General features: G+C 37.0%; 18 protein-coding genes and 1 long non-coding RNA gene across 26 annotated transcripts; 13 read left to right on the plus strand and 6 right to left on the minus strand.

Annotated features, from left to right (window-relative positions):
• Positions 1-8,769: 8,769 nt before the first annotated feature.
• LOC129793858 (hairy/enhancer-of-split related with YRPW motif protein) lies at positions 8,770-17,612 on the minus strand. The gene is made up of 4 exons (XM_055834315.1): positions 17,485-17,612; positions 15,878-16,884; positions 13,158-13,372; positions 8,770-10,567 (listed from the first exon to the last, which is right to left on the minus strand). The coding sequence occupies exons 2-4, from the start codon at positions 16,036-16,038 to the stop codon at positions 9,840-9,842; spliced, it is 1,104 nt and encodes a 367-aa protein (XP_055690290.1). The 5' UTR covers positions 16,039-16,884; positions 17,485-17,612; the 3' UTR covers positions 8,770-9,839.
• Positions 17,613-17,660: 48 nt separating this feature from the next.
• LOC129793863 (uncharacterized Golgi apparatus membrane protein-like protein CG5021) lies at positions 17,661-18,690 on the plus strand. The gene is made up of 3 exons (XM_055834320.1): positions 17,661-17,719; positions 17,904-17,980; positions 18,045-18,690. Exons 1-3 carry the CDS (start codon positions 17,705-17,707, stop codon positions 18,601-18,603), a joined length of 651 nt encoding a protein of 216 aa, XP_055690295.1. The 5' UTR covers positions 17,661-17,704; the 3' UTR covers positions 18,604-18,690.
• A 36-nt stretch (positions 18,691-18,726) lies between these two features.
• On the minus strand, positions 18,727-20,704 carry LOC129793862 (syntaxin-17). Its single transcript, XM_055834318.1, has one exon. It carries the CDS (start codon positions 19,775-19,777, stop codon positions 18,935-18,937), a length of 843 nt encoding a protein of 280 aa, XP_055690293.1. The 5' UTR covers positions 19,778-20,704; the 3' UTR covers positions 18,727-18,934.
• On the plus strand, positions 20,579-21,752 carry LOC129793050 (apyrase-like). The gene is made up of 3 exons (XM_055832597.1): positions 20,579-20,602; positions 20,654-21,552; positions 21,746-21,752. Exons 1-3 carry the CDS (start codon positions 20,579-20,581, stop codon positions 21,750-21,752), a joined length of 930 nt encoding a protein of 309 aa, XP_055688572.1.
• On the plus strand, positions 21,745-26,318 carry LOC129793849 (valine--tRNA ligase). The gene is made up of 4 exons (XM_055834297.1): positions 21,745-21,864; positions 21,930-24,506; positions 24,574-24,725; positions 24,809-26,318. The coding sequence occupies exons 1-4, from the start codon at positions 21,783-21,785 to the stop codon at positions 24,851-24,853; spliced, it is 2,856 nt and encodes a 951-aa protein (XP_055690272.1). The 5' UTR covers positions 21,745-21,782; the 3' UTR covers positions 24,854-26,318.
• LOC129793051 (uncharacterized) lies at positions 24,883-25,488 on the plus strand. The gene is made up of 2 exons (XM_055832598.1): positions 24,883-24,891; positions 25,045-25,488. Exons 1-2 carry the CDS (start codon positions 24,883-24,885, stop codon positions 25,486-25,488), a joined length of 453 nt encoding a protein of 150 aa, XP_055688573.1.
• Positions 25,960-27,956, plus strand: LOC129793857 (uncharacterized). The gene is made up of 5 exons (XM_055834314.1): positions 25,960-26,062; positions 26,437-26,595; positions 26,669-26,756; positions 26,863-27,352; positions 27,622-27,956. Exons 1-5 carry the CDS (start codon positions 25,960-25,962, stop codon positions 27,931-27,933), a joined length of 1,152 nt encoding a protein of 383 aa, XP_055690289.1. The 3' UTR covers positions 27,934-27,956.
• A 46-nt stretch (positions 27,957-28,002) lies between these two features.
• On the minus strand, positions 28,003-28,938 carry LOC129793865 (small nuclear ribonucleoprotein-associated protein B). Its single transcript, XM_055834323.1, has 2 exons — positions 28,802-28,938; positions 28,003-28,657 (listed from the first exon to the last, which is right to left on the minus strand). Exons 1-2 carry the CDS (start codon positions 28,802-28,804, stop codon positions 28,049-28,051), a joined length of 612 nt encoding a protein of 203 aa, XP_055690298.1. The 5' UTR covers positions 28,805-28,938; the 3' UTR covers positions 28,003-28,048.
• Positions 28,939-30,835: 1,897 nt separating this feature from the next.
• LOC129793864 (tubulin polymerization-promoting protein homolog) lies at positions 30,836-37,214 on the minus strand. 2 transcript variants are annotated; one of them, XM_055834322.1, is made up of 3 exons: positions 36,750-37,214; positions 31,847-32,276; positions 30,836-31,421 (listed from the first exon to the last, which is right to left on the minus strand). In XM_055834322.1, the coding sequence occupies exons 2-3, from the start codon at positions 32,264-32,266 to the stop codon at positions 31,239-31,241; spliced, it is 603 nt and encodes a 200-aa protein (XP_055690297.1). In that variant the 5' UTR covers positions 32,267-32,276; positions 36,750-37,214; the 3' UTR covers positions 30,836-31,238. The 2 variants fall into 2 exon arrangements, with proteins under 2 accessions (XP_055690297.1, XP_055690296.1); XM_055834321.1 differs by lacking the exon at positions 36,750-37,214 and adding an exon at positions 32,958-33,747.
• Positions 37,215-39,575: 2,361 nt separating this feature from the next.
• Positions 39,576-62,135, minus strand: LOC129793846 (F-box/WD repeat-containing protein 7). 2 transcript variants are annotated; one of them, XM_055834292.1, is made up of 11 exons: positions 61,984-62,135; positions 47,347-47,892; positions 45,054-45,913; positions 43,526-44,443; positions 42,479-43,003; positions 42,032-42,403; positions 41,778-41,959; positions 41,410-41,635; positions 41,128-41,338; positions 40,761-40,932; positions 39,576-40,650 (listed from the first exon to the last, which is right to left on the minus strand). In XM_055834292.1, exons 2-11 carry the CDS (start codon positions 47,846-47,848, stop codon positions 40,539-40,541), a joined length of 4,080 nt encoding a protein of 1,359 aa, XP_055690267.1. In that variant the 5' UTR covers positions 47,849-47,892; positions 61,984-62,135; the 3' UTR covers positions 39,576-40,538. The 2 variants fall into 2 exon arrangements, with proteins under 2 accessions (XP_055690267.1, XP_055690268.1); XM_055834293.1 differs by lacking the exon at positions 61,984-62,135 and adding an exon at positions 61,050-61,324.
• A 79-nt stretch (positions 62,136-62,214) lies between these two features.
• LOC129793851 (leucine--tRNA ligase, mitochondrial) lies at positions 62,215-65,941 on the plus strand. The gene is made up of 5 exons (XM_055834303.1): positions 62,215-62,413; positions 62,473-64,035; positions 64,095-64,299; positions 64,364-64,605; positions 64,671-65,941. The coding sequence occupies exons 1-5, from the start codon at positions 62,312-62,314 to the stop codon at positions 65,145-65,147; spliced, it is 2,589 nt and encodes an 862-aa protein (XP_055690278.1). The 5' UTR covers positions 62,215-62,311; the 3' UTR covers positions 65,148-65,941.
• A 228-nt stretch (positions 65,942-66,169) lies between these two features.
• LOC129793850 (protein prickle-like) lies at positions 66,170-192,345 on the minus strand. Of its 4 annotated transcripts, none has more exons than XM_055834300.1 (9): positions 111,070-114,684; positions 107,655-108,250; positions 90,809-91,220; positions 84,304-84,417; positions 82,804-82,932; positions 74,834-75,037; positions 71,624-71,721; positions 69,882-70,756; positions 66,170-67,470 (listed from the first exon to the last, which is right to left on the minus strand). In XM_055834300.1, exons 2-9 carry the CDS (start codon positions 108,176-108,178, stop codon positions 67,055-67,057), a joined length of 2,772 nt encoding a protein of 923 aa, XP_055690275.1. In that variant the 5' UTR covers positions 108,179-108,250; positions 111,070-114,684; the 3' UTR covers positions 66,170-67,054. The 4 variants fall into 4 exon arrangements, with proteins under 4 accessions (XP_055690275.1, XP_055690274.1, XP_055690276.1 ...); XM_055834299.1 differs by having other exon boundaries at positions 110,972-114,684; XM_055834301.1 differs by lacking the exons at positions 107,655-108,250; positions 111,070-114,684 and adding an exon at positions 192,073-192,345.
• Positions 68,993-69,836, plus strand: LOC129793871 (uncharacterized). Its single transcript, XR_008750971.1, has 3 exons — positions 68,993-69,079; positions 69,218-69,426; positions 69,521-69,836. It is a non-coding gene; the product is annotated as an uncharacterized LOC129793871 (long non-coding RNA).
• On the plus strand, positions 120,817-121,893 carry LOC129793861 (chaoptin-like). Its single transcript, XM_055834317.1, has one exon. It carries the CDS (start codon positions 120,827-120,829, stop codon positions 121,886-121,888), a length of 1,062 nt encoding a protein of 353 aa, XP_055690292.1. The 5' UTR covers positions 120,817-120,826; the 3' UTR covers positions 121,889-121,893.
• Positions 121,893-122,794, plus strand: LOC129793870 (TLR4 interactor with leucine rich repeats-like). Its single transcript, XM_055834329.1, has 2 exons — positions 121,893-122,215; positions 122,279-122,794. The coding sequence occupies exons 1-2, from the start codon at positions 121,925-121,927 to the stop codon at positions 122,594-122,596; spliced, it is 609 nt and encodes a 202-aa protein (XP_055690304.1). The 5' UTR covers positions 121,893-121,924; the 3' UTR covers positions 122,597-122,794.
• On the plus strand, positions 122,835-124,693 carry LOC129793854 (chaoptin-like). Its single transcript, XM_055834310.1, has 2 exons — positions 122,835-124,223; positions 124,348-124,693. The coding sequence occupies exons 1-2, from the start codon at positions 122,835-122,837 to the stop codon at positions 124,672-124,674; spliced, it is 1,716 nt and encodes a 571-aa protein (XP_055690285.1). The 3' UTR covers positions 124,675-124,693.
• On the plus strand, positions 125,361-127,265 carry LOC129793855 (slit homolog 2 protein-like). Its single transcript, XM_055834311.1, has 2 exons — positions 125,361-126,760; positions 126,842-127,265. The coding sequence occupies exons 1-2, from the start codon at positions 125,396-125,398 to the stop codon at positions 127,076-127,078; spliced, it is 1,602 nt and encodes a 533-aa protein (XP_055690286.1). The 5' UTR covers positions 125,361-125,395; the 3' UTR covers positions 127,079-127,265.
• LOC129793052 (uncharacterized) lies at positions 136,203-145,702 on the plus strand. Its single transcript, XM_055832599.1, has 4 exons — positions 136,203-136,276; positions 140,534-141,163; positions 143,777-143,879; positions 145,232-145,702. The coding sequence occupies exons 1-4, from the start codon at positions 136,203-136,205 to the stop codon at positions 145,700-145,702; spliced, it is 1,278 nt and encodes a 425-aa protein (XP_055688574.1).
• Positions 185,884-190,417, plus strand: LOC129793847 (uncharacterized). Of its 3 annotated transcripts, XM_055834295.1 has the most exons (5): positions 185,884-186,322; positions 186,408-186,479; positions 186,567-186,651; positions 186,724-190,311; positions 190,384-190,417. In XM_055834295.1, exon 4 carries the CDS (start codon positions 186,852-186,854, stop codon positions 189,894-189,896), a length of 3,045 nt encoding a protein of 1,014 aa, XP_055690270.1. In that variant the 5' UTR covers positions 185,884-186,322; positions 186,408-186,479; positions 186,567-186,651; positions 186,724-186,851; the 3' UTR covers positions 189,897-190,311; positions 190,384-190,417. The 3 variants fall into 3 exon arrangements, with proteins under 3 accessions (XP_055690270.1, XP_055690269.1, XP_055690271.1); XM_055834294.1 differs by lacking the exon at positions 186,408-186,479 and having other exon boundaries at positions 185,884-186,407; positions 186,480-186,651; XM_055834296.1 differs by having other exon boundaries at positions 185,893-186,322; positions 186,567-190,226; positions 190,312-190,411.
• Positions 192,346-207,418: the final 15,073 nt, after the last annotated feature.

The following is a 207,418-nucleotide window of genomic DNA, read 5'->3' on the forward strand; positions in this document are numbered from 1 at the left end:
ATGTTTTACAATTATCCTCAAGAGCTTGACATTTTCTTCCAAGAGTTTGACGTTTATTGTCTAACGTTTGGAGCTTCTTTTCTTAGGGTGTTTAGGGTGTGTCTTTTAGGGTATTTAGACATGTTGACTGTCCCACTACTCTTCTTGGAGCCACATTCTCTTCAATCTTTATCTACAAAATTATTAATTAAAAAATAAATAAATAACCAACTCTGTAGAAATTATTCTCATGAAAATTTCTGGTTCAGCTCAGACGTTGTGGCGCCGAGAAAATGTAAAGATGAAAAAAAAATCTTGATGTGGCCTTCCACTGAGATTTGTTTCGTGCGTGTGGTGCACCCGCACACTCCCTAAAAGAATCTCCTTGTGAGTGCGCGGGGGTGTGAGAATTTAATATTTTGCGGTGTAAATAATAAAAAAAAGAAGAGAAGAATTTAATGGTGACGGGTTTCATTTGCGACAATGAGAAAATTGCTGCAATCTCATTTTGTGGAGTGGATGATGGTGCACATAAACGGGCGATAAGTGCTGTTTATTGTGGCTTTTCCCTCTCGGTGAGATTCCCGGCACCCCATTTTTCTCACGCCGCACACGAAACAGCTGTTTCACCCCTCATTTTTTGATGGAAGAGCCTCGCCGTATCGTGGTGGCTCAATCATCGAGCTGGCTGGCGATGTGGCACATCAGAAGACATTTTTATATGATATTTTATTATGATATTTACACACATTATCACCCTGGCACACACATTAATATCAATTGGAAGGTAATTTATTGGATTTATATGTTATCATCTCGAGACGTGCTCTGTCTCCTCCACCCACAAATTGTGGGGGTGGTTGCACGCTGTTGCTCGGTGCGGGGATGATTCGTTTTTGGCGCCTTTTTTTTCCTGCACACACCACGTGGGAAAAATCCTATTTTCAACCCACCCTCGCGCGTGATTTTTTCATTCATTCATCCCGTGCTACCCTCTCCCTCTGTGTTTGGCAAACAAAAAGGGATGGAGTGGAATAACAACAACTAAATAGCCGCGTGTGAACGAATCTTCAGCACAATTCCCGCGCATCCGCCCCTCTTGTCGTCGCCTAACACGATGAACTGGTGCGAAAATGTCTCACTCAGCGTGGGTGCTCTTTGGCTATTTTCCACTCCCACCCACCATGCTCTTGAGAACATCCCCTTGGGCACAATGAGTGGAAAATGTTTGTTGCAATAAAAGCCCACACTCGCTCTCTTATCTCGATATAAAAGTCAAACAGTAAAAAAGTTGCAAGTAAAACATCCTTCAGAGAAATCGATTAGATTCGTAACAAAAACATCTTCCAACGTCCATCCTTCTGCACCATTTGCTGCATACAAGACGTGCTTTCTGACAAAAGATAAACTTTTAGCTTCTTCTTCCACTTCCCCAAAGGAGCGAAGAAGGAAGGTAAACAATTTAGAGGTCTATCTCATAGCGTATGGTGGGCGTTTAGTTGGTAAATTGTGGCATCATCAATTGATTTGCTGTTAAATTCAGCTCTCTAGATGTATGGAGCTGTGGGAGATGATCGAAATTGTAAATTGAGATGCAGCAAAAGAGAAATTTATGTAGAGCTACATGCATTTTATGAATTAATTATTAAAAGAGAAAATTTGCATTAATTCCGTGCATGGAAAGGAATAAAATTTTATGTAAGCTGCATAGAGGATTTGTATATTCTTCTTTCTAATATTTGTTTTATTTTAATATATTTTTTATGGATGTTGTATTTTTTCTTGACTGAAAAATTATGTAAAATGTTTTATGTTAGCTCCTTATGGAAAATAATAAAAATTCACGAATTTTTCTCTATAGAACTAAAAAGCTCTTTTAGACTTTTCAAAACAAAAAGCTTATGTTTAAACAAAATTTTTGTATAGATTTATAAAAAAAAAACTTTATTTTAATAATTTAAATCGATTTGTGTAAACTTTGGGCGTTTCTGAATTTGTCTAAGGTTGCACTACATTTTATAGTTATTCCTCCTGGGCTAGGAAAATTTTCTTTGTTATCTTCTGACGCTTAATAACGACATAAAAAATATTTTTTTTATACATATAAATATCAAATGGATTCAATTACAGGAAGGAGTTAAAGATGAGTTTTAAATCAGATCTCGAGAAAACTTCAAATAAAATTCTAGACATATCTGGGTTAATAGTAATTATTTATGATTATGCTGAATTATGATTAAATAATGAGATATACTTCGAAAAATTGAGAGCATGAGCTGAATCAGATATAATTAATTAATTCCATCGAGCTTTTAGCATTTTTTTTCCAGTACACGGTAGGTATAAAATAAAACGTATAAAAAGCCCAAGACAAGAGGTAACACCTCTAATTAATCTTTTGACCTCTTTTTACGTCATACTAATTTTTTTTTACCACATGATTGATGACGCAAAATACAAATTAGGAGAGAAAGAGAGAATTTCTCGCATTTTCATTTAGTCTATTTGATTGATATGAATTTGCTTTTATTTCATTTTGATTTTATTGGATTTCTGTATTCTTTTTTTCTCTTTTTTTTATTAGCATGTCCTAGAGATGTCTAACAAATTGGGAAGAAGCTGAAATTCTAAACTAGCTGGACTAGCTGTGAAGAATAATATTTTTGGCAATTTTATAAGCTTTAATTTAAAATTCTTTTAGACAGTTTGCAGTTAAAAGCTTCTTTTATTTTTCTATCTAACAATTTGTTGATTTAATGTCCAGAACTTTCTTGTTCTAAATATGCACATAAAATGCAACTTTTAGAATACAAATCAATACAACAAACCTTTTTATTTTTTGAATTTAAAAAACTCATCGATTGAAATTCAGAGAACTGAAGTGAAATATTTATTTTTATGTGAATATTTTCATCTCAAAATAAACTTGTAAAATGCATGGCATTGAGGAAGGTATGTTGTCTCTGTGAATGCATTCGAAATACTACAATATTTTATTCAATCCTCCTCCTTTCCTTCTTTTTCATGTTTTGTTCACAGAGAAGGGAAGAAAATAATCCAAAAGAAAAATTCCTAGAACTTAATGCTATACTTTAAATTTCGCACACACACAGGGAGACCTAATAAAGAGAAATTTTTCTCTTCTATCTATCTCTCTGCTGAAGAGCTTTCTCAGGGAAAACGCATTTTAGGTCTTTTTTTTTGGGGGGTAAGAGCGATAGTGCGGTGGATGGAAATAGCTGAGAGAGGGAAAATTGTAAGTATTTGAACCCTTTTAAAGAAGCAATTCTTGAGGCTTTTCCTGACCCATTTCCTCTTCCTTCTCCTCATCCAACCAAATCGTTTATTTTTCCCTTTCCCACCCTCTCCTTGATTTACTTGAGGATTGGGCAAAGCACAATAAAGCTCCCACACGTCCGAGTATTTATTTAAAGTTTATCGCAAAATTCACTTTCACACCACCACCAGACGAAGGATGAACGAACGTTGTCTGCTGCCGGGTGAAATTCCAACGCGTAACATTGTCAATCGCAAGACATAAATTCGGTTTAAATTGAAAATGATAAGGGTGTGTGCTTAGCATGAAAAGGGCAAATTTTCATATTTCACCCCCAACCCCAAACTCCCCTTGAATTGGGGGGAAGAAAAAAAACTGAACAGTGGAGGGAGGTGAAAGTGATATCACTCGCAATCAATAGAGCGGAAGGATGAAGGAGTTGAGAAGATATATATGAGGGGGTGGTTTATGCAAAAATCCGATGATTCCTCCACACCCCTAAATTCGCATTTCCCAAAAGAAGCAATTGGATTCCTCCAAAGAAAAACACGTCAGAGAGGGAGAGAGAGAGAGAGAAAAAGTACCTGAATGATTGTTGATTTTTCTTCAGTTGATCCTGAAAGCTTCTCATAATTTATGAGAGAGCAAAGAAAAAAAAAGAAAATGAAGAAATAGATTTAGGAGGAGGGTGAGGATGGGATAAAAGATTGAAATTAATTGGGATGATTAGACGAAAAAGAATGCGATGTGAAGAAAATCAAAATATTGATTTCCCTGCCAATGTCATGCCCATCTTCTTCTCATTCTCACCCCATCCACCAATCCTCTGTAAGTGGGGGTGGTGGGTGCCAAAGTTCAATGCTGCCACAATCAGAATTTGAGCTTTCAGCGTAATTGAGACTATATTCTTCTGCAAGAGATAGGTGCGATGTGGCCAAAATGACATGGAAAATGATAAGCTGGAGAAAAATTAGAAAGAAATTAGATGAAAAAGAAAAAAATTGTTGTTCCCCAAATGGCGCTGCAATCGGCGTGGAGTCAAATTAAATTTTATCTGCAAAAGGACGCCAAGAGAAATTTATGCTAAAAATATCTTTCTAACTTGAATGAAATCAATTCAATTTGCAGGACAAACATTTTGTAACATTGCAGACAGATAATCCTCACGTCGGTGTATTATGTATTTTAAGGGTCTACTCTGCTGCAACAACTGCACCAGAACAGCAAAACTGTCGTGTTTTGTGAACTATTCGTGTGAGAAATTTTCTGCAAAATCGACATAAAATGAAATTTTCGCAGGAAGAGGAATTTCTGCTGAATTTATGGAAAATGGGATGTGAAATGCCGCGCAAGAGCATCAAAAATACAACAAAAGTAACTTCTGTTGTCACACTTTATGGCTCGCAAACAACACCATATCAACATCTGCCGCTGAATTTGCATTAGTAACTCATGCAGACATGAAAAACACTTCGCGCGTACTCTAGAGGGGCTCACACACTAACTCCTCCTTTCTCCTCACCCCATTCAAGGCCCCCAACTTCATAACATTCAGGGACTCTGACATGGCTTTAATTATCCCATGGAAAGCGACCATGCAACTAGGGATGAGTCACAAGCAATCCTTCTAAAGAAAAAAAATCGCGCTCTTTAAACGGTCAAAGCTTTGAATATTCTTACTAAATTGTAGCACTAGAAGACAAAAAATTCGATTTACTTGCAAAGAGAGAAAAATTGGCAAAGAATTTGCATTGTTCGTGCTTTAGAATTCAAATGATTTCATTTGCAGGAGTACCACAGAGTTGTTGGGGACTATAGTTTGAGATAAATATTTCTTCACTCATCTACACTTTTTCTTTTCATTGAAAGAGAAATTTAAATAAGGCTTAATCTTTTCAAATTTTATGTAAAATTGGAAGAATTAGAAGGAAGTTAGATAGATTAAAAAGAAAAAAATGTCCGCTGCTAAGAACTCTGCCTGTGTCCCAAATGGCGCTGTAGTCGGCGTGGAGTTGAATTACTTCATCTGCAAAATGACGCCAAGATAAATTGAAGCTAAGAATGTGAAAGAAATGAATTCTTTCGTTAATTTTGAAATCTTAAATTTTGTTTAAACCAATAATTGTTCATTTTCTATCAAAATCGATCAATTTGTTCTTTATTAAATTCTTAATTGAATTAATCCTACCAGTCGTTAAGTCAAATTCACTTAATCTTCAATCTAGAAAATGTAAAACCTTTAATTTTCTCTCAACTCTGTTAATTTTATTATATGTGCTGAATTTTCGCGAAAAATTGTGGTTGAATTGTTTGTGAAGGAAAAGATAATAAACAAATTCGAAACAAATCAATTGATGGGTAAAAAAAATTGCAGAAAAAATGAATCAGGAGGGTTAAGGTGTTGTGTAGAACATGGCACGTTTTTATGATTATTTCTACAACATTAAATGCAAATGTAATTCCAATATGTGAAAATTTTTACCATCACCCAGGGTAATTTATTGTGGATGTGCCGGAGAAATATGCAAACAATGCCATCAATGTTTTCCACGGAGGGATGTTTGCTTCTGCTTTTATTGCTCTCGAATTATTTATATAGACGTCGATTGGGTGCTGTTGCTGCTGCTGGTGGTGGTGTGAAGGAGGAAAAGAAAGAAGTAGAAATTGTGGAAAAATTCCGTGGAAATTCAATTACAATTTCCAACCAAGCCGGGAATTCAATAAAAAATATATATATGCTTATCATTGCTTTAGCAGCAACCCTTCCCACACATTGTATCGCCTTTGATGGTGGTTGCTGCTGCTCCTCGAGGTGCAGCATACGTGGGAAAATTTATTTAGAGGCTTCGTTCCCCGCAGCATGATGATGGGACAGAGAGAGAGAGAACCTTTCACAATTGACTGAACTGCTTGCTATACGCACCCATTCTCCGGGGGTATGTCCCTAAAATAGACGCGCAAAGAGAAAACATATATATTTCAACAATATTGTATGTATGTAATTCAAAAAGGGAGGGCGCCCTTTTGCCTGGGGTTCATTCGGAGCGAATGTTCTCACACTGCGGTGCATCGAACGCTACCATGAGAACCACATTCGCATTAGGTGCTTCTCTTCTGGTGAATAAGAGGGCAACCTGAGGGGATGCAACACCACCATCATCACCAAACAGATGAACACCTGACACGCTGGCTGTGGAATTTTGCTGGAAAAACCAAAGAGCACAGGTACAACCCATTGATGTACCCATTTAAAGGGTTTTTCCAAAGAAAATAAAAGAGATCCTTTTTATTCCTTTTTTGGAAACATTTTAAAGGGATTGATTTGATTTTCTTCCTTAATTTTTCGTTGAAAAAAAAAATGATACGATTGTGTGTCTTAAAGGGATATTTAAACTCCACGCTAGATGACTCCACAGTATCTTTTGGCCACCTGGTGTTAAAATGAAACTTTGTGCAATTCACATAATCTTCAAATTTCTTTTCTTTAGACACATTATTATCAATCAAGAAAGATTTAAAAAGTCTAAAAAAAAGCAATTATATCTACCTTTTTGTTTAAATTCTTCAACAATCAACAGAACCATGTCTGTTTTGCAGGCAACACAACGGAATTTCCCTTGATTTTTCAGCGCCAGACTGAAAGCCCTTTTTTATCACTTGAAATTTTTATTTCCATGACGTATTGCGCTGGGAGGAAAAATCTCGCAATGATGTTAAAAATTCATGTGATAAAAAAATCCTGAATGTGTATTGATTTATGCGTTCCCAGCCTGGAGTGTTGCATTAAAATTCCATCACTTTTTTTTTCTCATTCCTCTTGCAAATAGAGGATTCAATGGTCCGGCAGTGAAAAAGTACGTGCAGATGCTTTTAAAAATTAAACCCAAAAAATAGAGGAAGATTAATAAATGCATTGAAATAAAAAGATCTGTTGCACCGTGACGTCATTTGTGGGGATACCTCGTGACGTCATGTTCAATTGCTATCCCCCCAAAAATTCTTTTCAGCAGAAAAGTGGCAAAACAATTTGTTCTGCTGTGCTGAAGGAAGCTTAATCAGGGGCTTAGCGTACCCTTTCAGCAGCTTTGCAGAGCAATAAAATTGCACCTAAAAGACTTTTCCTGCATAATCCTCACCTATTTTGGCGTGGAAAAATAATATATACTCAGCTTGTGTACCTAATTGATTTTCCAGTGTGCTCACTGAGCTGTGCAAGAAGAGATAGGGCAGCGCGAGAATGCTGCAGGAAGACAAACCACCACCCTCTACACCCGTTGTTGGGGATAACTTGTGAGGGGGCGAACAAGTGGTGGAGGAAAAACAAGCTGAATATATTTAATCTGGGATTATTGGTGGAAAATATTTTGTAAGAAAGGATTTTTTTATTGATTAATTTGCCAATAATTTTTTATAGAAGGAAAAACAATTTTGTGTAAGAAAATATTCTCATTATTCACTAATTACAGTGGAGACGCCTGGTCAAACTTTTAAAGAAAAATCTCCCTTCAAATCAAAAATTAAAACTTTTCAATAATTAAAAAAAAAAATATTATTTTAAATCTTATAAATTTCGTTGAAAAGGAATAATAATAAAATCCTTTTTAGCGCAAAATAGCACGAAGAATCTGAATATTTTTGTTGTTTTCATCCATTTAAAATTCAAATAAATGTTGCTAATTGCATATTTTATGCAAAAGAAGAAAACAGGAGACCACATATAGGTGGTGGTATCATGCCCCTCGCACCCCTCAATCCTCTTCCCACAGAGCTGTGTGTGGCTGCTTGTTTACTCATCGTGACACAATATAAATTTGGTGCAGATCTGTCGCCACACTGTAAATCCTCATCCCCATGGAGGCGTCCATCAACCCCCTTTTGCTGCAAATGAGCACATAAACAACCCCTCGTTGCTGCTGCTGCTGCTGCTGAAACTCGTTTCACGTGTTCAGGAGAAAATCCCCGGACGCGCACATTCCGGGCGAGTGAACCGCGATGCAGCAGCCGCTGTTGGGATGCTAATTGACCACTGGTCACCGGAAGCTGCTGCCTCCACTCGTTCATTTTCCAACCCTCAACGCCACGCATTTTTTTTTAAATAAACTATGTGCTAATGAGCTCTGAATTTGCATTTAATGCCAAAGTGAGTCGAAAAATGAAATTTAAAAAAGGGGTGCAGGCCTCATTATGGAGCGCTTTCTGCATCCCCTTTTTGCCTGGTCAACACTGTGTTAGGACTTTAAAAGAAATAAAATATATTATTTCCTCCTCATATATAGCAATCCTTCCACCAGCTGCGGAAATCGCAGATGTGTGAATTTTTCATTATGGAAATTTCTTCTGCAGCACATTTTACCTTTTATTTCCAACACATCACACCCTCTCCTTTTAAAAAAAAGAACCTTCTCAAAAAGGCGAAAATCTCACAAATAATTCACTTGCAAAAGAGATGAAAAAAAACATTTCTTCATTTCATTGAAAAATTCAATTCTTTATTTTATTGCAAAAGAGGCAATCTTGGTGTAAAATCACAATTTCTCTCTCTCTTAAATTTTATTCATCTGTTGCTTTTTTTTGTTCAATTTTATTGCTCTTAAAATTACGTTTTTTTTTGGAAAAATATTCTTTTGTAGAAAAACTTTATAAATAAATTTTTAATTTCTCACTAAAATGTTTTTTTTCTTATCTAAAATATATATTTTTCTCTCTATCTCTAAAATATTGTATTTCCTAGAATACTTTTATGGCATTTTTTGCAAATGACTTTCTGATGTCCTCTTTGCACGTGTTTGTGGGTTTTTTTTCTCGAAAAAATGTATATATAAAGCTAAATTCAAGGGGGTTTGTCATTTAGGGGAAGATTGTACATAATTCTTTTTCTTAATATTTATTTGTGGCACATTTTTTTTTCATTTTTGTATTCGTTTTACATTTTTAATTCATTTTTTGTACTTTTTTTTTTGTAGTTTTGGGGTCGATTCTATCAAGAAACTTTTCTTATCTATTCTTTCAAGTTTTTTGTAAGATTTTGACAGTTGATATTTTTCAGTAGTTCTCTTGTCGTTTCAGAAAAGGAAAACAAATTATTTGTTGTTCTAGAAAACAGTCAGAAAGAACTTTAAAGACCTCTAGAAAGGTAATTTTCCCTAAAAGCATTATAAAAGAACGAAAGAAACTGTCAAAATCTTTAAAAGATTTTTCCTAGAATATCAAAAATCTTATAATTGACAAATTACAAGAAAAGGAAAGATTTTTAACAGAATTTCAACCCCTGATATTTAGTTTAAAAATTAATTAAATTCACTCTGATTTAAAAATTTATTATTACAACCCTTTGAATAAAAAAATCTTTCATCAATATGCTAAAGCACAGTGTATAGAAAAATACAGAATGACTTACCCCCTTTGAATGGTTATTCCTCCACCTTTTGTGTCCTTCCTGGTAAAACTATATCCTAGTTCAATAATAATTTAATATGTTGTATGTATGTATATGTAAAATAGACATTCTCTCTGGGCTAAAAAATGACTATGAAACGACTTAGAATTCACTCTGTGTGTGTGGACCCACCCCCATTTGGCCCCATTAGTACGCCATCTCTGCCCCCCACGGCCTGTAGGGCTTAGCTCCATTTCCGGGCGGGGCAGCATTGTTATTGTTATACCCGGACGTAGGTACAGCATAGCTCTGGGCACTTCCGGTGGGGTAGTGGGAGTGTTGGGCGTATGCTGAGCCGTGAATTGAGGCGGTACTCCTGTGGACGGCACTTGAGAGGTCTGTGTAGATGGGGCCAGCATTGCTCTGACTGTGGTCTTGATTGTTATTCGGGTAGTGCTGCTGCTGTGCCTCCTGATGCTGCACCGACACATCCGTTTGATGTGTCGACGTGGCTGCCGTTGAGGCATCCGTGTCGTGGAGTGCATCAACTGGTGGCACAGGGGCTGGAAGCTGTGGAACGTACCCCCCTGATGTGGAGGACGTTGTTGGTTGTGGCGCATAATTCTGATACGCTGCATGATGATACGCCGTTCCTGTGGCGGACCACGAGGAGCCACCACTCGATCCGGGTGTTGACCACGCAGTACCCGTTGTGGGTTGCACTGCAGCTGCATGATGGGAATTCTTCGCGGAGAGCTCACGTTGTGCCACGAAGCACTGAAGGTGCGACATGAGGCGCAATCTGAGGGGATCCTGAATGTCCATCCCTTCAATTGTGACTAGATAGCGTGCCACTTCCGATGCACACTCCCGGAAGCCGATTATGTGGTAATCCATGGCAAAGCGTTGCGGATCGAAGGCAATCGAATCGATTCCTGCGGTGAAGGCAAAACCGGACATGGATGCATAAATTATCTCTAGATATTTATGTATTTATTTGTTTCTTCTTCTCTGCAAACCCTCATCATTAACAAAAAAGTTTTTTGTTGTTGTTGTTGGCAAAAATTAATTAATTCTCGAGAGAGACAATGTGGAGGACATTTAATGAATTTAATTGAATGTAATTTTTGCCACAGGTGCGAGTGATTATCCGAAAATCCTACTTAATTATCCGCACCCTCAATTAAGTTAATTTTCCCACTCAAATAAATATTAATTCACCACCCCCACCCACCCCTTTTTATGAATATTATTTGCGCACAACAACCCCTTTCCCGTGGAAAAGTAAGATAGAAAAATCTCCCACGATTTTTTTTCCATGCAGAACACAGAAAAAGGGTCGAGAGTTCATTTAAAACACTAAGCAAGGGTCTACAGTGAGAGAGAAGAGCAGTGTGTGAGAGCCATGAAAGGCAAAAAGGTACAAAAGGCCACCCTAATTCCATAATGTGTGTACATAGCATACAATTTATGCTACACACAAAATTCTCCCTTCTTTCCCACAACACACGAAACTATTCACCCCGATATGGTGGCTTCCTCATTTTTGCCTGGTTACAGAGAAACATTCCCACGCGTTCTCTCCTCATGGTGGGATTTTCCTCCTTTTCACTCACGCAGCAGCCCAAATCCTCTTCCATTCAATCCAGAACACGCTGAGGGGGTGGAAGGAGGGGCAGAAAAAAATAAGAGTCGGTGTGTGATTCACGAAAATGGCAAGTTCACACACACGAAAGGAAGATGATTTTGAGCTGCAAAGGGCATTGTTGTTGTCCTCTTCGTGTGAGCTAAAAAGTCACACAGGGATTAATTGGTTAGTAGGGTCCTGGAGAGAGAGAGAGAGGGGTTCAGCTGGTTGATCTGCGCCACTACACAAACATGAAGTTAAAGCCAGGAATTGTTGCTTCCCACCCTTAGCAGCATAAAAGAGCGAGGGAAAGTTTATCCATTGAATATGAGAGAAGAAGAGTGAGACGATGGGCAGGATTATGATTGATGAACAACATACGGAATTGAATTGAGCACCCAAAGTCCTTATTAAATCCATGCATGCTTCAAATTCCATTGAAACCACACTGGATTTGCTAAATTAACTCCACAAAAGCAAGCACAGAGTTGAAGAATATTAATTTTATAGATTTAATTTTTTTTTAATTCTTTTTAATATTTTATTCAGTACTCAGAGTTGGTTCGATTCACCCTGTTTGGGATTTTTTTTGCTGGAATTTTAACCTTCTTAATTACTAGTGTTTTGTGTTCTAAGCGTTCTAAGGTAAATTTTTAAGGATCATTTTCCGGACTAAATTTATTAAAGAAGTTTTCAATTCATTGACGTCCGGATGTGAATTTTGAACTCTAATGTTTATCTAAAATCAATATTAAATAGTAAAAAAATGGATTACGGGAAATAATCTGATTTTCTGGACTTTTCAGTAAATTACTAAAGAATTTTCCGGGAGTTCTATTACTACAAATCCCGGAAGTTAAATTATAACGAATTATAAATGTTTTTAATATAATTACAATGAAATCTTTTTGTTAAATAGTCTCAAACTATATGAATATGCAAAATTTTTCCGAATATCCTTTCCAGGACTTTCAATAGAGGTTGAAATGTGTTTAATCCGGAAGTTAAATGTCGAAAGATTCATAAAATTTTTAAAGAAAGTAATATTTTGAACTTTTTAGTGGTTTTAAAAAGAAATTTTAGTTCCACTTTTTAATTAGAATTAATCAATTTCTTTCTGTAAATAAATTCATCTGTAATAGTCAAGTCAAAACGTCGCTGGAATTCATTTTTTCACACCTATTTAATATTTTTTTGCCACAATTTTAAAGAGGTATTAAAAAATTAAAGAATTAGAAAGAAAATTAAGAGATTTTTTTAAAAAATAAATTAAAAAATTTCTCTAAATTCTTGAGCATTTTTTTTTAAATCCAAAATCTCTAATCTATATAACATTCAACTCTAGCTCTTCCTCTTACAGGTAGAAGACAACACGATAATATAATCCTCATGAGGATATCCTTCCTTGTATTCTCTCCTCTTTCCATCGATTAAACTCAAGTGTGAATTATTGAGGTGAAATCATTCGTGTCCTGTTGAATACACATATGTACTATGTAGGTAGCAAAACCAGAAGGAATTTTCTCGCTTCATGCAAGATTCACAAGACAATACCGACTGTAGTTTGAATTATTTAAACATCGAGTGATTCTCACAGCATGTGTGAGACCCACTATGGCAAAACTTTCTGTCCCATTTCCATCACACACCGAGTTTGCGTTTTCCGAGGGGGGCGACCCTCTTCAAAATTCTCTTTCTCTCTGGGTCTGTACTATATGTGTGTAAAATACAATTAGACCGATTAACCTTTAACCAATTCAGCATGTTACCATCAATGAACCATTATTCCCGTATCAAATAACACTTCCGCCCCTGCGACACTCTCAATTCGCACGATCCCACCGTGGAGAATTTTTTTCTTCCTTTTCTTTCTTTCTTTTTTTTTCATTTCGTCTTACCTTTGGAATGGAGCGCCTTCAAGTGGTCCACTGTTAGCTGAAGGATTTCCGCCTTCTCGAGTTTTGCTGATCCCTGCTTCTCGTAGGCACTCGGCACGAGGCGCTTCAGCTCCGACAGTGATGAATTAATACGATCTCGACGCTTCTTCTCAATCACACCACGACGCTTCTTCCGTGTCAGCATCTGGCAACTGTTGGGTTCCCCCGGAGAGACTCTGCAATGAGATGAAAAGAAGAAGAAAAAAATTGTAACAGAAGGATCAAAAGGAATTTCCATCAAATTCTCTCCTTGCTCGTTGTGCACAGAAAACTTCTTGAGGCATCTCTTCTTCCACTCATCTCCATCCCCGTACACATACAGCAGCCACTTCATGCACGCGTTGAGGGAGGTTTTGAAAACTTTTGCAAACTATTCATGACTCGGCAAAGTACAACAAGTTGTAATTGTGAGCAATATGCGCGCCAGATATGCCCTGAATGGGAGCTTCTACTCTTAAAAGGGGCTTACAATTAGCACTATTGTAGTTTAAAAATATTTTTCAAGCTTTCTCTTCAGCTAAAATTGATAATTAGATGCTGATGGAGGTGCCTGATGAAATGCCTTCATTTTCATTTAAAAAAATATTTAATTTTTTTTAGATGGGGGCGCCTGGTAAAAAGAAACGTTTCTTGTTTCTTTTAATTGATCAGAAATTGCAATGGGGGCGTCTGGTCAACTAAATCTGTTCACAAATCAGGATGGAGACACCTGTGTTTCTTGTTTTTACTTTAAATCAAGCTTAAGATACAGTGGAGACGCCTGGTTGTAAGAAAACACATCAAATTCATAGAAAATTCATTAGATAAAAAATCAATGAGGCGTCTGATAAAGAATTTATTTATTTGAAAACTCTTTCGTCGATTTCTTTAACAGATAAACATTTTTATAAATAAAAGAGAATAATTAATTCATAAAAGTAAAATAAAATAAAATAAAATGGAACAATTTCACATTTTAGCTAAACACCCCTAGAGAGATTTTGCGCTAACTTGGCTCTTTTTTTTCTCCTTGTGCAAAATGCAAGAACAAAGGGCAAAGTTTGCGAAACATTGAAATAATCTGCGGATGTCGCAGCAGAAGAATTCATTTCAAGACGATGGGGGATGAGAGAGAAACTTCAAAGATTATTTGAGAAAAAAATGTAATTAAAAAACTTTAAGAAACTTCAAAGGAATCTTTCTTAATTTCAACAAAAGTATTTTTAATCAGAGGATTAAAAAAAAAGTCAAAGGAAAAACCAGTGCCAGTTTTTTCTCTTTGGAAAATTCTTTGGTTTTTTTGCAGATCAAGGAAAAAGAGAAAGTTGGAGGATTTTTTTATTAATAGGTAAATTAAAGTGGAAAATATAATCAATTTAATGTCTAGAGAGAGAGAGAGAGAGAGAGAGAGAAAGCTTTATGAAGGGTAACAAAGCTCTGTGGGAAAGGGCAGAAGTTTCTATTTAATTTGGGCAAACTATATTGACTGACCACCCACACACCTTCCGGCTGTTAGTCAGCCCAAATCAATCATTTATTTAAATTCAAACAAACAAACAAACAAAGAGGAGCGTTTAAATTGAAATGTAATTAATTACGAATTTACTGGAAATTTGTGGAATAATTTACTTCAATTTGGCAGATTTGTGGGCTTCATTGTAATGAGTTTATTTAATTGCATTATTTTCATCATATTTTGGCAATTCCTCGTATTACTAATAAATTTATTTTAATTGCTCAAGTTCATTTTGTATTGATTTTTAAAATTTTTGAATCAGATTCTACTAAAATTTTTAATTTTTCTTTCATGGAAAAGAGAAAAATTTAATTCATTCTTTATGCTTTTAAAAATTGAATTTTTTGAAAGTCTATTAAATTAGTTTTTCAAAAGATTCTTAAAAGAAATTTTATTTTAAAAATTCCTAACTAAAAAACTTTAATAATAAACTGTTTTATCTCTTAAAATACTCCAGCATTGGTTAGAGGAAAATACGAAAACCCCGAAAAACAATTAAGAACATAAAATAATTTAATTGAAACTCCCACCCACACCAGAACTTTGGGAAATATTTTATGCATTTGATTAGTTTATTGATTTTATTTCAAATTCTCTGCAAAATATTTTAAAGCGATGGATTTAGTGAAAACTGCTTTTCATCAGCTTTTTAATCTGTAACTAATTCCTTTAATTTTTTTTCACAAAAAAATAACTTTGTAGTTTGTTCAAAATTTCAAGCAGAATTTTTCTGTATTGAATAAATTGAGAATGAATTTATGAGAATTTTTTCCTCTTCTTTAATAAATATTTTGACTTTAAAGTTGTTTATTCATTTCTATTTTGAATTTGAATAATTTCTTTTTAAGATATTTTCAATCATTCTTCAATATAATTCTTGAATTTTCTTAATCAAAATCATAAATAATATAATTCAAAATAATTCTCTGCTAGTCTCACAATATTTTAACCAAACTCTCATTTTTAAATGAGTTAAAACAATCAACTTCCTTAATTAATTTCCTCTTTAATCAAACACTTAATTTTATAAACTTGTCCTTCACATTTCTTTTAAAGGAAAATCTTCTCAAGTTCTTTGTCAAGATTTCCCACAAACACAGACACAGAGCGAGAGGATGATGGATGAATTTTAATTTTCCACTAACAAAAAAAAAGAAAAGATGAGAAGAAAATAAATTTTACTCACTGATCCTTGGAGGATTCTTCAGAGTAGAGATCATCATTTTCACTGTCCGACAGTGGCCTCTTGAGCTTCCTGTTTGGTGGTGGGATCCACGTGTTGTGCGGCTGACTGGCTGCATAGCCCCAATGATGGAGTGGGGAGGCATGATGATGGATTGGATCCATGTCCAACAGGTCACACAACACAACTTCCCCTCTTTTTTCAGGGAAATTTTCTTCTACTAAACAATTCACTTCTTAGTGGGGGCTTCAAGGTGTGGGGGGAAGGGGGCACGCGTCTGCGGAGATTGCAAGATTTTTGAAAGATTTTGCAAAAGAAAAGGCGCGCGCGGAAGACTTCGCGGAAAGAGAGCGTGTGCAGGCTACACGTGTCCTATCGTGTGTATGAGCGCCGTTCGACTGATTTTGGGACGTGCGTCAAACGCATGCAATGCATGTGTCCTCCCCTCTCTCTCACACTTGCCCAGATACTCTTCATAACATCTTCTCGCATTCATATGAGGGCCAAACATTATTATTTGAGAGAATACAGCATAACAGCCCCGGGAAGAGGGATGTGATATACAACCCTCTCTACAATTGGTGGCAGCGGTGGGATCGAGATACGTAAAGGGGGAAAAAAGGGGTAGTCACCGTCGACTGTTGCGCCTCATGCGGCAGCAAGTGCTATCCACATACACTCCTCGCTTCTCTTCAGTCGGTCAAGTACCAGCACAAGACTCCTCTGGCCAGGAGGAGATAAGAACAAAATAATTTGTTCCTCCTTGGCTGAGTCACGTGTCGAACGGATGCAAATTTAATTTTCTCTCTTTCACTCTAGTTTGCATTTCATTGCTTTGCCAGCATCTCACATCCACCCACAACTTTTGCCTACCACCTGTTTGTCCCACCTGATTCCGCTTTAGCAGTAGCAGGAAGTTGTTGATTACTAACTTGAGAACATAACATTTCCTGAGGCTTTCCTGAGGGAGCTTCCTGGTGGAAGGTTGGCGTCAAATTAATTTGTATAATCTGTTTTCCTCATCAGTGCGCCAATAACAAGGAAGGAAGTAGAGCAGGAAATATTCTTTGTTTTTAATCCTCTTTTACTCTCAGATTTAAAAAAATCATTTCTCTAACTTAATTGTAGAGTTATGGATGTGAGAAATAATAATTTTTTAAAACCAAAAATTATTGAAAATTTTCCAGAAAATCCTTTTGAAATCCATTAAAAATTTAATTTAATTATGCATAAATTAATTATCCACTTCCCATTTAGTATGAAATCATTAAAACCCGCAAAAAAATGCAGAAAATTATGCAAAATCAAGAGGAATTCATAATAATGTTTTAATGCAGCGCAAAATATCAATGAGGCTCAATCAATTAGCATGAGAATAAATTGCATAAACTCCTCATCTGACCACATCCCATCATCCCCTAAAACGCTTTCAGCAGAAACTTTTAGAATAATTTATAACTACAAACAATGAGGAGGAATTATGAAAATATTATTGATTGTAAATTTTCACCCAAAAATTGCCTCCTTTGAACGTGATTTCGTGCGAAAATGCATGAATTGGTCATTTTGTGTGGACAATCTGCATCATTTGCCCTACATTGTCTACTCACCTTTGGCCTCTTTGATCCTTTGGATTGCCCTTACACGTCCTTTTCGCCTTTTGAGCTGCACTTTTGGTCCATTTTTGTGCGAGGGTGAAAAAATTCGTTACTTTTGCGCGCACAAGGAATGCGTTTGAATTTCCTAACCTCACTTTCCAAAGTTGACTGGAAGTTCCAGCATATTTCCAATAGGTGCAGTTTTTTCTAACCTATAAAAAAAATCAAAATAATGTCATCAGCCACGGTAAATATTGGATTTTCTCCCTAAAATAATGCATTTCAAAAGCAATAAAGTGCAGGAAATGGAAGATAAATAGGAAATGAAAATATTTCAGTGAAAGAATTGTGAAAACTTTGGGGGGAAATTGCATTTTGGGCTGATGTTGTGATACGTGGCTTGACAGGGAACTTCCTTATCTCCCTTGCAGGTGCCCCTTTTGGACGATGACACAGTGCCATTTGGTGAGGAGGAGAATCTTGATGGAGTTCCACAGAAGAAGTATACGTGAGTACTGAGAAAAAAATCCCAGAAAAGAAGGAATTTTCGTGCTAAAGAGGAAGTTTTTCAGACATCCCTACATAACATTCTTCCACATCTTCTTTCGTGGCGCCTCCGTGGTTACCTACATGCTGTGCGGATGGTTCAGTGAATCCTTCATCACGAGCTTCGTGTGTGTTGTACTCCTCCTCTCGGCAGACTTTTGGACAGTGAAGAATTTAAGTGGACGCTTCCTGGTCGGGATGCGATGGTGGAACTTTGTCGACGACGACGGGGTGTCTCATTGGGTATTTGAATCCCGGAAAAATAGCCAAGTTAGCCGTGTGAATGCACACGAATCACGAATCTTCTGGCTAGCGCTGATTCTCTTCCCGGTGATTTGGGGTGTCTTCTTTATCATTGCACTGTTTGGGCTGAAGTTCAAGTGGCTCCTGCTCGTCCTCATTGCCCTGGCACTCAATGGGGCCAATCTTTATGGGTATGTGAAGTGCAACTTTGGTGCAAATAAGAACATCAGCAGCGTCACGACGGATTTCGTGCGGACGCAAGTGCTTAAGAGCGCCTTTGACATGATGTCCCGTCCGGGAAGTCAACCAGCTGCGAATCCCCAGCCTACTGGGATCGTCTGAGGCATTCCGTGTGTAAGTTTTTCTTTTTTTTTGTGATGTTGTCTTAAGCATTAAAAATAAATTAAATCATTAATTTAACGTGAAAAATTATGAGTTTTCTTCCCTCAAAAAAGCCTTAAAATCTTTCTTTTATTTGGAACATTTATTTAGTAGACTTTTAAAGCTATCGCGACGATTAAATAAAATATATTTTATAATAATAATTTTCTTTAAAACACGGAGAAAAGCTTTCCTCAAAGTAGACACTGTTGGCTCTCTTTCTCTGAAACGTCGGCACGGCACATTCGGGCAGGGGCGGCGGCGCGTCTTACTGAACGTCGCACATTGTGGGTCATTTATCTTTGGAGCTCTCTGCTGCCTCGGGGGCCTCCTCAATGCCCTCACGTTCCTTCCTTTTGAGTATTTCGCCTCCTGTGAAGCCCAGAATGCCACATCCAACAGCCGCCAGGCCACCAGCCTTCAGTCCAGCAAAGAATCCAATGGGGCCCCCAATACACGTGCCCAGGAGCGCCCCACAAACGGGGTACATTGCTTTTTTGTACTTCAGCGCTGTCCGGAGATTCTGTTCGCCCTGCTGAACATTCTCCTGCGTCTCCGTGACATTCTCCGACACCTGCTCCACACTCTCTGCCTGCTCGTGCACATTTGTGCTGAATTTGTGGAAGAGCTCATGAATTCCCTCAACTTCCCTGTGCAGATTCTCATATTCCATCAAGCAGGCCTCACGTGCCTTCAGCTGATGCTCTGTGAGTTGAAATTCCGATTCCAGGCACGGGATATCGGGCTCCAGCACATCCGGAGCATCATCATCACTGAACACAGGGCTACGTGACTTATCTGGAGACTTTAGCTTCAGCTCCACAAACTCCTGAATACTCTCAATTGCTTCCCTGCGGGATTTATTGGTTAAATCATCGAATTTTGGCACCTCCTCCGCATTGATCTTATCCCGCAGAATCTCCATTTCCAGCAGAAGATTCTTCAGCTGTTTTATCACACGTGTGGCATTGATTTCCTCCCTCTTGACACGCTCCCAGTCATGCAGGGCCAGACTCTTCTCAATCTGACTCTTGTGATTCCGCAGCAAGCCCAAATGTGTCGGAATGGCGTCCTCATTGAACTTCCGGATGGAAATTTCTGCCATCTTCAGTGGCATTCCTTCACTGCAGGACATCCTTGAGGTTTTCCAGGTCAACAGTTCCTTGACAATTCCTCCCCAAGAAGACCTTCAATGAAAATTCTTTGTTCCCTCCTCTTGCCCCTTTTTAGGGGAGTTTTCTCACACAAATTCACAATTTTTCCACACGGAAATAATCTCCAATTATCCTCCTTTCAATTCGCAGCACTTTAATTAATTGACTTGCACGGGAAATGAGAGAAAATGCAAAAATACTTTCAATTTGTTTTCTTTGTTGATTTTCTTCTGCGCACCAAAACAAACGCGGAAAATTCTCACCAGAGGCAGCACTGTCGCTACACTACGAAAAATAATTCAAACCCTTCAAACCGTTTTTGAGAGTGTTAAGAAATTTTCCAGGAAAATTAAGAATATTTTAAGTTGAATTTAAATAATATTCTTTAATTAAAATTCTTTAAGATTTTATTAAAATTCTTTACGATCTTAGTAAATTCTTTACAGTCTTAATAAATTCTTTCAATTTTTTTAACAGAATAAAAAAATTAATGAATCAAACATTTTTTTCAACGTTTTTTTTTTTATCTTTCTTTTCTTTCTTTTAGTTTGCGATAAGAAATATCTTCTTTGTGTTTTTTTTCTTCTTCTTCCCTTTTACCGGAAACAATGTAAATTTTTGGGCTTCAGATAAAAATTCTTATAAGAAATTTCTCAAACACCTTTATCACACAAATATAGTTCCAGGAAGTCAACAAACATTCCTCAAGTTTTGTATATAAAACACCCTGAATTTTTGAGAATTCTCAGTAGTTTTCGCTTTGCTGTGAGCGCGGTAAAATCATGGCGTCCTTAAAACTTATCCTTGTGATTTTCTTAAAAATTTCTTCAATTTTCTGCGCTAAATTGCCATTAAAGCAGGATCCTTCGGTAAAATACGAATATCCCTTTGAAATAGTGGCTGATTACGATAAGAAAGCCATTTCTGCGGATCATAAGAATACTTTTGTGTCAAGTGTGCAAATTGGATCAGTTTTTGTGCAAAATGGAACCATATTGGATATTGGACTCTCTCTCAAAGCTTACGACATAACCACAAAGTTTGCTTTTAACGGACGCGGAGCAGAATTGTCGGAATTGCTATTCTTCCACGAAAAACTCCTTACATTTGACGATAAATCGGGAATTATTTATGAATTGGCAGAGAAGAAGCTCGTTCCGTGGGTAATCCTTGCTGATGGTGCTGGCAATGAAACGAGCGGGTTTAAATGTGAATGGGCAACCGTTAAAGATGATCATATTCTTGTTGGATCACACGGTGTGGAGTCTGTGACACCAGAAGGGGAAGTAACGAGTCGTAATTCTCTTTTTGTGAAGAAAATTAGCAAAAATGGCGAAGTAATTCATGAGAATTGGCAGGGAGTTTATGATAAAATTAGAGGAGTTCTAGGGATGCCTTTCCCTGGGTTTGTTGTCCACGAAGCAGCTCTGTGGTCGGAGGAAAATCAAAAATGGATTTTTTTGCCACGAAAATGTACAGCAAAAGCCAAAAATTCCGTGTCATTTGACAATGTTGGGTGCAACTACATTATCCTGGCCAATGAGGATTTCTCCGACATTGAGACCTACGAACTTTCAGAGGCGCCAATTGTGGATTATCGTGGTTTCTCCTCTTTCCAATTTCTCCCTGATAGTGGTGAGAAAGTCATTGTGGGGCTAACAACAATTGAAACGGACGAGGATGTGGCAACCTACATCATTGCTCTGGACCTCAAAGGAAAGATTCTCTTTCCGGAAACGAAAATTCTCTATGAAAAGTTCGAGGGGCTCACATTTCTTCATCATCTTCTCAATGAAACTGAATAAATTGAATTTTATCTCATAAAAAAATTGTTTTTTTTTGTGAAAGTCAAATATTTTCAAAGCTTTCGACAATGAAATTTAATTTTTCAAATCTTTCAACAATTTGTTGAAAAATAATTTTCTCAAATTTCATTCGATTTCTCTCAGTGTATAACCAAACTTTTTCATTTGCAAATTAGCGGAAATGTTTAGGTCAGGAAAAAGTGCTCAAATCCGTGTTTTAGTGAATAAAATCTCCTCCAGGAGGAACAGATCTTCTTCATTAGGTACCCAGGAGTCAGATTTTTCCGTGAAAGTGGGAAATTAATTGATATTTTATTTGATTTTCAAGGAAATGCGTATCAACCAAAAAACATCGAAGGGAAGCAATTGGTCAGGAGAAATGACCCCACTGGGCTGACAGAGGGTATCTTTACGATGATCTTCCCCCCGCCAAATGTCACGGGGAACCTTCACCTGGGGCACACACTCACAGCCACCATTCAGGATGTCATTGCCAGGCGGCAGAGAGAGAAGAATCAGGAAGTTTTGTGGATTCCGGGAATGGATCATGCTGGGATTGCTACGCAGGTTGTAGTTGAGAAGAAACTCATGCAGGAACGGGCTGTATCCAGGTATGATTTGGGTAGGGAGGCATTTCTCGCTGAAGTGCTCAAATGGAAAAATCTCCGGGAGAAGGACATCCGGGAGAATCTTAAATCTCTGGGATTATCTTTCTCCTGGGAACGGGAGTACTATACAATGGATGAGATGCAATGTACGGCTGTCCGGAGGGCTTTCATTGACCTCCATACACGGGGATTGATTTACCGCGATCGCAGCCTCGTAAATTGGTCATGTGCCCTTGAATCTGCAATCTCTGACATTGAAATTGACAATTTGGAAGTTCCTGGACCAATGGGGATTACTGTGCCAGGGTATGAGAGGAATATTACATTCGGGGAGCTGACAGATGTGGCTTACAAGGTTCTAGGGGAGGAATGTGAGGAGATTATCGTGTCCACAACACGTCCGGAAACAATTCTGGGTGATGTGGCTGTTGCTGTTCATCCTCAAGATGAGAAATATGCCAAATTTCACGGGAAGGACGTTAAACTTTGGCACCCATTCCGAGAAACTCCCATTCCTCTAATTTTTGATGAATCTGTGGATAAAGATTTCGGCACGGGTGCCGTAAAGATCACTCCTAGTCACGATAGGAATGACTTTCTCCTAGCCAAGCGTCATTATCTCCTCCATATTGATGTGATTGATGACAAAGGGATGATTTCTGAGGGGTTTGGAGTATTTTCCACTCTCCCTCGCTTCTCTGCCAGGGAGAAAGTGAAAGAATCTCTCGCAGAATTGAATCTTTTGCGTCAAATTAAGCCCCATTCAATGATCCTCCCACGATGCTCACGCTCTGGGGATATTGTGGAGTACCTGGTACGACCACAGTGGTACCTAAAGTGTCAGGAAGCGGCTCAGAAAGCCGTCAAAGCCGTCCGCAGTGGCGGCTTGAAGATAAATCCTCCGGAAAAGGAAGCAGAGTGGTTTAGATGGCTAGAAAATTGCACAGATTGGTGCATTTCCCGGCAGATCTGGTGGGGACATCGTATTCCAGCCTACAAATGCACATCCGGCTCAGCCACAGAATGGATCTCTGCACTGTCTCTCGCAGAAGCCATTGAGAAAGCCCGGAGTATCTTTCCGGAAGGGAAAATTGATGCAATTAGTCGTGATTCTGATGTGCTGGACACGTGGTTCTCATCGGGATTGCTTCCATTCTCTGTCTTTGGATGGCCAGGAAACCCAGAAGAAGTACAACAGTACTTTCCGCTGAATTTAATGGAAACTGGGCATGATATTCTCTTCTTTTGGGTAGCAAGGATGACAATGCTCAGTTTAATGCTTACCGGAGAGATTCCCTTCCGGGAAGTTCTTCTACATGGGATTATCTGTGATTCCCAAGGGAGGAAGATGTCTAAAAGCCTCGGGAATGCTCTACTTCCTGAACAGGTTATCAATGGAGCCACCCTGAAGGATCTAATCAAACAAACGGAGCTCTTTCATCGTTCTGGGATTATTAGTGATGCCGAGATGGAGAGATCAATTCAGGAAGTCACAAAGACACATCCAAATGGTATTCCGGAGTGTGGAATTGATGCTCTGCGCTTTACGCTCTGTAGCTCCAACATTAAGAGTCATTTTGTGACCTTTGACACGGCTCAGTGTCATGCCAATAAGCTCTTCTTCAACAAAATCTGGCAAGCAACAAAGTTCACCATAAAAGGATTTGAGAATATTAATCCCACAGCTGAGGATCTGAACAGAGCCGCGGGAAATCCATCAGAGATGGATAAATGGATTCTGCGGAAGCTTTCCCAAACTGAAGAAACAGTCCGGAAGGGAATAGATCAGTACAACTTCCACGTAGCCACAACATCGCTGAAAACCTTCTTCTACAGCAACTTCTGTGATGTCTACCTGGAGACAACGAAGCCCAATTTGAATGCCAAAAATCCTCAAGCAGTCACTAATCTCCTAACTCTGAGGACATGCCTACACAGAGGACTACAGCTAATGGGATTCTTCACACCTTTCCTAACGCAGGAACTCCTAAATCACCTTCCGGAAGCCCCAGAAATCCCCAATTTGGAACTTCTCACCGTTGGTGAGCATATCGAGGAGATCCTAAAGATTTGTGCCACAATTCGGGAAACAAAGAGCCGGAATGGATTGACAAAGAAGGACAATCCGAAGCTCATTCTCTGGGCAGACTCATCATTCATCAATCATCTCCGGAAACACGAAGGAACTTTAAAAACTCTTACCATGATCCCAGAAATTGAAATTCTAGATGATAGGGATACATTTAACACCCACAATTGCTCAATTAAATCCACAGCACTACATTTCTGCTGTTTTGGTACGTTTTTTACCATTTTATAGCGTCCTTTTTCATAAATTCTAACTTCATTCTAACCTCACTTTAGGCATAAAAACAACGGCCAATTTGAAAGCAAATCCCGCGCAGCAGAAATTGACCAAATTAATGGCTAATCTGGAGAAATTGCAAGCAATTGTTGCTGATGAAGGTTACCAGCGATCTGCCCCAGAAAGCAAGAAGGAAAAACATCAGGAACAGGTAAATTTTACTTACTTTTTGCAGCTTTTCCAAAACTTTTTCACTTTCGAATCGTTTGAACATAACCTCAAAAAACTTTTCAGATAAAGCGCCTTACAGCGGAGATTAAAGCAATCAGAGAGCTCTAAACACGTGAGTTTGTTTACAAATACACAAAATGGGAAAAGTAAAGAAAATTAGTGGGAAAAGTAGTGAAAAAGGGGTGAAAGATGTGGAAAATGGAGGAAAGAAGCCTGGGGGTGTTTCCGAGGCATCCGTTGGGATAAAGAAAAAATCAAAAAGGGAAAAATTTGCGCAGAAAAGGAAAAATTTGGCACAGAGGCTCGCATCTGGTGCACCTGCGGGGGCATCTGGAGGCACTGGGGGGAAGAAGAAAAAACGCCGGAAGCCCAAAGCAAAGGTACCGGTTGTGGGAACACTGAAAGACCTGAGAGATGCCCTCCCATCGCTGGAGAGTCTTATAAAGTTCCGCAGCAGTGTGGGAGAGCTCAAAACGGGCATTCCGGAGTATGACAACAAGAGTGAGCCATCAAAGAGATTCCAGAAGCTCTCGAGGAAGGCACAGAAGACAAAAAGAGCTGCTAAAGTGAATTCTGAGCACGTAGCGAGGATGAATCAACTTCAAACACTAATGCAGGATAAGATGTTCAAGCAAAATCCACGGCAGGTGATTGCTGAGCACATCCGGAATACGAGGAAAATGGAGGATGACAGTCCGTGGGATTATGAGGAGTTTTTGGGTCAGAATGTGCCCCAAAAATAAAAAAAAAGAGTGAACTAAAGAACGAGATCAAAAGTGTGAAGAGATAATTAGGAAGCTGCTCCGTGAGAATCTGGAACGAGAAATAGAAAAATTTTCCTAATTAATGTGTGTGATGCAGGTACCGTTAGAGCGGGGGCTCTTCCTCTTTGTTTCTTCACAAATCAATGCTGTATGGAAGGAAATACCTCACGATGCTCTTCTTTCGTCGCAATGAGAGTAAAAAATATTCATCTTTCGCATTCAAATTATCACCTCACGGATTACCTGAGTTGAGTTTATTGACAAAGCTGTAAAAGATTGTCCCCCAGATGAGGTATAAAAGGCACAAATTGCGTCTAAGAATGGTTCATTCAGTGGAATATCATCTCAGTGCTGTGCAAGAGGACATCTCAACAAGACTTTTGTGGATTTACAGTGAAGAAGAAATTATATTTAAAGAAAAAAGGATATTTTGTGTTGTGCTACAGGAAGATGCTGGGAGAGGTTTTATCGGTGGTTTGGCTACTTCTTCTGGGTTATTGTCTCGGTAAGAGTCCACCTTCCAATGAAGTCACTTCCGCCAGGCAAGGAAGATGTGAGTAAAAGTAACAAAAAAAATTGATCTTTTCCTTTGAAAAAAATTCTTATAAATAGATAATTAGTTGGTATACCACAATCGTGGCATACCAAGTATTTTCTTGGCAATGGGGCCAATTCTAGGGATTTCTGGCTAAAAGATTAAATGGGAAAGAAAAGTTGTTAATTTTACAGTTGTGTTCAAAATAATGGGAAATGTATCGTGTAATTTAAGGATATTTAAGTTGAATAAAACGTTTTTATTAATTAATAACTTTTAAGACTTTCCTATATTTTATTTTGGGCGTCTTTTGGGGACTTCCTCCTCTTGCCCTGCATTGAATCGCAGCAAATTAGCTAATCTTCTCCTTCACTGTGCTTTGCCCCTCGTAGTCTTTCCTTTCTACACAATTGGACGCTTCCAGAATAGCGTCTGTACGGGCGGAAATAATCTCCTGGGTACGTGTCAGGTGAATGGGGAATGTTCAGACAATGGAGGGATTTCCACGGGATCTTGCAGCACTGTTACAGCTCAGGCTGTTTGCTGTGTTTGTGAGTATTCTCCTCTTCTCTGATCCTTTGGCCAAATCCTTTAAATTCTTTTTCTCTCTGAAAAAAAAATCAGATCAAATGGCCTGCGGGAGGTCAACGAGCTTCAATAATACCTACTTCTACAATCCTGGCTTCCCGGAGTCCTATCGTGGAGGTAACAGGTTAATTCTCGCACCATTTTCTCTCCTTTCTTCCTGCGGGAAGTCCTTCAGGGTTGATTTTCTCACTCTCTGCTCTCTCTTTTGTCTTCTTCCGGTGGGATTTTAGATGCACAGTTCAGGTGTCACGATGCGATGATAGTATTTGTCAGCTTCGCATTGACTTCCTGGACTTTTCGTTGGCACAGCCGAATGGCGATGGAAGCTGTTTAACGGATTTCATGACGGTCACAGGGGGTTCATCGCGTGTTCCGCGTCTCTGTGGTGAGAATACCGGGCAGCATGTCTATGTGGACTTCAATGGGAATGCCCCAATAACCATTGCTATGCTCACAACGGGCTCGGAGCCATTTGCACGGCATTGGAACTTCCGTTTGTCACAGATTGCATGCGATTCGGAATTTAGGGCTCCATCGGGATGCCTCCAGTACCATCTTGCTGAGTCCTCAGATGCGCCACTGCAGAGCTTCAACTATGCCCCAATGCCCAATCCACTACCCAATTCCATTGGGGTTACGGGGACAAGGCAACTGGCGGGGTTACAGTATGGAATTTGTATCCGGATGGGAGCTAATATGTGCAGCATTACGTATTCTTTGGTAAGATGGAAGATTTCTGAGAATTCTGGGCAGGAGGAATATTTTTTTAATGCAAGAGATTTCTTCTCTGCCTTTTGTCCAGAAGATTCTTTTTTTTTCTAAAGGAAATAGCTTTTGGACAGACGGGAATGATTGTTTCTTCCTGACAAGGATTTTCCTTTAATTCCTGGACAGAAAAGAAATCCTCTTTGTTCTAGACAAGAGAATTCTTCATCCTTTTCTCTTGTCCGGAAGCTGAAAAAACTGAGTTTCCTGCGTATTCTTTACAGCCAGATGGTCAACCGTATGCCTTCACGGTGACAGGAGATGTTGGAGCAATTGATCCCACCCTCCTGGGCACGATAGATGTCTCCAGTCAGATGTGCACGACGGACTATGTGATTGTTCCGCATCCAAGCCAAAATGGGATACTCCTCAACACCGGAACAGACCGTTTCTGTGGCCTTGGCTTTGCTCCCACCACCAGTGACATCAAACCCTTCGTTCTGTACGTTGTTCAGGATCAAAATGAGAATATGGACATTGCCAACAGAGGATTTGCTCTCACATATTCGCAAAATCAATGCCCGGTTGTATTTTAGCAATAAAGATCTTCTCTCTAGAATTTTTTGTTTAAATTCTTTGCTTCCTGGACGCAATAAAACATTCTCTTTTGCTTGCAAATTAGCATTTTATTTATTTATTCAAATCCTTATTTTAATAATTCCCTCCCTGACCTCTTGGTGGCGCTGGAGCCCCACGCATCATACCTGGTGGGGGGCCACGAATGGGGGCACCACGTCCCATATTCCCAGACATTGGTGGCATTCCTGGCATGAGTCCTGGCGGAGGTCCGGCCATCATGTGTCTCAGTGGAGGAGCAGCAACTTGTCCACGCGCTGCTGGAGCCATATGTTGCTGCGATGGGCCCCCAACACCCCTTACAGGCCCCTGAAGTCCCGCTGGCACAGCTGCAACACTTGCCGGCATCCCACGACCCGCAGCACGCCCTACACCTGGCCCTGGAGCAGCTCCGGGAATGGGAACGCGTGGAAGACCCTCCTCCGGGGGTGGTGGTCCCTCAACTGTCAACGAAACAATATTCTCCCCACGCAGAAGAACAAAGCCGAGCACACGCTTTTCCTCCTTCTCCGGGAGTTTGCTATTCTTCGGCCTAATCTTCCGGAACTCTTCACAATCTCCCAAGATGAGATTCATGTGCTTATCAAAGGCCTTGAATGTGCCAATAAAAGTCCGAGAATCCTGCAGAATTATCCTGACACGATAGTTCAGGTGCTGGATCATCTTATTATTCTTTCCGATTGTCTGAAAATGGGGCAAAAAGCCACCAAAGAAAAACGATTAGAAGAGTCTCCGGGGGAACATAACCTCACTCTTAGGCGGCTCCAGAAAAACTTCCCTCTAGGGATGATTTTAGAGCAATTTTGAGGATTTCTCTGTGCAACTTACCATCTTGAGGGCTTCTTGGTTCCCAAAGGGATGACTGGAAGTGCAAAAAATTGGGGAAAACCCGTGAAAAATTCACAAAATACACGCAAAGGTGAAAATTTTTCTCACAAGCGTTGTTTTGGTGCAAGGGGTAATTCACGGATTCTTGAATCGTAAAAATTGAGTTTGTGGAATCACAGAGATTTCAAAATTTGACCGTTACTTGATTGTGAGAAGAGAAAATAATTAACCTCTGAGATGCGGAGCGGGGTCGTTGAACGACCCCAGCCCTATATTTCGTGCTATAACTTAATAAATATAAAAGATACCATTCCCATCTTTTGGAAATAAGTTCTTTGGTTATCTGAGGAGGTTGTGTAAAAATTTCAGCGCAATCCGTCCACCACAAGAAAAGTTATTGAGGAAAATGTAGAAGAAGGGAATTCAAAAATTGGTGTAACGGCCATGCTGCGGAAAATTTTTTAGAATGAAGTTAGTCACATCATAAATCATATGGTTGAAGGGGGTTGAAGGGTTTGTTTTACTTTCTCACTTTACCATCTCAGTGTCAGAATTATCGCGAATAAGTAACATAAACAACATAAAACATAATTAGAAGCATATAAATGTACAAAACAATAAAGAATATTCGAGAAATATTGCCATTTATCACGGTGCGGGAAGTGAGGGGAATGCGGGGAAGTAGTGGAAAAAATAGTGGTTGCGGTAAACTTCGTGGCAAATTTCTCACGAAGAAATTGTGAAAAATGAGTGAAAAATGTTTTTCCCTAATATTTTCTTCTGCGTGTTTCCGGGTGGCGAATTTGTGGTGCAGGGGGCAAGAGGACTATATAAGGAATCTATAGGCACTAACCCGACAACTCCAGGTTGTATAGTTTGGGAGAAAATTGGCCTTCTTTTTGGGGTCGCTCAACGACCCCACCTTCGCATTCTAAGGGTGTGCCAAGGCCTCCGCATCTCAGAGGTTAAAAAATGTTTTTTTAAGTGATTTTTCTCACATTTGTTTTATTTTTATGAATAAAACATTACAGAAATTGAAAAATTAATAAATATCCTTAAGACTAAATTTATATATGGCTTAGCCCGGGACAGGTGCAAGATTTATGGAACCAACAGGACACTGATACGTATTTTTTCTTAATAACCGATTTATCCTTTCTTCAAGACACGAAAGAAAACTTAACAAAAATCAACGGAAAGGAGTTTATTCAGGCTTGTATGAAGGATGATCCTCTATCGCAGAACAATTTTAACCCATCTCATCTTGTAGGGGAACATAAAAAATAGAAGAATCGCGAGAGAAACTCCCCAATATCCACTGGGATCACATCGAAAAGTGCAGTGAAAGTACATTCCGGGAAAACATAACCTCAATTTGGGAACAACATTTAAATGAATAGGAGGAACTCCATTGTGTTCGACCAGCGTGGCATCGGGACCTCTTGAGCTTCTTTATAACCTTCCCAACCTTTCCTGCCTACCCGGATGAAGATTTGAATGATTTTTGCTTCACTTCTGTCTCCACTCCAAGAAGAGAAAAAAAAAACTCAACGACGGGAAGTCCGGAAAGACAGAAGTGAACCAAAAATCATTCAAATCTTCATCCGGGTAGGCAGGAAAGGTTGGGAAGGTTATAAAGAAGCTCAAGAGGTCCCGATGCCACGCTGGTCGAACACAATGGAGTTCCTCCTATTCATTTAAATGTTGTTCCCAAATTGAGGTTATGTTTTCCCGGAATGTACTTTCACTGCACTTTTCGATGTGATCCCAGTGGATATTGGGGAGTTTCTCTCGCGATTCTTCTATTTTTTATGTTCCCCTACAAGATGAGATGGGTTAAAATTGTTCTGCGATAGAGGATCATCCTTCATACAAGCCTGAATAAACTCCTTTAACGAAAAATCAACATTTTTTCAACATTAATTAAAACTGATTAATTTTAATTTTTTTGTACTCGTGGATCTCGGAAAAAAGTACATAAAAAACCAAAAAAATTCTATGCGAGACACATTAAGAATGTAAAGAAAAAGTCTCTGAATGCTCTTAGAATTTACTCATAGAAGATTAATTATTTTTCTATAGAATATTCAAGCCCAATAAAATGCCAGAAATCATCACATTTACGATTATAACAAGGAGATAAATCCTTTCTACGTTTGAAAAGCATTTCTTAATTCTTTTTGAGTCCACTTTTTTGTGTGCATTTAAACGCGGATATTTTGCCACTCAACCACCCCCACGAGGCAGGAGAAGAATAAAATCTTATTCACGAAGAATTTTGTGGAGAAGATGAAGCTTTCCATCATTTCTGCATGATGAAGAACTTCCGTTGAGTGGATGAAGGAGGAGGATTGTGGCTTGAACACATTTTTGCACGGAGTCCTTCCACCAACATGAGGGGGTGGTGCTCCTGCTGTGGCCTCTTTGATGGGGGCTTTTAGTGGGTTTTATTGTACGTGTCCTTGTGCTGATACCCACTCACATAGCCCGAACTATCCGGAATATCCTTCCTCCCGGCAATCCCTTTTCCTTTCCCACTCTCATCGAAGCGCTCTCGATGGGATCCTGTGTACTTGGACACATCCGTGAGACGATTAACCGTCGCGGCGGCTTTTCCTGCCTACAAACATCCCAATAACAAAACAAAAAACCGTTAAATTTTCGCGCCAAAAAAGGAAGAAGAATAAAGCAACATGAAATTTGTATACTTTTCTTCCCGGAAAGTACCATAAGTGACTGAAAGTTGTACATTCATCCTGCCCAATGCATCAGGAATTTTCTAAGGAATCTTAGGAACATCCCTTTTAACACCCGGCTGATCCTTGATGTCATCTTTGGGTCCAAATCCCTGAAGATGACATCAAGGATCAGCTGGGTGTTGAAAAGGAAGTTCCTAAGATCCCTTAGAAACTTCCTGATGTATTGGGCAGGATGACTGTACAACTTCCAGCCACTTATGGCACTTTCCGGGAAGCACATAAAACCGTTTCGGGAAGAAAAGTGTACAAACTTCAAGTTGCTGAAGAAGCAACATGTTCATCTCACCGTAACATGGGCAACTCCCGGCTGGCCACAATTGCTCATTTTTGTCTTAATCTCCTCGAGATTCACCCCCTTTGTCTTGGCGAGATCCTCGAGGAATTTATTGTAGTCATCGTAACCGACTTTGAGGCTCTTCAGCTTCTTGAAATGAATAGCCGTGTCCGTTGTTGTGATCTTCTTATCAATCACCTTTGCTTGCTTCATCCACTTATCGCTCTGGGACAGTGTGATCTGCTTCCCGTCGCTCTTTGTGTCCCCGAATTTGGAGAAAGCCTTGAAGGAGTCCCTGAGTGAGCCTCCTGCGGTCCCGCCGGATGCTGAGCCCCCGCCATTCTTTCCATTCTCCTCCAGAGCCATTGCGGCCATCTCAACCGTGGGAGCTGCCCCCGCAGAGGCTGGCTTTGTGCTGTCTTCCTTCGACATGGTCACACTTCTATGTGGTGGGAGGATAAAATTCTTCTTTTATGGCATTTTGGGAAGGTTTGAATTTCTTTTTTTTATGTTTTAATGGGAAATTGAAAAAAAAATTATTTCCAAAGATTTGTTTAATTATTATGGAAAGATTTTATTTCTTAAATTGATAAAAATCCTTTTGATTATTGAATTAAAGACGTTTGACCTTAAAACTGCCCAAATTGATTCCTCGAATGAAGAATTATCCCATAAAAAATTGAATAAACTCCTTTAACGAGGAAAAATAAATTAAAAACATTTTCTTACATATTGAAAATTTTTTAAATAGACAAAATAAACGGTTTTAAAGCTCAAAAGATTTTTTTTTAAAAATAATTTTGAGAATTAATTACACAACTTTCCATCTCTAAGAGCTTTTAACTCTGTCCCTCCCTACTTAAAAGATATTGATTTCCTCATTCATCGAAAAGCTTTTAGTTGAAGAGAAAAATATTTAGAAATGTTTGCTGAACAATTTAAGGGGGAAATATTATTACTTTTTCCTCGCCATAGACACTCAATTAGCTCCTCTATTTGCTAATTAATTACATTCTCTAACAACCACTCTAGCTAGAGCGGCCTAGAGCATGATTAACATAATGAATTTAATGCAGCAAAGAAATTCAAAGGAAAAACCTTTGAAATAATTTCCCGAACTTGCCTATAAATTGCAACATGAGTAAACATCTTTGGACTCTTTTGGGTGATAAAATTGTTGGGACGGAAAGAACGCAGAAAATGCGTGATCACAGCTTGAGGAAGATCAATAAGACAGTCAGAAAGGCAAATAAGATCGCCACCATCAACAACAATCACGTCACAAAGCGAAGAAACATTTTTTTTATGGAAGAATTTATTAGATTTTATTTTAAAGAATTTTTGAAGATCAAGAATTTTCTTCTTGATCGATGCTTAGGAAAAATTCTCAACACAATCTTTGGGAGATTTTCCGCCACACTTTTGAGAGCTTTGTGAGAAATCCATGCGGAAAATTATGCGGAATGAAGCACAAAAAAAGAACAACGTCCGTTTGCCCGCCGATCGTGGCCCAAACTGCGCACTGAAGAGGGGCAAACTCTGCGCATAGATTAGATAGAGAATAGACGAGAGAATGAATAATAAATATTCGGCACAAACCCCGACCTTGGCTTTGCTCTCACATTTCGAGGTGGCAAAAATTCATGGATTTTTGTACGCGAAATTAAGCTCTCAGCAGCGGCGAGCAGAAAGCGAAATTAGCATCAAACCACAAGAAATGATGATGTCACTAGAAGCCTCAAAAAGATTTATTTTTTATTTACAAAAATATTTAGTGAGTTTGCAAAAATTCATTCTTCCTCTCAATCGTGCAAAAGTGATGAAGGAAGAATTTTTCTTGCGGCTCTTGATTGTTTTATTTAGAGACTCTTTCTCTCTTGCCCTTGAAGAAATAAAAATTACGATATGGCGATAAAATTAATTGAAAGAAAAAAATTGTTACTGATAAAGTTTGTTGTAAAAATTCTTGTGTGGTTGATTTGGAGGAATTAGAAAATGTTTATGAGAAGTTTGTTGGTGTGATAAGCCTGGTGGATAATTTAGTAGAAATTGAGAGAGAAAAGGGGGATAATAATTAGTCAATTTGGGGGTACAACGAGGGAAATAGAAAATGAATTCCTGTTACAGATTTTAAGAGAATAATTTGATAAAACTCTTTAAGTTTCATTGAAGAAAGTTCAATGAAAAAGAGCGTGAAAGAAAAAGGATTAAAGGGTTTAGAACTTTGAGAATTGATTTAGTAAAATAAGATCAAAATTGTTCAAATGAGAATTTATTTAATTTTTTCACAATCGATTAATCAATTAATGCTACTTAACTGCCCCTTATAAGACCTTATTCCTCAATTTATTGATTTATAAATCACAGAACTAACCAACCATCCACCCACCTCCCTCACTACTCCGCTCCTTTTCCGCTTTTGTCCCCAAATTGAGTGCACGGGCGGGGTGTTCTCTCAATCAGACAAGAATGACGAAGCAAAAGCCCTTCCCTCCAAGGGCTTAATTTGAATTTTCCACGCTTGGAAAATAGAATAAAAAGGGAAGGAAAATCATTTAAGCGCGCGATAGAAAATACATTCAGAAAGGTCAAGAATTTCAACGCTCATCCATCGTTATGTGTCTCCTTTAGACGCGGTTTAGAGGGGTCGAGGTTTATTGAGGAAGGTGTGTGGTGATAAGGCAAAGCGATAAGATGGTTAATGAGTGATTTTCTTTTCAACAAATTGACCTCAATTCTCTCTGCTTGCACTCAAAGCGACAAATTAATTGCAGAAAGAATGAAAAATCTCATTGCACGCGAAGGAACGACAAAGTTGTCCTATTTTTTCCTCCTTTTCCCTTCTTTCCTTCCTTGCTTGGAGGGAGGAAAATAGCTCAAATAAAATCGATTTCTTCAACACAACATAATACAGAGAACAAGAGAAGTTCTCATTGCTGCTACTCCCTAATTGAATTGCCACATTTTTGCCGGCACAAACCCAACCCATTGGAATAAATTTATCACATAGAAACAGAACAGAAAATGGAAATTCATGCTGAAGAATAATTTCGCATTTTCCACTCTCACTGGGAAAATAAAATAGGTACCTCTGTGTGTAATAATAAAAAAAAGCGCCCCAGACTATGTTTAGAGCATGAGATTGAGTTGAGGAATGGCGTGAAAAATCGCATGAAAAGATCATCATTGTCGAAGGTTTTTCCTTCTTTTTTTTTACATGAAGTAAAAGAGTGGCTTCACACGATTTTTTTTCACACGAAAGACAATCATTTAGTGAGGGGACTTTGTAATTAAAATGAAAGAATTAAAGATAAAAGAGAATTAAATTTCTCTGCGACAGCAATCATATAATTTTCCCGCCTTCACGAAGAACTATATTTTCTCTCTCCTCACGGAGTAGCATCAACAAGTGGAAATTGCGGCGAGTTTAAAATAGAAAAATAAAATTGAAGTGAAATAAAAAATAGAATTGAACGTAAAGGTAAACAAACAAACATTCCATCAAGTTGTTGAAATAATTCTCAGACTATGAGGTGAGGTTTATCAATGAAAGTAAATGAAATTTTTATGAAGCCTAAGTGAGGCATGAGCTCAAATTATTTATTGATTCTTTCTCTGTGCGGGTGGAGGGAAAAAAGTGGCGCCAAAGAATCCTCTTTTAGCACGAAACAATGTGTTGTTCTTTCCACGCATAAGAATCACATTCTTCCTCATTAATTGAATTGTCTTTCCCTTCTTATTTCCTATATAATAGATCGTTAATAAAATTATTATTTTTAGGGTGATAGACCTCAAAGAACAAAGAATTCATTTAAATTGGATTTTCTCAGGACAAAAGATCGTTTTTTCTGCATTGTTATATCTTTTTCATTTGAAGAAAATCACCAAAAATATTTTAAAACAATTTTAGAAGATTCTTTTACTTTTCATAGTTCCCCAGAAATGATTAAATATTCTAAAACTCTCATTCTGTCCTTCTATTCTGTTACTTATTCACCCCTTTGTGTGTATTGAATGTTCTTCACTTTCAATTAGCAAATTCGTGTAGCGAATGATTCTTCAAATATTCATCTCTCACAGTGATGATGCCACACTGACTCAGTGAGAATATTAGTAATTTAGTTAGAGAGATATTTAGCGATGATGTTGATGCGTTTTTTCGCACACAAAATTACATAATTTCCTTAAAAAAAAAACGAAGCACCAAAAAGAGCCTCAAAAGAAGCTTTCTGATTGATTGAGAATTTGATGCGAGAATGGCGGGAATTTATGGCGCGCAGGGAATGTTTGTTAATAATTAATTATTTTCCTGGGAATTCACATTGTTCCTCCCGTTTTGCAGTGTCCCAGTTCCTCTTGTCTTTGTTGGGGCATTAGGACGAGCACTTTCTTTGGAGTTTTCAATGAAAATTAATAATTCTTTTGATACAATTTCTAGACGTAGAATTGAGAACAATAATTCGGGAATATTATTTGATATTAAATTAAATTTAAAACAGGGAGGAACTTCAATTTGTCCGGGGGCCCCCATCGAGGTCATCATTAATTTATCAATGCAGAGGGAGCGCCCCAAATCATTTTTTCACGCACATCAAATCATATTTTTAGCCATGATGTCACACAATTTTCACGCTTTTTGTCTCACTTCGGTGTGCCTTTCTCAATGGGAAATCGCAGCGGGATTTTCTTTTATTTTATTTCCTCTCCTCTTTTTTTTTGGGCGCGCAAAAGGACCCTCGCGCGGGAGAGAAAGCGCATGAATTTATCGATCCAATCATCATTCCCCCAAAAAAAATTGTCTCCTTTCTCTCAGGAGGATTCCTGATTTACCAGAACACAAAACCAATAAAAAATGGAATTTCAGGAAGTGTTTGGATGGGAATCTTTGTGGCTACAGCAGGGAGCACTCACGCACCTTCTGTGAAGAATTGATTGAATTGAATTTGATGCACTTCCGGGTAACTTTGGAGGGAACAACAAACACTTGATGATGCCCCTTTTGAGAAGAAAAAAAATATTTGTATGAATGAGATGCGAACGAGATGCGCAACGGAATTCCCTCTCCGTGGAGGATGATGCAGAAAGACTGAGGCGTCGGCGGGAGATTCCTCTCTGTTTTGCCCGCCACAAAGTTTACTCGGAAAGCTCCGCAAATTTTCGTACTTCTCTCGCGCTTTTCCTCGCACAAAATACTCTCTGATCCGAGAGAGAGAGAGAAAAGTGAGGAGGAAAGCTCCCAAAATGATTTTCCCACAGAAAATCATGGGAAAAGGGAGGAAGAGGATGATGCGTGAGGTATGAATCATCGCCAGGACTAACAGGATGACTCATTTAGCTCATTTTTGCAGCAGAAAGAGACGCATTTCTTGAACAAAGAATATTATGTTTTGTTTTTTTTTTTGTTGAAAAGATTAGGAGATTTTTTTAAGAAGCTTTTGAAAATATGTAATTTTTGAGAAAGTTCAGACTTATTATCTGAAATAAAATACTTAAAATCTTAACTGATATTTTTCTCATTAATTTGATTTTTTTTTGCAATTAAAATTGGTTCAAGAAGCTGAGAAAAATAGGTTTATTATTATTTTTTTGTTAACCTTTTTCATAATTTTTTTCTTTTCTTTTGACCTTACTTACAAAATTTTCTTTGCTCTGTTTTATGACGCAGATGAAAGAGAATAAACTCCTTTTATATTACCTTTGCTTTGTACCTGAAAATGTAGCTTCAGAAAAAAAAAAACAAACACAGGTGATGTTTTTTTGTATATTAATCAGTCTAATTTTATATTATCCTTTATGTTATATGAAAATACATTAATAATTGATTACATTTACTTACTAGTTTTTTTTTGTTTTCAACTCATCTCACTCCCCACGCACTTCCATTCTATTTCCATGCAGATTATTCCCCTCATCAATCAATTTTTATATAATACCTATATTTTTTTTTGAAAAAAAAAAATCCCACTATTTAGCTATTTTTCTTTCCCTTTTTTCATTTTATTTGTTTATCTTTGCTTAATTTCTTTTTGTATGTTTTTATGTTAATTAATTAATGTTGCAACATTTAAAAATGGCATTGTTTTCTCACACCCTCTTCTTCCCGTTTTTTTTTCTTTATTTGTTATCTAAGTTATTCGTAATATTTTCTTGTCTTACTAATTACTAAATTTTTTTTTCTTCGCGAATTTTTCCACTTAAAAAACCTACTTTTACGCGAAAAAAAAATTTAAAAAGAAAAATTAAAACTTGTGAGTACTGACCAATTATACAAATTAAAATTAATATTAAAAAAAATGAACAATTAAGAAATGTCTTTGACTTTCTTCTCTTTCTCTCTTTGTTAATTAAATTATTTGTTTTTCTTTTTTAATATATTGTGTACTTTATTTTTTTTGTTTTATTTTCCTTTATTCCTACTAAACGAATCAGTCATTTTTTAGCTGTGTTTCTTTCAGACACAGCTTTTTTCTTTTGCGGTTATTCCCTTAATTCTCTTTTCTTATTTATACAAAAAAAAAACTTAAAAGTTTGGATTTCTCTTTTCTTCATTAATTCTCTCTCATATTTTTTTTCCCTCAAATTCACCTTTTAAATTCTAAGCAAAAAAAAATAATAATGTACAAATTACTAACCAATAAAAAATGCTAATAATAAAAAATGATTCAACAAATTTTTCAACAATTTTTTTCTTAATAATTTTTTTATACACAGACTTACTAAAAAAAAGGAAATATTTTTTTCTTAAAGAAAAGAAATAAAGAAGAATTTTTACGGGAGGTTTGTGGGGGGGAAGGGGGGTAAATAATGTGCAGAATGGAAGATATTTTCCAATGAGGGGAGAACAATATAACGAAAAAATTTACAGAAATTCTCATTTTTCTTATTTTTAAAAATTTCCCTTTAAGAACTATTTTTTTTAAATTCTTTCAAAGACCATTAAAAATTAAATAAAGAAATCTCTTTCGGTTGCTTTGAGAAGAAATTCTCATAATTGAGATTATTTTTTCCACTAACTTTTATTCTTGTTTTTGTTGTTCTTGTATTTTTTTCTTGTTGAAAAGTACGATAGAATAAATGCAAATTAAAACGATTTATTTTGTATTATTCCATTAAGGGGGGTCTCTAGGGAAAGCTGTTAGAATTTACAAATTTTTAATGTTTTCTTTTCTTGGGGTTTTTCTTAAACTTGGTTTTCCAATGTTGGTTACATTTGTAGCCTTATTATTGAAGAGTAAGAAAATCACTTTTCGTCATCTTGGGTGCGACGCCATCTTGAGATTTTCTGACCTTTTCACACAACTACCCTAAAACACAAAGGTAGGTTTTTCTCAGAATCTACTAGATGGATTTTCATGAGGTAAAAAGCAAATGAAAGAGGAAGTATTACCGAACAATGTACCGGAACAGATATTTGAATTTCAACTCAGAAGCTGAGAAAAGTCAATAAGAAGATTTTTCTACTTTTCTCAGCCTCTGAGTCGAAATTCAAAAATCTATTCCGGTACATTCTCCGCTAATACTTCTTCTTTCATTTGCTTTTTACCCCATCAAAATCCATCCAGTAGATCCCGAGAAAAACCTACCTTTTTCTTTTGAGGAAAATCACAAGATGGCGTAAAGTGATTTTCATATTCTTTAATAATAAGTCTTTAAATGTGGCCAACACCGGAAAACCAAGTTTAAGAAAAACCCACAAGAAAAATAAAAACTTTATTTCATCACCTCTTAAAAGAGACCTCCCTTAAAAAGTTTAAGCTGTTTTTCTCTTTTATTTTTATTTGTTTTGTAAAGTTTGTTAATACATAAATGTTTTGCATCCTTTTGAGAAGAAAATATAATTATGGCTTTGTGAGAAATATCGCGACAATGTTCAAATTTTCAGTTAAAAATAAACAATAAAAATTCGCAAAAATAACGTTTTTATGCGTAAAATTTCTCACTTTGTTTTAGTACTTCTCAAATGAAAAGATGAATAAGGAGGAAATAAATTAATATTTGTTTTCTTTTTTTTAATGTATAAAATGTGTGTTAATTGCGCGATTAATATTTTAATTATTCTTTTAACATATTCACCATTTCACACACAAACACACATTCAACAGGCATACGTCATCCTATAAGCAGTTTTATATAGAAAAAAAAAGAACTAATTTAAAAGGAATTTATCCCTAAAATTTTCATCTTAAAACTGTTTTTATTTTTTCATACTCCTTAAAACGGTGTGTTGGCTTTCTTTGACTATTTTCGTTTATTTTTTAAATTTATTATTAATTTTTTTTATTATCAATAACTAACCTTCTTTTTAACACCATTCTGCGCACTTTTTGTTTATTTATGTTTTAACTCTTGAAAGCTTTTCACTATATATTTTATTTGTTTGTTTTTTAATTGTTTCTGTTTGTTTTATTTACTTTGTCAGCATTGAGAAAAATATTGAAAAGAAACGAAAAAAACCTTTAGACTCTCTTCATTCTCATCAGAATTATTCTAGAATTTGTTTTTCTTTTTTTTTTTATAATTTTCATTCTTTTCATTTTTTTCTTTCTTTGAATATTCACGTGAATTTCTAAATATTTCTTAGTTAAAAGATTTTTTTTTGTAAAGTTTTTCTTAATTCTTTTCATTCAATCTCACCACGTGAGGATTTGCCGGGAATTAAAAAATAAACCGAAGCACATCCTCGAATCAACTTTTTTTGTTTGTTTTATGAGCATTTTAGGCAGGCACCTTCAACATCGAAATCCAGTACCATTAGCTTCGTCTCCTCTGTCCCATTGCGTGAGCCCACGGCACAAATTAATTTGGTGTCGTTGGCTCTAAATAATTTTTAATTTTTTAATTGAAAATTCTTCTTTTTTTTTAAACTTTCTTCGTGAGCAAAAAAGTCAAAAGAAATATAGAAAAATAATTTAAAAAAAAAACTCACCTTATTCTCCACACAACACCACCGGATCCCCCCGAATCGAGAGCCACTAAATTCCTAATGAATTCACCAGTCTTTACATCCCACAGCTTCACAGTTCCATCGTCGGAGCTCGTGATAACAAAGCGCGAATTAAATTGCAGGCAAGTAACAGCTGATTGGTGCTTATTTGGTCCTAAAAAGTCATTTTAAATCATTTATTTAATCAAAATTTAATAGTTTTGTCGATTTTTCATTCATTTTGATAAAAGTAATTTGTGAAAAGTTTGTCAAATGTTGTCATTTTTTTTAAAACTTTACTTCCACTTTACGATATCTCGTCAAAATTTTTAAATGAAAAAGAAACAAACAAACAAAACTGAAAACTCACCTGAAAGTGTTTGTAGGCATTGTCCCGTGAGAATATCCCACACTTTGACCGTCGAATCGGCATTCCCAGACACCAAAATATTCTGTCTGAGCTCCATGCCGGACGTGAGACTCTGATGGCCCATCAGGGTGTGCTTACAGCTGCCCGTCTCAGCGTCCCACACGCGTATTGACGTATCAAGTGATCCCGAAACAACGTGAATACCATCAAACTGTTGCAATAAATTCAACAATAATTTGTAAGAAATTTCCTTCTCTTTGAAAAAAGTTTCTTTTTTTTTACCTGCAGCGAGTAGACGCGATTTGTATGCCCCTGAAGGGTATGTAGGCATTCGGCTCTCTCGGGATTCCACACCTTCACCATGTAGTCGTACGCACCGGAAACAACCAGCTTCCCATCATACTGTACGCATCGCACGGCTGCTAAGTGACCAACAAGAATGTGGAGACAAATGCCGCGTGTCACGTCCCACACTCTCAGCGTGGCGTCCCGAGAGCCGCTCACGACCCTGCACAGAGTTTAGATTTTTTTTATTTTATTAAAACTCTTTTATCTCTAAAAATTTTTGTCGATGAAAAAATCAAATTTCTTGCAAAAATTTACAAGATTTTTACAAATTACTTTTTCTATTTAAAGCTTTTTCTACTCACTTATTCCCATGCAAATGCATACACCGCACTGTAGACGTATGCCCGTAGAGGGTGTGAATGCACTGCCCGGTGTCGGCATTCCAAACTTTAAGCGTCCTATCCGTACTGCCGGAAATGATGATATTTGCCGACATTTGGGATGACCAGACGCCCCCAGTGTGTCCCACGAGCGTCCGAAGGCACTGAAAAATCCCGTCAAAAAAAAAAATAAAGAAAAATTCCTCCAACAAACAAACAAACGAACAAACACTCACCTTTCCTGTGATGGCTGACCAGACTTTGAGGGTATTGTCATCGGAGCCAGAGACAATTCGGTTACCGCAGAATTGCAGGCACGTAATCACGTGATCGTCATGCCCCTTGAGGACTTTGGGCTCCCGGACGGGACGCGAGCGCCAATTCATCTCGATGATACTCTGCCGGATGTAGGCTGCTTTCCATGGGGACGAAATGGGTGGCATATTGCCAGCACGTCCGCGTTTTGGTCGATCCGTTGCACCCTCGATCACAATGCTGGCGCGCTTGCATTTCTCCTTCCATAAGAGATTATCATCGCAGAGGAAGCGCCAATTGCGACACGTCTGGGCGGCTCGTAAGAGATCCCTCGGCTCCAGATACGACAGCACCTGATGAACAACCAAAAAGATCATCAGAAACTTCTTTGCTGAAAGAATAAAAATGAAGGAAGACAGGACACCCACCTGCAGGGCCAGCTCCTTGGGCAGCAGAGAGATGAAGTCACGCTGAAATTGCGGCTCAATGACTTTCATCATATGCCGCACCTGTGTGGGTTCACACAAATCAATTAGACGATCCAATGCCAGGAGACGCTCAGGCTGTGTCCAACGCTGAAATTGCACCAACCAATCATTCAGCTCTGGCGGTGGGTTATCTTTGGTTGGGATTATCGAACGCGGTGTTCGTCGTTCACCACCACTCGTACTGGGGCTCGTCGTCACGCACGCCGGCGTCCCAGCAGTAGCTGACGACGGTGAGAGTAGCATCCCCCCTTTGCCCAATTTACTACCCTCCAACGTGATGCGCTTCCTTCCTGACACACCACCGCTCTCAATGAAACTCCCATCGAGGTAAACCATCTCACTTATTTTGCGCTTTCGACTCACACGCGGGGTCTCCGTGCCACTTGTTTCGTGCACATAGTCATACGTATATCCGGACAGATCAACATCACGTGATGGCAAAAGCTCATCCTCGCTACTTCCCGTCTGTTTGAAAAAAAAAGTTTCAAATTGATTTTTTTTGACTGACAACCGTTAACGATAGAAGTTTGAATTTGAAATTTACAACAAAGTAGGCCTGGGCGAAATAGGCGAAAATAGCCATTTTGTGATGAAATAAGTCAGAGAAAAAACGTGTTGAAATTATCGCGAGGAAAATAAGGAATTATCATAGTAAAAAATAGCCGTAACTTGTTAATTTTATATGTAATCAAAAGATGATTTCTTATAACTTGTTTTTGTAGGTAGGACATAGCGGAAGACGACAAATACCCACTGAAAAGGAGTAGGGAAAATCGCTCAGGTAAAAGTGAGGTTAAGTAGAAATAAAGAAAGGTCCAGAAAGGTGGAAAGGGAGTTCGAAGAAGCTCAGTCACAATAAGCAACAGCAGCATCCGGAAGGTTCGATTTACGATCCTTTTCGCCGGAAGAGACATCTCTTAAGTAACCTACACCATTTGCTTCAAATGAAAACAGAATAGAATAAAAATCAAAAACAGAGGTACTCACATTCTCCTCATCTGTGTACTCTCGGCAGGTGCAAACTTCCTCCACGTCAGAGCCTTCGTCGCATTCTCCCCAGGCGTCTTCCTCGACAAAATCATGCTCTGCCTCGGGGGGAATTGTGATGGGTACTTCGGGTTCCAGGAGTGCCGCTTCGAGGGGTTTCAGACGTGCCGCCGCCGTACGCCTCGACGTGGATGCTTCCGCTGCATCGGCAAGAAGACTCGAAAAATGCGCCTTCCCATCATCCTCAACGTTCAGGAAGCTTCCACCTGCAGGTAGCTCAAGATCAGCATCACCGGCAAATTGGCAAGTTGGTGATGTTTGCGACGATGTGGTTTGCGTGGCAGCCGTCACGGAGGATGTATTGCTGCAACCTTTTGTCGATGGACCCGGACTGGTGGACGATGCACACGCCGACAGCCGTGCAAGGTAGTTTCCGCCCGTTGTTGCTTTACCATCTTCTTTGCTACTACTGCAACCAGCAATGAGACGCTCAGCAGCAGCTGCAGACGGACCACAACCACCATCAACGTCATCGTCATCTTGTGATGGTGGATTGTGAGGTGTGATGTAGGGTGTGATGATGGAGGAACGATCAGATGACAAGCTATCGTTTGAATTACTCTCAAATTGCTGCTGTTTCGGCGATTCACGTTCATCCACGTTGTAATAGTTTGTCCTCCGGCATGACTTTCTCTCATCTCTTCGACTATTTACACACTGTTCTGCCTCCACCTCCTCCTCCTCCTCCTCCTCTGCATGCCTCCTCTCAAGCACTTCTGCCCTTTCTGCATCCCCATCATCCCTATCATCTCTTGCCACGAGACAACTTGACAGATTAATTTTTACTTTCGACACACGCACCATGCATCGACTGCTTGTTGGTGTTGTTGCTGTGGTGTCTCCACTTGATTGCTGTTGCTGATGATTCCACATCAAAGACACAAAAATAAATCATTCCAAATTATTATTTTTATTTTTCTTTCTTTCCGGAAAAGATCGCGCAGAAGGAAAGGACAGGAAAAGGCGCCATATGAGACTTTGAGAGAAATTTTTTCTCCATGACTACAGAGATCTTCTTCTGCAGCATCTCTTAACTCTCACACACAACCGGTCGTGCGTAGAGCAATGACAAAATACACCAATTAATTTTTTTTTACATGAAGTGATCTTGTCCAACCAAGAAGATCACGATAAATCCATATGTGTTTGTAATTTTCTTTGCAATTAATACGGGGAAATTGGAGTAAAATACTTGTGGAAATTTATTGATAAGCTCAAAGAGAAATGCGATGGATTATTTTTCCAACTAAAATATGAATTTATCAAACTTTATGAAAATTCACAAAGTGTGTCAATTGAAATTTGCTTAAAAGTCTTTAAAAAAAGTTTTTTTAAATTATAAAATAAACAATTCTTTAATTAAAAAAAAATATCTCAATCACTTTAATCACATTTTCGTGTAAAAAGCCCACTTCAGAGGAAATTCATTGAAAATAAATTTTAAGAAAAAAAATGAATTAAAACTCACCTTTTCCCTTCTGCCATCATCTGCAGTTGTTGTTGTTGTCGTGGCAAAATGATTGAGAATATTGAGCTTGAGCTTGTTATCAGTTGTTGTGAGGGCATCATTGCGGATAATTACGCCACCAATGAGCTGCTGTTCGCGCTCAAAGTCCCTCCGTTCGATTGCATCCATCGATTGCACGTCGTTCTCATCGTAAATGGCATCCACACCGTCACCACATTCGTCCACCGCCTCAAACACCCCACGATGGTGCAGCAGCAATTCCGGGGAATTGGGCACTGTGGCTGTGGGTGATGAGGCCGCCGTGGACGACGATGCTACGGCGGCAGATGTCAGCTGCTTTTGCTCCTCCTCATCCACCTCTTCGGGCTGGCCATTAACCCTTCTTTCCTCCTCGTCGTTGCACCCCCCAATCCCTGTGGAATCCACACCAACACCAACATTGGCCAAAGCAGCAGCTGCTGAAGCGTGCCGCATTTTTGGCCCATTATTTGCCGTCTTACTGCTGCTGCTGCTACAGCACGCATCCACCTCTTCCCCATCCATCGCCATCGTCCTCTCTTCCACATCACACAACATCCGTGCCCTTCTGCAAGACACTTTTTTCTTCTTCACGCACATTCCTCCATCACCCAATTGTTCTTCAGCTGCATCTTCTTCTTCTTCCCTTGCCACCACTACTTCATCTTCATTCGCATCTTCATCATTATCTACCACAACCTCCTCCTCTTCCTCATTGTAACCCTTCTTCTTTTCCCCAATTTTTGACTCTCGATGGGTGCATCTCTTGTCAATTGCCGCTGAATTTCGTGGTGAATCCCCGACACTCGATCGTCTCACCTCGGCAGAAGTTGCTGCAGCACCTGGAGTGCAGATTGATTCACCAAGAAAATGAAGAGAGAAGCAAAAGAAATAATGATGATGTGCCCAAAAGGCTCAACAAAAAAAAAGAAGTTTTCGGATGTGAAATCTGCATGCCAGGGCTCCACCTTTTCCCCACCATCTCATGTGCACGCGATCCCCATTTTCACTCAAACATCTTCCCGAATTCCAATGCCATTGGCACCCCCCTTTCACTCCCCTTTTGCTGATTTTTTTTTCAAAGCAATGAATATTCATTGATCGTCGCGCACATCTGCCCATGATTTTTTTTATTGCAGCTCGTGCAAATTTTATGTTGAGGAATAATTTTGTGATTTAGTGAACCAGAAAGAATTTTGAAGGATCATCCTCCTAATTATTTGATTTCTTTTTTCAAAAGATTTCTTATAAATTCAATAAAAGAAATATAATTCTTTTCCATTTTTAAAGAACCTAAAAAGATTTTTTTTAAATTATCAAGGGGTGTGTATATGTCGAACATTTCAGTTCTTTCACCGAATCATCCGAATTTCGACGAATCTTCTTGAGAATAAACTTAACGAAATATACGAGTCTTTACGAATAATCCAAATCTTGGTGAATATTTCTAATCTTATTGACAATTAATCTGAATCGTGACAAATAATCCGAAACTTGACGAATCCGAATTTCGTCGAATAATCTGAATATCGAATAAGCGAACCATCCAAATTTTGACAACAAATCCGAATCTTAACATTCTGATCTTAAAAAAAAACATTCCAAATCTTGACGAATTTTGTTTCGAATTATACAAATTTTTGACGAAGAATTCGAAGATTTTCATTCAGATAATTTCCCCTTGCAAATAATATTTTTATGCATGAATATTTTTAATTATATATATTTTTTTAGGTCTGAAAAAATTTATGCTTGAATTTAGTCTCTTTTATGCTTCAATTTTGCATGTTTTGGGTTTGTTCTTACTACTCGGCTTAAATTTAGTCCTTTTAATAGTAGAATTTAATATTTTTCATGCTTCCACTCCTAAATCTAAACCATTTTGAGACTAAAAAAAAATTTTGATTTTTTTGGCAAATCAACCGAATATTTCTGAAGATCCGAATAAATTCCTTCAGTTAAACACCCCTTGTTTATTATTTATTTGAGGAAATTTCTCATGAAAATCAAAGCTAAAGTTTAAATAGAAATTTCCTTAAAAAATATTAAATTCTTTACGCAAAATTTTGCCTTTTCTTGCCCCATATCAATGATTTCGCCCCGCATAAACATTTTACATTCCAATGGGGCTTCTGCCTCTCTCTCTCAATGGGGAATGTTTCATCAATTGAAACTTCCGCAGTTTCACAAAGAATTCTTCTCTTTCCTCCGAAATATCCAAAAATGGAAAGAAGAGTTTAAAATAAAAAAAAAAGAAAACATTCCACACACTCACCTTTCTGCCGGTATTTCTCCTTTGTCGATTCGGACGGAGTTGGTGCAAGTGCAAGATCATTTCGTCCACAACCATCATCATCGTCATCAGCAGCGACAACAGGTGTTTCCAAAATCATCTCCACTTTCACGTGATTTGCCTCCACTTCTTCCTCCTTTGTGGTGGTTCCATCATCACATTCCATTCCCTCCATTGACAATGCATCCTGCTGCTGCTGTTGCTGACTTTGTGGAGCATCAATACCACAACCCACGGGAGACATAGCTGAGGAATATGTTGGGGATGACGACGACAGGGCCCCATCATCCGTCGTAACGGCCCCATTGAGATCTGATGTGGAATTATTGAGGCTCACAAGGGGTGTATTGTCGTATGGTAGGGAATTTATTTCATCACCGTCCCCACTTATTATCAACTCATCACCCGAATCATTCGCATCTTGCGACACTTTTGAGAATTTCGATTCATTTATACTGCCAACGATCACACATTCTTCCGCCATTATCTAATTTCAATTCTCCGCGCAATTTTTGTTGTTTTTCGTGCCTATTTGGAGGGAAAATTAATAGAAAAAGAATTGTTAGAAAACCTTAAAGAGTTTTCATTGATTTGCAAGAAAAAAGAATTTTTAGATCCTTATGTTAAAGTTCCACTTCAGATTTTACAGAATTTTCGTGGTGTAGTGCACAAGACCCATATTTCCCAGTCAAACAACCCCAAGTTCAAATCTAACCCTGTAACACCTTTTTTTCCCCACAATTTGTTCAATTTTTCTGTGAGAACTACAGAATTCAATTTAAAAGATCATTTGCAAACTATTTTGCACCCTTTCACTCTCTTTTTGTATGTAAAAGCAGGTGCTCTATAATCCCCAATCTTTGTCGCTTGAAAATCTCTCTCTGTTGTGCGAAATGGAAAATCTTTCACACTTCATTGAATAGAATTAAAAAAAAAATGCAATTTATGCAAAAATTCCCACCAAAAGGGATCCTTTCATTTGATTGAAATTAAAATGTGTCAATGATCCTCGGTGGTGGAAACAACAACAACAATCCAACATAAATAATCCTTCTGGGTGCCATTTATAAATTCAAAAATTCCCCTGCTGATGCGGAAAGAAAAGAAAACTCAATGAGTCTTTGACAATAGAAGCAAAAGAAGGTCCCTGGTTCTTTGGCTTATAAATGAGAGAGAAGAAGGGGACGCCAATTACACAAATGAGGAAGAAAACATTTAAGCCCTCTGGGGACAAGGAATGCCATCGATGCCAACACCATTCTCTGGATGAGAAAGTTAAACCCTCAATTTTTGCACCCAGCAGCATAATATTATGCACAAAATTGGTTTATACACCCGGCACAAAAAAAAAGTATTAAAAATTCCTTCAACTTTTTTTTTTAACTTCTTCTTCTCTTCAACAATCCACCAGACTCTTGTCTCCCGTGAAAAATTTTTGCACCTTTTCTCATGCTGCACTTTTTTTTCTTCTCTCTCTCTCTCGTCTTCTTTACCTCTTCTTCTCACACACTCTTTTATTTTAGCTGTGTGTCCAAAAGCATGGAGAAGCGAACAATGCATTTCGGAATCATTCACATTACCAAACCATTCAGTTGACAATTTTTTTTGCGTTAATTCAAAAAGTACAAAATACCGTGAGAGTGGGTAAATTTGGACATGAATTCATTTTGTGAATTAATTTCTTTGAAATTATCTCAATTAACAAGTTAATTGTTTAATGAAAAAAAAAATATGATTTGCAGTAGATTCGATCTTGGGGTTTTTTCATCGTGAAGAAGCTTCTCTAATAACTGCCCCAAGACAAGAATTTCTTTTCCAATAACTTCAAATTTTAGTATTTCTCCATTTTGTTTGAAGAAAATATTAAAAACGCATCAAAAACAATTTCAAACCTTTCAAAAAAATCGAAAATAAAAAAAAAACTTTAGAGACTTTCTATTTTGATATTCTTCTCTCAAAGTTGATTCTTTTCAATATACTTTTATCTTCAAGCTTTTATATAGTCCTCTCTATGTTCCCTTCTCTAGCTCTTCTAGCAAGCAACCTTTACCTTTTCTCTTTCAATTCCAACATCCTCTATTATAGATCGATTTCAGGGACGTAGCCGGGAATTCAGTCAAAGAAATATAATTTTTTTTAAAACATTTTCGGTAATTTAAAAAACGTTAAAAATATTTTCTTGACATTTCTAACGATTATCAGTTTTTAAAAATTCTGTTTTTCTTTCAGTGTAATTTTTAGTTTGAAAATATTATTCTTTGACCTCTAAAATAAAGCCTGAACTTCCTAAACTTTTAGGGAGTTTTTAGACATCTTCCCTGGCTACGCCTCTGATCGATTTTTGTCAAATTTCCTTTTCAAAGAACGTTCAAAAAAAGATGTTTTGGGCTGCATGAAAAAATGTGCCTAAATCGAATGGAATGAAACAGGTAGGCAATAGAAAAAAGAATTCCAACAGGTAGACAATTAATAATTACATGGTGGAATGATAAAAGAAAAAAAAAGAAGCGTAGAAAATAATTTTCTCATCTCTCTCACTCTCTGAAAATTTGATAGACGAATAAAGGAGGAAAATAAAAAAAAGATTCATAGCGCTATCAAAAATTACAGACTATGGGAGAATTTTTTGGGATGAAGAGAGAAAAAAAAACAGAGAATCTCCTGGGAGTATCCCTCGTGTTGGTCAAGGGAAGAGAAGCATGTGAACAAGGAAGACCATTGGGGTACCTGCTTCGTTTCCTATTCATCATCATCAAGCACCACATTCAACTTCTTTTCTTTATTTTACACATTGTAAAAGAGACCCCGACCGTGTGAAAGGGCAACAAATGAAGGGAAAAGGGGCCGTTGAAACCTTCTTGTTGTTCATCTTTTAGGCTCTCGATTGAATTTTTGTATGGTCTTAAATGGCTTTTGCGTAAATTTGACTAATTTGAACTGAATTTTTGCCTTTTTTGGAACTTCTTCCATTTCCTCTTGATTTTGCAGATTAACCAGCAAAATGTAAATTTAAAAATAAAATCTTTCTCTCAACATTTTATGCTTTTTATCTCCTACAAAACAACAAAATGTATGTATGTATAGCAAATTCACATGAATGTTGTTTTGTGTCCAACACTCAATTAATTAAAATACAATTCCTCAGTTGGGGAGAAAAGCGAAAAAATTTTTTTTTATAAAAAAAATGTAAAACGAACGATCTTTCCAAAGAATTTTTCTCACACACAAAATTCTTTCATCGAGTTGGAGCATTTTTGTATGGCGGTGTTCGCACAAACTACTCTTCTCTGGGTGTGGGAATTATTTGATCGCCAGCAAAAAAAAAAGTCCCATCATGAGAGACAAGCACACACAATAATCCTCACACTCAAATGACTGAAAATTGCTGCAGTCAGAACGCACAGAGAGTGAAAAAGAAGAAAAAAAAATACGATGAGAATTCAGGGCAAAATTACACCCGCAAAATTATCTCAAACCTTTTTTTTTCGTACTTTGCCTTATTCTCAGCGGAATCCCCGCTTGTCTTCACCTTATGATCTTCACGAAATCCTCCTGCCAAATCGTGAGGATTTGTTGTTTTTCTTTTCGTCTTCTTGCAAAGACTGTCTGGAGTTTTGTAAAAAAAAAAGAGAGAAATATTCTAAGAGGTATTCACGCAATTGTTGAGGAATTTGCCTCAAGATGAAATGCCAAAAAGGTGAATATGAGGATTAAATGAAATCCTCAAATTCCAATGAAATTTAACTAAAGAAGAAAAGACAGCTCAAATGGGTCTAAAAATTTGGCTCAAAAAAGCCAATTTTAGTGCATTCTTAGAGGGTATTTCTTAGAAATTTCTTTTGTGCCAATTAGTGTAATAGGTTGGACAACGTAGTTCTCAACGAAAACATTTCGAGTTCGAATCCAGAATTTTCATGAGATTTTTTTTATTATAGATTTTTCAATGAATTTTCCCTAATTTCAACAAAATCGAAAATAGAACAATTTTCCAATTAAGAAATTCACAAAACAAATACTGGAACTATCTCTTTTCTTTTTACCTTTTCACCTCTAACGCATAATCTTTTTTTTTTCTTCTTAGCACCATTCCCTTCCAAATGCAATTGTAAGTGTCAAAGATAAGATAAATTAGTGGAGGATGCATACAAAACATCTTCCTCAAAGTATGTACCAAACAATTCTTACCCACTTCATCATCATCATCCAACCCTTTTTCCCTCTTCTCTCTCTCTCATCCTTTCTCTTCTCGTCATTGCAAAGAGAGTACGTAGACGTAATTTTCTGTTTGCAAAAATTCCCATGAACACCTTGAGAAAAATCCCAAAGATCATGGGAAGGTGAAAGAATTCCTCTCATGTTCAATTTCAAGGGAAAAAAAAAGACGACAACGACGACGCATCATTTCTATCTTCCCCACAAATTCTTGCAAAAAAAGCAAATAAAATTCATCATCTGAGAAGATGCGTGAACCTTTAAAAAGGATGAGAGACAACCCCAAAAGATAGTTGATTGTTTGAGGGTCCCTCCTTTCTCTTCAACAGCACAATTTCCTCCTTTACTTTTCGTCACACTTTCATGCTGCTACCTGAATTTTTCCTAAAGTTCTCACCACCTTTTTACCCGAGCAAACACGAGAAAGGGGGAAGATTGTGTGCCCATTGCGACCGAATTGCGACAATACTGAAGAATTCAGTGAAATTTTATTCACACACATTAACACGTTAAATGATTTGCTGGATGTGGTGGAGAAAAAAAATTATCTAAACACGAGGTCATCCGGGTGAAAACCATAAAGACACATCGCCAACGACACTTTCTTACCCAATCTTGTGGGATTTTTTGAGAGACGCCACACATTTGAGGAATTCTCACACATGATTTCCTTTTCATTTATGCGGTTTTTGCAATTAAATACTTATTGAAATGACTTTTCAATCATTTCTTAATGGGAAAAAAATTGCCAATGTGGGATTCGAACTCAGGACTTTTGCCACGGGAAGTTGGACACTCTGATCATTGTACCAATTAATTCATTAATCTGCCACATGTTGCTACAAAAAATTGACAATTTTTTTAAATAAAAACTCTCAGAAAAAATTTTTTTAATGAAAATTTCCTGTGATCTTTACCTAAAAGTTTAGTGTTTGAGAAAATATTCCCAAGAAGGATTCACATATAAGAAATGAGTGAGAAGTTGCTTTAGGTAAGAGAAACTTGCGCGACACCTCTCTGGAGAATGTCTCTTCTGCCTGGGAAATTTATGAATACACATCCCTCCTGGTGGTGGATGTTGTGTAGCTTGGCAAACAATGAACGTCGGAGCATCTTCTTCTTTGCAAAAGGAGAGATCAATTGATCTTACCCATGTTGTATACTTTATTGATCACATTGTTCATGCCACCCTGTTGCATCTTTCTGTTCCCTATACGATCTCTCTCTCTCTTTTCCCTGTACGTACACCCAGGCATGGAGATACAATAGAGGGACACCATGGGGAGGATGCAGAAAATACAGATTTACCTGGGAAGATCTAGCTGAAGAAGAAGATCCCCTTGCTAACAGTGTGATGCACATTGAAAGAGGTCTATCAGTGAGATTTTTTTTAAAAGAAAAGAAAACGAGATCTGTTTGAGAGAAAGAAAAAACTCTTTTTACTTTTATTCGTTTTCTTTTGAAAGGAATTCTTCTTTTTTAATTAAATTTTGAGAATGGAGGACTTTTTAGCCTCAATCATGTTTTAGAATCGATGCGTTGTTCAATTGTTTTTCTGATCATTTATTTTTTTTTACATCCCCAAAAGATCAAAACTAATAACAAAAAAATTAACTGACTACAAAATATTTTTAATTTTTTAACGCACATTGAGGTATGAAATGGGGAAGGAAAAATTCTCTCTCTGTAAAAATGAATAATGTGAGAATGAGAATGACTTTTAAAGTGGTGTTGTAGTGAAGACAAAAAAAAGAGCCACTACTAGACGGTTACAACAGGAGGAAATGTCTTCATTAAGACAAATTGTCTTTAGCCGTTAAATATCCACGTTTAATTTGAATGATCACACGATCATTTGCTTCTCGCTTGGTGATCATCGATCATGATCTTTGGGTTAACTTCTTCTTCTTAATTTTTTTCCGTACGTAGGTACCTAACTTCTCTGTCAGTGTGAACTATAAATTGAGCGCGATCGATCTCACGCCGAAATTATGTTTTCCGTGTGATTTTTTTTTCACTTGAAACGGAAGAAGAATTTACCAAGAAGAGAACCATCCAAAAAAAAAGAAGACGATCAGTTCTTGATCAAATAAAATATGTATTATATAGTTGAAGATCGTGAGTGGTGGTGTGTGGTCAAAGATCGACAATATTTTGACGTTGCTGCGAGGGCGAATTGAAAATTTCTGTGTCACACACTGTGTGAGAATCTTCGTACTGGCTGTGGGAAAAATTCCCACCATTCTCCGCGCTTGTCTCTCACTCCACTTCATCTTATTACTTACATATATATGTATGTTTATGAACACACACATAACATTAAAATGTGCCTCTTCTTCATCATGATCTTCAGAGAGCAGAAGGCTTGTAGTGTGGTTACTTCTTTTTTTCCCTCCATCTCTTCTTTGCTCTCTCTCTTTTTTTCACTCCTGTTCTTCTCTATGGACAAAATATTTAACTTCTCTCAGTCTCTTCATCGTCTTTTGCATGTTGATCTGTTCTGTGATTTTTTTTTCTCTTTTCGGAAAGATCTTTTTTCTTCACTTTATTTCCCACGAAAAAAAAAATATTAATCTCACAGTCTCACACCCTCAACAAACACCACAGTTTGACAATATTTTGTGCGATATACTTCTTCCCTCATTCTCCCATTAAGAAGTTTTTTTTCTTAACGCGGCATATAAAATGTTTCGCTTTTTTTGTACTTTTTCTCTCTCCTTTCGTAGAGAAAAAAAACGATCCCAAGATCAAGAGGACAGTCAAGAAGAAGGCTCACAGATATTATTACATATTATTATTGTCGAATGGTGAGACAACGAGAGAGTGAAAGAGAGAGACTTTAAGATGTATATAATAAAATGATGATCATCGTGTCGCCCAACATGGATGTGAATTAACAGCCAAAGACGATCGGGTGCGCAAGAAAAGATCGAAAGACTTTAAACCATGAGAATACAGGAATAAAAAAAAAGAACAGAATAATACGAGGAAGAAGAAAAAAAAACAACAAAATATAATAAAAGCAAAAGAAACGAGAGATATAACTTTGTAAGAAATCAGAAAATTCCCATGAGATGTATACTGAAATTATGGTCAAACAGCATAGGTGAGATGCTCTCATACCTCTTATGCTGACGATTTAAGTTTCTTTTCTAACGTTTGATGTATATTTTCGAACGTTTAGTGGTTCATCTATAACATTTAAGCTTATTCTAACTAATTTCTAATTTTGATCTTTCTATTCAATATTTAAAAATCTTAATATATTCATGAAGCTCTCTCTTTATATTGAGATCAATCTCATATATAGGCAGCAGTAATAATAATTTTCTTTTGGTGGTAAATCTCACTGATCGTCGAAATTTTTTTCTTCTTAAATAAACCGCGATGGTGCGAATGAAATTTTAATGTTACTTTTTTTCTGCAAAGATCCACCTCTTCCTGTTTCACACAGACACACCCAACTTGCTCAAGAGAACTCATCAGAAGAACGAAAAAAAAACACGATCCTTTTGCAATGAAAATTCCCTAACTTTTGGGTCGTATTCAATTAAAATAAGCACCTGTTTCTTCCCTGTTCACGGTCTCTCTCTTTTTTTTCCTCTCCTCTTAACCAACTTCTTCACATTTTTTTTTAAACTTCTTCTTACTCTCATTTTATTCTCTTTGATGGTATATTCCCACCATTTATTTCATATATGGTTGGTAATATAAAATTGTGTGTGATGCAGCCATAGTGCGGACAAGAGGAGCATTGCGGGAAAAATATAAATTCGCAACGAAAACGTGGTTGAAGAATTTCCGAAAGAGAAGCCGCGCGCATTTATCGCAATTTCAACAATGCTATTTCAATTTTCCATATTCTCGCCTTTTGCTTCTTTCCACACAACAATCTTAGGCCATTTTTCACGCGTGCAACACTTGCATTTTTTCTCTTTTTTTATTATTTTTCAATTGGTAATCTCTCCCTCATTGAATTTTCTTTCTTTTCTTCTCTTTTGAATTAAAAGAAAAAAAGATCTAGTATTGCGCACAGGATTTTTCATGATGATGTTGAAGCTTCTTTTTCTTGCAAGAAGATCAGTTTTGTTGGACTATACGTAAATTCCCATGGCTCGTACACACTCTCCTCATTTATATTGACGTTTCAAAAAATATTCAACGCCACACAGAGAAGTGCTGGTTTTGGTGCAAAATGATTGTTAACAGCCTTGAAAGTATGATGATGGCCAAAACGCGAAGCAGCACCAAGTTTAAAAAAAAATTGTGCATAATCAACGTGTTTTCGTGCCTCATTGGCCTATACTTTGCCTTATGTCTCCATGAGAGAAGTTTTTTTTTAATTCTGTGGTCATTGCAAGGTAATGAAAGAAATTTTTATCGCGACTCTTTCCAAGTGACATTGGAAAATTCTTGAGAAGAAAAATTCCTCCAAAGAGAGCTTCATTGCAAGTTTTTTTGGTTGACATTCCTGTATGATTTCTCTTTGCCATTTCAACAGCACCATATAATAATTTCTTCCGAATTGAAGAGACACACCCCTCCTCACTTAAAAACCACGTGTGTTAATAATGTATGATTTTCTTTGCTCTTTTCCCACCATTAACCTTTCATAACTCACCCATAATCATTTTCAGCCGGATTACACACACATTCATTCATTTGCAACACTACATACGTACAACATTGTACGTGAAAATTGATCATTTTTCCAGCAGCAAGAAGTATAAATGAAAGTAAACTCCCATCGTGATATTTATTTAGCAATTAACAATATGCTTTAATACTTCTTTTATTTTTTGCTTTAACATTCATTCATTTACACCAACAACAACAACAAAAAGAACCCACAAAAGACATTTAATTTGTATCACTTTCAAAAGAAAAAAAAACTTTTAATTTACTGGGATAAAATATGCTGAGAAGGCTTCATAAAATATCTCACACGAAAATCCCTTCTTGTGGTTCACACGAAGAGTGTGGGGAATTTGTGGAATTTCTTTGGCAGGATTTTCAAATTAAATTAAATGAAATCTGACTCACTAATAGACCAAAATCTCAGCCAATTACTCTCTATGAATACTAAGAAAAAAAAAAGATTTTTTTTTATAAATATTCTGCAGGTATTTTTTAGAGGTGGCTATATTTGCTTCAAGGGAGGCAAAGTAAGTGAAGGTGGTGTACGGAAATTAATTAAAAATTAGTTGCGTTGTCACTGAGGATATTTGGGTGTCTAAAAATCCTGGAGGTCTTAACAATCAGAAATTTCTTAAATAAAATAAATTTCAATTCAGTCCAAAGCTTGACTATACATAAGCCTAGATTATTTTAACGAAAAATGCTGATTATTTAGCTTTGATAAAACACAACATCCCTCTTTATTCTTCAATTAATTTAAATAAAACCTTAATTTTAAACATCTTTTGGTATTGATTAAATGATGTAGAAATTATCAAAAACTAACCTTAGAAGTACAGGATGGTTTACATTGGAACGATATAACAGAACCTCATGAATCGTTTAATTAGATATATTAGAAATATTTTAGAAGGAAACTTTTTAACATGTAAAATGTTTAAATTCTTTTTTTTTTATTTCAATTTACGTTTAGAAAGAATTATTTAAATGAACATAAAAGCATAATTCGTTTATATTTGCAACCTCTTTTGCATAATTCTCATCCAAATAGACCTTCTCAGCCGCTAAACTTTCAATGTTTTCATACTTAAATCCGAAAAAAAAAATATGCACTGACTTGGAAAATTTCTTTCATTTGAAAAGGGTAATTTTTATGAAAATGCTATAAATATTTTATGCAAATATTTCCTTCTGAAAAAAAAAGCGAAATGACATTTTTTTCTTGAAGAGTTCAACTCTATATTAAAAAAAAATACATTATTTGTGCCAAAAAGAATGTCTTTCAGCTGCAAAATATATCATCTTGTGAACTAGTTATGCTATACTCTCAAGCTATTACATAAATCACCATCAAATGCCGCATGAAGAATAATAAAAAAAAGTTCTATGTTCTAGTTCTTTTTTTTTTGTTTTGCTTTTTTAGGAGAAAAAAAAAAGTGGAACGTGGGATTTTTCACAGAAGCAATATTGATGATTTGAAACATTTAACAATTTATATCGAATAAATTTCCCATAACTTTTTCCCATTTTATGCTCTATATTTCCGGGAAAATTATTCTAATGAAAAATTCATTCACAGGAGATGAAAATTGTTCCTGATTTTTTCTGTGTTATAGATATTTTTTTTGTTTTAATCGATCCACCCTAAATACAAAACACAAAAATTAATAACTCTTGAATGATTTACGATGGAGAGTTTTGAGCCACACAGTATACCTACACCACTGAGCGGTTGTACTTCGAAAACGTTGATTTATCGCGAGTTGAATGAAAAATCGATCAGTTGGATTTGCAATTCAGGAGGATGGAAGAAAGAATGAAAAGAAAAAAAAACTTTCAACATTGTGCATGATGAAAAGTCTCTCAGCAGTATAATTTTTGCCCTGAACACACTGCATCGATAAGGTTGGGTTTGTCGTCTGGTTGGCAGGTAGGAGGAGAAGAGGCCATGGAACCATGGGAAGGTGCTTTTTGGCCAAGCTGAGATTATTACCGAAAACGAATGGGATCCATCAATAAAATAATTTGCATAGAGGGGACAAAGACATTCTTCACCTGGACTCATGAGTAAGAATATGATTATATTGAGATATTTTTCTCAGGAAAAAAATCCTTTTTCAGAGATGCAATAAATGAAATTCAGCCTCTCTCTCCCCATTACACAGTGACCCTACTGTAAAAGCTCTCCATAAAAGAGGGTCTCTCTGTGCATGAGAGAACCTTAAACTAAAACTTTCTTCCAAAATATATAAAAGAATAAAATTTAAATTGGCTTTTTGGATGAATTTTTCTTATCTCTCTTCTTGTGAAGGTCTTCCCTTTTTCTTTGATTTCTCGAAAAAAAAAACATTTTAAACCTCATCTTTTAGCCGTGAGACATTTCTAGAGAAAATTCCCACACAGTGTATGTGATGGAAGATGCGGAGACACCACCAAATGCAACAAGAAGATGATGAGCTCGCGCGGGGAGAAGGAAAACACTGTGGCGCGTCGTTCAGAGTGAGAGCAGGATTCCAACAATGAATTAATCGATCTCTCTAATCATTTTCCCGCAGAACAAACGTCTTTTGGATTCACACAGCAAGAGCATCATCACACAAAAATTGTAATGCGCCTCTTCTTGGCTGCTCGGTGAGACATCTCATACACACTGATTTACAGTGTGGCTCCGCATTATAAAATTTATTAATTAATTTCTTGATAAAAACATTTTTTTTTCAATGTGAATTTATAAAATTTTAATTTTTTTAATTTATTTTAATTTGTGAAAATAATTTGAGAAATTCATTCAATTCTGGCCAATAAATCGAGAAAAAAGGATAATCTCCACTGGAAACTTCAAAGAATGTCGTAGGAAAGTTCATAAATAAGTTAATTTATTTTCCCGAATATTTCTTCTTAATAATATTTCAATTCATATTCAGAGAAACCAAATAAAATATAAAAAGAAACCATTTACAACTTTTAATTAAAAATCATTATTGAAAAAAGAAGGAATAACGTCAGAATTCTCCGTGGAAATGTCAAATATTATTCAGAAAATTCCGATTTATTACTGAATACATAAATTGATGTCATTCCACGAAAAAAACCTTTAAGAAGTTGTGGTAAAAATCTTTAAAAGAAACTTAGAAATATTCTTGGGAGAATATTTTTTAAAGAAAAAGTCCGGAAATTCTCCACAGAAGATAAGAAAATTGACAGGAAAATCCACATTTTTTTTGAATTATTTAAAATAAGAAATTTTCTCATTCAAACAACATTTTTTAGAATAAAAAATTAATAAAATATTTTTCTTTCAAAAAAATGTTCATTATGCAAAGCACAAAAAAGAAGCAAAAAAGGAATAAAGCAACATCTCCCACGCATAGAGCGGAGCCCCAGTGTATTGTTCAATCTATCCAAATGGATGAGGAGGAGATTGAGAGAAAAGTAAGAAGTCACCAGACAACATCCCAATTGAAATGAGCCCCCGAAGAGACGTGAAAACAGGCGAGATTGTCTGTCGTTCTCTCACTGCCTCCTCTTCTTCTACATCATCAATACCCATCGTCATCATCATCAACCGCGTACGGCCTTTTATCCAACTGATTGTAACAGCTTCACCGAAAAACACGTCGATTTTGTCGGCGATGAGAACATGACCATTTCGCCCGAGAGAGACTTGCATCAATCGAGGTGCGAGCTCACCTCTGTGCCTGCTTGCAATATTCATTGGCAGAGACTGGAGGAGAGAGATAAGGCCGATTTGTGCGATATAAAACCACCTGGGAAGGTGTACACATCTATCGTGGGAAAGGTCCTCGTGAAAAGGGGATGACAATTTGCAAAAATCTTTGACTTTTTGAGGATTTTTTTTTAGCATGAAAGAATCATTTTGTAAATCGATTTTTATACGGATGAGGTTTAATTAAGATTTAATAAAATCCTTTAAATCGTTTTAAGAAAGTGTCAAAGTTAAGGATTTGTTTTTGGATAATAAGGATGAGAAAATGTTAAAAATAGAGAAGTTGAGGAGTAAGAAACGAATCTGAGCCAAAGTTTTTTTTCCTTAATTTCAGCAGCCCTGATGAAGGACCATAAAGCAGTCAATAGAGACAAATTCTTTACAAAAATGGCAGAAATTTCTTTTAAATTCAAACGTTCATTTGTATTTAAAAAAACAAATAAGACTTTCAATTTAAAATCGTCCAATATTCATCCATTTAACTTAAAAATCAATAACCTAACATAATCTAACCTAAAAATAGCAAACAAAATAATTAATTTTTTAGGCTAGAATTTAGCTGAAAATAAAGAACTAAAAAACATTTAAGATCTTTAAAAATCTCTGAGAAAAATCCGATAATATTGAGCCTTATTAAACCTAGAATACTAATGTTTTAAGATCAATAACAAAAATTGAGAGCTTTGTAGTTTAAACTTCTTTAAAAAATTTAATAAAAAAAAACAGGAAATAGGTTAAAAATTATTTATTTAAAAAAAATTATAACTCAATCAATTTTTATTATAAAAAAAAAAAACAAAAATTCGTTAAGCGTTCTTTTACATAAAATTTTATTATTTTATCTTTTTTTTTTAATTTTAAATTTAGTTAAATGAATTAAGTTTAATTAATTAAAAAAAAACAATTTAAGGTAATAAACAAATTTTCGTTCAACCGTCCGAAAGCTTTTGAAAGGAAAAATCATTTTTAATTTTACAAATTTTCCCACACATGTGTGCATAAACTCCTTTTTAAAGAAACTCAATAAATTCCCCAAAAAGAATTTTTTAAATCAATTTTGAAATATTTCTCACTAAAAAAATTAATTTAACATGAGAGAATTCCTCACCAGCAGAGTCCTATTGGAAGTGCCTGGATTTTAGGGTAATTCCTTCACAGAACAGTCTGCAAATTCCATACAAAATGATTCCCGGAAATCACACAAACACACAGCCTTCAACACTTCACCCAAAATTCCTTTCCGGAAGCATGTGGAGCACCTCGTGGGATGCTTGAAGGATCAAAGGGGCTGCCTAGATGGGCACAGGAGGGTAAATGGGGCGAAACATTGCACACAAAGGGGCAGTTCTTGATGAAGGAATCAGAGGGAGAGCGAGAGAGAGTTCGCTAAGTGCAGCCACTCTGGGCCGCTGCACGCACAATTCTACTGACTTGAGATGTGTGTGGCTGCGTCGGAGATGGTTCAACGAATGAGACGACGAGGAGAAGATGGTGAAGAAGCAGCAGGCACGGAGAAACAGGATGCAGAGGTAGAGAAGAAACAAAAAAAAACGAGCGAGACATTGTTGCACCCAGAGGCTGTGGCTCGTTGGATGGGTTCAGGTGGAAAAACGGGCACAGAGGGGCGCCCTTTTCATGCAGGTTCCCCGCGTGGGGTGCACAGAAATGTGGACAAGCACTTCCGGTGTATCCCAGGGAGCAGCTGGGGCGGCTCCAAGGGCACATTTTCCCCACAAAATCCAACGGAATTCACAAAGAAAACGCAGAAACGTCACTTGAGGTGGGTACCTCGTCGTGGCATGGCGTGAGAAAAAGCCCCAAAAGCATCGGGAAAGGTGTTTAGGGAGCTCAAAACTAGCTGGTGGTACATGGGGCGGATCCCGGAGGATACTGTACGAGCTAATCTGCTCATCTGGGTGCCCCAGAAGGCCGTGAAAAGTGCGTGCGATGCAAAAAAATGTTGCATTGGGGATGGGGAGATGTCGCACCTATTCCCATAAATCAGCTTTTGGCTTCCTAGAGCTCCTCAATGGATGTCTTACCTCGGTCGCTGGTGCAAAATCCACGGCAATATCCTCTCTGCACCACACTATACACACGATTTTGTACACATTTTCATTTTATTTACAGGAGCACACAAAAAGGGGCACCATTTTGCCACTGCGCTGAATATTTTGTGCGGTTGCAACGTTTCAAGGAATTCCGCTGCAAGTTTCGGGCGCTGTTTGTTTGAGGAAAAAGTGAGACGAAGATAGTTTGCGTCTCATTCGTTGTTTGAAACATGTCGCTTAGTTTTGTCGCTCATTTTGTCGCTCAGTTCAGTGATCCACCTCTGGACGCCCAAACTGTGTTTTCCTGGCCAATTTGGCAATGATTCTACGACAGAAGCTTCATGGAGTAATCTTGAGTACCCAAAGATGCATTTTCACCTCTATTTACAGAAATCTCTCATTGGGATGCAGAGAAATCAGAGTGAGTAACACGACATAACCTCAAAAACTTGCAAAATAAACATTCCTCGAATTTTCCAGGAACGAGAAATCACGCAGGATGCCAAGAAATCCATTGAAAATCACTGGAAGGAAGTTGTGAGTCGTGGAGAGTTCAATGAGGAGGCTCCTGGGGAGAAGCACTATGTCTTGTCGATGTTTCCCTACCCTTCAGGGAATCTGCACATGGGACATGTCCGGGTGTACACGATAAGTGATGCCATGGCGAGATTTTTTCGCATGTGCGGAAAGAATGTTCTTCATCCAATGGGATGGGATGCATTTGGACTTCCGGCGGAGAATGCAGCACGTCAACGGGGAATCCCAGCGAATCAATGGACGGAAAGTAACATCCGGAATATGAAGCAGCAGCTGCAGCGTTTGGGATGTTCATTCGATTGGCGTCGGGAGGTGGCTACATGTCATCCAGGCTACTACAAGTGGACACAGTACCTCTTTGTGCGTCTCTTCCGGGAGAGATTAGCCTACCAGAGGGAAGCTCTTGTGAATTGGGATTCCGTAGATGAGACTGTTCTTGCCAATGAGCAAGTAGATGCAAATGGATGTAGTTGGCGGTCGGGGGCGAAAGTAGAGAAGCGTCTACTTAAGCAATGGTTCATCCGGACAACGAGATTCTCAAAGGAACTCCTGGAGGGTCTGGACAATCCCATCTTGGAGGATTGGAAAGACATTGTGAACCTCCAGAAGCACTGGATTGGTGAATGTGATGGATATTCATTTGATTTTCCTATTTTGAGCTGCCTTCCTGGCCAGAAACCTCCCATTTCTGTGCTAAGTATCTGGATTGAGCGTCCGGAAATGATTAAAATTTCTTCCTTTGTTGGAGTCTCTCCTAGTCATCCACTAGCAGCTCATTGCAGTAACCTTGTTGCTGTGAATCCTTTCACAGGGCAGAAAATCCCTCTCCTGGTGGCGGAAGATTCACATTTCCAACCAGGATGTGATGTTTTTCTGGGAATCCCAACCATCAGGGAGGCAGACAAGCAGCTAGCTCACAATGCTGGTATTGAAATTCACACAAAAAGCATTCCCAAAGCCTCAGAAGCAGAAGAAGTCATCAGAGAAGCGAGGAAATTGGGAATTGGTGGTTTTCCGGTGAGTTCAAAGCTTAAGGATTGGGCAATCTCACGGCAGAGACTGTGGGGAACGCCAATTCCCATTATTCACTGCCCAGCATGTGGCCCTGTGCCAGTTCCGGAAGATTCCCTCCCAGTCACCCTTGAGATGGTTCAGGAAGAGAAAGCTCCATGCCCGGAGTGTGGGCAGGAAGGGAAGAGAGAGAAGGACACAATGGATACATTTATAGATAGTTCTTGGTACTTCCTTCGCTTCCTGGATCCAAGAAATGACAGAGAAATCTTCCGGAAAGACATTGCCGGAAGTACAATGCCGGTGAATCTCTATATTGGTGGGAAGGAACATGCTGTTGTTCATCTATACTATGCACGCTTTATGAATCACTTCCTCCACTCATTAGGGCTTGTCCCTCATCCTGAACCCTTCCGGAGGCTTCTTGTTCAGGGAATGGTAATGGGAAAGGCGTTCTGTGTGAAGGAATCCGGGAAGTATCTTTCAGAAAGTGAGGTTAGGTTTTAATTTTCCCTCCAAGCAATTTTTTTTTGTAATCTTTGGATACTTTTCAGGTGGAGATTATCGATGAGAAGCACAATAAGGCCGTAGAGAGAGCCACCGGAAAGCCCGTCCGGATGTCCTGGGAGAAAATGTCTAAATCCAAGTTCAATGGAGTCAATCCGGAGGATGTAATCGATGAATTGGGCATTGATACCACACGCTTAGTCATCCTCGGTGATGCTGCGCCGTTTACACAGAGAAATTGGTCCAGGACAAGTAAGTATCATGAGCAGGAAGAATTTCTTTTCCCCCCAAAAGATTCATTAATCCCCCTTTGTAGCCTTTCCGGGAATGATAAATTGGCAACGGCGCCTATGGATGACCGTTCATGACTTTTGTCACCTCCGAGAGGAAGCTTCTGCGGGAAGAATTATCTCAAAGAGTCCGGAATTTGCTGAGGAGGAAGCAAAAATCTCAGATGCGAGAAATTTCTACGTTCAAGGGACGACTTTTCACTTCCGCCACACACATATGCTGAGTGATGCCATCCGGAAGATGCAGGGACTCACCAATTCCATCCGCGTGAGTTCCTCGTGTACTTCCAAACAAGAGAAATTCATTGTAAAGTGAGATTTTTCTTCCAACAGAGAGTTCCTCAGGATGTCATGCAGTCTAGTGGGGAATTTCAGCGCGCTCTTGCTGCACAAATTGCAATGCTCGCCCCCATAGCGCCGCATTTTGCCTCAGAATTGTGGGTGAGATTTGCAGCAGTTGCCCAGAAGGATGAATTTGTTAATTTGACGGATGATGTGCTGCAGCAAAAGTGGCCGGAAGTTGATCAGGAGTACGAATTGGGGTTGGTAGTGAAGGTGAATGGCCTTGAATTGGCCACAGAGAAATTTCCCAGGAAGATTCTGGACAGGATGAGTAAGGAGGAAGCCACCCAGGTTGCTCTGAGGCAGCCCAAAGTGATCAGATTTATTAAGGAAAAGAAGATTTTCAGCACGGAAGTTGTATTTTATCCTGGATGCAGGGTTGTGGCGAATATGATTGTTGAGAGGAGTTCCGGGAAGAAGAAGGAAGAAGCGGAAAAGAAGCAAAAGGTACAACAGGAGCAATGTTAGAGGAAAGAAGATTTTTAGAGGAAGAGATAATAAAATGAAGAAGAAAATAAGAAAATTCTTTTATTCCTTAAAATTTCAGGAAGTTCTGCTGGCTCCTGCAAGGAAGTAATCCTGCTCCCAAACATTTAAAGTCCTTCCGGGCATTTCTTTCAGCTATTCGCAGGCTGTGTGGGCGTTCGGCGGGCAAAGTAATCAAGTGAAAATTATGCCAACAACCAGGTTAATGATTTTTTAATGATCTGCCCTCGATGGGATCATAAATCACGTCAAACTGAGACGGAGGATTTGCATAAAGAAGTCAGCAGCAGCGAGGTATAAAAGAACCTCCTCCAATTCTTGTCTTCAGTAAGCAAAGCAATGAATTCCCTTCAAGTTATCCTCCTCGTGGTCATCAGCTGCAGTGTGGCTCTAGCTGAGCCTATCAATCGTGCCAAGCACTCCCGGACAAGCAAGGAAGAGCCCAAGAAGGTGGAAGCAGCCCAGGAGAAGCAATTCTTCATGGAAGGTAGTGGTGGCTTCCCATCTGGCTTCTCTGGAGGAAGTTTCCCGGATTTCGCAAGCCCCGGAGGCTTCTACGCTTCTGGTCAGGAAGATTTTGATTTTGAACCTCAATCGAGGGATATGATTTGCTTAATTGGTGGGAATTTCCTATGCCAGAAGCTCTGCAGAAAATGGCAGGCAAAGGATGGCTCATGCGAAGCCGGGACTAATAATTGTAAATGCCAGTAGAGAAGCCTTCATCAGCCCTCTGACAAAAATGGTGGTGGATCAATAAAGATTTAATGCAAAGAAAATCATCTTTTATTATTTTTGGGATCTTTTCCTTAAAGGTTTTCCTGGTGAAAATATGAAGAAAGTGTTTAAGAGATTTTAATTCATTTCTCAAATATTTTTGGCGGGAAAATGCAAATTTTAGGTTAGCATTTTCTGAAGTTTGGATGAAGCCATCGCCATTTTGGAAGTTCTTTCAAAGTAGAACAATTTGAAGATTTATTTTATTTGAAGAGAAAAGTCTTTCTAAATTTTTATTTCTGTACAGTATCTAAAATTTATTTCAATTGTTGATTTTACAAATATTCTTTTTACTCATTAGAATTTCTCCTTCACATTTTCATTCTCTTTCTTTTTTGTATTTCTTGTTTATCAAAAATTATATAAACCAACTTCTTCATTTTTTCTTTCTCTTTTTTTTTCCTTACTTTGTAATCTTATACGTTTTTTTCTTGCAATTTGTCCCAGTTTTTAGTTTATTTCTTCTTCAACCTATACTTTCTTAATCATTTAAAAGGATCTTTGTGGAAATGAAAGAATTTATTTTGAAGAATAAAACTTATACAATAAAGTTTTAAAGAAAATAAATCTTTTTCTTAACTTAACAATTATTTTTCATTTTGATTGGAGCAGAGCTTTTAAAAAAAAAAGAATCTCTTGGCGCTTACATTGAGGAGTCTTTGGAGTTTTGTAAGAAGAACAATAATTAAATTTATAAATTATTTCTTTATATCATTCGTCCCTTAAAACATATTTTAATTTCAACAAGAAGTGGAAGAAAAATTGATAATTAGGTCAGTTAATGGAGTTTCGTTGGAGCCCTACAAATTAGAGGAAAAGTTGGCAATATCGTGGCAAATTATTTTTTTTTCTTCTTTAACTAAAAAACAATTCAATTCGCTTGAGCGATAAAACAACATTTTTCTGATATGATTCGTTAATTAAAATCAATATGTTTTGCAGGAGGAAAAAATCTGGAAAAAAAATCCTCCTGTTTTAATGGCTTGTCTCCTGGCCAGGAGGATGAGGAGGAGGCTTTTCATGGGGGCAGAGCTTTTAGAGGTAATTCAGTGGGAAACCGTTTTTCATTCATTTTAATTTAAATTTAAATTCATTCACCCTCCCACGCGTATTCTTCACGAAATAATGCAGTTCTTATTGTCTTTGTCCGGTTCATTGCGATCCGGCACAACTGTCTGCTTCTTCCGGTTCCGTGCACACGCCAGCGCATCATTGGGCACATAGCTCACGCGTACACCCCCATAGTGACGTCTCTGTGGCAGCTGGTACGCCTCTTCGCTGCTGGAAGAGCTCGATGAGCACGTGGAGCACACAGAGCTGGCATCGGATTCCTCAGGTTCAGGCTGTGGGGGCGCCGCGACGGACTTCTTCGTTTGCTGACTCAGACGATTCTCAGATTGACTCTTGCGATGCCGCCCCCGACGTCCGGGGGCCTTAATGCGCGTCTTGTAGTGCCCCGAATAGGAACGCGATCGTGGCAGTGAGTCCTGGAAGTCACCCTCAAAGCGAACACCCTTCACTGGCTTTTTAGCTGGAAAGAAAGAAAAAAAAGTAAAATGAGAAATTTTCTTTTACTTTTTTTTTATAAATCTTTAACTGAAGATTTTTTTAAAACTAATTTTAATTTTCTAAGGGTATTTGCTTAAAAAATCATTAAACCATTTCTGTTAGCTCGTAGAATATTTTAATTAATGAATTTAATAGAGAAGAATTCAATGAAACGGAATTTAACAAATTTATCGAATTAGAAATTAGAATTTTTAAGTTCTGCGATATCTTTATGGAACTATTTTTAGGATTTTTTAAATAAATATTTCTTTGTATTTCAAAATGTAATTACTCAATAAATATTCACAAAAGTCTTCTTTAGTTTTTTTTATTTTTATTTATCTTTTATTTTCTTAAATATTTAACAAAGAATTTTCTTTGCTTTTTTATTCAACAAATAAGTATTTTTAATTGCCTGTAATTTAATATTTTATTACAGACGCACGAAAAAGTTTTTTCGAGCTGCAGAAAACTGGAAAGAATTCTCAGTATTTTCCCATTTGCAGTGCAGTCATGTTGAAAATTTTTTTTCCTCGTATTTAGAAGTAATTTTTACCAAGAAAAAAATTTTAAAAGAATTTAGAGGAATTTTTTTCTATAACTTTGTGGATTTTGGAGTAAGTTGCTAAACAGAAAAAAATGCAAAATAAAAATTCTAAACTGCGAGTTAACAAAAATGTGATTAAACAATGATTAAAAAAATATTTAGTAATTAGTTTTTTCTCTCAAAATATTTTTTCAGACGTTAAATTTGAAGAAAAATGAAGCTAGTTTTGGCGCTGATTTTCATCATTTTTTCCACCAATGGTCAGGATGCTCCACAGGAGATAATCGATCAGTGTCGTAGTATTGCAAACAACCCAGATTCAAATACTTTACTCGCAAATCCAACAAGTTGTACATCATTTTATCAATGTGCCAATGGGGTGCCATACTTGCAGCCATGCCCGCCAGACCTTGAGTTTAATGTTAATTTACAGGTGAAATGCAAAACGATGGAAAATTATCTATTCTAATTTTTTACTTATTTAATTTTTTTTCTTTTTCCTTTCAGGTTTGTGATTGGAAATGGAATGTGCAGTGCACTCCATCCACTTCATCAAACATCATTGACACAATAATGAATCTTCTTAACTCAATTCTATCCGAACTCTGAGTTGTTCTTGTCAAACAAGGGAGCATTACAAAATCTTCTATTTGAGACTAATTTTTAAAATAAAAAAATAAGCTTGTATTAAATATTTGAATAAAAAAATTAATAATAAACAGATATTTTAATAATATTTCAATCAAAATCCGTTTGTACTTTGCATCGTTTTTTTTTATTATATTTTTAAGGCATTATATTAAAAAAAAAAAAACTTTTGTCGAAAAGTTTTCAAGGTTCCCTAATCAGCAATATGTATGTAGGTATATTTTTTATGTTCATAACACGCACAAGAATAACGTTTTTAAAATAAAACTGATCCAGACTTGTAAAAAAGTTTTGTAGATTTTTCAAACATTTTCCAATAGCAGTGCGCTAAAGTTTTCCGTGCAGATTAAAAGATTCTTTGTGTAGCTTAAATAAAAATAAACCAATAAAAACAAAGGTAAAAAATCAGGAAAATTGTTGAGGAAAATGTGAAAATTTTGAATAATATTTCCAAGAGATGGTCTCTCATACACAGTGTGGCAATTGAACTGATTAAATATAAATTTAAATCCGATTTTATTTATTTTTCTTTCAGACACTGTACTTTGTAATAAGAAAATGAAGTTAATCCTCCTGATTCTTTTCTTTGTGACTTCCACCTTCGGTCACGACTGCCCAGAAGATCCGGAAGAAATAGTTTTGTGGCCAGACCCTGAGGATTGTTCTAAATACTACAAATGTACGCCAGATGGGCCCATTTCAGTCGATTGTCCAGAAGGTCATCATTTTAATACCGAAACAAAGGTTAAAAAATGCTTAAATCTTATTTTCCTTCATTTTTAATACTAGAAAAAATTTGCAAACTCATTTCTTAAATTTTTTTTTCACATTTTAACAGGATTGCGATTGGCCAGAAGAAACTAAATGTGAGGTGAAAAGCAACGAAAATGAGGAAGCAAAACCAGAACCGGGAGAAAACGGAACAAGCATGGGATCATGGCCTGATCATTCCCAACCAGATGATCATCATCACGAAGGAAGTGATGATTATTCCAACAATCATGGATTTATCGGCGAAATCTTTAACACTGTTGCAAAGATGCTCAACAGTTTCTGGAAAGCGTTTTTTTGAATGATTTTTAACGGATTTCAAATGAATTAAGAGAAAATGCTAATTGTGTGAAATAAAATATAGAATAGGGAGCATGAAAACTTTAAAATTTTAATTTTTTTTAAAGAGATTTTCTCTTGGAACTTACCAGTTTGTGGCTCCTGATCTGGTTGAATGTCTGACACATCGGGCGTTGGAAGTTCAGTTGGACTCGCAATGGTGGCATCTGCTTGATCTAGTCCAGCTGTGGCAACAACAGCATGCACCACATCCCCCGTTGCACCCAATTCGGGCATTGATGACGACACCCCGGCCTCGTGATGCTCCATCAGGAAGTGCGTCGTTGTCGTGGGAGGGTGCCAACTGTCGAAATTCAAATCAGTCAAATCCAACGGTTCTCTGCTCCTGTCTCGATTCAGGAGACGTTGCAGGTCAGGTGATTGCGTTCTTGCTGGGGAATCAGCTCCCTTCTCCAGCATCTTCTCCAAATTCCTCTCGTGCAATACCCTGTCCAGTGCTCGGGCACCTGGGATGGGTGATGCAGCTGGACTATGGGCTGCCGATGGGCCAGCGGGTGCATCATCAATGGCTTTAGGATTTCGCTGGAGGGCTCTTCGGCCCATTTTGGGACTCCTCACTTGACGAATTGGCGAACTGGGTGCATGAATGGGCGACGGGGGTGTTGAGGAGTCATTGTCCGATGGTTGCTGCTGCGGACGGGATCGTGGTCGTGGTGGAGCACGCAAACCCGGCCCAGAGCTGTCTGAAGGCGTTGGGGGTTCACCTTTACTGCAGGCGATGCTGCAGTAAATGGCGCCACGGCGTGGGAGGAAGGGACGTCCAAGCAGTGAGCAGCGGCACGTGTTGCAGGAGAAGCAGTGATCTGTGGCATGCCAGTGCTGCCCATCGTGACTCATTTGACCCTGATCCACGCCAATGGGTTCCCCGCAGTAGTCACAGTACTCGGCAAACATGGCATCAAAGCAGGGTAAGCAAAATGGCTTCCCATCTCTCATGATATACCTGTGAGGAAGATGGCCAGGGTTAGACATTCATTCCTTAATAACCATAAAAATTTAATTCTTCAAAGTTTAAACTTGAATAAAAATTAATTTGGTCAGTTTGAGACTTAGTTTGACATTCTTTGATGTTTCTAACAGAAGAAAATCATTCCCTAAAAATCTCTTAAATCAAAAGATCTATCTTTAAAATTAGAGCAAAGTCTTTGGTCAAACATATTTCGGGGACATCAATAAACATCGCAGCTAATAAATTCTTATTCCTTTTGAAGTTCTGGTCCCCTGATTTTTTATCTCGAGGACTAAATACCATCCTTCGTGTGCAAAATTTATGCAGGAATTTCAGGATGTGACTTTTTTGCGCATGAATATTTCATGCGATGAGGAAAAAGAGGCGCTCAACTTGTCTCCCCGTGCGGTAAAAGGGAGCTCCCACAGTATATTATTCCATTTGTGTGAGCCATAACGCATCAAGAGTCGAGTAGGGTGAAAAAAAAGAAAAGGAAGAGGGTCCATCCTTCCCATGAGGATTTCCTCTTGAATTTCCACACTACCCAACAAGATTTTATTCCATTTTGTTTTGAAGGAATATTTCTTTTAATGTTTTGAAACAGTTTTGAATTTAATCAATTTGACCTTTTACTGCTCCTTAATAATAAATAAAAATAATAAGAAAATAAGTTTAAAAAAAATGCAAAAAGAACCCAAAAATAATTAAAAAGTTTTCACTTTGATTGAAATAAAAAAAATAAAATAAATTAGGAGAAGATACAAAAATTTTGTCGACAAGTGTCCTACAGAATCCTCTCAATTTTCCCAGTCTCCTGGGGACCTGTGAGAGGATCTATGCTGTGTGGCTTGTGGCACTCACCTCTGTCCACCGAGTTGGGCTTCGCACTCAAAGCAAGCAAAATGTTTCATATGCCAGGCACGTCCTTCCGCTTCCGTGCATTCGTCCGCGAGGATTATCTAATTAAAACAGACAGAGAAGTTGGGGATTAGCCAAACAACAACAACACATCCCACCCATCCAGCTCTGAAAAGTCCATCAGAAAGTTGCTCTCTTCCCGCATTAACTTTTTTTTTGCTTCATTTTCAATTCAAAACTTGAATTTTTCTGCCTTCTTTCATTCTTCTCTTTTGGGGGAGAGGAAAATAATAATAATAATAAATTTTTAAAGAGGAAAAATGAATTTCCCTCATTTTGGACGATGATGGATGTTTCTCGTGTCTCTTTTCGTGGCACTGAAAAGACGTTCTGGGTGGATAATTAAGTTGGAGTTTTTCTCCCATTGAAATTCAGGCAAAGAAATGAAGAAAAATAATTAACTGGACGCGCCGGAAAATTAAACTCATCGCACGTGATGCAGCAGGAAAATTCTATTAAGTAAATTTTCCCTCAAACCACCGTGATGTGGTTTTATCTCACTTTTCCAGCATCCATCAATTAATTCAGTAAGGTGATTGACGAGGGAGAAGCTCATTAAGTTTTCTTCTTATTTTCATTAAGGGCAGAATTGTTTTGCAAAAAAAAACATTCTTTGAGCTTTTCCTCTTTGGCTTTTCTTCCGTAAACTATGTTGAAATTTAATTGATTGAGAAAAGTTTGTTGGTTTTTGCCGAGGGGTGTTTATCTGAATGAAAATATTCGGATGATTCGCCTAAAAAATCAAAATATTCAGCAAACGAACATTTCTTTATTTTTCCTTTCTCTCAAATTGGTAGAGATGAAGAGCAAAAGCCTTAAAAGTACTAAATTCTTGTCGAAGAAGTAAAATTCCATTTTTAGTACTTTAGAAGCTTAAATTTAGAACTTTTACCTATTGTATTTAGTAGGTGAATTTTTTTCAGCTAACATTTACAATGCATTTGGATAAAATTTAGTACTTTTTTTTTTATTCTTTTTATTATTAAAGTTAGTACTTTTGCGGCTTGATTATTATCAGCTAGAATTTAGTACTTAAAATTGAATCTTAAAAAGTAAATTTAAACATTAAAAGTACTAAAATGTAATCGAAGACATACTAAATTCTAGTCAATTATAGTCAGATACAGTAAATTCTAACCGAAAAGTTCTGAATTCAATAGGAAATAGTACTAATTTTAAGCTGAAAAAGCTCTAAATGTAATGCGAATAAGTACTAAATTTGAGCCCAGAAAGTACTAAATTTAATCCTAAAAAAGTACTAAAAAAAAGTAAATTCTGACCGAGAAAATAGTAAATTCAAGGTAAAGAAGTACTAAATTCTATAGCTGAAAATGAGAATATTCAGATCTTCGGAAATATTGTGATTATTCGCTAATCTTCGGATTATTCGCAAAAATATTTGAAATATTCGACAGATAAACACCCCTTGGTTTTTGCAAGAAATAATTAAATTATGTCTAATTAATCTCTAAGAATTATCTTTTGCCAGTTTTATATTGGAAAATGGAGAAAATTTAATTTTTGTGGTTTGAAATGTACTGTACTTTAAGCTAGAAGAATTTTATGAAATATTTTTATAAAGCTTGACTAATTAAATCAATTAGAATTATTCAAAGAAATCAAAGAATTTTTCCTCAAAAAAAAAGAAAGACTCCAAACAAACCTCTTAAGAATTTGACCTCTCCTTGAAGCCTCAAAGGATTATATATTGAGACAAAAAATCTCTATGGCCAAAAGGGGTTCATCCACAATGTGGGGGTGGAAATCGTGGAAATTCAATCCACACACAGACAACACACAAAGAGCTTAAGTGTTTGACCAAATATGTGGGGGTGGAATGGAAAAGAAGTCGTGATTACCCCTCCTGAGGACATCGATTTCCCAATCTTAATGGCCTTTTGGGTTTCCGCCGCAAAAGACACTCTCTCAGGGATTTCTAATGCTTTTGTGTGTGTCCACCATAACGATGGGGGAGGGATGCTTCTCTCTTCTGCTTTGCAGGGGTGGTAGAGCATGCGAGTGGTTGCATTTTGTGAATTTATCATTTCAATATGTGTGGTGAGTGAGACCCTCCTTGACGGAATTTCCGCATCACTTTTGTCGTCCGGAACAGGGAAAATGATAAATCGTTACTAATATCTGTGACAGGGACATGGCATTAATCTGGGCCGTGTTTGTGTTATGATGTGTCAGCACAGGCAGTCTTTTGGGCGAAAGTGAAATTCTCAATGCTTTTGTCACCGCCCCACAAGAACATCTTCATTGACAAATGTTGGTGAGGAAATTCTCATTAATTTCCTCCCCCATCCACTCACCTCGTTTGGACCGTCGCCCACCCCCATCATGCAATCAATTGAAACTCTAATACGTGCCCCATTGGTTTGTAGTGTATATAGAATTCAACCATTCGCAATGCGGACTTAAATTCAACTATACATGTATCTGCTAGAGCTTTTGTGGGAGAGCTTTAATGGAGTGTCGTAAAATAGTTCTTGGTAGGTTTGATTAAATTCCTTGGCAATTGTCCAGTGAGATGAAGGGAACAAATCAATCTAAAGAATAGGAATTGTCTTGGAGAATTTTCATTCAAGACGGAGAATTTTTTTTTCACTTCTCTCTAGGAAATTCCTCTTGGACATCTTAATTTATAGCTGTGAGAATTTTCTCTGGCATGAGGAAAAAACGGATTTTTCTTACTTTCTCGTTTTTCTTTTAATAATTTTTAAATAATTTCCAAGATGATTTTTCATTTGAGATATCATAAAAAGATTTTTTTCGCCAATATACAAACAGAATAAATTCTTCTTGCTCCTCTTTTATAAAAGAAAATTCATCAAAAGAAAAGAATTTTATATTTTTAATAACCAAAAATAACGAACTTTGGCAAGAGAACTCATTTAATTGGAAGAATATTCATCTTTTAGAACTCCTTGAAACTTCTTCAGTGGAAAAAAAAATCCTTCAAGACGGAAGATTTTTAAGTCTTTTACGAGTTGTAAACTTTGAAGGACTTTCACGGGCTGTGAGCACTTGAAATTACCTCCCTATATACCGTCAGATAAACTCGCCCCAGAAAAAGTAATTAGAAGAAGATGAAGGAAGAAAAAAAAATGCGGGAAAAGAGCAAATCCCCATGGGATGAAGGAAACTTACCTCATCGCAGGCTGAGCATCTCGGTTTGAGGGTTTCAGCGTGATGCCTTCCGCAGTAGAGGCGCCCATCGCGGTGGAAGTAGATGAGGTCAACGAGGAGCTCCTTGCAGACGCTGCAGACAAAGCATCCGGGATGCCATGTGGCGTTGGGCCCAAAGCGTGCGGCAAAAACCACGATATCTCCCTGAGAGACGGCTTCTTCGCACTTGAAGAGGGTGGAGAAGAGATTAAAAATTCATTGGAATGATGAAAATTAAAAGTTTTATTTTCGGCGTGGGCGGTCATCTTGAATACTGACGAGACAACACGCGCGCCCCATGAAAATTTGTTGCAAACCCTGTTGCACCCTGTATCCCCGCCACAGTTCATTTTTGAATTTCTGAGGGTTCCAGCTGGGAATTGGAACATCTCTCACTCTCTTCCCTGACGACCGTCATTGAGATTGGCAGCAAAATGGATTGTGGAGTTTTGAATTTTGAACTTTTTTAATTTTAAGTGAAATATTGTATATAATTTTCCTTTTGCTGCAAATTTGTAAATATGTAAGTTATTTTCCACATTTTCTTTATTTTCCCACGCGGGATCACCATATTAGGGTGATCTGGCGCCCAATTTTTATATTTTTCAATTATAAACCGCGTGGAAATATTTGTAAAATTATTCTTTGAATTATTGTAAATAAATTGTATATAAGTGGAAATTCAATTTTTTGTTAATTTTCCTAATTTTCTCGATTTTCCACAATCATGGGATTTTTAATCGTAACATTTGGCGCCCAACTAGAGGCTTTAACCACCATAATTTTCATGCTTTTTTCCGCCTTCGCTAGCAGGCAAATTTTTGAATTTTAATAATTTTTCATTTTGAATTAAATTTTTGTGCATTTTGCAGCACAAAATTATTTTCTTATCTAAAATTTCCGTTTTCAAACCGGTTTCGATTGCTCTCTCACAATCGAACATTATTCTCAATTAATTTCTTTTTGAGAGAGTAAAGCAAATGAGTAAGAGAGTGAGAGGATTTTTGTTACAGCTTGTCTCTTGATCTAGAGCGCTCTAGCAAGTATTATTTTTCCCTCTCTGCGTAATTTCTCTACGCAACTCTATACTCTACTCTATTTTGCTCTACATCGATATCCAATCTATGTTTCTCTCTTAATTGCTCTTTACTATTTTTATATCTTGGAGTCTTATAATTCTTCCTCTCTACATTTTTTATTTCATCCAATTCCCTAATTTTTTCTCTTTTCCTCATAAATATTTTTCCTTTCTCAACATTTTTACAATGGCAGAGTACAAAAAGTCAATTGGAGATAGATTTTCTGCCTTTAGAGCACTTATTAAGGAATCCAAACCGATTTTTCCTCATGCTATTGAGAGCCATAAATGATTGAGACTGTTAATTATGTAAATATTATGCAAAACATACACGATCCTACTTGGAAGGATTATGAAACACACAAAAGATTTTAGATCAAATTAATTTAAATTTAATTTCTCATTCGCTGGATATTTTTCTGATTTTTCAAGATCAATTTTATGAATGGTATGATCTAATTTGTAGATTTGGATGTTCTTTTCCCAAGTTTACGTTCTGTCGATTTGGATGTTCCTTTCCCAAATTCACAGTCCCTCGTTTGGCCGGCGAGAAATATTTTTGATCTGCATTTGTGATCTTGAGCAGTTTCTATGCGGGGAGAATTTCTTATTTTCTTGATTGGATTTAATATCTTAAATATTTATTATTATTTTTATTTTTCTTAAATTTATCTTGAGTGTCGGACATACGGATCTACATACGATAAAGTATATTTTATTTGACTACCGTATTTCTGTGGTATTGCTCGTTTTCAAATTTTTCCACTTAACGCATTTCACCGTGGTATCGATTATGGCCACTGGCTAAATTCCTAACCCTCCGCAGCCATAGCTGCATATGCTATTTCGCTGGGCGAGGCTATGCAGGCAAGATCGGCATAATTTTGTGTATATTGAATATTGGTCGCCGCACCACAGTACATGGCACAAAGACGGAGTAGCGTAGGAGCCAAACAGGGAATAATGGAAAACCATTTTCCCAGGGGAATGCGGTGAGGGGATAGTTTGGAAGCAGGATCATTGCTACGGGGATATTGTCAAGTAGAGTATCGCCTTCGGATGTATTTCTTTATCTTCGATCATTTAAGTGCAATTTAAGACATCTTTTTTCTACGATTTTTCTTATAAAAAAGAATTCGTAATATTTTTTATTTCTTCCATCTTCCTTAAGTGGGTGTTAATAGTTGAATATGGGGTAGAACTTTCAGAGTGGACGCACAATGAGTTTTCTCCCCCGTGTACTATTTCTCCTATAATTTTTATTTCTCCTTTCATAGTTTTAAGAATATGCAGATGAAATATTCTCCTTGATGGATTTGTTTATTTTCTTATATTCTAATGAAGTTCTAAATCTAAAACAATTTGATGATTTTATTTTTTATTTTTTTATGGATATTATGGTGTAATATCGGGCAGGATTTTCAGAGAGTGCAATTGAATATCCTTTCCCTTATCCTATATTTTCTATTCCTTTTTCCCCAAGTCAAGACTCTTTTTTCTTTTTCTCTTTTTTCTTTTTTTTAAGTATTAGATATTGTTGCACCCTGTATCCCCGCCACAGTTCATTTTTGAATTTCTGAGGGTTCCAGCTGGGAATTGGAACATCTCTCACTCTCTTCCCTGACGACCGTCATTGAGATTGGCAGCAAAATGGATTGTGGAGTTTTGAATTTTGAACTTTTTTAATTTTAAGTGAAATATTGTATATAATTTTCCTTTTGCTGCAAATTTGTAAATATGTAAGTTATTTTCCACATTTTCTTTATTTTCCCACGCGGGATCACCATATTAGGGTGATCTGGCGCCCAATTTTTATATTTTTCAATTATAAACCGCGTGGAAATATTTGTAAAATTATTCTTTGAATTATTGTAAATAAATTGTATATAAGTGGAAATTCAATTTTTTGTTAATTTTCCTAATTTTCTCGATTTTCCACAATCATGGGATTTTTAATCGTAACAAATTTAATCAGCAAAAAACGAAGAAGTTGCAAAAGGGGACGACTCCTCTTGGCATTGGGGGTTGAATTTCCTCTTAATTGTGATTATTACTTCCCACACCCACCCACAATTTTGCCTTGTTGAATAATTCAGAAATTTTATCCATCAACTTTCGTCTTTATATATCTTTTTTTTAATTAATAAAACATCTACACGCGGGCAACGAGAGGAAGAAAGTCTTTCATTTCTGAGGGAGCAACAAAAGACAGGGTTGAGGGTAGGTAGGGTGGGGGTGGGTTTTTGTATTGAAAATACTTCGGACCTTGCGGCAAAAATGGTGAAGAAGTGTCGAAAGCTCCTCGTTAGGAGAGGACACAATGGATGTGCATCCCAATTATTCGCAGGAGCGACATGGATGAAAAGCTTGAAAGTTGCCATGGTTGAAATATGTACATACAACCCCATGGGGGATGTTTCAAAGGGGTGGATAATTAATAATTTTATATGTTTTTTTTAAATTTTTTTGTTTGTTTAAATTAAAAAAATAAAGTTAAGATTTTTTAAATCTTTAAGAAATTTTTATTATTGAGCCTTTCGAAAAATGATTTACTGACAAAGAATTTCAGAAAACTTAATGGCATTCTAATTATATATTCTAGAAAGTAGAATCTGATTTTCTGCAAAGAATTAGAAACTTGAAGAATTCTTCAATATTTTTTTTTATATTAAAAAGAATTTAAATAATTTGACTTTTAGAACCATTAAGAAGCTTAGTTTTCTTGTAAGAACATTCAGGAATTTGAAGATTCTTATTAATTTTTTAACGAGAAACTATAGGTTCTATAATGAATTTAATTTTATCTTAACCCTTTAACGTCCAACGTTAAACATAAAAAAATTGAAACATGCGCTCTTTTATCGCGATTTTTATTCTACGAATTTTTTTAGAGGACTTTTCTCACATAGAACGTCTTCTTTGACCCCTTATGCGCGAATTTGATGCATTTGTAACATGGAAAAACAATTACATTCATAAATAATTGAAAAAATAAAATGTTTCACGTTTGGGTCAGCGTATGACCCAAAAACCTTAAAGGGTTAACAATTCTCCCCAAAGGCAATTTAAAAAATAAATAAAAAAATTTACCCGCTTCCATTGGACCATGGATTTGGATGGCCCTTGCCCATTTAGGGCTTCGGAGAGGGTCATCCACCTAGCCCTTACGCTATTTGCGCGGCCGTAGAAATCCAACGGCCGCTCAAATATGGGAGCAAAAGCGTTCTGCAGTCTTCACTGCACCCATTCCATTACTTATACTTGAACTAAGAATGTAGCGGAGATGAAGTTTATGGTTAAAGTTTAAAAATCTAATATTATCCAACTAACACAGAATATCTTTGAAGTTTTCTTACAAATGATGAGTATGCTTGACCAACAAAAAGCTGGACGGCCTACAGGCCAAAATGGCTTTTCTACTACCCAAATATGTGATTTAAAATGTGCTTTTAAGAAAAAAGTTAAGATTTTTTAAATCTTTAAGAAATTTTTATTATTGAGCCTTTCGAAAAATGATTTACTGACAAAGAATTTTAGAAATCTTAATGGCATTCTAATTAGATATTCTAGAAAGTAGAATCTGATTTTCTGCAAAAAATTAGAAACTTGAAGAATTCTTCAATATTTTTTTATATTAAAAATAATTTAAATAATTTGACTTTTAGAACCATTAAGAACCTTAGTTTTCTTGTAAGAACATTCAGGAACGAGAAATTATAGGTTCTATAATGAATTTAATTTTATCTTAAAGAATTTTAATATTTCAAGGAGTTTGCTTAATTTTCCAGCCAAAATATTCAGAAGTTTCAGATTTTTGGGCAAAAACAATTTTTAAAAAAATCTGACAGATTTTTTGATTTATTGTTTGATTAGAACCTTTAGAACACTAAATTTGTTTTCTGATTTCTGAACTTTCAGGAAATTTTAAAATCCTTTTTTTTCTAACTAGAAGTATCATAAAACTTTAGAATTTTAAATTATTAAACGTTAAGAACTAGATCAATCGATCTAATTTTTTTTCTAGTATTATTTAAAACATTTATAGTAAATATTTAAAGAATTTAAAATAAACATTCTACTGATTTTTCTTAATTTTACTGAAAAATAATTTTCTGACAAAACTCATAATAATCTAATTACTTTCTTAACCAGAAATTCTACTTAGAATTTTTAAGAGTCTGGCTAATTTGTTTTCTAGAAATTCTAAATTTAAAAAAAAAAAAAAGTTTCAGCAAATTTATTTCTCTAAAACCTTCTCAAAAACAACCCCAATTCATTTTTCTTATAGAATTTAGAGAATTTATCAACCCTTGACGCTTTTTTCTCCATCTTTTAATGACAAAGAATGTCGCGAAAGTCATTCTCTAACTAAAATCACATGGAATGAGTTTCCCCATCCACGCAGGAATGGGGATGATGAGAAAAGAAAATTTTCCACCCAAGAAATTTTCCGGGCCCATTGATAGGGGGGGGAGGGCGGGTGGTGGTTGAAAGAGGAGAAAAGTACGTGAGAATCGATTGGGTGTAATTTGGAATTCCCGACAGCTCTCCATTTCATCATTTCCATTTTCCTCCATACTGCCAGGAATGGGCAACTGTGGAGGGTTTTTGTGTGTGGTGTATGGCATCCATACCCAGGAGAAAAAGAGGAGAGAGATTTATTGATTTTCCCCCTTTTTCCTGGTTTCTTCCTGTTTTTTTTTGTTCCATCCCCATTCTCAGGCTCATTCTTGGGTTCATTCTTGGTTGGCGATTTATGTGTGTGAAAGTGCTTGCGGAAGGGAAAAAATCGACAACCAAGAATGGCCAAGACGTAGTCTATGGGTCTCCACAAATACACCCCACATTCTGATTTCATCCCTCAACCCCCTAGGAGTGGTGGGTCGCAAACCAACCCCATCAGCCCAAGATAATAATTTAATGATCCATGCGGGTAATTATTTTGATGGAAATCATCGGCGATCCGTGAAAAGTCTTCTCCACGCAATAATTCTGTGCTCGCGATTGAGATGCTAAATGTGATTGGAATTGCCCTTCGTGCCCCCCCCCCCTCTTAGGAAAATACTTCCTAAACCCCCCAATCCGCAACCAACTCTCTCCTCTTCTAACCAAATGAAGCCGCATTAAAAGTAATTGCTCCTAATGAAAAACTTCCGCGTTTGGTCTCAATCTCCCTTAATTGCAGGAAATTTGTCAGGCGGACTTCTCTTCTCCAAGCCAAAGGGGGGGGGGGGGCTTTTTTGCGCAACGATTTCGGGGAATGAACGGAAATTTAATAGATGAGAATTCCCGATTCCTTCCCGTCTCCGCGCCCAAGGAAAATGATGTACAGTTTAAAATGTAATTTGGGAATGAAAAGAGATTTTAAATTCTCAAAGTCGTTGTATTAATTGCGAAAGGGCTCAACTTTTGCAATTCGCAACAGTTACACTGAGAGAAAAAAAATTTAGGAGTGCTTGTGCTTCGTTGGCTTTGCTGGAGGTTTTTAAGAGAGAAAATAATTTTTTCTCGCAGTGTAGGAAATTAAGAGAAGACAATTTGCTACTTCAGGACAATTGTGTTGATCCTCCCCCCTTTGCTGAATGAATTTATTGAAATTTCCAAAACGACCAATTATCCCAAATAGCGCTTCTCTAAAAAACACCCCCCAAAAAATCTTCATTTGAATGGGGAGGGTGGACGCTTCAATAAAATCCCAGCAATATTGAGTAAATTAGAATGGATTTTAATGGGCAGTTTTAGTATTACACTGCCTGCACTTTTTCTCTCTCTTACAAAAACGAGACATTTTTCAGCAATTTTGCACGCAATATTCGTTTTTATTTCCCCTCATGTGGAAAAATTTTGTCCCCATTGTTCTTGCCTATTAATCAATCCAATTGATTGCTTTTTTGGGAGTTTTTTTTTCCTCGATGGGGGGAAAGTTTTTTCTCTCTGTTCTCGCTTTTTAATCATGCTCAATGTAATTCAGCATGATTCAACATGATTAATTTTCTCGGGGAACTTTTTTCCGTGAATGTGGCTTTTTTTTTTAGCTGGACTGGAGGAAAAGTCTGAAAATCATTTTCTATGGTTATATTGTTGAGTGAAAAATGCGAATTCTACCACCCTCGTAGTGTGGCCAAACCCACTAGTGAGGGGGGAGTTGGTTCTTTGACCAACAAGAGAGGGAAGCCATCTAAACCGATAAGAGTACATACAAGCATGAAAAGCAAGAATATTGTGCATGTTTTCCAGCAATATTTGTGTCTGTATATTTTCAAACCCCATTCAATGTTGACTCAGTGGCTCCTCTCGCAACATAACCATCCAATGCAATCCCGGAGGAAACCACAGAAAAGGTGGGCAAAGGGAGCTTTTCAAAACGAACGGGTGGTGGTTGTGTTTTGTCTGCAAATTCTCACAAGAGAGGGATGGCCTTTTGCTCATACAAAAACAAGAACAACCCCCCTCCCATCTGGAGGACATCCCGATCCCTTTGGAGCTTTGGCAGGGAACTCTCATGTTGAAGGGTCGATTTTAATTAATGGCCATTGAAAAGAACTGCCCTCCCCTCAACAACCACCCACCCCCATCTCACTGAATCTCTAGCTTTAATGGAGAATTTTCAGCATAAGAAATCATCACGATTGCATTTGCTGGGCATGGAAAATGCGAATTTATCTCGCGAGACATGGAAGACGGTTGTAAATCAGACGGTTTCGCCAGCCCTTTTGTCGCCGGCCGTCTGCATGGGACAGATTTATCGTTCTATGCGTCGTAAACAGTGTGTACAGCACCCCCCTTTCCCTGTCATAAATTGCCCCCATGGGAAGTGAAAGTGTGGCATTTGTGTGCCCTTGTATGGTGCAAAATCTCATGGTCAAATACTTACACCCTCACATTGCCGGCTGGCAGATACTTGCTTCACCGTACCCCGGCCCAGGGCTTCCCTTTTGCGCTGGGCAGAGAAGAGGCGTAGCTCCTTTCGCTCCTCATCCGATAGTGAGTGGCAGTAGCGGACCTAGAATAGGAAATATTTGAATTTTAAAATTTTGTCGTTACTTAACCGTCGGTTTGTTTGAATTTTAAAATTTGACAGCTTTTTTAGATTTTTGAACTTTTTTTAAGATTTTCTCTTTTGTTTATAATTTTTTTAAGTTAAAATATAATTTATATATTGAAAATTAAAGAAGGAATGGGATACGCAAAATACCTTAGTTTCTATATTTCTCTCGTAGACTTAATTTTTTCTTAGATAATAATGTCAAAACAAATTTGTTAATTTATATTCATTTGAAAAATAATTTTACTGGAACTATAAACAAACTAAAAAACAAATACATTAAAAAACCTTTACAAGTTAGATTAAACAATCAAAAAGACCTAAAAATTTCCTTTGGGCAATTATGTTAAATTAGTCAAAATTATTTAAACTTTTAAGAAATATATGAAAAAAACATTTAATAAAAAAATTAATTGAAGAAATATCTATTTGAAATGCTTAAAACCGTTAGAAATATTTATCAAAAAGACCTAAAAACTTCCTTTAGGCATTAATATTCTCAAATTCATCTTTCTGTCTCTAAAATCTTATTTTCTTACCCTACTTTCTCTTCTTTCAATTCTTTCCCTCAAAGTAAAGAAGACAAAAAAAACTTCCCAAATCTGCACCATATCTATTTTCCACATCGTTGTTTTCTCAGAAAGTCTCATTAAAAAGTTCATGCGGCAAATTCTTCAAACTGAAGAAAAAAGTTTGTCGTGCTCTGAGAGCTCCCCGAAAGCTATTAGACATTGGCAAAGATTTGAGATAAATCACAAAAAATATATATCATCTTCTCATGAAATATTTCCCAATAAGGGAACCCCAGACATTGCCTTTTGCAAAGAAAAAGTTCACTTTACGCAAGATTTTTTTTTAGGTATATGGGAGCTGTTTTTAAGTGCTCGTACAGGGAATGAGAAAAGAGCCAGAGATTGTTAAATTTATAGTTTTGCTATCAAGATGAGATCTTAATGTTTGGATTTGGAATTTGAGATATTTTTCCTCTAAGAGAGAGATTTGAGATTAAAGTTAATTTGTTTTTTTTTTTTTCATTTTGGTGCAAAAACAAAGATTTTTTTTAAACGAAGATAAACTCTAAAAAAAAGATTTCTTTTAGGTATTAATCGTTGACATTTAAATAACTTTTCTAACGGAAAATCAATGATTTACTGGTGATTCTTTTTTGCCAACTGAGACCATTTAGTTGCGACATGGAAAAGGCGTTGCGGGAGATTTTATTTTACCAAAAAAAGGAGGATTTGGTAAGTGATTTCCAACCCCCTTAGAACCCAATAGAATAATCACCACCACCCCCCACAGCAAGAAAATAGAAACTCCTCATCTTACCTCATTATCATGGGGTGGTAGCTGCTGCAGCAATTGCCGAACACGATATCGTTCACCCACGCTGTTCACGTATGGGATTTTATCCTCAGGAATTTGCGAGAAGTACAGATGAACCTGCAGAGAGGGGTGAACAAGGAGAAAATTAGTTGCATGGAAGGAATGGCAGGAGGATAAAATATTTTTCCTCCACCACACATTTCTGGGGGATGGTGCGGGAATGAAAGGAGATCCATATCGTGGATATTGCCATCCACAGCATCATAATGAAAATACAGGGAGACATATAAATAATCGTCTGATTCAATTAACTCCAACCATATAAAACATACTTATAGTATTTTCGCAAAAGCAACTACATCATCTATGTGTTTTTGGTGGGGTGGTTTTGGGTTGATGTACACAATTTGGTAGTTTTGGTGAGTCCGTTAAGTTTATTGCCTCTTTGTGGGATTTGTTGAGATGAAATGTCAATTTAGTGACATTTCTTTGACATTTAAATGGCAGAAAAGCTTTTTGACAGAAGTTAGTTGACAGAATATTTCTACGTCAGATTTAGGTATTAATGTTAAGGATTTTAACTCTCATTCTATTTTTTAAATAAGAACAATTAAAAAGAAGCTTCTTTTCTGGGAAAAATTGAAGAAAAAAAATGAAATTTAAAAATTAATAATAAATCTTTGAAATATTTAATTAAATTTTAATATATCTCTAACTGTTACAAATATGAAAGCTTCCGTCTAAAAATTCTATCCACACACAAGTATTTATATTCCTGCAATAAACTAACTATCCCAACTCTCCCTTCCCCCCTTACATTAGGGATTCTCTGTCAACACCCTCATGTTGATGGTCAAAGAAAAGACCAATGTGTGGCAACGTGCTTGGAAAAATAATTGAACAATAATGCATTTAATGTTTTTAGGGACTCTGGGTCCTTTTTGGGGTGGTCGTAAATGCGGATTAGGTATTATTGGTCCAAAAAGAGGAAGACCAGGCGCATACTGGACATGGTGGTGCGTAAGAAAATGTAGCCAAGCACGTCCATTTAACGACACTCCCAAAAATTCTATTTCAAACAAGAATTATAGTCCTCAGTGTAATGAAAATATTAAATTTATTATTGCATCCCCCTTGAAAATTCTCAGATATGTGGCTGCCCATATTATTGCCCTTGTGGGTCAATCCTCGGGTGACTTCTTTGATTTTTCCCATCAAGCAGCAGCAGCAGCCAAAAAGCAAAATTGTGTTGCGACAATGAATAGCCATGAATGGCGGGAAAATGCAAATATATTTCGTGAGATAATTTATGGGTGGATGTAAAATATTTTTCGCATAAAACTTTTATTGGGAAAAAGTAATAAGAATATTTCTGTGAGCGCACCAATAGTTACAATGTTTTCAATTTATCTCGTGCTGCTTTACATATAATTTTTTTCAACTTCGTTGTTGTGCTTCTACCGGAAAAATTTATGTTCTTAATATTCCTTCGTCACGCTTTTATTGTCTGGGATGTAGTTTTTTTTCCATTTAGTTGGTTTGATAGAAAAATATATACTTTTCGCGCTTCATTTGTGCGAGAAGAATTTGATAAAGTTGGTCACCGCAAAATGGTCAAATACATTTGATGGTTTATTGAGGAAATATTTTCAGTGAGTAGTTTATTGCGGTGCTCTCTCTTTCGCGGTTATTTTTCCCTTTGAGCTAGAAGCGTGTAATTGGAAAAATTCACAGTTCATCAACTAAAAGACTGTTAAAATGGGAGAAGGTTTAACTCTAAAGAGAGGATTTTTCGTATATAGAGAGCTGTAGATATTCTTCTAGCGCCACCTATTGTCCTAATGCTTCCTTGAAACTGATTTCACAACTATATATAAAAACCACAATGATATAATATCACTTTGAATTTACTGAAGAAGCCATTAAAAATGGAAAATACTGCAAAGAAATGAAAGAGAAAAAATTGCTACATGCCTCAAACATTACTTAATACCCCAAAAATATTTCCTTCAATTTTTTTCTGATTGATGAATTTATCATTTGGCAATATTCTTCCGTTTGGAGGAAGTCACCCCATCGAAGGAAAAAAACGAAAAGAGTGTCACCCCCGCAAAACACTTGAGAAGATGATGGAAGAAAGAATCCCCTGAGATGTGGCACGTATAATTTGTAAGAAAAACCTCGAAAGAAAATTGAGGGGGTGGCGACACGCAAAAAAAATCCATCCCCTGTGTTTGCTGGAGGATTTTCTTGCATTTCCAAACGTGCATTTTCTTCTCTTTTTTTTACTTTCAAGTTAAGTTAAATGCAAACATACAAAAATAGCTTGGAAAATCCTCACCACAAAAACCCATTTATTTGCTCTTGTGCGGAGTTTTTGGTTGAACCCAATTTTGCCTGAGATAATATTTATTCAACGGGCACAATGGGATTGTTTTATTTCTTGCATCGGTGGTTTTATGGTGACACACACTGTGTGGTGGGGGTGGGTGGTGAAAAAAAAACTCAGAGGATTTGCACATCCTTGCGGGAAGAAATTGGGCGGGAGTCTCTGTATACATTTTAATGGGCAAATTACAGACGGAGCGTGAAGAAATCTTCCATCCGGCAGATTTGTGGGGAGTTTTCCTCCAATTTACACAGAGCTCCCCCCTCTCTGCAGCATCCAATTGAAGCCACCCCCGCGTTGGTTTGTCGCACAGCACCAAAATGCAATTGAGCGCACATTCCACGGAGGAAAGTGACGGCGTGTGCAAAATTTATCGATGTTGGGTGCAAAAGAAGGTAATTCAAGCGACCATCGTGCGGGGTTTTAATTGCAATCACCGCCATTGATTAATCGCCATCTCCTTCACCATTCATCTCTACCCCTCGCGAATGTGGCCACAGCAAGAGCTCCCAGTACCAGCCGCAGAGATTGCAAGGTGAAGGAGATTCGTAAGATAATTAGCGATAGGAGACATGCAAAATTTCCACACAGACTCACACCCTGAATGGAAAAAAGAGTTTCAATCAATAAATCATTTGCGAGCAGTGCACTCGAAGAAATGCCTTTTCTCCGCCGTGAGCTGAATTATTATTGAATATAAATTGATGAGCTCCCGGCCAATTGCTCGCCTTCTGATGCCTCGATTGAAGGCAGTTGTACGCCTCAAGAACATACTGGGCGGGTTCTTTGCACAAACATGGTGAAAGTGCCAGAGGACTTAATTACCAAAGATGCTTGTAAATTACCTTCACAGTTACTTCTCAACACCTACGCATTTTCACCTGAGAGAAGAGATTTATTTCTAATGCACTAACTTTTTTCCCTGTGGTGCATTAAAGGAATTTTCTTTTAAAGGTTAGCCTGTGAAAAATCTAATAACTAATTTCCCAAATAATTTAGATGGAGAAGCCGAGTGACTACCAGGCGTCTCCATTGCAATCTTAACTTAATATTTTTTTTTAATTCTAACGAATCAAAGAACTTTTCCGTTAAAAAATATAATAAAAAAGTTAAATAAAATTCAGTTAGACGATGGAATTTGTTAAAGCTGCGCCCTCATTTCCTTCTACAGGTGCAAATTAATAAAAATTCCTCCAATTCAAACATCCACAGAATACGCTTCAATAAAACCTCGAAGAGAATTCAAACTAATAAATTCTCGAAGCGAGGCAAAATTATGCTTTTATTGGCTTTTCCATAAACTCATCTATTGAAAGATGGCTTAAAATGTATTATAGAATATGAGGCTTCTCTCCCTTTTTCCTTCTAATAACAATATTATTTTCAAAACAAATATAACTCGCGCTGTGCGGATAATTTCCATATAGAGAAGAGAGCCCAGAAAATGTTCCCGAAGGTGTTGTAAAAAAAAAGAGAGAGGAGGCAATAAAAATTTGCATGAGCCCATCTTTCCATCCACAAACTTAATTACTTTACGATATGATATTGGATTTGCATAAATTATGGGCTTTCTCGCCAACAAAATACGAAGGCTTCATTGTGTGGGAAGAAGGCCCCTTTTGTGCATATTATTCGCCCATCCTTGCCCCTGTGCTCTGTCCATCCAGAGTGTGCGAGGGTGGGAGCCTGGCGTGCTGAGGAAGTGACCGCATGAAGTTGATTTTATCACCATATATTGGGGAGATATTTTATGAAAATATAGGAGACGATGCCATAAAGAGCTCCCCTTAGCAGCAGCATAAATCCCCCATCTATCGTGGCTTCCTGCTTGCGTGGGGCTTCCGTCGTGCGGTATAAAAGAATGTCACACAAGACGACTCATGACATCTCCCATCCCAGCCTTAGTGTCGTCTTCCTCTTCCTCTTCCTGTCCACACCTCCGCCTGTGTGTGTGAAGAAGAATTTCCCTCCTTAAACATTTCACCCCAAAAATTTATAGTCTTCCACCGCATTTGCAACACTAACAAAAGCAACTTTTTCCCGCAATGCAAAGAAGGAAAATTTTATAAATGACTTCTTTGCCCAACATTCAACCAACTTTTCTTCGCTCCTCTTGAGAGCTAAACAGAGCGCGGTGTGCAATTAAAAGTTGTGACATTTTCTTCTCACTGCTCTGTGGAAAAATACCTATATATATAAAGCAAAACTCGGAAGAGAAGAAATTGGTGCAATTATTTTAATTAAAAATTTTTCTCATCTTTCCCGGGAAGAAGATTTAAGATTGTTTGCAGTGGCATATTTTTTTTTCAAAGATTACTCAACAAGTTTTCCGGGGCGATAGTCATTAGAAGAAAATAATTGCGCGGGAAAAAGAATTTACTATATTGCCATCTAGTGGGAAAATCTTCATGTAAAAGCGACATCTTTTATTGTTTATTAAATTAGAAGAGAGATTAGATTTTTTCATGCCTTTAGATTGTTTTCAATTTGCCTGTTTTCGTAATTAATTTAAAAGTTTTTGCAAATTTATATAATTTGCTATTCACACGGGTAATTATTAAAATTAAAATGTAATGAGCTATATGTATATTTCTGAATACTCTCTGAAGGGACATAAAAATTGAATAGCACGAAAAGTTTAAATAATAAAAAAAGACAAAATTTTTTCCCTAATATGTTAAGTTTAAGACAAGACTTAAGTCTAAAGAATCTTTATTAAAAATTCATTATAAAACCAAATTAAATGATAAAATAGTAAAAAGAAATTCAAAATTCCCGCACAATTCAAATCAATAACAATTCAACAAATGCGAAAAACAAGAGTAAATACAATAAAATATCCCCATGAGAGGAATTTACAAATCCGCATCCTTTTGGGACCTCTGTGGGGGGGAGGCGTCGCATGCCAACAAAATGATGTTTACTCTCACTTCCATTTTGGACGTTAATGAAATTCTGCTATGTAATGCAGACTCCGCTATATTATGGCGGATGGGTTATGTATCTCTTCTCCTCTGCAAACTCTATAGCAGATCCATCGCTAAATTGAATTCCATCATTATTGAATAAAGCCAAAAGCTCTGTGTTCGCGCTATTGTACCACCCGAGAGGTTATTTTGGGTTGCCCTTCGGCGAAAATCATGAGATTCAATCAGATTGAAAGCAATTGAGGTAATTAAAATACATATAAATGTATTAATTTCCCCCATCCAATGCTTTTATAAAAGCTCACAGAGATTTTTAAATGAATTTTTGTAAAAAAATCTCTCTAGACGAGGATGAGTAAGCAAGAAAAAGATCAAAGAGTGATCTCGATTGCGCCTCTTCTCAAAAGGTAAACCTCTTCCTTCGCATATAGAGAAAGAAAAGAAAAAAAAGTCGAAGCATTAAAGTGTGAATTGATAGCATATCAATAAAACCTTTTAAGGCCAATCACTATCAATGCACTGCACACACAGCTCACATAGAGTCATCGATGATGGATGAATGTCGCGCAATTTCATGGGCAATTAACATGCTGACGATGCTGCGATGGGAAAGAAAAAGAAGCCCATCTAATGTCGGTGCCTCCAAATGCCCAAATTGACTTTCGTTTCTCCTCATTAAGACTTCTTTTTCCCGCGCGCGCAACAACTCGCGAGGTAATTGACGCCTCACACCCAACTTGACTTTCTTTCTCGTTTAGATGCGCGAAAAAGCCCCCTCATGATTGGATTTGGCTTGAATTTAATAATGATAATGAGCAACGAGTGCAGAATTTATTAAGCACGCAATGATATGCAAATTGATATGTATAGGTAATGAAAGGAAATCCATCACAAGTAAGAGATATTTTTTTGCCTGTTGTGGTTGCAACAAGGTGGATTCTGGGTGAACTTATGACACAATTTTTCACTAAAAGATAAATTGAAGAAACAGGGAAAAAAGAAGCTGAATTGGGGAGCATAATTCTGCAGTGGAGACGCCAGGTAAACCACCCAGCGGCTCCATCTAACTCTTTATCTCAACAAAATGCATAAATTGCTCAAACTTTAAAAGAATAATTGAAAGATCAAAAGGAAATGGTTGGAGTTGAAAATAAAAGGAAAAATGGGGAAGTAATTGTCTGATAGAACTCACCTGATCAGGCCTTAGGCCAGGAGGTACCCAAGTATACTCCTCGAGGGCGCATCCGCTGTCATCGTCGGACTGCGAGTGCCTTTGGACGTCAAGCTGATGGCCGCCAACGAGATGACCAGCATGGAAGCCCGGATGGAAGGTTTGTGCGTGAAAGGGAGCCGCACCGGCGGCATTTGGCACGGCTGGCGGCGGGGTACTCTTGGGCGGTAGCTGATGCAGCTTCTGCGCTGAGGACGGTGATGGCTGGGGCGAGGCGACAAAAGGTGGTGGTGCTGGTGGCTGTTGTGGATACGGCGGCGGTAGATGATGATGCTGTGGCAGCGGCGACGTGGCAGGTGGCGGCATAAAGCCGCGCGGTGAAGAGGAGGCAACTTGCTGTGGATACGACATTGGCAATGATCTCCTCACGGGCCTACAAGAAAAGAAGAAAGAAATTTTCACGTTAAGACAAATCTTTTTTTCACAAAATGGCTCAATTCACGGGACTATGAATCAACCCATTTTTGCCCGACACACTGCAAGATAAATTCAACAACTTCCATTGAGCGAGAAAAGCCGGATTAATTGAGTTGTGGATGTTGGTGGGAAAAGAAGATTTCTTCATGGTGGGAAGTGTTGAGATTAAGAGCAACTTTAATTGCTTGCAAAAATCTTCATAAGTCACAAAACATCTCTTTTTCTCTTAACCCTCTCGTGCCACAGCAGGAACTTCTTTTTATCGCTAAAAGACAAAATTATTTATTTCTGCCAAAAAAAAAACCATCTCAATGGGGTATCTTTCCTATAAGATCATCGCGAAGAGATAATAAAAGAACTATAAGAAATTAAAATCTAGAATCGGGTTGAGTTTGTGGCTTACATTAGGCGGAAGATTGATTAGAAGAGATGTGAGAAAAAAAAGTATTTTGCATTTTAAACAAATCGTAAAATAAATGCGAAGCATATTTTATTGATTTAGACCTTTTTAGTGGTGATTTTATCAAGAAAATTAGTCATGGAGGTTACGGTGTTTTCTAATTTTCCAGCGCCATGGCCATTTGGCACAAGAAAAAACCCAAAATTAAGTAAAATTAATAATATATCCGCCTTATCTATATAGGTTGATTAAAAGCATTCCATTTTCATTACTTTATAACACGAGCTTAGCTCTTGATTAATTAGGGAGGCTTAATTTGCTAAGAATTTCACGCAAAAACAATATTCTTTAGAATTTAAATTGAATTAAGAATCATTTGAGGAAGAATTCAGAGAATTATTTTGATTCAAAATTGATTACCTATTTAACCTTCAAAGAAGCTTTTTTCTTCGAAAATACATAAAGCTTTAGGAGGGGTATATAGCTGGAGATTTTTATGAGCTTTATTCTTTTTTTTTAATAAATTGAATTCCTTTAAGAAGTCAAGGCAAATTATTCCTTCGAACTACTTTTTCCTTTATAGAACTCCTTCTAATCATAGATATTTCCTCTTATCTTCCATCTGGACGCCTCACGGCAGTTATAACCTCATTTTTCTCTCTCTCTACTAAAAGCAGGAAATAGAGAAAAAGATAAATCCCACTTTTGCATAACACCTCGCTATATAGAACTGATTCTTATGTTCAATTTCTGCGTAACATCCATTTTAGATCTTGATAAGAATATGTTTTAAGAGAAGAAATGTTTAAACACCGCGCGTCTCTATAGCATCCTCTCTAACGTCTAGACGGGTACAACGCGACGCAGTTTAAGGCGACGTGAAAGGGTTAATGCATTTGCATGATATACATTTCGGTACTTTTCTGTTGGAGTACTGCTGGTGCCAAAGAAGAAGTGTGATGCTGGTGCATCTCTCTCGTGGTGGCACAAAACGACATCTCAATGGTGGAGCGTTTTCTAGTTCATTTGCTAACGGCAACTGTTATCTCCTTTCTCACGTGTGAGCCTATTTGTCTCGCGATTGAGGTGAATTATACGCTGCATTATGGAGATTTATGGCATGAGCAGAGGTGTGGTGTGCAGCAGCACTAACGGGTGCCCAGGTGAAAAAGAATATACACAAACAACAAATTGCCCCAACAGATGAGGGTTTGGTGGCTGGTTGTGCCTGACCAGGTGGATTTGGAGGGGGTGGAGTGGAAAAGGGAGGGCACACATCTAATTGGCCGGAGAGACCAACAATGGTGTGTCAACAATTTAGTGAGTGTGTCACACAATTAATTACTGCTGCATCCACACTGCAATTCCATCGCATAAATTGTCGTGATTTCTGCCTTTTCGGCTGGTGAGCATTTCATAAATGCACTCTCCAACTCCATGGGTGCCAATCTCCCATCCATTTTTGCCATTTGCAACCCCAGTGGGTGGTCCCAGACAGATATGCACAAAAATACCCCCATTTCACGTAGAGTTGAAACTAAACTAATAATTTCAATTATAGATTTTAGATTTTCTTCTAAAAGATTTTTCTTCATCTAATTGATTTAAGAATTTGCGAAATATTTTCTTTGTCTATAGAGAGTTAAAAAATATAATAGGAAATTTGTAATTAAATTGAAGACGTATAACAGTTTTTATAACTCAAATTTTATTTCAAAAAACAAGGAGAATTTAGAATTCTAAATAAAAAGGATATGTTTCTCAAAGAATTTCAGAAAACATAAAGAAAAAGTCTCTAATTTGAAGACTTTAAAATATTTTTGAGAAGAATTATAAGAATTATAACAGTTTCTTTTGTAAAAAATTAAAGTTCTAACGATATAGAAAATCAGCAGTGTTTTAGAAGATTTTTTTTCTTTCAAATAAAACAGCACGACATCTCGAAAACGAAAAAAAATCTTACAAATTCATAACATTTAGTACAAAAATTCATTCTGCATCTTTCTATATAACACTTTTTTTTCAGAAGTTTTGAATCTTGTAAAAATGCTTTTTGATTGAAAGACTTCTTTTATTCTCACAGAATAAACACAGATGCGAGACCAGAATCTTTTTTATATTAATAAGATTTTTGTAGAATTTTATAACAGATTTTATAACACACTATTCTAATAAAAAAATTGTTGTATTTAAAAAATTAGGCTAATCATAAAAAAAATTGATGGAATTTTGAATCAATCTTTGTTATTTTAAAGATTTCTTAAAGATAATTTTTAAGTTTATTATAAGTGTTATAAACTATCTTTAAGCTATAATAACTATGCTAACTTAATGAAGTAACCAAAATTATAAAATGAACTTTAATTTCTTCTTTATTTTCTTCTCAAAAACCTCAAAATTCAATTTTAAAATAAAAAAAATGTATAACAGTTTAATATTTCATCTTTTATCTAGAATTCTACTGACCCAACAAATTAATCAACTCTGTTGTGAGTGCATTGAAATGAATTCCAACACCGAATTCATTCATTAATCATTGATGCAGCAGTATATGTACAACACTTGTGCAGCAGGGATGGAGACATCAAATAATTCCAGGAATTTCGCATTGAGTTCAAATTTTAATTTGAAAGTCCATCCCCGAAATGGGGTGGTGAGACAGGCACAGCACCACCCCCAGCGCATTGGGATTAATGTAAATCAATTGATTATTCTGCTATTTATTGCACTCGTGCCAACCTTTTTCTCGCGCAAAATGTTACCCAAAAAGTCACCCAACAAATGGAAATGTGATTTATGCAAATGACCCAGGATTTATCGCAAATGCATGCGAATGTCCTGATAGCGCCAGTCCCCACAAAAATATTTACGTTGAGATGATAAGGAATAAAAACAAACAACATTCACACGGCTCATGGAGGATTAATAGGGGCGCGCTCGTAAAATTTCATGAGGCGCGTGTGGGCGTCCCCCCGCGTGCCATGGCGGACTTAATAAAGCGATTGGGAGAGCCATAAAGGTCTGTCTCTCTCTCAAGACTCCGGCATTTATTGGAAATTGAGCAATTTTCAATCAAATGGAGACGTTTGCCGCAACAAAAAGGTAAAAACTCCATGACATCATCCGTGATTCAGGTGTTTGCAAAATCTCCTAACTCCTAAGCAAAAAAAAAAAGAACAACTAACGTGTAGTGAGAGAGACTTAAAAGACGCGGTGCGTTCACTTTTATGTGTGTTTGAATTTTATGTTGTGGATGATGAGGAAAAAATTGTTTTGAAAGCAAAAACCTTCAATTTATTCGAATGAGAAATATTCTTCCTGCATTTTGTCGGAGTTTTTTTATACTTCTACTAAATTTTATTTATTAAAAAAGGCGGATTTAAAGGGGGCGTGCAAGTCATAAAAAGAGAACGTTTCTTCGATTATAAATTCCGTGTTAATTTGCAGTGAAATGTGAGGTGCATTAGCAGGAAGATATAAAGCTTTTCTACCAGGGAGCTTTCACATTTCTTATTTCCTTTTTATTTTTTTAGTCCTGATGTGAGAGCTTTCGCAGAGCTTTTACAAAGAATATTAATATTTCTATTAAAAGATCTCAAAAAGAAATATTTTTATGCTCCAGAAATCTCAAAAAATACATAATAATGAGCCTCTAAACAACCACAAAAAGTTACGTATTTATGGAATGAAGTTTTGTGAAATTTATGCATATTAATGTTGTAGTTATAATATTGGTCATAAAATTGTGCACGCGGGATAATCCGCCTATGCGTAATCTCGATGGTGTATCTCATGCAAAAATTTCATGCTCAATGCGCGCCCTGTAATTGCAAGACGCCATAAATAAATCATAAAAAAAACTCCGTACGTACGGAAAGTTCTTTTTTGCACAAATGAAAGTTGCAAAGTAGTGAAAGTAAAATGCTGGTCAACTCATTGTCTCTGAATGTCAATTAATTTATTCACAAAGAGCTTGAAGAAAAGGAAAAGAGAGCCTTCATTTGAATATTCGTAATTTAAGAAGCTATATAAAAGACCTTGTAGACTTCAAGATACTTCGGAGACATATTTAAGATTTCTTTTTTTTTTTAAATTAAATTGTAAGAAAAGCTTCGTCTCGAATATCTTGGTCAAATAAATTTCAAATATAACTCAAAAAGGGGATATTCATTTCAAAGAAAAAAATCCACTCTCTGAATTTATTTCTTCCTCTCGCTGTGAGTCAATTAAATTTCTTTCTTTCCCACGTGTGTGTGCACCTCAAAAAGTTCCTCAAAGTAAGAGAAAAAAGAAAAAAACTCCGTGCCAGGTGAGGCAGGTGAACCGCATGGAGAAGCGAGCGCATTTTGATGAGAAATTTTGTATGTTTCTTATGACAAATTGGTGGTGGAGTTTGGCGATGTGAATGTGTTGAAGAATTCTTGGTTAGAGAGGAAAGTAGTTTAAGTGCAAGAACTCACAGGCACGTGAAAACATTTAATTTACATACGAATCCACACGTTTTGTCAGAAAATTTTCTTTCTTCGGCATACAGAGAAAGGGGAGAATCTTTTTGGGGAGACCCATTGTAGACATTTTATTTATTTCAACGATGGAGCCAGAGAAACTTCATAAATAGTCCATGCAAACAACTTTTAGCGTCGTTCACACTACAGGTGGTTCATAAAATTCCGCAGCGATGAGAAGTGATGCCTCTTTCGGCTCACACACATACCGAACACTGCTCCAAAAATGGGTTGGAGCAGGAATTTTTCTTAAAAATCATAAATTATTTATCGAATAAGCATATAAGCTCTTTATTTATTTGATAAAGAGAATTTTTATTTATAAAAATGTTTTTTTATTGTTTGTAAGAGAAGTTTAAATTTTAATTGAGATGAGAAAAATATTTAACTCGGCAAATCAAAGATATTAAGAAACTTAACGAAAGTTTTTATAACTTAACGAAGGATTTTATTTGTTAAATAAACCTTCCTCTGACTCTACAAATATCTTTAGAGCTTTTTCTTTCTTAAAACTATCCTTTTTAAGGACTTAACGAAAGTTTTTTTTTCAATCCAACGAAAGTTTTCTTTTTATACTTTCGTTAAATTCATTAAATAGATTTTAAATTAAGAAATATACTTTTAAATTACGACTTGTTACTAACTGAACGAAGCTTTCCAAATGCCATAAAATTTTTCATTAACTTCCTTGGGGCAATTTTGTAGCAATTATTGCTGAATTTTTGCTCAAACATTTCCCAAAATGAAAATTTCTCCAAATAAATTATTTTCTTTCCTTTTCAGTATTGCAAATGATCCAAAACTACCCGTATGTACTGTATCTTCATGTGGATACCTTCTTTGGCAGGTAAATCCACTCTTACACCTGTTTTGCTCTTTCACTCGCACGTCTCCTTCAGCGTACATAAGCTAAATGATGTGACAAATAGACTTTTTGCCCACAGATTTATTCGAGAGTATCTCTCGTTTTTCACGTCGTCTGTCGTTTCTTTTTTTTTTAGCACACCCCTCTCATCACCCATAACACCATGTCTGATGCACTTAATTGATGCACTGAGGTGTGCAGGATGGATGGGGTACCAACACACCACAGACTTCCTGAGAGGATTTTACAACGAGGAAACTCATTATTGGTTGCATTAGCTCTGCATCTATTGGGATTTTGTATGCTCACACACATAATTCCTCCGGCACAGGGTGACCCCACTACGATGCTTTTGCTCCGCACCATTAAGTGGTGTGAAAAGTGAATTTAAAAGATGAGATTTTGCTTCCTAATCCCGGCGGGTAATTCATTCAACACATATAACTGCAAAAATCCTCAACAAGCTTCTCAGAAATCTGCGCAACATCATTAGTGAGGCAAATGAGCCATCCGCAGACTTTTCTCCGAACTTCTTGCACAACGTAGCAAAAAAGAATCTCTCAGAAGAAAATTTCTCTTCGGGAAGATTTCTTCTAAAAGAGATTCTGCAAAAAATAATCTTCCCAAGAAACGCGCTAAGAAATAAAATTAACTTTGCAGTCCATTCTCGCAATTATGCAACGCACAGAGTATGGGGAGCTGACAAGAAAATTGAATTCTTCGCACCTCTAGTGGGTTCACTGCCGGAGAACAAGCTCTCTGGGAGTCACTTTGAGGAGGGAAAAAGAAGTGGCCTTTAGTCTGTTATTAAATTACTATTCAAGTCATTTATGTGGGATCTCTGTCCGTGCCATGTCTTACAAATTCTTCTTGAGTTTTTTCTACCTTATCGCGAATTCTTTTCACGTGTTCGCATAAAATCAGTCAAAATATGAACGACATGCAAGTCAAGATGGGCGGCTGCTACCTCATTTGCTTCATTTTATAAACCATACTCATGAAAATCTTCTCCGTCCAATGATTAATTGTCTTGAAAATAAGTTTCAGATGGTGAAAAATGTAAAATAGATTGAGAAAAAAAAATGGTTTAACCTGTAGTTGAACCGGAGTGTTTTACATGGAAGTCTTGCACTCTATCCATTGTGCTAAATGGTTGAATTTTTCAATCCATTTATGATTTATTGAGAAAATTATTTTCACTGCATTTCCAAGAGAAAATTGAAGAGAAACTTCATGTAAAATATTCATGAAGAAATTTTCAAAAGCTCCCATCTCTCTTTCCCCGGATTACCGCATGTAGGTAATTGTTAAAGTATACCTCAAATGGGACAAAAGAGTCTTTCAGCGGGCATATCAATGATGTTAATTTTGTCAACAATACAAGGTATCAGACGGGGGGAATGGATGTGGATGCTTTCATCAATCACATTCCTAAGGCGAGAGTTCTGCCTGCCATTCAAACTCATTTGCCGTTGAGCCTTTATAGACGAGTGATCCCCGCCGTATTCGCTCCCGCAATGGATTATTCCATCCTCTCCGCCGTCCCAACGTTGTGGTCACGAGAAGGAGTGTGTTGGGATGTAAAACTTGTGCAATTGACTGTGGTAAAAGAGCTGAATAAATAATAATTGCTGTCGATGCAAAGTGAAACTGTTGTGCTGCTGCTGTTGCTGCTGTTCTTGCAAATCGCATCTCAACAAAAGAGCGACAGAAATCGCCGCGAGGAGTCAAATGCCGTGCGGAGTTCGCGCACACAGAGTTGTTTCATATTTTTCCCTCCGTCCAACATACAAGACAACAACAATATAGGGCTCTTCTTGTGCCTATACCAGAAGAATGGTGCGGACTCGAAGAAAAAGCCATCCGGAGTCTGTATGAAAGCCAAAAGGAGGGAGATGAGGTGGAAGACGCGATGGTTTGGATTTCTTCGTTGCCGCCCCTTATCCCGCGTATTTGTTGGTGCTCCAGCACAAGTGAAATCAGTGTGCGATCACTTGGCACACAAGAAGATGGTGAGCACCATGAGCTCTCCCCGAGTCTCGAGATATGCTAATTTATTATTCCATATTTGTCATTTTCGCTTGTTTTCCGTAATTACACGTTGTGGTGCCCTCCGACAATTCATCCGCAACAGCGATATTGGAAGCTCTCTCTCTCCCTCGTCTCATCTTATTGCCTTCCTCCTGGAAATTGAACGAGATCACCCGGCATGGTGGGACGTGGAGGAAGTTGCAACGTGCAGGGAGGACTTAATAGAGCTCCGCGAGACTTTAATAACACGCGCATGGGGATGAAGCCTCCTCGTGGGGACCACAAATCCACCGACAATTTGCAATTTGCATTTAAATTCCCTTCAACTCTTTGGGCGCGACATGGCATCCGTGCAGAAATATCCGCGTGGATTATTTGGTGCATTCCTTCGGAACCTTTGTTTGTGTGTGTCTGTACGCGTGTGATGAGAAAATTCCATTCTACCCAGGTGTGTGTGCTTGGTGATAATGGTCTTATATGATTAATCGTTAGGATCACAAATTGAAGAATTTAAAATAAAATCATTAAAATCTGGGAAGAAGATTTTGTGTTAAAAGAGGTTTTTGAGAGAGCTTTTTGATATCTAAAGAGAGCTTCTGAGCTGGATTTTTTTTGTAGAATAGAGCTTTTTATATGTATAAAGAAAACTAATTCAGTAGAGCTTTTCATACATATAAAAAGCTCTCTATAAATAATTTAAGATATATTAAAAGGATAAAAGAAATGATTATAAACTGAATTATTTTTATGAATTAAATGAATAACAATGATTTCTTTTTTTTTTAATGAACGGCAATAAAATATTATTCTCTGAACTATTAGAATTATAATTAGAACTTTATTCTCACTAAATGGTGATTTTCTTTTCAATTTTTGCTTTCATCACAAAACTTCCACTACTTATCAAATGAAAAAGAATATTCTTATCCTTCTTATCCATTTGACCTTTAAGGAACTACATATAAATATGCTTTAGTATCAATAAAAGTTTTTTTAATCTTTGGGGAAAAAATTCTTACGTGCCCTGCTGTCCCTGAAATTTTGCCTCAAGCTCTTGCGGATGGTATGAGACAATCGCAATTTCTCAATTATACGATGCCAATCTCTCTGCATGCGCGCAAATATTCTGCTGAAGGTACGTGAATTTCTCGCCATCCTCAATGGCAAAATGCAGATGAGAAGCAGCAGGAGGAGAGTCCGATCAGGGAAATATCTTCCTTCAATTCTATGAGTAGTGTCTTCTGTATATATGCGCACCAGGTGAGCTTTTTTTCTTCTGCATTTTCAATGGACAATGGCGCGGTGATGGGTGGTGAGGGGGTGGTGTAGTGATGGATTAAAGGTGTGCAAGATATAGTCAATAAAGCTCAAATTACGCACGAAGAGAGAGAGAGAGAGAGGAATGGCGCTCGCGAGTCTTTGATTTATGATTCAAATTGAATTTATTGCAGAGTTTATAGAAGAAACAAGATTTTCACCTTGTCTTGCGATCAAACGTCTGCCCTCGCGTCACATTTTCCATCCCGCGCAAAATGATCTCACAACAACGTTCTAGAAATCAATTTGAACGCCCGATCGACACCATCAATCATTCCAGGGCGAGACTTCTAGAGGACTCTTGAGGCAACCCCGCGCGCGAGAATTGATCTTGAGGAAGTAATTTCAATTACATGGAAATTCAATCAATTCGCTCCCAAATAGATGATCTGAATTATTAGTCCACAACAACACATCACTACAACATTTAACTTGTTAAGAACACGAGATCTCCTGCCAGAAGATTGGATGAGAAATTTCAAAGATCTTGTCATGTGATTTATTGGCGACAATTAATCGGTATTTAACATACCTCTACTAAAACATCTGTGGAGACCCCAATCCGGGACAACCCGCAGCAAAAAAAGATAAGGCCAATCGTTTCAATATTTCATGAGATAATCTGGAGAAAATTCTCGAGAATTTCCTCTTTCTCATTGAAAAATCAATTGTCATCGTGTGGAGTGAATGAAGCGAGAAGAAAGGCACGAAATTGATCGTTTAGCAGGCATTTAGACATTCACCTGCCTTTCTAATCTCTCTCTCTATGCCCAAAAACTCTCCTCATCACCAATAAATCGATTCCATTGAGATTACATTTCTGTGGGCGATTTATTAGAGTCTCACACAGCAAGGTCTTTATTGGAGAAATTAAAGACCCATCATGTAAAAGAAGATTTTTTTTGTTGTTCAGGGATGGCGTCTGAATTAATTTTGTGATAGAAGAAAAATATTTCTGGTGGCTTTAAAAGCATCTTTATGAGATCTCTGAAAAGGTTAGATAAGTAAATTAAATCGTTGAAGAGATTCTGAATATAATAAAAGAATTTTATAAAGGAGAATTTATCAATAGAATTGGAGGAAGGTGAGGTGAATAGGATAAGTTTCCAAAACAGGAATAATTTGATTCTTTTCCAGAACATTTTTCTTTGAAATTTCGTGAGATTTTTTAATTCTTATCTAATTGAGAAAAATCTTCAACTTTTTATATACATATGTATATAATATATAATATATAATTTAAGTAGAAAAAGCTCATAATGAGTGAATTAAAAACAATATAATTTGCAAAAGAATTTTTTACCTTTTCACCAAAACATTTTAATTGCATGATTGTTTCACGTTAAATATTCTCTCGCAATTTCTTTATAACTCTTTAACTCTCTAAATGCCTCTGCCCAATAAATTTTCATTTCTACCATTTTGAGTGCAAAAATTGTACATAATATTGAGAGCATCTCGTGAGGAAAACTCTCCCTCCACAAGACTTTTTTTTTCTTGCTATTTGGCTGAGCATGAAAAATTCATGGGAAAAGAAGTTAAAAAAAAAAAGAACTCTCCACGAGAAGGTGCAACATTGTGGCATAATCGCGGACAAATGGGCGATTTGCTGCTAAAACGATAAATGAGAGAAAAATGACTTTTCATTTTATTACTATTTACTCAACTTTTTTTTTTCTTTTCACATAATGCAGTTTGGTGCGCAAATGTAAATTTTACGACTTTTTGGCCTTTCTTTCCCGCCATTTCCCACCACGTAGGGCGCGCACACCGCTACACCTCAATCACCTCAATCCCATGGGAGCATTCCACAGCAGCCGCTCAACACACCTAATTAGGTTTGACTTGAGGAGAGAGAGACGTAGAGAGTCTTTATCTCTTTTTTTTCTTCCACACCGCCCTAGAATTTATATTTGAAAAAAAATCCAATCTTAGACTCACGGAGGCGCTTCTTCCGTGGAAAATTGGAGCCCTGGCAATTTCTCCTCCTGCTGGGGCATCAAAGTAAGAAGAAAATAGTTTCACGTGCGATATTGAGTTATGGTTGTTTGTGGATTTCTAATTGCTCTTTAGCCACGGGATCCAATGGACCACGGGAGGAGGTGAAAATGGTGTGTGGCGTACGCGGAGAAATCTTTCACCTTTCGTGCCATCCGCGATCGTGATGTGGATGAAATTGCAATTCATCTCAATAAAGTGACATGATAACTGCATTTAAAGTATGCGCACAATCTTGTTGATTAAATGCAAACTTAATCAGTGTGGCAATGCCGTTAAGAAGCTCTGACACACACGCAAAAGAATCCACATTCAAACGTACTAATTAATCCCTCTGCCCGTGCGATAGGTGGGATCAATCGTCTTCTAACCGCCAGCTCACAGCTTTCCGAAAGCACGTGGACAGCGAGGTAGTGGAGCTCTTTGTGGCAATATAATATTAGAGGAATAAAAGATTTTCTTGAAGGAAATCTGTCAAAGTAAATATTAAAAATTTCTTCAATTTTCAACGCTCTTTTTGCAAATCTTCATGGGTTTTTTCTCCTTAACAAATCTCCCCTTAAGAAATCTCAAAAGATTCATAAATAACAAACATTTAAGACACACGAGAACGATGCGAAACCTCCAACAACGGATGATTGAAAACTCTGACATTCATTGATGCTAAAAAGCTTCCTCCTTTGTATTCATTTTTTCCCCTAAAATCTTAATTACCCCACAGATCATCATTCATCGCATAAACTAATGATTTTCAAATGAAATATTCTTCATTCTTTTACTTTGCAAAAAAAATCTTCAAGAATGAAAAAAGCTTCTCTCGGATGAACTAGAAAATCATGTAGAAGTTTTATTGGAAAATCTTAAGCACAAGTAAAAGGGAGAGCTTGAGGTGGAGAGTTCTTCTTTATCAAATAATCATCTCTCTTATTAAAATGTTGCTCCTCGAGTGGATGGCGCGCATAGCAATATGAGCGGAGGTTGAGAAAAAATGCGGGAAGTCAGGCTCTTACATGGTGGAGGGATAATATATTGTCATCTTCTCGATTAAACAAGACATTCCATTTTACAGCACCTTTTTTTCTGCCACAAATCGTTTCTTCTGGCATGGGCTTCGTCTCTCTCTCTCTGCCTTTTTTTATTCCTTTTGCTTCTTGTGCAAAAGGGGCCCCGGGGCCGCCGTACAGACGCGCGAGGCAGAGGGCAGCAGCACCCAGGCTATATAGCTCGAGAGAGAGAAGGCACAATTTCTCTTGCACAGCGAACTACATACAATGTTCCTGACGTAATCTCAGAATCTCCGTAGCATTGAAGTGTTTATTAATTTTGCTCGTAGCGATTAGATGCTTTTCTCCTCGTCCGGAGTCATTTACATGCGATCGCGGAGATAGACAATGATTGCCAATATCTCCATTCATTTGTCCAATGCGCCAGTAGCGCCCCAAATTGCCCCACCCCACTGTAAAGCAATGAAGAAGAACAAAAAAAAACGAGAGAAATATCTGGGTTCAATGGAGAAAATGTTGTGAATTTTATGGCGCTTCCAATTAACATTTCCAATTGGTCGGTATACTTGACAAATGACCTTTATTCTCTTCTATCTCTCACTGAAATTCACACCAATTAATTCAATAAATTGCACACCGCACATTGGACCCTCGAGGGATGTTCCCTTCTCCCTCATTTAAACTTTTATAATATTGTGAGATAGTGCAGATGATACAATAAATTTAAATCTGGTTGTGAAGTAATAAAGAAAAATTTTCCTCCACATAAAGTCGTCTTGAGTTTTAAAAAAAATATACCTTCTTGTCCTCATTGCCCTTTAAGTTCATTTTATTGAGGACAGAGAAAACCTTAAGGGGCTGATTTTAAATTTGATCCGAATAAAAATCATTTTATTCCGAATATTCGTTTAATTATTCATTCCAACACCTCTTGAAAAAAAAGAGAACAATTCCTCAAAGCCAGGGAGCTCATAAAGTACCTATATAGTTGAATTTGTATCCTACTGAGGATTAGGACACCCTTCCTAATTGATTTTTTGAATCCCATCGGACATAATCCTCTTACAACACTCTCCTATCAATTTCAATCATCCTACCAAAGTTTCTTTTTTATTTGATCTGTTTTTTCTTTCTTTTTTTGTAATCATCCTCCATCATCCCGCGTGGGATTCCATCAAGAACAAAATGACTCTTAGTGGGGGTAAGAAGAATAAAAACTTGACCATCAAGCAATTGTTCAAATCCATCTAATGGAGTCTGAGAGAAAAATGTTCCATTCTTTGCGAAAAATCACTCAAAATCACCCCATGGGAAGGAAGATGGTCGCAGGAAGACGTGAGGGAGGGGACGGCGAGACGAATTAATTGAAAGTAAATGCTGCCAAAGTGTCTTCTCATCGACGCGAATCTTCTTTTCAACCATTGTCAGTCATAGAAATACATAAATCCACAATTTTTTTTTATCTTCTTGGCAAACACTAAATATCCATTTTTGAGCTCTCTATTGAAATTTTAACACAGGTGCGAGGTTTTCACCTTCAAGGGAACATCACTGTCGTAAATTTTTTTTCACATCTTGCCGTGGACTTTGTCTTCTTTTTTTTTTCTTACACCTCTCTTGAGAGTTCGAAGGTGCGAAAGAATCATTTAAAAGAAAAAAGAGTTTCTCAAAAGATAGGCAATTAAAAAGAAAATTTATTTTATTAAATTGCCTCTACGTTGACCCAAAAAGAATTTATGTATGAGAGCCATCTCTGGGTGAAGTTATTGCATCATCATTGTGGCCTTAATGCTGCCTTTTTTGCATTATTTATGCCATCATTTTTGGGATCACACATAAAATTCTTCTTTGCTCATCAAATTTGAACCCATCGCACCCAAGAAAGTTAACAAAAGGACAATATCTGTGGCATTTATCTAGCCGCAAAGTTCCCATGCGGGGGGAACTTTTGATCTAAACGTTTCTCGCATTGAAATTTAAAATTTATTTTCCAAATAGATGCTGTTTCCTTTTGAGAAGGGAATGCGTTAATTTGGCTTTCAACAGAGCTAAGAGGAAAATTTTTCCATTGAAAAGTCCGCTGAGCGCGGTTTCCGTGAAATGCATCGAAAATCGACTTTGCGAATCACTTGCAAAAATCACAAGAAAAGGGAACGACTGATGGTGCATTAATCCATGAAGATTTTATACACAAATTACTCTTGATGTACCGCGTTCTTTGGTCGCGCTGCGGTTTTGCGCGCTCTCTCTCCGCAAATGGTGAAAAAACATGAGTAAAACTTTTATATACATATATAATTTCAATGCATCCACTATGTCAATTTTAATTATATTTCCCTCCGTGGCAAAAGAGCGCACCGACTTGTCTCGCATTCTCAAACGTGGGGGCCTCCCTTCAAAATCACGAAGAGTCAGAACGATGAGCTGTGCAAGGTGCTTTGACAACATACCCCTGGGATTTGTTTACTTTTCTTTTTAATTTGCTTCAAATAGCTTTTAATTGAAGATTTCTTTGAGATAAAATTAGTTTATTTTTTAGATTTATTCAATTTTATGTTAACCAATCTAGAAAAATTCTAAATTAGATTGAATTCCATAAGAATTAGATCCAAGATAATATTAAAAGAAATTGAGGTTTTTGTTGATCAATAAAGAATCCAGAATTAACCAGAAACATTCCTTTTAAAAATAAATCGTAGAAAAATCATTAAAGATTCTAAAATGATTTAAAACAATAAACAACACATGCAGTTGAAACACCTTGGGGGTGATCTCTTTGAATTTCTCGAGATGTCTACGCTGTGATCCAATCAACTTGATCTTCATGCATGAATGGATATTTATGCATTTCTCAGGAATGATTTGGCACATTTTCGCCCGTATTTTGCATCTCCTTCATCTCATCCCCCTTTAGAGGCTGCATGGTCTCAAGGGGACAATGAGGCCCACATCTTGACTGTTTGTTTCGCATTTTTCACGCAAAATAAGATGCAAAAGACGCGCGAGATTTGTTCACTTCTCTCTGTGCAAGAATGTTAATTACAGCCTGCAATCTACTCCTGCAATCTACGCCTGTGCGTACCTTCTGCAAATGACCATGTTGGGTGGTAGAAATTACATAGCAATTGCACCAGATAAATTATCTATATGCAAAATGTGATGTGAAAATAAATGAACGCGAGACAATCAATTGCAATATCAATGACACTTTGGCCAACCCCCCGTGCCACCATTTTGCACCTCCCTTCTACGAGGAATACAAACAAATCCTCCCCAAAAAAAAGAGCAAAAAAAAACGCCAAACAAGCTCGCTTTCATTTGAATTATTGATGCTTTAATTGAATTGGAATTATCACTGAAAGTTTCATGAGCTGGGGAGCTGCCTGCCCCGCATGGAATTTTTTCCATCGAGAGCTTTTTTTTGCAGGGGGTGGCCTTTAAAAATGCATAAATTGGCTTTTCCCCCATTGCAGTATGTAGCAAAAAAAAAAACCACGTATTTGATGTAATTGATTTATTTTATTGCAGTCTGTTCAATTTATACAGCAAAAAGTTGAATAAACTCACGAAGAATTTTCCACCCAAAAAAAAAAAAAAAAAAAGAATTTGCAGAATTAACTTTCAAAGAATTTCTGAATTTTCACAACTTTTACAGCAAAAAGTTCTTCTAAGAGAGAAGTGGAAAAAAATCGCAAATCTTAACACTTTCTGCAAAGGCATTTGGTCAGCAGAATGGTGTGTTGTTTCTTATTCAATGTGTGTTGGAAAAAAATAGGAGAAACCAGTTTTAACACGACGTTCTGTACTACTTTTGTTAGTGGAGCCATTTTGGTGCTCCTTTTTGATTTTCTCGAACGCTTTTCGCGCGACTTTTGCATTCTAATCGCGATTGTGAGCCTATTGTTGGGAGCTTTTTTTTCACGTGCGCGCGCGTACATTGAGAAGCAATGAAAATATTTTACCAGTAGGTTGACAACAACAAAGTACTATGTAGATATGGGAGAGTTGTTTGAATGACCCCCCTGCGATAAGGGGGCACAACACCCCCCATGCAGAAACATACAATGTTGTGTGAGAAAAATTTACAAGAGTTTGAGGAGAAATAATCAAGAAAGATTTATTTTGAGAAGGTAAAGATTAAGATTCAGTTCAGAATAAATCGTTTTAGGTCTTTTTGCCAATAAGATTTTTCTAATAATGTGTTTTTTTTTGGTAATTTTACCAAAACTCTCAAAGCTTCTGAATATTTTTTTTAGCGGTGGAAACTTACGTATCTGGTGGTGGGATACGATCACTCTGTCGTGGAGGAATCCCAGGTGGACTCCCTGGTGCAATTCCTGCTGATCCATCTGTGGGGCAATAGCCAGTTCTGCTACGACTCAGCTGAAGCTTCTTCAGCTCCTCTTCACTTATCTTCAACTCCTGCTGTATTTCCGCCGTGGAGATTCCACTATCGCGTGATTGATTCCCATTCGGGATGGGATCTAGACCCAGGAGGAAGGGATCATCGAGAATTGTTACGCGACTGGGTTTTGTTTCCTCCACATCTGGGTTCTTTTTTGTCACAAGAATCCCCCGATGGCTGCGACATGGGAAGATCACATCTGGATCATTTCCAGCTGCATTTGGTGGGGGTAGTTGCTGACGGGCAGCTGCGAGCCTCTTACTGGCTGCCTTCCCGTAAATTTGACGGTAGTACTTGTCCTGATCCCCATAGAGGAAGCACACTTTCCACCATTGTTTACATGCCAAGAGATTGGCTGTTCGCGGAATTGCTGGAGCTTCCGTGGACATTGTTCACGGCATTGCACACAGCACAACACTTAAGGATTTTCTTTGGGGGGTGGTTGCTTTTCAAACACCTGCCTACAGTAAGGCATTGAGAAATGGATTAAGAACATTTAAAAGGCGCCAAAAAGGCCATCATACAGCAATAAAATGGCCCAAAGAGATTTTATCAAGCTCTCAAGTTCTTTTCTTTTTTTTTCCCTCCAGAACAAACTGCCATCTCTGCACACCTCTTAACGATACAACTCGATGTGCCAAGCAAGACTGTGAGGAAAATCCATCTAATGAATAGATCTCTCGTGGTGTCTTACAATTAGCGGTAAATTTGTTAAAGAAGACTGAGAGAGTTTCTTCGTTATATTTACACAAAAGTTACGTTCAAAAATATACATCTCTGCGGTCTTTGAGAAAAACCACAAAAATTCTTTTAACTTTCCATCCACAAAAGAATCTTCTCTCCCAGATAGTCTTGCATTCGGCTAAAGAAGAGCGCCGGAGTATTAAAATCTTGGAAGATGATTTAAAAACATCTTCATCGAATGGTCAAAGTCATGTCTAAACACATATTAAAATTATTTGTCAACAGAATGCTTTTAAAGGTCCCCAAGGCGTGTGATAAACATTTTACGATTTCAGCCATTTACAGCTGCAAATTAGCCTCGACCTCGCGAAGAAGCTTTTTACGATCAAATTTTTCATAAACCATCTCACGATGATATCACGCGAAGCCAAAAAAAGGATTACAAGGCACCATATCTCTGCAGAAAAGCTCTTAAAAAAATTATATCGTCTCGCTGCAAGCATCAATTTCAATTTTTTTTTTCATATCCACCAGAATTGCCGGAATTGCCCAAGATATTGCTCAATCTACCACAGAGGAGAGGAGAAAATTGTCTTGTATGACACGGTACCTTTTTCGGGTTTTACGAGCTTCTACAGCAGAGATTTCCATTCTCAGATTCTGAATTAATTAAGATGTGCAAGATGCACATTTTAATTGCCCAACAGTCTGTTGGATTAAATCTAAAGTCAAATTGAAATTAATTCTGATGAATAAAGCTTATTCTTGCAGCTTTCTGTATTTACTTCAGAGTGGAATTTTTTTGAACAGTTTGTTCCAAAGCTTTCGTAAAGATTTCTTTAAATAAAATATGTAAATTTTAACATTTTTAATCTTGGATTTAACAATTTACAAATTTTCCTATTTCCTTCACTTCTAATCCTTTTTTTAGACCCTTGTTTGCAAAGAAAAAGAACTCTTGGCGCCATCTACACAAAAAATTGAAAAATTAATCTTATTTCTTTACTACTTCTACAAATACCCAATGCCTCGAAGACGTCTAATGGCCTCCAATGGGTTAACACTAAATCAATCCAATCAGTAAATTAGGAAAAAAAATTAATCACAGCAAATATTCCAGATAATCCCACATATAATACTAAAAGAAAATCTACTACACATGTTCAGTTACTTTTCAAATTACGACCCACGATTTACATTTTATCTGCGAATTTATTCCTCCAAGAAATTAAGTATATTGAGTGCTTTTGCTTAACGTGGTAGTAGAGCCATCACCACAAAGTTGTTTGGTAAATGAGAATCTGCGCGTATTGCGGAATTTTATGCTAAAATATCTAATAAAATCTATTAAATATATGTGATGTTTTTTAGCTCAATATTTAGCTCCATAAAAGCTCAACATTGAGACAAGGTATATGCCCATAATTACACCACGAAATGCTACTCTGTATGTAATTTTCTACATCATCAGCAAATTGTATATTAGTTCGTGGAATGAATTTGATAAGCAAATTCATTCGAGAGAAGATTGAACAAAGTTCCACCTTCTGCGTGGAGGAAGATTTTTGAAGAATTCTTTTTGAGGAATTTAATTGCCACCGCCTCGAGGATTTTATTACGAAGTTTTTTTTTTTTAACTTGCGTTCCAGAGACACGGAAGATTCTCCTTCAAGGCGTTCGAGTTGAGTCAAAATTGAAGTGAGTTTCCTTTTATAAATTTTTGAGATAATAAATCAAAAAATATTCTTTCAAGACAAGCTTCCAAGATTTTTTTTATAAAGCTTGAAGATTGTTTTTAAATACAAAAAAAAAAGAATTTGAAGTGGTTATAAATATTTGGATGTTTGGTGAGATCTCGCGGGTTTTCAAATTGATCGAAAGGGAAAATTTTCTAGTCATGTGGTGGACTTTTTTCTTGTTATTTTATTACCAAAGAAAATATTTTTTCTCTCCATTCGGGTGGTTTGTACGTTGAACAAAAAAACGGGGGTATTTTGTATGCAGAGCTGGAGGCGCGATGACTTTTTGGAGAGGAGAGATGTTGAGGAATTTTTTGGATGTATAAACATTTGCTTAGTTGTTCAAATAGGTTTGGGATCTTTATATTATACAGCAGAAGGTACACACAACAAGTCCTGAACTTTTTATGGACTAACTTCGCAGCGTAATAAAATAATGTGTGCAGTATATTTTGAGTGAAAGAGTTTGAGGATCATTGAGGTATTGTTTACTTTTGTCGTTCAACTTGAGATTTTTCTTCTTCAGACGCAAATTTTCGTTGCTGCGCAGAATTTATCAACCACGAGAGGCTCTTTGCATATTCTGCTGCTTTTTTTGCTTGCTTGTTAACTTCTTTAAGAAAAATTTCCAAGAAATTGTGAGCTTTGCGTGATGGCGAAAGGTTTGATCGTGCGAAAGGTTTATTTGATTTTTTTTTAAAAATGTCTTGTCTGCAAAATCTTTTGGGCTTTTTTCTTGCTGTATGAAGAAATTCATACGTTATTGGGTTTAATCCACAAAGTTGTGCACTGAATTTTATTTAATTTTCACATGAATAAAAATCCTTGCACAGAGGTGATCGTAACCACCCACTCACACTGGAAATCCAACACACACAAAGACACAAAAAAAAATCCACAAGAATTCCCCGAAGGAATGCCGCACAATTCCGTGGTTTTGTGGCGCAAATCAACAGGTGAGACAAAACGAATGCGAACTCACCAGAGTTACCTGCTCAACTGGCACCTTGAGGAGACTCGCGCATAAGCCATGGCGGAGTGATCGTTGGTCCCCCCCTGTTGAAGCATTTCGCGGCGATCGCAAACGATCACAATCGATCGTACAAGAACCGAATGATCGCGAGAATGGATCGAGGCAAATGCAGTAGCCTTTCACTCGACAGGCCACACTTTACCCATCGACGCGCAAAAATTCTCAATGAAGAGTATTTTTGTGGATATTCAGCTCTTTTCTTTCTTCTTTAACATTTTTTTTTTAGCAATGTCAGGAGATCATCCTCAACTCTGTGCAGCAGTGTGAAGAAAGTACAAACAGCTGAACCACAGCTGTTGCTTGCACAATGTTTTGATTGAATTTTCGGGGAATTATATGAACGAACAACTTTGTAGCTTTGCTGAAGGAGTTTATACATTTTGTGGTATATTATAAGGTGGAATTCACTACTCAGTCGGGCTTAAAATTTTAAGTCGGCTTTTAAGTCGGTCTTAAGATTTTAAGTCAGTTTTTTTAAGTCTGACTTAATTTTTTTTTAAATAAATAAATAAAATAAAATAAAGGGAGGAATTCACAGTCGCGCTTAAAATTTTAAGTCGGTCTTAAGGTTCTTAGTCAGTTTTCTTAAGTCTGACTTAAATTTTTTAAGAAGGTCTTAAAATTTTTAAGTCGGCCTTGGATTTTCCTGAGTTATCCTGGAAAATATGTTAGATTTTCTTATAAGAGAACTATTTTATTTTAAAAATTTTAAGTCAGATTAAAAAAAAACTGAATTGAAACCTTAAGACCGACTTAAATTTTTAAGCCCGACTGAGTAGAGAATTCCGCCCTATTGTAATAGGTTATAAACCTAATTGAGACTGATATACGTTTTAAACCTTCCAGTACTTAAACTGAAATTATCTTTTCTCTATTGAAAATAATGCTAAAATAAACTTCAAGAATTATGCCTAAATTTTATCTCTGAATTTCTTAGAAATTGAGGGAAAATATTTCCATTTCTCAGTGATAAATTCCCATTTACACCTAAAAGTGGGTTTAGGTACAAAATCGTGATGTTTTTTGCACAATTCTTCTCTCAGTTTAAGAATGAGAGATTCATGCTTGGATTCATGTGATTTTACAGCATGTGAATGAATTTATTAAGAGAGAGAGAGAGAAAAGGTGTCAAAGGGAAGACGATGGTGCGACTATCAATACAATAAAAACTCATAAAGGGGTCATGCGGAGAATGTCTTAAGAAAATCTTCCATTTCTCAGAAAAGGTTTGTGAATTGAGTATCACCGGAAGAGGCAGCTGATACCTTACGGTTAATCTCTGGACGATATATAGATACTGGAATGTCTTAGGCACCCAAAGAGCACACTAATAGTTGTTGAAATAGAGCGAGAGAGCTTTTAAAGAAGAAGGAGGTGGAGATCACTTCACCCACTCCAATTGAGAGCAAATTGACCGTTTTTAAGTATCTATTTCTGCGGGAGAAGAAGAAGTTCTGTCTGAAGAAGCTTGTGGACGTTAAGGGGCCCATTTTCAATGTTTCGAAGAAAAAAACATAACGAAGAAGAAACCCAAAGCTAACTGTACCCCATATAGATGATGGAATCCATGATTTGAGAAACATATTCTGGCAATTTTGCCATTAACAACTCCACTTTATTGCCACCAATCTCCCCGGCGAGTGTCGACGATCGTGAAATGATAATCAGATTGAGCATCTCTCCGGGAATTTTTGCCTTTCTTCGCATCCGCGTGGTGGAATGTCCCATTGCCACGGCTAAGCTGTTGTTGGTTGCACAGAAGAGATAACCAGCACGAAGAGTCAATTGCAGACGTATAAATGAAGATATCTTCATGACAAATAATAAAGATTATGATGGGATTGATTGACTCACTATTGCTCAGTGACAGTCACACCGCGCGAAGGGAGATTGTGGCATGAAGAGGCTTCTTCTTCATCTCATTTGGAGGTGGAATAAGGAAGCCAATGAAATGTAAAAGGTGTCAAACAAGGGGTTGATCAATCTCAAAGAATAATTTTCCTTCTTATTTTCTCACTTAAATTTCATGCTTTGCATTAAAAGACTTTTCTTGCAGATTTAGATTAATTTTTTCTTGCAATTTCAGTTATTCTGTAGTCAAGTTTAGATAAAAATTGCGTCCACATTTGGCAAAAGTTTTGTCCTAATAAGGTATTTGCGTCCCAATAAGACAATACTCCTCTTGCCGCTGCAATGCGGCTTATTATGAGAGCCAAATACATGGTGCATCACCGAAGTATAGCTCTCATATGGAAAATTCGCCACAATATAAACCTTCTTCTTGAAGATGAAATTCAATATCTTACGAGGTGTCTTCAGTTATGTCTCAATTTTATTGAGAGTCTCATTGGTAAATGAAGATCTCTCGAAGCCTAAAATGGTCTTCCAACTTAGCCAACGAGAGTTTCAGATTTTGGCGAATATCAATAAAAACTCCTCAGAGAGTGGCCAACGCAAAAATAATTTTTTTCTTCAGTGAGCTCTCAAGTAGCCCCAATGAAGAAAGGCTTTATGGGTGCAGAACATGGTATAAAAACATCATCAAAATTGCCCATTTCTTCGTAGTTTTGCCGACAATGATGATCGTTGTGGCTGTGACCCCGTGTGGCTTGTGATCGCGTGTTGTTATCCCAAAGAAGCCCATCGAGTCCATCGCCGAAGAGTCTCAATGTGAATTGTAGTATAGCTCAAACACAGTGAAGACGTCTTACAGTGCGGTGATATTGTAATAAATGAATGGGTTTGTTGCTGTTTGGTGCCGTCGTTCGCCATTAAAGAGCCCCCAAGAGATGAAAACCTGTTGTTGGGTACTACCTGATGGTCAAATTGTAATTATCTCCCTCTCGTTCTGCGCCACCACGGCGTACCTTCTTCCATCGCCCTTGAAGACAAGACGCGTGCATTTCTTCTCTCGCAACTACCTCAATGTTAAAGAAAAAAAAACATTTCTCTCACGAGGGCCCATCAAAAATTCATAATTTGCCTGAATAACGAATTTTTAAATACGCGCCAAAAAATGACCGTTAAAGAAAAACTCTCCGACGAAGAAGCCACGAACTGGAACTTCTTTTTTTTTCATGGAGAAAATGAAAGTTATTTTGGATGGTATCATCCATTAATTTAATGCGTCACAATTTTCACAAACGACGTGCTACTGAATTATTCAGCAATTACCTGGCAAAGAGGTGCGAAGATGATGGAATATTGGGCAATATATCGCGATTTATCTTATGCAACAACACCCTCGGAATTAGATCGAGCACGTGAGAATGAATTTATCGATGCCTTTATTCGATTAGCGCCTTTTTCGCGCGCCCATTGCATTGAATCTGCCCCCCCTTTCGCTTCTCTTTCGAAAGCGCAATTGAGGCTAATCAAGGGTTATTCAATGGGAAATTGTATTGATTACAGATTGATGAGTATGTGCGCATCTTGGAATTCAATCTCTTGCAGATGCAATGGTGCTAGAATGGCGCGCACAGCATAAGATATCGCAGTTCAAAAAGGGTGGAGAGGTGTGAGAATAATTACTTCCTTTGCGTGAGCATAATCATGCTAAAGATAGTGCAGAAGACTGCTAGAAACTTTTAGAATAATTCTTCTTGGAATAAAATCAATTAGAGATTGTGACATGAGGTCGTTAGTAACAATAATTATGCTTGAGGGTGGAAATTGCGAGAAAATTCTGAACTATTTTTATAGAAGGGTATAAGTTCTAAACCATGCTGAAGATTTAATTAAAAACTGCTAGAACCTTTACAAACCCATTCACAAAAAGCCCGTTAAAATATTACTTTAAGTTTTAAATGAAAATTTGCATAAATTCTTCAATGATTTTTCTTACTTATTGAATTTTCTGCAAGGCAAATATTTACATTAGAAATCATGCAAATCATTGGTGTTATTTTCTGCACTGCCATCCGGAATAAAGCAATAATTTTCTTCATAAAATAGACCACAGATAATTCTATATATTGCTCATTTCTTTCTAGTCCAAAACCAATATAATTGAATATCAAACGCCCAATAATCTCAATGAGAAAGTTTTCTTTAATTAATTTTGCGTGAAAATCAGAGCTTTTCACCGCATGGAAATCAAATGAGATTGATTTGCTGCAGCAAAAGTGTGCTCTGTGTAGTCAATCCAATCTTACAAATAATAATCTGATAGTTGATTAAAAAGCGATTAACTCTCACAGATCTGATCGATTTAAAGGCTCTCTGTACGCGATGATATGTTGGTAAGCTGCTGTGCTATAGGCTGGTGAAATGGCACAGAGGTACGCTCACGTGCAATTTAATACGAGATTTTCAATCACTCCGCGATGTGAAAGTAACAATCCACGCGTCGTGAGCACCACCTTTTGCACAATTCGCACTCAAATTGCGCAAAAGGCTCCAACGAAGGCACCTCACAATGAATTTAGCGGGCGATTTTCGTATTTCTTTTTCCTTAAAATAATAAACGTGAAAGTCCGGGCGGGACGGATGAAAAAAAAGAGACCCAAACTATGTACTGTACATAGTTCCCACCCGGCGTCTCCATTGTTCACGTGGGCGCGTAGAATTTCACACAGTAATTAATCATTTTCAGCAATCACATTAATGATTTTAGCTCAACATTATCAGCAAGATTGTACAAGAAGTGAAGGGGTCGGGAGGGACAGGTTGGCATCTCTATTGGGGAATTTCAGTGATGAGAAATTCATCAAGTTCTCAGCACTTTCCTCTCCACGAGACGTGATTAATGGAAATTCAGCGCGTCTCGAATTATTTTCTTTTTGGTGACTCTCGCACAGAGTCTCATCAATTAAGATGGGTATACGCGAGCTCGTTCGCATAAACACCTCATTGGGTTGAATTCAGGAAGGCTTCTGGTGAGAGAAATAAATTTTGACGGCTTCACGAAAAAGCCATGCATTTGCAAAAGAAGAATAAACACTTGCGGATAGTACAACCGCGTGTAGAATTTACGGCACAGACCGTGTGAATTATTTATCAGGGATGGTGCAAAAATGTTTCTTCTTAAAATTCCTACAATTCCACAACGTGTTGTGCGAGTAATTTTCTCCTTGGCTACCCGTAACTGACACTCTTCAGGTGCATTTAGTTGTTATGCGAGGAACAATAGTGTGGTGGACGCTGATGGTATAATTTTTGCATTGGCAAAGAACAAACATCTTACAAAGTGATCATCGCTTGATCTTCAACTTAATGCAAAAGGGGGGCATTAAATCACCTAAGTCTTGACATTGAGAGATAAATAGGGCTGATCCGGCTAATCAATGTTGCAGCAAAATGGAGAAAATGTATAATAAATAATTTTTGGAAGACTTTTGGGAGTAAAAAATTCTATTTTTGAGATAAATTAAATATTCTGTTGCTGAATTATTTTATTCTGTTACTGAATTATTTTATTCTCTTGCTGAATTCTTTTATTCTGTTACTCAATTATTTCATTCTCTTGCTAAATTACATTATTCTGTTAATGAATTATTTTATTCTCTTGCTGAAATATTTTATTCTGTTAGCAAATATTTATTCTGTTACAAATAAATTTCATTAGAAAATTATTCATTTTCTCTTTGAAAATAATTCTATTCTATCAGCAATGTAATTTTATTCTGAACGTGGAAAAAATTCTTAGATTTCCATTAAGAATTTTTCTATATTACTTTCTACTGAGACTTTCTGCAAAAATCAGTTAGTTATGATCATCCTCGGGGGATTTGCTGTGTATTATACAGTCATTGACACCTTTTAGCACAACGGAAGAGTGCAAAGGGCCACACGGTGCAATCAATTATTGATTAAAATTCTTCAAGATGGGAATTTCCCATCAGATTATTCAATGATCATCTCTCGCGCTCTCTATGGCAAAAGGCGCCCTTGTGAGAGTGAAATGCATAATGCATAGTTAGCGGTAATTGCGAAAAGCGAGCAAGAAAATGTTAGTGGAAAGTGCTCCGCAATTGCGTCTTTGAGAACATTTCTTTTTCTTATATAAATAAAGAATATTTATTGGACACAAAAAAATTCTATTAAAGAAGAATATCTAACTGTTGTATTTGTAATTATGAAAGAGAATTGAAAATCTTTCACCATTACGGTATTGAGATTTTTACAAGACAATCTTATATGTATGACGCCAGCATAGGAGAATTGCAATAAGCCGAAGAAATGTAGCGCAAATGGAGCTCTTTCGTAGTCTATGTAATTACATAATGAGATAATCATGCTTTTGCTGTTGGATTCACGTACAATTATAAACGCTGCTTGAGCTGTTTTTTCAACGAGAATCTGTCATGGTGGAAGAGTGCTGTCAAACTGTTATAGCTGTCAAAATGCTAAAAGGACGCTTCCTCCATGTTTGTTTTAAAAACGTTTTTTTTAGGTTAGTTTTTATCGGTTAATTTTTTATAAAAGTGAAAATTTAATTTGTTGAATGCTTCAAAGCACTTTCCGTATCCAGAATCTCTCAAATACTCTGCTCTTTCACACTGTACTCCTCCTAATGGGCATCCTCAGCAAATACACCAATTCAATCTTGTGAAAAATTCCACTCTAAGTGGCCAGGTGGAGTACAAGACAACCATCACAGCAACAACAAAAAAAAGCGCGCGAGATGATGAAATTGAGTGAAGGGAGAGCAAAATGGCAAGAGAATTTAATTACATAGAAGGGAATTCTAATGCCAGCAAATGAGCTTCTGAGAAAATCAAGATGAGAGACAGCACAAGACATCTTTGCGTGACTCCACAAGCAACGGACACCAAAAGGCAAGAAGTATTTCAGCCTTTGAGCATCTTCTTCTGCACAACAATGTCGTCGTCGCATCTCTCCTAGCATAATAAATCATAAAAAAAAATTGTAGCAGCACCCCATCCGTAATTTTCAAGACCGAAAGGAGCTTTTTAGGGGCTACTCACGTGATTGCTAATATTGATCAAACGGCACGGTACATGCGAGAGAAAAAAAAATAGACGCCTCTCTGAATGGCGGGGGAGTTATTAAATTTTATTGTATGGCATATCCTGCCCCTTGCAGAATGTTATAAAACATTTTTTTAAACATGCCAAAAGAGGCAGAGAGAAGAAGGAATTTTTATAGGGAATTTTTGACACACTCACGCCCTGGCTGATTGAGCGCGGAAGGAGGATTATTCTGTGAGGGGAATTTGTGCCAATATTATGTAAATATTCAGTGTTATGGACAAACAACAAGCCAGTGGGGTCAGTGAACGTCTCTCGGGGATTAGGAGTGTGTGTATGTGTTTGACTTCTGGGAGGAATTTCGCATCATCAGCCACTGTTTGGGGAATTGTGATGATGACGAGATTCCAGCTGATAGTGTCACACTGATTTACATCTCCCTCATGCCATCAGGAGGAATCTCTCTGCGAATTCTATGGAATTTATTCGATTGAGATTTGCATTGAGGCGAACTTCTGAAGAGGCAAATAATTACAAAAATTGGTATAAAATTAAAAATGGAATCAGTTTTAGTACAATGAATGTCTCCAGAAATTAGTTGATTCCAAAGAGCATTCTTTCACAACGATTCATTCTCTGGTTCAAATCCACCATCCTTCAAATATTTTTTTACCAACTGAAAGTTCGTCAAAAAATATCAAAATAAAGAAAATTGAACTGAAAGCCCAAAAAACATTTTCTCCCTCTCTCTGTTTTGAAACTACTGCAAAATTATGAGTTGGCGCCACACATAAAATTCGTGTGATTGCTAATTTAATTTGCGAGATGAAAATTAAATTAAGTTTCATTTAAAACTGAACCAGTTTATTTACTCAGTACTTGAGACATGCTCAAAATTGCCAACACTCCTTTTGAGATTGTCTCATGGCAATAATTTTTGCTGCGTGTGATTTATTCCAACGCAAAGGGGGAGTTTTCTTACCACAGAACATCTCTGCGAGTGATTTCAGATGAAATTCAATGGACGCTCTACGACGGCCTAATGGGGGTCATGACCAAGTGCCGGAGGCAAATTGAATACCGTGCCAGTGGATCATATTTCATGAATCAATATCCAATCCATATTGGAGGGATTTTTGCCGGGGCGCAGTGAGAGAGAGAGAGCAAGCATAAAAGGCATGATGCAAAGGAATAAATCTTTCAAGCACTTTCCTTTTTGCCATAGAGCGGGCGAGGTTTAACCCACCAATATCTATCTTTTAATTAACCTCCTGCCCTTCCCACTTCACCCCTTCCTCCACTGGCAGCACACACAGTGCTTTGGGATTATCGAATAAATGCGCGGAGATGGAGATGAGAGAATATTAATACTGAAAGTTTGAGTAATTGAATTTCTTCTGCAAACCTCCCGCGTGCTCACCCATCTTTTACTTCTAGGCGAAGAGCTCCTCAACGCACAAACACACGAACACGGGATGGTCCGTTGGAAAGATCATTTTTAATCCAGAAGCACGTCAATCTGTGGCCGTGTAAATAGCAGTGAAAAGCATCATGATTTGATCGTCATACCTGAAAAGAGACGAAGAAGAAGAAGTTAATATTAATGGTTGGTCTAATAATTCAAGAAATAGCGCACCGAAAGGGATTTTTTTCAGTGCCGCCGCTCCCTCCGGTATGGATTTATTGTAAAAGACATGACGCGTATATACCTCCGACAATGCCTTCGCGTACAATCATTTGTTATACATATACCATGCTATGTATTATGCTGTGTGTAAGGCCAAAAATATGTTATGAGTGAGAGCGAAAAGGAGAGGCAATAATTAGAAGAATTCACGAATCACGCGCATCAACGGCAAAGGTACAACAAAAAAAACGAAAGAAAATATACAACTGAAAATGAATAAAAGACTCTCGAATGGAAAGACATACACTCAGCTGGATGTAAATGGGAAAGGTATTAAGTAATAAAGAATATGGCTGAATGATTCCTCACATATAGTGTGCTGGTCAGGGATTGAGAACCACAACGTGGCAAATGGTTGAAAAATTAAATTCTTTAAATAAAATAGAATTTACTTTCTTTAAATAGAATGTAAATATTCTTAAATTTATAAAAAAAAATAATCCCAATTAAACTTTATTAATTTTAATGCTTTTAAAATTCCAGAAATTTTAAAAATGTAGGTATATTGTAGAGGAATCCGACTCTGGCGGCTAATCAGCACTCTGTTAAATTAAGATGAAATGTAATTATGCGAAATAATAACAAACAAATCGACAGCTAGATCGTGCAAAAAGTGGAAACAAATGACCGCAAATTCTCAATACATATTTAGAGAATTTTTGAAATTAAAAAAAAAAGATGCTCTCTCTACTAAATTCTTGAATTGAGGCTTCTTTTAGTTAAGAATATGAATTTTTATGTATGTATATATTTGGGCCGGATCATTCCTGACTGAAATGATGAGTTTTCCAATTTTAAATAACATTTTTGATTGATCATATTCTTCTCTACACTGATAAACAATTTGCTCGGAAAGCAACCTTCGTGACATTTTCTTGCACTCTCTCTTCTCTATATGCGTACTATTTTAAATTGCAGTGAATTCTTTATCAGATTAGTGCGTCATTGGCAGTCTCAGCAAAATGTTGAATTTAAAGATTTTCTCGGAGTTTTTCCTAATTTTGAGTTTTCTCACTGCAAAAGTTGCCTGTAGTTCGTGTAGAATTAACTACGATGAATCACTTGGTTGTAGTTCATTAGAGGACCTTCTCAACTACCCAAATCCCGCCAATCAAACAATGATCAGTGTATTTGGTGTTAATGACAACGAACTAAATGTTTTCTCTTGTGACGAATCAATTTTTGAGAATTTCACTTCAGCAGAAGAATTTTCATTGCGTAGAGTTAAAATTCTTCATGTCTCTGAAGAGTGTTTTATGGGGTTAAATGGACTCAAAGTGATTGATTTGAGGTACAATTATTTAACAAACATATACATGGGGAGCTTTAGACCATCCGCAGCAATGAAAGTTAAAACAATAAACTTAAAGGGCAATAAAATCTCTGCAATATATTTTGCAAATGTTGAAATGCCTGAAGTTGAAAATTTAGACGTTTCGGACAATCGCTTGAAGAGCTTCAGAATCAACCGAAGAATTTTTCATAAAATTCTCGAATTAAATTTGGGAAAAAATCAAATTTCTACTTTTAAAATTGAAAGTGAAACACTGAAAAGTTTGGATTTATCAGGCAACAGAATCAAATCCTTTGATGGCTCCAGTTTTGTGCTTCCCAATTTGGAAGAAATCACTCTCGAGGGAAATTTCCTGACCACAATCACCCCCGATATGTTTGCAAATATGCCCAAATTAATCAATATTAGAATACCTCATAATCACCTTGAAAAGGTCTCTCTGCCAGAATTTATAAAAATTAGAGACATAGATTTGGGTTACAATAAAATAAAGAACATAAGTGATGTTAATATAGCAGTTGATCATCGTATGGATGGTTTTCTTATTCTTCAATCAAATAAATTTTTCGAATTAGATCAGACAAATTTAAATATTGATAAACTCAATCATTTTCATTGCAGTAAATGTTCAATTTACAGCATAGATAAATTTTTCTTTGCAAATACATTCAGATCTCTTAGAACGTTAACACTGCAATTTAATTACGTAACAACTCTAGACATCTTTTGAGCTTATAATAGAAATTTAGACTTGATAAATATTTATATGACAGGCAATAGAATTAAGAAAATTGGCCAAATGGACTTTGAGCGACTCACCAAATTGCAACAACTCTATTTGGACAACAATGAAATAGCCACGATAGAAGAAGGTGCTTTTGAAGCTCTAAAAGCTCTCGAAGTTTTAATTCTTGCGAATAATTTGTTGTTTCGCTTGCCGGGAAATCTTTTTGACCAACAAAGTAAATTAGTAATTTTGTGGTTAAGTGGAAATAACATGGTTTATTTCCCTATACCTGGATGGAACGAAGAAACAGGAGAAATTTCCAGTACTTCCGTGAGTTTTTGCTTATTATTTGCTTTTACATAGTATTTAAAAGATTTTTCTTTCTTCCAACAGACTCTTGGTAAATTGCGTAAATTGCATATCGATATGAATCCTCTTCAGTGCCAATGTGTTGACCTAATTAAATCCTGGGCTAAATTGAAGAATATTAGATTGGGAATTGATAATGATTACGTGAAGAATGGCCTTCAACCTGCGTGTATTATCAACGATCAAGGATGCAGGACAGACATTGGAAAAGACTTTATTCACAACTACTGGCATCTATTTAACAATGAAACTTACATAAATATGCTGTATAAAGAAGAAGATGAAAGATCTCCGGCTTTTTGGATTATACAGAGAGTATTTGAAAGTCTTTTTGATTTGTAGTTTATTCAAAAATTTAATAAAAAAAAAAGCTTTCATAAATTAGGAAATAAATCAATCTAAATTTCTGAGTTATTTGCTTGAGGTTTTGTATTACTACATCTACATAAGGCTAAAAAAAAATGAATGTAGTTAAGAGAATGATAAGAGAGTTTATGCAAAAGATCATTGAATTAGATTAAACACGAATTTTTCACGACATTTACATGCGTTTTAGTTAGCTACTGCCTTCCATAGTAAAATGATCGGTTTTACGATTTTCTTGAAGCTTTTGCTGATTTTGAGCAATTTTTTCGTCTCAAAAGTTTCTTGCAGTTCATGTGAACAATTTGATGATGATGGTATCACGTGTAGTTCTATTGAGGCTCTTATTAACTACTCCGAGCCCGCGAATCCTAGAAAACTTTATATCTATCCGCAGGATGAAGAAGAACCAACTGTTGTTGTGTGTGATGAAGCATTTTTTGAGAACTTCACATCAGTGATTCATCTTTCATTGACCAATTTGAATCTCCTTCAAATCAACGAGGAGTGTTTCAGTGGATTGGATGGGGTTGAGAATATTGTTCTTGACGATAATTATTTAACAAGAATTGATATGGGTAGCTTCAGAACGTCCGAAGCAATGAAAGTTCAAACAATTGATTTAGGTAGAAATTTCATTTCAAAAATTATCTTTGATGATGTAGAATTGCCTGAATTAACATATTTGTCTGTTGCCCTAAATAGATTAAAGACCTTTGAGCTGAAAACAGGGCATATGCCGAAAATTCTCAATTTAAATTTGGAAAAAAATCAAATTTCCTCCTTTAAAATTGAAAGTAAAACATTGACGGAGATTTTCTTAAGAAACAATAGAATAAAATTCTTTCAAGGAACCGATCTTGTGCTTCCCAATTTGGAAAATATCAACCTTGAAGAGAATTTCCTGACCTCAATCACCCCCGACATGTTTGCGAATATGCCCAAATTAAATTTCATTACAATTTCCCACAATCTCCTTGTAAATGTTTCCTTTCCAAAAGCAAGAAAATTTAAAGATGTCGATTTAGGGTACAATAGCATTAAAACAATGACCAATTTAAACTTAACTGTTGGTCGTATTGAATCCTTTTTGAATTTGGAATCAAATAAAATTTTCCGTTTGGAGCGAGGAAGTTTAAATATTAGAAAAGTTAAACATTTTTACTGTATTAAATCTAAAATTAATTTTATTGATAAATACTTCATTGCAAATACTTTTATGTCCCTTAAATCATTATCCCTTCAGTACAATTACTTACAAAGTGCCGACATTTTCAGAGCTAACAATAAGACTTTTGATTTAATGAATGTATATTTCTCATTCAATAGAATAAGAAAAATAGGTAAAAGAGACTTTAAACGTGTCCCTAAATTGGAACAACTCTATTTGGATAATAATGCAATAACAAGGATCGAAGGAGGAGCTTTTGATACTTTAACAGACCTAAAAGTATTAAGTCTTGTCAATAATTTGCTGTTTAAATTACCAGCAAATCTCTTTGATAGGCAAAATGCATTAATATTGCTTGGATTGACTGGGAATAATATGCCCTTCTTCCCAATTCCTGGATGGGATGAAGGAACAGGAGACATTTCAAATACCACCGTGAGTTATCCCATGGAACAAAATCCATTTATTTTAACACAATCAAGCTTCTTCAATATTCAATTTAAAAGTAAACTATTATTCAAGTAAAAAAATTATCAATTTTTTTTTATTCTTTCAACAGACTCTTGGAAAATTGGAAAAACTCTTCATTGATATGAATCCTCTTCAGTGCCAATGCATGGACCTAATTAAATCCTGGGCTAAGATGAAAAAAATAAAATTAGTAATTGATAACGAATTTGTGAGGAATGGCATACAACCCACGTGCATTGTAAACGATCAAGGATGCAGGACAGACGTTGGAAAGGACTTTATCTACTACTTTTGGCATCTATTTAACAATGAAACATACATAAATATGTTACATACTGAAGATAATGAGGAATTTCCGTCATTTGGGAATGCCAATAGAGTATTTCAGAGTATTTTTGAAGATTTTTGGACGTAATAAATTGAAAAAAAAAAAATCTTTTGTGATTCGTATGTTAACCATTAGGGTTTACTGAAAAAAAATTCTTTAAAAAATTAAACAAAATCAAAAGAAAATAATAAATTAATTTCAAATTAATTATATTATTTTTAGAGAGAGAATACAGCTCTGACTGATCAGTAGAAGTTCATCAAAAGGTTCAAGTATATAACTCACTGTGAAATATGATAAGAGATTTAATTGAATTATTATGCGCAAATACATGGATTTGATGCATTTGTGTAGGATTTATTTGGTATCCCACATCGGTACATTTATTTAATATAGTCGTGCCTTGGCATAAGATAGTTTAGGATATACTCTTCACACTCATTATTTTCAATACGCGAGAGCAGTACATCCTAGACTATCTTATGCCAAGGCACGAGTGTAGATTTAAAAGAGTAAATTGTTCTGCAAAAAAAAAAACATTTAAAAAATGCCAGATAATCTCCCCTTCATTTTATTTTATTCTGTGCTGATTTTCTGTGTTTTCTCTATTAATTTTCAGAATTAATTTAAAATGAAAATAAATAATTTTTCAACGCATAACTTACACAACAAGGAATACCAACTTCTTGAATCCTAATAGATGATTAGCTTTCCCACATATACAATTCACAATATTTGCTTCAATTTGCTTGAATTGAAGATTCTTCAATTCATTGCAAATCAGTCAGTTGAAACGATCACATTGAAAATGTTAAAGATTCATTTGAAATTTTCTTATATTCTCAAATTTTTAATTCTTGTAACTTTTGTACCAAAAGTGTTTTGTAGTTCGTGCGAAGAAGATGCTTTTGGGGTAACTTGCAACACTATTGCTGATCTTCTGCAATTCCCACGACCAGCTGAACAGAGAATAGTTAATGTACGGGGTTTGGATGATTCTGTGATTGAGGATTTTATTTGTGACGAGCCAAAATTTAGGAATTTCTCATCTGTAACGAAACTATGGCTCAGCAATGTTCGTCTTCGTCGTATTACGGATAAATGTTTGAAGGGATTGGATAAAATTGAGCAAATTGACCTTGGAGTAAATAGTTTAACAGCCATTAATATGTCTGTTTTTAGGGCATCCCCAGCAATGAAAATTCAGCATATTTTTATGCGAAATAATCGAATTTTGGAGATTGATTTTGCAAATGAGCAATTTGAGGCCCTTGAGGGGCTCTACCTCACCAACAATGGCTTAAGAACAATTCAGATTACCAGCAAAATCTTGCCGAAAGTTAATCATTTAGTTATTGATGTAAATTTGATTTCATCATTTAAAATTGAAAGTCAAACACTCTATAGTTTAGACATGAGTTACAATCGAATTCAATCCTTTCAAGGATCAGATCTTGTTGCTCCTGCTTTGATGGTTTTCTTCCTTCAAAATAATCTTTTAACCACACTTTCACCCGAAATGCTGATCAATCTGCCAATTCTTCACGTTACCTATCTTTCTGAGAATTCTCTAACTAAAGTCTCCTTCCCGAAATTAAAACATCTCAATTGGTTAGATTTGGAAAGGAATGCAATTAAAAGCTTAAATGATGTCAATGTCACAGCAGTTGAACAAATAAGCAATTTAAATCTCAATTCAAATGATATTCGCCAATTAAATGATGATGGATTTATTTTTAGAAATCTAACACAATTTTCTTGCGATTTCTGTTCAATTCAAAGCATTGATCCACATTTTTTTGCCAACAATATGAGACATTTAAATCGACTCTCTCTAGCTTCGAACAATTTAACAAGCTCTGATATCTTCAAAGGTGAGAAGACCTTTGAATTAACTAACATTGACTTGTCCAACAATGATATTAGAGCTATTGGAGGAGGAGACTTTGACCGATTAACTAAACTAACCCACATCTTATTGGATAACAATAAAATCTCCGAAATTGATGAAGGAGCTTTCAATGCAACCAATGAAATTCAATTTGTGAGTCTCATCAATAATACTCTCTTCCAATTACCTGAGAATCTCTTTGAAGCAACACCACTACTCAGAACACTACAACTTAGTGGAAACTACTTATCCTACCTCCCACTTCATGAATCTAACAGCAAAGTAAGTTTTCATTGACATTTTACAAAAAAAAAAAAATAATAAAAGTTTAATTTTTCATGCAAAATATTTCTTTTTTTATAGACTTTTAGTAAATTAGAAGAGTTTCTTATCGATAGGAATCCTCTTCAGTGCAAATGTGTGGAATTAATTAAATCCTGGACAGAAAGGAATAACATCTCATTGACGATTAATAATGAAAACATGACAAATGGAAACCATTCTATATGCATTAATAACGAGCAAGGATGCCAAAAGGACGTTGGAAGAGAATTTGTCTATGGAAATATCCTAAAAAATGAAGAAGATAAAAATGATTAATGAGTGATTAATTAAAAATTATTTCAAGATTTTTTAATCCAGAAAAGAAAAAGATTTATCAATAAAATTATAGAGTAAAGAACACTTCAGATTAATTCACAATGAAAAAGCAAAGTCCGGAGCGAAGAATTTTATTGGAAATGCTGTTGATTCAATATTTTTCTTTGATTAAAAGTTGGTATAAGTATTTGTGGAAATTATTTATTTTTGAGGAAAATCTTTTAATAGGAAATTCAATGAATTTATCCAGCTATCAAATAGAGTTGATTACAATTGACTTCATGAGCTTCATTGTTTGTGAAACTATGGATTGAACCACCACCCCCCACAGTGTGAGCCACTCATTGCCAATTTCCTGCGACAGAGATTGATGGCGCTCATTCAAATCACACCAAATCTCCCTTGCTTGTGAGTTTGGAATTAATCGATAATTTCTGAAAGATGATAGACCGGAGAGATTCCAATGGAGATGTCTATGCGAAGGCACAACAATTGAGATTTAATTACAGATTACAACCACCTTTCCAGACAATATTCTCATCTCATTTTGAAGGGACTCGCTGTGCCGCCGGTAAATCACACCGGCGGCGGCAGCCAGCTATATATATTTCATTCGGCAGACATTTCTTTGGCGCGCGGGTGTCATTAAAATGTTCCATGAATTTCCAAATGAGCCCCCGCATTGTTAGGCGGGGGTGGAGGCCCCTGGAGAAATTTCAAGTTCATGAATATTCAAAAAGGGGCTGCTAAGCTCACACACGGGGCTAAACCTTTTTGCATTGGGTGGGTGGAGGGAGTTTTTGGCAGGTGGTTTCTGTGAATTGAGCTTCACACATTTAATTATATTCTCACCAACTCGCACCCCTCCCCCACAATTAACTCCCCCGAGAGAAGGGACACCCCTTTCTGTGAAGCGGGGGCATCACACGAGGTCAGTGGAGATTCTTCCACTCGGATTGAGGCCATTTTAGGGGTCATTTCTAGCCTCAGCACCCAGCGCAAAGCAACCCAGTCTCGTCTGTAATTAACGTCTGTGGCGCTTCTTGCAGAGCGCCTCCATGCGCGGTATAAAATAAAATGACGTCGTGACAGAAAAATAAATAGAGAGCAAATTACTCGCTTGAATGTCTCTCTTGCCAATGAGTCGGTGATCATTCCGCATGATCCCATGATTAATTTCTCCCGGCAATGTTCCCTTCTGTGAGTGGCTCCATTGAAGCATTAAAAATGAACTTTGGCGTAATTTCAAACATCCTTTAAGACAAACTCCAATCACGCACAATCATCTCGTTGCGGACCGCAGAACTCGATAATGGGTGGTGTGTGTGTGGGTCTCATGAAAATATTTCTTTTCTTTTTTTTTAAACTTAATAATTGCTCTGTAATGTTGCCTCTCAAGTTTTTGGCTGGAATGACGTGCAGCTCATTTTGCTGGACGGATGATGAGGTTTTTATTTTTTTTAATGTGAAATTGAGCCATGAAGTGTCTCTAATTTACCTGCAAATTGCTCCCAGTTGGACTCTTTTTGAGACCTAAACACGAAAGAATTTTATGGGTGAAAAATCATTTGATTTACAAGGAAAAAACCTTCCGTTAAAGTAACCGTCAATTTTTTAGAATTCAAAAAAATCAATTGAGAATATTTTTAAGATTTCTTTGGATTATTAATAATTTTTCCCTTTTTAGTGCACTTAATTCAGTCTACAAAAAATAGAAGATTTATACCCTTCTAGATCATAAAACTCACAAGAGTCTGTGGAATTATTTTTATCACCACCCATCCAAGGTAATTGCGAGTGAATTGCAGTGCAAAAGAAATTCCCTTTACCAGTGAAACAATTATATATTTGAGGCCACACACCAAGAAGCAACTAAAGGATTGCTCCTCTTGAGATTTTAGCTTTAGCTAAAAAACACGAAAAAAAGGAAAGATGAGGCATCTCGTGGTAGATCAAAGGGAATGATGGTATGTTGTATGTCGCGCTGAAAATAGAGGCACTCAAAACGCGGTGCTCTGAAATGCAACACCAAAGGGAGGCTTGAATTTCTTCTTCATGTTATAAACCTACTCAAGAGATTGGAAGGAGGGAGACAAAATAACAAACCACATCCGTAAAATTTAACAACAAACTCTCAGTGATGGGCCGGGGGGTATAATATCAAATTATTATATGGCTCCATGAAGGTAGAAGGAAATAAAACCTGGCGTGACAATGCGCACAGGTAGCTGCATACGGGGGCAGGTAATCATCCACACAGGGTCATTTCCTGCAAGAGGGTCAAGAAGGCAAAAGGTTGCGCAAAAGGCAAAAAATGTTATTTAGGCGTCTGATTAATCCAGAATAGCACAAGATAGATGCTCAATAGATTTCAACTTTAATTCACCTTCATGAGTATTTATTCTTCGCAGCAAGACGTCGCACTGGTGGGGCCAATTGCTTTTATGCTCACCTTTAAGTGTTCTTTGACCACAAAATTCAGAGGTTGAGAACCTTGTTATTGCATTGAAAAATTACCTTTTCTCATAAATTTTAATTTGAATCTGAATATAATTTAGAAAAGAAATTTGATTACACGTTGGCGAAAATTATAAGGTTTTTACATTATTGCGATTAATTCTTTGCATCCCTTTTACACACCACACTCAAAAACGACAGATAATAACCCCTTTTAGAAAAGGATTCTCCTGGAGTGATGAATTTGTAAATCCCCAAAAACTTTGGTCAGTTTGTCTCAAAACTCATCTCAATTTGAGATTTAATTTGTCTTCCTATAAACTCTCGAAAGCTCGCAAACAAAAGGGGGAAAGTTTCTGCATGAAATTCCCCTGACGAGGGTCTTCCTTGGCAGAGGATCCTTCAATTAATCCTTCGATAAATCAGTCGTTGAAGAGACAAAATCGACGGGTGGTTTGTGAAGAGGAGTTTTCCTTAAACAACATAAAGGGACACAGCGGAGAGTCAGCGTGATGTCGAATAAATCTCTATTATTTAACTTGAAATGGGACAAAAAGGATCTAGACTCCCTGTGAGACACCCAATTTTGCACCCTCATACGCTAAAGTACACCCTGTGTTCTCTCAACCCCTTCTGTAGACACTGACTAATTACAAATTAAAATCATCCCCACGAAATATGCGGGGAGTGATGGGAGTTTGTTGTGGGCTCACAGAAGAGATTATCTTCGCTTGGCTTTGAGCTTTCGCAGTATTTTGTCAGGGCGACCAGGCGCCTCCACTGCTTGGATAATTAATAATTTGACTATGTACGCAGAGAGCTAAAGCGAGAGTTTGTTTGCACCGGGATGCGTGTTTGCTACGTACAAATATTCTTCATGGAGGTGGGCATACATATACGGAGAAGGTGTTTCACATCGCCACATCCCAAAAATTAATGTGTGCGCAAACGTGTAAGATTTTAATGAGATACATATCAACACAATTTACTCCGGGACACCCTCCCTGCGTGTCATAGTTTGAGAAGGGAAATCATCAATGTCCCACCAAACACGGATCGATAATTAAGGCGAGAGATGAGCGGCGCTCATTGGGGCTCCTACAACAAGGTGAGAAAATGACGTGAAGAGAATTGAAGAAAATTAGAAAAATCCTCATTTGGTGAAAGACTCTCGCGCGCGTGTCATAAAATGCTCATCAAATATTCTTCGGTCGGTTTGTAATCTCTCACCTGAAATTTACAAAAAAAAAAAAGAAAATAAGAATAAGCCGCATTTTGAATGAGAAAAATCCAACATTTCAGCTAAGGCGTATATTTTGTCGGACAAATCTTCCACAACACCGTGGAATGAGCAGGGAGTGAACACAAAAGACGCATAGCTCCCTTCCTTTCCACGCCGCAGTCAGATTGAATTGATTTATGGTTGATCAGGAATGAATAAAGCTAATTTAGAGTATATATATCTCAAATTAACGCTCCTGGTGGTATTGAAAATTATATTGAGAAAAATTATTGATTATATTTGGGGATAGGATCCGTGGGAGTCACTGAAGGACGCTCATTGATGAGACTTTCAAAAAAAGGCGCCTGTTTGAAACAATCCGAAGTAACCCGATGCTTCACGAAAGCTCCCGAGAGCGTATCAAATAGAAAAATATCTGTCAAAAACCGCCTTGGCGGGAAATTTCAAATAAAACCACGAGAAATCTCAATAAAAAATTAACTTTTTGCCAAAACATAATTTTCCAAAAATGACAAATTGAAACACAATATCACCACCACACCGTGTGTTTGTCATTAAAAATTATGACTAAATTATTCAAAATTATAGGATAGGCGATATATATGACCTTGTGTCAATTAGTAGTTTGTTTTTAGACAGAATATAATGTGCCATTGATTCCCCACAAAAACTAATTTGCATCCAAATGTTCTCTTCGCACATTATCTCAACACATAAATCACGTTGCAAAATATGGAATGGCTCCACAAATGTTGTTGCTAAAAGCAAAAAAATCTATATATTGTGGATGAAACTTTTAGTCTGAAAGCTTTCTTCTGAAAATTCTAAAAATTCTGCTTCTAAAAAATTTCTCTAAAAGCTTTCTTCTAAAAATTCTGCTTTTAATAATTTTCTCTAAAAGCTTTCTTCTAAAAATTCTGCTTCTAATAATTTTCTCTAAAAGTTTTCTTCTAAAAATTCTAAAATTCTGCTTCTAAAAATTTTCTAAAAGCTTTCTTCTAAAAATTCTGCTTCTAATAATTTTCTCTAAAACTTTTCTTCTAAAAATTCTAAAATTCTGCTTCTAATAATTTTCTCTAAAAGTTTTCTTCTAAAAATTCTAAAATTCTGCTTCTAAAAATTTTCTCTAAAAGCTTTCTTCTAAAAATTCTGCTTCCAAAAATTTTCTCCAAAAGCTTTCTTCTAAAAATTCTGCTTCCAAAAATTTTCTCTAAAAGTTTTCTTCTAGAAATTCTAAAATTCTGCTTCTATAAATTTTCTAAAGCTTTTAGAGAATTAAAAAAATGTCTTATGGGGAATTTCCCTTTATAATTTTTTTCAGCATTCAATCAATAGTCAATTTAACTAACTTCTTTCACCCTATTCATCCCCATTTTGATGGAAAATTCTCATGCAACCCCATTGAAGCTCAGTTGAAGTGCTTTTCATTGCACAAAAGTCAATTAATTTGTTAACTCAATAGTCCTCACAGCAACGTCTAAATTATTGAATAGCCCCTCGAATGGCACAGTTTGAACCATAAAATCGCGCATTAAACACATTTAACTATTTCCACAATTGCCTCCCGCGCTTTTCCCCTGCTTCGTGCAGGGGGTAAAAAAATCCACCCCTCCTGAATATAGGGTTAAAGTGCCATTGAAAGTAAATGCATGTATGTGTGGGGTGAAAGTTGACAAAGTTTGCAATGAAGGTAAGGAAAATTTAATTGGTGGCTACAATTAAAGACGCTACTGTGGCTTTGTGGAAGCTCCTTCATCACCCTATACATGGGTTAAAGCTTTCTCTATGCTAGAGAAAGCTCCATTGAGGGTTGCACACGGTGTCAGGAGTACTTTATATGGTGGCCATGTCAAGGGGAGTCAAGCCAATAATTTTCACCTGGTGACAGCCACTCGCTTCCCCAAGAGAGAGGAGGTTGTCGTAAAGTTCCAAGGAATTATCCGCACCTGTTGTAGCTCTTCGAGAGATTGAACATGTGGGTGGGTGGCTTTCCCTCCTTCCACTCTTGTGAGTTATGAATTGCAATTTTTCATCAAGTTCTCGCAATATATCTTCTCAACAGCACACTTTTCCCCAATTTCCGCTATACTTTTAATAATCATCAACATTTGCACAACATTTCCCTCTTGCCCTGCTTGAAGGGAAAGAACTTTTATCCATGAGGAATTTATTCATTGGCAGGAGAATGTGGGTGCTAATTTCATAGAAAATACAAAATGTGGGAGGATTTTAAGCTGCTCCTACAAGCGAGGGAGTATAAAAGAAAAAGGCGTCCCAGAAGTTTGTGGATGATTCCATGAAAGTTTAATTGATTCTCCACTCAATTCCTCTCATTCAGGGATGGAAAATTGTGGTTGGATTAGATTCCTCTTTACCCCATAATATAATCTTCCTTTTTGAGCTATATGTATGTACGTGCTAGCACAACTCATAGGATTCATTCACTTCACCATGCATGCTATTTGAATTTTAATGCAAACACCCACGAAAATCCCAGAGAGAGCGAGAAAACTTGGTGGAAAGTGAGAGTTTGAACCTTCGCACGAGGGGAGAATAAATTAATTAATTTAATTCCATGTCACAGTCATGTAAAATCACATTTTAAATAATTAAATTCGATGACAGTTTCTCATTAAAAAGTTTCTTCTAGCGGCATAGCGATTTAATTGACGATGACTTTAGACAAATTCTCATTAGAAATGCGATGGGAGAGAATCTTCCGTGGACAGTGTGGAGTGGAGAGAATATTTAGAAGAAGCCTCCAGGCGGTTTTCTTCTCACAAAATCTGTAAATTTCTTCTACTGAATTTCTAACGAGTAAATTGGGTTGTTTCCATTTTGTATTTTCATGCGGGGGAGTTTTGTTCGTAATTCAATATTGAAGGGTCGAAGGAGGAATTTTCCTTCATGACGCTTTTCACAATTAAGACTTGAGATTCGTAGATTAAATTGTTTTATTTGATACCCATTGCTGATTTATTTAGTTAAATTGTTAAGAATTAAACGGCTGAAGGAGATTATTCATTTTAAGCTTTGTTAAATGATTTATTTCAATATTTAAAAATTTTTGAGAAACGATAATATAAAAAAAAAATTATTATTTAAAAAGTTTTCCTTCCAGTAAGAGTATGTAGAAATTAATTTATTTTGCAGAAATTCATTTAACATAGACGAAAAGCCAAAGTGCACTGAATTGAGCATTGAGGTGAATAAACTCCTTTTGAAAAAAAAATCCCTGATTGAAAAATGAAAACTATTTTAAATCGTATAAATTTTTATGAATCTAATTAAGAGATTAACTTAATTAAATTTAATATTTTCCATTCGCATTGAGCGAAGTCTCTCTGAAGATAATTTCTTCTACTTTAAGAGCCCCCCAAGGCGGCATTAGGCCTCCTTCTTTGGCTCATTTTGCACAGCAAAAACATCGGGGAAAAGCTCAAGATTGGCGAGAGCAACTTACGCAACAAGACGCACTTCAGTGTGTAACCCATTTGTCTAATTGTGGTGTTAATTAGTTGACGAGTTATGTTGATTAATTTGTCGCTGCGGTGATGCTAATTTATGAGAGCAATTACGGTGGAAAAATGATCTAAATCACGCGGAGGGTGTCCAAATTAATTGAATCCCTGCAAATCAATATTGAAGAGTGGGTATGGCCCATTAATTTGTCGCTGCTTGTGGTGCAGTTAACTTTTTGAAATCGCGCAATTGGCGGGGGCGGGTGTGGTGATGGTTTAACAAAGGTACATAGCAATGGGCAAATATGCGCAGCCACATTCTACCAGGGAGGACTGTACATATGATGTTGCAACAAATACAATCCATATGGTGCTCGACTGTATGTATGTTCATGTCCTCTTGTAGAGGACAAAGGATCCCAATAAATCGTTTAAATTTGAACATTGTATTTGGTTAATTGTCCTCTCCACCAGCATATACGGGAGGGCTTTTTGCCAGTCGAGGGCCTCACAAATTCACTGCGACACATACCCCCGCAATTCCTCTCAATATTATATTGTTTTCGTATGCAAATATTTGCGATGGGGATGGTGGGTTTAACTGAAGAGACGAGATCATCCGACTCTTATTGAGGATTCCATCCTATTCACCATTGTCCACCGAGTTCTTGGTAGGCACCATTCTCTTCGCTTCATGCCAATTGAGACAGAAACTCCCAGACAAAGTCCTCCCCTGCTCATCCCTCCCAACGACTAACGAACATACCATTTGTTTGCTCTTCGTCCCTTCTGCGGGAGCTTTTCTCTCTGCCCGACGAAACAATATTTCGAGGATATATTCTTTTCGGACAGGAAATTGCTTCAAAGTGAAAGGAAAATTGCTCGCTCTGTGCCTCCTCTTTAAATTAACCAAGACTCTCTTCTACCAGAGACAATGCTGTGGGGGATTTGTGGGCAGAGTCTTGGTGGAGAATATGCTTCCGCTTCAAATGGAACAGAGACTTCCTCCTTGGTGGATTGTTGGAGGCAATTTCCGGAGTGATTTAGAGTTGCAAAATCTCACGCGAAATTTTCCCCAATGCAATTGCAATAATTTTCTCTCTGGGATGTTTCCTTGAAAATTGAAATTGCAGACTTCCGAAGCTTCGAAGAGCTTCCGATGGGATTTGAAAATTGAAGGAAGTGTAGGAAAGGATGGAAAGACTTTTAGAGGTGTTTTCTTGATTTTATTTTGTGGAATTTCTCTGGTGAAAAATTAGTGAGAGAACGAATAATTTTTCCAAAAAGAGCAGAATAAAAATTCTTGAAAAAATAACGTCTTTTTAGGAACTGAAATGAAACTAAACCTCTGCCTAAAACCAACTTTCTAAAAAAAAATCAAGACGTGGCTGGAAATGAAAATTTGCTCCCTTTTCCCATTTCTTTGACAAAAAATCATTCAGAATCATTTCTCTTCATTCCTACAATGTACCTAAAAGACGCATTTTCTTCTCATCTCGCAATGAAAGAGAAGAAAAACAATCCTTTAGTTATCCTTCCCTATTGTTAATCCTCAGAAGGCAGCAATAGAATGTAAATCCACCTGTATTCCTCAGCCATAAATCCGGGGGTTTTGACGCACATAATCTCTCTTAGGCTGGCAAAAAAAGGTCAAACAATTGTTGGGAATATTTCTATGAGGCAACACCTTCATTTCGAGGAAGTTACTCCAACATATAAATTCAGATAAAACACGAAAATGGCAGAAAAAGCTCTCCTTCGCATCACAGAGGGGTTGGAAATCATGTGACGTGACAAAATAAATAAACCCGTCGCATTGTCATATATACAAGTGAGGTGTATGGGGGTGGGTGTGGGCCATATGCTGTGTTGCGTGGGTGGGAGAGGGAGGGGGTGGTGGAAAAGAGCCTGAGGTGCTCTCTGTCAGAGATACGCGCGCATAAATCCGTCTCCGGAGGGCGGCATGACTGACGGAATCCCGACGCTGAGTGAACGAGTCCTCTGGAATGCCATGGATGATTCTAAATGGAAGATGGGGTGAGTTTGAGGGGAGGACAGGAGCAGCACAATCCCTTCAGGGTAACTCTCTCCCCCTTCGTATTGACACCGGAGGTAGCCCCTTATACTAAAATGTTACTGCACATATTTTCACATTGCTCCAGGGGGTTGGGAAATTATATTGAGTTTCCCCATCCCCCGAATTTTGGGTTAAAATTTGCCTTTCGACTTTGTGCACCCCCTCATCGTCGTCGTATGGAAAGGATTTCCAACTGTGTGAGGGTGTGTTTTTGACACACAAATTCATCAATTATTTATGGGACATTATTTTCAATTAATCGCAAAATACTTTCATCACCTTTCCGTGCTACCTTTTAACTCCCAAAAAAATATCAAAATATTCCATCCACACACACGTAAATACGACACATTTGAAATTTTAATCAGGATCGGTAATTAAAATGCTTGTTTCGCGCTATGTTGGATTGTACATGTACATAATTTTGAACTTGTTTGATATGTTTGATTATTTTTTGATGGGGTGGGGGTGTGTTTTGTTTGAGGCGTTTTGGTGTAATATTTGTTGGAATTAGTTAAAAAAAATTAAATGAATATTTGGTTAAATTAATTAATTTGCACGTAATATTTTAGTTATATTGTTTGAGCTTTTAACTCTCTTTATTTAATATTTGTAAGCAAATTATTTTGTTAAAAATTACAGGTAGGATTTTTTTTTATTATTTAAAAAATTATTTAAAATATATTAATTAGGAAGCATAAATTCCAACATAAACGATTAAATTTAATTTAGTGCAAAAATAGCATAAATTTTGAACTCGAGCACACAAACTTCCCGTTCTAGTTTATAAAAAGCCCACAAAAACACCAATAATCCTCCATCATCACCACAGGGCGATTTATTGAGAGAGTATGTAGCGTATGTTGTTAGTACACTATAAAATGTTCCCGACAGCCTTTCATGCCCACTAAACGGCCCATGGAGTTGTGTGATGCGAATTCCATGAGACGTTCACTTGTGGTTTTGTCACTTTGTCATTCGCCACTTCCCTCCCCTTCCTCCCAATCCTCCCCACTTGTCGATTATTTACCATTCAAGAGTGGGCTGAGTCGATGATCTAACGCCTGCCGACTATCCATGGTATCCACGCGCTTGAGGACAGCTTGCACAGATGAGAGAATATTCCCAAAGCAATTCTCACTCAAACTCCCTGGCACAAATCACAGGCATTTCACACACAATCACGTGGGGGTCGAATGGGAAGAATGAATGAATAAATAAAAGAGCTCACACCACGGAGTATTGCACACACACTGCCCAAGACAACCCAAATCCATCAACCAGGTGATTATGAGCTCCCACACTGAAACACACACGACCCGATAAATTATTTATCAAAACTAAAACACCCCCACTTTGTCTGGGGAAGACACACTTCGCACACGAACAACGGCAAGTTTTTGATTTTGGCGCCCAACGACGTGGTCTCTGCGTGACGGCGCCGGTGAAACTGATGAAGAGCGCCCCGTAGTCGGCAACCAGCAGTGCATGTAAGTCCAGCCATGCGCCGTACAGAGCTTTGATGGCTCGTTCACAATCACTCAACGTTTCTCTGTTAAAGCGAATTTATTCGCTTCCCTAAAAAATTCAGAATTTATTCCCAATTCTTTTTTTATTCTCTTCCCATTATCCCCCAAATTACTTAATAATCTACCAATGGGGGTGGTTTTTTTTTCTTCTCTCATAGCTATGCGTGATTGAGTCTTCACCCTCTGTGTGTACGTTGAGTATTTTGATAAACTTACCCACCCCCACGTATCGACAAAGTTTTATTTATACGAAAATGTGACGCTATTTGCAGGATATAAATTCGTCTTGTGCGTGGAATAATATGTTTCCTTTCTTTTGGTTTTTTTTTCTTTAAAGGAAGGGGATACCACCACTGAGTGCCGCCGACAAAAGTCTTTGTTAAAGCGCGGAATTGAAGAATCAAAAGAATAAATCGAGGAATAAATTGAAGAATAAATGAAGAGCATTAATATCTTTTTCTTTCCTAATTTTAGGGGGGAGCTTTAACGATTTATTATTGGAAATTAATGAAAAGAATTCACACAGAAGAGCTTTTCATATAATGAAATTTTTAGTAAATAATTTTTAATCACCAGATAAACTTAAGATTCCTTAAGAAAGACTTAAGTTTTCTTAAGATTGCTTGAGAAAAAACTCAAAACTTTTTTTTGTCTTTAAATGAAAATTTCGATGCCAGAAAGAGCGATCAGAAAAAATCATCTAAAAATGTGCATTTAGCCCAAAAGCCCAATTCAGCTTGACTGAAGAAATCTAAGTTTTGCTTAAGAAAATTTAAAAATCTTTAAATTTTTTCATCTCAATCTTAAGTTTTTTTCTTAAAGAATCCTAAGAAATTCTATTGAAACTTAGGACGTTTCTTAAGAAAGAAAATTCTTAAGAAAACTTAAATTTGTCTGATTGGTAAATTTCACCCAAAGTCCTAATTTTTCCCCGAATCTATCTTTCTTTCTCAATCAGAAGATCATAGCAAAAAAAAAGCTCACTTTAAGCTCACCTTAAAGGACAATAGGTATTTTTATTTAATTCCATTTAAAATTCATCAACTAAAAAATATCTCAAAACTGATTTCTCTTAATCTACCAAAACAAGAAAACCCTCTTAGACATTGGAATCCTCGCTCTATGTATTGCTGTGGAATTCTCGGGGATTTCCCTCACGCAATGTGGCCAAATGGAAAATGGGCATTACAGAGGGGCTATGGAGGAGGGGGCATTGTGGCCAAAAAGCGCGCCTTTCGCACAAAACGAAGAGCTTAGCGCGAGGCTTATCGTGGACACGGTATCTTAATTTATGCGCCAAATTGTATTTCCCAATTATGTGTTATGGTCATAGCGATGCCACACGCGATGTCCGAGTGCATGGCGGGGCTTGGGGTTGCCCCTGCGAGGGTGGAGGCAGCACACACCCTCGGCGTTCTTGTGCATTCCGCGCCAGTATTAACAATTAACAGCACCACTGTCCGCGCGCACCCCAGAAGGGAAGGAAAAATGAAGAAAAACGACCCGCGTGAACTTTCACCGCGGCACTGAAGGTTTTTTTACGACTTTTTTATTTGCTGTTCTACCAGATGCAATTGCCCGATTACCCGAGCTTCTTGTTAGAGGAAAAATAAAAATTGATGCTTTCTCACTTTGCGGGCGGCCCTCCATTCACTTGTTCAACCACTTCCGGGGACTTATCAGCTGGGATTTTTTTTTTCAGAAGTGATTTCTTTTTTTTCCTTTGCTTTCTTCTTCGTGGGAATGAGAAATAATGGGTTGAGGGACTCTTTATATTTTCGATTAAAATGAGTCAAAATTAATGAATAAAAGATTAAATGAAGAAACTATAAGTAGTAGTATACTACATTACATAGTGCCATTCGTCATGTCCTTCATTGCAGGTGGTTTGCAACCCTTATTTTCATATCGAGAAATTTTAATAATTCATTAATTTCATTGAAGTATACATCTGTTTACAAAGCTTTCAAGTCTCACAATAAGAGTCCCATTTAAGTGTTTGAAGTTCAAAGGACACAATGACGGAGTTAAATCGAAAGTTAGTCGTCATTCGGAATTTACTAACAACGGTTGTGCTCAATTTAATTCGAATTGCTTTGAGAAATTTATCAAAAATGGCTCAAAAGGAGCGTTTTGTGATTTTTGAAAAAATGGTGAGAGTTCTGGAAGTATCTCACCAGCTTATCCTGTTTACGTGGGCAAAGAAATTAGACTGGAAGTTTCGTTTTTTCGTCTTAATCCCCATAATTATTATAACAGCAGCAGTTTTGACGTCATTTGCAAAAATGTTCCATGCAGACGGGGATAAGATGGTTTTTGCAGTTGCAGGAATTTTTACACTTGGCTACAGTCAAATGCTACTCTCGGGGATTTTTTTAATGCTGAACGAAGGGAAAATTAATAATATTTTCACGTGGTTACGGCAGATCCATCAGGAGCATGAGGATGAAATAGTTTTGCCGATTTATGAGGATAATTTGGTTAAAATTGAAAAGTTAGCTTACCTATTTATGAGGTAGGTGTAATAGTTTTGAGCCGTTGAGAGTGACAGTGATTTAGTTTGACAGTTGTTCAGTTTGACAGATAATTAACTTGACAGTAGTTTATGACAAATAAAAATTCATGCTGTCAAAATAAAAACGTTAATTTTTCAAAAATTCAAAAACTTTCGTTCAAAAACCTTTTCAGGGTTCTTCTCTGCATTACAACAACAACGTGCGTCGTAATTAATTCCTACGTGCATATTCGTGAAAAATTTATCTTAGGAATTCCATACGTTCTGGAAGATTATGTACATTTGCAGGGATTTATAGCGAATTTCTTCTTATTCTACGGCTCCTTGTATCTCACCCTGATTGAGGCTACGATTATCTTCATTGGAGTTTACTTTATTGCAACACTTGGGATTTTGAGTGATCTCATCAGGTTATTAAATGAAACCACCGAGTCCACTGGAAAAATTTTGAAACTTATTGTGCGTCTTCAAGTGGAAATTATTGAGAATTTTAACGACTACTGTGAAGCACTTTTCTACGTTTTCCTCATTCAAATATCAACGTGCGTCTTTCTTCTTGTCCTTCTCTTCTTCCTTCTCATGCATACAATTACAAATGCCATGTATTTGGTAATTATTGTCACTGTTATGTCACAATTTGCCATGTTTTGCTTCTTCGGACAGATCATCCACAACCGATCCGAAAGGATTTTCACGGATTTATATATAACAAAGTGGTACGAAATGGATGTTAAGGATCAAAAATCTCTACTTCTTGCAATGAAGATGTCCCAGAGAACTTTGGGCTTCAAAGTTGCAGGGATGTATGATATTAATTTTGTGATGTTTGTGCAAATGATTAAGCTCTGCTTCTCTTATTGCACTATTTTGTACTCTATAATGTAATAAGGAGGGCCGATAAAGGTTCTAATAATTTGTTATTTACCACACTGTTAATCAGCACAGAAACTAGAATTAAATCTCATTTTTACACGAAATATATTTAAAAATATGCCAGCTAATCTTGACCTACAATAATGCAAAAGCAGCATAATTAAAGAAAAACTACATATTTCTGCATAATAAAACTTTCACTATATATTTGAAGGGAACACATATTGAACACATATTGATTAATTTCCCAGGAAAACCGTCGTCGTTTTCCGTGGAAATAATTAAATATAATAAAATTATTAAATATTTATAAATTAAAATACATGTTTTATTTAAATAATAAATGTGAGTAATAAAACACATGCATTTAATTACCCGTATTTTCTATAGAAAACTTTCTTATAAATTACGTAGGAGAAAAGCCAAAACTTTTCAGTGGTTCTTAGTTAGTTGAGCTTAAACTATCGCTTGTAAAAAAAAACGTTTTCAAGGAAAAATTAATATTTCAGAGAAAGTTTTTTTTATTTCTTTATAAAAAAAATGTCTGTTAAATATGAAAAATTCCACAAAGTTGTGAAAATTCTTGAAACAACGTCAAGAATCAGTTTATTTTCGTGGACAAAGGAATATGATTGGAAGTTCCGGATTCTGAGAGCACTTCCGGTATTTTTTATCATCACAGCACCACTCACGTCATTCTCAATGATGTGGAAGAGTGAGGGTGGATCGGATTTTGCATATGCTGGAATTTATGCTTTTGGTTACTCACAAATGGCACTCACGGTTACTTCAATGCTCCTCAATGAGGTGAATGTTAAAAAGCTCTTTCAGTGGCTCCATCAGCTCCACCGGAAATGCGATAATAAAGAGCTTTCATCAATTTTTCACTTTCATTTGAAACGAGCCGAAAAAATCAGTTGGATGTTCTTGAGGTTTGAAGAATTTTTCATTGTTGAGTTTCTTGGAACTTTATGCTTTGAGAGCTTTAAAATGTACTGGTAAGCTGACCAAGCTTACGGGAGCTGTGTTTCTTTCAGTGTACCAATTTTGTGAGAGCAAACTAGAACGCAAATTAATTTAAATACGCGCAAAGTCGGGAAAAGTAGAAAAGTCATACCCTAAGAAATCTTTAGAAGGCTATATCTCGAGAACGGATCCATAGATTTTCATAATTTTTTTTTTGTTTTAAAGGTCTCGAAGTCAGCTATAACATATCGAAAACTGAAAAAAATTTATGTCGCCATTTTCGAAAAATTCGAGTTCGAAATTTTCGAAAACTTTGTTTTCGATTTTAGCGCCTCTTGCGGTCATTTTTCGAAGTTGCAATGTTCTAGACATTTGTAGGGTTTCTCGAAACCTTTCATTTGCGCTTGAGTTGATCAAGATCGGACTTGTAGAACCCGAGATATGACATGCCAACTTTGGAAGGCTATATCTCGAGAACGGATCCATAGATTTTCTTCATTTTTGGCATGAAGCTAGATAATATGGTCAGCTACAACATATGAAAAAATAAAAAAAATTTATGTCGTCGTTTTCGAGATATTCATCGAAAACTAATCGAAAATTTTGTTTTTGATTTTTGGCCCCCTAGCGGTCACTTTTGAAACTTCGGATGTTCTAGAGAGTTGTAGGGTTTGTTGAGATCTTTCATTTGACCCCGGGTTGATCAAAATCGGTCAAGCCGTTTTCGAGTTATGGTCGATTTTCGATGAAAAATTGTGGCGGCCATATTGACTAAACGGCTTGACCGATTTTCGAAAATGAGGTATCGTTGGAAAGCTCTTGATGGCCCCTACAACATATCAAAATTTCAGACCTCTACCTATAATAGGGGCTGAGATATAGCGAAAACAAAATTTTGAGGTTATCCAAAATGGCGGACGGAGGGGTGGGGGGGTGGATTTGACTTCATAATCGGATTTCTTCAGGTCGATATTTAAACTTTGCCGTTTACCGCAAGTCTCTATCTATCACCGTTCTCTTGCAATTTAAGTTTATAATCCGGCCGGACGGACGGCCGGACGGACGGCCGGCCGGCCGGAAAAAAAATTTTTTTGGCGCATACGTTTTTTGGAATGTGGGGACCCTAATTCGTGCTCATACCAAGTTTGAGCCCGATCTGACGACTTTCGATTTTGCTCGGTACACAAAAGCTGTGTCTGAAAGAAACACAGCTAAAAATATTTTTAATGATTTTCTTTATAGAATAATGTTCTACACATTTTTAATGACATGCATCTCCAATGATATTTATGTTCTACTTCATAAAAATCTCACACCGCGTATTCCATTTATGTTTGAGGAGAATTGGCTCTTTAATTGGCTTGCACACGTTTCCTTCTCATCCTATGGAACGGTTACATTATCAATTAATGAAGGATCAATGATTCTCATTGGGGTGTACTTTATTGAAAGCTTCAACATACTAAGTGACCTCATTGGAAAGCTCAATGAAAGCTCCAACAAAGCAGGAAAAAATCTAAAATTGATTGTTCAATTCCACGTGGAAGTTATTGATAAATTCAACAAATACTGCGAAGCTTACTTCTTGGTTTTTCTCATTCAAATGGCCACAATGTAATAATTCTCATTCTGACCTTCTCCCTCATCATGACCTCTTCAACCAATATGATGTACTACTCAGTAATTGCCACAGTTATGCTACAATTCACATTATTCTGCTTTTGTGGGCAAATCGTTCATAATCGATCTGAAAGAATTTTCACGGATTTGTATCAAACAAAATGGTACGAAATGGATATTAAGGAGCAGAAAACTCTGCTTTTAATGATGAAAATGTCCCAAAGAAGTCTCGGCATTAAAGTTGCGGGAATGTACGACATTAACATGGTGATGTTTATTCAAGTTCTTAAAATTTGCTTCTCCTATTGCACAATTTTGTATGCTTTAATGTAAGTCTAAATGGACCTGATGAATGTCCTAACGATTCACTAAAAACCACTGAATTGTTCAACAAGATCTGTTATTTATTACACCGTTTATTGTATAATAAAATGTAAAAGCTATATAAAGTTTCATTTGAGGAGTATCTCGAAAGGAAGAAAAAATTCCAACAAAGCTTTCAAAGTTTTATTTTAATAATAAATATGTGTAATAAAACATATGTAATGTAATCACATATAATTAAGTACTATATAGAAAAGCTTTTTATAAGTTAACCTAGCAGAAAAGCCAAAATTTTCATCGATTCTTAGTCACTCTTTAACTATCGCTTGAGAGGAAAAATAAATTATATTTTCAAGAAGTTTTTTTTTCTTTTAAAAATGTCTGCCGAGTATAAAACTTTCCATAAAATGGTGAAATTAATTAATACAACCACGAGAATTAGCCTTTTCTCGTGGACAAAGGAATGTGATTGGAAATTTCGGATTTTGAGAGCACTTCCAGTATTTTTTGTTGTAACATCAACTGTTGGATCTTTCCTTTTAATGTGGAACAGTGAAGGATCAGACGTTGTATTTGCTGGAATTTATGCTTTTGGGTACTCACAAATAGCGTTTACGGTTATTTCAATGCTTCTCAATGAGGTGAATGTTGAAAAGCTCTTTCAATGGCTCCATCAACTTCATCAGAAGCGCGATATTGAAGAGATTTCTTTGATATTTCACCTTCATTTGCAACGAACGCAAAAGTTTAGTTGGTTATTCTTAAGGTTTGTATCTAACTCAGATTAATTTCATTAAGCTTTCAGAGCTTTTAATGCACATATATTTCTTTTATAACATCTTTGCAGAATTATGTTCTACACATTTTTAATGACATGGATGTCAAGTATTATTTATACTAAACTATACAAAAAGATCACGCCACGCATTCCATTCATACTACAAGAAAATTGGCTCTTTCATTGGCTTGCAAATATATTTTCATCAACCTATGGAACGATTAATTTATCAATCAACGAGGGATCAATGATCCTTATTGGAATCTATTTTATTGAAAGCTTTAACATACTAAGTGACCTCATTGGAAAGCTCAATGAAAGCTCAAAGAACCAACCAAATAATTTAAAATTTATTGTTCAATTCCACGTGGAAGTTCTTGAGAAATTTGAGAAATACTGCGAGGCGTTCTTCTTGGTTTTCCTCGTTCAAATGGCAACAATTGTAATAATTCTCATTCTGACCTTCTCCCTCATCATGACCTCTTCAACCAATATGATGTACTACTCAGTAATCGCAACAGTTATGCTACAATTCACCTTATTCTGCTTCTGTGGGCAAATCATTCACAACAAATCGGAAAGAATCTTTACGGATTTATATCAAACAAAGTGGTACGAAATGGAGCTCAAAGAACAGAAAATTCTCTTGCTAATGATGAAAATGTCCCAAAGGAGTCTCGGCATTAAGGTTGCAGGAATGTATGATATTAATTTTGTGATGTTTATGCAAGTTCTTAAAGTTAGCTTCTCCTATTGCACAATTTTGTATACTTTAATGTAAGAGGGCTCGATGAAGGCTCTTCTGGAAGCTTAAAGCTCTAAGAAAGTTTCAAAAACTATTTAATAGATTTGATGTTTAGAAAATGAATTTTAGATTAAATATAGAATTGGTAATTTAATATTTCAATAATTTTTTTTTTTTTTGTATTTTACATCCCTTGTCTGCAGTCTTTTTATTTCCAACATTAGGTAATGTATTTTCTAAATAAATCATATTCTTGCCTAGATCTATTACCCTTCAAGGCTATCAAATGTCTTTAATTTTTCAAATCATTAATCTTACAAAATAATTTATACAGAGGTTTATTTAAATTTTTTCTAAACTGCTCTTTAGCGAGTCACTCCATTTAGGAAATTTCTTCTCTTGTGTTGAGGTTCGTTTCGCTTGTGGGCCATCAACAGGTGGGGGAGTGCAGTGACTTTTTAATTAATATGCAAAGTACGGCAAAAAAGCACTTCTGTGGCAAAATGAGGTCACCTCTCGCTACGTTGAATTTATTTGGTGGAAAAAATTAAAAATTCCCCCCACAGAAAGCTTCAGAAAATAGCTGAACTTTTAGGAGAGTTGGGGTTCTTTTTTTTAATTAAAAAGTATTTTTCATGAACAAAGCTCCACAGCTGAAGAACGGGGGGTCAAGCTGCGCTATTGAGTGTAATTAAATGAGCTTTTTTGCGCCACAAAAGCTCTCTCGCAGTGAGAATCAATTTGCAAATTGGCGAAAGATGAGTTTTGTTGTTGTTGTTCAATTTATTTGGCCCCAAAATCAATTCAGAAGCAGACAAAATGCAAGAGGGGGTAGTTTTTCTTTCTATTGTGTTTCAATTTCCACAGCAGTGAAAGCTTCCTCATGCTGAGCTCACACAGAGCAGAAGAAAGAAAAAACAGACATACAGGGATTTGTTTAGGACACATGTGTTTGCATTTGCCAGGATATTTGTCATTGATTTTATTTCTCCTTTCCACCTGAATGGAATTATGAATGACAACCGTTTTTTTTGCCACCCCCTTCTTCCACAACCGTTCGCCCAATTTAAATTTACAGACTTTCCACGAAACCACATTTTTTTCTCTCCTCTTCTTCTGGTGGTTTCTCCAACCACCCATCCAAATTCAACGTTATTGGTGAGTGTATGAAATTTCCATGAGTCGTCCGAGGGATAACAGAGCACAGAGAGAAACAGCACAGAGTTTCTCTTGGTTTGGAAAATGATCAAATAAGCATAAAGAACTGGCACTGACACAGCGAACAGCAGGTGGTGAGAATTTATTGGATTTCTTTCCTCCTCACAAACCCTCCGCGCGGGAAAAGGAATTGCAGAAACAACTCATAAAGTTACACAGAAAAATCCCCTTATGGAAGTTTTCAGCTCGTGGCGCACCAGCGACGACAGGAAAAGTGGCTGAGAAAGTTTTTTTTTGTCTTCGAGAAAATCAATAGCAATGAAAGACTTAAACAATACGCTCATCCCGGGAGTTCTGGAAATGATTTTCCAGTGAGAAAGTTATAAATAAGAAGGATTTAGATGGATTTTATTTAGAGGAGAATGTTTTTCATCAAGAACTTTGAGAAATGAGAAGATTATTGGTTTATAAACCGCCGTGTTTGAATTTATAGTTGTAAAGAAGATTAATTAGTTTCTACTTTGTCTTACAATCAACTTCATCAATAAGTAATAATCCCGCCTTTTTCATTCAAATTAGCGTCCTTTCCAGTACAAAATGGCGCATATAGATTTTTGCAATCTCTATAAATTTTACTAGAAAATCTCTCATCATTGTGGCGAGCTTAAATATGAGTTTTAACAGCAAAAGCATTTTCCAACAAACCCCATTTTATTTGCATTCTGTGAAAATTTTAATTAGGATCCCAAATTCATTCTGTGTGAGCTTTACACTACCTCGCGCCATGTTTACAAAGCCAAAAACCACCGCAGTATTTGATCTCTGTTGCGCGATTGTACAGACAGCAGTATTTGCCCAAACCTTGTTTGCACTCAAAAGCTAAAATATTTCAACCCAACAACGCTGGTTATGGGTGAATTCTCCACCCGATTGTGGGTGGTGGTGAAGTCGTGACGAAACTACTGAAATTGAGTGGAAAAGTCCTCGATGAATGTGAAAAGGTGTGGGAGGTTTAGAAAAGAATTCTAATGCATTTGTGCGTCATAATTCACATTTATGCGTACCCCTCTGTACAATTTGGGGGGTCCTCCTTCGTGATATTTTACCATATTTTCCTATTCTTTGGCAATTTTTCCCATTTTTCCTCCCCATTGGCCTCTTTTTTTCCCAGCTCTTTAGAAGAGTTATGAGGAGACTTCTGTGAGAAGGGGAGTGAAAGTGGCTATTGAAAATTAAAAGCAAATTAAGTCGATTCGGTTGGTTGGGTTCAATGCGTTTTAGTGGGATACTTTTCAATCCCCCAAAGGGGTTTGTCATGTGAAAATGTGGTTAAGAAGTGGGAAAAATTGGATTGTAAAGTGCGCTAAGAATGCTAATAAATTGTAATTAATATTAAGGGTGAAAATATTGCATTCATTGCACGTGAGGAAAAATAAATATTGAAGAAGAAAATTTGTAAAAGTTCTTGTACAAGTTTGTTTTTAATTTGACTTTCCTAAATTTATTTTTTAATGATATTATTCATTAAGAACTTACGTGAGAATCCTTGTAGAAAAACTAGATGAAAATTATGAAAATCCTTTTTCTTGTATTATTCTATGCGGGGGAAGCGGCTCTTATTGTTGTCGTCGTACGTGGATAAAATACCCGTTGAAGCTTTAATAAAATAGTGGCCTTACCTGTAAAAGAAATAGAGAAAATGATTTTATTTTTATTGCTTTTTTTTCATTAAGAAACTTTAGAGAATTTCTCAAAATTATGCATGCAAAAGATAACATTATTTGACTAATTTGACAATCCTTTACAAACTTTTTACAAATAACTTTTTTTCCTTTGAAGAAAGAAATCTTTAATATTTTATCCAATCAATTTTTCTTCGCAAATTATATCATTAAACATTTTTTTCTAAGTGATTTTCATACATTTTATTCAGAGAACAAACCACAAATGAGATTAAAAATACGAACACATTAGGGTAATGTTCATTGATTAATTATTCAGTAATAATTTGGTAAATATTTTCACCTCTCTGCGGACTTTCTTCCGTTCTCCCAAAGAAAAGGGAATTTCATCATCGAAACTCCTTAATGGGGGGCGCTTTTGCCTTTCAATATTCAAAAGCAAACCCACCCCCGTCCTCGAAAAATTCAATGGAAAAGCGCCTTCGTTGAATTTTCTACGCGCTGTGGATGCTTCCGGTTTTTCCCATTCACGGCGCATTATTTATTTACAAGTCATTATATACCGGCATAGGGGGTGGAGGGAGGAAAATTCCGGGCCGGAAGTCAATATAAGTCATAAATTCGGGAACCTCATGCATATACTTTCAATTTTACAAAACAACTGTGAAAAATAACCCCAATAAGTGAGACAATGTGATGAATTACTTCGCGTTAATTAAACTTTATGGTCTGTTTTTTTTTGAGTGACGCAGCATAGCTATACATATATACAGAAAAATTCTTAGAGAGGAACAGACAGGGTAAAAAAATGCATTGAAATTGCAGACGAAACAATGGTTTAATGGTTGGAAAAATTGTCTGCACAATCACGGTCGCGCAATATCATGGTCAGGCAAAAGTGAAGGCGAGGAATTCACTCTCGATCCCATAAATCATATGGAGCTTCAATTAAATTCCCCCTGTCTCGGTGCAACAACATGCTTTGGGATTAAATGATTCCTTCCATACTTCTTCCCCATCATCATCATTATCTCAGCTCCTCACCATATCGACGTCAATTCCGTTGGCAAATCTGTGGCGTTATTTCTCTTTGCGCGTTTTGCTGTCTTCTCGCGCGCACTATGCCTGAGAATGGTGGGTCAGCATTCATCTCTAATCGCGCAATTCATGGTGTTGTATGTTGTGGGGTATTAAACCCCTATTTTCCAGGGAAATACAGAGAGAAAATGAGAGGAAGAAAGAGAGAAGTTATGCTATTTTTGACGAATGAGATTCCACAATGTTTCATTTGAATTAATTCTCATAAATTCTAGCTAGAATCAAATATTTGGCTTAGGAAGAATTGGAGGGGCTTTAGATCAAAGAATAACCATTTATCTAAATATTATTAAATTTTCTTTTAGAATTATTTAAAACTGCCAGTGGAGGCGCCATGTACCACTAGGCGTCTCCATCTTGCCTCAGAATTAAGATACAGTGGAGACGCCTAGTCCTACCAGACGCCTCCATTTGACTACAAATAAACCCAAAATTAAATTAAATTCATTTAATGATTTTCTCTGCCATTTTATCTCCAGAATAATCCCCCAAATAAATCAACTCTGTTCACTCTTTGCCAATCTTTCTGCCATATTGTGCAAATACTTGCAAGCGGTAGCTCGCGTCGCATTTAGGGCATGATAAACGGAAATTTAACGGAAGAGCAGTGAAAATTTGAAGTGAATTTGGGCCACAGAATGAGTTTTATATCATACACACAGCGCGACGGGGATGAGTGACAGAAATTGTTGTTTGCTCGCTCTACAAAAAAAATCCGTATGCTCCCCTTCAGTGGAAATTTATGATTTCCCATTTTGTGCCGTGGCTGATTTTCGAGGCCCACCCACTGCTGCTGTTTTTTTGTTGCCCACGAACTTTGTCATGAAAATGATTAAATGCCTCGGAAGTGTGCAAAAGTGCTTTGGGGTACAATTTCAACGCAGCAATGGGCCTCGATGATACTTGAGTTTTTTTTTTTTTGAGGAGCTTTTGCAGAGCTTTTCTGGCTCTCAATGGGTAGATTTATTGATGTGGTTCATTGTGCCTCTGATGGGTGGAGGTGAATTAATTTTAAAACTCCATGGGGATGCAGAGGGATGCTTTGGGGAGAGAAATGGGACAACTCTGCTGCGAGGAGATGACGATAAACTTTATGTCACTTTTGCCCATTATCCCATTACGGGAGGAACCCTCCTTTTTGCTCGCAAAGATTTGCTTCTCGGATGACACCCTCGCATGGCAAACAGAGGGGATGGCACGAAGGAGCAATTTAGCCACCAGAGTGTTAAACGTTTCGGTTGTATTTTTGAGCAAAGAGAGGTGCTGTTAAATACACATTTTTTCCTCATGCTGAGAAGCTCTCCTTCTCCCGCTATTTAATTTGTCAACTTTCACTCCCCCCCAACTTTCACTCCCACACAGAAAAAGGAAGTTCCGGGACGGATCACAATGGGGTGTGGATTTTGTCGCTCATTTTTTTTCTCCTCAAAAGGGGTTAACCCCTTCGTGTCAGCAGAGCTGAATCTCAACTAAGCCAATGACCCTATTTGCCACACGTGAACCCTTCAAAGTTCTTTTTAGGGTTAAACGGAGCTGAAAGTCTCTTAGGCAGAGAGGAAGTGAAACGGAAGCTTTTTTCTTGTCTTTCCGGTGAATTTCCCTCCATGGCGCGTTCGCAATTTAGGCAACCCCCCCTTCACCGGAGGTGAGTTTGAGACAATTTTCCTCAATGACACCCCCGCGAAGGGCCTCCATCCATACATATAAAACCACCCTCTTGATGACGATGAAGGAAAATCGACCGTGTAATGAGAGTGTTTTTCCCATACAATGCCCCAATTTGCGCACTCCACACACACACACGTAAATTCCTTCAAACTCAAGTGTAAGATCCTTGTGAAACATCCTTTGGCAAAATTGCAGAATATCCCCCTTTTTTGCTGTACTCTAAGGACGAGAGATTTGCCTCGATATGCGTCCTCCTAATTCGTCGTTCTGATTTATTCTCTGATATAACGTTAGACTTGCATGCTTTGGAATTTTGTATTTCATCCCGGGGTAAGAGGGAGGGAAAAAGAGACAAACCCCATTGAGCCTTATCGTCTCGTATGTGACGGATGGTGGATTGGCACTCTCTCTGTCCTGGGCGATTAGTAATCCTTTTGACAGATTACATGCCTCACATGCTTCGTTAGCGAAGAGAGATCCCTTATCGCTCCTTGCTTGCCTTGTTCTCCTCACAACAAGCCCATCCACCCCCGCACATGGCTCATCGCACTACGTCAATCGATAGAGCCGTCTCCGGAAATTCATCCTCATCCCCATCCCCCGTCCGTAAAAGTGGAAACAAGAAGCCACATGAAGGAAGAAGATGGCTCAGGAGTTTCCACAGAAAGCGAGAAGAGAATCCTCTTAAAGCTCCCCCCGCAAAACATTTATGTAAAAGTTCATGAAATTTTGGACAACTCTGAGAGTGTTTTGGAAGAATTTTAACATGCTGAATGAAGGGGGATGAAGTTTCTTTCTTCACTCTATATACCATCTTCAACGTGTCATTGAGGGGTTGGATGTGATTTAAATTGACTTGAAACAACTCTTAAATTCCTCTTTAACTTTTATTTTAATGCAATTTAAAAGAAGTTTTGAGTTTAAGATTTTTTTTGAATGTAATGAACTTACATTTCTTTTTAGTATTCAGAAGAAAAAATAATTTAATAAAACTATGTCAAATAAATTGAATGAGTAATTTAAGCACCTAAAATAATGATGAATTAAATCTTAAAGAACTTTAAATATTCAAATTAATTTTAAATAAAAAAAAACTTCTTTCTCAAACCCTTTCTACTGATTTCCTTCTCACTCAGAACATTAACCTTTCTTTCTTAACCCAATACAGATCCATTCATGCTTTCCTCATGTGTGCAAGAGTCCGTTTTTCCTCCCCCTACGGCGATGCATTACTTTCGGTTGAGGTAGAAAAAATTATGAAACGAACATATTTAGAATATTTGATCAAAGAAAAACTCACTCAGACGTGAGTTTGCAAGATTTTCCGAAGCAACATCGAGGAGTGTTCTTGTGGCTTCTGCGGTGCAAAGACATAGACTATTTGCCACAGAGAAGGGTGGCGTGGGTGGGAGGTTAAAATCCTCTGAGAGACATCTCCTTAAGCAATGGTGCGGAATTTCCCATATTTGCCAAGGAAAATCAAAGAGAATAACTCGAGTGAAATTTGTCAAAAAGAAATTTCTTCGTTTGAGTGGCAAAGAGTCGCGTGTAAATTGAATCTTTTGCCATAATTTGTTTGATTAAGAGGTGGCTTTTAGTGAGCAAGGAATGGGACGAAAGCATATTGTCTGAAAGCTTCTGCGGGAGCGTCAATTGCGGCAAAATGTTCTCCACGGCACTCATTCCCTTTCCCTTTGCACGCGAAGACGTACCCCGATCATTTTCCACCCCAAACCGTCGTCTTGGGGAAGAAGTGTGGGGGTGGGTGTCATTTCATTTAAATTTCAAAGTAGCCATTATCCATTATGTCGTCGTTAAGGAGAGGGGTTGCGCACAGCTTTTTGGAGGGACCATTTTGCGATTCATATGAATCTCATCCACGGGAGTGTTGCTTTATTAAAACAAATAAAATTTACAACATCTCACGATCATGACAATGGCTATGTGGAGAAGATGCCATCTCATCGTCATTGTGGAGCACTTGAGAGGTAGAGAAAATTGCTGGTGAGAGAGTGACTCACACGAACTCTTGGCAATCTCCGCGTCAATGATTTATGACCAAGACATGGGAAGTCTGCGCTAGGAATTTTCATACACAATTTGCATAATAGAAATTTTTCTCCACTTCCCCGCAGCATTGTTGGAGGGTGTATGAAAAAAAAAATTGGAATTTGCAAAAAAAAAACTGCCACCAATGTCTTGGAGTTGACTTTCAAAATGAAATGGAATTTTTTGGGGCGTTTTGCGGGTTAAATTCCTTTTCTGTGCAATTGCACGCGCGCGTGCTTCTGAATGGTGTCTATTTGTTTGTTGAAGAACGGGGTAGCGTATATGAGAGAGCACAGCTGGGGTTAAATTGCACGTGGCATTTATGGGTGATGTTCTTTGAATTTTTAAAGAAGAGCAAATTATAGAGTTAAGTGGGGTAGAAATACTAAATGTTTTCCAATTGATCTGAAAGCTCCGAGTGGAAGCTTCTAATGCAGAACTCTAATTAAATATATTTAACAAGCTTTCTGCCTAAAATATTCAAAATCACCTTTATTGAACAATTTTTCTACAATTTTCTCTTCTAATTTATTTTAAAGACTACTTTTTGCTCTAAAAAAATCTACAAAATAGCATAGAGAATAGTGCAATAGGTGTAGCACATTCTAATAACTTTCACAAACATCACCATGTTTATATCGTAAATTCCAGCAGCTTTAAGGCCAAAAGCTTTCTGTGACATAATCATCATCACCAGAAGAATTTTCTGATCTTTAATCTGCAACTCATACCACATTGTTTGATATAAATCCGTGAAAATTCTCTCAGATTTTCCACGAATAATCTGCCCAAAGAGGCAATAGAAAGCAAATTGTGCGAGAATAATTGCAATGAAGCTGTAAAAGAGTGGATTTGCTGGTGAATTCATGAGCAAGTAGAAGTTCATTAGAATAAATCCAACACTTGTGGATGTTTGAATGAAGAAAACAAAGTAGAAAATCCCGCTGAATTCTTCAAACTTTGTGATAATTTCCAGATGAAGGGTATGAGCTGTTTCAATGATTATTGTAGCTTTGCCCCCGAATTTGCTGTCAGAGCTTTCATTGAGCTTTTTGAGGAGTTCACTGAAAATATCAAGAGCTGCTCCAAAGTAAATTCCAATGAACAGGACAATGCATTCAGAGAGTGAAAGGAAGAAGACTGAGCAGAAAAGAATGAAGGCAATTGTACTACGATGAAAAGCAGGAAAATCCTCCAGAATGAAGGGAATTTTCGCAAAAAGTTGATCATTCAGCAATACAAAAAACCCCAGAAGAGCTCCGCCCAAACCGAAGAAGCAAAACAGTGTTCTGAAATCATTTTTTTTAATTAGTGAAAGAATTCTTAAGGACTTGTGGAATGTTTAAGGAATTCCAAAGGACAAAAATATGAAGAATTAAAATTCGTTTCGAAATATTCTTAAATATTTTGAAGAATATTCGTTATAATTTAAAGTTTAATCTCCAGTTTTTCGTCCCTTGAGAATTCTTTTTTTTTCTTACTTTAAAACCAAATAAGAAAGCTTTTGAGCTTTCTCCAGATGAAATTCAAACACTTGACAAATCATCTCATTGCTGTGAATTTTATGAAGATGATGCAGCCACTCCATAATTCCATCTATTCCATTTTCATTCAACAAAATAGACACATTCTTTGAAGCAATTTGAGCGCAACCAATTGTTAATATTGAGGATACGGCAAAAACGGTTGAATTTCCACAAGGGTTAAACATTACAATCATCATCATCATCATCATCATATATTTCATTTCAATGTATATCTACAAGGAAAGATTTAGCAACAATAGCCATATGCTGTGCTGTTGCGATTATGGAGTGTATCTGGATGTCACTAATCCACCGACGTCATCAGAATTGGAAAGATACTCCAACAGTGCGCTCCTGGTTGGAGCACCGATCACGTCCCAAACATTGTTCATGATGAGAGGAGCAGGTACAGGAAAGACCTTCTGAACCCCTCCGATCTGGGCATAGGGACATTGAAGTGCTCCCTTCTTCGTACGGAGCTCTCAGCGAAGCAGGCGGGGTGGCGGCCTCTAAGAAAGGCGTCAGCAACGACGTAGATATGCAGGCATTGTAGGGGCATTATGTTCCACGCACGGAACAGTGGTTCCGAATGCTCCCTGAACCTCGCAAATGACATCGTTCTGATGGCACGCTTTTGCGCCACTACGAGAGATCCAATGTGGACATCCAGCGCTCCCCCCCAGAAGAAAAGGCAGTACCTTAAGTAAGATTCCACTAACGCAAAGTAGAAGACTCTGAGGAGCCCAGGCGAGCATGCAGTTCGTAGGGCATAAATTTGACGCGTCGCAGCCCTTACTCTCTCCTTCACCCTGCCAATGTGAGGAGCCCACTTCAAACGGCCATCCAACGTCAGACCGAGATATCTGAACTCCTCCACAGCCGTAACTGTGACGCAGTTCCGCATAATGCAGCGCGAAGACGGATCCCGACAGCACTCGTCCGAGTGAGACACGAACGAGGCACACCTGTGGCAAGGCGAACCAAACTTCATAAAGACAGTCTTGGGACTGATGATCATGCCATGCGAGTTCATCCATCTGTGGATCCTCTCAAGGTCCCGTTGCATTTTCGCCTCAACCTCATCCTCAGAGTCACCAACATAAACAATGGCAACGTCATCCGCATATGCTGTGGTGCTGCCACTCAAGAATGGCCGATGAAATTATACCGAGAAAAACCATTAAGCCCGGGAGTCCTACCAGAAGTCTCAAGAGTTTTCTGGTGGAGCTTTTAAACCACGTTAGAAGAATTATTTTCCGGGAGAGCTTCAAGAAGCTTTCACTTTTTCTGAAGCTCTCGTAGCACTCAATATGACTCATGGCCGGCAAAGAACTTGTGCAAAAAAATTAAACTTTTAAAGGAAAATCCTTTCAGTTCGTCCAGCTTTATCCAACTGATTGTTCTTGCAGCAATTTCTGCAGCTTAATAGTGATGTGTTGAATGTTAAATAAAATATAGAAGACTTGGGGATTTATTCTATAAAATATGTATTTTTCAAGGTAACGTTGAATATAATCAGAAAAGCTCACCTATAAACACAAACATACAGACTGGAAAAAATCGATCTACTGAAAATTTCATTGAGAAACTTTTTCATTGTGAATATTTTATTAGTTTTCCTTACAGAAATGTGTACAATATAGTGCAATAAGAGAAGCACATTTTAGTCACTTGAACAAGTAATATGAAATTTATGTTGTACATTTCAGCAGCTTTTATCCCAAAAGGTTTCTGGGACATCTTCATCATGAAAAGCAGAGCTTTCTGATCTCTGATCTTCATTTCGTACCACTTTGTTTGATACAAATCCATGAAAATTCGTTCGGATCTGTTGAAAATAATCTGCCCAAAGATGCAAAAGAGTGCAAATTGAGCATAAACAGTGAATGCGATTACCCAGAAGAAGAGAACTTTTAGAGAATTCATAAGAAGGTAGAAATTAAAGAAAATAATCAAAACACTCGTGAATAATTGAATGTAGAAAGCAAAGTAAAAGACTTGACAAAAGAGATTGAATCTTGAATGAATTTCCAAATGAAATTTCACGATATTTTCCAAAAGTTTTCCAACTCCCGGAGAAGAAGTTAATTCAATGAGCTCCCTCAAGATGTTGAGAGCTCCAATAAAGTAGATTCCAATGAAGATCATCGTGCAATCAGCTACTAAAATATTGTAGGCATTGTACACATAGGCAAGAGATCCAGCTATTCTATGTACATAGCGAAAGCTTTCATCAACAAGAGGTATTTTAAAAAGCTTCTTTTCTGTTGTGTTGAAAAAGATGATGGCAATGAGTAATGTTGCAGCATAAGCAATTACAACAATTCTGAAATTATTAATTCTTATCTTATTAGTGAGTTTTTTTAATGAAAAAAAAAATACTTTTAACCTTATAAAGAATTCTCCAAGTTTGAGGATTCTCTTTAAATTCTCAGCAAAAGCTCCAGCAATGAGAACAGTCTCCTGCTCACGATGCAACTTCTTGAACCACTTAAAGATTCCATCAATCCCATCAACATTCAAGAGAATTGAAATAATTTTTGCAAATGTTTGCATGTAACCAATTAGGAAAGGAATTAAAATTGAAAATGTAACAGTTTCAACATTGTTGAGAATTAAATTTGTCGCTGTAGGTAAAATTGAAAGAGCCTCCAAAAGGAATGGAATTAGGATTAGAACATTTTTGTACTTTTCAAAAAACTTTTCTGAGAAAGTAAAAACTGCAAATTTTTGCGAAATTTTCAGTTTTTCCACAATTTTTTCAAACTCTTCACAAATTTCAAAATAAGGCATTTTAGAGATAGAAGAATTATTTCTTCTAATAAAATTCTTCTAACACTGCAAACAATCCTTTTCACACAGAAATTTTCATAAAGATTGGCTATTTATTTACGGGGGGAAAGAAGAAAAACTCCAAGACTCTTAAATAAAATATTCCAATTTCAATCAATAGCTACCATAATATATGAAATTAAACTAAAAACAACTCAAGAAACTTTTCAAGAAATATCCAAATTGAAGGTTTATCAAATTTTTTTATTTAAATATCTTATGAACTGAAGGAAATTCTCTTTTATAAAAATCCTTCGTATTAAACGTCTATACCAATCTTTCACGGAACATGGCTCGTTGCAGAGGGTGTTGACAATGTTAAATTCTGACTTTTCTTATAATACATATCGTCAATATAATTAATTTTGAATGAAGAAAAATTTAAAATTTAAATCACCTGATTTATTTCCCATCTATTGACATTTAGAAAAACCTTCATCTTCGTCAAAAGTAAAACTCTACAAAAGCTCATACATTATCATGCAATAGGAAAAGCTCATCTTAACCACATTGACAAACATTAGCATATTTATATCGTACATTCCTGCAGCTTTAAGCCCAAAAGCATTTCGGGATATTTTCATCATTAAAAGAAGATTTTTTTGCTCCTTAACCCTTGGAATGCGGAGCGGGGTCGTTGAACGACCCCAGCGCTATATTTCGTGTTATATCTCCATAAATAAAAAAGATACCATTCCCATCTTTTGGAAATAAGTTCTTTGGTTATCTGAGGAGGTTGTGTAAAAATTTCAGCTCAATCCGACAACCACAAGAAAAGTTATTAAGGAAAATGTAGAAGAAGGGAATTCAAAAATTGGTGTAACGGTCATGCTGCGGAAAATTTTTTAGAGCATAAACAACACAAAACATAATTAGAAGCATGTAAATGTGCAAAACAATAAAGAATATTCGAGAAATATTGCCATTTATCACTTTGCGGGAAGTTAGGGGAATGTGGGGAAGAGTGAAAAAAAAATTGCAGTTTCTTGGCAAATTTCTCAAAAAGAAATTGTGAAAAATGATTGAAAAATGTTTTTCCCTAATATCTCCTTCTAAGTATTTTAGGGCGGCGAATTTGTGGTGCAAGGTGCAAGAGGACTATATAAGGAATCTATAGGCACTAACCCGACAACTCCAGGTTGTATAGTTTGGGAGAAAATTGGCCTTCTTTTTGGGGTCGTTCAACGACCCCACCTTCGCATTCTACGTAACTACCAAGGCCTCCGCATTCCAAAGGTTAATATTCATTTCGTACCACTTTGTTTGATACAAATCCGTAAAAATCCGTTCGGATTTGTTAAATATGATCTGTCCAAAAAAGCAAAAGAGAGCAAATTGTGTAAAGAGACTGCAACAGGCGCCATAGTAGAAAAGATTCGATTTAGATTGTATAAAAAGGTAAAAATTGAAAAATATAAGTATAACACTTGTTAGTGCTTGAATGAAGAAAGCACAAAAAAAAGCTTTAGAAAAATCATTGAATTTTGTGAGGATTTCATTGTGAAATGTAATAATAGTTTGTAGAAATTTTCCAGCAGACGAAATGTTGGAGCTTTCATTGAGCTTTCCAATTTGGTCACTCAAAATCTTTAAAGCCCCTATAAAGTAGATTCCAATGAAGATCATCGTACATTCGGATAAGAAAAGATTGTAGGCATTGTATATATAGGCAATAAATCCAGCCAATTGATGAATAAAAGTTAAATTTTCATCAATATATGGCACCTTGAAGACAATTTGTTCGGTCATGATTGAAATAGCAAAACCAATTGTTGTGATTCCGTAAATAAATGCGACGAGTCTGCAAATAAATGAAAATTTTGAATCTTAGCTGAAAAATAAATTTATATCTCTTCTTACTTCATGACAAACTCGCTTATATTTGTGAATTTTCTCAAATTATTTTCATAAATTTCAGCAAAAAAATCATTTTCATGTATTCGATGTAACTCACGAAACCACTCAAAGATTCCGTCAATGGTGTCAAAATTGAAGAAAACAGAAAGAATTTTTCCCATAACTTGTAAATAGCCAAACATAAATAACAAACCACATCCAATTATTTCTAATTCACTCCTAATAAACATCTCTGTAGATGAAGGAATAATTGACATTATTTCCAAGAAAAATGGAATGGGGAAAAGAGTTTTTTTGAACTTTGCAAAGAACTTTTCAGAGAAAATTAAAACTGAAATCTTGCCTGAAGATTTGAGCTTTTTTGCAATCTTCTCAAATTTCTCACGAGTCTCAAAATGAGGCATTTTACGAGGTAGTTCTTTCTTTATGTAAAATATTTTAAGATTAATGTATTTTCTAAAGCTCAAACAATCTTTTTCATACGGAATTTCCATTACAACTAACTATGTATTGATATAAGAAATGAAATTAGAATAAAATTTGATAAAATATTCAATAGGTAGTAGTTACAATTTATATATAATTTTTAAACCTAAGAAACATGAATGTTTTATAAAGCAAAAACCTTTAAGCTCCTAATATTAATTCATAAATATTATTTAATCAATAAAACAGAATTATTTAATAATAGATATTTCAGTGGAGAGCGAAAAGATCGCTTTCACTTCGCCCTATGAGTTTATTTTTGGTAAATTCAGAATTTAACGAAGGTTTTAAATAAATTCCTAATTTATCAACACAAAACTCATTTCCAGAACAATTCTCTGCGAGACAATTTCCTCGTGGAAATTCTCATTCTTCAGGAAAAGGGAGAAAAACTTCATGAATCATTGAAGAAAATTCTCTTTTGTACCCCGAAGCAAAACCACATGTACACGACAAAGTTCTCTCACTGTGTTTGCAAGAGTTTCACAGACAGTATATTCTCCAGTTTTTCCTGGGCAATACATGTGGTGAGATTTTGTATTCTGATCTTGTGCATGAACTTCTTGTAGAGAGGAGGCGGTGGGTCACACCACCAATCCCCCCTATCTGTTGGTAAACCATCTTGAGGTGAAAATGAAGGGAAATTTCCATCATATTTCTCTCATATTGTGTGTAGGCATATAAGAAAACTTTAATGCAAAGTAGGATTTTCATTCCTGCTTATCATGCTGAAAATGTGCAAAGGAAAATTTCCCAGAAGAATCCTCCGTGCGTCTGACCATAAATCTGAATATTCTTCAATTCCTTTTTCCACTACTTTCACTTCTACATGTCACTTTCACTCTGATTTATTTGGCATATTGTAGGGGGTGAGCTTTAAAGCTTCCGCGCGTACTTGAAAGAGCAAGGGGAGAGTCATAAAATCGTTCAAAATATTCATCTCGATTTATCCTCTTTGTTCCTCCACCAGCGTGGAGATTCCATTTCGATTTTTCCCCATAGAGGAGGGATGAGGGTTGAAAAACGCATGGGTCGTGATGGTGGTGAAAATGGTTCTGTCGATTTATAATAAACTGTGTGGCTGTTTGGAATATCAAAAGCCCTGCGATAGGAAAAGTTCTTCAGCAACACGCGGAGCTTCCACCCACCCATCGTACCTTCACACCATGTGTTTTCGTCTATAGAGTTGTCGCTTTTATGGCGATTATATTCAAATTTTATAGGCAAAAGAGAAAAGATTGAGAGGCACAACAAAAGGGGCGACCTGGTGCGTGGCTTTTGCTGCAAAAACACAGATAAGACGGGAAGTTTTCCCTCTTTTTTTTGACGCGTAAAAGTGGCGCGAAAATTGTGCCGAAAACTCGAGAGTGGTGGAAACAAGATGTTACCCCCTTTCTTGCAGTGATTGAGGAGTACAGTGCTCCCGCGAGGGGAGAATTTTCCCTGTGCAAAAGGACATAAATATTTGTCGCAGGATGCGCTCTTTCTTCTCTTTTGGTTGGCTTTATTTATTCACTACTTTCCCTTATTTTTTCTCGTGGAAAAAATATGAAGTACAAAGTTACTTTAAAGATTTGTTTTTGAGTTGGTGAAAGAGAATGTTTAAAATTGAACTTTTATTAAGCTTTAAAGCTTTAAACGAAGAAAAAGAATAATTTTTTGATTCATTCCAAGAGAGTTTTATTAGAAAAGATTTTTCTCTTTTTTCCCAGAATATTTCTGAAATTTATTGCTTTCTAAAGAATCTCAAACTAAAGAAGTTCCAATTCAACAATTCAGCAACAATGTAGCTTTGCTGGTGAGAAGGCATAATTTCCATTGAACGAACCTACTCTCAGCCACCCAAAACAATTCCTCATTGATATTCTTCGCATTATGAGCCACACAAAATTCAGGGCATGATTCATTTTCAAAAGATCGATGCAAAAGAAGAATTTATGCGCGAAAAAAACTGTCGCAAAATACTAGAGGAAGTCTTAGAAGAGATAAAATTTTCCTTCCTTGCACGAACAATTGTTGAATCACAACTTTGCGGATTTTATTTATGAAGAAGCTGCAAGAAATCTCTTCCATTGAATATTTTTTGAGAGTGTTACACAGAGGAAATTCAATGAGCACATGGACTTTTATGTAGCATTGGTCTTTTTCGCATTTTATGGGCAAATTCAATTGTGTCGGGGAGATGAAGTTTTACTTTGCCTCGTAAAATGCACTCTAAGAATAATTACAATTCCTCTCTCTCTCTAGCTTTATCTACAAAGAGAGAATGGAAATTTATGGACAAAGCCACAATATGTGGGGAGATTCCATATAAATTTTACTAACTTCTCCGTGAAATTTCTCTATATGTAATGCAGTTTAAGAGGCAAAAATTGATGAAGGAAATCAATGAGAATGGAGGGACTGTGTAGTAGCAATTACAAGTGGGAATTAAGTGGATAATATGGCATAAGTTTTGAGGGGACGTTTGTTTGTCCCTTTGATATGGTGATAAAGTTCTGTGCAAGCGATAGGGTAGCGATCTAACTATACGATAGACACTGAGAGGAAATATTCCTTGAGTAAAATTCAATTGAAACAAATAAGGTAATTTACTATGGACAATTGTTGGACAAATCCTACGATTCCTCGTTGGGCAAACCAATAAAAACGTTAATCTTGAAATTCTTTTTGAGTTTAATAATTAAAATTGAGAAAAAGTCTCAAAGATTAATCAACATACATTTAAGCTTTATTTCCATTATAAAAAAAATCACTAGATGGCGCACGGCAATATGTGGCCCTCTGGTGACTAAAAATAATTTAATAGTATAGCAAAATAATGAAGTTACAACAATTAAATTAAAATTAAGAATATTATTAATTAGTTGGTGTTCCACTTCGTGGCCAACACCAAGTATTTTCTTTTGAAACAATACTGGAAAATATCACGAATAATCTTTAGAATATTTAGAATATTCATAGGAAGTGTTCTTGAAGACATTCTAAAAAAATGAGTAATATATTGTAGCACAGTTTAATATATTAGCTTATTTTCCAAAGTCTTTGTAGTGTTATCTCTGCCCTAGTCTCCTCTACGCACTCATGAATAAAATTAAAAATTTTACTTCATTAAATCGAAATTCTTTGAATTTTTATATTCTTTAAAGGTTAATTCATTTTAAAAAAATTATATTTGAGAGCTTTTTTTTTAAAATATTGTTTAACTTTCAATTATGAAAATTTTCAATTAGAGGTTCTATTAAAATTATTCTACAACTAGAATGTCAAGAGATATTCTAAACCTTTATGACATGATTTTAATAATGAGACAAAAATATTTTTCCTTAGTAAAATGATACAAAACCTTTAAAAATAATTTTTAAAGAAAAATCATCTTTTTCTCAAAAGAAAATATAATTTCTGTTCAAGCTACTCTAACTTGGCACACTCCTTATTGTCATTGAGCCCTCTTTGCCATCTAAATACAAGCGTCTACGTACTTCCTTAGAGTCCTCAAATGTAGTCCCTAAACAATTCAAGATGAATAAGCTCTGGCAGAGACTGAACTCAACCCCATTTGCTGAGGTCTTTTGGAGAGATTACAATATGCGAATGTTGAGAGTGTTCCGCATGTTATGGGCTTTGTTCAAAAGGTTCCCAATTTCTCAGTGCACGTACACAGAGTCAAAGTTATATGTCCCCGGGATTGTGGTTTTACAGAGGAGCAATGGGTTGGATGGAGAGCCACCCACCCCGATATTGTGACAATAAAAGGGGGTTTATTCGCCGGCGGGGCTGATTTTCCAACATGAAACTTCCTCCCCTTAATTGAGCGTGTGATTTGATATGCCGTCCTCTATTCCTATTATTGGGGAGCCTAAGAAGGGGTTGGGAGGCAAATATGAGAAATTATTGTGGTTGTTTAAATTTTAATAAAGGACTCATAATTGGGGTTGGTAATTTGAGAAGGTAGATTTGTAGTATTTTAAAGGGGGGAGTTTTGTTCCATTTGATTTTCGCATTGTACGTGGTGTGTCTTGGCGACTGTTGCCATGCAAATCTCTCTGCATAATCTGCCTAATTGGCTCGTGACTGACTCTCTCTCCTCTATGGTCTTTTTGCAAGAAATGATAAACCTCCAATCAAATGAAAATTTATCATGAATTTAATAATTTTTATTTTCTTAAAGAAATTCGCCATCGCAGGTAATTAAATGCAAACTCTTGTCTTTTCAGGTGAGTCATCCTCTCCGCATGAGGGATGAAGCGTCAGGGGATTTTCTTCATTCACCTAGATAGTCTAGATGGAGGAGAAAAGCTCCCCAAAAGACCCTAAATGATGTATTAATGGTGGGATTATCTGATGGGAATCCCACTCACTTCCGTGGGGATCTTTCCACGGTATTTTGGGGGATTTAGTAACGCCAAAAGGGACCCGAATTTTCGGGCTTTTCGAGAGTATTTAATCGCCACGAAACAGAGTGAAAATTAAATCAGACTCTGGGTAAGCCTCAACCCTCATTCGCACAGACAATAAATTTCATTGCATTTATCACATTGATTAAGGGGGTGGAAAATACATCAACCGGAATGAATTTTCTTAATGAAAGAAAATTTATTCATTAAAGGAAAATAATTAGGAAAATTTTGGTTTAAAAAAAGTCCTTCAATGCACTTCTTGTAGACATAAAATTGTACCTTTTTGTGAACTTAATTAACCTCATTTTCTCATCCAACTTTTGCGTGCATATTTCGAGAGTTTAATGGATATTTTTCTCTCCACCTGCCGTTTGCCCTGCCATGTATCGCTTGAAAGAAAAAAAACCGTAGAATATCTTGCTCTTTGCCTTGCATTTCGTATTCAGATGATGCGGGATTATAATGCAAAATAATTCCTCCGCGCATGGCTTCAATTTAAATTTTCTTGCGGTGAGATGTTGTTGCTTTTTTTGCAAAATTCAATCGAAGCGGAAATGAAGAATTTCGCGCGCGGGAGATGACCAAATTGGGTCTGGGTAAAGCCACAGAAATTCATTTTATTGGTGAACGTGAGGAAATCTACCACGGAATGGCGGTCCCCTTGATCGACCATCTTCACGGCGGGAATTGCCGCTAATAAACAGGGCGGTTTCGTGCCCCTCGCAACGCACGTGACTCCACCAGAAGTGTCATTAGTACAGGATGATTCAATTTGATATCCATAAATGCAATTAACTCCACCACCATCGATCGCGTGAGTGACCTTCTGATGGGACTCTCAGCTTAACACAGAGCTTTGCAAAGAAGAAGAAGCTTTTGATTTATTTTTATTTCCTTTCAAACGATGACAACGAAGGGGTTAATTGGTAGGGAAAAGACTCAATTATGGGGACATGGTGAATTTTTAATAAAATTTCTCACACACACACGTCCTGCATAAATTCCCAGGTTAATAAATAAATTACCTCTAGACGATGGTAAGTGGAGAGCTCATTACATTGTCAATAACTTAATTAATCCACGTGAAAAGTTAACAACTGGACTACAGTAAGAATGCTCGGGAATGGGAGCCATTAGAATCATTAAATGGAAATCAATAGGAGTTAATTATTAGGAAAATTATTATATCTCCCTGTTTTTAGCTGTATAGAAAATTGTCTCAAGAGAAAGAAAAGAAGAAAAAGGGGGCTGGACGTTGTAGTTAAGCTTCTCTTGACTGAAGCAATAAACTTTGCAATTAAATTATAAAAATTAATTGTTTTTTTCTTCATCTAAATACCTGTCTAAATATTAATTATCTCCAATGGTTTTTTTAAGTGTCATTAAATATTTTCATAAAGAACTTTTTAAAGAAAGATTCTACTGGACACTTTAATAGCTTCCAAGTAGGTACTTCTTAGAATAGAATTATTTTTAAATGCTCTTTTGCTGTAGATTTTACAAATATTTAAACAATTTTAATTAAAGAGCAAAGATCTAATTAAATCTAATTTAAAGTAATAAAATATTTTTTTCATAATTACCTTTAAGGAATAAAAATTTCCGTGGACTTTATTTATGAACTGCTTGAGTTCTTACAAAAAAGGAAACTATAAGTATGCACAATGTGTAGGGAAGATCGGGGCTAAAAATCCCAAGGAAAGCTCGAGTTTTAAAAATTCTAAAAAGAAAATCTGATTTCCTTTGAAGGCGTGACTTTGAGTGTAGATAAAATTATTTATTTTCCAAAGCAAATAGTTATATGTTCCATTAACTACATAATTATAAATTCTCCTCAGTCAATCCTTCATCATTCTTTTCCAGCTCCTTTTACACGATGACAGTGTAAAGGGAGCAAAAGGGTTGTGTTGTGGTGTGATAATGATGGGGTTGTGCAGACTTGATACCTCTGGGCGTGTCTGAGAGATGGGTTTGAGGATGATTTCAAATCAATAACCACCCCCTCACCGTCATCGACAGGTAGTCAATTAAACTCTATAAAAAATGCAAGACGTGTGTGCAATGTCTTCTACCAACGATGGCGTGTTTGAGTTTGAAATTTAAAATTCAAACAGCACCTTTTGCAGCAAATGAAATCAAACACGAAGAATGTGTTTATCATGTTTCAATCTCTCGTCGGTATGTATATTTCAAACCCCCCAAAGAAGGAGATTTGAATTAGAAATGTGTCCACCACCCCACCTTAAGAATAAGGGGGTTCGTGGTGGAAAAAGTCTCTGTGTGTGTGTTGTGAGAAAGAAAAGTATTTTCCTATCAGTTTGCGGAGATCTCGGTGTATTTTCACAATGTACTAAATTTCTTTGGGATTTTCCCTTCATTCCTTGTTACCACCCCCACCCTATAAGTATGTAGGATAAATTCTCCAGCTGGGAGAGATTGAAAAAACTGATTGCAATTTCTGACTCTCTTTTTTGTATAAGAACGAACCTCGACTAACTCCTGCAGAAAGCATTGAATCGATAATGAAAGCAATCGGAATAAATTCCAATGCGCAACCCATCCACCCACTTTTTGAACCTATGCCTTGCAATTTTCCATTCTGGAGCATTTCAATAAAATTGTCTTCTTTAGCATTTCCTCTTTTTATCTCTCTTGAGAGACCTTCTTTTACTTTTCAACTGGCTCTTTGGATGATTGTCTCCCCACATCTCTCTTTATTTTAAAGACCTTGCTCTTTGAGTTGATTTTTTATTATTATTTTTTTTAAATAATTCCCGCCAAATGGATTCACGCAACATGCTTCCTCATAATTCCATGCACTTAACTATGTGATTACATTTCAATATGCGACAATGTTAATGCAACTTTCCGTGATTCTTGTGCGGCTGCTGCACCACACAAATTGAGAGTTTTAGGTTAATGGGAAAATTAAAGACAACTTGTGCGAGAACATGAATATTTCTTCTTCTCTCTTTTTTTTTATGTTGTCTTAAAGTGAGAAACGTTTGGAATTCCCCACATGCAATTAAAAGTGCAAGAAGAAGTTTTTTTGCAGTCAGCATTGGTAATTAATTAAATTTACGGGGGAAAAGGTATGATGACAGTGAGTTTTTTATTTATTTATTCAAGATCTTCATTATTTCTTCCATGGTAGCTTTAAGACTTTTAGTCGCGTCGTCGTTTTACTTAAAGAATTGTATAGCAAAATCGCAGCATAGTTTAGTAAAAGTCAAGGCAGAAGACCATTTTCGCCGTAGGAGTACCCATTTAATTTCCATGGATTATCTGGGAAAACCAGAAAGAAAAACCCCCCATTGATTCGAGCAATTTATTGAAATGAAATGGATCGAGAAAATTGCTTTGTATTCCTTCCTCCTACACACACACCATTCTTCCCCCTAACCACCCCCACACTATTTTGTATTTTAATAAAATTCCCATAAAAACTGTCCTGAACCCCCAAAATACTTTATTGTGTTTTTCCGAATAAATTGTGAGGATTGTCTTGGAAAATTTCTTCCATTTTCTTTGCCAATTTTTCTCCATTCTTCTCAACATCATCCCTGAATAAAAAGAAAAATTGAACAATCAGAGAAGCATCTTGGCCATTTATTTGGATTTGATGGAGCAATTTCGAGGCAGTATAGAGAGAGTCCACCTCTGAGATTTCTTTGCTGGTTAAATCTCTTCTCCATCTTCTCAAAATTGAGGGGGTTGAAAAATGAACGGCTATACTGCGAAGAAGCTGACCAACAGCTTGACCTTTTGTCCTTGTGTGTAGAGCCGAAGAAACTCCCAAAAAACGTGCCTTGAATTTCAATTTTAGGCTTTTTTTTGCAAATCTCATTTGGGACGATTTTTTCTCCAGACAAAGAGGAAATGGCGTGGAAAAGTGCGTGACATCGTCGAGAACACACATTGAGGAGGCAGTGAAGGAGTCTTTCTGGCTCATTCACTTGAATTTGGTATATTGTCATAAAATTAGAAGAATGAGGGATTTTTTATGTCACTGAACACGAAGAGGACGCATCTGTTCACCATTGCAATCAATTAGATGAAATATTCTCTTTGCTTCTCTCGAAGGAACCACATCTTTTGGCTTTTGGGGGAGAGGGAGATGAAGCGAAAGGAGACAAGTGCGGTTGCCACCCTCGCAGAAAAAAAAGAAAAATTCTTCATGAAGGGAAAGCGTCAAATAAGGAGGAATTTTCCACACAAGAACAGCAAAATAGTTTTCCAAAATGGGTGGCAAAAGTGTGGCAGACGAAACGCTTCATTGCTTATTGGTCATTGTTATCCTTCTTTCAGCTTCTTCTCTCTCTCTCTCTGTATAAAAATCCCTCTACCAAGCCGAAAAGGGGGATAATGTATTGCTTTTCGAAGCAGTGAAAATCCTTCCTGCTGACATCAGCTTCAACTTTTATTTCCAAACCATTCGAGCTCTTTTATTCCTCTAATAAAGTGTACCGAACGCCCTTCAAAGTGATTCACAACAGTGAGAAAGTGAAAGTGAAAAACGGATTTTCCGCAGAGAGAAATCCTCCCTCCACCCCCCTTAAAACCATTTGCACTGATTTCTTCGCGATTTTCTCGTCTAAATGCAGCACTTTGGGACTTTTTTTTTTGGTAAGAGATCAATAAAAGATTTATATTTGTCACGTGCGCCACAGGATATGTGGTCCTTCTCCAAAACTTTTATGGTGCACAGAATGAGGGTATTTTAGCTTAGTTTTTTTGGGGGGTGCTTTACAATTTGAAAATATGTATTTATATGTTGCATTTATATTGCCTTTAATGGTTACCTTTTAAGGCTTTTAATGGGCACTTTACTTTTTATTGAAAGACATTGATATATCCATTGGATTCCATTCACCTGGAATCCTTTTCATGAAATTTTTTATATTTCTTTTGAACTTTCGAGGAGCTTTCATTTATGCTTTTTTTAAGATAGAATTTAACGTAAATACGAGTCTTGTGAATGAATAAAAACTTACATAGAGAATTTTAGATGAAGGATTCCTTAATGTTCTAAACTAGTGGATTCTCAAGGCGACAAGGATATTTATGTGGCAAAGACATAAATCAATTGAAGAGAACATCTTACCTGCAAGAAGAAAAAGAAAACATCGTATTAAAATTAATATTTATTTATTATTAGGCAATTTTTAAATATTTTTCTTAATTTCTTTAAAAGGTAAAAAGAACGATTTATTTAAACAAATCAATAAAAAAACCAATCTTTTAAAAATATTTACAATCTCTTTTAAAATATTAATAAGCCTAAACCGCAAATTCAATGATATGTATGTAGCTACATATTTTAAAGGTAAAGCCTTCCTGCATAAGCATAAACAGAGCGAGGTCTCTAGCAAAATCTATATAGCAATACGGTGTGTATTGTTCTCTGTGTGTGGAAAACAGCCACGCGGTTGTCTTCATCAAATTATTGTGAAACATTTTGGGATCGATATTTTACATGTGAGTGGCGAATGGGACCTCTCGGGGATTTTCAATTACTTAAAAGGTTTCTCCTCATATACTTTGCGCGCAGAGACAATAAAATGCGGAAATACTGTTGTGTGGCAGCGGCTACAAAAGACCTCGCTGATGGTGTGTTCATGTGTGCTGCAAAGAAAATCTCTCAATGGCTTTGTAAAATCACGCGGACTCCAACTATATATTGCTCGTGGCAATTTGCACATAGAGCGAGCATAGAGTGAATCAATGGGGGCTATTCGTGTGCCCTTTTAAAGGCACAAACGCCCATCGCAACATGTGTGGGGATTTGGGTGAATGGAAGAAGCGCATCCAGTGTCGTACCTCACTGTGGCGATCTTGATCACGGGCCTCATGGTCCAGTAACAACTTGGTGAAGATGGCCACCGCATGTACAACTGATACTTCCCCTCAAGCAGCTCCATACACTTTATTTCATCATCTGAATACTCCATAATTTCCCAAATGAATGGCAATTAATTGCCAACTAAATCACAAACACACCTCCTACGCAAAAGAAACACCACACTTTGCTCCAAAATAAAAAAAGGATTCTTCGCGCAAAGAACGGACGCTAATGAGAGATTTCCCGGCGCTTGTGAATGCCGATTAAATACTAAAAAGGAGAATTGCAAACAACAAAATGATTACCGAGTCCTTGCACTTTTACACATTGCTGCAAGACCATACATATTCCATATCATGTACCTACAAATACAACGCGAGACACCCTCGCAGCCCTTCATGCAGTCGCTTATGCGTGTTCACTCCCGTAGGGACGAACAGCAGACCTAGAGGGTTACCCTTATGCCCTCAAGAAGAGGGTTAATCAATTCGGGGAAAATTAATTTTTATTATAAAAAATATCTTTAAATTCTTTTGGAATATTTTCGAAGGTGGAAATTGGCGATTTTCCATGTTAAGAGAATTCAAGAAAAAGAAAAATTCTGAAAAGATTTAAGGAAAACTCTTTCTATAACCGGAAAGTTTCTGAAACATGCGAAACAATAAGAATTCCGAGATCAGAATTTTTTGTAATAAAAAACAGTTCGGTTTCAACTCGAATTTTTCTCAATCTAACTACAAAATTATTTATTAAAGCCAATTCTAAATAGAAATTCTTGGAATATTTCTAAGAAATTCTAAAATTCATCCGGTTAGAACTAAAAGTCTTACTTTTAGACCTTCCGGAGTATTTTTTTAAACCAGAAACTCTAGAATTCCTTTCGGAAAAATTACTTAAATCAAAGAAAAGAATTAAATTTTTAGGACAGATTTTTTTTTAACGTTTAGGTACATTTTCTGCAATTAATTTTTTAGTAAGAATTCTTTCCCAGCATTAACTAGAAAATCTATTTTAAACCACTAATTTTAGAAACTCAATTAGAATGAAAAATTCTAGTTAGATCAATTTGAAACAATTAATGTTTTGATAAAAAATTCCTTTCTAACCAAAAGCTACAGAATTTTGATTAGAAAGAATATTAGGAAACTTGAGCGTCAAGAAACCAGAAGAAAGATTATAATCTTCTGCTCAAAAATTCCAGATTTCAAAGAAGAAATTTAAGCCTAACTTTTTTAACTTTGAGTTTGAAAAAAAGATTTTTTTCTTATCAAATGACTTAAGAAATTCTAAGCAAAATAAAATTTTATCTCTTAAAAAAAATTAATTAAGCAAAATCACTCCCAATTCAACTCAAAGAGTCCAAACCTATAAACCCCTCTAGTTAGTTTTTGTGTATTAAAATTGTAAACCGTCACAAATACAGTCAAAGGAGGCAGATTTAGCCCACGTGGGTCGTCTCTCCCTCTTACTCTGCATTGTGAAATAAATACAACGAAAATGTTGAGCTGAGAGGGGTTGATTTTGGGGTGCAGAAGAAGAATTAAAACGCACCATCGAGTTACAAATACATGCATTTCGCACCCCTTTGCGATTTCTTCCATCGTCGTCATAGATTCTCCGTTCGAACGCGCCACGAAGCACGGTGAGGGAGGGATGTGTCGGGGATTCTGGCATGTTTTGAGTGTGGTACCATCCGGAGGGAATCCTTCGTCAAAATATATGTCGGTTGAGGGTCCTCGAGGAAATGTATATCATGAGAGATTGTCACGAGGGAGCATCAATTGAATTTTTGATTAAATTTTCACAAATTCCACCCCCGCAGGCTTAAAACTTTCCAGATTTTCCTGCTTAAACTGAATTTTTTTTCCCGGAAATTCCCCACAGAGAATGAGATGATCTCCACCATACTACCACACCTGTCCAGGTGCGCTTTGTTGTGTTCGCATTGAGCCATGGTTCAGGTGGACAATACGGAGTATAATCTCCTCATGAATATGTAATTCAATTCCCACCAGATTCAATTCTATATCCCTGGCATGGAGAGAGCAGATCACCAAGCACTCTTTTCCTGAAGAATCATGAGCGTGTGCTGCCAATAAATAGCGATAAGGGGTGCTCTCTCTCTCGGTGAAAATGCTTCAAGAGCCATTGTTTGGACGACACACGCTGTATTCGGTGCATTTGTGTAAATTCACCCCTCAGCCCCTGTACAGTATTGCCCCTTCTTGCCCTACTGAATACATACTCTCACAGTGATTTTCATGCTATTCAGCAAAAAGCAGCAAATGGGCGGTGTAAATCGCCCTCCAGGACCAAACAGTCTCGCCTCGAATTGACGCCGTAAGCAAATATCATCATGCAGGATGTATATTTCATCCCAGGATTTAGGATTCAGCACACCCACACATGAGTTTTGAGCCCAAGTTAAAGCAATAGTTAATTTTCAATGAAACAGCCAGCAGTGGTTTATTATTCATTTTGGAAACTCAAAGTGATTAAAAAGTTAATTATATTTGAAAAATTTTGTGTACTGTATGTGGGGGTATATTTTAGAAATAGAAAAAAGGGATAGAGAAATAATTTTTTTCTTGACAAAAACCTTTCTTACAACTCCTCAAAAAAATCTCATTCGGAAGCATTTTGTGTGTCTGTCTGTGAATCACTTCCCACCGAAATTTAAGAGCTTTAATTAGCCAATTTATATCGCACACAACATTAATTAAACATGATGTCTGGATGAGTTTTATTGAATGTCCACAAAAAACAAAAAAAACTGTCTCACGGAGTCTGGAAGATTGAAATGTTAAGTAGCCGAGAGTTTTTTTTCAGTGTAATTTGCATAAAATTTGAGATATGCTTAAATGGAGTTAAAAGGCACATTAATCGTTGGATTAATATTTGCATGTTTTGGGGATAAATTTTGTCTTGTAAATTTTTAGTATTTAAATGGCTGAAACACATATTTCTCCCATTATTGAATTGGATTAGAATGGCACAAAGGTGTCTATTCACTTTTATTTCTTACCATGATCTCATTCTCTGTCTCATGTAGAAGATAATCACAAGGAATGAATGTAGTGCCCCCCTTCGATGGCCTGGTGGGGCCATCCCCTCTTGTTAATTAGCCCCACCAGAGCCATCCAAACATATATAAAAGAATTGTTGTAAGGAGAATTAGATGATTATTAAAGAAGTTTTATTAAAAGAATATGTTTATTAAATTGATGAAAAAAAAAAGTATTACATGAATGTGAATAAACTCCTTTTTTGCCACTCTCTAAATGAAATTATTTTATATGTCGCATTTGCAGAGGGAATTCAATGGGTGTTGTTGTTGTGGCCTCTGTGGGGTCCATGGAGAAGACCCGGGGGCGCGTTGAGTTGGGAGTTTTGTATTTTAATTGCAATATTGAGGCGATTGAGGTCACATTAGATGCAATTGCAGTGCAAAAGTGTCTCCGAGTGCCACTGAAATTACATACGTGTGTTATCGTATTGATTCCATGTGCTATAAATTATTAAATGAGAGTGTCGCCCTTTTCCTTCCTCCTCATTTTGTATTACATCAATGAGAAGCCCCAGCAGCAGCCAGTCAGCATACAGCTAATCTCCCAACACCCATCTCTTCTCTCTCAGCGCATTTAATTCCCGCGGGAATGGACGCCCACTTTCGCGAGGGGGATGCACGCGGGTGCAAGACTTGAATGCATATACACATAGTTGGTCCGCTGGTGTGCAAAAAAGAAGAATCTAATGCAGAAACGGTGTGTTTGGCGGGTTATTTATTGGGGCCGATAGCGACTTATTGAGCAGGAAGTGGCCCGCGACTGGCGTTCGCGTATCACTTGATGGATGTTCAATAGCAGCGCCGTTACATAATCACTCTCCTCGCGCTCCATGTTGTATGCCCAATGCTGCAACACATAATATAGCATTTAATGTACAACAGTGCCGTTTGTCCACAAATACTGCAGCCCCGGCGTCATCAGGTGAGTCACGCCGCCGAGTACGCTTTACTTTCCTCCGCAGCTCTCCATCGCAATTCTTCTTCACTCACTGGTGTGGTGAGCCCTGCGCGTCCAGGATGATTGATTGTGGCAAAAGCCATGGAGGAGAATTGTCGAATCCACCCAGAGGGACAATTTAGGTGATGATGATATTATGAGCATAGAGCAGCCCCCGCAAAACATTACGGGAATTAAATTTTAAAGGCAAAACATGAGGGGGAGGACCTTCTTACTGTTTTTACTTTTTCTTCTGTTTTCTTCCTTTTCAATATGGGAAGAAAAACATTTGTTGTCTTAATCATCTTGAGAAGGAAATGATTTGTTGAGGGTTCTTTAATGGAGTAGTAAGTTCTGTTAGTTTAATGTAATTAGGCTTGGGAGAGGCTTGTTGAAGGAATAGATCTTTAATGTTTCTTTGAGAAATTCTTGTTAGAACAATTAAACTTTTTTTTTTAATTCAAAAAAATTAAAATAACAGCAAGTTAACTCTCTAACCAAAGTCTTCTTTAAACTTCTTTTTTTCTTTATTTGCATCTTCTCCAGCTTAATTCTTCTTTTAGTTAAACCCTCAAAAACGAAACATTGCACGGAGTTTCTTCTGTGAGTGTTGCGGAGGATTTATTGCTTTGTAAGAGTTTTGTAAATTTAGTGTGAAATCCCCCCGAAAATTCCTTTGAAAAAAAACGATCCACGTGTTTAATCACGACTCGTTTATAAATATTTTGAATCACCAAATATTCATCATCGTCTTAAGCTTCTTCTTCCCTTCTTCAGCAATGTTCTTTTTGGGAGAATTTTTCTCGGCAACATCCAAAAGGTTATTTATAATTTATTTGTGAACACAGAGCACGTAATACGCGATTATGGCCGTCAATGAACTCTCTCATTTAGCCGCAGAGTCTCATTTTTTCTTCAAAACAAAATCTTTTTCCTTTCCTTGTGGTCATCTTCACCTCTTTTTTCCCAAATCGCATTTCCACCGTCTTTTCGTGTTTGGCGTGACGAATCCGCGATGGGCTACCAAATCACGGATTTATTGAGTTATTTCTCATCTTTTTTTGCTCCTTCTCTCTTTAAACTTCTTCTCAACTTACTAAAGCGTACAAAGGAAGGTCTTTAAAAATCCCTGGAGGTGGGAGTTGGGTCTATTCAAAAATTAATTGATGATTTTTGTACCGTGCAGCTTCGGGGGGATTATAATAAAATTCAATTGAACTCCAATCAGAAACCCCAATTAAGCATGAAATTGAAATTGGATCGCTTGGGCTTTTTCTTCTTGGTTATTTTTTAAAGATAAGAAAAAATAGTTAAAGAGTAGAGAAAGAAAATTCATCTCAGAAGAAAAATTTATCTCAAGAAAAATCTATGCTTAGCTCGACAATTTCTCACAAAGAAGTGATTATTTAATTAGAGAAAGATGAATTGCGGGTGATTTTCAAATAGAGAGGAATAAAAAAGAGTTAATTTTTCGTTCAATCAAGGTAAAGTAGGTGGATAATTGTCTTGTACACACAGAGTATTTTCTACTACAAATAAGTCGAAAAAATATTGCCATCATTTCCTCTGGAATTAAGACATTTTCGGGAGGAATTGCTCATAAAATTGATTGGAGATCATTTGTTACACAAAAACTTGTAAAGAAGGTGTTTAGAAATTGGACAGGAAATTAGGCTTTTATAGATCTAAGATCATATTAATTCCCTTGTTTGAGGAGTTTTTTTCCGTTGATTTTCATGTAATTTCGTACCAATGGAAATTTTTATAAAAAAGAGTAATTTATGCCTTATTTTCTCTACATCTTCTCGCGATATAAATTCATCCGGCACCTGCCCGCATTTATTGCAAAATACCTATTCTTCAAATTGATCGACAACATGTCATTTTCTGCACAAACGTACCTCTAATTGCACGAATAAAATGCATACAAAGAAATGGCACAAAGTGCAAAATTGTTGGAAGTATTCGGAGCATTCACTTTTCATAAAATTATTATGAACAGTACAGAGTTTCTTGGAAGTTTTAAGCCTTAAGCACTGAGTCTGCTTTAAGAGACTCAGCGAAAAAGGGTTTGAGGAGCGGTGTATTTTGAAGAAAATCAATCTGTTGAATGATTTGCAAAATGCACAAAAAATTGCAGCAGAAACATGATCTTCTAGAATATGGAAAAAGAGAATTTATTGCTTTTATATTCAAAGTGATTGCATCTGAAGAGAAAATATATAAATAATTTTTGCTCCATGTGCAAGTTGTGTGTGAGCATCAGAACTGCAACCACCTGTCAGCCTCAATTACTCCATTAGACCGACAACCTGTGTGTACGCGACTAATATTTACACAAAAAGGATGAAAAGAAAAAGACGAAGCCAAAGCGATGGCATCCATTATGAACAATTAATTGCTTGTGAGGGTTGATTGCACGCCTAATTGCAGGCACATCATCATTCCCGATTGATGTGCAACGTGTGAAAATTGATGAGAATTTCCCTTAATGTCCCCATGTCCGCGAGAAATGCAATAATCATCACGATATACCCTCTATTACCATGCAATTGCACGCTAAATTATTTAAATACCCTCCTGATGCTATTTTTATCCTTCTTCCTTCTTCTTGCATTTTTTTCTTCTTTATTTCCTTCGTTATATGAAAATCTTTTTATTGCTGCAATTTTGGGTGATTTAGGATCTTCCACATCATCCCCATCGTATTTATTCTTTTGTAAACATTTCTTTTTGCTTAATAAAAAAGTCATAAAAGATAAACATTAATGTGCAACAACCTCATGGTGGGCTCACTCTTTGCCAGCTTCTTTAAGCTCTTCCACAGCCCCATCAAAAGTCTTTGCAATTAAATTGATCATCAAGGAATATTATCTTTCACCAAAATTCAACACTTTTAATGATTTTTCTCGGCAATTTTGGCGCTGTTTTTAGTGGGAGACATGCAACTGTTTTATTGACTCCAAAACAGCGGGTGTAAATCAATTTGCAGAGTTAATTTGGCTCTTTTTGAAGACTCTTCTGTACCGAGATTTCTTTAATTTCTGCAGAGATTGTTGTTAAAAAATTCACAAAAAAATAATCACTGCTAAAAAAAAGAATTTAATTGAATGTTTTATTACACTGTGAGGAGAAAATTAAATGAAATGAGGAATTTTTTTTGACGGAATATTCGTTTAGGCATGAGGTTATAGTGCAAAAGATAAGTTTTTACTTTAAAAATATATTTTTTTCAAATAAATAGTTCCGTGATGAAGAATTTTTCCTCAGTGCTGATGGATTTGAAATCATCCCACAAAAGAATAATCAAATTACGGTCTTCTCCATCAATTCCATCATCATCCATGGAGCAAAACACCTCACTTTGGAAGAAAAAAAACCCCTCTTCTTCCATTTGGCATTGGGATGGGATGGGAGGCAAATGAAATCCACGTAATTCGATCATTGATGAGGTAATTTTGCGGAGGGAGAAAAAAGTGATTTCCAATAGCGCGAGAATTCCGTGCGTCCGTCAAATTGCCCTTCCTCTTGCGGGCGCTTTGCGGGACGAAGATGATTGTCTGGCCATGGCAGCAACAGCACCCCATGGGAACCACGCAGATCTCGCGGACTGTGGATTACCGTCGTTGTATCGCATTGAGAGAGATTGTGCGTGGAAGATGGGCGAGTTGGTGAAAATTGCTTCGTGCTCTTCCTTTTTCTTATTTTATTAGTTTATTTTTAATGTTGCTCCACAGAGCCAGTTTTGCTCAGCATAAATATGTAATTACACATTGTTTTCGGTGGTGGTGGGGTGTGGTGGATTGGATGAGAGTAGTGTGAGAAATATGAGATTTAAGCGAGGAACGAGCGTAAAAGGGGACATCAACCACCTTAGTCTTTGGCACGTCTTGTGTACAGGTGACGCAGGTGAGGGATCACGGGATCTCTTCTCTGACTGTGAGCTTAGCCGGACGGCTTGGCAGCAACAGCAGAAGCAGCAAAAGAAGTACATTTTGCTGCGAGAGAGTCACATTGAAATGCGATACGGTTTCTTGTTTGGAATTTATGATTTTCATCGCGTCCTCGCCACTCCGATACCATCTATCTCACTCTGGCGGTGGTGATGTATAAATTATCAACGGTCGCATTGTAAATTCTCATGATTAATCACAAGATGCAACGGACCGTGATGGATTGAAATTCATCCTCTTTCTGAAGATCATTCTTTAAAGGGGGTGAACAAGAAGGGTTTGTTTCCCACCCAAAGATTGCTCGTGAAAAACAACCCGCAGATGCGACCAATTTTCCCACAAAAGGGGCTGCATTACTCAAGGGGAGGTCTTTACACCAATATGCTGCATACTTGTTTTAAAATTCAAAGACATACCTTTAAAATAAAATTCTTAAGAAATTCTCAGGAAAAGATTCATTGAATTCTTTTCTAAAATGAAACTGAGAGTGTGTTATGCATGAGAAATTTATTAGTTCATGATATAATCTAGGTTTATTCTTACGCAGTAAATTAATGACTGACCCAACAAATGCTCAATGACGATTGAATCAATTGATTGATCAAATATTGATCATTGATTGATCAATAATTGATAAATCAATTGAGTCAGTATATTAATTGACCAATAATTGGTCAAATCTTTATCAATTTAACATTAATTCCGATTGCTCAATAAATGATCATCTATGCGGACCTACATTCACTCAATCAATTATTGATCATAAATTGACCATCTATTGAGCGAATGTTCTTCATTTTTTTTTATCAATAAGTTGGTCAATTTATGCTCAATTATTGAACAATCAATACTGGTCATGGATTGATCAATTTATGCACAATTATCGATCAATCACGCAATTTCTGAGCAATTATCGGTCAATCATCAGTCAATTACCCTTTCAAGCCCTTTTTCTTTTCTTTCTCATTCAAGTCAGGTAAGTTTCAGTGCTTTTGGGTCTCTTTTACACCTTCATCAGGTACCCCCAGAAAAAAACCCCAAAACATAGAGGAATAAATCAAAAATAAATTCAATCAAAAAAGCTTTTTTCTCTGTCTAAACCAGCATGAATTGCTTCTACTACAGCCCTCAACTATACAATAGAGGCTTCTTTGTCAATTTGGGATGAATTTACATTGACACAATCGTAAAAACAACCATCAATGTCTTGCATAAAATTAAAAGGAGAAATTAGCAAACTTTTATTGCTTCTTTTGAGCTCTTCTCGGGCAAAAGTTCATTGAGAAGCAGCAATTTTCCATCTACAGAACAATATTGGTAGGAAATTGCAAAAGAGAGATTTTATCACCACACGTGATTGACATTAAAGTCATGAGAAGAGCAATTGCAGAATTGAGTGTCATTACAGCAGGTAAGATTTATGCAAAAATGAACTTTGAGTTAATTTGAGAGCTGACAAAATGCTTTTATGTAATTTATCACCAATTGGGTGCAGTTCAATTGACCCATTCTGTGTGAGGTTCTTGCTCTTGATTTTTCTTCTTGAATTACTTTTTATTTTCTCTGTAACAGTTGATCGAGAAGGTAAAATCTTATTGCATGAACAAACAGGAGTTTTGTTCGATTTAGTCTCCGGTGTGGAGATCAATGGCGCAAAGGGGACAAAGTCACGGGGGAATGTATGAGCGCGATATGCTCCAAGCAGCTGATGTTGGGTTTATGCTCAACATCGTGTGGCTTCCAGAATCGTCAATCGAGCATGAAATATCCGACAAAACTCCCGTAAGAACATCCACATAGTGAGATAAGCCACCGGCATGAGGAGAAAAGAGAGTCGTGTGTGTGTGAAAAATGGAAATTGACTTTGAGGAGAGATCATTGAGGATGCGCGGATTGAGTTTCTTCCTCCACAACATGAAGTAGAAGATACCAATGCCTCCGCTATGGGAGATCTTTTACTCTACCCATAAATACAGCATGTTTAGTGCTTGCGGTGGAATCTTGTGGCAATTTGTAAAGTACTTTCATCGGGAGTTATTGGAGATTTTAAATCATTAAGATCTCTGACTGATATCTCAATGGATCCATAATGAATTCCCTCCTTCATGCTTCTCATTTCTCATCTCCATACTCCAGCAGACAGTCTTCTTTCTCTCTATGTCCCTTTTTGCCAAGATTTGCGCAAAATTATGAATTTCTCATATTCTCTTATGGTAACTTGAGGGCATATCTCTCCTTTATAAAATTTCTACTCAATGGAAGCGGGAGAAATAAAATTCTCAAATGCATTAAGAAAGAGAATAAATTAATTAATAAAAAAGAATTATGAAAAACATGAATGAATGGAAAATGAGGAGATAATTAAAAATGCGCAACTTTCTTCACCAGAAGCCACAAGAAGCGAGACATGGTCGCAAATGGTTCTCAATCGACCAATTAGAGGGTCGTCAGTGCGACTAAATTACTCAACAAGTGTAAAATTTGCATAATTGCGTGTTGTAGAACATTAGGGGAGCATGAGAAAATAATATAATATTATTGAGAATTTATGCAAAGAATAATAAAAATGTCTAAGGCATAACATGACCCATTTTTCCAGTAAATTGCGACGATATAACTGTTGCAAATGTCCCCTTACTTGAATGTTTTGCAAAAGTTCTTTATTTGGCGAAATTGTTGCAAATTCAACGCGAAATTTATCCTCGTGTCCTTCCATTGAAAGTCATTGTTTGAATCTACATACATTTTGGCTTTAAGAATTTCTATTTCTTAATCTATGAGATTCTACATAAATTCTTTTTGTGTATAAGTTCTATTTAGGCTCATTTTCAGTCCAAAAAAAATTATCTTCTTTCACTTTTATCATTAAATCACCATTAAAAACGATTTCGTGGAAAAAAAAGTAAATCAAACTCCTCCTAAATGTGGCGTAAAACCTTCTTTTAGCATCATAAAGCTTTCTTGATCACAACTACGCTACTGCCCAAAACTGTCGCTCACTTTTAATTTCAGTATTCCTCACACACAATAAAATTATTTTAGCTTCTGTGAAGGTAATATTTAGGCGTGTTTTTTGCACAACTCACACGTTATGTCATGAAATTTAAAATTGAAAGTAACGAGGTAATTTATTAGCCGTCCACAAGAGAAGAGAAAAAAATCTCCCGAGCAATCATCTTTCACATTCTTTTTTTTTTCATTCGCCAAAACATTCGAAATTGGATGAAAGAAGTCCGCAAGCTCTCGAAGGATATGACGAAGCGGAGATTTACAATCTGGACCGCCTTGTCGCAGATTAATTGCTAATTCGTCGTTGAGTAACACCAAATGCAATTAAAACGCACAAGTGAAGGAATGTTCGCCATTTAACGAGCGAATAATTGTAGAGGAAATATTAGTGTTTTATTAGAGCGATATCCAAACCCACCAGAGAATTTACAAGTGAGAAGAAAATTTCATTGGGAAGTTACACAGTTAATTTTCCTTAAATAACTATTGAGATAAGATTTCTTTGCTCGATTTGGCCATTTATAATTGACTCTACAGCACACACCAGGACAAGAGGAAATGTATAAAATGCAATTTTGGGTATTAATATTAATTTCGCAATTGAGGAAGTAACTCGTGAATGTGGAGATAACAGAAATTCACGATTAAAAATTAAATTATATTGAAGCAAATTAAATTTAATTTTTGAAACTCATTCATTGCAGGAAGATATTCAAGCGCGTAATTAAAACCACAGAAAATTTAAATTCAAATAATTAAAAGGCAAAAGAACTTCTGGGAATACAAGCAAATATTTGTCGCCAAAGGGGAAAATGTCGGGGAAAAAATCCAATTAAGAAATGTCTTTTCAATCAATTAAACATTTCGTAGATATTTAACGAGTGTCACAGTGAAGGTGAATTAGTTTTTTTTCTACCATCGAGCAACTACAAGAATTTCCTTATCTAACATTCAACAAATTGCGATGGATTGAATTTTTAAGCGGCGAGACATCAAACCTCACGAAAAGGGGGCTATCATTGAGGGTTTCGGGTGTCAAAAGTAATAACTTTTCTTGCCTATTATTTCCTTTAAAATTTTCCGTCTTCTTCAGAAAAAAATTAAAGACTTCAGGATAATTTTTAAATAAATTAATTTTCAATAATTCAACAAATAAATTTTCCTGAAAGATATTCAATTCCTCAATGGATCATATAGTGTTGGAAATTTCCACGTTAAGAACTAAATAAAGATGTACTGGTAAGCTGACCAAGCTTACGAGAGCTGTGTTTCTTTCAGTGTACCAATTTTGTGAGAACAAACTATAACGCAAATTAATTTAAATACGCGCAAAGTCGGGAAAAGTTGAAAAGTCATCCCCCAAGAAATATTTAAAACGCCATATCTCGGGAACGGCTCCATAGATTTTCGAGTTTGAGCTATCGTTGGAAAGGTCTTAACATCAACTATAACATATTAAAATATGAAGTAAATCGATAATGGCATTTTTGAAATATTCGAGTTCGAAATTTTCGAAAATTTTGATTTTGACTTTAGTGCCTCTCGTGGTCATTTCTCGAAGTTGCAATGTTCTAGACATTTGTAGGGTTTCACGAAACCTTTCATTTGCGCTTGAGTTGATCAAAATCGGACTTGTAGAACCCGAGATATGACATGCCAACTTTGGAAGGCTATATCTCGAGAACGGCGACATAGATTTTCTTCATTTTTGGCATGGAGCTAGATAATATGGTCAGCTATAACATATCAAAATATGAAGCAAATCGATAATGGCGTTTTCGAGATATTCATCGGAAACTCATCGAAAATTTTGTTTTTGATTTTTGGCCCTCTAGCGGTCACTTTTGAAACTTCTGATGTTCTAGAGAGTTGTAGGATTTGTTGAGATCTTTCATTTGACCCCGGGTTGATCAAAATCGGTCAAGCCGTTTTCGAGTTATGGTCGATTTTCGATGAAAAATTGTGGCGGCCATATTGACTAAACGGTTTGACCGATTTTCGAAAATAAGGTATCGTTGGAAAGCTCTTGATGGCCCCTACAACATATCAAAATTTCAGATTTTTAGCTATTACAGGGGCTGAGATATAGCGAAAACAAAATTTTGAGGTTATTCAAAATGGCGGACGGGGGGGTGGGGGGTAAAATTTGACGTCATAATCGGACGTCTTCCAGTCGACTTTTAAACTTTGCCGTTTACCGCAAGTCTCTATCTATTACCGTTCTCTTGCAATTTCAAGTTGAACCACGGACGGACGGCCGGCCGGCCGGACGGCCGGCCGGAAAAAAAATTTTTTTGGCGCATACGTTTTTTGGAATGTGGGGACCCTAATTCGTGCTCATCCCAAGTTTGAGCCCGATCTGACGACTTTCGATTTTGCTCGGTACACAAAAGCTGTGTCTGAAAGAAACACAGCTAAAACGAAGAAAAATATTTATATTCGGTACGGAAAGGGGAGAAACGTCCACATGTATGTGAGAGATGGCACGGATTGAGTTTAAGAAAGAAAAAAAATATTAAAAGAGATTTTTCTTCAACTATATACACAATTTAGGTGCACTCTGGCCTCGATATTCTTGGACTAGATTATCGCGGGTATTTTGTTTGTGGTGCAAAAGAGAATTTCCTCCAACATGTGTGTACTGGTTGATGCACTTTGTTGTTTTCTTCATTTCGTTCGCTTTTCTTTACAACTTTATGGACTTCCATCGTCGTCGTTTGTAGCTCCATTTTCTGAGCCACACGCGGGCCTTGGTGGGGAAACTTCTTTATTTTTTCTTTTCTTTTCTTTTTAAGAATAAACTGGCGCGCGAGTCTATTGAGAAGTGCATTGATCTCCATTTCGCGCGCCACAAGAGAGTCAAAATGATCAATTTATATACTAAAATCACACACATATGTATGTATGTAGTTTTTAAACCGCAAATAGAAGAATAATAGCTCAAGGAGGGCAAGAGGAAAGTATGTATAGGAAAGCATGCAAGAAAAAATGAAGGTGAAAATCAGCGAATAACCCACATTGATTAATTAGACGAAAATATATAGCAACAACAAAAAAGAGAGAAGAAAAAAAAGATAGAAGAGAATGGGAAGAGATCTTCACACAGGCAACAATTTATTTACAACTTAATTAATTGGCGAGGTACCCGCGCTCCCATATGCAATTTGGTTGGAGAGATTCCTCCACCAGATCAGCATTAGGTCTGTGAGACACACAGAGAGCGCGGACAATTTGCATAGAGCCACCAAAGGAGGATAAAATATTATGCACATATAGAGATTCGCATTGTATTGAGCTCAAACCCTCACACATAACATCCTAAAATGTTGCAAGAGAGGAGCCCGCACTCATGGTATGACTTTCCCGGGCACGTCGTGGAGTTCCAGGAATGATTTCCACTGTGTTGGAACGAGTCACGATTGGATTGCGGAGAGGATGGGAGTCTGTGGGCAGAAGAGTTCGTGGATTTGTTTTAGTTAATGATCCAATTGCGTCTGCGCCCTCCGGCAATTCGAGATTTGTTTACAATGTTGGTAATACAGAATAAGTTAAGCTCAATCTCTTCTTTTTCGGTACACCACAATGATTAATTTAAGACGTTTTTTTTTACTGAAATACTGATGTTGAGGAAATAGACGTAGAATATCAAAAATCAATCAATTGAAAGAATTTTCTTTTAATTTTTAATGAATCAGTTTAAAAATTTTTAAGCGCGATTTTCGATTATTCTCAAGTTAATTAAAAAGAAAGAAAAATCTCAAAAAACATTCTCTCAATGGTCATAAAAGGGTACACTAAATTGGTGAAATTTCTTCCCCTTGGCAGGCGTGCTTCCTCAACTCTTTCTCCTCGTGTTGTATCTTTGGCAAAAGCCAGTCCTAAATGGAGTTAGATTTCCCTCCCACATTCCCCAACCCCGTGTATATAATACGATCGCCCCGTGCGCATTTGCCCGATGCCAAATCATTGACCTCTGATGGTCTTTTGCCTTGTTTTGTATGAACTATTTCTGGGTGAAGGAATTTCGATTGTGTGGGGCCTCCAGGAGTCTTCTCTCGCGATATACCTTTCTCCACAAATTGGTTGGAGGAGAAAGAAAATTCTCTCGTTAACAAATTTCCCAGATTCTTTACTAATTTACTGTGTGGAGTCTCTTCTATGCTGACGGAATTGAGATCGAGTTTTTGGGATTAAAATGAAAATTAAATTGTTCCAGAAACCTTCATGCGCGGGAACGTTTTTATTGTTGCAGCAACATAGTTCTTTTAGATCAGGGCAGGAGCCTCTTTCCCTCGTCTATTTTATCTCACACATTAAAAATGAAAAGACATTCATTGCCTGTGACTCCGTCAATAGTCATAAACATTCGTCTAACGATTATTTCTCTTGTGTTATAACTAATTTACAAAACAATTCCGGAAGAAGCATCATTAAAATATTCTTTTTTCTCTCTCTTTCTTGATTCTTTTGTTGGTTCTTTTGTGAGTTCTTTGTTGCACAGAGTAGAGAAGTTCCTCAAAAATTCACAGACTTGAGCTTTTATTTAGTTGTCTGCCTATCTCTCTCTCTCTCTGGCTGGGCAAGAAGTTGATGAAGAAGTCAATGAAGACTTTCAATGGTATTCGGGGAGAAAATGATGAAGGATGTTGCCACTGTTGGGGCCGCTGGGAAACATTTTATACGCAGCCCAAAAGTGATGTTTTCTGAAACGTCACTTCACTCTGGGTGTCACATCGACTTCCGTTTATGGCGTAAGAATTGAAAGGCGTGATCAAAGTGGCTCCCAAAGTGAAGTGGTTTTTTCTATATTAATTGCAGAAGAGAAGAACTCAAATTAAGTGACAATCGAAAGAAGAAGTGCTAAAGTAAAGAATTGAGAAGAAAAATAAGTGTAAAGTTAAAGAAGAAATAATAAATTGGTGACGGGAAATTTGCCTTTGATTTCCACGTGCTGCATCATCATTTTCCATCCCACACACCCAACGTTGACGACTCTTTGCATTGCTTCCGGACTCTTCTGGCCACGAAGGACAAGAATTTTTGTCCTTCGACCGGCACTGGCCCGATTACTAATCGTTCTTTATCTTTCAAGGTGTGTGAGGACACGTGTTCTGGGCATATTCACCTGGATTGGCTAGGAATCTGATTCTAACTTGTATTTCTGCGTATACTTAAAGGTGTGTGGGCGGCTACATTTGGAGCTTACTGACCTGGCATTATCTCTAATCTATTTCTGCGTGTATTTAAAGGTCAGTAGCTGAGCTTACGCAATCGCGCGTACATTTTGTCCTTCGACCGGCACTGGCCCGATTACTAATCGTTCTTTATCTTTCAAGGTGTGTGAGGACACGTGTTCTGGGCATATTCACCTGGATTGGCTAGGAATCTGATTCTAACTTGTATTTCTGCGTATACTTAAAGGTGTGTGGGCGGCTACATTTGGAGCTTACTGACCTGGCATTATCTCTAATCTATTTCTGCGTGTATTTAAAGGTCAGTAGCTGAGCTTACGCAATCGCGCGTACATTTGGTCCATCGATCCTCTTGCTTGGATCAGCGCAGCTTCAAGAGCGTCTAGAACTTCCGCTTCATCTCAGTGCATCGATAGAGAAGGCACCATTATGTCTCTGGAAATCCGGGGAGCAATTTTGGCCAGAATTGCCGCAGTGGAACGCTTCGTAGATGACATCACTGACGTTGATAAACAGCTGGCTGGCTATTCCGCAAATTTAGCCAATCAGTTGGACATCGTATTGGCATTGAGACAGCAATATCTCAACGTTCAGGAAGAAATCATCGTCAGCAAGGAACTTGAGCTTCACAAGGCCACTGAAATTGTCAATCTCGAAGACTTCACTCAACGCTGCGACTTGCTTGTGGCCAAACTCAAAAAACTCCTCGCTGATGCTCCCGGATCTCCTACAGATGGGAAGCCAATCCCCACGGCTTCCGGGGAGTTGATGCAACAATTTCTCGCCTTCATGCAACAATCAGAAAAGCGTTATTATGCGTCGGAGGTGCAGAATCGGGAGAGTATGCAAATGCTTATCAACACTCTGAAGGAACTCCCGTTGGGTGCCCCTAGCGGCTCTGCACTCCCCGTGATAACAGTCAAGCTCCCTCAACTGCAATTACCTACCTTTGATGGGACGTATGGTTCATGGCATACGTTCAAGGATAGATTCACTGCTTCAGTGATAAATTATCCGCACATTTCCGACGTCCAGAAGCTTGAATATCTCAAGTCAGCTGTTTCCGGTGATGCTGCATCTTGCATCAAACACATAAACACCACCGGAGTTAATTTCATTGTCGCCTGGAGAATTCTGTTGGACAAATTTGAGAGGAAGAATGACATCGTAGCGGAACACATTAAAACTTTCTTCGCTATGCCTCAGATGTCCTCAAGCCCACAAGCCATTCACGACATTACCAACATCGCTACGGAGTGCACAATGGCTTTAGATGCATTGCGTGTGGTTCAACGCGACCCATGGCTGATTCAGTTCATCCTTGAGCGCCTCGATACTGAATCTCGCGTGCTATGGGGTCGTGAATGCGGACCAGAGGTTCCCTCTTTGGGCATGTTCATCAAGTTTCTCAATCAACGGTGTCTGGACGTCAGGAATTCAACTCAAGCTTCAACCAAACCACCTTCCGGGGGAGACCAGAATGCTCGTTCACATTCGAGTAAATCACAGCCTAACAAACATCATGCTTCAGCCTTCATCAATTCTGCTAGTTCCGATCTATGTCGGTGCTGTAAGGAGTCCTCTCATCCGCTCGACAAGTGCCCCATCTTCCTGCGTCAATCCCCGGATGAGCGGTTTGAGACGGTCAAGCGTTTGAGTCTGTGCAGGAACTGCTTCGCGACACACATGACTCACTCTTGCACCTACAACAGATGTCGCAAGTGCCAGGGGCGGCACAATGTCTTGCTTCATGAAAAATACAGTTCTACCACTGGAGATCCAAGCACCTCCAGTCCATCTGCATCAACGGTAGACAATGCTTCAGACGCTCAAAGCTCCACTAGCTCCACGGGGTCTTCTGCCACTGTTGCTGTCTGTTCTGCATCGGGAATCCACCACTCTGATTCACCTCCAAGAGTTTTTCTTGCGACGGCTTTGGTGGATCTCCAAACAGCAGCTGGCAAGACGATCCCATGCCGCATACTACTGGACAGTGGTGCTCAAATTAACGTCATTGCTTCAGATCTAGCGAACCTTTCGAATCTACCGAGACATCCAACATGCATCTCCGTCGATGGCCTTGGCGCCACGACCTCTCGCGCTAGATTCTTTGTAAACGCGACCGTAGTTTCCAAGACTACCGGCATCCGCATCGCATTGAAATGCTACATCTTGCCTCAAATCCCAGGCACGTTTCCCAATTGGCCTGTGGATTCCTCCAAAATGCGCATCCCTCAAGATATTCCCCTGGCGGATCCGGATTGGGCGGTGCAACGCCCTGTGGACATTCTCATCTCTGGCAAGCATTTCTGGGATTGCTTCCTTAACGATTCCATCTCACTGGGCCCAGGACGTCCCATGTTGAAAGCTTCAGTGTTTGGCCATGTGGTAGTGGGAGAAGATGAGGTTATGTCTGCCTCGGATTGCTTAACGTTCACTGCCACAACTCCGGAATCTTCTTTGCATCAAGTCAGGGCAGTTGAGGATGTGCCTGTGAAGCTTTTACAATTGGAGAATCAATTTGCATCACCATCTCATTCAGCTTCGGCTCATCAGTGCATGGTGGGTGAAAATCTTCTGCCTCTGCTTCTCTTTAATCACCCTCTATGCATTCTTGGTGAGTCCCGCGGGTTTGTCATCCGACAATTCCACGCATTAGAACACAAGTTCCACAACGTTGCCTTGCAAATGCCTCACTGCAAGGTTCTTGATGATCTACAGTGTGTTCAGTGGTTGAAGCCCCTCTGTGACGACTCCAATAGGAGTCCTACTCAATGCGTGCATCATAACAGAGCGCTCATCAATCTGACTCGAATCATGCTTCAAAAATCTCTTCAAGAAGACTGCATTCAGCCTCAGCCTGAGTCGTCGGGGTCAACTTGGTTGACTCAGTTATCTTTGCCCAATATACAGTCCACTACCGCTCACTGCTGCAGAATTCTGACACAAAGGAAGTACCAAGTTCAGAACATCATGCCAGTGTCAGAATTCAGGAACGCTTCACATTGCATCTCGCGTGTGCATCAGCTGAGAATCCTCGAGAGAGCTGCAGAGAACATTGCGCAGCCGGGGAGCATTCAGCCGCGCAATTGGAAGTGGCTGAATACTCTGCCATTTCCCCTCGATCCCCGGACATTGAGTTATCAGGAAGGTCACATGCTACACCAAGATAATCATCCCATCGTCTTGCCAAAGCTCAATCGCCTGAAGTTCATCATTTGGCAAGAATACTTCCGGCAACTCCAACCAATCCATTGCTGGCGAAAGGAGAATCTTCCGCAGAACATAGACATTCCTCAGCTTGCGGAAGAGAAATCTCTGTGCTCCTATCGGTCGGAAGACCGAATGGACCACACCGGGGAGAATGTTGGGGCCGCTGGGAAACATTTTATACGCAGCCCAAAAGTGATGTTTTCTGAAACGTCACTTCACTCTGGGTGTCACATCGACTTCCGTTTATGGCGTAAGAATTGAAAGGCGTGATCAAAGTGGCTCCCAAAGTGAAGTGGTTTTTTCTATATTAATTGCAGAAGAGAAGAACTCAAATTAAGTGACAATCGAAAGAAGAAGTGCTAAAGTAAAGAATTGAGAAGAAAAATAAGTGTAAAGTTAAAGAAGAAATAATAAATTGGTGACGGGAAATTTGCCTTTGATTTCCACGTGCTGCATCATCATTTTCCATCCCACACACCCAACGTTGACGACTCTTTGCATTGCTTCCGGACTCTTCTGGCCACGAAGGACAAGAATTTTTGTCCTTCGACCGGCACTGGCCCGATTACTAATCGTTCTTTATCTTTCAAGGTGTGTGAGGACACGTGTTCTGGGCATATTCACCTGGATTGGCTAGGAATCTGATTCTAACTTGTATTTCTGCGTATACTTAAAGGTGTGTGGGCGGCTACATTTGGAGCTTACTGACCTGGCATTATCTCTAATCTATTTCTGCGTGTATTTAAAGGTCAGTAGCTGAGCTTACGCAATCGCGCGTACAGCCACCATAGAGCTCATTTTGGGTTAATAATTGATTAGGAGTGATTAAATTAATTGGCCCCCCGTCTATTGAGTGAGGTAAAAGAAAAAATCCACTCACAATAGTATTTCCAGGTAAAATTGAGACATAATTGACCCAGCCATCCGTCCAAATAAATCTCAATTCTTCACCACATAAAGTGACTTTCCCTCCGACTCCCTGAAAAATCTCCCAAAAAGATCAGGAGGAAGAATTTATTCACAAAACAGCCCAATTACACAATTTCTTAAAGAATAACTCACACACAGTAATGGGGCAAAAAAAGTCGAGTACAAATTTAATTTTTCCCGCTTCAAAATTGCTCAAGCTTCAAACATGTGTTCCAACATTCCGTTTTTTACCTTTCTATTACTCTTTTTTCTTCAACTTCTTCTTGGTGGCTATTGAAGCACCTGAGAGAGCTGTTCATTAAGAATATTATTGTTATTTCCCCAAGTCTTCGTCATGCCTCTATCAAAAATTGTCTGCCACGAAAATCAGCAATATTTTCTCATTAAATCTCAACTTGTTGTGTTTCATTCAAAAGTCTTTAAAAGTCTCTTTCTCTCTCACTCTCTCGAGTTTATTTACTTATATACTTTTTAAAGTGAAGGAGAAAAGGAAAAGGTAATTTTCTCCTCATAAGCTGCATCATCTTTCCTATTTATTTGCACATACAAACATTGTTATAATGATGCTTAAATGTTACTTTCTGCAATGGGATGTAACTGAGCACAAGGGGGCGTAGTTTTTTGTTGTTTGCTTGCTAGTTAATTCAACCTAAAATGGAAAAACTTCACGCGTGCACCTTTTTCATTCGAAACTATCAATCTAGCGGTAATCATGCTGATTTTATTAATTTTTTTAAGGAATTCAATCTCAAAGAAAAAATTTCTTTAATCATATAAGATTCTAAGTGATTTTAAGTCTAGAGGAGGAAAAACCTTTTTACTTCTTTTTGAGATTTTCAAAAATTTCCCACGATCCTCGATGACCTTTAAAAACCCAAAGATTGAAGAATCTTTAAATAAATTCTATATTTTCGCACAAAAGTTTCTTCATTGCGCCACATTCGGCGGCTTCACGTGAAGTGCAGCACTGTCTGCACAAAAACCGTGTGCAAGTTGCGACGCCTGATCTCACAATGCGATGCCCTTTTGGATGGCGTTTTGTGCAATAAAATATTAACATGATTGTTGAGGAAGAATTTCCTCCATAAGTTTCAGGAATTCCTCTCTCTCTCTCTCTTTGATGCTCTTTGGTGAAATTCATGAGAAATCCACGTGTTTTGCCGGGGAGAGATTTTGAAAACTTTCTAGACGCTTCATTGATTCCCTTTACCATTCGTCGCTCCATGTCAATTATGAATAATTCAATGTGAAACATAAGATGGACTCTTTTCAGCGCACATTCCATATCTTCCAAACGTTTCTTGCAAAATTGAAAGATAATCCCAGAACGGGAAGAGAAGTAGAGAAGATTTGGCATTCCATCCATCTTTGATTTATGTCCACGTATAGTCGGTGAAGGAATGCAAATTTTGCAGTTTTTTTTTAACTCTCCTCTCTTCACCAAGATGCGAAGATCTTGAGGAGGATGGCGATAAAGGGGGAAGAGGAGTGGAAAATTAAACTTTACCTTCTTATTTCTGCTGGATTAGCAGAAAAAGCGGCGGCAGCGGCAAAAATGTCTTCAGCAACGACTAAATCCAAACAGACAGAATCCCTCGTGGACGCTTTTTGAGATTTGACTCCTTTTCCCTGAGATTTCTAATGAATCCAACGATGAGATGAAATTCCTTTTATCAGCTACCTGCACACAGAACCTAATCCACTCACTGCATCCAATTTTTCACGTAATTTCCTCAATTTCACGTGGTTTTTCTCACTAACTCTTTACACCTTTTTTCTTCTTCTTCTTCTTCCCTATCAATAACCTCTTTTTTCGAATTAGGACATAACCGTTACAACAAGAAGGAAAATCAATTCCATCAATTCAAACACAAATACGATATCACTGATAAGGTCTGCGCGGGAAAACTCACACACGCATTGGCAGAAAATGAAATTCAACTAAACACTTTGAAGACAAACATAAAGATTAAGAGGAGGAGGAAGAGGGCAATCGAACTGGAACACTTTCCTTATCGTGCGCGACGGATCGCGCGGAGAAAGGTGATCGTGGCGTGAAAGAGACACAACCGACACTCTTCTTGAGGCCTTGGCGGTTTGGAAGCAACTGCTTGAGTCGCACCGAATGAACCGCCAAGACCGCCGAGACTCACCTCGAACCTGGAGGAGGGCAAAACCGAACAACAAAACGGAGGATCGCGAACAGAGTTGAAAAGATCACTGATTTGAGATCATTCAGATTCACATTAAAGGTGATTTCCCAGATTTCCTCAAACAATTTTTTAATGAAAAATTGTTAAATGTTCTTTTAGAAAGAAAAAGAATTTTTTTAAATAATTCTTGAATAAAGAAAATTTAATAAAAATTTCAACTCTGGTTCTTCAGTATGTTCGTCACCAAAAATCTCCGCTGCTGGAGATCAGTGTGAGACTTTTTGGGCACAATCTGTTGTTGTCTTGTTTTTTTTGTCCTTCGTCATGTTGTCAATCCCCCATCTCGTGCACGCCTGTCCACCGACTCACACAGATCGCGCTCTCCAACCAGTCCCCTCTGCAGAATCATGTGTTGGAGGTTGCAGCAAGATTCTGGCTCGGGATAAAGGTGGAGATATGCGCGAGCGGTACGTTATAAGAAGCAACGGCGATGATGATGAATTTTCCCGCGTCATGAGATTTTGTGGTTTTATTGCGAAAATGAGACTCCCAACATACCTACATATATAATATTGTGTGTATTATGTATGTACGTACATATGCAAATGAATGAGCATAAATTGCTAAATGTGGCCGCTGAGCAGCTGACAGGGATACATGAACCACGGTTGTTGCCATCTCACCCGTTCCCTCCGAATTTCTCACTCTCTTCTCTCCCCTAAAAAAACCAACATATACCTATGTTGTGTATGTTTTCTTAGACAAAGATAAAAGAGCAACGATGCAGCAAGTGCAAGAAAATAAGTTAAACATATTTATGCGCGATGTTTTGTGTCTTGGAGCTTCTTCTTCGTTGGTTCTTTTTTTTTGGTTTGGTTTGTGAAGTGAACCCCTTTTGGGTATAGTGCATAGGGCTGCAAGTTCTTTGCATCCCATGGGACTCAATTATTTACACACACTCGAGGTGTTTTGTGTGCGGAGGTGCTGGCTTGGCTCACCAGGAAGGTACAATGGGAGAGGATAGGGGGGAAGGGAAATAAAGCAATGTCGAGTGGAAAGAAATTCCAAAACAGCAGCAAAATGTGAGAATAAGGAGGAAAAACATCCCGGAAAGAGGGCAAGAAGAACGACAAGAATACGCGCAGTGATGGCATTCTCCAAGACAAACAGCATTGCGTTGGATTTCAGGCGGGAACGCAGCGGTTGGAAATTATGATGAATAATAATTTTGCAACACGAGGAAAATGTGCAAAATGCTAAGATATGTATTTATGAGGAAACGGGAAAATGTGCAAAGGCGCGCCAAGTGCAGAAAATTCCTCCAACATTTGCCATTTTTTCTTTTCTATATTCTTGATGTTCATGGAAAGGGTCCAATGGATGGCCTATTTTAAGACTTCCCACACACTCGCGTAAAAGTCAAAAAATCCACTAAAAATATCTCCCATCGCTGCGTGCGGAGGAATAAAAGAAGGAGAATCGTCATCTCGTGATGTTTGTCTTCGCGCTCCAAGAAAAGATTGATAGTGTGGCAAAATTCATTTAGAAGCTTCACTTCTTTTTTTCTTTTTTTTCTACCTTTGCCATCATCCAGAATATAGAAGAGTAGCTGATGCGTGAAGAGGGAACTTCTCAATCCAGTGAACCATCCACAACACTCTGGGATCTCTTCATATTCACCTTTTTCCATTGAAACTGACTTTGGTGGGATTAATTGAAAGGTTTTCATTGAAGAATTCTCAGCACGAATCGCCACCACTACAAGGTGTCTCTCATATCTCATCAATCTGACCGTTATCAAGAGAAATGTTATACGCGTCTTGAAGAATATCTCAATATTTGGCTGACACGGGAATTTAAAGGGATTAGCTGTTTACATTGGAAAGGCGTCGGCGTGGGTATTAGCTGTATCAACCATAATGATGAATTAGTTTTTTTCCATTAAAATTTTTTCAGTTAAATGTCGTTCAATTTTTGAAGAATTTAATTTTAAATATCTCGTTCTTAATTTAGAATTTATTTGCCCGCTAGAGGGCTCAAATCTTGTGGAGACATCTTGTAGAAAAAACTGATTTTCCTTTAAGAGAATTTCAGAGATCTTTGGTGAATTTTACATAAAATTGTGAAGAAAACAATTTTAATTAAAAAGCTTCTCTTTGAAGTTAAAAATTGGCCTTCAAGCGTGAATATTTTCAAACTATTTTATTTTGAGATAGAGCCATCTAGTGAGAATTTTATCCCACACTCTTGTCACGATAAATTAAACCCGTTAACAATTATAATGTCCATAACTTTTGCATAAAAGATTTTTCTCTCTCTCCCAAAATTTAGACCACTTAATCATAAATTAATTCTTAGTCTTTAATTTCTTTTTTATCTTAAGTAAACAAATAAAAAAAAGCACAGAAAATTTCCATTTTATCATTTTGATGGCTCATTGAGAGATTTTCTTTTTAAAGAACATCATGAATTTGCTTCTTCTTCTTCACACGATTTCAGGTGCAAAAATTCATGAAAATTCATTAACAATTTTCACACATAAAAAGAAGAACAAATTTTAAAACAATCGCGTCACAAAAATTCCACTAAAACGCCGTCCAAGGCCAGAGAGAGAGAGAGAAAAAAATGTATAAATAAAATTACATTTTACGACGGTGCAGCGTCGTAATTTTGCACAATTAAAATGATAATGAAAAAGTACGAAACGTTAATTATTTTTTAAATGCCCCCCACCACCATTTTACGCGTGTGTGTGTGTGTCTTTAAAATTAATTTAACAGGACATCAGTTGGGGTTTTAAATTGAAAGGAACATGCCAAGTCATTTTTCTTCACGTGCTCAAGCAACCGGCAGATGAGGAATATAAAAGTATTTGATTGCAACGTATGGATGAGAGAGATCCATGACTGTTTGATGGCATGAAGAACAAGATGGGTATTAAAATAATTTAAAGATGAAAATTGAAAAAAAGGGAGGTAACACAAAAGGGCGCCTCAGTTGCGCTCAATTGCAAAATTGATTTTCTTTTCTGTTGCAAAAGACCGGTGTGTATTGAGAATCGTAAAATCCTCCACAACTTGTATGATGAGAACAATATAAAATTGAGCTTCTCGGCATGGATTTCATTGCAATTAGTTTGATATAAAAAGAAGAAGAAATAGGGAAGAATGGGGCTGTTCTAGTGCAAATTCTCTATGGATTTAGTGATTTATTAATTCGTCAAAGCGTTTAAAAAAATTATAAATAAAAATAGAAAATTTAACAGCTTAATAAAAAATAATAATTTTGAAGAAAAATGTGATGTGTTGCCCCAGTCACCCCTATGGTGAATGATAAATGAAGCACACGGATGGACAAAACAGAAGCCCACAGTCCAAATCACATTGCGGCTTTTGATGAATGACCATCACTATGCCATGGGAAGTTGCATTCGATGTCTTCCTATCTTGGTCAATTGGTTCTCCTTAATTGTTCCATCACGAAGAGGAAAAAAAAGAAAGAAAAATGAACCCCAATCCCATAGACACGATTTTTCTGTCCACTGAACCACTTTTTCCTCTTGTTTGTCTTTTTTCTTCTTCTATTAAATGTTTGCATTTCTGGGACGAGAATTGAGAGACAAACACAAATGAAGAAGGTCCGCAAAGGGTAGGGCAAAATACTTCCAAAATCGCCCACAAAATTATATACCTACATGTGAAAGAAATTAATAGCATATGGCTGAAATTCTTCATTGACCAACAATCATTTCTGCCTAATTTTTTTGTTATTTTTCATCTCAACATCTTAGAATAAAAAAAAAAAGAATTCTTCTTTAGCTAAATATTAAACACAATGACGAGACAAAAATGCCTGATTAATAAAATTATAATAATCCTAAATTAAAACCAAACAAGAGAGATTTGTCCAGGAAGTCTGATAAAATCTCTCTGCTAAATTTACAAAAGAAAAACCCAAAGCAGGTGAGAAGCACAAGAGAGGCCTCCTAATGTCGAAGAAGTTGCGCGCGCAAGATGTTGGCTAACGAACCCACGAAGGTGTCACAACTCTAGTTAATTCCCTCCTTTACAGAGATGATTGACTCTGCCAAAAAATAATTGGCATTCGCCACGATCAAGCCAACGATGGCCACTCCACGCGATTCTGCCTCCTCTTGTGAGTGTGGGATTGACAAAGTGATGATGGAGAGGCGCGTCGCTCCAATCTCTTTCACCTCTCTCACAATTACCGGCATCACCGAAGAAGAATATCTCACGATGACTCAGGAAGAAATCTTCTTCGCTGCTACTGCACATTCTCTCGCAAGCATCATCCCCCCAAAAATTCACCTGCATGACCACCGTGGTACCTAAGCAAGCAAGAGGAATAAGTTAAGAAGAGTCCACGGAGGTCAATTTGAGGCCTCGGAAGAGGTATAATAAAAATATTTCCCACTTGAGACAAATAGTGCGCACAGAGTCAGGTTTAGAGAAGAGTTAGGGGAAGAAAGAAGAAAAAAAACTTTGTCTTCTTGTGCCATGATGGACTCCTTTTGCTACATCTTGACGTGCAGCAGTGTTGTGTGGACTCGTTGGCTCTTTCACTCTATCATCTTCATATAAAATTCCCACTTTGGGTTCCAACTTCGCGAAGGAATTGATGAACCGGTTTCGCTCTTTCATTCTTTTGCTTGCTGGGTACTTTGTGCAAATACCTCGACTTACTCGCTAAACTCTTTTGCAAGAGGTAGCACGATACCTTTTAACGGGGGGTTTGATATAGAACTTTATAGGCTTCTTACATTTTATTGCTTAAAATTTTAAAGATTCAGCAATTAGGAATCCTTAAGGTTTCTTTCTAACTTTAAAACTTAAGGAACAAACCATTTCTAAGTGGATATTTAGGAATCCTTTTATCTAGCTAGAATTCTAGAATTTTAAGCGATAGAAATTTTAAATTCTGTCTAAAAATTTTAAGAAAGATTTAGCCAGAACATTAGAAATCCAGAAAAGATAGAATTTCTGCTCCGAGTTATAAAAAATGTTTCTAAATAAAAATTCTACCTTTGCGAGCACATGACGAAGAGCTTTGTGCATTGAATCATCCTTATTTTGATATGTTTGCTGTATGAAGAAAACATTTATCGTCTTTCTTGGCTTCTCTCTCATCGCTTTGTCTTCGCTATTCTACATTATTTCAATATCAAACACTTCTTCAACATCTTCTCCTTTCGCACAAACCACAAACCTCTGCTGGTTGCTCTCTCACTTACATTTTATTGAGACCCTGATTGACTCCAATCGATTCTGGAACTCTCATCCTTCTTCTTCATCTCTAACTTGTACTTATTTTTACTTGTGTGTATTATATTCCCTGGAATCCATTGCACTTGGGGTATGGGGGGAACGCCCTTTGCTTTTAACATACAAAAAATATCTCTATGTCTCAGCTGGGGTGAAGAACTCACAGAGAGTCTCAAACTGACTTGGAGAGAGAGAGCGAATTTTCTTCCCCCTTTTGTAAAATGCCTTGCAAGACAAATGAAATACACCTGTCACCTCCACGTGATAGATTTGTTGTAGCGAAAGGACGTGACGTGACTTCCTGATGTTACAATGCGGGGGGTGGGATCAATGTTGGATGACCCCCAACCATCGGGCCAAAGAAAAAAAATAGGAAAGCCACCCTCGTGTGTGGAGAGACATCATTAAAAATACTTACGGAGCATTTTTCATTTTTGCAAAAAAAAAAAGGAAGAGAGAAGGAAATCAATACGAAGGAGGGAATGTAGAGCTCCCCTCTTTTGTTGAGAATTTTAGGAATTTAATTTTAGGATGATTTATCATTTTGTTCCTAAGGAAAATGGGGTTTAGAACAACATTGGAACATTTGGCAAGAATAAAAGTTCTGAGGGAGAAGAAAATTTTGTAATTCATCAAAAACTTCTTTCAACACTTTAATTTTTCTCTTTATTATCTTAATATTTCTTTGAATGATGTTAAATGTTAGATAGAAAGTTTTTGTCTCCAAAAAAAGCTCAAGATTAAAGAATTCTCTCTATTGCTTCATCACTAATAAAAGCACAATAAAGGAAGATTTTTAATCCAAGAACGTGTACAGAAGTGTCCTGCATTTTTTATTCTGAGAAATCTCACAATTGTTGTATAATTCATGCAAACTTGTAGGTAGTTAATTATTAAGGAGCTTTTTGTGAAAGTTTTTGTAATAATAGGCTGTGAATTCTTTTTTAAAAGAAAATTAAAATATAAAAATAAATATATATCTTTTTATATTTTATATAAAAATATAAAAGGAAAATATATAAAAATATTCTTTTTTTGACGCACCATAACCCAGTCTTCCCTATGAATTTTAACCACTCTTCAGCGCACCACCTAAGACTCATTACGTATTGTGTCCCATTGTAAATTTCCATATGCAATCGTTGCCAATAAATCCTGCACAAGTTCTTCGGTAAGAGGGAGAGCATATTTAAACATAAAATTAACCCAGCAATTAGATAATAAAATTTCTGCGGTGATTTTGAAATATCCCGCAAAAGGAATCTCTTTCTCTCTCTCTCTCTCTGTTTGAAAGACGGAAGGCTCATTGGGAATTATGTAGCAAAGTGGTTGCAGGTGGAAATGGAATTGGTGAAGATAAGAAAAACGGTCGATTTCAATTTGTTCCACCAAAGCTCTTTATGGGGGGTGGCGCGAGAGGAGATTCTCTCTCTCATGAAGGTCTCTCATTAGCATTTCCATTTAATGGTGGTGGGTACAAAGAGAAGCAAAAGCAAAAGTAAAAAAAAAAAGAGAGTTGAAAGAGGAATAAATAGTGGCATTAAGGACGTCTATGGCGATTAAGAGGCACGTAACATATCGATGTGAACGCCATGTTAGCTCCCTGCCGGACCTTCTGTGTGCTTTACATTCCGAAAAGGAACTCTGTGTGTTGCTGATGCCCGCGTGAAATTGATGCTCTACCTCTACCTGTTTCAGGTGACCACCCAAATGGATTCACACAATAAATTTCCCAACAAAATGATGACAATTTAATATTTATTCCAAATGGGATTCTTCGTTCTTCCTTTAAACATCACCATCTCGCCGACCTCTTGCTGGGATTCTTCTTTTTTCTCTCATATTCAGAGTTATTTGGGGCAAAACATTAAAATTATATATTCGAAGAATTGAGATATATTTTTAAACCAACCGGTTCAACTAGGCTCTATGTTGTTTTAATGGGCTTTTTATGAGGATACCTCGTTAGAGATATGCGCAAAAATATTGTACGTATAGGTATATATGCTTAAAGTGCTAGAATTATGTTGATTAGCACGCGGAGTTAATTTAATTTTGATTTACATGCTTGAATTAATTTTAAAACAAATATATGTATGTGGAAGATAATGCCAAAGTTATGCTCTCTCAGTTGATTTTAATGACATTCAAAGGTTTATATTTTTATTGTTTTCTTCGGAGAAACGTAGAGTTAGAAAATTTTTTTGGACAGTTTAGAGATTTTTTTTTAACAGAGAAATATTTTTTCTTAATTAATTAAAAATGAAAAATTAGATTATATTAATCCATTTATGCCAATATTTGTACAATTAAAAAAAATCTGGGCATGAATTCTTTAAGAGTGAAAAACTCCCGTGATAAACTCCTGGGGCTATATTCTCTTCTTTTAAGGCTTTAGCGCCTTAAATGAAATGTGAAAACCGGGAAAATCTTACGGGAGTTTATCACGAATGCATTATTATGATTAGAAGATCACGCTTACGTGAAGCCTTTGGGAGTTTATCACGAGAGTTTTTCACTCTTAGAGAATACAGCCCCTGGAATTAAATTTTCGTCTCAGACTTTTTTTTAAAGGAAAAAAAACCTTCCCAACAAAAATGAAGAGCCTCCTCTTAAAAGATCTTTCTTTTTTTCCTTTTTTTTGGGAGAAGACGAATAGAGTAATTTGTTGCTTGGCATTCCCCGGAGTGCAACGAATTTTCTCCATTGCATGGGGGCAAAATTTAAAAGTGAATTCCGACAGTATACAATATGATTCCTCTTACCTGAATAACTGTTCGGAGCTGCGGCATCGGCGACTTGTGTGCTTCCGTGGAGGACTCTCCGTGGTGGCTACCTGTTCGCTGACCATGACAAAGAAGACCTCGTCGGTATTTGTGATGCCGCCCCGGGGCCGCGACTCAGCCGAATGACTTCGTCGCCGTATCTTTTGCATCCATTTGAGAGGTTTTGGCATTTCACTGCGTTTCTCTCGTCTCTATTTATTCGTCGTTGTTTCCCTTCAATTGGAGGATCCCTCTCACCTGCAACGATAATTAACCATGCGCGACTTTCAGGGACGTTTCATTGCTTTTAAATATTTTTACATTTTAGAAGAAGAATTTATTTATGGTGGATGGAATACAGTGGGACCCCAGTACAACGACGGCTTGGTTGAACTACTCTCGCGCATTGAAAATAATGAGTGTGAAGAGTACATCCGAGTGGTCGTTGTACTGGGGTCCCACTGTACTGCTAAATGTATGAAGGTGCGCCATATGAATGGTTTTTGTTTGGAGGGAAATTTAAATAAAAGATCATAAATGTGATTTCAGGAGATTCAGAATTTACTCATTCTCTCGCCACACCCTTCCATCATTCCTTTTACCTTCCCCCCCCCCAAAGATCATGTGGAAATGGCAGCTTTTGAAGCCCACCAGAGAATGACGCGCGATCACAACAACAGAATTGTTGTAAAAGGTAACAGAATAAACGAAAATGCGATTGGTGAGACCGCCTCGTAATTACAATTAAATGATCATTTATCAAATTATCTCTAATTAAATGGCTGTACCTGGCCGCTGTCAGGGGAGCAGGGGGAATCACCACAGAAATTGCTCACATGGCTCACATTTTGTTGCTCAATAGAGAATTTTTTGCAGACCTCTAAGTGCTTTGTAATGGCACATGGAGAACGGGCGCGGGGAGTTCTAAAGTCGCGGGAGATTTTTTTTCTTTCATCATTCCATCTTCCAGCATCGTCAAGATCTCGATTAAGTGATCAAATTACTTTTTAAAGAATTTCTTTAAGCGCATTAATGGAAGAAAAGTTGGGAATATTTTTGCAATTTTGCTTAAAATTCTTCTCTTACCATTTTCTTAGGAAATTCTCAAAGAAAATTTAAACAATTTCGTGTCTTGAGAGAATCCCTACAAAATTCTCATTAAATTTCTTCTTTGAAAGTTTTGAAAAATAAAATATTCTGGAATAAGGTCTTGCTAAATTTTAATTTAAATCTCTGTCAAAGTATGAGGAAGAACTAAGGCATAAATGGCAATGGCAAGAAACTCTCGCCCAAACGAGTTAAAGATCGTGCGGGAAGTGATCGCGCGAAGATCATGGAGAGTTTTCTGTCCAAGTGCTGGGCATTTTATTTTTCTTTCATTGTAATGCCTTTCTTTGACATGAAAATTATTTGAGACAAGAAAATTGCCCTGAAGAGGTTTGATTTGATGCGATCTCCCTTCTTGCTGTGATCTTCTTCCCTCCAAAAAAAATAAAATGGCGACAATCATTGTGGGATCATTGAGAAGGGATTTTCTTAATGTTTTTAAGTGTTTCTGTTGCTCATGCTTTGCCCCAAAAGATCTCATTTAAAAGCCCCCATTGGCTGTATAAATGTGCACAAACTGAATGGGCCAATTTGTGCACAAATGTGTCCAAATGCGAAGGCGATCTTATGGGTAATATAATTTCTAAGCGTGCAATTTTCATGTCGTGAAATTACCTTCGATTAATTCTGTGGGCTTTATTCCGTGTATACGGTGAGACAGTGCGAAATAATCTTTTTTATTAACACACCAAAATGCAATTTATTGTCGTCTTTTTGTACAAAACTCACCACACAAGTCCACACACACTGCGGATGGAGGTGATCTTCACGGCAATACGATCGTGTTGCGAAAACTTTCACTGAACATGAGGCGCAAAATTCTTCCTCGTTTTTTCTAGCACACACTCAAGTTTACAAGCGAATTAAAGCCAAAATAGGTAAATATACCAACAACTAGGAGGAAATTATAAATACATATATCCATGGAAGACAGTGACACCTAACATAGAGAGCGATCTTGCTCAGTAGAAAAAGATCAGCCAACATCCACCGGGTTTGCCACGATGTTTTTTATTAATTTATTGCGTAACACAGCCCATTTTTGCTGCCATCGCGCCAAAGTGCGAAGTTTTACCACCAAAGGAAAAGAAAAGAAATTGGATGCGGCAAGCGCACGCGGGGTTTGGTTCAAAGTGGAGCGATCACGTGTGATGGTGCGCATTATTTATGGGCACCATCACAGCACAACATCGATGCATTCTCCTCCCATGTACTTCGTGCATATTAATGATCACGTGAAGGGTGCAAATAAATATATTGCCGCGATGATCGACCGCGTACAAGCAAATATTTTTCACTTCACAAGATCACCACAAGATCTTGTGTGAGTGCCCAACGTGAACCATTGATCGATCTCAATGCGAAACATCTTGTGGTTAAACCTTAAAACAAGTCAAAGCTCACATAGCTGTTGGAGGTGATTATATGTAGTGAAAATGGAAGAAACTATTTTCAATTGCAAGATATTTCTTTGATATAGTAACTCATGATGTTATTAACAAGAAAATCTATTTAATTAAATTGCATCAGTTGGAAAAAATTCTAGGTGTTTGCGCGCTATCTTGACTTGATCGTATGAGAATCACAGAGAAAGGAGTTTACTCACTCTTCAAATTATTCTTGCAGAAGAACTAATAAAAAAAATTCAAATAAGATAATAATGAAAATTAATCCACAGATTATTATAATAATTTTAGTACTTTTGTGGCTTGAATTTAATACTTTTGAAGCTAGATTTTAGTACTTTAACGACTTTTACTAAATATAATGGTAAAAAAGAAACTTTTTAACTTCTTTCTGCTTAACCCCTTCCCTGTTCGTACTACTTCACTTAATACTTATAGCGTCTGCGATAACTCTTTAACTTTTTAATAAATTCCCTGACCTCCCTGAGTTACACCCTGCAATCTTTTTTCTTTCTTATATAAAGAGGAAAACGATCGACAAGCGAACTGCAGACAAGAGTGGTGGAAAACACCAAAAACAATCCTTATCTGATCTACAAAACTTCACTGTGTTGGCTTTTTTTTTCTTAACTCTTTTTATTCCTTCAACCACCACTTTGAAGGTGTTCGCATCGTGATCGATAGCGTGACCCCCATTTTCAACCAACTTTGTTGCCAATATTCCTCGGCAAAGAGATGAAAATTGTATGTTGCACTCTTTCGACAAAAAACCCGATCGATTCGCACAATCCCGTGGAAGAAAAAAAAATATCCCACGAAGTTAAAATAAAACGCGATCGAGTGATCGAGTTGTTAGAGTTGCGTTGAAATGGCTTTTCGAAGAGTATTTTCTTTGAAAATTTAATAGCTCCCTCTCCGTGTCGTTTGGACAAAACACTAAAAACATGAAGATTAATAATAATTTTATTGAGATGAGAAGAAGCATAAAATGATTCACGATCACCTATTTCAGAATATGATCTTCTTCTGTGAGAAAGATCGCGTAAAAAGTGCCTCAATGTTATGGAGACTAAGGAAAGATCGCGAATCTAGAATTATTGCGACGGTTTTGCAACTTTTAACTCTGTGAGAATATTGCGCGCGAGGTCTTCCATGGGTGCCAGGTATGGCAGGAAAAAGGTGGATTGAGTATTTGATGGTGTGGGTGGCGCACAAATGATCTAAAAATCGCACAAACCGGTTGGAAAGTTAGCATTTCATCGTGATAAAAAACAAAACTGCCACAGACATTTATTAATTATTTTTCTTGATCTCACACACCGATCGCGGTGATCTTTTTTTTTTAATTTCATTTACTCTTTTGCCTTCTTGTGCACACACACACACAAAAGATCCAAAAGAGACACTTTTTGGGCACTCCACAAGTGAAGAGAAAAAAATCAAGTACGATCGTTGATCACTTGATCGTGCAATCGCGTTCAAATCAATGGAGAATCAACACGTGAGATTGCACGAAGCGTCTTGGCGCGAGAGGTAAATTCGTTCCTTTTTCACATTTAGCAAAAATCACGCGGTTCAACAGTCATTGACGATCGTCAAATGGGAACTACCTTTGACGTCCCTAACAACTGGCAAAAGGGATTCAGTCGCGCGATGCTTCTTTGTGTTGTCCCCCGGTGTTTGTCTTCTTGCCATTCTCCTCCTTCTCTTTTATATAAAAGATTCAATTAAATGCAATATGAGTGAAGTGAGTGACACTGGCTTGTTTTGTCCCCTCCGCACCATTTATTTCATTCCATTTTCAACATTTCGCGATCGATAGCTCTCCTCCTGCTATAAAATTGTGCGCTTAACGTGGAACGGACGAGGGGGTAATCCTGTTTTTTGTGCTTTAACGCAAAGAATTTTATATATTAATAAGCAATTAAATATATTTAGGATTCTTTTTGTGATTTCAATAAAATATTCAGAATTTTTAAGGATCCTACTGAATGGATTATGATGGGGTAAAAAGCAAATGAAAGAGGAAGCATTAGCATAGAATGTACCGGAATGGATTTTTGAATTTCAACTCAGAAGTTGAGAAAAATAAATAAGAACATTTGTCCAGTTTTCTCAGCTTTTAAGTTGAAATTCAAAAATCTGTTCCGGTACATTTTCCGCTAATGCTTCCTCTTTCATTTGCTTTTTACGCCATCAAAATCCATTCAGTAGATCTTGAGAAAAACCTACTTTTGTGTTTTGAGGAAAATCACAAGATGGCGTCGCCTACAAATCTTGAACCATTTTAAACAATAAAATTTATTACTAAATATTCCCAAAAGCTTTACCAGAATAAGTATCTGGTAAAATTGGTAAAATTTAGTAAAAAAAACATCTTTTGCTTCTTTCAGATCTTCTCGATCTTCTTCAGCACCTTAGAGGGAATGATCAGTGAATCATATTTCGCGCTCGCGATCATTTGGTAAAAATTCGCCTCTGCCTCATCTACCTGAGAGAGAGAAAGAAAGAGAAGTTGTAGAATGTTGTGGTAATTTTAAAGGCACCCAGAGAGACCGGGGATGTTTGTTGGTTGCTGCTGGTGTATTTGAGAGTGCACAGCACATATAACACAAAAATCTCATATGGCGAGACGTGGAGTGGTTGTTTCATGATTAAAACGTTTTGTGTTGGCCATTCCCGCACACAGCAGACCCTTCTCGACCATTTTGCACAGTGCACACTGCATGGCAGAGAAAATGATTTATTGTTGATAAGGGATTTTAATTTACAAAAAAAACGAAAAAAAAAAATAAAACGAAACACAAGAAGAAACTCTTTGCAAAGAACTTTTCTCAATGGCTTCATCGTGCACAGCCAGAATGGATCTTCACAAGCTCTTGTGCTTGGCAACATACGTGTATGAGATCAATGGGATCATTTAATTGCGAGTGCAGCATCTTTTCTAAATCATCAATGTACTTGGCGCGCTCATCAATTATTTTAAACTGCGGGAATTTGTGATGATTTCTTGAGGTCTAATTGATTTAACATTTTGATTCCATTGATTTCTATTAAAGTTGACTTTCGGTGCAACAATGTTGTGATACCTACATTTTATTTGCGATCGTTTGGTATATGAAAGGCAAAAAGGAGATTAATGATTGAGAAGAAATTGGAGAGAATTGCCGGCATACAATACCACCATAAAACTGTGTAAAAGTTTAGTGGAGAAACGAAGGAAACTGATTCAGAATTTCCACTGGAGAAATTCTTATTATAAGGTAGATATTTCTAGCTAGATTAGAAGGTTTTAATTATTCTTATTTTATTTTCTTAAACTCTACAATGGACTAGGAAAAAATGAAGACATGTCCCATCAAATATCTAACTTTCCATCGGATATTTTCCACATTTTCTCCATGTTTTCTTCCCATTTTTAATTCAAATTGCGTCAAATTCTTACTCCCTAATTTAATTCAATTTAAATTCAATTAGACGTTATTTAGCATCAAAAGATCTCTTCTCGTCTACCACGTTCCCCATTGTCTCTGTGTTTGTGGCTTGAACCAACAAAAAAAAGCTCTCGCTTGTGCCCTTTGAAGCACAGCATGTCGCTCTTCAACTCCTCTCTACTTTACTTTATGAATTTGCAAGCTCCATTTGTGACCTCGCGCGTCTTTTGCCAATTTATGGTCTCTGATGTGGCGGAAGTGTCTTCTCGTGGGCCCCAGCAACAAATACGTGCTAATTACATCGCACTCACAAGAAGCGCACATACCGCGCCATGGAATTCCCCACAAAACCACGGAGATGCCTCCATTTACAGGATCGCATGTGAAATTGCCACCCCACATATTCTCTGATTCTCTATGATGGTGGGGGAACGTTCTCCTTTTAAAAGGGATTCCGATTTCCCCATCGCAAGCATCTGTGGAGACTTCTTGTGAATAATTTTCTTTCTCAAAAACAATCAAAGATGTTAATTAGCGGCATATTAAAAAAACGTTCGTCTTGACATTTCCTTCTTGAAGAATTTTCTTCTTGACTTTTCTACCATTCTTCTCCTATTCTCTCTATGCAATCCCGCACCAGAGATGCTAATCTTCTCTGCCATCTGCTTTTAATTCCCTCTCCTCCACCGAAACCCTTTTTCAATCC

This window comes from Lutzomyia longipalpis, chromosome 3 (assembly GCF_024334085.1).
Source record: "Lutzomyia longipalpis isolate SR_M1_2022 chromosome 3, ASM2433408v1".
NCBI lineage: Eukaryota > Metazoa > Arthropoda > Insecta > Diptera > Psychodidae > Lutzomyia > Lutzomyia longipalpis.

What these genes read in the sequence shown, in the direction of transcription:
- LOC129793850 (XM_055834300.1), bottom strand. Translation starts at nt 108,178, where the DNA reads ATGTCCACGGAAGCTCCAGCAATTCCGCGAACAGCCAATCTCTTGGCA. An exon ending in GCCCAACTCGGTGGACAGAG is followed by an intron (nt 70,757 to 71,623) that starts GTGAGTGCCACA and finishes TCTTCCTCACAG; the next exon opens with GTATATCATGAGAGATGGGA. An exon ending in AGATCAGGAGCCACAAACTG is followed by an intron (nt 67,471 to 69,881) that starts GTAAGTTCCAAG and finishes CTTTCTTTCCAG; the next exon opens with CTAAAAAGCCAGTGAAGGGT.
- LOC129793851 (XM_055834303.1), top strand. Translation starts at nt 62,312, where the DNA reads ATGATTCTACGACAGAAGCTTCATGGAGTAATCTTGAGTACCCAAAGA. An exon ending in TGGGATGCAGAGAAATCAGA is followed by an intron (nt 62,414 to 62,472) that starts GTGAGTAACACG and finishes CGAATTTTCCAG; the next exon opens with GAACGAGAAATCACGCAGGA. An exon ending in AGTATCTTTCAGAAAGTGAG is followed by an intron (nt 64,036 to 64,094) that starts GTTAGGTTTTAA and finishes GATACTTTTCAG; the next exon opens with GTGGAGATTATCGATGAGAA.
- LOC129793052 (XM_055832599.1), top strand. Translation starts at nt 136,203, where the DNA reads ATGACTGACGGAATCCCGACGCTGAGTGAACGAGTCCTCTGGAATGCC. An exon ending in GGCTTCAAAGTTGCAGGGAT is followed by an intron (nt 141,164 to 143,776) that starts GTATGATATTAA and finishes AATACTGCGAAG; the next exon opens with CTTACTTCTTGGTTTTTCTC. An exon ending in CCAATATGATGTACTACTCA is followed by an intron (nt 143,880 to 145,231) that starts GTAATTGCCACA and finishes CTCATTGGAAAG; the next exon opens with CTCAATGAAAGCTCAAAGAA.
- LOC129793846 (XM_055834292.1), bottom strand. Translation starts at nt 47,848, where the DNA reads ATGGCGGAAGAATGTGTGATCGTTGGCAGTATAAATGAATCGAAATTC. An exon ending in AGTACACAGATGAGGAGAAT is followed by an intron (nt 43,004 to 43,525) that starts GTGAGTACCTCT and finishes TTTTTCAAACAG; the next exon opens with ACGGGAAGTAGCGAGGATGA. An exon ending in GGTCAGCCATCACAGGAAAG is followed by an intron (nt 41,960 to 42,031) that starts GTGAGTGTTTGT and finishes GGGATTTTTCAG; the next exon opens with TGCCTTCGGACGCTCGTGGG.
- LOC129793870 (XM_055834329.1), top strand. Translation starts at nt 121,925, where the DNA reads ATGACAGGCAATAGAATTAAGAAAATTGGCCAAATGGACTTTGAGCGA. An exon ending in GAGAAATTTCCAGTACTTCC is followed by an intron (nt 122,216 to 122,278) that starts GTGAGTTTTTGC and finishes TTCTTCCAACAG; the next exon opens with ACTCTTGGTAAATTGCGTAA.
- LOC129793050 (XM_055832597.1), top strand. Translation starts at nt 20,579, where the DNA reads ATGGCGTCCTTAAAACTTATCCTT. An exon ending in CGTCCTTAAAACTTATCCTT is followed by an intron (nt 20,603 to 20,653) that starts GTGATTTTCTTA and finishes TTGCCATTAAAG; the next exon opens with CAGGATCCTTCGGTAAAATA.
- LOC129793861 (XM_055834317.1), top strand. Translation starts at nt 120,827, where the DNA reads ATGTTGAATTTAAAGATTTTCTCGGAGTTTTTCCTAATTTTGAGTTTT.
- LOC129793847 (XM_055834294.1), top strand. Translation starts at nt 186,852, where the DNA reads ATGTCTCTGGAAATCCGGGGAGCAATTTTGGCCAGAATTGCCGCAGTG.
- LOC129793864 (XM_055834321.1), bottom strand. Translation starts at nt 32,983, where the DNA reads ATGTTTACTCATGTTGCAATTTATAG. An exon ending in ACTCATGTTGCAATTTATAG is followed by an intron (nt 32,277 to 32,957) that starts GCAAGTTCGGGA and finishes CCCACCACATAG; the next exon opens with AAGTGTGACCATGTCGAAGG. An exon ending in CGGGAGTTGCCCATGTTACG is followed by an intron (nt 31,422 to 31,846) that starts GTGAGATGAACA and finishes GGATGTTTGTAG; the next exon opens with GCAGGAAAAGCCGCCGCGAC.
- LOC129793854 (XM_055834310.1), top strand. Translation starts at nt 122,835, where the DNA reads ATGATCGGTTTTACGATTTTCTTGAAGCTTTTGCTGATTTTGAGCAAT. An exon ending in GAGACATTTCAAATACCACC is followed by an intron (nt 124,224 to 124,347) that starts GTGAGTTATCCC and finishes TTCTTTCAACAG; the next exon opens with ACTCTTGGAAAATTGGAAAA.
- LOC129793858 (XM_055834315.1), bottom strand. Translation starts at nt 16,038, where the DNA reads ATGGATCCAATCCATCATCATGCCTCCCCACTCCATCATTGGGGCTAT. An exon ending in GAAGAATCCTCCAAGGATCA is followed by an intron (nt 13,373 to 15,877) that starts GTGAGTAAAATT and finishes ATCTCATTGCAG; the next exon opens with AGTCTCTCCGGGGGAACCCA. An exon ending in GAAGGCGCTCCATTCCAAAG is followed by an intron (nt 10,568 to 13,157) that starts GTAAGACGAAAT and finishes CCTTCACCGCAG; the next exon opens with GAATCGATTCGATTGCCTTC.
- LOC129793862 (XM_055834318.1), bottom strand. Translation starts at nt 19,777, where the DNA reads ATGTCCTGCAGTGAAGGAATGCCACTGAAGATGGCAGAAATTTCCATC.
- LOC129793855 (XM_055834311.1), top strand. Translation starts at nt 125,396, where the DNA reads ATGTTAAAGATTCATTTGAAATTTTCTTATATTCTCAAATTTTTAATT. An exon ending in TTCATGAATCTAACAGCAAA is followed by an intron (nt 126,761 to 126,841) that starts GTAAGTTTTCAT and finishes CTTTTTTTATAG; the next exon opens with ACTTTTAGTAAATTAGAAGA.
- LOC129793849 (XM_055834297.1), top strand. Translation starts at nt 21,783, where the DNA reads ATGTTTAGGTCAGGAAAAAGTGCTCAAATCCGTGTTTTAGTGAATAAA. An exon ending in ACTACATTTCTGCTGTTTTG is followed by an intron (nt 24,507 to 24,573) that starts GTACGTTTTTTA and finishes ACCTCACTTTAG; the next exon opens with GCATAAAAACAACGGCCAAT. An exon ending in AGGAAAAACATCAGGAACAG is followed by an intron (nt 24,726 to 24,808) that starts GTAAATTTTACT and finishes AAAACTTTTCAG; the next exon opens with ATAAAGCGCCTTACAGCGGA.
- LOC129793863 (XM_055834320.1), top strand. An exon ending in GTTCCACAGAAGAAGTATAC is followed by an intron (nt 17,981 to 18,044) that starts GTGAGTACTGAG and finishes GAAGTTTTTCAG; the next exon opens with ACATCCCTACATAACATTCT.
- LOC129793857 (XM_055834314.1), top strand. Translation starts at nt 25,960, where the DNA reads ATGCTGGGAGAGGTTTTATCGGTGGTTTGGCTACTTCTTCTGGGTTAT. An exon ending in TCAGGCTGTTTGCTGTGTTT is followed by an intron (nt 26,596 to 26,668) that starts GTGAGTATTCTC and finishes AAAAAAAATCAG; the next exon opens with ATCAAATGGCCTGCGGGAGG. An exon ending in TCCTATCGTGGAGGTAACAG is followed by an intron (nt 26,757 to 26,862) that starts GTTAATTCTCGC and finishes GTGGGATTTTAG; the next exon opens with ATGCACAGTTCAGGTGTCAC.